Source organism: Nycticebus coucang, chromosome 10 (genome assembly GCF_027406575.1).
Source record: "Nycticebus coucang isolate mNycCou1 chromosome 10, mNycCou1.pri, whole genome shotgun sequence".
Taxonomy (NCBI): Eukaryota; Metazoa; Chordata; class Mammalia; order Primates; family Lorisidae; genus Nycticebus; species Nycticebus coucang.
Window position 1 is genome coordinate 95,770,623 of NC_069789.1, and position 268,475 is coordinate 96,039,097.

At 44.4% G+C, this 268,475-nt stretch overlaps 1 protein-coding gene and 1 pseudogene across 1 annotated transcript; one reads left to right on the top strand and one right to left on the bottom strand.

Moving 5' to 3' along the window:
* Positions 1-40,191: 40,191 nt before the first annotated feature.
* LMX1A (LIM homeobox transcription factor 1 alpha) lies at positions 40,192-193,396 on the top strand. Its single transcript, XM_053606925.1, has 8 exons — positions 40,192-40,267; positions 42,398-42,584; positions 145,003-145,235; positions 184,416-184,588; positions 187,564-187,641; positions 189,847-189,916; positions 191,018-191,188; positions 193,216-193,396. Exons 1-8 carry the CDS (start codon positions 40,192-40,194, stop codon positions 193,374-193,376), a joined length of 1,149 nt encoding a protein of 382 aa, XP_053462900.1. The 3' UTR covers positions 193,377-193,396.
* Positions 193,397-246,573: 53,177 nt separating this feature from the next.
* LOC128597641 (RWD domain-containing protein 1-like) lies at positions 246,574-247,415 on the bottom strand (annotated as a pseudogene).
* Positions 247,416-268,475: the final 21,060 nt, after the last annotated feature.

Genomic DNA, 268,475 nt, shown 5'->3' on the forward strand with positions numbered 1-268,475 from the left:
GTACTGGAGGCTGTGGGCGGGGCTTGGGTTCCCAGACAGTAAATCATACAGCCAGACCCCTGTGTCTAACCCAGCTCTGCCCCAGGACAGCCCCTGTGGAGACTGGGAAGAGACTGTCATTTTAGAGTCAGCTTCACGTTTTGTTTTTGCTTTTCCTTTTAAGAATCATGAGCAGAAAAAAACCTGGTTTTGACTGGGGGCAATTGAGTATAAAGTCAAAAAGAAGATGTTCTCTTGATGAGGGAAGATCCTGGGAGTTGGTGGGAGGTGGTTACAAGGGAACAGGTTTTCTGTCATTAAGTGGCAACAACAGCAAAAAGGCTAGAGCTCGCCAAGTTTATTTCCATCTTTAACTAGCTTTACCTAGCCTGTTCCTAAAAGGGGAAAAGAGAATACTCCTCCCAGCTCCCAGCCTCAGACCTCCAGGTTTACCCAGCAGTCCTGGAGCCCTGCTGTTTGCTGAACAGTGATCTCTTGAAAGTAGGGACTGTGTCTTAATAGACGCTGCAGCCAGTATACGAGCATACAGCCCATCGTCTCCGAGTCCCCCTTTCTGCCATCTGGAGGAATAGGGCTTAACAGATACACAAATCTGTGTATGCTGTGATTTACGCAGTGCCCCCAGGGTTGTAAGTGTACAACCTGAACAACTGCACTTGGGACTGCTGCTACTTTCTCCATTCCTCCAGCACCTGACCCCAGGCCTGGCACCCAGTTGGCACACAGTAATTTGTGCTGTTGACATGGGTTCCATACAACTGAAAAGAATTCCCTAAAGGGCAACGTGGATGACATTTGCCTCATTCCTCATCAACAACCCTTTGAAAACCCCAGGGCTAACGCTCCAGTTCATACCTGTAGTCCTAGCATTCTGGGAGACCCAGGTGGGAGGATCACTTGAGCTCAGGAGTTCAAGACCAGCCTGAGCAAGAGCAAGATCCTGTCTCTACTAAAAATAGAAAAACTAGCTGAGCATCATGGCAGGCACTGGTAGTCCAGCTATAGGAAGCTGAGGTAGAAGGATCTCTTGAGGCCAAGAGTTCGAGCTTGCTGTGAACTATGATGCCATGGCCCTCTACCTAGGGTGAAAGAGTGAGACTCTGTCTCAAAAAAAAAAACAAAAAAAAAAAAAAAACCATCAATGATCATACAGTTGTGGAGAAACCAAAGTTGCTTTATTACTAGGAGGAGTTGAGGGATCTCTTAGCCTTGGACTTGAAGTGATGGAGTGAAAATCTTGGTCCTGATGTTTTCTTCCCTTTTTTATCTGCATTTATTGTGGATTGTGATGAAAATAGTTGAGTGGCGGGACTAAAATTTATTTGTAGGCTCCCTGAGCTCTTCCCTCATCAGCATAACTCACTGAACACAGCCGCCTTGCAGGGAACATGGATGAATTCCAGGAGAACTCACTGCACCCGTCTGTGTTACTAGTGGTAATCTGTAACCTCTGATCCCTTCCCCACAGAGCCCTAGCTCTTGCCTGCAGCATAATACAGGCTGATCAAGGCCCGGGAGGGCATCTGTACATCCATCTTGCAGGTCTCCTGAAGTGCGTGGGGGCCAGTCTGGCCCCTCTTCATGCTGGTCCCATGACATTCAGAGCCTACCTACATCTTGACCCAGTCTTTTTCACACCCTGGGATGAGCGTCTGCATGGATGTCTGGCCCCCAGGGCTGCCTTCCAGGGCCCGTATCCCTAACAGAGCCCTTTCTCACCCAGCCCACATTACCAACAAGCAGAATCAGCTCTGTGGGAGTGTAGAATGGTTAACACTAATGTCTTCTGAACCCCACGACCCTTTGCTAACTAGGCCAACTTACACCAACAACAAAACAGAGGGATTCAGCCTTGTTTTTCATGGGGTTCTTGTAGAGCCTGGGCCATGGCTCTGGGGTGAAAAGGATTCTGGACTCAGATGAGAATCTAGCTCCTGGATATGCCAGCTGCTGGTCTTGAGTTTGGGGAAAGTTGCTTGCCCTCTCCAGCTCTTACTTCCTTCCCTTATTGTAAAAGTTAGGTAATAATACCCACCTTATAAAGATAAACAGATGGGCGATGTATCAAGCCCAGTGTGAGGGCACATGCTTTTGCATAAGACCTCCTTGAGTTTGAGTTCTGACTTTGCCAGTCATGATGGACTTGACCTGCTGAGCCTCCATCACCTCATCCACACAGCAGGACAGTCAGGCCACTGCACCACAGGATCCTTGTGAGGATCATTTGAGCTGATGCGTATCAAGTTCTCAGTACAGCAACTGCATAGAAGATGGGCAAAAATATTAATTTATTTTCTGCTGAAGAGTGAGATTGTAAGAGGTCTGACAATTAAGTTCATAAACTCATCCTAGAAAAAGCACTACATATGTGATTGTTTGGAACTCTTTTTCTGGAACGGTCATCACAGTTGTCACTGTATAAGATCTAACAATTAAATTTGGGAACTTGCCACTGTGCGCTTAAGTTGGGAGCACTGTAGAAACAACTCGTAGAGTTTCATGACCTTGGAATATCAGTGCCTCACAGCTGTGCTCCTGTCGATACTGGTGGTGTCTTACTGAGTAGTGTTCATTCTTGTTGGGTATTTTTCTGTGCCATACCACGACAGCTCTGATGGTCATTCCAGAAAAAGAGTTCAAAAACGCTGTGAAGGGTGGACCAGGCATTGATGTCAGTGCATAACTTCCTGAGGGGGGTACTTCAGGGTAAGCATAGTGATAGTCAGCAATGAGGTATGAAGCACTTTTTCTAGAATGAGTTTGTGAAATTAATTGTCAGACTTCATAGTTAAAACTTAATCTTGGGCTTTTGAGGAGATGACCAGAACACTGAATCCCACAGCCTGGCCTGGATCATTCAAGGTACTGTACAAGGAATCAAAAATGTCTTGTTTCTAGTTTTATTCTCAGTGGTATCTTCATCCGTCAAGTGGGAATAAACCGCCTCATTTTCCTAACACTGCTGATAATAGGAAAGCCTGTGTCTGCGTGAGGACCGTGTGAGTCAAGGCGTTTTGTAAGGGTGGAGAGTGCGTGAGTCACGCTGGAGGAAACGGGTGTAGGGAGGTGCCATGGTAAACACGTGCTCGGAGGCAACCCAGCTGGCCTCAGTTAAAATCCCATCTGATCACTGAGCAACCCCAGGCAAGCCACTTAACCTCTTAGACCAGAGGTTCTCAACCTTCCTAATTGCCGCATTGTTACAAATGGAACAGAGGGGTTCGACCCACAGGTTGAGAACTGCTATCTCAGACCTTAGTCTTTTGCTTGTAAACTGGGAGTAATAATAGTACCTACTCGCAGGGGCTTGTGGAGAGAATTGAATAAGATGATCTATGGAAGACACAGGACTATGTTCAGCACATGGGAAATTCTCAGGGAATTGTAGTATAATGCTTATTATTATTGGTCCAAACACCGATTTTCAACTGGTGTGCCGTGGGAGGATCTTAGGTGTGCCACAAAAATGTTTAAAGATCATTAATTAAATTATTTTCAAAAGAGTTTCAAAACACAGTAAGTATATTCTTTTTCTGGTTTTACTCCATTTTTTAAACCAACATAATCTAAGTGTGCCAGGTAAGTTTAACTATAGGTTCAAGTGTGCCATGAGATAAAAAAAGGTTGAAAAATCCTGCTCTAGAGACTCAATGACTTGTCCCAGAACACAGAGGGGTCAGTCAGGGAAACTCAGCCACTCTCAGCACAGAGGCAGAGGGTACATCACCAAACTGCAAGACTTCTGGTTGTGTAACCATGGCTAGCATTTTATATTCTGTGCCCAAGAAATACCTGTAGATTGAGGGATCACTATATACGTATGAGGAGGAAATATAAAACAATAAGAAATGGTGGTTTTTGATAAATGTGGAACCTGGGTAAACAAATCAACATTTAGCTACCTTCTCCTTCAAGAGATAATACTTTGAAACAATAATTCTTTCTTTGGCTAGTTTGCTTTTAGATTTGTCTTCAGAGCTGGCTTAAGGCCACCTGAGAAACATAATCTCTTGACTTTATACTAAAAATTCATTAAATAAACAACTTTGATAAATATCCCAGGACCCAGACTCACATCCCCATCCACCAGGAGTCCCTCACATGCCAGGCGTGGGGGCTGGTCCTTTCAGGTCCCTGCTTTATTTCCTACATTACAGTAGTTAATAGATTTGGAGCTGCTTGATATTTGACTGTTTCCAAAAATTAAAAATCTATCCTCTATGAATAAATAATTCGCCACCATATCTATAATTCAAACACCTGGCTCAGGCTCTGGAGAACCAGATGATTTTCCATCATCCTCGGAGCCACATGACTCAAAGGCTTCAGGTAATAAACCAGTAACGCCGGGGGCCAGGGAAAAGCCATCGGGCCGCCAGCCCTGTGCCCTCCCCTAAGGTAGGCGGAGAAGGCCCATCTGGGACCAGCCCCTGCTCAATTTCCAAGCAGAGAATCTGGGACACAAACGCTTTCCGGTGACAGTGTTGGAGGACACAGACATCTCCAACCGCGGACCACAGAGGAACCGGCCCGGGCCCAGGCTCCAGAGGGCGGGCTTCCTGCGCTGCGCAGCTGAGGCCCTGCGCGTCCCCCTCTGGTCCCCGGCTGGTCCCCCAGGGGACGCTCCGCGCCGAAGAGTGTTAGGCACGGGCGCCCTCTGCTGTCAGCTCGGGGCATCACACGCACCGCCCTGGAGGCCTAGGGAAAGAGGTGAAAAGCAAATGTGGGAAACAAAAAGAACAATTTGAAAAAAGTACCTCAGACAGATTCAGAGGACATGGTACTCCTGACCAGATATTCACTCCAGAGGAAATATCAGTCCATTCTTCAGACTCTGGGAAGAATGCATGGACAAGTAAGCAGGTCCAGGTTAGTAAAGGACAATCTCCTCCTCACCTGCCAGCCGCCTCACTCGCCAGCCACCGGGGACGCAGACCTGTGACTGCCGAGTCACCTTTATCACTTGTGAAACCGAAGGCTGATGCCACGTCAGGACTGGTTCTTTGAAGCCGGTCACCCCTCTGTGTAACAAGAGCGTTCTCATTGCACCATTGGCGATCCGACCTCTTTCTCAGGGGTGGAATTTGCGACTTTTGAGAGTGGCTAAGCGTGAGTTTTTAATGGGAACTAGGTTTTAGAGAAAATTTCTGTTCTTATTTTCTGATTGCCGTACAGTATAAAAATGCCAGCTCAGTCCTGCCCATATTGCTGAGCCAGAAATGGGATTCAAAGCAAGCTGAAGTCGCAGCGCGCACAGACGTAGCGATGCTCCCGGCAGGTCACCTGGCGGGAGAGGCAGAGGGTGGGGAGTCAGGAGGTCCGGATCCTCTTCTGATCATGCGCAGGTGGATTTCTGACATGTGGAGGGTCCCTGGGCCTCTCAGGGCTTCAGCTTCCTCCCAGCAAAATCAAAGACTCTTAACTTGACAGTCTCCAGGGCTCCTTCCACCTCATTGAATCAATGATGTCTGAAGATTTGGATTGGAATTCCATTCCTTGATATTAACATGAAGGGAGGGATCATCCTGAGCTCTGGGCACAGGCTCCAGAGAAAACTCTGAAAAATCCTATTCCTTAGAAAGCCCCAAATCTGGAAGGTAAAAAACTATTACATTATTAATTATTATTATTATTTTGTTTTAGACAGAGTCTCACTATGTCGACCTTGGTAGAGTGAGGTGGCATCACAGCTCACAGTAACGTCAAACTCTTGGGCTTAAGCGATTCTCTTGCCTCAGCCTCCCAAGTGCTGGGATGATAGGTGCCCGCCACAATGCCTGGCTATTTTTTGTTGCAGTTGTCATTGTTGTGTAGCTGGCCCAGGCTGGGTTCGAATCTGCCAGCCCTGGTGTATGTGGCTGGCATCATAGCTGCTGAGCTACAGGTGCTGAGCCAAAATTATTTAATTATTCATTGAGCACTGCTATGAGTTTAGTGATCTATCAAATGATAGACTTATGTTTTTAATCCCAAGTGAACAGAATTGAGTTTATCCTTCTCAGTTGATGGATAACACACTGTTCAAGGTGCTTCTTTTGTTTTATTTCCCCGTCATCTGCTATCTCAGGTCCACATCCCTCCCCCAACCCCCAGAGGTACTTACTTCTTATTTTTTTCTAGTAGATCCTTAACAAATCCACTTTATAAATGTTTATTTCTCCATATGACATTCATGGACATTGTATGGTGTTATTCATGTGTGCTAAAAATGTACATTAATGATTTTTTTTGCTATCAATCCATTTTGATTCACTCTTCTTTGTCTTACTCAGTACTACAATTTGAGATCTATCAGTGATGTCCTGTGTAACTCTAGCCAGTTCCTCTGGATTTCTGCACAGTGTTTCGGTAAACACTGAGGTGGCCTCTAGTTCTTTACGGTGATCATATTCCTGCATATGGTCTTTGTTTCTCTAGAAAGTATACCCAGCAGTAGAACTTGCCTAATTGTAGGGCATTCACATAGTCAATTTCACTAATACTTCATGCCATTTTCCAAATATTTGCACCAATATAGCCTAGAACCACTATAAGTTGACCACCCAAGGGACTGTAACAAACTGATCAACATAAGGTGGTCAACCTAAAGAACTTCCATTGAATACATGTGGTGCCTGTCGGTTTATGAAAATTAGGTCAACTTAAGGAGGTGGTCAGTGTGGGGAGAAGGTCGGCTGTGGAGGCTCTGCTGTAGTATATGATATATTACCACCACCAGTGCACAAGAATCCCAGATTAACACATTCTTCTTACCATTTCATATAGTTCAAATTTCTAATTTTGTCAGTGCGCTTCATATAAAATGTATTTCTCTGATTTATCTTTCTCTTTAAAAAGTTTTTTAGAGGGCGGCGCCTGTGGCTCAGTCAGTAGGGCGCCGGCCCCATATACCTAGGGTGGCGGGTTCAAACCCGACCCCGGCCAAACCGCAACCAAAAAATAGCCGGGCGTTGTGGCAGGCGCCTGTAGTCCCAGCTACTGGGGAGGCTGAGGCAAGAGAATCGCTTAAGCCCAGGAGTTGGAGGTTGCTGTGAGCTGTGTGAGGCCACAGCACTCTACTGAGGGCCATAAAGTGAGACTCTGTCTCCACAAAAAAGAAAAAAAAAAGTTTTTTAGAGACGGGGTCTTCTTGTGTTGCCTAGGCTGACCTCAAACTCAGGGCTTCAAGTAACCCTCCCACTTTGGCCGCCTGAGGAGCTGAAACTACAGGTGTGAGTCACTGCTGCTGGCTCTCTTTCTCTTGCTGGAAAAGTTGAGCTCCTCTCTCTGTGTCTTCATTAGCCATTCGGATTTTCTATTTCTGCTTTGTTGTTTGTCTTAAGAGAATTAACATTTTGACCTGACCTAGAAGGGAATGTTGCTGTTTGGGGAGGCCAGTGCCTAATATGTATTGCAAATGTTAATGTTCCTTCAAATTCATATGTTGAAATCCTAACCCCCAAGGTGATGGTATTAGAAAGTGGACTTTGGTGGGTGATTAGATCATGAGGGCAGAGATCTCCTGAATGGGATTAATGCCATTTAAAAGAGACTCCAGAGAAATCCCTGGGTCCTTCTGCCATGCGATGAGAAGATGGCCATTTATGAGTGAGGAAGAGGGCCCTCCACAGATACCAAATCTGCTAGCACTTTGATCTCAGATGTCTCAGCCTTCAGAACGATAAGAAATTTCTGTTGTTATAAGCCACCCAGTCTATGATATTGATCTCTTATATGTTCTATTTCCTCCAAATCACAGACTCCCAGGATGCTGGCACTTCAGTGACCACTGCTTACGTCTGTCTGACCTAACTGCAGAGATCCTAGGTACCCAGAGAGCAAAGGTGCCAGCACGTTAGAGGCAGAGAAATGTGTGTTTTCCCAGCATGTCAGGAAGAGTTCTGCCTCATTGCTGGATACTTTTATCCTGGAGCTTCTGTTTTGAAGAGGACTAATGTAAATAATGGAGATTCAACTCCATGTTTAAAAAAAAAGAAAGAAAGACAAAAAGGAAAGACCATCTCACAAAACTGGAAAGTCTAAAGGTAGGACCAGCTCCAGGTATAGCCAGGCCCAGATGCTCAGAGGACACCTTCAGGACTCTTGCCATATCTTGGATCTGCTTTTGTCTTTGTTAGAGTCATTCTTGGCAACCTTGACAAAAAGTGACTGTTGGGAGTTCCAAGTTGTTATCCTTGCAGGGTGGAGACACTGGCCAAAAGAAAGGAGGAGTTTCTCTTTGCCCATGTTCCTGGAGAACTCCTGGAGCAGATATTTACAAGTTTTAACTGGTTAGAATTGGCTCCCAAATACAGCTAGGGGAATGGTAGCAGGGACAGCAGAACCCGAGTCGAGAGGCTGAGAATGCGGGGAAATGGCTTCCTAAGACAAAAACTGAGGTGTGGTCACCAGAAGAGCTGGGAATGGGTCCTGGAAGGCAAAAAAGCAAAATGTCAACACAATTGGCAAATGAAATATGCAGTTGCTTTTGTGTATTTCTCTGTAACTACCCCTGCTCTGCTACCAGGCGACCGATAGAGCACATGGCACATTGGCCACCTGCGGGCCGTACATGTTATATACATCACCTGAACTTAACCTCAGTGCACTTCTGCGAGGTGGCTACTACCATGATCCGCATCTTAATGATAAGGATTTCAAAGCTAAGAGAAGTTTCGTAACGAATTCCATAGCATGTAGCTGATCACAGGCAGAATCCAAACTCAAGTTCAGAAATGCAGTAACTTAAATCACATTCTTTGAACCACTGCAGTCTTTTGCAAATAAAACAGCTAATCCCGGGAAAAGGGCACTGCAGAAGCTTTATTTTGCAGGTAATATAATGCAAGTCCTCTTCCCCGCCCTTCCTCCAGCCACCAAATTGTAGAACAGAAAGCACAAATCCATATTGTCATTGCTCCTGATTTCTGTCTTGAAATCCTGGCTTTCTGCTCTAGTCACCGACACTTCCTCTCTTGGATAAAGCTGACCACCCACATGAGAGGACTGATGTTCTAGGGGACAGCTGTTTTGGGGTTGTCCATAGCCAGAGAGACACATTATTTGTTTTTCAGCTAAAAAAAGACATTCTCCCCCAAGTTGCCTGATTCCAAGCTGGCTAAACCACTTCTGTTCAAACTTTCCAAACAATTTCATCCCCAGGGTGGAGACAGAGCATGGAATGATTTGGAGCAAAAGGACAATTTCTGGACAATTATCAGTGAGTGAAAACAGGAGGTTAGAATGGAAGTTGTCTTCCAGCCCTTAACTCCAGCATTTTGTAACCAAGAATTCTGTCTGTCAGGTTTTGGAGGTGGGAGTGTCATGCTGCGCCATTGTCTGGAACAGCTTCTTGATGCTCCATAATTAGAAACAGCACCGCTGACTTGGGAGCTCATCAGTTGGGCTTGCAGCCTGCCCCTTCACAGAAGAAGAAAGAAAAAGAAACGTTGCAAACTCGTGCAAATAAAAATGGAACAAAAATTAATAAACATGTCATAGGTTTTAAAAGTGACTTGTATTTCTCTTTTAAAAATTGCATTGTCCAATGCCTAAAATAAATAACTCCTATCTTAGGAGTGAACTGGAAGGAAAGTTGAAAAATTTTGGTAATGACAAGAAAGCAAAATCTCTTATTTGGGGCCACACAAGTCAACAGAAGGAGACAGTGTGGTTTAGTAGTAAGTCAGGTGACACAACTAGGAAGCTAATTTGTCTGCAAAAATGTATGTTGAAATTTGGTCCAGGATGAGAGCGGTCATGTTCCAATTTACTCAAAGAGATTTAAAAGCTGGAAACCCCCCAGCTATTGTCCATGACTTAGGTCTAGGCTTCCTGGAGACAGAGAAACAGTTTTTGGAGAGTCCCTTTCTACTCAGTGATTTTTCAAGGACTTTGTCCTGCTATCTGACCGTGAGTGTGATAACATGGAACACACAGAGAGCCTGGGCACACGCGCGCGCGCACACACACAGAATGTTAACGTTCAGACAATAAAGCTTCCATGGCATTCAGTAGAAGTGAGAACAGAAGGCATCGGTGGAAATAGGAAATTTTCTCACAGCATGGAACTGGCCTGGACTTGGTGGAAGAGCAGAAAAGTTTCCCACTTCCCTGTGAGTGGATCCACCGCAGAGGTGTAGGCAGGGCAGTGTAGCCACCGTCGTCTTTCTTGCATCTGTCCAGGCCAGGTGGAGCCAGGTGGCAGGTGGCATGTGGACACTGAACCTTCTCACCTGTCACTCAGCCCCATTGTTGGGATTATGCTTGAAGTAGATGTGGTTGGGGCCTGGCACACTGTCTCGCCTTAAGTCCACTCTGTAATGTCTGTTGAGGAATCCAGCCAGGGGCTTTCCCCAATCTTTAATAGAGACTATTCTCCAGGAAGAACTGAATGATGGAATGTCAGAGCTGGAGGCAGAAGGACTGCATGTCAGACTGCAGTGCCCCGGGGAGGCCCTACGTGGCGGGCCAGCATGCCTTGTTCACATCTCTTCTCTGCACCTGAGGAGCTCACCAAAACATACGCCCATTAACAGAGGGAGATAGAAGAATCAGCTGCTGACCTGGAGCCTCGGCATCACGAAGGCCTTTTGAGGAGCTTGAGAAGCTCAGTAGTCATCAAACATATGTGCTGATAGTGCGAAGAGTCACTCTGTGGAATTCTACGCCAAGTTGAAGGCCAGTGCATAAGATATAATTCTGTTTATGATGTAAAATAATGGTGTAGGGGATTTATATGGTGTTTATAACTGCATAGAAAAAAATAGGAAGGATCCACATGTTAACAACGGTCACTTCTGGGAGCAAAATGAAATTATGGGTGCACTAAAGTATACTTCCACTTTTTATTTTATTTTTCTCTGTTTTTTTTTTTTCCTTTGTAATGAGCCTCTATTCATACATTACTTCTAAAATTCTTTATAATGTTTATAATTCTTTTTCTGAGGCAGAGTCTCACTCTGTTGCCCAGGCTAGAGTGCCATGGCATCAGCTTAGCTCACAGCAACCTCAAACTCCTAGGCCCAAGCGATCCTCCTGCCTCAGCTTCCCAAGTAGCTGGGACTAGAGGCACCCACCCCAATGACAGCTAATTTTTCTATTTTTTGTAGCATCAGGGTTTCACTATTGCTCAGGCTGGTCTCAAACTCCTGAACTCAAGTGATCCTCCCACTTCGGCATCCCTGAGTGCTAGGATTATAGGCATGAGCCTCAGAGCCTGGCCATATTTATCATTTCTTGTCATGAAATACATATAAATGAATATGTACACACAGCAGATCCTCTATAAACTGACCACCCAGAGGACTGCAACGAGCTAGTCAACATACAGAGGTGGTCGACATAAGGAACTAGGCCTACTGTACAGATACGTACATGTGGTGCATGTCTGGTTTATGAAAATTAGGTCAACTTAAGGAGGTGGTCAGTGTAGGGTGGGTGGTCAGCTATGGAGATTCCACTGTATTTGTTTCCTTTCTGTCTCCCTCATGAGGGCAAAGACTACTTAGGGGGTGTCAAGGATCAAAGGATGTCTATATTTTTTTAACCATTGTATACCCAGAACCTAAAAGTGGCACAGATTAAGTGTTCAGTAAATATTTGTTGATTAATTGAATGAATTATTTATAAATTAAAAAAATCAGAAAATGTATGTGCTCCAAGCTGAGGGCTTTGTCTCTAGAACAGAGCCTGGCTTATGCTAAGTATTTAGTGTGTGAATTTCAATTAAATACTTTGGTGCCTAATGCTTCATGCCTCCTCTTAGACCTTTTTGTTGATACAATCCAGACATCCATACATATAACCATGTTACAAAATAGATTATGAGCAAATAGTGAAAGGATCTCAGAGAAGGGAGATACAATTGCCATCAGAGGCCATCAGGGAAGGCTTCCTGGAGGAGGTAGCATCTGAGCAGAACTTGGAAGGATGATGTATTAGTTTTCGGAGGCTGCTGTGACAAATCGCCATAACCTTGGTGGCTTAAAACAGCAGAAATTTATTCTCTTATAGTTCTGGAGGCCAGAAGTCACGAGGGGTTGGCAGGCCACGCTCCCTCCACAAGCTCCAGGGAAGAATCTGGTCCTTGCCTCTTCTAGCTTCTGGCAGCAGCCTGCAATCTTTGGTGTTTCTTACTTTGTGGCTGCATCACTCCAGTTTCTGCCCTTGACTTCACCTTGCCTTCCCCTCTGTGTGTTTCCATCTAATCACTTTTTCCCTCAGTTTTATTAGAATACATGTGATGGCATCCAGAAGGGTCTGCGCTAGAGTTAGCAGGTGAAGGCAGTTAGCTGGATAGAGGCTGTAAGATGACTTGGAGATTCTTAGCCTGGGCCACTGGCAGGGATGATTTTGACTGACATGGGCATGCAGGGCAAGACGAGTTTTATAATGGGAAGAGAGTGAGTTGGAGATGCTGGTGCTCCTCTCCTGAGGAGAGGTCACCTTGGTGGGAGGGCTGACGCAGGACAAGAAGGAAGGATCAGGGCAGAGCTTGGGGAAGATGCCAGCAAAGGAGGCAAAGGAAAGTATGCACCCAGGGAAGCCAGATGAGGGGCTGGACAAGGGAGCCAAAGTGCTACAGTGGGAACCCGGGAGATGGTGTGTGCGTTTATGGATGCGCTCGGGGACCAGCCACTTAACCCATATAGAACAAAGATGGCACATATCTGGCTGGGGTGGAACTGGGCTCCTGAACTCATGTGCCTTCACCACTCTCAGTGTCTCTCTTCTATACCCCACGTGCCTGTGCCCCAGCTCAGGGGGTTTGTGCAGTTTGAAGGCCATATTATCATCCTTGGGTTAGCCCCGTAGGAGCCATTTCAGGTTCTATATAAGCCAAGTGTACTTATAAAAATAAATATCCAGCCCAATCACAGTAAGCTATAGTCCTGAAATATATTACTCCAGCTCCACATGAAAATATTACCCCAAATGACAATGTATCCTTATTCTTTCTAGATAGGGCCACTTTGATAAAACTGCCTTTGGAGATATTATCTGTTTGTCTATTTTATTGTTCAGTATAAAGATCATGAAAAAAAATGTTCTTATCCTTTCAGAGCTAGAAAATGATGGGATTTCTATTCCATCTGATATAAGTTCTCTTCCAGACAACCAAGGGCCTTGTAATACATCTGGGTTCCTATTTTTACATGGGCAATCAGGATGCTCGGGGCCAAGTTCAGCACTGGATTATAGGAACACCTTATATTTGGTTTTCTGATACAACTTTCTCTCATTCTCACCTTTATCAAAGCCTCCTCCAATAACTTGTCCTTGGCCTACTTCCTCCTCTTAATGGCTTGATGGGTAATAGTGTCATTTATTATCTTTTCAAATCTTTTTGAAAGTTGGCAAGATAAACTAAGCAAGTGGAATGATGTAGACAGATTTGAGTTCCATGACAGGCAGATAGATGATTGAGCCAGCTGGGAACATGGGCTTCATTGGTGCTTCTCAAGTCATACCACAGAGGCAGTGGCCAAAATGTGAGTGTCACTTGGGGGACAAGGATTGTGTGCAAAATCCGAGCCTCCCTGGCATCGTAAGCATGGAGCAGATGGAGCTGGCAAGAAGTAACTATGCCATCAAGGGGAGCAGAGGCATCCATGGACATCCTAAGCATCTTTAGGGAAGAGAGATTGGCCTTGTACAGAAAGACCACCCCATCCCCCTTCCCTGAATGTTCCTTGTGTGGCTCAGGGTCCACAGAGAGAGGTGTGATACCAGGTAAGCCTGTTCTTCTATTCTGTTAAGTATCCCCACCTGTGCTGCTGATGAAAGGGTGTCAGCTTTTGGTTCCTTAATTGGATAGCTAATTTGCAGCATGATTTTATTAGATTCCTAGGAACTGGAATATACTCACTAACCAAGGTGGCCACATGCCTTCCCTCTGCTGTGGAGCCTGGCACCAGGGCTGGGCAAGTACCCAGCAGCTTGGCTGGAGCAGGTCAGCTGAGCAGCCACCCTGAGTTCTGCCATGAGGCTGCTGGGAAGCTGGGGGTCTTCCTGCTGGTTCCCTGGCATCGCTGCAGTTTCTCCTCCAATAAAGCCCATAGCTGATGCCACCAGCCTCAGGATGACAGATACAAAGGGTCAGGGTGTCCTGGACCAGGGTCTATCGAGAGGCAGATCTGAAGAAGCTTTGAAAGTAGGCTGGCTAGTTCTCTGTAAGCCAGGAAGCATTGCCTGGTGGATGGAATTCAAAAGAGAGAGAGAGAAAGAGAGAGGAGAGACAGAGCACAGTGCCCAAGGCAGGAGCACCAGGATCCCACTGGCGATGCAACTTCTCTGGCCTAGAAGTGCCAGCTTCCACGAAAGTTTAGGTGCAGTCTCTAGGAAGCCTTCTGCTTCCTAACCTCTCCAGCCCCTCCCACTCTTTGTATCCAAAGAGGGAGGCCTTATTCACAAAGGCCTAGTTGAGAAGTGGGTTTGGAGCCCCTTTGAATTCCACTTTATCTCTGGCGTCTCTGACTTTGAGTGGCTCCTGAGTCCAGGTAAGGGCCTCAGACACATTTCTCCCATAGGTCAGAGGTGGGATCCAGGACCAGCTAAAACACCATCGACAAAAACACACCTACTGCCAGGGCACACCCCAGGTGCTGAAAAAGCAGAAAAATGTCCTAGAATGATCTAGTCCAGGGACACTCAAATCTGCCTGTGAACTACATCCTTTTAAAAACCACTTAAAACTGCAGAGGCCTGGGCACCGCCCCTGATCCGCTGAATCAGAATCTCTGAGGCTGAGTGGATATTTGCCTTTTTAAAGCTCCCCAGGTAATGCTAACTGACGTGCAGGCAGGGTTGAAATCCAAAATGCTTATTCCACATCTGGGAGGTGGGCCCAAAAAGGTGACTCACCAAGACTGGCTGAGCCAGGCCTGGAACCCAAGGCTTCCAGGACCCAGCCCAATCTTGTGTCACCCTGAGGACTGTCAGGCCTCCCTGGACATGGCCTGCCTGCCCATCCCCCATGGCTCCCTTGTACCCTTGCTTAGACTTACATGCTCTATCTCCTATGCGTCCCTACTGTCTAACCTGCTCTTCAGGGAAAACAGCGTGCACTCACCTCTGATTCCTTCATAAAATTATAAGGCTAATGAGGCTGTAGGTCACAATAAATCAAACTCTAAGGCTAAGCTGTGGTTCCAAGGCAAAGGCTGTGGGCTCCAAGGGGTCTGGAGGAACACAGAAGTTGAATTACTTCCTGAGTGGAAGACAACAGAGTCTAGTGCAGCAATTTTCAACTGGTATACCCCCCCAAAATTTTAAAGATATATATATATATATATATATATTTTGAGACAGAGTCTCAAGCCGTCACTCTGGGTAGAGGGCCATGGCGTCACAACTCACAGCAACCTAAAAGTCTTGGGCTTAAGCGATTCTCTTGCCTGAGCCTCCCAAGTAGCTGGGACTACAGGTGCCTGCCACAAGGCCTGGCTATTTTTTGTTACCATTGTCATTGTTGTTTAGTTGGCCCAGGCCGAGTTTGAACCTGCCACCCTTGGTGTATGTGGCTGGTGCCATAACCACTGTGCTACGGGTGCCGAGCTAAAGATCATTAATTAAATTATTTTTGAAAGAAATTCAAAGCCCAGTAAGCATATTCTTTTTTTTACTCTTTTTTTTTCATTCAACATAATTTAAGCAGACCACAGAAGTTTAACTATAGGTTCAAGTGTGTTGTGAGATAAAAAAGGTCGAAAAACACTGGTCTAGTAGAAAAGGAATCAACTTTGGAATCAGGCAAATCAACTCTGAAATCAGTTTTTGAACCTGAGCTTTGAATCCTGGCCTTGGTTAGTGAACTTCTGTTTTCTCACCTGCACAATGAGGCCCACAGGGTTTTGATGGTGATCACTTGAGTTAATGTATAGGAAAGCACCTGCTTTAATGGATGATATAGTCAGGACAGGCTAGGTTTACTGCTGTAACAACACCAAATTCTCAACCCATAAACAAAGCTTTATTTCTCCCACATACTTATGTTCAAGGAAGAATTGGAAAGGGGGGCTCTGTTAGTGAAAGACACTCTGAGTTCCAAGCTGCAGAATGTCCACTGCCACCTCAACATTAGACTTCAGGTTTACAGTGACAGAAGAGGAATGTGGAGAATCACACACCAGCTCCGAAATATTCCTCCCTGGGATGAATGTACGTCATTCGTTCACATTGTATCGGCTGAAGCAAGTCACAAGGACACATCTAACTATGAGGGACATGATCTCAGAAGAAGAGAATCAGAGGTTATGGTAAGCACTGGTAATGTCCACATGGTGTGTAAGGGCTTGCTGCTGTCCAGGTGGCAGAGGGAGAGGGTACCCCACCAACAACGGGGCCCGGCTTCTGCCAACATTTTCATTGTATGAACCCTTCCCTCTTCTGAGTCATTAGCCTCTCCTGCACTGAAAAGAAACATTTTCAATGGGTTACAAAAATGTGCAAATAGAATGAAATTCCATTGTCAACCCTTCCAGTTCAAGGATTGTTCCTTCTTTCAGGGTTCATAACTCTAGATGGCTTACACTTGACAGCAATAGCACTTTGTCTGTAAACAATGGAATTTAAGGTATGACTTAGAAAAGATGTATCACTCTTCTGTACATGTTTTTGACTTGGGGTGGGGGTAAGTTTACATCCTGTGTCCCTGAGCAGTTACTTGTAAGGAGCTCCTCGTTCTGCCAAACTCCCCTCACCATTCTCACTGGGGGAGCCCTGGCTTTGGAGATGTCCCAGCTCTGCAGAAGCTGCTAAAGCAGTCATTTTTAATGACTCTGACCCATTAAAAAATCAAAGAGCCCAGTGGAAAGAGGGGAGAGACTCAGCCGGCAGACCTCTCCCTGCTTACATCCAAGTCTTCCTTATGAAGCAGAAGCACACCTGCAAGTTCCTTCAGCGCCCGATTTTATGTGTATATGTGTATTTTATTCAGCTCCTGCTATAAGCCAGGTTTTGCTCCAGGCTTTGAGATTTGGTGAGGAGTAAAACAATCTCTGTCCTGGTGAAGAAGTAGAGAAACAAAGGAACTCACTGTTAAAGAATTCTACTTTAGGCAGAGTACATGATGAACAAAACCATGTACTAGGGGGGATGGATTGCTATTTTAGATAAAGTGACCAGTGACCCGGAGAGACTTCTGAGGAGGAAGTAACTCATCAGAGGTGTTGAGGAAGAGAAAGAATCGGTAATGCTCAGATATGGCACATGCATTTGGCGTCTGTGCGTGTGTGCGTGTGTGTGTGTGTTTGTAGTCATGCCCTCATGCAGGGCAGGCTTTAGGCCCATGATGTTTTGTGCAGGTGGTTGTTACATACTTGGGGCACTAAGTGCAGCCTGCTGTGGACAGGGGTAGCAGCAAGTGTGAAGGCCCTGAGGCGGGAAGTGGCATAGCTTTTAGGTAACTGTGACCAGGGCCTGCTGAGCAAGAGAAGGGAGAAAGAGGATGAAGGGCCATATCAAGACTGGCCTTGCTGGCCATAGTAAGGGTTAAATCTGAATGCACCACAATATGGAACTTTGCAAAGCCCTTGTTGATCTTTGCTGCCCACAACACCATTCTGCTCTACAGAGGCCCTGTTGTGATAATCACTTTAATTGTGTAGCTGTTGGTTATCACAGGTCCTGGGGCCCTGGGCAAGGTGCAGCCGTCCTCGAGGTGACCTGCAGCACCTCCCTGAGGCTTTGCACCACTACCCTGTAGCTGGCCTGGGGAGAGAGTAGGTCCTCCTTCCCTCTCTATTCCCTCCTACCCACCCCGCTCCACCACCCATCCTTACACTTCTACAAGTTTTTAAATCCACTTGACTTTGGGAAATTCTTGGGGCCCTCCTTGAATCCTGCTCAGAGTCTGGGGGACTGAGAGTAAGACAGATGCTCTCCCTTTTAGGAATGGATTGTGGGACCCGGACGTCCAGGAAGTGGGGAGCTCCGAGCAGCCACCTGCAAAAGGACCTGGTGGTCAATCCCGAGGGAGCACAGGAGTTCAGAAAACAAACTCATTTTTGCCCAGCTCATCCATGTCCACCATCTGCTCTCTGCGCTCCATCACCCTGGTAATTGTTTTTCTTGGCATTCCAGGGTAGTAGGTCAAGTTAGCTTCTTTCCTTTCAAAAATACTACTGACATCAAAGTGGAAGGGATGTAAGGTAAAAAGAAATAAATCGGGGAGGATTCTGCATGTTTCACAACTGCTTTCATGTCCAGGATGTGCAGGAATGCTGGGGTGGGCACAGGTTCTGTTATCTCCCTGAGTTCAAGGAAGGGGGTGGGTGGGAGTGTGGTGTCCAAAGGCAGACGTGATCTGGACCGATAGCAGGGCAGCGGGCTGCTCCAAAGCCAGAGTCAAGGGCAAGATTTTTCAAATTGAGATAGTGTGGTGGATAACACAGGGCTTACACTGAGCAATAAAACATGCAAACAGGCGGGAGCCAGCAGGAGGTGATGGGAGGAATGTGAAAAGACACAAACGAGGCCCTATTGCTTGCTGTGTGCCCTTGGGAAGGGCACGTCCCCACTGGGGTCCAGATTTTCTCACCTATAAAGTGGCATCTGCAAGTAGGACTTTTGTGTCTTGTGTGTGTGTGTGTGTGTGTGTGTGTGCGTCTTATATCTTCCTGAAAACTTCTGATTCAGGGGCAATTTATTCTATTTCCAAACAACAATTGGTTAACCAAAGAATCAAGAGCAATTTCATTTTTGTAACTTAGCCTGGAATAGGAGTAGTTCGTGTGCACATGTGACAGGTATTGCAAAAGTCTCAAGCAGCACAGAATGCAAAGACTTCAGCAGAGATGGGTTCTTAAGGAGGGTTTCCCTGGGGAAGCTGTGGAGGATCCATCTGGGAAGACTCCATGAAGGAGGGGATTTGGGGGAACAGGCAGATCATCACAATTGGAAGGGATGGAGGGTACTGTCTGTGTCTGCATTACTGTATGAGCCGGTTATCACACTGGGCACACAGAGGTCAGGACAAGTTTCATTTTTAAAAGCTTCTCTGACTCCTCCTTCTTTTAAATGAAAATTTATATCCTCTTTGTAGTGTCACTTGGCAGTATCCCTTAAGAAACTTCAAAATAGTCAGACCTTTTTATCCGAAGTTCTACATGTAGAAATGCATTCTCAGAAACTGATCAGGACTAATAGCTATTAACTAGGCTCCGCATGCCGGGTGTGACCAAAGCAATTTACACATCCTATTTCATTTTGTTCTCACAATAACCTGGAAGGAAAATATTATCAACTCATCTACGAGTTAGAAAATTAGACCTAGAAAAATGTAGTTAATTGGTCTAAGTTATATCCAGCTTCTTAAAGGCTGGATTCAAAAGCCTCTTCCAAATTCCCACAATTTTCTTCCTCTTCCAGAACGTGTGTAAAGGTTTATATAGAAGGACTGACTAAACTATTTATAGTTCACTCATGTCAATTATTACAGGGACATTAAAAATGATGTTGTAAAACAGTTTAATGTCATGAAAAATTTTTATGCTATGTTATGCTAAGTAGAAATAGATTATGGTATATTTTGCACAAAAGGAGCCCAATTTTTATGAAAAGATATGATAGCGGCTATGGGCTGATAAAATCTATTATGTGTTGTCTTGGGATTGTGTTTTAATTTTCTTATTAATGCATTCTGTAGTTTCAAAATTTTCTTAAAAGAAATGACAATGCTTTTTAACACCCTCTCTCCCCAAACAAGAAATATCACAAAATCACAAAACTTAATACCTGGTCAGAAAAATTGGGCAAAAGTAGAAATAAGGAAACAGTCATCCTGATTTTGTTGCTTAGCTGCCCGGGAATAACTATTTTGGTATGTTTCTTTTCAGTCTTTTATCTGTGCTTGATCTCTTTATTAGTTCGTTTTACATAGTTGGGCTCAGGTTTAAATGTGAGCTATATTGTTTTAGTGTCGAAGAGAAGAGAATAGCATTCTTGTTGAACTGTTTTCTTCACTTGACTGTAAATTCTTCAAGGGCAGGATGATTTCTGCTTCTGACTATATCTGCAGCCCACAGTTGAGGGCCTGGCACATTATAAATGCTCAATAAATATTTGTGGAGTGACTAAGGGGTGAAGTAGAGGAGGGAGAGGCTATCACGTTTTGCATCATCTGAGCGCTGGAGTTTTGCACTGGAAGATTTTGGAAAGAAGGCCAAGGAGACGGGGCAGGCGAGATGGGGGGCCTTGGGGAGGACCTTCCTGGTCAAGGTTGGAATTGAGATTTGACATATGAGGCCGCCGGGACTCAATCTGGCCTTCCAAGTGGGGATGTTACATGATCAAAACCGTGGAACGGAAACGGGATTCTGGCAGCTGTGCGGTGGATGGCTGTGTCGGGGAGCAGCAGAGGGGAAGGGCTGAAGGCAGGGAGGTGAGGAGGCTGCCTCGGTGCAGCCAAAAGACGCTTGCAACTAATCCCTGCCTGGGGAGGCTGGGCTTGGCCTGCTGCAGAGAGTGCGCAGTGGGCGAGTCCACGGCCGGTCGGCTCCGCGGGAGGCTCAGGAGTCCAGGACAATGGGGGGCGGGGCTCGGAGCTCAGAGAACTCAAGTTGAAGACCCTCCTCCCCAATCCCTCATCTCTTTTGGCTTCTTGGTTGCCTGGGTGTACAGAGGAACAAATTTGTGGTGTGGAAGGATTCCAGGCCAGTCATCTGTCATCCACCGTGAATACTCACTGTGCTCTCAGCACTCGGCAGCCTTGCCCTATCCAAGAGACAGCGCTGGCGGCAGCCCAGCTCTGCCCAAGGTGACTTGCCAGATTCTCCCTGGATCTTTGCTCTCTTCTTTGCTCTAGCCCTCTGTTTTCTTTTAATTCAGAAAATGCAACAACAAACCGTTCCCAGCACCCCCCCTTCCCGGTCCGTCCCTCCCTGTGGTTTGGCAGCGAACCGGCGGCCATCCCTGGGAAGATTATCTAACCCGCCGCTGGCTGAGGCCGGGCGGGCCCCGACGCCCTCGAGAGCCCGGGCCGGGCCGCGCCTGCCCGCGGGAGGAGGGGGGCGCCTCGCTCCGGCCCCCTGCGCACCCCCAAAGGCCGGACCTCAGTTTCCTCAACTGTAAAACCTGAGCGGTAGAACCCACCCTACTTACTGGTTTGTTGTCAAACTCCAATGCAGGAACGCTCCTAATCCTTGTAAGTGCTGTATTTAACATTTATTAAATAAGTACTTGTATTTTATATTATGAATCATTAGCCTTAGTGTCCTCCAGTGCTGCCCTTAAAGGTCATAGGAGAGGAATCCCAGGGAGATTTCCCTCTTATACCTTCTTGTAAGACAGTGCTGACTCACCCAGACAATTCCCACGTCTTTAAACGTTTCATGACCACGTTTTCTACTGATTATTTGTGCAGTGTTACGGACCTGCACAGGACAATAACGTCTCATGTTTTAAAAAGCAGTAACATGAAGCCGGATAAAAAGAAAACCAAAAATAGGAATCCTTACCTAACAGACTTGTAAAATTTAACTCACTGTTAACATATAGGGCAGATGAAAGGTGGAAATGTAATAATGCCAAGGAAAGAGGTTTAAGGCTGGGTGCCAGAAGGTAGCGCCACGGTCCAAGGATACTACAACCACTTTCTCTGAGGACCTCATTCCATGCCACTTGGGAATGATGGGACAGCACACCTGGTTAGGTCCTACTTAGGTGAAACGCCTTGTGTCCCCGCACACCTAAGTCTACCTGGGAACACTGCTGCACAGATGGGAACTCTGCTTTCCTTGGCCACCTCCTTCCTCCTCCCCACTCCTAGCAGTCAGTGGGAAGCTCTGGAGCAGGAGCTGGTGTGGAGAAACTGTGCACCGGGCAGCATCATTCACTGGGGACACAGAGAGTGCTGATGACCATTTGATTACTGAAAGAGCAGGTGAGCATGTCCAGCAAGATACTATGGGAGTGAAGGGCATTGTGAAGGCCAGCATGGTTTCACACACAGGATGGCTGCAACCTCAGTGGAGTATAAAGACGAGAATTTTGCTAGTACAGTTGATTCAAAAGGTAATAAGTTCTGAGTGTTGTCGGGCTCATCTTGTGATCTATTTGAGTGACTTCATTTTGGAAGGTGATCAGTGAAAATTTATAGGATGTGTTTTTAATTCTGCTTAGGTGGGACTGATGGCAGTCACACACAATGACCGCATGGCAGTCTGGGAAGTCCTTCAGATGAGTTCAGCCCAGTGGATCAGTCTGAAGAGACAGAACATGAAACCTGCTGTCAGTATTTCACGGAGCTGAAAAATCCACTGGGAATCAACTCCCAGTGGCTGGGTTTTCTCACCTGCAAAACCAAAACTACTGGATCTGGCCTTTGTGCATCTCTTTACAACAGGAACTTGTAAAATTTCCCACAAGGAGCTTTGCCGAGGGAGCATGCCAAGTGTGAAGTCTGTGTGTTTGGACCCTGCAGCTGACTGACCGCAGGCCAGGAAGGGGGAGGTGGGGTCGCCCCTCCCTCCTGGGTGGGCAAGTCCTACAACAGACAGGCCTGCGCAAAGCTGGTTCATTCGAGCACAGTGATCACAGCTCCCTGTAGCCTCCAATTCCTGGGCTGAAGCAATCCTGCCTAAGCCTCCGGGGAGCTAAGGCTACAGACATGTACCCCTGTGCCCCGTTGGGACTGAGTCTCACTGTGTTGCCCAGGCTTTAAAACACACAGGAGATCTGATTCAGTCAAATCTAAAGTCTATATTTTTTTAACTAAAGAAAGATTTTTTTTTTCTAACAGTAATGCAGGTACATAAAAAATGTGTCTTCACAGAAAAGTCAATGGAAGGGAAAAATTTCACTCTAAGTCATACTACCAAAACTTTAACTATTGCTAATTTTGTGTGACCTACATAATATGCAGAAATGTTTGAATGATGCAATATCTCTTGAACATGATCTTTTTTTTTCTTTTTTTTGAGACAGAGTCTCAAGCTGTTGCCCTGGATAATGTGCTATGGCATTATAGCTAACAGCAACCTCAAACTCCTGGACTCATGTGATTCTCTTGCCTCAGCCTCTCAAGTAGCTGGGACTTCAGGTACCCACCACAATGGCCGGCCATTTTTTTGTTGCTTTTGTCATGTTGTTTTAGCTGTCCGGGCCGGGTTCCAACCCACCAGCCTCGGTGTATGTGGCTTATGCCCTATCCACTGAGGTACGGGTGCCGACTTGAACATGATCTTAAAGGAAGGCAGAATACAAGACTTCGTTTGGCTCTGCCTTTTAGAGCTTGGAATAATTTGGGTGTCCACTGTGGAGTTAGCAGCAGGATCGATTCTCCAGGCTTTGCTACGCCACCTGCACAGGAGAGGCAGGTGTGAGGGCAGAGGCCACTTATCTCTGGAAGTTCCGCTCCTTAAGGGGACTGGCATTTGAAAAGGAAATATAAACACCAGTTTCCACATTTAGGTGACTATGGACATTAAAGGTTATCAAGACTTTGATCGTCCATGACTGAATTTAGCTCCACTGGGGGAGGAGATGGGGAGGACAGATCCAAAGTCCTGGCTTGTGATTGGAGGGGATGCTCCTGCCAGTGCCACGTGAAATAGACCAGGTGGAGCTGGGGTCCTGCAGCACTAGAGATATGTGAGCTATGTTCTTACCACAGCAATGTGCTGTCACAGGTCGCCTGGGGCATGTTAGGCTTGGGATCCACCCTGAGGTGGAGGCGCTGCCGAGATTTGTGGCCCACGAGAGAGAGAGCTTTGGTATTTTGGGGCCACACTATCAATGAGAGAAATAAGTGAGACCAATTTGTGAATGAAATCATTACTGGGAGCTGCTCAGTGGAACCGGGAAGGAAAAAGTCAGTAGCGGCAAGAATGTTCAACATCCCAAGGACAGGAGGGAAGGGCTAAGAGGGTTTTATTCAAATGTTGTTTAGGATATTTCTCAGGAATTGTAGCCTGTGCCCCTATTCTGCTGTGTATGAACAACAGGAACAACTTCTTGGCAGCCTAGGAAGTGTCCTGCTTGTGATTCCAGGCTGAGAGTGTAATTGGAAAAGGTCCACTTTTCATGCTCCAAACCTCCAACATGCCAGGCCGCCCCAGAGCCCTGGAGAATCTCACTTTGTATGTGGTTGCTGCTTGCAGACCAGAGGGCAGCTAGTGTGCGCACATTTCTCTTTCCCTCCAGGGCCGTCTATTATCCTGTGTCAAAGGATTAGAGATGGCCCAGGAATGAAGGAGAAATGTGCATACTGACGCCAGCCCAGGCCTACTGTATTCGGAAGTGGGGATCATATAGAAATGTTCCAATTTGAAATCTACCTTGACACTGAAAGAAGAAAAAAAAAAGCAGGTGAACCAAGTTATAGGGGGATGGCTAAAACTATTTGAGGACAAGCAACACTCAAGACATTTTAAAGGTATTCTTTGCATAAAATATATGTGCCAGTTAAAACAATCCAAAAATTTTAATGCGGTCCTGCAATAATTTGAATTGCCAATACATCTGGACCAGAAATTCTAGACAAGTGATACACTTCATGCCTGGTTCATTACAAGTCAAGCACACTGGGGACTGTCCAGCCTCAGCAATCACTCTGGAGGTCTTATGGGGAAGGGCTGACTCAGAGACCCCCCCCAGTTATTGCACTGACTACAGAGCAGTGATATGCTCAGGGCACTGCAGCGGTCCTGCCACTGAACACCCCTGCACTGAGCTTTCTGTGGTTGGTGTATTTGAGTGCTCTCCCTTCGTGGCCACCTCTGCTCTCATCATGAGTTCCTTCAACTGACAGTATACTTCTAATCTAACTTGTCTTTTCTACTTCTGTGGCCAGAGCTATCTGCCCTTTTATTCCTCGTTCTCCGTTTTAACTTCCGCCTTCAAGTTATATTTTCTGTACCTCAGCAGCCTCACCTGTAAAATGGGGTTAATAATAGCACATACTTAATGTAAGTGTTATGCAGATTATCTAAGTGATACATAGACAGCAATTGGAGTAGGGCCTGTACTCCATACAGTAAATGCTCAATAAATGGAATAGTAGTTGTTAATGTTGGGGTGGTTGTTATTATCGTTATCATGTATCTGCTTCCTCTTGTTCTGCTTGACTTGGGTGTCAGCGGAGTTTCGCATTTATGGGCATTGAGGGTCTATGAGACCAGCACTTTCTTTTGGTTAGCAAAGTAACTGAATCTCAGCAAATGTCCTGCTTTTGGCTATTTTTGGCTATTTTCATTGCTGCCTATGCCTGAAGGACTCTTTGATTATTTCTGGGTTTGTGGCTTTTCTTGGCAGTTGAATCGAAATAAATTGAATTAAGGTCTTGACTGTCTGAGTGCCCCTGTATTTGAAACTAATAAATGTGTATTTCATTGAAAATGCGAATAGTCTGAGCTTTCTAGTAATTCATTTTTGCCTTTTTTCCAATTGTCTGAGTTAGGGAGGCATCTTATATGTGTTGAGAATGTATGTTTTGTCTGTTTGTATATGTTGGACATTTCTGTGTTTATATTGGTGAAAGAGAACAGGAATATTTATATTTACAATTAAACTATGACTCTGACCTCTATTCAGAGTAAATAGTAATGCTGTGTAAGGACGGGCTCATGTGGAGGTTGTACACTTTGGTGCCTTGTTTCTGTTTCAAGTAACTCCATGCAGAGAGCAGGTTCCTGTGCAGGGGAAGGGCAAATTTTTCCCCGGTATAACTTCTTCATCTGTTTATTTGTCCATTCACTTATTCATTCATTAAATATGTATTTATCGATGACCTGCTATGGGCATTGTGGAAGCAGCAATGAATGGAAGACGTCCTGTTCTTATAGACCTTTCTTCCAGCTGGGGACACAGAAAATCAACACTTAAATAACCAAATAATAAATTTGATGGTGATTAATGCTGTGAAGAAAACACTGGGTAAGAAGCCAGAGGAAAGATGTAGATGGAGAGTAGGGGATCATCGCCAGAGAAATCCTGGGACACCTTCTCTGATAGGGCAGTGATTGAATGAGACCTACAGAAGCAAAGGCCTGAGCCACGTGGGTGTCCAGGGGAGCAAGAGGGGGACAGGCTGAAGGGAAGCCAGTGCAAAGGCCTGGAGGTGGGACCATGTTCAAGAACATATTAAAGGAGCACAGACACCCAAATCTTAAAAACGGAGGAAGGACAAGAATTTGAGATATGTATAAGGCTGTAGTTGAGCCGATTTAGAGCCCAGATTTGGAATAGCAGATGTTCTGGATGACAATAAATCACATATTTGTATTTTGAAGATCCCAACTTTAAAATAGGCCAGAACCAGAAGGAAGGTTAAATCTTATTTGTCAAAAACAAATGTGAAGTGGCTGTTGGCTTCACTATGAAGCAGAGATTTGAATTGTATCTTAGCCCACTGTTGTGATCAGCTAGTTGTACCTTCCCTGGGACAGTGTGTGTGTGGAGGGTAGGGTACAGATCGAGGTAGGATGGGGGTGGGTATGGGGGTGACATGGACTTAGGACATGTTTAATGTTTCTCATCCTGGAATTAGGACCATCTCAAGAGAAGGTATTTGTTTCACGTTCAGATTCCTGAGACCTCTCCTTGTTAGCCAAGGTGGAGTATGAGCAGGGAGTGAGAAGCACCTGAGTGATTCCCGCCCTCTCAGCCCTGCGTCCACCCCACTTTGATCCAGACTCCTCAGGTGCGGGCCTCGGCAGTGAGTATGGAGAGGGCGCTAGCCAACTGTTTGCAGCCCCTCAAAATTTCTTGGGTGGGGACTAAAGCAAGGAATTTGAATTTTTACTGCCCATTAGGAAATGAATTCTTAAAAAAGGAACCCACACCGAAGTGGGTCAGGGTGGGCTGTGTTGACCCGGGCACAGACCTCCTCAGAGCCGTGGGCCACGGCGGCCAGGAGAGGTGAGAGTGGCTGGCACGTAGCCCCCCTGGTGCAGGGGCGTCCTGGCCTGAGCTCAATGTGGCTCCAGTGCTGGGTCCCTACGGTGGGTTCTCTAATTCCAGGCCTCTAAAACCAGACAGTGTGAGAGGCGGGAGAGGATTTTTTCCTTTCTCCCAACCCACCCCACTCTCAGCCCTCTAGTAAATGGAGTCACTTTCATTAAAGCCCAAGAGCACGCCCGGCAGTGCCCAGAAACAAGTGTGGTTGGGCTAAGCCCGTGGACTGAGACCAAAACAGTCTGCCGTGGGGTTGAGCAAGGCAGGGGCCACGTGAGAAAAGCGCTGGGTAGAAAAACCAGAAAGAAAAAGGAGATGAGAAATGTAAAAAGAGAACAGAAAGATTGGGGAAGGAGACACACGTTGAAAGTGGGCACACGTGGGCACGGGGCCAGGCAAGGTGGCCCAGGTGGCTTGGCAGCTATTGGCCACCAGGGCGCGCTCGAGGTCACGGCAGGGTCGTCGGGCAGCTGAGCCTGGGCGGGTGGTTCCGGGAAGGGAGGGGCAGAGACTCCACCTAAGACCCCAGTGGGTCTGCGCTTCCGGCAATGACAGCTAAGGGGTTCTGTGTTTTGAATGCCATAACCGGCACGATTTGTCATTTCAATGGGTCCCGAAAAGAAGGCTTGGCCTGGAGCTGCTGGTCTGCCGAGTCCAGCTTTGCTCTAAGCAGAGGCGCGTCCCCTGTCACCTACCCTTCTCTCTCTTCCCCAGGCGCGGATCCCAGTCGGCTCTGTCGGGGAGATGAGTTCTGGGTCTACTTTTCTTGCGCCCGAGGTGGCGTCTTTCTCTCTGCCCGGCTATGGAGCTGCCAGGGACAGTGACATTCAAGAATTAGGGCCCTCTGCCAGACCAGAAACAGTTTCAAAAAGGCCTGTGAGAATTTGGCTTTTCTCACCAGCACATTGCGGGACACACATTTCTTTTGTTTTTCTGTGTTCCTTTGGCTGGATGGTGGATTTGGATGGGCTGGGTGAGAGCACGTTAGGGAGGGAGGCAGCCATCTAGCCTGCATTCCAGAGCCAGGGTCAGAGGTCGGAGTGGAGGGTCCCGAGCAGTGTGACTCCCGAGTCCATCAGCAGTGCCCGCTTCTCGGCTTCAAGCCCAGTGACTTTCTCATGTAGTTACACAGTAGGCATTTGTAGGTTGAATTTTTCAGATGGACTTTGGGACAATCTCTGATCCAATAATCACAATGGAATCTCTCGTTAGTTTTAGTCAGAGTCCAGTTAGGAAACAAATGCCAACTCCAGAATTTGCTCTGCAGAGTCCTGGCTTCAGCATTGCAAGGCAGGATAGAGAAGAGTGGGTTTTGAGGCTGAGACACCAGCCTAAAAAGCTCATATAGCGTGCTTGATTGGAATAGCAAGAGGGGGTTGCGGAAAAGGAACTTAACCAGTCTTTTCTTTCTTATTGCTGACACTTCAAGAAGAATGGATCTGAAGATAAACCACCAGGATGTCAGACTGCCTGCCAGGGACCAGAAGGCTTATGCGGGTTCCTGCAGAATAGGATGGCCTGGCACTAGAGAGAATTCTGCCGCAGTTTGCAAAACACTGAGGTCTCCTGCAGCCCTCCAAAGCTGAGAAGGCCACCAGAGATCTGCAGACAGGAAAGCTGCTGCCCTCCTGTGGACATATGCGATTCTGCAGCAGGATAATCTGACCCGCAGAGGTGGTTTGCCTGGCTGGAGATCCCTGCCGTCTTGAACTCCAGGAATGAATGACCAGTGGAAAGAAAGGTCAGTGTGATCCTCTGATACAGATGAAGGAGATCTCAGCACTGGCTCATGGTGATAATACTTTTCCTCAAAAAGAATAAAAGTCTCACCAGGGAGATCTTATTTGGCCAAGTGCAAACAGCTGAAGTGGAACAAGATAAGCCTATTTTATCAAGACATCTATCTGCTTTGCATCTGGGAGCATCTTTAAGAACAGGGGTTAGCAAGCTCTTTCCATAAAGTGCCAGCAGTAAATATTTTAGGTTTTCGACCATACAATTTCAACTATTCCACTGTGTCTCTGTTGTGTGAGAACAGCCGAGGATGGAACTAAACAAGAGTGTGATAGTGTTGCAATAAAATGTTCTTATGAACACTGAAACTTCCATTTCATAATTTGCACATGTTACCAGATATTATTTTCCTTTTGATTTTTAAAAATCATTAATAAGGTCAAAACCATCTGCTTTTCCAGTAGTGCAAAAACAGTCAAGAGGCTGGGTTTGGCCCATGGCTGGGTTGATGGTTTACAATCTTCAACAATTAAAGTCATTAGGCAGCACCACTGTGAGCTAAAATCATAGAAGCAACTTCCATGCTACCTTGCCAAGCTCGGGAAGTTATAGGCGTACCCCCAGAATCCATGGATCAGAAGGCGGGGGCAGCCCAAGCTACCAGTTCTCTGTGTTTCCAGGTTGAAGGGGTTTCTGAGGGAGAAACTCTGTCTCTAAATTTTATTTTTTCTTACTAGACAGAGAAAGTCGTTCTCATTTTATCTGTGTTGCTGGGTTCAAAGAAAACGAGGTGTTAACAAATCTAAACCTAATCAATAGTTTGGGGACCAGCATAACGGGCCATTTCCTCACTGATAAGAAGTATCATTTTTGGATATGTTTGAACAACAAATCCCCGGAGTGAGCTGAAAATATGACTGGTTTAATAAAAACGTGATTTTTGCATGATTCTTTTGAAACTCAATCTTATTTAAAATGCAACTGTACCTGTACTGTGACTTATGTTAAACAGTGGTTTGTTTCATGGATGGTTACGCGACAAGTTAAAGATTTCAATCGAGAAAAAATGAATATGGAGAAATTTGGAGGTTTTTTTTAAAAGGGGTCTTCGTGCAAAAAATGTTTACAACAGTGCTACTTTTGAGGCTATAAAAGGGGAAGTGAAGGAGCTATATTTGTATATTTCTGGATGTGCATAGAAGCTCTGGAAGGACATTTAGGATATATAATAGCTAGCATATGATGTACTATGGAAAGGTGGGCAGGGAGGGGGCTGGATGAAGACTCCACCTCACCCCCTTTTTTACACCCCTGGGTTTTACACCCTCTTCATGTCTGATTTTTCCCTTCTTCCCTCTCCACATCAGTTACCAGGGTCAGATGCTGCAAGGCTCTGAGCACTCCTAGCTCCCTAAGACACAGATCTATGTGTTTTCTAGTGAAGCAGGCAGGCAGCTAAGTAATACCAGCTCAGTGGCTCACCCCTATAATCCTAGCACTCTGGGAGGCCAAAGCAGGTGAATTGCTTGAGTTCAGGAGTTTGAGACCAGCCTGAGCAAAAACAAGACCTTGTCTCTAAAAATAGCCAGGTGTTGTGGCAGGTACCTGTAGTCCCAGCTCCTTGGGAGGCTGATGCAAGAGAATCTCGAGCCTAAGAATTTGAGGTTACTGTGAGCTATGATGCCATGGCACACTACTGAGGGTGACAAAGCGAGACTCTGTCTCAAATAAATAAATAAATAAATATTAAGAAGAAAAAAGAAAAACTAGTAATACCTTGTGATGAATGCTAAACAGCCTGGAAGGGAGCTCAGAGAAGGGGTTAAATACCTGTCTGAGAGCAGAAATGGTCTGGGCAGAGAAGAAAGGCAAGGGGACTTGGCCTGTACCAAGAGCACAGCATGAGCTAGACAGCCCAGGAGTGTCCGAGTCAGTGGGTGGGTGGGTGGGTAGACTGTGGAGGGCCTGGAGAAGAGAGAAGGGCAGTGGCAGTTGAGGAAATGAGGCAGGAAAGATTTGCAGTCTGTGCAGGGGAAATTGTACTTTCCTTAGGCTGTGTAGACCCATCAGAAGCCCATGCAGGTATGTCTGATGACAGTGTGAAGTGGTAGTGGCTACTGCCTGGGGCCCCCTAGCTGAGTGCTGGGGCCTCATTCAGGACTGATTCACGACATCAGTGTTTTGTCTCTTTAGGGAATCACTCGTGCCATCCAACTGAGGCCCAGCCAGGCTCACCGGGAGCCCTCTGATTAACGTCCAGCTGTCTAGGAGGTGAGGAAATATTATCTGTCCCCTTGCTTAGGGGAGAAGACACAGCCTGGGGTGAAACCACTTGCCTGTGCCTGGGGGTGAGTCAGTGGTGAAACCAGAGCCTACTACCCAGCAGGAAGAAAGATGAGACGCTAAAGAAACCCCATGGCTGTGTTCCTTCTTCCCCACCCTGCCCAGATGTTCTGGGAGACTCTGGCTGAACTCTGGGGCACACCCATCCGTGTTCCTGGCAAGCTTGGCAGGCCACAGTGTTTGCGCTACCCAGCTTTTAGCTGCTGCTGGCGCAGAACCAGGGCAGAGTGGCTCAGCTCCAATGAGGGCTCTGGGCTGCCTGGAGAGGGCAGGTCACCTGCCAGTGGATGCTCTGGTGCCACCTGAAGGATGGAGGCAAAGGTTTGATCACTGAAACTTGGCAGCTCTAAACAGGGGCAGAGTGGTTTTTCAGTGGATATTCAGGGTGGATCTCACTCCACTTGCATATGAAATCAGTGAGATAATGGATATGAAAACATTTTGAAAAGCCACCAAACTTCTTGCACCCCATCCCGCTGCTGATCCTCTCGCAGTTCTTCCTTCTGTTACTGCCCCACTCCTCCCCAGGCCTCTCCATGGCTTTCCCTCTTTTCCCCTCACCTCCCAGCTGAATAGACACTGAACTTTGTTGACTCAGTCTCCCAGATGTCTCTTATGTTCATCCCCCTCAATTTCACTCCTGCTGCCCCTGCTCTGGTCTAAGCCCTGGATTGCTTACCTATACTGAGAGGCTCAGTTTATCTGTTCTAATTCCCCTTTTCTCTCCCTATGAATTCATTAGCCACACTAATATCAGATTTAATAATCTGAGACCATGCTCCTGATTATTTTATTCTCTGATCCCAAACTTCCAGGGTTCTCTGTCACCTAAATTCTACAGTCTGGTATTCAAACCTCCTGGGCTGTCCCACTTCCTTCTGTTCACAGAGATCCTCCAATTCACCTGGACTTTCTGGCCTTTTTGCCGTAGTTCAAGTCATGCCATTTGCCTAGAATCCTTTCCCTTCAATATCCTCCTAAGAAATTATTTTTTCCCTTTGAACTTTGAGGTTTGAAATGGGTTGTGGATAAATTATTGACAGGATAAGAAAGGAGGAAATGGAATCATATTTTAGACGCATCAAAGAACCCTTCTTTTTAAGGTTCTTCTTTTTTTTTTTTTGTAGAGACAGAGTCTCACTTTATGGCCCTCGGTAGAGTGCCGTGGCCTCACACAGCTCACAGCAACCTCCAACTCCTGGGCTTAAGCGATTCTCTTGCCTCAGCCTCCCGAGTAGCTGGGACTACAGGCGCCCGCCACAACGCCCGGCTATTTTTTGGTTGCAGTTTGGCCGGGGCTGGGTTTGAACCTGCCACCCTCGGTATATGGGGCCGGCGCCTTACCGACTGAGCCACAGGTGCCGCCCAGGTTCTTCTTAATATATTCCTGCAGAATACATTTATGTAAAGCATTATGCTGAGGATTTAGGTGTAAAAAAGTTCACTGTTTGCCCACTTGGGCACAAGGATCTAGAGCTATGAGGATTAATGGTGCACTTTTTTGTTTACTCAAACAAATCCACAATCACAACTCTAATGCTGCTGCAAAAATATCTGTATGGGCAGCGCCTGTGGCTCAAAGGAGTAGGGCGCCGGTCCCATATGCCGGAGGTGGTGGTTCAAGCCCAGCCCCGGCCAAAAACAAACACAAGCAAACAAAATCCTGCAAAAATATCTGTAGACTGATTATTTCCCTTTTCTCCCTCACTACCAGGAAGCTCAAAGGCAAAATTGACCCTCAACCACAGCAATTGCTTCATCTGTTCCTTCAAACATTCATGCAGAATAGGTGCCACGTGTGTGCACAGAACTATGTTAGTTTAAACCATATTGTCATAGTTTCTTCCTCAAAGAAACAACTATTAGCTCTTATATTTAGCATATCTACATTATCTGTTTTCTCTATTCATGATTTTGTAGTTCTGCCTTATTAGTTTGTTACATATATCATTAGTTTTATGTTCACTAAAATTCTTTAGAGAAGAGGTGAGATACAGTCACTATAGAAAAGTATAAATATTCAAACATTGTTAAGGTGATCACAGATTTGATCTCATTGTCGTGAGTTATACAAGTTTGTTCTTTTATTATAGACTCTCCTAAAGCCAACTGGACGTATAAATATAATCAATACACAGTTTGATCCAATCATAACAATTTTGGAAGGCTCTACATTTTTCTGTTTCACCTTGTAAACACAGGATGACATTTAACATTTTATCACAAATTATTTTACTTATTAGCCCCAGGCTATTATTTTGGGGGTGATTTGTTTTGCTACTCCCAGTATATACTTTTATATATGTAAATTATTTATCATTTTTACAGCATATAAAATTCTTTTCAACATTAATAGTATTTGCATGCCATCTCAAATCCTGTGGCAATTAGGTGAGATTTATTATATAAATAAACACTTGGATAAACAAGGCATACCCATCAGAAGAATAAGGGGAGGTATGCATTCAAGGGTAGGGATGTCTTTAGTGTTTTCTCTGTCACTGCTGTGGTTTAATGTCCTTGGTGGCGGGAGATGCAGGTGGGAGGCCCTTCCTTCCTGCAAACACCTGTAGGGAGCTGGACTCTCGATAGTGGGTTAGGGAGGTGGCCTCTGCACCCGTTTTAGCTCAGAGCTTAGTCAGGGCACCTGCCTCTGCCATGAGCATGGACTGCCTGTGGGCCTGCTCAGAGCTGCTGCCCCCTAGCACTGGACACTCCGAGGCTGCCAAGGCTTCAGCCAGGCTCTCAACTGCTCCCTGTGCCTGATCCACCCACACATTCACTGCATGGCAACCGAACTGTGTGGTACCTGAATTAGGCCCAGGAACTAAGGGATGTTCACAGATCTTCACACTCCTCACCGATCTCTCCCCATTGTGGTACCTGAGCAGTTCACTCCTTGTGGCCCCCACCTGCCCTTCCCCCATAATTTCCAAGTTTCTACTATTTGGTGTGAAGTATCACATGCAGATGTCAAAGAAAGGGTTTGTCCACAGCCCGGGAGCGAGGGGCCTACTCAGGAAGCCTGCAGTCTGGGGACTTATTACGGACCGTGTGGGATTGCTCCCAAAGAAGTGCCGTCTCAGGCAGTGGGTAGAACCAAGAGCCAGACCCCACAGGGATCTCACTCAGTGTGAATGGCTATCTTCAACTCAGTTTAGTTTAATTCAAGTCACATTCTCTATACACCTATGTCCAAGTGCGAGGTACTACAGATTTAAATAAACTGTGGTCCTGGAGGTGCTTATTGGCTAATGACGACGACAATGATGATCACAGCAACTAAAATTCATTAGACCTTTACTAAGTGTCTGTCACTTTCTAGATATTACCTATGTGTTTATCATGTTGTTTAACACCCAGAAGAACACCCCATTAATTTCCTTAATTTACTGAATGGGCAAGCTGAGGCTTGGTGAGATAAAGGACTTTGCTCACAGCCATCCCAAGCGGCAGATAATCACAGGTCTATCTGACCCCAGAGCCCATGTTCTTGACTGCCCTGCAGTGCCAACCCCCAGGGGTAGGGCATAGCCCACCCCAGGCACAGAGACTCCTCAACTTCGCAGTCGCCAGACACAGGGACTTGATCTCAGTGCTGGCGTGTCTCCTGTTTATTCATGAGAACAGGGCAGAGCCAAGGTGGTGATTTTCCTTCAGAGGCTCTATGCACTCCATTATCAGCAGTTAGAGGGAGACTTGTAGGGTGTGTCAATGTTAAAACAACCCCAGATAGATCATTTGATGTTTTACAGCCATCATCTCTTGATGTCACAATAACTCTTGAGGAATGTCTTACTCCCTGTACTGATAAGGAAACTGAGATGTGGAGAGGTTGAAAAATTGAAGACTGAACAGAAGATGTCAGAGCTGGGATTTGAACTCAGGATTTTCCATTTCCAAAGTCCAGGCATGCTCATTGTGTTCGTGTCATGGAGTAGTCTACAGCTTTAGGGCATTGTCTATTTAGTTGATAACTATTCCTGGGTCTCTTTGGTATAAGAGCCATTGTGCTGTGCTCAGGAGAATCACAGGGGAGTCTGACATGGATCATTTTCTTAAGAAGCTCACAGTCCAACAGCAAGATAAAGTGGGCATGCAGATAATTCTACTGCGAGGTCCAAAGAATGTGGTGCTTTAAATGGTACCTTTGTTAGCCTGGACAAGTCTCCTCTTTGCCAAGCTGGTGGGAGAATGTGGCTTATGCTTACCAGTGATCTACATTTACATCACCTGATTCTCCCCTCCAATTCCAGCAGCTGGTTTGGGATGTCCCCTTTCACCCCAGAAAGCACAGAGGCACCTGGCCCTCTAGCTCTGTTGAAAGATCTGAATGTCATCACAGGACTAGGGATTCATGGGGAAGTAATCCAGAGGTCAGGTAGTGTGTAGTTCAAGTGCCTCCACCCACCTCACCAGTCTCTGGCCGCCCCTGTTAGAGGACTGCCATCTCTGTCTCGGCAGTAATGTTTCTGCTTCTTTTCCTCTCTCTTGAAATGCATTTTGACATCTTTTAACAAATAACACAATTTTCCCTTTGTGTTTCCCTTAATAAAACACAGAAATGAGAGCAAGAAAAGGAAAGTGAAAAAGCATGCTCCTGTCATCTCCACTCTACAGCAGGATGTCTGCCCCCTCCCTCTTCTTCCCTCCCACCAAGCTTTGGTTTCTGGCACCTCAATGCTCAATTCTCTCCCCAAATCTTGGCCACAGAGATGCATGAGTCTGATATTTTTGCTTCTCTGTTTTCTGCCATAGAAGGGTGAGCTCTGCAGCTGGTCCACACCCCCATCGTCTATACATTGGATTAAAGACAGATTATGGGGAGAACCTCCCACTTGGAGAACTTCCCCTTGCTTTCAAGGTCCTTGCACACCCTATGCACCCCACAGATACTCCCATTCATTGGCCCTGGTCTGTCTTCCTCCAATGAGGGCAGCTTCTACAACAAGCTGGCAGAGGCCCCACATTTCCTCCTCTAAGCAAAGCATTGGGCTTAAGACATAGTTTCTGGATCTCTTGGAATCTGCTTGAAGTTGCAAGATTCCTGATGTTTGGAACAAGCACCTATCTCTTAGCAGGAATAAATGCAAGTTTCTACACTTAGATCCAAATACCAGTTGTACAAATGCAGAGGGGTCTGCCATGTGGTTTTCCATGTGGAAAAGACCTGAAAAGGTTTTGTTAGTGATATATTCAGTGTGAGCTAACAGTAGCCACTGAATACAAACACAGACTCAGGCCCTATTAATGGGTGCTGTATTGCTCAAGAAAGGTCCTGAACACACTAGCATGGCAAAGTTGCAGCAACTCGATGCCATAATTTATGAGACACGGAAAAGTGGATCAGATTTAGAGAAGAGCAGATAGGGTGGTGATGGTGGTGATGGCAGTGCTGTCCTCATCTAAAGGTTTTAGGAAGAAGATTTGACCTTGTGAATGGCCAGCCCTGAGGAATCAATGGGCCAGAGGGTGGAAGCTCCATAGAAATGAATTTTGACCCATTTCAAACACAGTAGCAGAACAAGATGAGCTTTAAAATGATTCTCAACTCTAAAAGTGTAATTTTTTGGTTCCCCTTGGAAACATAATTACCTTACTTTCACAAATTCTCAGAAGGAATTCGATAGAAGGGAGAATGTTTATTCTTTCTATGGGGCTTCTGGACAGAGGTTCTGTGGCATAGTCTTTCATCAGAAAGGTAAAATAATAGCATTTGAGTTTCAACCACAGGAAACCCATGAGGTATGGTCGGGAGAAGCTTTCACAGATGGGTCTTGGGGATCCACTTTCCATCTGCCCAGCCATCTGTGTCACTGAGTTGGCTAAGGCCAAATTAAAATGGTCTTGGGGTAGGAGTGGCATTCATGATTCCCACTTCATTGAAAGAGGTTAAATAAACAAGTTGAATATAAGACTCTGTTAGGTCTATGGCCCACCCCACTGGCCAAAGCCAGTCTGATTTCACAAACGTAAGATGGGAAGGTCCTATAGGCCACATAGAATAGGTCCTTCATTTCGGAGAGAAGAACTAGTGTCCAGAGAAGGCCACTGGAGGCCTCCTGAACTCCAGCAGAGCAGGGAATGGACCTCGAGTCCTTTGCTCCCTGACAGTTGGCTACAGTCCTTCCAGATTGCAATGACAATGCCACTCATCCCTCAGCCAAGTAAATGGTGTTTGTTAACCACACATACGTATCTGGCTAAAATGGTAGGGCTTACAACGTGATGAGGAGATAGAGCCCCCTTCCTGAAGTGCCCAATGGCCAGCTGGGGAAAGACAGTCTCATCAAAATCGTGTGTGATCTGCACTAATCAGGCTGCCTTCAGATATAGGAATTGTTTGAAAGATTTGGGTCTTGGATCAAATGAAAATTTACCCACTTTCAGGATATTCACTAAAAGGAGCAGTCTTATCAACTAGTTAAAGGAAATGAATTTCATAAATTCATTTCCTTTAGTGAAACCAAAACTCAGCTGGGCTCTTAAAAACATTCCTTAATGATTGTAGTTGCCTTACTCCAATTTATTCTTGCCTAACATATATGTTATTTATTACTTATGTTCTAGGAATACCTTTTATACAAATTTTTATGTGTGTGTGTGTGTATTACAACTTGGTCCATGGGGGGAGGGGTGTGACAGAAAGGACAAAGGTCAGGTATTAAGAGACATACCACTAGCCATCTGGGTGACTTCAGAAAAATCTCCCAGCTGTGCTAAGCTCCAAAGATTCATCTGAAACAATGGATGAAACTATTTGTTCTGCCTACCTCACGGGTTTGTTGTAAAGATCAAGCAAATTCATGTATGTGAAAGGATCCTGAAAAGTATAAAGCAGCATTCCAATATAAAGTATTAAACTCTTTCCCTTCTTGCTTGAAGCCATATTCAGTGTTTGGCTTGTGCCTGTAGCAAACAGAACGTAGAATGGCCAGCAGGGTCACTACTCCTAAGTACACTGGAGCAACTTGCTGCCAGCACTTTTTCTTTAAAAGTTAGCGGTTCTGTCCTTGGAAAAGGAAATAGAAAACCCTTGATGTGCAGCATCTCCCAGGCCTGTGGCAAGGGTTCCCCCTGTCAAAGTGCCTGCCGATTTCAGTTCAGTTCACTGCAGTTTAGGAACCGAGGGTGCCCCAGCAAAGAATCCCATTCAATGGGACCTTTCAGTGGTATTCAGATGGTGGGACTCTGCTCCATTTCTCTCACCTGTGATAATTGGGATAATTGTCTCCAACTCAGAGGGTTGTTGGGAGGATTGAATGAGTTGCTACATAACCAAGGCTGGTACAAAATAAATGTTAGATAAATCTCAGGCAGTGTTATAATTTATTTGTTGAGTATCCACTTGGGACCATTCAACATGCCACGTTCAACTCCTGGGATACACAGTGGGACCTTGTTCCAGTCCCTAGAAGGGCTAAAGGTCTGTCACTGTAAGCTGAAGTAAAGAGGCATAGGGAATTAACATCCGCGCATATACATAGCTCCCCTAAGAAGTTCCTTAGCTGACTTCCTGCTCAGCGTCATCGCAGGATCATCCCCTGGGGGTCAGATCCCACCCAGTCTCTCCCGGGAGCCTCATGCCAGCCTTGGCCATGGGTGCTGTGGCCTCTGCTCACTCCATCAGTGAAACAGTGTCGAGCCCAGGGGCAGCTGGGAAGTTTTAACAGCAGAGCTGGGAGCCGCTGGGGCCCGCAACCAAACGCGGCAAACAGCTTCTAGGCGCTCTTCGTCGCCGGGGAAAGGGTTGCAGTGCTTTTGACACTTGCAGTGATTGGAGAGCGGCGGGGAAATCTGCGGGCCGGACGCCATCCAGGTAGCACGGAGATCTCCACGAAGGTCCAGCTGGGGTGCAGGGTTGTGTGGGTGGCGACAGGGCCAGAGCGCCCCGAGGTGACCGTTCCACGTGGACTAGAGGAAACTTTGCGTGCGCGGGAAGTCGCCGCGGCAGAGGAGCGCACCCGGCCGCGGCCTCGAGGTGGACCGCATAGCCAGGCTGGGAAAGAGAGCACCGCGGCCCCGCCACGGGACGCGCTGCCAGCCCCCCGCCCAGCGCTCCCCACCCCCTTCCCTCTTCCGCGCTCGCGGCGCCTCGGCCCCTGTCAGAAGCTGCGAGATCCGCGCCAGCGAAGCAGCGCCGACTTGCACCCAGGACCCCGGGCCTCCGCCTTCCCTTCTAGCCTCGGAGAAGCCTCCGGCTCTTCCCTCCCGCCGAGGAGCGACGCGGGCTGGCGGGACGTCCCGAGAAGGCCAGCCGCTCGCAACTACGTCCCGGCTCGGCCCGGGCGCGCCGAGGAGCAGAGCCAGGGGCCGGCGTTCACTCGGTCTCCCTCTCCAGCGCGCCGGAGCCGAGGGCGGCTGCTGCGGCGGCAGCCTCGGGGGCTACGCCTTCCCTGGCTGCAGCTTCCCGCTGCGCTCCGCCGCAACTTCGCTCCGCTCCAGCCACTGGGAGAAAGCTCGCCTAACAGGTAAGGAAGGCTGCGGGTTCCTAGGCTCCGGCTTGGGCGGGCGTGTTTCTGAAAGTTGATTTGAAATGCATCCAAGAGTGAGTCGGGCCAGCCGCGGCTCCTCCCCGAGGCGACTCCTTTGCTCCTGCAGACATTCCCGGCACTGGCCGACCGGCGGGAGGACCTCCCCGCGCGCCCCGCACGCCTGCTCCGGCGCGCCCCTGGGTAGAGCGCAGAGCCAGGAGTCCGGAAGCGGGCGGGACCCGGGACCCTCCCGGTCGCTTACCCTGCTCCTCCCCGATCTCGGGCAGGTGAGGGCTGCACCCGGGCGGCCGGGACGCGAGTTGCAGACCCCGCTTTCCCGCGTGCCTGGACCCGCCGCGCGAGGGAGGGCAGCCACTCCTTTTATCCCCGTCATCGCCAGTAACTGTGTTCCTGCAGAGACGTCCCTAGGGCCCACATTCGTATAGGTTGGGGCGGAGTCGGGATCGGGATGCAAAACCCGGGGCTGGGGACAGAGGTGGGGGTTAGGGGGCGGAGGCCTAAGTACATAACGCGTAGACTTCAAGTGAAATCAGATCAGTCAGAGCGGTTCGCCGTGACTCGTCTCTCCTCCCACCCTACATTTCTCTTGGCTGGACTCTGGTCTCCCTGCTCCTTCTGGTCGCCCTGGACACTCCCTCAGTTCTTTCGCAGGAGTGTGGCGGCTGCAGGCGCCGAGTCCCAGCGGGCACCGACGCCAGGAGCATCGTTTGCTCTCCTCTGCAGGTCTTCCTGGCTCTGCCCGAACATGCTGGACGGCCTGAAGATGGAGGAGAACTTCCAAAGCGCAATTGAGACCTCGGCCTCTTTCTCCTCGCTGCTGGGTGAGTGGTCAGGCCGTGAGCGCAGGGTTCATCCTCTTTGCACCCTCTTTCCTCCTGAACTCTGGAGGCAGGCTGGGACCCGGTCGGCGATGGGGGAGCTAGCGCCCCTCTTCACGCACTCAGTTGAGCCTGCACACTGCCCAACATTCCGAGTGGGGTTTCCCTACCCAAATAAAACCAACAAACCGCCCCAGGCCACATGCGCTGGGCACCGAATTCCCCAAAGCGGCGAGGGGCGGGCGAGCTTGTTCGCAGGCGTCTGAGTGGCAAGTGATTAAAAATACCCAGGGCTGGATTTTTAATCTCAGAGCTGATCGACGTCTCTTAAATGCCACCCATTTCTCTGTGGCCTAAGGGGTGAGCATCCGAGACCCGAGGCCCGGGGAGTTCAAGTTCGAAGAGGCTTTCTCGCCCCCATCAACTCCAGCCCCAATTTCAGCCTTGGGCCCGGCCTAGAGACTTTTCCAGGCCGGTAGGCAGCGCAGCGCGGGGATTAGCCTGCGCTGCAGGGCCTTTGCCTCGGCTTTAATTAACTGGAGCTGGACCTCGGGTCCGGTGGGTTTTCTCCCCAGCTCCTTCCCAACCACTGCAGAGGAGCAGCGAGTCAGCCCCCGAAGTGTCCACTCGCACGTCTTGCAGAGCTGAGGCCGGAGATTCTGGTTCCGCTTTCTCCCCGCATTTCTATTGCTTTTCCAGTTTGGGGAACGGGTGTTTTATTTTATTTTACTTAACTTTTTAGCTGGAGAGATTTTTCGTTTTGTCATTTAAATCTCTTGCCTCTTTCCCTCTCTCTGAACCGCTAAATGGGGTGATTATGGGAGGAGACAGTGCGGCTGGAGAAACCACGTCCAGAGAGGAATCTCCCCACCCCGCAAACACCCCAGATGACACAAAATCACCTACACTGAGCTCCTCTCTTTCAACCCGCCTCCCTTTCGAGGACGTGAGGACTCTGCCTAGCTCGGAAGAGCTCCAGAGCCGGCACTGTCCCGGCGGTCGGCGGGTGCGGACTGTGTACACAGCGGGCATCGCATTTTGCCCTGTGTCCTGGGCCCCCGCCGTGTCCTCTCCTAACACCTGGATCGACCCTACAGAAAGAAAGTAGAATTTTAAAACTGAGAACCACCTGGCTGCTTTTCCTAGCTCTCTTTGACCGCTCCCCAAAGAAGGAAAGCGAGATGAGAGTGGTAGGGGAATGGGGAAGGGTTGGGCCCTTTGGGTCGCCACACACCAATGTCGTTACAGGGGAACAAGGACTTATCTAAGTTATCTGTGAAATATGCAGACTGATGTGGCCGAGCGTCCTGCCCGAGAAAAAAGCCATCACCCCATCCCACACCTCCACATACTAAAGGAACAAAACATAAAATGTCCAAGATAGGACGGAGTGAATTCCCTGCCTGTGTGGAATTGGTGTGGGGACGGTTTCGCCCCCACGCACGGCTGCTGAGCTCACTTGGTTTCAGGAATCCCGGCTGGACTCTCACTGGCGTCTCCGCGGCCTGCTTCTTCACGCATGTTTTTCTTCCCTCTCTTTTTAGTTATTAAAATAACCCATTTGTAACTTGCAGACCAGTTAAGACGCTGCAGTTTAGGGTTCATTGGTTTGAACCATACCAGTTTTGCCAATATTTTACTGTACCCGCAGGACTTTGTAGGAAGAAAAGTTTCCATCAAAAATAGAACAGAATTATGTTTTAACAACAGACAAAACCAAATTATTTTTACTCATTTTCAGTTTAAAAAAGTCAAGAGGGACAAGCATAGTGAGTGCTTTAATGACTAATAGCGATCTGATAAACCTGGGAGCACAATTTTGTTGTCTAATTTTACTGGATGCGCACACGTTTGCTCTGGTACCTGGATATATTTGATAATTAAAGATCACTTATTCTTTTCCGCCCCCTTCCCAGGCTACGATTTAAAACTTTCCATATAGTCTCTGCTTATTAGAAATGCCCCTCGGTTTGGTTTTCCAAGTCTCGGCTTGGTTGATTATGTGAGGACTTCTTGGGGTGGGCGGCGCTGGGGGAATCCGTGGGTGTGAAGGGATCGGGAGCCGGTCCGGCTGGGTCCGGCAGGCTTGGCTGGCCGGGGCGGCTCACTCGCGAACGTCTGTTGCGGTTGCAGGCAGAGCGGTGAGCCCCAAGTCTGTCTGCGAGGGCTGTCAGCGGGTCATCTTGGACAGGTTTCTTCTGCGGCTCAACGACAGCTTCTGGCACGAGCAGTGCGTTCAGTGCGCCTCCTGCAAAGAGCCGCTGGAGACCACCTGCTTCTACCGGGACAAGAAGCTCTACTGCAAGTACGACTATGAAAAGTAAGTGGCCGCGCCGCGGGAGCGCTCCCCGCTCACTAGCATCGGCGTGCGCCGGAAACTTAGTCTGCCCTTGCCCCCCACCCCTCCTCCTCTGGATGCGGCAATTGTCAGCCGCACTCTCGGAGACGCGGGACTCCTCTTCACCCTAGCCTGGTGCAATCCCCACCGCGGCGCGGGGCAGGGGGCGGGACAGAGATCTTTGAGCGCAGCCAGGCCGGGTCCTCAGAAGTGCGCAAGTTGCTCCGCTCCCTGCTCTGCGGGTCAAGTTTTTAGTTTTTCCGGGCGTCTTCCTCGACTTGTCCATTCCCAGAAGCCATTCAAGATCCGACCCCTTGTTCAGGGTACTCTGCGGGCTGCCAGGTGTCTCCTTGTCGGTTTCCACCCGGTTTTACCCTGCCATCCTCTCGCTTGTGAGGGCAGTGTCCAGCGGTGAGGCTGTCTTGACCCCAGCGGGCTTCAGTCCCCTGCTCGCGTTTCCCGCTTGGGTTTGTCCGCCGGAGTCCGGACAGACTGAACTCGGAAATGGCCCTGCTGCCACTCGAAGCTAAGCGCATGATCCGTTCGCCTTTCCTCTCCTGCACCCCTCCCGGGTTTCTCCAAAGCTCTAGGACGCAGGGGCTGTGAGGCCCTCTCCTCCAGCCTGCACCTTCTCCTGAGTTCTGGGCGGGGTATACTCTACCGCCACGAAGCAGGTTCGGTTCTCTCCTGTTCACACGAACATTCTGATGTGTTTTGAGGAGAACTGGGAGGCAGGTAGTTAGGAAAGTGGATTATTTCGAATCTGGATCTCTGTTGTGCTGAACGGCTGGATGAGGCCGGGGAGTGAGAGGTGGAAGGATTTCTCCGTTCTCTACTGGCAGGCCGGGAGGAGCTCAGAGAGTGAATACAAGGAGAGGGGAACGCTTTGCCTCCAGAAAATGATTAATTAATAGGGGCATTGCTTTGGGAGGGCTGTGGGGTTATTGAAGGGAAGAAAGCGGCTGAATCCGAGGCCTCTGTTTTTGAACATTAGATCCAGGATATTGTGACCCTGTGGGCGCGCGCGTGAGCGCGCAGGAGCGGTCTACATTTGTCACTGGTGAATGAAAGGGAGTCTAAGAGGATAATCTAAGGAGGGTTAGTGTGTGAGTGAAAAGCAGTTCCTGTCCCGTTATTAAAAACGCACAATGAAAGGGGATTGCGGGAGACGTCACAATGTGAACAAAAAGCAGAAAGAACAGAAATATTTTCTTTTCCGTGTTATCTGGGCTATGAGGTTTATTGAAAATTGACACTAATTTGTGCCCACGGGGGAAAAATTATTTCTGCCACTTAGTACTCCTTTGCTTAATGTGCTTAAATTCCTCCCTCCCCATGTAGAGAGTACTATCTTTGTTGTTGTTTTGAAAGGATTGATAACTTTTTTTCAGGACTAAAATAAATATGCTTGATTCTGGATGAGTTGGACAATACAGAAATATATAAATAAGTGAAAAGTCTCTTGTAACCACTTCACGAAGTGATAATTACGCTTAACATTTTTGGAAGCAGATCTGTCTGTCTCTGTTCTTGGTTCTCCGTTTGTTGGTACAATGTCTGAGAGAAAAGTGCAAGTTTTAGGTAATTAAGCAGATTTTGGCCACACAACTTCAAGTATCACTTTTGAATAAGGCTTCTGGGTGATTGCTCGTTTTTTTTTTTTTCCCCTCCTGCTCTCCCTTTCATCCAAAGGTTTGTCTAGTGTGTGAACCCAATCTTTAACTTTCTGCTTATAGATGACTGAAGTGTCCACATCCTCAGGCACAACACTAGCAAATTCACAAAAGTATTGGAGCTTAGGGAAGGATTTGGGTTGTGAATTTCTGTTCTGTTTGTTAAAAAAAAAAAAAATCATGAATCAAAGAAGGCTTAAGGGTCAACACAGCTGTCTGGCCAGTCAAATCTTCTTTAAGGAAGTCAGGCTGTGTCAAGAGGAGAAGAAACAGTTGTTGTAAAGTACTTAACACAACAATGTCCCTTCCATTCCCTCCAGGTTTGGAGCGGTTTGGGCTTATTAGCCTGTGGGGTCAGTTCTCTTCTCACAAAGCTATTTCTGCAAAGGGAAAATTGCAGGGATCAACTTGCCAGCTGTTGGCCAGAACCAAGATTTTATAGAGGGACGTGCGCTGCATTGTCCAGAGGGGTGTTGAGGTTACAGTGAAGAATTTTAATTTTAATTTCGAAGAAATTTTTGAAACACCAACGTGCAAAATTGGACTGCGTGTCCTCTTTAGCTCTTGAGGTGTCATCAGTCCTGGTCTGTGCCCAGCCTATCAATTGCTTGTGAAGTTAATTTATTCCTTTTAGAAATTCTTTTTTTCCACCTCCTCTATCCCCCATCCAAATCCCATTCTTCTTCCAACAAAATGGGATTTTAACATACTGGATCATTTGGAGAGTGTTAGCCTGCATAGTGGTGGCTAGAGGAGAGAAAAGAAAGAAAGGAAAGTGATTTGGGGTTTTGTTTTGTAAAAAATTAGGCTCCAGGCAAATTCCTTTATTCTGCAAGCTTTTCTGGAGTTTTAGGTGCAAGATACTGGGCTTGGTGAGGGGAGGACGATGAGAAAAAGTCTCAAGGCCTGCCTTCAAGAGGCTTCTAGCTGAGCACTTTCCCACCGGTGGTGTTCTTACCCCCAAGTACACATACTTCTCAACAGCTTCCTCCTCTCAGTGTGCAGGACCAGGCATTGCTCAGAAGCTATGTGAGTGCCCAGAAACTTACCCTCCAGAAGGTTACAACTCAGTTTTAAATAATAGTCATGAAACAGTCAGAAAAAGCATTTTTTTCTCTCTAAAAGCTACATTTTTAAAAATAGCTGTGCTTTTTCTGGTGGATTTTTTAAAAAATTTGAGACTTGGACAAAGGGAAAGGGAAAGGAAATGAGGCGGAAGTTAAGTGGTAGGACAATATTCATGGTGACCAATGGACACTCAGAAAGAAATGAAGATACAGGCAACACCCTGGTCTCCAAAATTCATGAAGTTCAAATGCGGTTTCTACACATTTAATTGAAAGAGTATGTAGCTAGTGTGCAGTCTTCAGTGACAGTCATAAATATAATATTAGTAAGCAGACTTATCGTATTTATCTTTGCCACGCATATAGGCATTTCTGGCAATTGGGCAGTTTTGCATTTGAATTACTTATTAGCTATGTGTCCACCGTGTCAGGCAGTCAGTGAAAATGTGAAAATTTCATCCTATCAATTAATTGTTACACCGTCATGATGTCAAACATTAAGTTTTTCTAATTAAGAAAAATTGAATTGACAGTGGTGTCTTGGACACATAACCAACCATTCATTTGAAGACTTCAGGATGTTTTATTAAGTATTTGTCTCATATACCATGATATCCTTAGGAATAATTTATCTTCTGGTTATCTAAAACAAATGAGCATTTAAGGCAAGAATGTAGAACACTGATTTATGAATGTCCAGAAGTCAAAAACTGGAGGCCATATTTACACAACTGAGGAAGCTGTACACATCACGTAAACATTAGGATGCTGGAGGTGTGAATGTTTAAAAACCGCATTCAGCTGTCTTCCATGTTCCTGAAAGTTAGCAGACAACCAAAATATTTTCCAGCCTAGGGACTTCTATTTATATAACTGTTGTTCCCTATTTAACTGAATCCTCTATGATCTGGTGAGTTTGGAGTTTTCCCGGAATTTGTTCCAAACAAATACTGCAGTTGGTCTTAAGTCTGAGACAGAAGAGACCGTTGAATAATGGGAATGTGGTAATACAATAGATAATTAAGCCTTCTGGAAAGGATCCCACATTTAAATCAAGTTTATATTGTTTCTTTCATGTGCCTGGCGGCTCCGTGGGTCAGGCGGGGCCCTCTCCCCTCACATATGAAGTTTATCATGATCCTTCAGATTGCTCTGGACATCGTAGGGGCAATGTGGGATAGTAGTGCTGTCATCAGGGCTGTTCTTACAACATCGTAATTCCCCATATGTCAGCAAATCACAGGCCTTGGGAAGCCTTTCCTCGGAGAGCCAGTTGATGTTTTTTTCCCTGTCTTTTGGAGCAGACCAATTTTCCAAAGGGGGAAAAGAAGGGGGATGGGAGTGAACATCACACTTGGAGTTTTCTTTGTATCGTTCTTTTGACTTCACAGAGAAAACAACTTAGGTAATGATATCTATTAGGATCATTAATGGACTAATTCTGTGTTTTATCAAGGTAGTATAGGAGGTGAGTGTATAAAGAGCAATTACTTTGGTTTTATTACTGTGACATTACTTGGAGATCAAAACTGGGCATGCAGTTACTCATAAAAGTAGCCCACAGGTGAAATTACAGAGACAATTCTTAGATTTTTGCTTTACTTTATCTTATGTTGGCCCTGCTTCTGGCACAATAAAATTTAAGGAACATAAGAATCAAACATAACGAGGTCATAAACTGATGTCTGTGTTAAATTGCAGGGGGCTTAGCTCGGCGTAAGCATAGTCTGTGGGTTATGGTTATGTTTTTGCGGGCAGACTTATCTGTTGCTCTCTCTTTCTTTTTTAATTTTAGAGGGTGATTGGAAACATTCCTGGCTCAGAGGTGTTTTCTCTTTTTATATGTATTGGTCCCTAGGTAAGACTTTCTTGGAATCTAAGACTTAAAATTTTGAAATAAAATTAGATAGCAGAAGTAGGTATTAATAGATACTAGATATGAACATTCCTTCTTAGAGTAGGCTTATGGGATTCTTTTGATCTTTCCATAAATGGAACACATTTAAAGCAGTTATTTATCCAGTCTGGTTATACATACTGTAGAGTCCTGGGTCTTTTGTCATCTATGTGGCTAGGAAATAGCTTTTGATATTTCAATTTCAGTGACAAGAGTTTTTCTGATCCTTCCTTATTTTCTCACTTTTTAGTTTCATTTTTCTTATTAAAAACCTTTCTATTAACCAAAAAACTGTTACAAATTTCATTGTAGCCTTCTCATTCTGGGGGAGGTTTCTGTAGATAATGAGCAGGTACTGTTTCTTTAATGAAAACAATTTCGTTTAATAAATCATCTGCTGTTTTTCATATTTAAAGAAATGATTTGGGTCATAATGTTTAGAAGCGAGATAATAGACAAAGCTTTAAAATGCTCATGATATTATAAGAAATTTAATAAAGCTTTTTAGAGGAAATGCATATTACATAATATAGTATCATTGAATTTTATCAAGTTCAAAATAACCAGGAGTGAATTGTATTACCTTGATTATTAAGTACAGTTGTACAACACTGGGAAATGAATTATGGGGAAGAAAGTGTAATCATATCCACAATAGAAAGATTTAAAAACAATTTCTGCCCTAACTATGAGATCTTAGCTTCAGTATTTTTAAATTTTTTCTTTCCTTCTTTTTTTTCTTTCCTCTTTCTAAGGTGGATTTTTAAATGTTCTTCCACATCTTCAGAGAGAGAAGGGTTCTCAGATGAGCCACTTGCAGGTTGGGATAAAGAGGGTTGGGGCTGGATGATGGGATGAGCTTCTTTTACTTACCTTGGGCCTAAAGCAGAAAGGTTCTCAGGTGGGAGGGCTCTGTCCTAGATCTAACATGCCCGAGACTTCCCCATAGGAATACCTTCTATGTTTTGCTGACAGTCTTTTAGGAATATTAGAACTGTGTTGTTGCCAGCAGCCTTTTCAGATGTAGTTTGGGGAGGTTGGTAATTTTAGAAGCAAAGTATAGAATAGGTTCTGGAGCAAATGTGAGGAGAGGACAGAAAAAAGATACGCTTTCTGCCTCTTGTCCCTTAGAATGGCCTGTTTTCTGAACCCAAAAGAGACTCTGGTTTGGAGCTTCTTAGAATTTACATTTTCTCTTTAGTTTCTTTTGACTGGCACGATACAGGGCGTTTTAGTCAATCGATTACAGTTCCGATTAGTTTTGTTACCCTTGACCAACATCGACTGCAGCTTTATGCCTCTTTGTCGTCTACTAAATGAAACCTAGCAAACCGCCTGGCCAGAATGAAGTGAGCACCTCCCAAATGTCAAATAGTTATTTTAGTAAAGCACAATTATCTGTCGCTATATTTTTAAACAAGATGAAATTAATAAAATTGCTATGGCCCTGGCATTAATTAACGGGAGGATTAGAGCTATATCGGCTAAAACAGGAGGTGTAAACACTGTCATCTTGCTACATGTTTGTTTTCACACTACTGCAAATAAATAAAATGAGACTTAGGATAGGGATTAAGTTTCTTTTGGCATAAGACGGCAGATGCAATTGGAATGCAGCAGAAACACCGACATCTTAGGGACGATATTATGTAGGAATCAAACTATGGCCTCATATGAGCTTCTTACCCCGTGGGTATACTTGGTCCCATCACAGATAGCCCCATCTGGGTAGTTAAAAAAGGATTTTGAGAGCCCACGTCTGTGCTGTTCTTTTCAGTGGTGAACCAAGGCAAGCGAGTCATCTGTAGAGCTTGTCACCTTGCCGCCATGCACAGATTAGCTAGAATTTAATAAAACCATCGCCAGATTCCCCATTATTACACCATAATGTCATAACAACTAAAAATACAAAACGGACTGTGCTTTTCCTAGTCCTGTAAGTGGAGTCACATGGAAGAGTTCGGTCTCCTCCAGGCTTTCAAGATTCCAGTCTGGGGATCCTATTTTTGGATAATAGTAAATATGTCTGGTTTTTCTAACCCTCTGGGCCTCCAGTGTTTCTCCATACCAATAGATCTGTGTTTTATCATTATTGTCATATGACGAATGAGCCCTGATAACTGTCTGGCAACCATGGATTGGATGCCCTTGTCTGACAGGTCTGATTAGGCTCTGTCTATATAAAAAGTATCTTAAGCATCCAGCCTTGCTGGGCATGGTGCACATGCTGTTGGGGACTCCACACCTGGCCCTGTCTCACTTGTACCCCTCATGTCCTGGGAAGTGAACTTCTATTAACTTGACTCTCACAAGCACCAGATATTACTTAAACTCCATCTTATCCACTGTCTCATTTTTATCCCAGGCCATTTTCATGTTAGTGTTCTTTTGATTTTCTCACTTGGAAGAACCTAATCTGTTAGATGCCCCAGATGACAGCCACGTGACCGCCCAGTTGTTGGATGGAGCTTAGGTAAGCAGATGGCAGAGGCATGCCCGTTTGCATGGCCCCATGACCAGTAGTCTTTGGGTGACCATTTAAAGGCCACTGAAAACCTTTCTCAGTGTGGCTTATTGGGTGCAGGTGACATCCCACCATGGCAAGTGGGTGTGTTTCGGTGCGTCAGAGAAGCAGTGAGTCTGGTGCTGTCACCAGTAAACTTGGAGGAGTCACTGGTGGAAAAGCCTGACTGGCATTCAGGTAGGAAGCAAACACATGGGTTTGCCCACCCCTGGGTTCTCCACCGAAGGTGATAGGACCCCACAACTGCTAAGCTCCTGAAAACCACAAAAGTCATTTTTAGCTCCTTGCTGCTTTTCTGGACACTGCACTTCTCTAGCCTGGAAAGAGCCATCCCTTCCCTCTGAGCCCCAGCTTCTACCCCTGCAGTAAGAGGAACTCTCAGGAGCAGCTTCCTCTGCGAATTCTGTCCCACCCCTTCAGTTGCACTGCAGTCGCTCCTTGACTCACAATTCTGACTCCTCCTCCCTATCAAGCCTCAGGAGCCTTTAAAAGGATTTTTTCAAAACAAAACAAAACACCCCCTCCTGAACTCCAGATTAGCCTCTTAAGCTCATTAAAGTTTCTTTAAATACCAAAATGTTGGGCTCCTGGGGACTCTCCCCCCAAACCATATTTTCATTCCTAACATTGTTGTCATTCACTGTGCAGCAGATTAAGGCCAGCTCCCTCTGGGCCCAGGAGCAGTCCCCTCTCTCTCTGCAGGAGGGTCCCAATATGTCTTTGTTTGAGCACCGGGACAGCCTGAGCCTGAGTGAAGCTGAGGCCCCCACCTCTGGGGAAGTGGTGGTGGTGGGGAGAGGTTGATGTTTCTCCTGAGCTTGGAGCCCGGAAAAGGGAATGGGCAGTTGAGTGGAGAAGGGTGACTTTTGTGGTTTTCAGGAGCTTAGCAGTCGTGGGGTCCTATCACTTTTGGTGGAGAACCCAGAGAAGGGCAAGTGCTCCCATGGCCTGGATTTAAAGGGCTGCTATTGCCCTAGAGAATCAGGCTGGCTTTAGGAGCCTTTGTCTGGGATGTGGCAGAGACACTTACACCCCGTTCTGTGCATCCCCCAAACATTCCTGTTCCATCACAGGCTAGCAGTGGATTTTTATGGGGACACCTGTCTTTGGCACGGTACTCCTCCCCTTATTTTAGCCTTTTCTCCCAAGAACCTCCTTAGTATAATCGTGTCCTGCCCCCTCTCTGTCACTTCAGGCTTCCTTCCCTAAAGCTGGCTCCTGGGGAGAGCTTTTTGGTTTTGACAGTGGAACAAATCCTTTTTAACACAACCATCTAGAGTTTCTTCCCCTGCAGCGGTGGGCTCCCCCTCACATTGTGTCAGGAATCCCTGCTGTGTGCGTGCACAGCTCTTCAGGGATGAAATCCAGTTTGCAGTGCCATGAGGTAGACCTCAGAGATCCAGATGGGAAGAACATCCCAGGGGACCACTCCCTGCCCCTCTTTGGCTGGGGTTTTGCATGGTCCCTGCAAGCCCCCAGCTTGTGCACCTGAAATCCCTGGATCCGAGCACAGCACTTGCTTTCTAGGCTCCGAATCTCAGCTCAGCCTTGCCCCTTGCTTGTCTGATATGCTGAACCCATCTTGTGACCTTCTAAATTTCAGATTGCTCTGTGGGCAGGCTAGAGCCTGCTTTTAGCTAGCTGTCAAATTGGAGAGGATGTTATGAAATAATTCACATTGGGATGTACACAAAAATGTTCTGTTCTTCTAAGGGCACTTGTTAACTGGAAGGGTATTCGGTCAAAAGGAATGGCTCTTATAGTAGAATTTTAGGCCCTGGAATGGGATGGGTAGTAGGGGAAATAATTTTGGGCAGAATGCATATAACATTTGTAGGGTGCTTCCTTGTTTGTCTATATGTAAGGCTGGCCAGTATTAGCACCCACTCCTTTTCTTCTGGGTTTTATTTTCTTTGTGCTTTGTTATTGGTTGTTTTCTTCCATTCCAGAAATCCATGTTTATAGATGGAAGGGGATAGGTGAATGATTTGGACACTACACAGCTCTCTACATTACTAAAAAATAACTTGAAACACATGTGTTATTGTTAAGAGATGTCCAAGCCACAATTTTCTCATCTGTACAAGGGAATATAATGTTAAATAATAATGACCTCAAGAGGTTACTGTGAAAATTAAGTAAGATAATGAACATGTGAAAGCTTTTGGTGAAATACAGAGTACTCTACAGGATTGGATATTACTATTTTTTAAAAATACATGAGTAAAAACTTTACATATTTTTAGGAACTGTGTGTGATAACCCAATATAGCATGTTTGTTAACAGCATAGACCTGGGAGCCGGAGTGTCTGGGATCAAATCCTGGCTCTGCAGCTCAGCAGCTGTGTTACCTCGGGCCAGAGTCTTACTTGCCCTGTGCTTGTTTCTGCTCTCAGGAATGGGGTAATCGTAGTACCAACCTCAAAGGATCATCTTTGGTTCATATTTGTAAAGCACACAGATCTGTGATTGGCTTATAGGAAATGCTACAAAAGGATTTGTTGATAAAAAGTATTCCTTGCAGTTTTCAAAGAGACTTCACATATATTCTCTCCATGGAGCCTCACAACAATTTTGAAACCTAGATAAGGAGAGGTTTTGGGCTTTCTCCTCCTCCCATTTTGTCCTTCCAAGAGGTTAAGAACTTGCCCAAAGTCATGCAGTTGGTGGAGAAAGAAGCTGGGATGCTATCTGTCCCCAGCCTCCAACTCCTGGTCCGATGGCCTTTCCGCTAAATCGCACCATCTGCTGCTTGAATTCTGGTGTTCACACCCTAGTGAGATCACAATTCTCAGTTTGTCCTGTTGAACCAGCTCTTGGAAAACAAGTCCCCACCTGCTAGATACTTGAGCTTTCAGGACAGCCTTCTGATGGTCAGCTGTTTGTAATAGTCCGTGGTTTTGAAGGAAGTTTTAGGATGTGGGGATTGCCTGAGTGTGTGTCTGTGTATGGGAAGGCTGCTTGTGAGCACCTATCACTGCCCTTTGTCAAACGCCTCCAACCCTGCAAAGCCATCCAAGCCCAGCCTTTCCTACCCTGCAGCATCCACACTGGTCTCCATTGCTCTCTAGCATAGCTATTCTTTCCCACCGAAGAACAACAACAAAAAAAGCAGACAGCATCCATTTTCCTTTTCTCCAGCTCCCAGAGTTTGCTATTGGTGACTTTTGTCCTGGGAGCCTGTCTGCACATTTGGCAGCAGAACTGTTAAATATCTGATCCGAAGCTTCCAGCATAACTTCCACGGGGACTAGCCGGCAGCTGTCTGTCCATTCCTTGCATAAGCCCTTTCCAAGTTTTCTTCTGAACTGTGCTGTGTTTTCAAACAAGTCACAGCCTTAGCTGGAGAAGATCCCACCGTGTTTCCACGTGAGGCTGATTTCCAGAACTGTTGACATCCTTCTTTATTTGTTACTTGCCCTGGGTGGATCAAACAGTGATAAGGGAATCTCAATTTTTCAGGAAACTAAGTGTTCCTTTATTGTATTTATCATTTCTGAAACCACTGCCAACATTTCGTTCTCTTAAAGCTAGTTCCAATCAATTCTAGAGAGCTGAAATATTATGTCTGAATTTAATCTTTGTAAACTGGTGTTTAATGAAACGAGGTTTCAGGTAATACGTGAGCAGCTGGTGTAAACTTCACCTAGTTGTGTGTGGCTTTCTCTAATTTGGAATTAAATGGACCCTTACAACAGTTGGTTCCTTAATGAAATCACTCATTCATTCAAAATCAAACAGATTTATTAAATTCCTGTATGTGTCGGGTGTGTGAAAATGAATAAAAAAAAGCACTAATGTGTTAGTGGTCTAGTAGAAATCGTTTAGAGACATAAACTAAACAGATGATTGAAAAAACAGCAAAATTACTTTAACAGAGGCATGGCCAGAGGGACAGAGACCAGATTATCTAAATCTCTTGGTTCTATGTGACTGTGTGCTGTTCATTATATGCAAAGTGCTTATCACAATTTGAAGTATATATATTTTTATTGGTTTCTCATCTGTCTGTGACACTTGATCATAAGCTCCATGAGGGAAGATACCTTCCTGTCTTTGTTTTTCTTTTTTTTAACCCCTGTACTTCCAGCATCTGTACTTGACACGTAGAAGGCATTTGAGGAGTACATGCTGGTTGAATAGATAAGTTAATCAATAAATGACTTAGTTGGGGTTGTTGAAAAAGCTTCCTGAAAGAGGTAAAATTTTATTTTATTTTATTATTTTGAAACAGAGTCTTACTTTGTTGCCCTCAGTAGAGTGCCATGGCATCATAGCTCACAGCATCTTCAGATTCATCTTCAATTCTCAAAGTGATTCTCTTGCCTCAGCCTCCCTGGTAGCTGGGACTACAGGTGGCTGCTACAATGCCTGGCTATTTTTAGAGATGGGGTCTCGCTCTGGCTCAGGCTGGTCTTGAACTCCTGAGCTCTAGCAATCTGCCCACTTTGGCCTCCCAGAGTGCTAGGATTACAGGCATGAGTACTGCTCCCAGCCTAAACAGGTAACATTTTAACTGGCCCTTGGATTGCAGAAAGAGGAGAGAAGAAGGGAGAATTCCAAGTGGAGGAAGAAGCATGTGCCAGTGGATGGAGTGTTGGGAAGGAAGCATGTTAATCTCTGTAATCACTGACTTTGGATGTGGTGGTGACAGTAGAGGTAGAGCTGGGTGTGGACTACAGAATCATGCCTAGCAGTGGCCACAGTTGTGTAACATGCGAAGGACTTTCAGCTTCATCCTGGGACTGGCAGGCAGCCAGCAGGAATTTCTAAGCAGTGGGCTGATTTGGCCTTATTTATTTTCCAGAAAGGTAATTCTGGTGGCAAACTGGGCACTAGCAGGAGACTGAGTGGGGACTGAATAGGGAGGACAGTTAGATAGTTGTCACTGTAGTGTAGATGAGTGAAAATAAGGATGTGAGTTAAGGTGGAAGCCTTTGGAAAGGGGAGGACAAAACGTGATCTTGAAAATATTCCTGACATAGGGTGAGTTGACCTTAATGACTTTTGATTGAGGGAAAAGATGACAGAGAGGGAAGGTCTGAGGATGATCCAGCAGGGACAAGGTAGACAGTCATGTCAGTACCCCACATGGGAGACTCAGGAGTGAGTGGGAATTTGTGATAGGCAGAGGTGGACAGTGAGAGTCATTGTAGACTTGCTAAGTTACTGGTGAGACATGCAGGGGAACGTGTCCAGGAAGTGGTTGTCAAAGAAGATCTGGAAAGCAGCCTGGACACAAAGCTTTAGGATATATGTAAGTACGAGAAGAGGAGAGTGCTCTAGGGGACTGTATGGAGAACGGGAAGAGAGCCACGGACGGAGCTCTGGGGACCACTGGCATGCAGGGAGCCTTGGGAGAGGCTGTAATAGGATGACACAGAGGCGGTGAAGGACCCCCTGGGCCAGCAGGGTTCCGGAAGTCAGGCACCTGGGAGGGAATTTCAAGAAGTAGGGCTGCCTTGTTTGCCCTTGGAATTGCTGGTTAGTCATTGGCAACCTTGTTAAGAATAGTTTTGTTAGGGGCCTGGTAGGGACAGGGTGGCATTTTAATAGGTTCTATAGTAAAAAGAAGCTGGAGAAGGAGAGGGAGTGATGTGGCCACTCCTTGGAGGAGATGGATAGTGTAAGGAAGATAGGAGGGAAAAAGACTGTATTTGAAGTGCAGACAGAGTGAAGGAGGATGTTTTAGAAGAAGGCGGTTTTGCACCTTCCTGATGGCTGGCATGAGTTTAGCCAGGAAAGGAGGGAGGGCTTCCCCAGCAGAAGCCTAGGGGAGGGTCGGGGATACTTCCGGGGCCCAGGTTCTGCCCCTGCTTTGCTCTTTCCCAGCCACTCTTTCCCTTTGTCTTTCTGTGTGTTTTCTGGTGTATTGGCTGGAGCTGCCCACCGCAGGACAGAGGCTGGCAGAGGCGGGCTGCCTCCTTTCCCTCCTCAGGGCCTCTTCTGAGGTGGCTTCCCACAGAGCATCTCTGCCAGGCCCTCGCTGGCTCACGGGCCTGGGAATGGTGGTAAAGCGAGGCTCCTGCCTGTCTGCTGCTTCTTCAGATATTGGTGGTCTCAGTGTGCCTGTCTTCTTCCTGTTTTTGTTCCTGATCTGTGCAGAGCCCTCTTGGTTTACGGCAAGGCCAAGGTACGCCATGGCATGGCCGATTCTCTGAGACAGGTCTGCAGGGCTCTCAGGCTGGGAGCCAGTCAGCTGTGGTCACCTGCAAGCCTGTCGGTGGCAGAGCTTTGTTGTCTGTGATACCCGGGACAGCTCTCAAGAGAAGGGAATTCAGAATGTGGGCACCGTCCTCTTGCTGACCAGGCTGCCGTGGTGCTGTCGCTTTAGCTGGCATCTCTGCTTTATTGGCGTGTCCACTTGGTTGGTTCACAAGCTTACAGTGCCCTGGAGGCTCCCGTGACCTTGTGGGTAACAGTGGGTTTTGGGGATCCTTGAGCTTTGATCTATCTTGGCCTCTGCTGTGGCTGGGGGTTTGGGCAAATCATTTAACCTCTTTGAGATTATCTCACTCACTGCGGTGCCTTTACTTGCGCTCTCTGAGGTGTGGAACGTGGTCACAACTGCCTGATGTGCGCAGTGGTGGAGAGGTAATTGCTTAGATGGGGAGTGGGAGGGCAGTGTGTGGCGAGGTGGGAATCCTGCCTTAGTTCAGGGCTAAGGTCATATCTGTATGACCTTAGGGAAGAAATGGTGGCAAGGTCATAAGGGGCCAGGCCCTTTTAGCTTTAGAAGGGAATCAGACTGAACGTGGTGCTGCCAAGGAAGCCAAGTGTTTTCCAACGGCCCTGCCTCTGTGGCCAGTGAATTCAGAGGAAAATCTGTTAGTGATGGGTTATTTGATATCATCAACATCCAACTGATTCATGGAATGGATTTTTCTACTTGTCAAGTGGTTGATAGAGTTTGGTTTAGACTGAGCTCAATAGCACTATAAGGGAGACTTGGGTAGAGAACTGTAATACAAATTGTAATACTTAATGATGTATTATTTTTCAATTTCCCTGTTGACAGTTAAAGATCAAGGGCCAAATGAAATGCGCTTTTTTAAATGGCAACACGGACACAGTGGGATTGTAGGAAAGCCATTAGTAGCCAAACCTAGTTAATATCAGCTCAGGTAAATGGGATCCATCACTGGCCCCTTTCCCCAACTCAATTATTAAAGGATTAAAAGACTTCCCCATGAGCTCCCTTAAAAATTTAATGATGTGTAGTATTGCAGAGGTCATACGATTATGATGAAATGATTTCAGCATTGTCCTGACGTCGCTGGTTAATCAGAGAGGAAAGAAGTTTCTGAAGCTCAGATTACCTGTAATATGTTAAGACCCACAGTCAAAGTCACACGCCATGGAAGCCAGGAAACTCACGTTCCTAACTTTTACTAGATTGTGCTAATTTCTGGGGACAAAATGGAGACTATGTCCTGCTCATGGCCTTTAATCAGTGTGGCATCTGTCCAGATAGTACTTACTCTTTCTTAGAATTGGATAGTGTTTTTAGGAGAAGCTAATGGAAAAAGGGGCCTCCCGGGCCTTGGTTTGATATTATAATTGTGCATAAGGGGATAAGTCAGTCTGCATCGGCCATTTTTAGCCTTCTTAAACATGAGGCATGTATTTCAAGTTGTTTTTTCTTGGTAGTACATGTGTGTGCACACATGCAGATACACTCTGTCCTGTATGCTTATGTGGGATTGGTGGGCAAGGTCAGCGGTGTAGCCTGTGGCAAGGAAGCTGAGCCAGCTCCTCTTGGTTTCTGGAGGGACCCAATCCCTACATTTAGACTTAATAGCATTAAGGTATAAATAATTGAGCTAATCAGCCACAAGCAAGCTTAAAACCCAAGGACATCAGTACACCATGAGTGCTCTGAAAATACAGATCCGCAGTGGGGAGTGCAGCACGGGAGGTGATAGCACAGTGGCTGCTCCTCCAGATGGGTGGGCTCCGTTCTACTTACCAGGTCTTTGTGGTCAGAGATGGCGAGTCTCAGGGATGGTGTTATTAATGAATCCTTTAGGCTTGAGAAGCCCTGGATTTCAAGGGTCATTTCTAATTTTAAAACCTTATTTGGTATAGCACTTACTATTTGTTTGGTTGTTTTGTAAAACCCACTCCTTATTTGGTTATTCTGCTTGTTAACATTTCCCATTTACCTGTATCTACTTACCTTTCAATCTTCCCTTCTGAAAGGTGAACCTCTCTGTGTTCTGCAATTACCATGTAATTAAAGATACTGTTGTGTTTAGAGTACAATTTAGAATGGTGGCCCTAACCCTTAGTTTTATACTGAAGAATAAATTTTAACTCATCCATTTATTTATTCTACTAATATTTATTGAGCAACTACAATGTGCTAAACATACAGGAATTTGGGATTAAGCAATGAACAATAGCAAACACAGATTCCCTGACTTCATGGAGTTTATATTCTAGATGGAATGAAAGAAAATAAACTAAATATATATTTCCCCCTGATATCCACACATTTGGCTTCTTCAAATGTTCATCTTCTCATACCCTGACCACCCGTGTACTATTGCAACCTACTCCTACACTGCCCATTTCCCTGTAATTTCTAGTTTCTCTTTTCTCAGACCACTAATCATCTTCTAGCATATGCTATAATTTATTCCTTCAGTCTGCAAATGTGTTGTTTATTCCCCTCATCAGACTGTAAGCTCTGTGAGTACAGGGACCGTTGGGGTGTTCACTAGTCTGATGTCTGCAAAATGAGAGACGCTTGGTGATCTTTGTGGAAGGTCTGGAGTAAACGAATGCACAGGTGAACAAAATGAAGTGGGAAGGATGATTCCCAGATGTTCTGCCTGAGCTGGTGTGCGGTGGTGTCCTACGGTGAGATGGTAAGGGTGTTTGTATGTGGGGGTAAAGGGAGAATGTGGGCAGTAAGGCTTTTCTTGGATGTGCACAATATTCCTCTTCTTAATTCCATTATTTTATTCTTCAAAATAGGAAACTAAAAAGAAGAAGAAGAATAAAGGAAGAAAGCAAGTGAAAAATCCAGCTGAGGACTCTCTTTGAAATAGAGGTTTTAGGATATTCATGAGCCCTCTGCATTACATTCCAGGTCTCTCTTTCTCTCTCTCTCTCTTTGTGTGGGTGTCTGCGGTGTGTTTCTGGGGGAGGTGCCACAGATTTCATCAGATTTTCAAAGCTGCCTGACTCCAAATGGTTAAAAGGTAGTGATCTGGAAGAAAGAGAAAGTATTACGTGTCAGTCATTGTTCTCACAGCCAGACTCTGTGTCAAAAAAAAAAAAATAGTAATTTAGTAAATGGACATACACTCAAATTTTCAAATGATCTATAACCCTCATTGACTTATACATATATTGTATATTTTTGCTTCTATGAGAGTTGAAAGTCTTTCATACACAGGGAGATACAGACACACCTCCCCCAGCAGGGACATAGGTTCGAGTCCCAGCTCGGTTAACCTCTGAGGAATCTGTTTCTTAATTTCTAAAAGGTGGGCATATCTCCTTATGTGTGTTTTAGGGGTTAAAGGTTATCTTTATCTAGTAGAGATTCTCAGTAAAAGGCATCTAATCGTGCTAATAATTTACTGGGTGACAGCAGTGCCGACTGCTTGTAGGTTATGCCTACACAGGCAGTTCTAGTCTCATACTGGTGGTTTGTTTCTTTCATTACCTTTAAACCTCAGAATTATACTTCTAAGAATTCTCAGTTGATATACCAAATAGTTTAAAAGGATATAAAAGCAGACAGATGCCTCGTAAAGTAAAAACGTGCATCAGATTCAAGAAAGAAAAATGAAGAGCAAGCGATCATTTGAGAATAGGAGCTTTCAATAAAGCAAATAAAAATATACTTAACTAGTGTTGGTTAATACGAACTGACAGATGAACTGAAGCTGCATCACCCACTATTTATTGGTTACATTAATCCTAAACTGAAGGAAAATTGATAAATTTGTTAAGTGGGTTATGTTTACCCTTGTTTCCTAATTGTGATCTTGTGTTGATGACTGAATGTTGAACTGAGTTCTACCAACTTGAGTATAGCTGTCAGGAAGAAACAGTACACTTGAATTTGGTAAGTGTGTGGACTTCACAGGTCTCGTATTTAAGAAGGGACCAGTCTCTCTCAGAAGGTACACATAACACTCAGACTTATCAAGGAATTGATGATCCTTCATAAACAAGCCCCCACAAAGGACTGTAAAATCAGTTTGCTAATAGTAATTTGATGGGTTGGAGCCTGTAGCTCAGTGAATAGGGTGCTGGCCACATACACTGAAGGCCGTGGGTTCAAGCCTGGCCCGGGCCTGCTAAAAGAACAATGACAACCGTAACCAAAAAATAGCTGGGTGTTGTGGTGGACATCTGTAGTCCCAGCTACTTGGGAGGCTGAGACAGGAGAATCTCTTAAGCCCAAGAGTTGGAGGTTGCTGTGAGCTGTGATGCCACGGCACTCTACCCAGGATGACACAGTGAGACTCTATCTCAAAAAAAAAAAAAAAAGTAATTTAGTAAATGGACATACACTCAAATTTTCAAATTATCTACAACCCTGATTGACTTATACATATGTATATTTTTGCTTCTGTGAGAGTTGAAAGTCTGTGAATTTGTATTTTCTTTTTAAAATCACATGCAGTTTTTCTCAACCCTTCTAATATTCACTTTGAAGGTAACATGTGAAACTAACTATAGGTAGTGAAAGCCTAAAAGAGCAAGGTCATACTTTAAATGAATCATGCAAATTGTTCCTCACTTAGAATCCTGTTTTCTATCTTCCCATTTCAGAACCCAAACTAATTTATGTAAACCCCCTACAAATTTGAACATACAGGCTGGGTGCAATGGCTCACGCCTGTAATTCTAGCCCTCTAGAAGGTTGAGGCAGGTGGATTGCTTGAGCTCATGAGTTTGAGACCAGCCTGAGCCAGAGGAAGTCCTCATTTCTAAAAAGATAGCTGGGCGTTGTGGTGGGTGCCTATAGTCCCAGCTACTTGGGAGACTAAGGTAAGAGAATCACTTAAGCCCAAGAGTTCGAGGTTGCTGTGAGTTGAATACCACGGCACTCTACCAAAGGCGACAAAACGAGACTCTGTCTCAAAAACAAAACATACAGTACACCTGTTAACAAAGGGGTGATGTTTCAGTGACACATCAGGACTTGCAGGAAGAATTACTGCACCAAGGCATGCGCTAGAATGGGAATTCCCTCCCTGGCCAGTGTTGGAGGGTCACTCTGAACCTCCTGGGACTGCCCGATGTGGGTTGTGGCTCCAGGCACAGAGGCCAGAGAGTGGCTGTTCTCTTTCAGCAGATCAAGACACTGGCCCTAGGCCCCTGAGAGGCCTCATCCCCTAGTTTGTTACATGGTTGCCTGTTCAGTTGTTTTTCTGGGCACAAAGAAGAAAGCACTTCCTCTCAATCCCTTTCATGGCCAGGACAAGTTCAGCAAAAAAGGAATTTAACTTAAGCATCACTGCATAGTACTTAGCTTTTCATATAATGAGTCACGTGATTCTGTGTATTTGGTTTTGAAATAAGAGCCGGGTGCCTGAGAGTCGGATTTGGGTTTGAATCCTGGACTTGTCATGTATTAGTTGTGTGCCCTTGCATGGATATTTGATGCAGCCTCAGTTTCTTCACTGTAAAGTTGGGATGATATATTACCAGCCCCATAGGAATTACGAGTATTCAATGAGATGATGTCTATAAACAACTTAAAACAGTGCATGTTAACTCTCATCACCACCAGCATCATCACCATTATGGAACTGAAGACACTTGTGATTGTGACCACTGGAATTTTCTGTGTCTGTTCACTTTTGCTTGTGCTTTTGAACTGAATTGTGCCCTGGTTCGTTGATCCCTCCAGCAACCCATTGATTGATGTATTCATATTAGTTGTGGGTCAGACGGAAATGATGCCCACTAACTCATCCTGGGTTTGGTGTTTTGACTGTTTTGTTTGTCTTGACCCAGCTTTCTCTACATGAGCCCGACGGTCAATCTTTAGTCTATTCTATAGCCATCTTTGCTGGTCACTGTGTTTAACTTTGCTTAATTAGAATTTATTCACCTCTATAAGGGAGACACTGATCTATTTACATCACAAGTGGTTGTCAAAAGAGACACTTTATGCAAATGTGCTTCAAAAACTGTAAAAAGCCATATAGATATGAGGTCTTAAGCATATTTAGAAATCAGAGACTGCAAGGAATACTAGAAAACACCTAGTATAAGGAGATTGAGCTCCAGAGAGGTCATAATGGTTAGTGGGCTTGGAGTTTTCATTGTGTATGTGTGTGTGTGTGTGTGTGTGTGTGTGTGTGTGAACAATAGTCATTGTGCTTCTACAACCATGAAGTCTTATTGGAGGGTGAAAATGTATAAAAGTGAAATGCATAGAGAACAAATGACTACATCCATCTAGAGAAAAACTGTAAGACAGTGAATGTAATGAGACTTTTTTAAAATTAAAAATTAAAATTTAAAAGAGGGCAATTAATGCTATCTGAAATTTGAAGGAGTATCACCATGTGAAAGGTGGACTTTGGTGGAGCCATGAAGGATAAAACGTAAAAGCAGAAGACCAGGGCAGTCCAGGCACGGATGTGAGAACAATGGCTTAAGGACTCTATGAAAACAGATGCAGTATTATGTAGTCACCACTGTCTCATTCCAGATGAGGAAATTGAGGCTCAGAGAGACCAAGGACGGTTTGTGAGACAAAGCCCTGGAGATGCTGTCTCCTCCAGTCACCAGGCTATGTAGAAAGGTTAGCCAATGCCTTCCATGAAAATTCAAATTCAAGCAGTTCTAGGACAGTTCTATTGCTAAGAAGATAGGTTTAAATCAGTCCTCAAGAATGAGTGAAGTGATTTTTCTGGACACAATTATCCCTAAACTTTATCTTATTACTTGACAGAATTAATGTTGCTTAAGAAACAAAATAAGTGATGATGGATGTGTTTGCTTGATAAATTGTCCCTCCACAACTTCTTCACATAATTTTGATTGTTAATTATTATAATTGTGTCCCAAGCATAAATTATATATATATGTATTAATGTATATATGTATATACCTATATACATATAGAATCACTGGGTTTTACAATAGATGGTGCTTCTTAGATATCATAGTTAAAAATAGGAAACAGATTAACTGATTTCTAATCTTTATTATTTAAAGTACGTTTCCTGTAGACAGTAGATAGCTGAGTCTTGCTTTCTTATCCATTCCAAAAACCACATTCTTTTAATTTAAGTATCTAGTTCACTAACATTTAATATAATTATTGATACAGTTGGAGTAAGGTCTACCAATTTGCTATTTATTTTCTATTATGCACTTAGTTTTTTGTTCTCTGTTCCTTGTTTTTTTTTTTTTTTTTTAGAGTCTCACTTTGTTGCCCTTGTACAGTGCTGTGGTATCATAGCTCACAGCAACCTCAAACTTTTGTGCTCAGGTGATTCTCTTGCCTCAGCCTCCTCAGCCAGGATTTCAGGCACCTGCCACAATGCCCAGCTATTTTTTTTTTTTAGAGATGAGGTCTTGTTCTGGCTCAGGCTGGTCTGGAACCTGTGAGCTCAAGCAATCTACCCACCTTGGCCTCCCAGAGAGCTGGGATTACAGGTATGAGCCATTGCACCGGGCCCTTTGTTTCTTGTTTCATGTCTTATTTTGGCTAACAGATTTTTTTAGAATTTCATCTTAATTTACTTATTTGCTTTTCAACTATACCTCTTTATTTATTTTTTGTTAGTGTTTTCCTTCAGGATTAAAATATCATCCTTAACTAATGGTATACTTAAGAGTTAATATTGTACTGCTCCATATAACACGTTAAGCACCTCAGAACTACGTACACCAATTTAATCTCTTAGTCCTTTTCCCCTCTGTTCTTCAGATTATATAATTAATATTGATCTATAAATTCATAAACACTTTTTTTGTAATCTCTAATTTGCTATTAAGCTAATCTGGTGAATTTTCTAATTTCAGGTATCAGACATTTTAGTTCTAGAGCTGCACAGCTCACTATAGCAACATGTAAATATTCGAATCTAAATTAATTAAAATTGAATAAAAATGTAAGTTCCTCAGTTGCACTAGCCACATTGCAAATGCTCAGTGGCTACTGAATGAAAAGCTAAGATATAAAACATTTGATACAGAATGAAAAGCTAAGATATAAAACATTTCCATCATTGCAGAAAGTTGTATTGTGCAGTGTTGTTACAGAGTTTCCATTTAATTCTTTCTTTATTGTTTGTAACTCCATGATGACATTTCCTATCTTTTTATTCTTTGAGCATATTTTTTTCTTTTTTTTTTATTGTTGGGGATTCATTGAGGGTACAATAAGCCAGGTTACACTGATTGCAATTGTTAGGTAAAGTCCCTCTTGCAATCATGTCTTGCCCCCATAAAGTGTGACACACACCAAGGCCCCACCCCCCTCCCTCCGTCCCTCTTTCTGCTTCCCCCCCCATAACCTTAATTGTCATATTTTTTTCTTTACATGCTTGAATATAGTTATAATAGATGCTTTAAAATCCTTTTCAGCTGATTCCAACATCTGGGTGATTTGGGTTTAGCCTCTGTTGATTATCTTTTCTCTTGAATATGATGGGTCACGTTAATGATTTTAAATGGTACCGTGGACATGATGTATTATAAATAACCAGAATTGTTATGTTCCTTCAATGAGTATATTTGTATTGTAAAAATTTCTACTAGGCAGTTAACTTGGCTGAATGCAAATGGAAACTCTGTCTTCCCTGTGGTGGGCTACAGCTAGAATCTCAGTTCAGTTACCTGATCTTTAGTGGGGTTACTTGGAGTTAACCCCACACGTGTGTGGTTGGGAGGTCAGCTGGACATTTAGGCAAAGCTATATCTAGAATATGAGGCTCCTCCTCTTAGGGTTTTTCCAGTTTCTTCCCTCACTCTAGCTGCTATGATTGCTCCAAATTCTGTCCTCTGGTTCTTGTCACCAAGAGTGTGGGTTTTCCTCCTTGAGTTTCTTAGATTCCCTGCATGTCCTAAAAAGCTGTAAAACCCAGAAAATCACTAAGTTTCAACCCCATCATCTATGTCATGACTGCCCTTCAATATCTGCCTACTTTTGGTCACCTGTCTGAGATCTTCACACAGTTGTTGTCTCTATTTTCTCTCGAGCTTATAATTATGGGGGAGAGGGCTAGTTTCACAGGAGCTACTCACTCGGTACTGGATGAGAACTTGTTTCAAATCTTGATTCAACCACTTATTATGTGACCTTGTTGCTAATCTCTATGCTTTAGTTTTCTCATCTATAAAATGGGAATAATATGTGCCTTACAGAATTGTTGGAAGATGAAATGAGTGCAATTATTTAAAGCACTTTGAGTTTTTCTTGCACAGAGTAATTTTCCCATGTTAGCCGCTGTTAATATTTATTATGAGTTCAGCTTTCTCATTTTGTGCATATGGAAGTCACATTGCTGGTTGGTGGTAGGGACAGCACTGAAACCCTGTTGCCCAGCTGGGTTTACCTCTCTCTCATTCCATACACATATGGAAACAGTAAGTCAGTCTTGGAGACCATCATTGGTTATCAATAACATTTTTTTGATTGATGTGTATAACTCTATATTATTTTGTGTTTCCATGGGTTTTGATTTTTTGAGACGAGGACAGGAGGACAGTTTGACAGGTTTTACAAATAATAGCCTTTTCTGTCAAATTCCACCAATATTTCTTGTTTCCTTTCTCCCTCCACCCTCCCATCCACCTGCATCACTTTATGATTTTTTTTTTTTTTTGCCTGTGAGCACTTACTGCCTTCAACTACATTGTTTTGTACTCTCTCCCCAGTTAGTGGGAATATTCCATTTCATTCTCTTTACTTCATGCATGAATTAGCTTTCATAGGCCACATCATGCTGGTTGCCCTTCATAGAATGGCTTTCAGGTTGTTGACATGTTTTGGGGACAGAGAGGCCCAGTCTTGCTTGGAGATCAAGCCAGGTCTTTCAGCCCTTTGCACGTCTCTCTGCAGTGCTCAGCTCAGCCTCTCTGTGGGGCGAGGTATGCCCTGGTGCCCACTGTGCAGTCATGAACATCATTTTGTATTTTGAGATTCTGCCCCAAAGAGATGATTGCTTCCTTTCCCCCAACAATTACAGTGTGAGCCAGGATTGCCTCTGGAAGCCATGTTCTTTCCACGTGGTGAAACAGCTTGAAATAAGTAGGACAAGAGGCCTGAAAGAGTGAAGACATGCATTTCAGGAAAACACCTAGAGCTCACGGGAGAGTGGAGGTTTGCCTTGTGTATTATTCTAGTTGTATCTCTATGAATATGACTGAATGGTGTGGGGCCGAGTCTCGCTGCTAGCCCACCTCCCTGAGTCCCAGGCGTGCTGCTGAGCCTCCGGCAGGTGCCAGCCTTCATGGGTCCCCGTGCAGCGCTGTCTGGTGCATCACTTATCTCAGTCTTTGCTGCCTTTCTGGCCAGGTCCTGGGACAGATGTGCAGGGAGGTGGGAGAGCTGCATAGGTATAACTGAGAGGTCACTTCCAGGGTTTGTATGAGGCTCACCTGAACATGCTTGTTAACTTTCCATCCTGGGCGTGTAGGTCTATGGGGCTGCCTTCATGTCCAGGAACAGCACACACATACACACCTTTCCGAGACCTGTTTATGTCACAGCTGACAGGTTGTTGCCAGAGCTGAAATCTGGATGAGTGAACACTTTGTGCCCAACATTCACCACTGAGCAGATACTTGGCTAGAGGTGTCTGTGGGAAACAGTGAGAAAGAGCTAAACAAGGGTGCAGCTTGGTGTTTTTTGTTAATGAGTTTTTCTTTCTTTCAGTTCGTGTCTCATGTTCTTTTCCTTCTCTCTCCTCCCACTTTCATCACTCTTTCTTTTCCCCCAATCTCAACCCTACAGGCATTTTCTATTAAACATCCTCGTTGGGCTCTCTAAATGGAGGTGGTGGCTACACAGCTTTGGCCTCTCACCTTTGAGAATTCCCCAGCAAAGGCCTCTTAGGGAGAAGGATTTACAACTGAGACAATGCTGCTTTCACAGCTTTTAATTACACTTGACTCCTTCTGAAGCTTCCTGCTGGCAGTAGCCATCTTCTGGAAAAGGGACTGGATCTGGGCCGAGAGCAGCGTGAGAGGCTGCCCCTTCCTGGCAGGGTGGATGGTGTGTCCAGAGTGGGTTCTACAAACCCACTTCAGCATCTCTCCTTGGTGTTGGAGTACAGGAGGGAACGAAACTGGAGGCTGTCAGTGATTCCTAAGTGTAGAGTGTTCATAGCAGTGGAGGGAGGGCTACCGTTGTGTTGGGTATCTTGTTGGGGGTGGGTTCTGGGCTAGGATTTGGAATTTAGGGTTCAGCTCCAGGACTTAGCAGCAGCCCTGCCCTTGCCTCCTGGCCAGTCCTGCATACCTGAGGGTCATAGTCACTCTTCAGTGGCTGTCTTTCTGAGGTCAGGCTTGCCTTTGTTGGGGCCAGGATGAACTGGGGCTTCCATACCTGGTTGTCTTTTGAAAAATGGTCAGGCCTGCTGTTGGCTCTGCATGATGTGAAAGGGTAGAGAGTTAGTACAAAAGCTACCAAGCCCACCTTTACTCTGGTCTCTAGATGAGGGCAAGTGGGTCGTTGGACCAGTGTGGATATCTCTATCTCAACACTGTTGACATTTTAAGCCAGATCATTCTTTGTTGGTGGGGAGTGCCCCTCTGGGCATGGCAGGGTGCCTGCAGCTTCCCTGGCCTCTACACACCTTATGCCAGTAGCGACCTCCCTCGCAGCCATCTAGACATTGCCAGATCTCCTCCGAGGGGACAAAATCTCTCCCAGGTGAGAACCCCTGGGATATAGGTGTACGGATGATTGAAATAGAAACCACAGGGAACTGAGCCTCTTTAGGGGAAGGAGTTGAGTTCGATTTAGAGATTTGATACCAGCAGTGTTGAGAGGAAACGATGAAAAGGATCTGGGAGGAGCTGGAGAAGCAAAGGGTGCAGTCACTTGCAGAGAGAAGTTGTGTCGGAGAGCCAAAGGCCAGAGGTCCAGATCTCTTCTTAACTAGCTGGCCCTGCCACTCTGCTTTGTTGGGCTGCAGTTTCTTCATGAATAAAACAAGAAGTTGGCCAAGATGAAATGTGAGTGTTTCCCCACTTGTTTAATTCCAGTGAGCAATTCTAAAAGCCTACTGCCTACGTGGCTGGAGTGATTCCTTCAAAAGGAAAAAAGTGCGCGAGGGAGGAACACATTTGCTGGGAGCCTGGAAAGCAGTTGTGGTTAATATCCCCCTGTTTTGCAGGTAGTCTTAGCGGATCCTGAGAGCAGCATGCCTTGTCTAGGGGGTGCGTGGTAGTATCCATCCTTAGAAGCCATCACATGGAAATCAGGCTCATTGACAGCTCCGGCACATCCAAACCCAAATACTTCCCTCCCATCTCATCACCTGCTGCCCCTCCTCCTCCTCCTCTCCAGCTCCTTTAATCATCATTTCCACTCAGCCTCCTCCAGCCTATTAGAAAGATCTGGGAGGCTGGTGATGGATTTGACTGAACAGTGTGTAATATAAAAGGGCAGAGCTGGGCCTGAAGGGACCGGGGGCTGCACGGGCTCCAATATTGCTTCCTCCAACAGGGCAGTGCTGGGGACCCCCTCTGGGATTACTCACACAATATTACTGCCACCGGGAGGGCAGAGGGAGGGGCGGGGGGGGGCAGGCAGCGCGGGGGAGGGTCTCCGGATAGCTGCAGATGAGGCAGAGAATAACAACAACAGTAATCATGGCAATATTTTAATAATAGTAAAAGTAGTAATAATTGTGTTTTCTGGGTTTATTAACTTTGGGAAGTCTGGTTTATTAACTCTCCTGGCTTATTAACTTTGAGAAGTCTTTGCTCGCGCGGCATATGCCTGAGGCTTGCTGGTGTTTGAGTTCATCAGTCTCAGACCGTCAAAGAGAAAGGGGCACAGGAGAGAGGGAAGGAGGGAGGCCTGGTGATATTTGAAGTAATTAGAGAGCCTTTATTGAAATCAAATGCACAGGCAAGAAATGGTAATTAACTGAGAGAAGAGGATGCTCTGTTCTCCCTCATCTAGGGTCTGTGGGGCTGTCATAGATAATCCTCATCTTGGGGACACTGGATAGCTCGTGAAAAGGCAGTGTTGGAGAGAGTATAAATATTTGTGTGTGTGCATACATTGTAAATAGAGGTCTAAATGGAACAATGCGGGAAAGGAAGCATACCTATCCCCATCTGGTTTATCACTGATGCAAAACACACAAAAAGAGACACAAAAATTAAAAAGATAGAATAATTTGATTAGGAATTCCAGTTCTTTTCCTGAAGTTATTTATGAGTATATAGAATCCAAGAGTAAGTAAGGGAGGTAAAATGATTATATGGGTTGGGGAGGTCAGATAGAGATCTTTTGATGAGAATTATGGTGAGGAGAGGGATCTTGGGGTAAATTTCATTATTTTGAAACTGACACCATGATATTGGGGTTAAGAATCTAATGGGTTGTGTCAGTGTGGGTTTCTTTTGGGGGCTATGCAGCCAGAAGAAGAGGGTTGTCTGGGCCCAAGGACTGGGTAGGGGTTCCACAGAGCACTCACCTAAGGAAGACTTTGTAACACTGCTTTTAAACATTGTTATGATGCTGGTATAGAAGGAGTTTAAGAATCCCTTTTACATTAAACATTTATTTACTATCTACTGTCTGTCAGTACAAGGAAGAAAACTGGCTTAACAAAATGACTTTGAGATCAAAAGGGCACTGGATTTTGAGTCAGAAAACTTGGGTTTAAGATGCCCTTGGAACCTCAGTTTCTTCCTTTGTGAAGTTGGGGCAAATTCTATCTCTGAGGGGGTTAGTGTAAGGGTCATATGGGTAATGAAATTTGAGTAACACTTTGTAGACTGTAATACCTCTTGGATTAAAAACAATTACTGTTATTATCAATATTTATTATTTTATGAGTCTGAAGCTCCATGGTCCTGTAGGTGCAAACATTCTTTTTCTCTCCACATCTCTGGTGGTTTTCTTTACGTTTGCCCTCCTGGAGCTGGATGATAAAGAGCTGGTCTGTCAACATTGACACAAGGATTGCTCTGGGTCTGGATGTATTCAATCAGTAATTTCACTCGCAGCTTCTTTTGTCAGTGCTTTGAGACTCATGGCCGAAATGCACTGTGGACACTCAAAGGCTCTCCTGTATTATGGGGATTTCCTTCTAACTAGGAAAGTATCGAGCTGAGGACTGGGTGCCTCATTAGGGTAGGCTTTGACCAGAGCCCTGGATTGAGTTGTGTGGACCAGGCCTTGATAAAGCTCGGATGTTCACCCCAGGCAGGCACTGGTCTTCCTATGTGGACTAGTCTGTTCTCCTCACCTTCTGCCGGTGGTCTGTCTGAGAAGGCTGGCCCAGCTAAATCATCACCCCAACTCACTCAACATCTGTTTAACAAAATCTGCCGAATGCCTGCAATATGCCAGGCAGTAGTCTTATTTTAATAAACCATCTTTCTCACCAATTGGTACATGCATTAGGCTGCTGATGTGGATATAGACACTAGGAAATGATGTGGGTGAATTTTACTCCATCTTTAGAAATGAGATGATATAGCACTATAAGCATTTATAAGCACTTTTCATTTATCCAAATTTTTATCCATTTAGCAAATGTTTGTTGTGTTGGGCCCATGGAAGGGAGTAAGGAAATAAGACAAGCTCCTTGCCTTTTTGGTATTTTACTATTTTAGCTCAGGAGTTGAAAGCACAGATGTGAAAATATTGGGAACAGTGAAAGCAACGCATGCACAAGGGTGGAGTGTAAATCAAACCTGATGATGAAAGGGCTGAGTAGATAAATTTGGATTCAGGTCTTTACAAAGGCAATTGGCAGAGACCAGTGATTTCCCATGCGTGCCACCAGTGGTGGCACAGAAGGTGACTTACTTTATGTGGCATCTGGGTGCACATTTTATATTGCAATAGCAGTGTCTTTATTTTTAACAGATGTGTGGACAGTTATAATATCAAAGCCACAAGGTCATGGTAGTGATGTAAAGTTTCTATTTTAAAATAAACCTGTTAAAGTATAATGGAAGAGTTGATTAGAAATAATAGGTGACAGTTGTACAGGTAGCGAGACCCTTGGCGTATAGCATGTCCGCGACGTGAAAATTCCTGAAGCTTAGAAAACACTGGTGTAGACGTTCTCACCTTATGCAGGTTTAGGAGTCTAGAGTTCGCACAAAGGACTTCCATGTTATTTCCTATATGGTGGACCTGGCAGAAATTACTCTACTATAAAGTACAACTTTAACAATATAATATTATTTGATATAATGTATAAAATATAATTTTAACATATATTTGTTAATTGAATTTTGACTGCCCTTTTTATACTTAGAGCAATGAGGCTTAGAAAAGCTAGCTGACTTACCCAGGGTAAGACACTGATTAAGTAGTGGCCTGGGATTAGATCCTGGCCCTTTTATTCTGAGGCATTTATTCCAGAGCAGAGAAGTAAGGGGGATATTCTAGGTCAGCGGTTCGCGACCCACAGGAACTGTATTAAAGGGCCGCGGTATTAGGAAGGTTGAGAACCACTGTTCTAGGTGGAAAGAGGCATTTGAAGAAATGGAGTTTGGAATTAGCAAATTGTGTTCTTATCTAAGGGGTACAGCAAGAGACTGGCGTGCTAAATCAGGATAGGATTAAAAATGAATTGAAAAATCAGGAAAGACAAGGGTAGGAATAATTGAGGGGTTTTCCAAAATCTAGATGTTAAGGAACTGTGGTGGGTTCTTTCTAAAAAAATTCTTAAGGCGAAAGTCATATAAAACAAATTCACCATTTTAGCTGTCTTGAAGTGTACAGTTCTGCATCTTTTGGTACGTTCACAGTTTTGCGAAAGCACCACCACTATCTAATTCCAGAACATTTTCCTCATGCCTGAAAGAAACTCCATACCTATTAAGCAGACATCTCTTTTCTCCCTTGCTCTCAGTCCCTGCTCTGATTTCTGTTGCTATGAATTTGTCTATTCTGGATATTTCGTGTAAAATAAATCAGAACGCAGCCTTTCATGCCTGGCTTCTCTCCCCCAGCATTACCTTTTCAAGGTTCATCAGCACCTCATCCCTTTTTACAGATGAGTAGTAGGCCCCTGTACCAACAGACCACCTTTTGTTTAACAGTCATGATAGGATGGACCTTCAGTTGTTTCCTCCTTCTGGCTGTTATGAATGATGCTGCTGTGAACACCAGGTACAAGTTTGGTTTGAACCCCTGATTTCACTTCTCTTGGGTATATACCCAGGATTAGAATTGCTTGGCCATGGTAATTCTATGTTAGCTTTTTTGAGGAACCATCAAACTGTTTTCTACAGCAGCTGCACCATTTCTCTTTACTGCCAGCAACGTATAAAAGTTCTAGTTTCTTCATAGCCCCACCAACACTGTTATTTTTTATTTTTATTTTTTGATTATAGTCAGTTTAGTAGCTATGGGGTAGTATCTCGTTGTGGTTTTGATTTGCATTTCTTTAAGGACTAATGGTGTTGAGCATCTTTTCATATGTTTGTTAGCCATTTGTATGTCATTTTTGGAAAAATATCTATTTTGCTCATTTTTAAATTGCGTTTATCTTTCTGTTGCTGAATTGTTAGAGCTCTTTATATAGTCTGAATACTAGATCCTTAAAAGTCATATGATTTGCAAATATTTTGTCCCATTCTTTGGTCTGTCTTTTTATTTTCTTGATTATGACTTTTCATGTATAAAAGTTTTAAATTTTCGTGAGCTCCTATTGTTTACTTTTGGTTTGCAAATTGGGCTGTTAGCATCATATCTAAGAATCCATTGCCAAGTCAAAGGCCATGAGAATTTATCCCTATGTTTTCTGGTAAGAAGAGTTTTATAGTTTTGATGCTTATAATTAGGTCTTTGGTCCATTTTGTTTGTTTAATTTTTATTAAATCATTTTGATCTAATTTTTTATATTGTGTAAGGTGTGGTGTGGTGGGTTCTTGGCCGTAGAAGTTACTTGATGGCATTATTAGGACACTTATTTTGGTGGTTATCTTTAGAATGAAGTAGAAAAACCGAGGAAGCTATTGTAGAGGAGAGTGGAACCAAAATGTACAGTTTATTTTTTAAATAACAGTTTTATTGAGATCTAAAGCACATATAAAATTTACACTTTGCAAGTATACAATTCAGTGGTTTTTAGTATATTTACAGAGTTGTGTGACTGTCTCCCCCATTTTCACTCTCATTTGAGAACATTATCATTACCGCCCCCTGCCAAAGAAGCTCACTGCAAGCTCCAACTCCTGGGTTCAAGTGATCCTCCTGCCTCAGCCTCCTGGAGAGCTAGGACTATAGGCGCCTGGATAATTTTTTCTAATTTTAGCAGAGATGGGGTTTTGCTCTTGCTTAGGCTGGTCTTGAATTCCTAAGCTCAAGGGATTCTCCGTCCTCGGCTTCCCAGAGTGTTAAGATAAAGTCATGAACCACTTTATGCCATATCTTTATCTTTTCCTATGATCTCTCTGACTTATCCCATGGGATTATTCAGGCACCCAAGATTACCGATGTCCAGTCTGGGTGGATGGCCCTATTGCTAGTTAACACTCCCAACATCCCAGAACAGCTGGGCTCCTTGGGATAGTCCCCTTTTTGAAGAGTGAGAGCAGAGAAAGCATTTAGTGAGAATTGTTAATATTTTGAAGGGTGTAGCATTTGATCTTAGAAATTCTTTGAGGCTTTATTTAAAAAATATGAAAGTCATGGGCGGCGCCTGTGGCTCAGTGAGTAGGGCGCCGGCCCCATATGCCGAGGGTGGCGGGTTCAAACCCAGCCCCGGCCAAACTGCAACAACAACAACAACAAAAAAAATAGCTGGGTGCTGTGGCGGGCGCCTGTAGTCCCAGCTACTCGGGAAGCTGAGGCAAGAGAATCGCTTAAGCCCAGGAGCTGGAGGTTGCTGTGAGCTGTGTGATGCCACGGCACTCTACCAAGGGGCCATAAAGTGAGACTCTGTCTCTACAAAAAAAAAAAAAAAAAAAAGTATGAAAGTCTCTTTTAGGTTTGAGAATGACCTCGTGGTGGACTCCACGGTTGCTCTGGCCTTGAAAAGGCTTGTAAGGCCAGGGCCCGAGTGCTCAGGACTCTAGACATCAAAGCCGCATGCACATTCTCCTCCTTTCTCTCATCTTCCTTCTCCCTTGCAGAAGATCCTTCAAGACTCCTCTCCTGATCCTTGATTTTTAGGGGGAAAAAAACCAAGTTTCAGTCCCTGCACTTAATTTACATTCAGTGTCTTGGCTAACGATGGCCTTGTGTTGTGCTCAAGACCTCAGAATACCAAACACATCAACATCTTTGCAGCAGGTTCTGAACAGTGGAGGCATGAGCCATCCTCCCCATACTGAGCTGTCTTGGGGTTGGGCACTTCGGGTTGTGAGATATCTGTCAACAATACTGCCTTTAAACGGTGTTACCATGTAAGAAACCACCTTTTCTTAAGCTTTTTAGTGTTTATGAAAGCAGCATTTTTACCTCTTTATGGGGAAAAAAAACATATGTGCCTTATGAAAGAGAAAAACAAAGAGAAAATGGAAGTAGAGATTGTACTATGGTAGTGGCTGTTATGCATATAACCCCAGTAATGCTGGTGGTCCTCGTGGTTGAGCGTTACAGTGTTGTAATGATCAGACCTAGTGAATTGCAATGTAATTTAGTGCTTGTTAGACAACATTTGGAATATATTAAAAATATAAAGAAAATGAAAGTCGCCCATGATCTCAGTATTCACACATTACCCTCTTAGTATTTCAGCATCTTTCTTTCCAGTCTTTCCCCCCCCATTGCGTTTCTGTCTCTGCCTGTCTTTTGTCTATTTACTCATACTGCACACACATTCTTATAACCATCTATTTTTATTAAACATTATTCTGTGAACATTTCCCCATGTCATTAGCCTTTGGTTTTAATGGTTATGAAACTTAGTCATAACATAATTTGCTTACTCATTTATGTTACTATAACCAACACTTACATGACATTCTTGAATAATATGTGTTTTATTATATCTTGGATTATTTCCTAACATTACTAGAGGGAGAACTATGGCATAAAACATTAACATTTTTTCAGGTTCTTTTATTCTGAGACAGAGTCTCACTTTGTCACCCTCAGGAGAGTGCTGTGATGTTACAGCTCACAGCAACCTCGGACTCTTGGGCTTAAGTGAGTAATTTGCCTCAGTCTCCCAAGTAGCTGGGAATACAGGCTCCTACCACAACGCCTGGCTATTTTTAGAGGTAGGATCTCGCTCTGGCTCTGGCTGGTCTCGAACCTGTGAGCTTGGGCAATCCACCTGCCTTGTTCTCCCAGAATGCTAGGATTACAGGTGTGAGCCACCGCCCCTGGCCTTGCTTAGAGCAGTTTTAGGTTCAGACCAATATTGAGCTGAACGTGCCTACATTCTCCACATACTCCCTGTCCTCCCACATGAACTGCCTCCCCCAGTATCAACGGCCCTCGCCAACGGGGTGCATTTGTCACAACTGATGAACTTGCACAGACACGTCATTATCACCCAGTCTGTTGTTTACATTATGGTTACGCTTCACACTTGGTGTTGTTCATTCTGTGAGTTCCAACAAGTGCATGATGACGTGTGCCGACCAGTATAGCCGTGTACAGAGTAACTCTGCTGCCCTCAGAATCCTCGTGCTCTGCCTGGTCAGCCCACCCTCCACACTTTTATCTTTCACAGTCTCTGCAGTTTTGCCTTTTCCAGAATGGCACATAGTTGGAATCACAGATGCTTTCAGGTTGACTGCTTCACTTAGTAATACGCGTTTCAGCATCCTCCATGCCTTCCATGGCCTGGGGAGCTCCTTTGTTTTTATTGCTGAATAATATTACATTGTCTGCATGTACCACAGTTTATTTATCTATGCATCTCCTGAATGGGATCTTGGTTGCTTCCAAGTTTTGGCAATTATAAATAAAGTTTCTGTAAAACTTTAGAATGTATATAGGTTTTGGTTTGGACAAGTCTTCCGCTTCTTTGGGTAAATATCAAGGAGCACAATTGATGGATCATATGGTGAGAGTATGTTTAGTTTCATAAGAAGTTGCCCAACTGTCTTCCAAAATGGCCCTATCACTTTGTGTACCCACCAGCAATAGTGAATGTTCCCTTTGCTCCCCATCCTTGTCAGCTTTTGGTGCTGGCAGCATTCTGGGCTTTGGCCATTCTGGTAGGTGTGTGGTGGCATTCTTATTGTTGTTTTTCATCAACACTCTATAAATATTTTCTGATTTAATAGTGTTAAATGGCGCGTTTAGATTACGTATGATTTTGAATAATTTTTCAAATGTTTCTTGGCCATTTGTACTTTTCTGCTTTATATTTTCCCTTCCTTTGTGTATCTTTCCTCCTTTATAAAACATTCTAAATTTTTCTTTCAACTGGGAGCAGTGGCTCACGTGTGTAATCCCAGGACTTTGGGAAGCTAAGGTGGGTGGATTGCTTGAGCTCAGGAGTTTGAGACTAGGCCAAGCAACAGCCAGACCTTAGCCAATTGTCTAAAAATAGATAGGAGTTGGGGCAGGTGCCTGTAGTCCCAGTTACTAGAGAGGTTGAGGCAAGAGGATTGTTTGAGCCCAAGAATTTGAGGTTGCTGTGAGCTGTCTCTACTGAGGGTGACAAGAGTGAGACTCTGTCTCAATAAACAAACAAAATTTTCTTTCATTTGCAAATGTGTGTTATCTCTTTATCATATTTTTGATAGGCTTTCCCAGTTTTCTATTTGCTTTATAATTTTTATCATATATGTGCATACATTTTATTTTATAATTGAGTGTTTCTTTTCTCCCATGGCGTTTATGTTAGTTAGTAAACATATATGCACTGAAGTCCTTTGTGCCAGGAGCTATGACAAGCAGAGAAATAACAATGAGATGTGGACATGGTCCCTGCCTTTGTGGAGCTTGGACTTCCTGAGATCACCTGTAGTTTATTCTTGTTTGTAGGGCTTCATTTTTTACTTTTAATTCTTTCATTCATCTAGAATGACATTACTGTATATTTTCAACTAAAGAAATAATTTTTCTGCAATATCCATTTTTCTGGCATCTTTTCTGGAATAGCTCATCTCCTATGTATTTATAATGCTGTTCTTATTGTATGCTAAACTCTCATCTACAGGAGGGGATTTTTCAGGGCTGCCTAAATTGTTTTATTGACTTATCTGTCAAATCTAGGACTGCCAGTCCCATTCTATTTTAACTTTTGTAGCTTTACTATGTGTTTTAATATCTTGATAATGCAAACCTTCATCGCCATACTTTTTCTTAATGAAGACTCCTCAATTCATTCTTTGTGTCATACTTTTCATTTATTTTGTGAATTTGGAGGAAAAAATTATGATCAGAAATCTGACTGGAATGGTCTTAAGCTTTGGGAAGAGTTTGCTTTCCTTCTTCAGAAAAATGTCATGTTTCTCCATTTTTTTCAAATCTGCTTTCCTATCTCTCAGGGAAGTTTGGCATTTTCATCATAATGACCCCACGTATCACTTTTAGGCATTATTCCCAGATAGATATTGTATGTTTTGTTGTACCATTGAATAAAATCCCTCTTTTTATTATAATTTTGTTACTAGAAACAGAAATTTTTTTTTTTTGAGATGTTGGTACTATTGTACTTTATTTTTCTTTTCTTTTTTTTTATTTTATTGTTGGGGTTCATTGAGGATACAATAAGCCAGGTTACACTGATTGCATTTGCATTTGCTCTTGCAATCATGTCTTGCCCCCAGAAGGTGTGGCACACACCAAGGCCCCACCCCCCTCCCTCCTTCCCTCGCTCTGCTCTTCCTTTCCCCCACCCCACCCTCCTTCTTTGTCTCTCTGGTCTCCCCTTTCCCCACTCCCACCGTGACCTTAATTGTCATTAATTGTCCTCATATCAAAATTGAGTACATAGGATTCATGCTTCTCCATTCTTGTGATGCTTTACCAAGAATAATGTCTTTCACTTCCATCCAGGTTAATATGAAGTATGTAAAGTCTCCATTTTTTTTAATGGCTGAATAATATTCCATGGTATACATATACCACAGCTTGTTAATCCATTCCTGGGTTGGTGGGCATTTAGGCTGTTTCCACATTTTGGCGATTGTAAATTGAGCTGCAATAAACAGTCTAGTACAAGTGTCCTTATGATAAAAGGATTTTTTTCCTTCTGGGTAGATGCCCAGTAATGGTATTGCCAGATCAAATGGGAGGTCTAGCTTGAGTGCTTTGAGGTTTCTCCATACTTCCTTCCAAAGGGGTTGTACTAGTTTGCAGTCCACCAGCAGTGTAAAAGTGTTCCCTTCTCTCCACATCCATGCCAGCATCTGCAGTTTTGCGATTTTGTGATGTGGGCCATTCTTGCTGGGGTTAGATGGTATCTCAGGGTGGTTTTGATTTGCATTTCTCTAATAGCTAGGGACGATGAACATTTTTTCATATGTTTATTAGCCATTTGTCTGTCTTCTTTAGAGAAAGTTCTATTCATGTCTCTTGCCCATTGATAGATGGATTGTTGGCTTTCTTCATGTGGATTAATTTGAGTTCTGTATAGATCCTAGTTATCAAGCTTTTGTCTGATTCAAAATATGCAAATATCCTTTCCCATTGTGTAGGTTGTCTCTTTGCTTTGGTTGTTGTCTCCTTAGCTGTACAGAAGCTTTTCAGTATAATTAAGTCCCATTTGTTTATTTTTGTTGTTGCAATTGCCATGGCAGTCTTCTTCATGAAGTCTTTCCCCAGGCCAATATCTTCCAGTGTTTTTCCTATGCTTTCTTTGAGGATTTTTATTGTTTCATGCCTTAAATTTAAGTCGTTTATCCATCTTGAATCAATTTTTGTGAGTGGGGAAAGGTGTGGGTCTAGTTCCAGTCTTTTACATGTGGATATCCAGTTTTCCCAACACCATTTATTGAATAGGGACTCTTTCCCCCATGGTATGTTCTTGTTTGGTTTATCAAAGATTAGGTGGTTGTAAGATGTTAGTTTCATTTCCTGGTTTTCTATTCGATTCCAAGTGTCTATGTCTCTATTTTTGTGCCAGTACCATGCTGTCTTGACCACTATGGCTTTGTAGTACAGACTAAAATCTGGTATGGTGATGCCCCCAGCTTTATTTTTATTACTAAGAACTGCCTTAGCTATATAGGGTTTTTTCTGGTTCCATACAAAACGCAGAATCAATCATTTTTTCCAAATCTTGAAAGTACAATGTTGGTATTTTAATAGGAATGGCATTGAATAGGTAGATTGCTTTGGGAAGTATAGACATTTTAACAATGTTGATTCTTCCCATCCATGAGCATGGTATGTTCTTCCATTTGTTAATATCCTCTGTAGAAACAGGAAATTTATTATATTTTTTACATACTGTCTTGTGTCTGTCTGTATACTCTACTGAATCTATTAATTTTAAGTCTTTCCTTGATTCTCTTGGTTTTACTCATTTGTAAATAATAGCTATTGTATCTCATTCTTTCCAACAGTTCTCTATGTGTTCATTTTATGTTTTTTTCTTGACACAGAACTTCTTAAATATTTAAACAGTAGAAGTAATGGAGAGCACTCTTTCTTTTCTCTGGATTTTAAGGGAAAATGCATTCTTTTGATTGTTTTAAGTGTGATGTTGGCCTGTAGGTTGATGGTTGGTATTCTTTATTATGTTAAGGAATATCTCTATTTCCTACTAAGAGGTTTAGCTTTTGGAGAGGAGGGGGAAGGAAAGAGGGAGAGAGAAAGAGAGAGAGAGAGAGAGATAGGTATTTCAGCTGAAATACTTACTTTTAGCTTCAAATAACAGAAAACCCAATTAATCCTGGCTTAATCAAAAGGGGAGTTCATTCTGTATTTCTTTTTTCCATTGCTAGGTCTTTATCCTCATGGCCACAGGAAGACTGCAGCTTCAGCCTCCGAATCACACTGAAGGGGGAGGTGGGGGGAAGAAGAGGGCAGGGCCAAAAGGTGAAAGGCAAAAGGTCAAAGAGTCACATTAGCTGAGTCTTGTCTCCTTTGAAAAGGTCTCTTGGAAGTCACCCAGGGGCTTCCACTTAGCCTCGCTTAGTCTAAGGGGCAACTCTTTAACAGTGGGAATTGTCTGGAAGGATGTGGGTAGGTTGACCAACCAACAGCATGTACCATAGTTTGCAAGCAAAAGGCTTGGAGCCACCAGAGAAGAAAGATTATATAATGTGTCAGCAAATGCTCTGAATCTGAAGCCGGCAGGTTTGGTTTGAATTCTAATTTCTCTTTTAATCCTCTTACCAAGCAAGTCATGTCTGTGTTCATGGGGTGGTATCTGTCTCAGCTACCCAGGAAGATGCCTGTGAAGTGCAGTTGAGGTCAAATCCTGACAATACTTCTATTTTCTTTTCTTTCTTTCTTTCTTTATTTTTTTTTTTTTTTTGAGACAGAGTCTTACTTTGTCACCCTTGGTAGAGTGCCATGGCATCATAGCTTACAACAACCTCAAATTCTTGGGCTCAAGTGATTTTCTTGCCTCAGCCTCCCAAGTAGATGGGACTACAGGCGCCTACCACAAAGCCTGGCTATTTTTTGAGATGGGGTGGGGGGAGTACCACTCTTGCTTAGGCTGGTCTCGAACCTGTGAGCTCAGACAATCCACCCGCTTCGGCCTCCCAAGTGCTGGGTTAACAGGAGTGAGCCACTGAGCCCAGCCAGTAGTTCTATTTTCATTTTGTTTATTGCATTTGGATAATTTGTATTTGGTTAATTAGTAAAATCTTCTTTCCCCATGATTTTTATGGTGTTATTGTTAAATTACTTTTGCCTAAACAGGACCTTAAGGTGACCAGGATGTCAAAATGGGAGCATGGACAGCTGTCAGCAATGGAGGTGACTTTTTGGAGTAGCGGAGAGAAGGTGCTAAGAGAAAAAAACAGGAAAATTGTCTCAGATTCTCTCCAGCCAGGGGAAGGAGGAGGGTAGAACATGTAACTAAATGATTTAGTACTTTTCCTCAGTCTGCTTTGCTTCCCTTCTCTGTCTTGGGGTGAAAGAAGTGTCTTGCTTAGAAGTTTTATTGAGAAAATCACCCTGAATCATGTTGCGTTTGTGGCCACTATTAATTGCTTCCTGAATTTATACAGCATAAATAGAATAGGTTGCCAGGGAATAAATTACCCGGTGGATAAATGGTGGGTCATTAATGTAGCGTTGACCCTGAACCCAGAGGATGACGTGAGATCTGCAAGAGCGCTCAAGAAATTTACCAGAACCCATTTCATCTGGAGGTGATGTGTTTTAAATCCCCCTGTAACGCAATGAGGGGAATCAAATTAGATAATAGTTTGCAGAAATCTTCTGGGCCTAGAGCCCCTCTCAGAAGGATTTTGTCCTCTTTTATTATCATGCTTACATTTTCGAGCTGTACCTGTGTCCCAGCGTTTCCCAGAATGGCTTTATATTTTCCCCACGTGGTCGAAGCCTGAGCTGACAGGTCGGAAATGCCTCACTGTGCAGACTTGCCCTGTGTCTGTGTTTTTTAATGCTGTAGTTATTTTGTATGGATAAGTAAATTCCAATTTCTCCTTATTCTTGAGTCTGAGATCGTAACTAATACAAAGAGAAGGGTAAGTTCAGAAGGAAACTTCACCTTTCCTGCTGTTTCCTTCATAACTGTCTCCTCTAAAAATACTCCGGTGTCCTTCCCCGGGTATCCCATAGTTGGAATGATTGGAGTATGTGTGTTAATTGTATTTGTAGATAGTTACAATTCTATGGGCTTAAAGAGATGTAGCGTTGGAACTATTGGGGTTTCCTCTTTCTACTCTCTCTCTGCTTGGGTTCCACAAATTCAGGGCACGTCTCAGGTGAACAGAGGAGGTAATCCTGCCCTCATGACGCATCTGGTAGTGCTGTGGGCTCAGAAAGGTAGGAGGGAGAGTTCACTTTCTCCTTGAGCCATTCACAGGTATCAATTCCATACATGATCCTGTGTAGTTTTTTCCTGAGGTGCTTTTCTATTTCTTTTTAGCTTTTGTAAACTCATTCTCACCCAACCAGATCCTGATCAGAAATGCATGAAAGTTATCTTAAAAGGAAGGGAAACTTTAATCCTGTCAAGGGAAGCAGAAGAGAGGGCAGGAGCTTCGCCAAGGCCCAGTTGCACCTGGGGACCCAGGTGGGAAGGTGCTGACTGGACAGGATGACAGTGGCTGGACTTTCCTCAGACCCTCCCTCTTCTGCCCTTCCATTTACCCTTGAGCTGAAAAAGTATGCCAGGCTCCATAGGGCATATTAACGTTAAAGGCTTTTCCCCTGGCTCCACCACTCTCAGCACCCTCTGTAAGGACCATACCCTCTCCTCCACTTCTGTATATGGCTGTGTACCAGCCTGGCAGCTCCAGTCCCCAAGGGGCTTCCTCATCCATTCCCTCCTCCCCAGCTCCTCCCTGAAGTAGTCTCAGCTCATCAAGCAGCTTGAGGGCCCTACTGTCAAGGGTGTCCACCACGAAGCTGCTACTATAGGGACCCAGGGGTGATGCCAGTGCCCCCAGGACTGCTAGTCCTTAAGCTGACCTTGGCACTGGTTCCATGTGCAGCTGAGTGTTCTGCTGTGCCCTGGCCCCTGAGTCCACAATGCAATGCTGTACTCCCAGGCCTCTCCTCTGTGTCCACGCCCATGTGCCCATGGTCAGCTCTTACTATGAGTTCATGGGGCTGGGAAGGGGCCAGACACTGAGTAACCCCCTCCACGGCCCAGTGTCACCTGTCTCTCTCTCAGACATGTGTGATCTCTCTCTCACACACACATACACATACACATGCACACTGTACATATACAAGGCAGAATGTCACCAAGTAAGCCATCCCTCTAAAAAAGAAAAACCTTCCTCTTCTTATCAGTAAATGAAATGCTACCATTTCCCTCAGGCAGACTGTGGGTGAGGGGGTGTCAGCTAATGGCCTGGCTTTGACTCTAGCTTTCTGCTATGAGAAATGGACAGTAGGTCCTACGTGACCTCCTGTGACAATACCCAAATACATAATACCGTAGAGAATAAGCTCTTTGGGTTTTCAAGATGTACAAGTTTCAGAACCCTTGATTTAAAATCAGTACTGCTGAGAGGGGTGCTCCTTACATGTTTTCTTGGGCAGCACCTTGGTGAAGATAAACTTTTAGTGCAGCGGTTCTCAACCTGTGGGTTGCAACCCACAGGAACTGTATTAAAGGGCCATGGCATTAGGAAGGTTGAACCACTATCTTAGGTTCTAGGGGAGAGGCAGAGGCCCTTGGTGGGTCATAAGTGTCAGGCATGGATGAGACTCTCCAAAGCCTCCTGGGCCTCCTTAATGGTCTTGAGCTTTTTCCTGCTGGCTAGAGGGTCTCAAAGTGGTGAGACAAAGTGCAGGATTGTGAAACCCTTTTCTATGCTTCAGCGGAGCAAGGAGTGAGGGTGACGAGAAGTTAGTTTTACAGTGTTGGATTAAGGACAAAATACAAGATGACTTGGATAATTTTCACTTTGCTGGCTCCTTAGCTACAAGTAATTTATTCTAACCTCCTTCCATAATGCCAATTACAGCTGTTAGCACATACTTCAAAGCCAGTATTCAAAATTCAAAGCTATGGGTAGGATTTCTAAAGTTCCTGTGCTGATGTTCTGGGCCCAGGGGACTTTAAACCAAGGTTGGAGTGGGTGGAGATTAAAGGAAGTGGAGCTTTTCTGGAATATTCTCTGGTTATCGTGCATGTTGGGAGAGGGGAGTTTAGGGAGCTTGGATGGAGCAAGCCCAAGGAAGCCATGGCCAAGGGGAGGACCAGTCAGGGATTTGTGGATGTGGTCTGTGGGGACATCCCCTTCACAAGCATAAAAGCTGTGAGTTGCTAGAATGTTTTCCTCTCAAAAGCTGTGAGTTGCTAGAATGTTTTCCTCTTCCCACATGGGAAGTGGTAGAGAATAGAATGAGAGGGAAGATGAAGAAAGGGAATAGGCCCAATAAGAAATGAATAGAGGGCTGGGCACGGTGGCTCACGCCTATAATCCTAACACTCTGGGAGGCCGAGGCGGGTGGATTGCTTGAGCTCATGAGTTAGAGATCAGTTTGAGCAAGATAAGAGACTCCCATCTTTAAAAATAGCCAGGTGTGGGCAGTGCCTGTGGCTCAAAGGAGTAGGGCACCAGCCCCATATGCTGGAGGTGGCGGGTTCAAACCCAGCCCCAGCCAAAAACTCCAAAAAAAAAGAAAAATAGCCGGGCCTTGTGGCAGGTGCCTGTAGTCCCAGCTACTTGGGAGGCTGAGGCAAGAGAATCACTTAAGCCCAAGTGTTAGAGGTTGCTGTGAGCTATGACACCATGGCACTCTACTGAGGGCCACAAAATGAGACTCTGTCTCAAAAAAAAAAATTAATTTATAAGACATTTATTACTGGACGTGTCAAGAGTGACAAACGGTTAGAATTCCAGACTGCACTTTCTTGTTAAAGTTATCTGATCAGTCACCTAAAGAACTCCCCAGCGGGAGTTGATAATGTGGGGTTTCTGCCTTGGAGTAGTGGGACTGCCTGTGGTTGCTGTGCTCTAACTCTGCGGTCCCTGACCCCCAGGACAAAGATGGGGACTGGGACTGGTCTGTGGCCTGTTAGAAAGCAGGCCACATGGCAGGAGGTGAGTAGCAGGTGAGTTAAGAAGTTTCATCTGTATTTACAGCTGCTCCTCAGCACTCACATCACTGCCTGAGCTCTGCCTCCTGTCAGATCGGCATTAGAGTCTCATAAGAGCACAGACCCTACTGCAAACTGTGCATGTGAGGGATCTAGGGTGCACACTCTTTGTGAAAATTTAATGCCTGATGATCTGAGGTGGAGCTAAGGTGGTGATGTAGCGCTGAAGAGTGTCTGCAAATACAGATTATCATTAGCAGAGAGGTTTGACTACACAGAGACCGTAATAATCAATTGCGTACAGATGTATATCAAAACCACTCCGACCCCCAGTTTGTGGGAAAATTGTCTATCCCTGGTGCCAAAATGGCGCCACGCCACTGCTCTAAGTGATGCATAGTGGATGCCACTGGCTGTTATCTGCATAGTCAGCTAATTCTAATGGTTATTGGTTGCTCATTGTGAGTGAAGATGACATGCTAACTATTGTAGAAAAGGGAAACCAGCAGTTTGTTTAAAGGGAGAAAGTACGGACCCTAGAAGTCTTGTGAGTGTGGGATCCTGACCATCTGTGTTCAAGGGCTGAGAGACTGAAGTCAGAGAGAGAGAGAGGCAAGAGAATCTGCAGAATGATGGGTAAAAAAGAAAAATAAGGAATTGGAAGAAAAAATATTTTTTAAAAGGTAAAAGAACAGCTAGAATAAATAAAATGAAGAGCGAGAAAGAGAAGCTAAGACCCAAGGAAGGAAAGATGTCAATGAGATGGGGAATCAGGTAGATGGGGGGCCGGACCAGCATTAGGGGTACCCATCCTGTCTCTGGCAGGTCTCAAAACCAGAAAAGAGTGACTTGTGGAAATCTTACTGCAGACCTGCAGGTACCCTGCGCTTACAATGCAGCAAAGTAGCAGAGTTGCTTGAGCCCTTTTGAGGCATCCTGGGAGGTGGGTTTGTAGAGGCTGATTGGCAGAAGATGCCCCCATGTCACCTCTGCCATCTCTCAACTTTGTTCTGGAGCTCAGATGTCTCTCCTGTGGTGACTGTTCCCACACCCAGCCCCTCACATCCCCCCTACCCCCACATGCCTGAGACAGCAGTTATTTCCCAAGGAGGTGTCAGCTTGTGGAGATGTTTGCTGCCTGGCTTAGGCGCTGGCTTGGTGGCCTCTCTCTGTTTGCTGTCAACACTCCCTCACATGGCTGTGGGGTAAGGGCTGGCCCCTGCTGTTTCCAGCATGGCCACTCATCACCTTGATCACCCAGCCTCCCAGCTCAGCTGGGATTTCTGAGAGCAGCTCGGGAAATGGCAGCCAAGGGGCTCCTCCTGTGATGCACAGTTTTTAATCTCCAGGGTCCAAGAGGGAAACGTTGAGATTTTCTAAAGAAGGGGCTGTTCCAGAATCTTTAAAAATAGGCTGGACTTCCCTGTGTGATACTGGGATGCTTGCATGCCCTGCCTCGGTGAACTCACCTGTCCTCTGGTTTCTCTTGGTTTGACCAGTAAGATGCCCTGGCAGGAGAGCTTAGGGCAGAGGGAAATGAGCGTGGGTATTCCTGGCTGCTTTCCTGTGTGGCCCCTACGTGTTGAGTCTTGTCCTTTCACCAGAAGCTGTAACTGTTGTCACACATCTCTGTCCATATACCACTCTCTGTGGGTTCTGCTAACCGCTCCCTTCAGGCCTAGGGCTGGTAATGCTCCTGGAAGTGTCCAGCCTGGGTACTCTACCATCTTTGGTTGCTCTCCTTAAACCCTGCCTATGCCTTCAAAAACCTCTTCTCTGTTACCTACCCCCAATAGCCACCGTCGTAACAAAAGAAAAAAAAAAAGAGGAAGAGGGTGTGTGTAACTAACACCAAGTTGGTCGGTCATTTCCAAGGAAGTTTCATGACACAAGGCAGATGTTGTCTGGCTTGTTCCAAAAGAAGGTATCAGGATGGGCTGGGACAAGAAGCAGAGGAGCTGGGTTCCTAGTGTTTAGCATGCACGTGCCTCGGTATGGGTCAGTGAGGCCAGTTGGGGTGCAGGAGAAGCTTGTTGGTTTAATTCTCTGTTGTCCACTCTTGAAATTCTTAATAATTTTATATAAGCATAAAATTATAATTCTTAATTTTTGAATAAGTGGCTTGCATTTTCACTTTGCCACTGGGCCTCATAAATTATATTGGTTCTCTTGGGTTGAACTTGTCTACAGACTCTCTATTGCTTCCAACTGGGATAAGTTGGGCATGACTAACCCTCTGCCAGTGATAGACATATAAGGCCATTAGACCAGAATGCCACTTTTTCAAGAATTTTTTTTTTTTTGAGACAGAGTCTCAAGCTGTCACCCTGGGTAGAGTGCTGTGGCGTCACAGCTCACAGCAACCTCAAACACTTGGGCTTAAGTGATTCTCTTGCCTCAGGCTTCCAAGTAGCTGGGACTACAGGTGCCTGCCACAATGCCTGGATATTTTTTTTGTTGTAGTTGTCATTGTTGATTACCAGGCCCAGGCTGGGTTCAAACCTGCCAGCCTCGTGTATGTGGCCAGCACCCTACCCACGGAGTTATGAGTGCCACCCAAGAAATATATATGTATATTTTTTGGTGTTCAGCCTCTATGTGTGAGCTAGGAAGCTAGAGTTGAAAAAGATAATTTTTCTATATTTAGTTGAGCTTCCTTTCTTTTCCTTTCCCCAAAAGTCTGAATATAAAGTTCCATTATTTATTATCATGTAAGAAACCAACCTAAAAGGTAATGGCTCCAAACAATAGCAACCATTGATTTTTAGCTCACAAATCTGCAATTTGGATAGGGTTCAGCAAAAATGGTTTGTCAGTAGTTTAGTGCAGTGTCAGCTGGGGTGGCTCTGCTGAGGATGAGGATGAAGGATCTATTTTCACAATGGCTCTCACATGTGGCTGGTACGGTGGTCTTGCCTGTGAGCTCCGCTAAAGGTGTCTACTGTGGTGGGGAAAGTTTGTTTCCCCTTCATGTGAGCCTCTCTAGGGTTGCTTGAGCTTCCTTACAGCATGGTGGCTAGATTCCAAGCATGAATGCTATAAGAGATAGGGAGTGGAACCTGCCAGTCTCCTAAAAGCTGGTCTGTGAAGCCAGCTCAGTGTGACTTCCATTGTCACTTCCACTGTCAGGAGCCTGGATTCATTCCACCCAGATTCATGGTGAGGGAACAGTCATAGGTCTTGATGGACAGACCAGATATCTTTAGTCAGCCATGATAAGCACATCAGTTTTATGTGTGGAAACATTAAGGGCAACATCAGAGCAGCAGCAGATAGGGGCAGAGCTGAACTCAGGGCTCATAACTCCTGACTTCCTAGCCAGTGCTCTGTCCAGCACACCACGCTGCTGCTTCACTAATCTCATGCAGCAATAACTCTTCTCTGTTCTCAGGGCCCCCATTTTCTTTTTTTTTTTTGAGACAGAATCTCACTTTGTCACCCTCAGTAGAGTGCTGTGGCATCACAGCTCACAGCAACCTCAAACTGTTGGACTCAAGCGATTCTCTTGCCTCAGCCTCCTGAGTAGCTGGGACTACAGGTGCCCATCACAATGCCCAGCTATTTTTTTTTTGTTGTTGTTGCAGTTGTCATTGTTGTTTAGCAGGCTTAGGCCAGGCTCGAACCCACCAGCCTCAGTGTATGTAGCCGGCGTCCTACTCACTGAGTTATGGGCACTGAGCCAGGGCCCCCATTTCCAGCCTCAAAGCACTTCAGAATAGTAATAGGGGAGCTAGTCTAGTACTTTTACAAAGCTGTTGCAATAGAGTCCAGGAACTTAGGAAATAAAGGAAGACATCTAAACCATTAAAAATAGATGAAATTCTCATCTGTCTGGGTTGATTAGAAGATATGAGGATGTGACACTACATGGCTGCCTCTCGTATTTCTAGAGGCAAAGCTGGTCGTTCAGGACCACCTGCTTGTGTGGCCGTTAATAGCACTAGGAGTTTCTGGGTCACTTCAAAGCTGTGAGTTAACGTTGAAGACTCCTCTTCTTTCTTCTCTCTCTTTTCTCTCTCTCTTCTCTGTCCTTTCTCCTGTCTCCTCTATTTCTCTTCTCCTCTCTCCTCTTCTCTCCCCTCTCTCCACTTCTCTGTCCCCTCCCCTCCCCTCCCCTCCCCTCTGCTCCCTTTCCCTCCTCTACTTCTCTTCTCTCCTCTCCTCTTTTTTTTTTTTTTTTTTGAGACAGAGTCTCACTCTGTTGCCCAGGTAAGTGCTGCATCAGCCTTGCTCACAGCAACCTCAAACTCCCAGGCTCAAGCAATCCTCCTGCCTCAGCCTCCTCAGTAGCTGAGACTACAGGCACCCACCACCATCCTGGCTAATTTTTCTATTTCTAATAGAGATGGGGTCTCATTCTTGCTCAGGCTGGTCTTGAACTTCTGAAATCAAGTGATCCTCTTGCCTCAGCGTCCCAGAGTGCTAGGATTATAAGTGTGAGCCACTATACCTGGCCAAGATTGAAGGCTTTTGAGGAGACCTCAGTCTTCATGAAGGGTACATCACACACCAGGGCTCTATGAGAATCTCCAAGGGGAACTGGGCCTTACGGCTAAAATTGGCCCCATCCTCTTTCAAAGAATTTGAATGAAGTTGTAAAAAGGGAGCTCAGAGCTCACTATTTCAGGAATCTTTGGGGACAAGCCCACCATTTTCTTTCTACCTCATGCAGGGTCTAGAGATTAAAACTTGCCTGACCTGGAATTACAGCCCTTAACCTTTGATGACAATTCTAGGAAAGAGGCTGATGATCTTCAGAGTTTCCAGAGCGTAGTCCTCCTATCCAGGCTTTTCCATGCAGTTTCTTTGGCGGATGTGCAGCTATTAGGAGCCAGCCAGTGGGCTGCACGTGTGAGAGTTTCAGCACCCAGGATTCTGAGGGGCAGGGTTCTCTCTCCTCCCATCTCTTAGGTGGAAGTAGAATGTGCTTGGAACATGGGTGATTTTAGAGTCCAGGCGAGTGGCGGTTTCTTGGCACACAGTTCCATATGAAGCTGGAAATGCATATAAGGACTGGGCCTGAGATTCTTTCTCCACATGGGAGATCATTTTTCATGTAGTTATGGACCTCTGATAAAGTATTTGTCACTTAACGGCCTTTGTGCCCATCATTTTGCAAACTTCCAATGTATAGATGCAGTTTATTCTGACCACTCTGACTCCAATCAGGCATTCCCAGGGAGGAGGAAGTGGCCCCGAGGAAGGAAAAAATGTGGATCCTGTTGATTGAAATGCCTGGTTCTTGGGATTCCATTACATCTGTGGATGAGATTCCAGATAAGTCTTAAACTCTTTCAACATTAGAACTAAAAGAAGTGGGAAAGTTGGAATAGAAACACTCCCAGATTTGGAGGACATTCTACTCAATATTGCCATAATGGCAGCTTTTGCATATAAAGTTTTTTCACTGTCCTGTGGACAGTCACCTCTGGGCATCATGATCACATACAGGGTGCTCACCCACATGGCACTCCTTCTCACTGCAGGCACTTGAGCGATGCGGGTGGAAGGAGAAGGGAGCTCTCCAAACTCTGTGGTTCTGGCCTTCAGGTGTAATTACCCTCCAGCAGATCACAGGAACCCATGTCCTGCAAGTCCCAGGGACTTCTGACTGAAGTACTTGCATATCTCCCCAAATCATTCACTAAGCTAAAACAAGAATAAAGATTAAGGGGCAGGAAGAAGGGAACAGGGGAGCATGAAGGTGTGTGGGCGTCCCCTGTATCTCTCCGCCCGCCTGGGTGGGGGACCCTTTTGGTTACACAAAGAGACAGGGCTGCCTTGTTTCTGGTTCTGTCTGAGGGTATGGTGATGTCTAGCTAGGCATGAGAACTCGCTTTGACTTACTGTCCCATCTTGCATGCCCTGTAGCTTTCGATTGAGGCAGCTTCAAGTTCGGAATGCTACATCCGAACACAAAGACAACAGGCAAAGAAGTTGTTTCTTATCACCTCACCATAGGCATTTATTTCATAATTTGAAGGCTGTCAAATATTCCTATCTGGTAAGAGCTTGGAGGAAGGTGACAGAAAGTTAGGAAGGTGGAAAGATATCAAATGTGGGTCAGAGAGGAAGTATCATTGTCACCTACCACTTGCAAAGAATTTGAATTTATACTGTGTAGTGTTAGGATGAATTTTGGTGTTTCTGCCTTCAGGGAACTATCAGGCCACTGGAGGGGACACAAATTCAGTTCAATTCCAGAAATGAAGAGAGAGCAACAGCTTGCAGTTATAAGACCTGGATTCAAATTGTGACTGCCACTTGCTGGCAGTGGAGCAGAGGGTACCATCTCACATTCCCGAGGCTTTTGTTCATCTGAGACTGTTGCAAATATCTAATGTAACAGCGTTGAGGAAACCCTCATATGTCTTCTCTGTGGGACCTTCCAATGTAGTGATTTTTGTACTGGTTGTGATGCTGTGATCTGGCTTGCTGAGGCCAGCCTACCAACAGCTTCTAGCTGGAGACACAGCATCATGGGGAAAGCATGGGGTTCACTGGTGCTCTTGAGAATTCAGGACACAGGTCCCCAGTGGGTTTTTGCCTCCCTGCCTGGAGAAGCTGCTGAGAGCCATGTGGGGTGGGCGTATTACCCCAAGAATCTTTAGCACAGGCTGAACCTCCAGGAAGGACTGGGTGGGCCTATGCTGGAGGTGGTGGAGGAGGATTTCTCAATGAAAAGAGGCAGAAACCACTATGCAGATGGTTGCTGCTGCTGCTGGATCTGGGGGCAGCAGCTTGGGGGAAGATCACAGGGTGCCCTTGCATCTCCCGCGGGGGTAACAAATGAGCTGACAATCTGCCCTCCAGCCTCCACCAGGACTTCCTCAGTTGCCACTGGGGGCTCTTGCTAGGCCATGGTGCCGTCCTTGCCAGGTTTTTGTTATTAAGGTTGATCCCATGTATCAGAAAGTGGAAAGCAAGCCTTGGAAATCAGTATCCAAGTGGGATTCCAGGCTCTCTCTAGCAGCCCATGCCAAGGGCTGGGGGTGGGGAGCGTGCCGTGAGCTCTTCGCTGTGCATCCAGGAGTGCGCGCACGGCATCACTCACTCTGTCAGGGTATCTCAGAGATAATCACTTCCAAATGGTGGTGGGGTGGGGAGGGGGCTCCCCTCCAATCACCCGAGGAATGTCTTGACTCGGGACGGAAAGGGAGGCTTTCCATAAGCATCTCTTCTTTCCAAAGGGGACCAGCGATAGAATATGAGATACCCATGAGCCTTTCTTAGCATCATCTATAATAATATTCATGTCAACAGAACAGAGGGGGAAGGAATCATAATCCAGGGTGGTGTCAGGTCTCATTCGTTGACCCAGGAGGTGCTTTTGGGATGAGCGGATCACCCCTCCAGAAAGGACACATTACTTCTCAGATGTCTTCTGAGGCAGAGACTGTAAGAGTGTGTGCACTGGCACAGAATCTTTCTGGAAATTGATAGATAGGCACGGTGAAAGTCTCTCATCACACACATACAGACCCATGCTGCAGAGGGAATAAAAAATCTCAAGTCCAGGGGACCAGTCAAGTCGCTTAGTCTTTCTGAACCTCAATTTTCTAACCTATAAAATGGGGATTATAAGGACTATTTTGTAGAGTTGTTGTGAAGACTAATGATATAACTCTGAGAAAGTAGGTGCTCAGTGGAGTCTGAACACATTTTATTAAAGAGATTCAGGGTCTTTGCTGTCATTTTACTGTGGGGACCTTGCTTTCTTCAGTTCTTACCAGACACTTTGCAGACTCATATGTACCCATCATATCTAGAAGGTTTATGGACCTTTGTTGAGTTCAGAACTATTTTATCTGGTTTTTTTTTTTTTTTTTTTTTTTTTTTGTGGCAGCTTTTATCACTTCCATTTGCAGCAGAGGAACCTGAGATGGGTAAGGCTGATGTGACTTGGCCATGTAGCTCCTCCTGACTCTTAATTCAGGGGGCTTAAAAGACCAGCATGTGGGTTCATTGGAGTCCAGTAAGTCTTCACCAGTGGTCCGTGTGTTGGCCTCTGGTCCTGTGGAATCAGTGGATACCATAGCGTCATGTATCTATTTCAGACTTGGACTAATAATTTCCTTATGAAAATGTTGACTGTTTTTTCCTCAAAACTATTTCTTCCATGTGTGATTCCTTTCCTTTTCTTTTTTTTTCTGCTTGTATTGGTAAAGCAGGTTCCAGAAACCCTTCCTGGCTGCTTGATCTCCTGAAATGGTTCTGTGCCTCAACATTTATGGAACCAAGAAGGAACAGGGAGTAGCATTTGTAACCATGGTTGGAGAGCTTCACAGTCCTTTTTTTTTTTTAAAGGCCTTTATTTTATTTATTTATTTTTTGTGGTTTTTGGCCAGGGCTGGGTTTGAACCTGCCACCTCTGGCATATGGGACCGGTGCCCTACTCCTTGAGCCACAGGCACCACCCGTCTTTTTTTTTTTAAGTTAAAATTTAAAATGTGTTGTTGCTTAGGGACTATTTTTTGTGTAACCCTGGTGTAACCCTGAATCTAAAGGCCAGTTCCGATGTGGATGGTATGTTTGTGCTAATAAGTCACTGCACTTCTTCTTGGTCCTCATGTTGTGGCCAGGCTCCCCTGGATGGAAATTCCACGCAGGGTGTGCAGAAAGCCGGCACCAGCTGACCTGGGTCAGGGTGGCTGCTCACTTGCAAATTTAGATGGATCTGTTGTAAGGAAATTGAGGTTTGGACGTCTTGGGTAAATCAACCAGCATCTCAGCAGCACGTATGTTTGGTATGTGGGCGCCACCCGGATTCTTTCTGGGCATAGCGCCATCCTGGGGAGGGGTCCTCATGTTCCTCTTCATTCGGCCTGAGGCATAGGCCCATCTGTGGCTAAGAACTAGTACAAGTTGTGCTATGACCTTGGACTTGCTCAAACCATCCCATTCCCCCCCAACCCCCACCCCAAATCCGGTACCTTGGGTATCCAGAATTCTTGTGGAATGTCAGCCACATTTTCTGGATAGCAGATGTTTATAAGCCTTTTGGAACTGGCCTTGGTAAGGTTTGATGGATAGAGTGATGAAGGCTAGCGGTCACTGTATACTAGATGGAGCCCCGCGGAAGTTAGAGTTGCATTCTCACTTTCTTTGTCTCTTGCTCCCTGTTATCTCTCCACTACTTCTTGTACCTCCAGAGCTGTGCCCTGGCAATCCTTCCTGTGTTGGTCAGCAGGATGAGTTTGCTGCCATTTGTTTCACTGTCATTTCTGGAACAAGAAGGGAAGTTTGGCCTGCATTGCCTATACCGCCTGATTCCCTTGCATGAAGCCACAGGGAGTTCTCATTACCACTGCCCATATGCACAGACGTAGCATCTGTCTTCTGCGCGAGAGGACACAGGGAGAGTTACTGCCAGCAGCTCAGGGCTGAGCCCACCTCCCACTTACTGCTTCACTCTGTGGGCTTCCTGGGAAGGGGGGAGGAGGAGGAGGAGGAAGATGGCATGGCACACACAGCTTCCAGCAAGGACTGGAGTGGAAATCCTGCTGATGGTGGGAAGTCAGGCAAAGGCGGCCAGACCACCAGCCGGCTCATCTCTGAAGGTGTTAGCACTGTGTGGTGCATGCATGGTGGTGTGGGAGCCACCAACAGGCTGTTGGTGAGATTCCGAGACTGTCCTGTGCTGAATGGATTTGGGAAGGAGCCATCACTGTGTGATACAGAGAAATAGAGAAAGAGCAAACTATCAATCAAGCCCAGCTTTTACAAGAGTCTATTGGTTAGCTAATTGCCACAGGAATGTTGTATAACAAAGCAGCCCCAGACTCAGGGGCTGAAAAGACCAAACTTTTATTTTTCTCACTTGTGGGTCCCTGGGCTGTTTTAGGCTGTGGGTCAACTGGACTTGGCTCCAGGCTTCAGGATGCGTTCAGGTTTGTTCCCCATTCTCTTCGGATCAGCAGCCACTTAGACATGTTCTCATGGAGGGTGACAGATGCCAAACCACACACTTAAATTTACTCACATTCCATTGACCAAACAAGTCATATGTTGAAGCTCAACAGAAGTGGAGGAGGGAAATTACTCTATGTCAGAGGGAAGTGGTGGAAGGGGAGTGAGTGTTTATTGCATGATAATCTAAAGTATCGAAGTTACACATCTACAAATTCCATTAACGGAGCTCCGAAGGTGGAGGGAATGAAGGATGTCTGGTGGATGGGTGTGGGTTTAGCTGGGGGCCGTTACAGTAGGGGCACAGATCCAAGCAGGAGCTGGCCAGTGAGGAAGGTGGCTTTTTTCTGTATGTACAACTGTGGATGGGGTGGCTGTGCTGGTTTTTCCGTGCTAGGGCTTTTGGTTGGTCAGACCTTGGTCCACTCACTATACCGTATTTCATAGGCCTTAGCTCTAGAATCTGGGTGCTTCCCTTGTGACAGGATTCTGGGTGCTGCGAGTGTGGGCTTTATACCTGTCAGTGAGACAGTTGTAAAGGTAAAAAGAAACCAGGCTGAAGTTGAACAGTGCCAGGGCTTGGGTTGGCTTTCTGTATCTTTGCATTTTTTTGGAGCCACCGCTGGATATCCAATTTGACTTCTTCACTCTGGAATGTGTTTCTGGCCAAGCTCTGCCCAGGAGTCTTGGAGACAGGGGCTCCTCTGCTTCCTGACACTTATCCCGCCCTGTTCTTGCTCCAGCCCTGAACGGAGAGGCTTATTTTAAGATGTGATGTTTTGCTTATTGGGTCCTTTCAAACTTAAGCTTCAAGATTTTTCTCTTGATGTCCTTTTCCCCCTCTCATGCTGGTTTTCTAAAACATGCCAGCCTAGCGGGTGCCTGTAGTTCCAGCTATGTGGGAGACTAAGGCAAGAGAATTGCCTAAGCCCAGGAATTGGAGGTTGCTGTGAGCTGTGATGCCATGGAACTCTACAGAGGGCGACGAACTCTGTCTCTAAAAAAAAAAATGCCAGCCTAGATAGTGTTACACATGGGAAGTTTGTTCCTCCTCTTCTCTCTTTCTTCTCTCCCCTTTGCTTGGGACTGAACTTCTCGTGGAGGGGCCGTTCCTCCAGAGCCCTGTTGCTACCGAGTGGCAGAATGTGTCTGTGGGCCCATCAGACCCATGACTGGGGCAGTGCCATTTAGCCAATCACTGCTACCTGCAGACTAGCCCCCTGCACATCTCCCTCTTCTTCCTTCCCATCTTTCTTTCTGCAAACACCTGCTGTGTGTAGGCACCTGGGACACACACATGTAAAGGACGGAAAAACACATTCCTTACTTCAGTGTGCCCACACTCTGAAGGGCCCAGGAAACAGAGAATAGAAATCTTATAATGCAAAGATGTAACTGTAGTGCTAAAACCATATGGAACTGAGGTAGATGCACCTGGAGGTGGGGAGCATGGGAAGTGGCCGGAAGGAGGTGATGCCTGAGCAGAACTGGGGGACGAAGAGAGGAGATTTCCAGGCTGGGCGGATGTGTGAGGGAAGGCACCAGGCAAGGGAGAGTGTATCATGCATTAGGAAGAAAGAAGCAGTTTTGCACTGCTGGACTGTGAAGGGTGAGATGGGGACTGGCTGGTGATGAGGCCGGGAAGGTCAAGTGGGATCGGGTCATGGAGGTCCTTGGATATCATGTAAGGAGCCTGGATTTAGGCACCTTTGAAGGATCTGACATGGTAAAATTTGCATTGTATTTATTTAAGAGCTAACCATCTATAGCTGATTCTCAACTATTTGGGTGAGGGAGTAGAAAGAAGGCATAGACCCTACAATGAATAATTTCCATCTTTCAGCGTGCATCCAAACCAACCCCGCATGCCCCTGATGGCCAAGTTTAGAGGAAGCATATCTTGGATGAGATGGTTCCCAAACAGGAAATACGTTGTTTTTGCAAATAATTGAGAAAAGGCTGAATTAGCCCTCATGGCTATTGAGTTCCTTTTTCCTTCTGAGACTGGACTATAATCTTGAAGAACAAGAATTTGGGGGGAAGGTGAGGCCAACGTTTATAGGACACTTGCCCTGAGCCCGGCATGTACCGTGGGCTTCCTGATCCCACGAGGTGGGTCCAGTACTGTTCCCACTTTACAGATGAGGAAACCAAGGCCCAGAGAGGTTTAGTGGTTTCCCAGGGTGACCCTGTTAGTGAATAATGAAGCCTGGTTTTGCCACCTCCATTCTAACCACCTCCAGAACTGAACTTTAAACTAGTGTGTGACACAGTGACTGCCTACGTGTGACCCCTTCCTCTTTTCACGCCCGGGGTCTGTAAACCTTGGGTGGACATCATGATAACTGTACAGTCACCTCTGGCCTGGGATAGTCCCATCCATGAACTGCATATAGCATCCTGCGTGGAGGATATAAAAATGCTCTGTATGCTCTGTTGCTACTACCTTGACGTTCACCCGAGGCTCCATAGCTTGGATCAAGGCCGTTAGAAAGATCATGGTTAGAGCAGAGGGGTCTTAGAGTCCAGCAGGAGACTGAATACGGGCTTCCTTGTCCTACCTTGGCCCCTGACATCCCTGTCCAGTACCCGCCTACTTCCCATTGTGCTCTGCCTCCCTGGGACCCAGAGGGCTGGTGGTCTGAGTGAGGAATAACTGACCACAGGCGTAGGCAACGTCTGGAGGAACAAGTCATTGGGCTGCTGAAGCCAAGTCCGTGACCAGCATGGTCCCGGGAGGGCCGGCAGTTTGTGGTTACTTGGCCACTCCTCCAGCTGAGGAATGTGCTTCTCCCTTCTCATCTGTCTCCTGCTTTTGTAAATTTTGACGAGGATCAATGAACAACCCAGAGCACCAGAGTGGGTACAAGGTCAGCCAGCCACAAAGCATTCCCAGCCCCAGCACATTTGGAATGAGTCAGCTGCCACTTGTGAGCCATACAGGAGGTGATCACTTTCACAGATAAATGTAGCAGAAACGCCGAGGGCTATGGATCACCGGAAGCGCAGGGAGCTGGTCTCAGGTGTACCTTCACGTTCATGAGCATCTCGGAGTTCTCTGTCTGTTTTGTGCTGTAATCTTGGCACGAAAGGAGCATTCTCACAAGCTCAACATTCCTGGTTTGGGACCAAGATGTATGAAAATTATACATTATCTTTCTCCTCAAAGCTTGAAAAGCCTTTAGGGTTTCATTATGGTTATTCATATTCTACCCTTCCAAAGCAGATTTGAGGCAATTTGCAATAAAGACAAAGATGCAATAAGATGACTGAAACAAGAATAAAAGAATGAGAGCAAAGTGAAGATGGAGATGGTTTGGATCAGGAAGCTAAGGGGATTATTTCAGTTGAGTGCATAAAACCAACTTCTGAGCTTCCTAGGAGCAAAGGAGAAAAGCAACTATAGGTTACAAGGGACTTAATTTCCAACAACTTGTAGCCTCCCAAAGCATTGGGAAAGAGAAAGCTAACCCTGGCACTTTTTTTTTTAAGGAGGAGATCACAGGGGTAGTGATCTTATAAAAATGACCTATCCAAAAATTTGGTAATAGTGCTATATCATTCATCCTCATTGTGCCCTGGTGAAGTAACAAAGTGATGGTTTGGGCAGAGGTATTTTGTGGCACATCATGTCAAAGGTGCTTAGCGAGCAAGGAGGAAGGGGTTGAACAGAACTAATGCAGTGTCGCCAGAACATTCCCTTCTTCCAACCACACAGAGGGAAGGAAAGCAGAACGCGGGGCTTGGATACGGTTTGGTATGGTCTCTGTTGTTTGGATGTCTGCGTGACACTGGGAAAGTCGCTTAATTGTGGTTGAGCAAAAACTTGGGCTTTGCAGTTTCTTCCTCTATAAAATGAGAAAGCAAATGATGTTTTGAAGATTCCTTTGTACTCCAGCATTCTGTGACTGGATATCCCCCCCCCAACCCCCAAGAGCCATAAACTTAAGTGGAACCAAGTGAAATAAGTCATCTCACAAAGAAATACTTCACCTTGAAAAAGTAAGTGGCTTTCCAGGGATAAATAACTTGGCAGCAGTTGAAAACAAAGGGAAAAGAAAAAGAAAAGAACCAATTTAAAATTTAATCTGCCTGTTTTTTTTGGGGGGGGGTTTCCTGTATTCACCATCCCATTGCTTTCGCCCTGATTTTGTTTTCTTTTTAAAGTACATCTTCAAACCTCACTGTCATTTTTGACACTGGAGGACCATATTTAGCAGAGTAGAGCGTTCTTACCTTTTTTTTTTTTTTTTAAATGCTGAATTCCCTTAGGTTGGAAGCTGCTTGTGCGGGTAAACAGGGAGAGGGAACTTATTAGAATGGGCATTGAGTAAGTAGGCATGTTAGTTCGGTATAATACAGCCCACTTTCTAGCTCCTTCTTGTCCTCGTGAGTGTGTTATAAGTAAACTTTAGGTCTTACAGAAATCACAGTATGTGATAGTATTGGTCTGGCCAAAGAGTGTGTGTGTGTGTGTGTGTGTGTGTGTGTTGAGGACATGTGACCTTGGACTCAGGCTGGTTTTTAGGTGAGGCACATGTTGTGCAGCGGCGGGGGGTTCTGGAGTTGGGTTGTCAGCCATACAGGTACCAGGTGGGATGATAGGCAGGTGGGTGTAACACCCAGTACACCCGGAGCCATAGTTAAAGGGGAAGGGATATTAAAATGGATCAGCAGGGGTTTCTACAGATGGCACAGTGTGGCTGCCCCACAGCTTCTCACCAGGTTTGGAATTGTGTTAAGCCGGACCTGAGAGCTGGTGGTTTCGAGTCAGCATCATGAATATCTATCTGCACAGTGGGGAATGATGAGAATTTTCCTCTGATTTCATGTATAAGAAAAGCAGCTCTCTGGGCTTTGTTTCATTAGACATAGAACCTACTGCCATCAAAGACTGTTTGCTCACATTCTCTGCCCCTTAGGAACCACCAACGGTTTCTCCAGTTTATCTCCCTAGGGTTCTAAGTCCCTCTGCAGGGTCCGCCTGGATCCACCAGCATCCTGGGAATCACAGAAGAGGAGAACAGGCGGGTGGGAAGGGGGAAGGGAGAATTCTCGGCATTTCTATGATATTATATGCAAGTGCTCTGCAAATAAAATGCAAATTAAAACTGAACGCTCTAGCACTGAGCAAAGGTGATGCAAATTTGCTTTTAATTTCTCTTCTGTGCAGTTGCAAGAGCTGCCAAGGCACCCAGGGATCTGTCATGGGGAGGAAGCAGGGAGCCTCAGGAAGAAGCTGAGGCTACTTTGTGGTCAATTACGGACCTGACCATGGGGTCTTCCTGTTCGATGTGTGTGAGTAAAGTGCTGCTCTTCTGAGAACAGCTGATGAGAAGCACTTCCACTCTGGAGTTTTCTCTGCACTTAGGAACACTGGAGGCTTGGGAGAAAGAAAAGAGTGCTTAACCTGGGTCAGCTCAAGGTTGTATCGGGGAGGAAGGATGAGTTAGGCACTTTCTTTTGAGCCTGAGCAACTCTGTTGAAAAAGGCCTTGGAAGCTGTCCCAATCCAAGTGAACATTAGAGATGGGAAAGCCCTTTCCAGAAAGTCAAGGGGAGAGTTCAGTAAACACACATATCATACCTAAGGTCGTGAGCACGTTTTGGTTGATGGGGGGCTCTGGTCGGTCCAAACTCAAAATGATTTGGTGACAGCTCAGGATTTCAGCTAGGAATTGTGTGGGTTTTGAGGATGGGACAGGTGGGGGTGCTGGCCGGGGGTGCCCACCTGTTGGGGTTGTGCTCAGATCAGAATCACTGGGAAGGGTCTGAGAAAGGTCTCCTGACAGAGCTGCTCTTGTTCCACAGAAGGCAGCCAGTCCTAGGTGTCTGAACCAGGCCAGGCTCCAAACCAGGGCTTAACATTTCCCTGCCTGGGGGAAGTCTGGGGGAGAAGAAGGGATGTGGCAGATGAAGTGGGGGGTCAGGAAGGACTAATAGCCACCTCTGGGAAGTTGCTGATGGTGTAATGTAGTTTCTGAAAAATATTTTCTCTTTCTTTGAGTGTGTTTCTCAGTTGCTCTGTTGTCAGTCATATGTGCAGGAACTCCAAGAGAGAAATATGTTTTAACATCCTGAAACTGAATTATTAAATGGGGATTAACTTGGTGTTGACTCTTCTTCATGGCTGATTTGCAGTATAAACTGGGTTTAAGGCATCTTTTACTAAACCTTCTGGATTTTAGTAGATCGCATTGGATGAACCATTCATTAAAGATTTCATGCTGATGTTATTTGTTTAGGCTTTGATGCCCTTTTTCTGTTTTCCCTCCCCTTTTATTCAATAATGATATCTTTCAGGCAGAAAATACCTTCCGTCTTGTGGTATTAAGGGCTTTCCATGATCGAGAGCATGGCCTCAGGGCCAGTGCCTAGGCAGAAAATTGGAGAACTTGGGTTTTCTCCCTCCCCAATCCCCAAATAGCCACACAGCGAGGACTGGTGGCAAGAATGAAGTTGTGCTGGACTCCAGGTTTTGGCAAATGCCTCGTTTAGCTGCTTATGCAAACCTTAGATCCATAAACAAAGGGAACTTGCTCTTTCATTTTACTCTTAAACACCCAGAGAGAAGTAGCGGCTTAAGTTCATACTTAAGTGTAAACCTCCACATTTTTGTCAGAGAGCAGATATTGAAAGTGAGGAGGAAGGATGGGGTGTCTGGGGCTGAGGCACAACAGGGCACTGGCTCTGTCAAAGTCAGATTGGTGGGATTACACCTGCGGTGCATTTTACAAGGGTATATGTGAAACTTGGTAAATGTGGAATGTAAGTGTCTTGGCACAGTAACTGAGAGAATGCCAGGAAGGCTATGTTAACCAGTGTGATGAAAGTGTGTCCAATGGTCTGTGAAGCTAGTGAATGATGCCCCATGATCATATTAATGTACACAGCTATGATTTGATAAAAAAAAAACAAACAAAAAACAAAGTCATGGGTCTGAAACATACTACCCTTGGACAAGATTTTTAGCCTCTTGGAGTTTTACTTTTTTCATCTATAAAATGAAAAAAAAAATTAAAGAATACCTCTTGGAGTCGTAAGGATTCAATTAAATTATTCTTGTAAAGAGCTTGGTATATAATAGATGCTTAGTGTTTATTCCCTTCCCATATGCAGACACACTTCATGTAGCTGAAATCATAGTGTTTATATCATTTTCATATATTAACTGTATAAAATAAGCACCTTCCTTGAATCTATAGTCTCTTTTTTCCCCATTGTCAGTGGCTGCCCAATAGTATGTATGGTAATTTGCTAAATTTATAATTGGTAGTTATTTTGGTTGTTTCCAAATAGCTGTAGTCCTTTCTGTGGGTCTTGGAGGCTCCGTTTAGGGGGAAATTAGACCTTGTGTGGGTTCATAACAGAAAATGCTGCTTCAGTTTCTTTTGGACACTGTAATGACAGATGATCTCAGTGGCATGGCAGCGTTTCACACAGGCCAGCGCCTTGGCCCTGGACAGGGGTCAACTGCCAAAGTCCAGAACGACACGTAAAGTGTCACTCTTGGTGCTGTGGGCCCCCTGTCAATTGTGTGTTCTTACACCTGGGCTGCCTGGCCGTATGTGTCCGTCTGCATCCGGCCTGTAGCACTGCAGTACCTCAGCCTGCCACTCTGTTCTTCTTCTTCTTTTGTTTTGATTGAATGTTCAATTAATTTTTTTTTGGAGGAAATAGGTTTTATTTATTTATTTTTTATTTCCAATTAATACAAGGGTACAAATGATTAGGTTACACTGTTTGCATTTGTTAGGTAAAGTTCACGTTGTAGTTGAGCTGTATACCCCTCCATTGTGTCCTTGGCTGAAAGCTTACCAATCCCTCTTCCCCTTCGCCTCCCTCCTCCTCCTCTCTCCTTTGTCCCTTTGAATTTAATCGTTTTTCTCTGGTGTGGGCCTACAGTTGTTTATCTGTTGGTTTCATATCAGTATAGAGTATATTGGATTCTCGCTTTTCCATTCTTGTGATACTTTACTAGAGTCCTTTGGCCAATGATGGTGCTGAATTCTTCCCTCTGGCTGAGCTGACGGCTGCCTCCTCCGCTCCAGGCTGTTCTTTCCCCAACCCGGCTGCAAGCCTTCCAGCTAAAAGTTGCACTTGAGCCCCCTGAGTCATTTCAATCTTCAAGGGATAGAGGTTTCTTACTGGCAGTAAATCAGCTCTCATCTCCCCAAATAGCTGTGTGAAAACCAGTCTTCCCAGAGCAAAGCGCCTGCGCTGAGGCACAGGCATGCTGTGAGCAGCAGCGCAATCAGCCGTGAGCTACATTTTCGGTTTTAAGTCTTATCTCAAGTTTCTTTCTTTCCAGTTCTGTAAAGCTCCATCTTCAAGGAACACTTTGCATCATCTATATGCCATAGACCTGCTTTTCTGGCTTGGGAAATGAGAATTAACTCTGAACATGGTAGATTCTGGACAGACATTGCCACACTGAAGCCTTCTCACAGCTCTAAGCCATGGGCAGGGTTTTATTATTTCCATTTTATAGGTGAGTAATCAGGCTCTGAGTGGCTGAATGATCTGCCTGAGTTCCCATGGTTATAAAGCATTGGTGCTGATAGTGGGGCTCAGTTCTCCTCACTTCAAGGCTTGAAGATGGCACAGTAGGTAGGGCAAGGCTTTGTCCCTGGCTTCAGGGGCTTCCCTGGAGACAGGGAACAGAGCCTTTGGAGGGTTTTGGAAGGGTCATTTGGTACTCAGCCCTGAAGGTCACAATAAGCCTGAAGTTGGGGCCTGGAGTGTCTTGGGAACCCCTTTGTATTTCTATCAATGTCCAGCCACTATCTTGCCCCAGTCCTGACTGCCTTATCCAGACTATTAAGGTCATGAGGCCTCTGTCTCCAACCTGCTTTTAAGTGTTGAGTGTTCTGCTCATTAAGTGCAAATCTGGGGACATCCAGAGACTTTTGGCAGGCTGTTTTGGCTTCACTGGGAGTCCAGACTTCCAAGGCTGCTTTCAGCCCCAGGTTTGCCTGCTGAGATAAAGGATACAATGTTCTTTCCTTGGAAGCTTTAGAAAATACTGATGCCAAGGATCAGACCAATTACCCCAGGATCTCTCTGACTGTAGCCTTAGCACCTGAGTTTTTGAAAAACTCACCTGGTGATTCCACTCTGCAGCTGGGATGGAGAGCTGTTATTTTAATCTCAGCAGGAAAGAGATTTCCAGCACCTGGGTGGACGCAAGAGCAGAAGTGGGAAGGGTCTGAGGGAGCAGAGGTAGAAAGAGGGAGTTTCACATGTTCTTTCATTCTGGACTTAGTATGTTCCAAGCACTGTGCTAGACACTGGGCTCAGGAGACATCTCGGACACCCAGACAGTGTGATGGGGGTGGCAGACACACAGGGATTGAGCTGTGGTTGAGCTCAGACCAGCATACCTGTTAGGGGTTTGCAGACCTCCCTGTACATCTAAGTCACCATGGAGCTTGTTACAAATGCAGAAGCTATTTGGCTAACACACTTGCTAAATGTAGGGCTAACCCTCCTGCTAAATCAAGCAAAATCAACCCCCAGGTCTTTCTGGTAATCCATGTAATAATGGAAAGGAAATGTTCATTTTTAAAAACAGAAACAAAAACATACAGATACATTGCTTGCAGCACCAGCTGGTTTAGGAAGCCCTGTTTTTTTGAGATGTCTCCTCATTTGTATAAGAACAGGCAGGTGTGAGAGGGAAAAGGGGTAGAGGCCCAGACCCTGTTGTATGAGATGTGATTGAAGAGCCTGGTGGTGGGTAGAGTGCTCAGAGGGAGCTTGGGGAAGAAATGGTCAACGCTGAGCCGGGACATTGAAGAAGTCTCTGCAGTCACCATGATAACTGGAACTGGCCCTTCTCCCTTCAGCCACATGAGCTTCCCCGTGGCACGCAGAGCACTTTGCAGGGTGTGCTGCTGCATCTCTCTGGAGAAGGTGCACTCCAGGGTGGCCTGCCAGGCCTGTCTAGCCTCCCCCCACCTCTCTACTGCCTGCCTTACTCTTCTGGCCCTAGTAGGTGCCTCTGTGCTCTTTGCCTTGGGCGTGCTCTTTCCCCTGTTGTAACACCCTTCCCACTTTCCCTCAATGGATTAATTTCCCTGTTGTTCAAACTCAGGCCCAGCCCCTTCCTTGGCAGGAGGATCTTGCTGTGCCTAAGACTTGCACTTTGAGAAACATTGAGTTTGGTAGTCGCAGTCTCACCAGCTCTTTTGGAGAGAAAAGTGTATTAAGGATGGGCAGAATTTGACAGGAGGTAGGCTGGGAAACAACATAGCAAGTTCCATGGACTCCTCAGTTTCCATTTATATACATGTATATCTTGAGTGGAATTGCTAAACCAGATTATTTGATCAGTTCTCTAAAGGTTACAAGTGTTTCCAACAAATCTTTCTTTTGGCTAAAGAAATATTTGGAGCTAGAGAAGAGTGAATGTGCAGTAGCCTCTTCTGTAGTTCAGGATGTGCTCCAGACCTGAGACACAGATTCCAGGCCCAGCTGTTTGATTTGCTTCTAACCATGACATGAACTTTGTGTCTATCCCAGTTCACTTCCTATCTTCTCCTGGGTCTCTGGCTAAGACCTGACATTTGGGGGATCCTCTCCCTAAATAGCAGGGAAAGCCACACCTCCTGTTTATGGATCTGATATCCACTGTTTCGCCCTATCTTTTGAGGAGAAAAGTATCTCCACCAGTAAATTCTCCATATGACATAGACAAGTGTGTGTGGAATTTACTAGTACCCACTGGTGATGCATTTTGATCTCAGTTAGGCAGCTTTGACATGGATGCCCTTTCCTTGGGAAGGCTGGGAACTTGTATCTGGGAGCTGGAAAAAAATGAAACTTCAAGCTTGTCAAGGTGATGTCATTAGGTTATTTCTCTTTAAAAAATAGTTATATCTGGGTGGGTGGGGAAAAATAGTTATATCTGATTATAAAGGACCTATCTGTTCATTGCAATAAATTTGGAGCATATGAAAAAAACGATAAAGAAACAAAAATCTCCACCATCTTACTATATATAAATAATCACTGTTAATGTTTTGGTACCTAGCCTCCTATGCTTTTGTTTTTCTTTTTTCCTGCACATATATTGTTATGGAGATCACACTATATATCTTATTTTACGATATGCTTCTTCATTTAATAATTTGTCATGAACACTTCCCCATGTCATGAAAAGTTCTTTCACATTTCCAACATCAGTATAAACAGCTGCGTAATATCACATTGAACTGATGTACCATATTATCTAAGGGTTGAACATCCATGATTCTGCGAAGTTGTTTACATCTGAAACTCAAAGATAGGCTTCAGAGTGACAGCCATGAATCCTCTGTAATTGCATGCAAATGTCATGTGCATTTGATTTTTATAGGGAGAAGGACCATACCTTTTTATCAGATACTGAAAGGCTTTTGAAGGGTCAAAAATGGGGCTAACTCAAGCAGAAATTGTCTTAAGTTAAATTCTTAGAAGAGGCATTGCTGGGTCTAAATGATCCGTACATTTCTGAGGCTTTTGATGGTATCACCAGACTTTTGTCCAGCCAGGCTGTGGTAGTTTACCACCAGTAGGAGCTAAGGGTGCTTGTTTTTGATGATGACAGTGAGTGTGATGAGGGTATAAATTCTGAGGCACTGGACTGGGGTAGAGGACGGTCTGTGGTCCTGGGTTATATTTGTATGTCCCCATTCCCTGGGTCTTGTTCCTCTCTGAGTGCCAACACCTAGCTCACACTTTCAGAGAAGGAGAAAATGAAAACATACTTGAGAGAAATAAAGGGCAATGATTTTTATCATGAGGCATTTTCAAGTGTAAATGAGTCAGGCCTGTCAGCTAGTAGGTGCACAGACTGGCAGATGTGGTAAGGATTGTGAGACGAGGACGTAAAATCCTGGGTTATTTGGGTGGGATCTAAATGCCATCTCAGTCTTTTTTTTTTTTTTTGTAGAGACAGAGTCTCACTGTACCGCCCTTAGGTAGAGTGCTGTGGCGTCACACGGTTCACAGCAACCTCTAACTCTTGGGCTTACACGATTCTCTTGCCTCAGCCTCCCGAGCAGCTGGGACTACAGGCGCCTGCCACAACACCCGGCTATTTTTTTGTTGCAGTTTGGCAGGGGCCGGGTTTGAACCCGCCACCCTCGGCATATGGGGCCGGCGCCCTACTCACTGAGCCACAGGTGCCGCCCAGCCATCTCAGTCTTTATAAGAGAAAGGCAGAGATACACACACACACGCACACACATACACACACACGGCAGTATGAAGATGGAGGCAGAGATGGGTGTGATGTGGCCACAAGCCAAGGAATGTTGGCATTGGCAGCCACCAGATGCTAGAAAAACAAGGGACAGATTTTTCCCTAGAGCCTCTAGAGGGAGCATGGCTCTTACTGTATCTTCAGTTCATCCTAGTGAAATGGATTTTGGACTTCTGGCCTTCAGAACTCTGAGAGAATAAATTCTGTTGTTTTAACCTCCCTGGTATGTGATGATTTGTTATAGTAGCCATAGGAAATGAGTATCATAGGTATGCAGTGAACAGGAATAGGGGACCCAGATGCAGGTATTGTGATGTCCATTTAATTGATGCACAAACTGAAGGCTTGGTGTATCGGATTCAAATGTACAGTATGTGTTTACTGAAGGAGAGGGCTGAGTCCGTTGTCTACCTAAGGTTTCTTTCTACTAATCTAACCCAACTACACATTAGGACAATTAAATCAGACTCCCTAATGTGGGGCCCATGCTTTGTAATTGTTTAAAACATTCATCAGCCAGGGCTGAAAACTGCCCAGACCAGGCTGCTTTATAGACACTGGCTGATCCTGATGGTGATGACTGACTTCAGTGTTTGGGGGTGTGGGGCTCTGCAGAGTACAACTAGTGAATGTGACCCTCACGCAGCCCTCTGAGCCAGGCAGAATGGCTTTCATCTTCCTTTTCCAGATGAATAGTGAATCCTAGGAAGAAGTAGGTATCTTGGCATAGCTGATCCTTGACCCAGACTGAGCCTCCTGACTCTCTATCCAGTGCTCCTTTACGAGGCAGAGTCACGACCCTTAGCTGTTAGTTACATTTGTGATCATGTGTGGCCCAAGACTGTGCATGTGGATTCATGGTCAGGCCTGAGAAGATTTTGAACACTGGAAATATGCACATTTTACATATTGAATTACTTTAAATTTATGATAGGTAAGATTTGAGGCCAGGGAGCTTCGGCATCATTTCTTCAGAGGGAGTTTCAAATTCTTCCCCAAACCAGTTCCTGGGCATTTTACATCTGAGTCTTGGACTAGGTTTGGGTGACAAATGGCCCCAGACACACGTCAGAGTGCTCACATCAGTGAACCAAGGATCTGCCTTGGAGATTACTAGATCTGTAGTGCCATCTTGCTTGTGTGAATATCAGGGGAACCGGCTCTCACTTTTTATCAATAATCAGAGAAAATACAGTTGAGCAGAGATTTTGGGCCCGTGATTTTTGAGGTGAATCAACAATATCCTCCCCTTGTTCCAACTCCAGATGGACACATAACCATAACCTCATCAATGTGGCCACAGAAGAATTTCACGAAAGCACAGAGGAGAGAGGCTGGAGTCTCGGGTGTGGGCGTATTTTAAGACATCCTCAGTGGGAGACCAGAAGTCTGTTTGCTCTGCCCACTCAGCCCAGCTGCCAGCTCCAATGATTCACTCTGCCAATTGGATATTACCTAGTGATTTTTATGGAGTTAAATCTAAAGGAAATTTGATGAGGAGATCACTTCCTCTATTTTAATTAGAGTTCCGAGATTGTTTGCCTCAAACACAACCACAGTACTACAGACAGGCTTCTCGACCAGCAATAAGGCACTGTGCATCTTAACTACCTGGAGAGGGTTATTTGAAGAGCTGGGTCATGATAGCTGCTGCCGCCTGCATGTGTGTGCTGCGCGTGCGCAAATGCACACATGCACACACACACACTGTGTACCTCATACAGATGTTTGAACAGTCCCTGGGGAACACACATTTTCTGTTGTAATAAAGGAAAACACAGTCCTCAGCTGTAACCTAGGAGACATGAGATCCCCCCAGAATTGGAATCTTTAACCGAGTCTTGACTGCTTGCAGGACCAGCCCACAAGGGGTTTTCCTTGCACAGGCTTCACGTCCGTTGCCTGCCTTGTCGTTCCCAGTGGCTGAGGCTGAGGAGACAGCTGCCTGCTGTTTGCTCACACATAAATCCCTGGGGAGAAATAAGAGCTAAGTGGTTGTTACAAGGGGACGATGGATTTGACTCCCGTGGCTGGTCGCAGAAACATCCCTGCCTCTTCCAGACCACACTTGCTCATCCCGAGACACTTTTCTGGCCCTAATCTCTGTGCATGTTTTGGAACCACAGGGCGAGAAGTGGACTCGGGGGCCCCCTACACATTTCCCCACTGCCTAGCACTTCCTCCTTCAACCTGGCCTAGCCCAGGAGAGCTGTCCATCCCAGCAACCTCCTGGGATGGGCGTAAATGTTGTTATCTCCATTTAATAACGTGGTGCTAGGGCAAGGTAGAGCGTATTTGTTCCAGGGGAAATGACAGTGGTTTTAAGCCTAGTGACTTGGAGGTGATTTAAAACCCCTCATCTGGATTTGTTTAACACACTTCAGGTTTATTATTCGGTTTTCATACAGGAAGTTAATGAGTAACGCAATCCGTCTCTGCAGCTATACAACCAAACAAGGGACCCTGGCTGGGAGGCTCCTCTCAGGACAGGCAGACCTCGATTTACACAATAGTGGCATTCCTGGGAGATTGTCTATAAATCAGATTTTTGAAATAAAAGCGTATTTAGAGGAAAATAGTCAATAAACGAACTGATTTGCTGTTACTGTTTGTTCTGTTAGTTTGTTTTTAGCAAAGCCAAGATTCATCTTGGAATAGGAGTAATTTTCGCTCAAGTGGCTTTTTTATAGACTTGTCAGGATAGGGTATTCCTCACCAAGACTGCATTAAGCCTGGGAATGGCTCAGGGGGGTGGGTGTGGCCCTTGTAGAAGGTGTTGCCTGGGTGTTGAGTGAGGCTATCTTGCAGGATCCTGGAATGTTTGGGCTGGGAGTCCTGGGCAGAGAGACCCACCTTCACCCTTCCCAGATGAATGACTGGAGCATACCAGTGCTCTGGAACACAAAAGAACAAAAGAATTCACAGTTGTAACTAACCCTGAGAGCCCAATTCCAGCCAAGTCTTGTCACCACCTCCCTTTTGGCAAATTATTTTCTGAATTTGGACTTCTTTAAGGAGAGGTGGAGGCCAGAACTTTAATTTACCTACCAGGAATAGAGTGAGAGTTCCGTTTTTTTTTTTTTTTTTGTTGTAGAGACACAGTCTCACTGTACCGCCCTCGGGTAGAGTGCCGTGGCGTCACACGGCTCACAGCAACCTCTAACTCTTGGGCTTAAGCGATTCTCTTGCCTCAGCCTCCGGAGCAGCTGGGACTACAGGTGCCCGCCACAACGCCCAGCTATTTTTTTGTTGCAATTTGGCCGGGTCTGGGTTTGAACCCGCCACCCTCGGCATATGGGGCCGGCACCCTACTCACTGAGCCACAGGCACCGCCCTGAGAGTTCCGTTTTTTAAGTTTCTTAGGGTAATAGACTATCTCATGTGTGCAGAGGATTTCTAAAGCCTTCTGATCATATTTTACCCCCAGAATCATCTTTAGGTTATGATGAACTGGGCTGGATCAGATGGACTTTTTTGGAAGGCAGCCTACCCTGCCCTACCTGAGTTAGCTCACCCACCAGCCTGGGAGGTAGCGAGTAGTTCAGACAATTAGTAGTTTGCTTTTTAAAGCTCCCACATTTCCTATTATCAATCATAATGGGGACTGTCTTGATTTGTATTCTTTGCATTAACATATTCTTAATTCTGATTTGTATTTGCCTCCTGGATTTTAACTTAGTTGGGTGACAGGAAGAGGCGCAGGGGTCGGGGTGTGGGGTGTGGGGTGGGTAATACTCCTTCGATTCCAGGGTACTTGAGAACTGCTGGTTCTTCTCCAGCACCAAACATCATTCATAGTGTGATATTATCATTTATTTTTCTCTAATTATTTCCAGACACAATCTTGTACATGCTCAGAACACTTCTGTGAGAAGTTTAAAAATTGGAAAGGGGCTTGTTTTTAGAGTTCACTAAGCTGTTTTGTTGGTTTGTTTTGTTTTTTGAGACCAATCTCACTCTATTGCCCTGGGTAGAGTGCCATGGCATTGTAGCTCACAGCAACCTCAAACTCTTGAGCTTGACCGATCCTCTTGCCTTAGCCTCCTGAGTAGCTGGGACTACAGGTGCCTGCCACAACGCTCTGCTAGTTTTTAGTAGAGATGGGGTCTCGCTCTTGCACAGGCTGGTCTCAAACTCCTGAGCTCAAATGATCCACCCGCTTTAGCCTCCCAGAGTGCTAGGATTATAGGTGTGAACCATGGCGCCTGGGCAGGCTGTGTTTTAATCCCAGTGCCAAGTATGAGCTGAGTGGTCTCAGGAAATTTACATTTGTGCACCTCAGTTTCCTTACCGTGAAGGATTCTTGTGAGGATTAAGTGAGGGAAAGTATATAGAAAGTAGAGTTTAGTTGTGCCTGCTACATGGTGGGCTCTCTCCTTTCCACTCTGGATTCTTTTATCTCATCTTTACTGAGTCAGGGTAAACTGAGGCACAGAGAGCTAAAATAACTTTTTTCAAGGCAAAGTTATATGTGAAAACCTCAGATTCTTATTTTAGAACCTTTGGTCTTTCATTGTCCAGGTAATCAGACTTGGGGTAATTTAGGCCAGTGAAGAGTCGAATCAAAGGAACTGGCATCTGAGTCTTCCCTGGCTCCTGTCTTCCAGGGGGACTTCAGTGGTTCATCAGCCACATCCTGTATTGATCAGGGGCCTACCAGGAAGTAAAGAAGGAAACCGATGCCCTGGGTGCAGTGGTTCACACCTGTAACCCTAGCACTCTAGGAAGCCCAGGCAGGTGGCTTGGTTGAGCTCAGGAGCTTGAGACCAGCCTGAACAAGAACAACAACAACAACAACAACAAAAATAGAAAAAAGAAAACTAGCTGGGTGTTATGATGAGCACCTACAGTCCCAGCTACTAGGGAGGCTGAGAAAAGAAGATCTCTTAAGCCTAAGAGTTTGAGGTTGCTGTGAGCTATAACATCACAGCACTCTACCCGGGGCAACACACTCTGTCTCAAAAAAAAAAAAAAAAAAAAAAAGGAGGAAAGTGACATTTATTCAATGTCCACATATCAGGTGCCCTTATAGTAAGTTATCTGAAATGAGAAGCCTTTAAGATTAGAATTTTTGAGCCCATTTTATAGATAAAGTAATTGAGATCCAGGAATTTCAAGTAGCAAGTTCTCCATACTCACAGAGACTGTGTAGGCACTGGAGGGGAGTATCAACCCAGCCCCCTGGTCCCTAGACACAGGTTCTTGGGACAATTCTACTGCACAGCAATTGCTCAGAGGTGGGGTCTTGCCTCCCATTGGATTTCAGCCTTGGAGTCTGGATAAATCTTGGGCTGTCTTTTCTTTACTGGACAAGGAGAGGGGATATAATTTTCCTAATTTTATAGTCTATGCTCTGATCACCTCAAGGGAGCAGTGTCACACATGCCTGGCAAAGAAGGGACGCTTCCCAGACCCGTCCTTCCTCCCCACACCTATCCCCAAACAACTGAGCCCCTGCTGATAGAAACATTTAGAAACAAAGCTCACACCCTCCTTCTCTTAGCGACCTGTTTCTGTGTTTCACACGGTGGCTGGTGATGCTTTTTCAGTTCTAGCCTCAGTCCCAGTCACTCAGACTGAACCCATTTTTCTTTTCATTTGTTTGTTTGATCCTCAGTGGTGATGGCAAACAGTTGTTCCTCACAGGCTCTGCAATAACCCCTCATGAGAAAGCCGGTTAGCACATGTTCATCTCGGAGACTGAAGCCTTCCCTTGTCTTCTGTTCAGGAAGGCTGAACTGCCAGGCTGCCCAGAAATACAGAGCAGCTCATAGACCAGAAAAGGTCTGAACATCTCTGCGCTGAACGGACTTTGATTTTGTATAGGTGTCGTGGAAAGAAACAAGAATCCTAGGGTCATAGTGTTTAGAGCTGGAAGAATTGTAAAACATGGTCTGGTCCTGCCATCTTGTTGTACAGATAAAACTCAGCCTGGAGGGCCACTGCTCACCAGCACAGATGGGGCAGTGGAGTCTCGAGGTCCTGCAGAGCTCTCCTCACTTGAGGACTTCCCTCCAGGTGTGTGGAGTTGAGAATTCTTTTATTTCTATCACTGGATCCTTGCATCCAGGCTGAGAGATTGTTATGCCTGGATGACGATTATTATTGTAGATTAATATTTAAACTAAACATCAAGCACTTCTTATCGATCAGAGCCTGGCAAGGTCAACCTATTTCACAGGTGGAGAGACTGAGGCACTCTGTCTCTTTTAAAGGCAACAGCTAAATACAGTTTTTCCTTTGGCTATGGCTCCCAGTCCTGGTGGCATTGCAGGCTTGCCAGAACTCTGAAAACCTGCCATCTCTCCATGCGTTCTTCCCAGTGGGAAGGAACACCCAGATGGAGGCCACCTTTCTTCCCGCGAGGGTGCTAGGCAGCCAAGGCTTTGTAAATGGAAGGACTTCCGTGTTGGCAAACCTGCTTGCACTCAGCAGATGCGCCTATAAATCTTGCTGAAAACAAATGCTTTAACTAGAGGAGGAAAGTTTAAAAGGCCCTGTGGGCATATTCTAATCACTGCTCACTAATATTAGCCAGCTTGGATTTAGAATGTGGTTGTTCCCAGTGGAGGGGGCCTGGGTAGGCACCATGTAAAATGCCGCTGGCTGTAATTAACTCTGACCTTCGCAGCCTGCCTGCTCACGCGCTCTTCATATTAGCTTTGACTCCCAGAATGAGCCTTCACTGTTTGTTGTTAGGATGTGTTCTTTAAAATTCTTCTTGAGCAGCCCTTCTTCAGCTCCTCTGCTAGCCCCAAACACATCCTGAACCAAGGTAATCAGATGAAATTTCTCATTTCTCAAATGAAATCAATAATCAGGCAGATTTTGCAGCCGTGGAAAATTCTACTCATCTCAACAGTGCTAACAATCCTCAAATTTGCAGCTCACGCTTTCCATCTGCAAAGGGCTTTCATATACTTACTTGTTCTTCCTTACAACCCCTTGGTTGGGTTGATATTATATTTATCTAACAGATGAGAAAAAGCCAAGCTCGGAGAGGGGATGGGGCTTGTTTGGCATCCTCTGTGTAGTAAGTGGCTGAGGCTGGATTCAAACTTTGTTCTTTGGACTTTAACAGTTTATTAAATACCAGTGTCCAAATGGACCATAGAGATGGTAATGCTGAAGGTTGGAGTTTGATCTTTTAATTCCTGCCAGACGAGATGATGTGGACTCAGCAATTTTTCTTCTGCCTCCTACAAAGGGGTATTAGATATAAAGTAAGTGTCAGGTTGTGTGGTACAGGGCATATGGTGAATAATGACAATGATGAGGACAACCCGCCTGATGTGTTAGGAGAGTAAATGTCTGTGTGTTTGTGTGCATTTTATTGGTTAGAAGTGTTATATATTAGAAAATTATTTTGAGAATCTGCTATGTGCCAGTTTCTAGTCTAGCCACTCAGACGTGGTTTCCCTGTTCATGGAATTACGTTGGCGTTGGAGGAAACAGACCAGGAATAGAAAGCAAATTAGTAAAGCAATGCTGTGTGTGGTATGTTAGGTCAGGGATCAAGGAAGACCTATTTGAGCTAAGAGCTGAATGCCGGGAACCAGGCATGTGGAGGCTGGGGCAGGGCCAGGGAGGAGAGGGAAGAGGCAGAGGAAGTGGTCCAGGTGGGAAGTTCTGCTGGTGAAAAGCTCTATGTTGGAAAGAAGCTTTATACAGGGTGACCACAATGTTTGTGTGCAATTTAAAATTGCACACGGACTTTATGGCCACCCTGTATACCGTCAGTCATGTGTTTTAATGACAGGGATATGTTCTGAGCAGTGTGTTATCAGGCTGTTTTGTCACTGAGCATCATAGAGTACACTGCCTGTACACAAAGCTCGAGGGTAGAGCCTACCACACGGCTACGTTGTGTGCATAGCCTGCTGCTCCCAGGCTACAGACGCGGACAGCGTGTTATGTACTGAATACTGCAGGCAGCTGTAACATAATGGCAAGTCTTTGTGTATCTAAACATACCTTAACACAGAAAAGGTACAGTAAAAATATGGCATCATGATCTTATGGGAGCACTGTGGCATAGGTGGCCCATCATTGACAGAAATGTCTTTATTTGGCACGTGCCTGTAGTTGAAGCACAGAGGAAAATTGGTGAGTGTTCTGGAGCTGAAGGAAAGAAGAGAGTTCTGTGACCTGGGGCTGGAGACAGAAACAAGCATCCACCTGGAGTGTTTGTTCATCAGAGGAAGGATTTTGTTTTTTATGCCAAATCCCTTGGGAAACCACTGGAAGCTTCACAAGGGGGGTGGTATCTGATGTACGTGTTGGAAAGATCACTCTGCTGCGTGCCAGTCTAGGTAGGCAAGAGATGGAGGCAGCCGCAGGGCCAGTGAGAAACGGAAGCAGCGTGGACGTGATTTGGAGGCCTCGCCGGACTGGTGGGTGGGAGGAGTGAACGGAGGGCATGGCATGGGAATCTGTGTGGCCCCCCGAAGTCTGAGATGTGTGTTATGCAGTCGGCTTCTATATCTGTGCGTTCCGCATTAGAGGATTGAACCAACTGGGGATTGAACATATAAATAAAAGTACAACAATAAAAAACAATACAAATTAAAAAACAATATAATAGAACAACTATTTATATAGCATGTGCCTGTATTAGGTATTATAAGTAATCTAGGTATGATTTAAAGTATATAGGAAGATGCGTATAGGTTATAGGCAAATACCACACCATTTTATATCACACTTGAGCATCTAAGGGGGGTCTGGAACTAACCGGATACAATATACTGACTGTATATTGAAGTGGAGATGAAAAATAGGCAATTGGGTAGGAGTTTGGAATTTGGAAGAGCAACAAGTAATAGGGATTTGGACTACAGACTGTGGGTGGTATTGAAAACCTTGGGTTGAATGGGTTACCTGGGAAGAGCGTGTGGCATGGGAAGGAGAGGCCCGGTGCGCAGGGCTCAGTGTGAGGCTGGGGTGGAACGTCCCGGTGTGCATCCTTCTACCCACTGCCTAAGGAGTCTGTGCTCCCATCACCATCTCTGGGGTAAAAATCGTACAGATGATCAAAAAGCCAGCAGAATTGCTGATCAGTCAACAGGTAACTTGACTGAACGCTTACTGTTTGTTAAGCAACATGCTAAGCAATATAGTTTCATTTTTCAAAGGACAGTGCTTTGTGGCTTCACACACACATACCTACGGCCCTGTGTCCTGTGGCTGAGTGGGTGGGCCTTAGCAAACAAGTCCCTGTTGACATGTAAAGACACACATCGGTCCATCATTTGGAAAGCCTGCTTCCCTCTCTGCTCGTGGTCAGCCTGAAACCTCCCCTTCAGTGCAAGTTCCCTTCTCTTCACCTCCAGAAATCCTGGGCTTTCTTCTTTTCTTTGGGAGGGGAGTTGGATTCGATTGCCATGCTCGACATGTCTCCTGGCCTCTGTGTCTGCAGCAATCATCATTTACATCTACCTACCTGGAATCTGCTAACACTCAGGTCACCAGTCCAAGCAGACTTCAGCTGTGCTTTCTCAGCTGACATTTGCAGTAGAGACAAGGTGGCTTCCTGTAGGAATTTTAAGAACTAAAGAGCCCTGGACCTTTTTCAGAAGGCTTACTATCTTGTATTTTGTATCTTTTCTCTCAGAGACACTAAAAGTGCTTTTTGTTCTGTTTCCTGGTCACTCCTGAATGTGAAGAACTGTACTCTCATTTTATGGGGAGAGGGTCCTTCCCAGAAAATCCTGTCTGAAGTTGTAGAGTTAGCAAGCAGCATCCCTGGGACTCTCCCCACCAGGGCTAATCCTTCAACTTCTAGAGGGAGTGGTATCTTCTTCTTCTGGGGGAAGAGTTGACCTCATTAAATGTGCAGATAGTATATTCACGAGGATCACAATTTGGTTTCATTCCTGACCCTCAATGACAGCTACAAAAGACCCACCCAATGCATAGATCCTGGGGCTTTCGGGTAAGGGATCATTGGGAAACCACAGGGGTGGGGAGGCAAAAAGGAATGAAGATGCCTGTAGTGATAATAAAATTCGGTAAAATTTGTGTTTGGTCCCAGATGTGTGAAACCGCTCCCATACCTCTTTCCATTTCTACCTATGAAACCAGATGAAACCACAAAGTCATGCTGGCTCTCTGGGTGGGTGCCTGAATACCGATAATACTAATGATAGCCATTATTAAAAAATGTCAGTGGCAAAGACAAATAAGTAACCTCAAGCTGAACTTTCAGGACCATGGTAAGAAACAGCCTGGTCCACACTGAATAAAAACGAGAGACGTCACTGGAGGCGGAGTGGGGAGATGTGCAGGGGAATCCCTGAACTCCACACCCCCCATCTTTTTAAAATGTCAGGCCTGAACCCACTGAAGAGGGCTGGTCCCAGGTGATGGCCCATCGGATGGGGTGCTTTGCGGTGGGGGGACAGTTGTTTTTAAGGGTTAGAATCAAATTTAAAAGCACCACCATTTACCTTGGTTGCTAAGCCCCCCTGAGCCCGAGGTGAGGAATTCTGATTGGCAGAATCTGTAGGAATTTAGACAAGGGGAGCAGCACGGAAAAACGAGAAGCTTAGGATGGGGACCCTGGCTGCAAAGCAACTCAGTACTTCAATAAGACTGAATCTGCTGAGAATACATTTTACGAACATGCAGCTAAGTTGGCTGCCTTTGTTTGGGGGTTTGTTAAGCATTATCAAAAGAATGCCATGGTTCAGCCTGCTCGGTGTGAAGCCTAATTCTTCCCCTTTCTGGAGCCACGGCCTGGTGTGTTCAATTTTTCTCTCTCCATAGGGCTGCAGGCTCTCTGGTACTCCAGCCAAAAAAACACTCATATTTTAGCAAGCTTAGTCCCAGTCTGGTTGCCAGGCAGTAAAACGAGCACTTGCCCGCCCTAGGGAGAGGGGGACTTCGAGGTGGAAAAGGGTCATGTAAATGACTCGCTCAAACCTCCCCCCAAATTTCCACTTGAGAATCTTTGGGGCAGTTGATATGTTTATTGATGTGGTAAGATGCTGCCACACTGGCCCAAACGGTAGTCATTTGTCGGAACTAATAATACAAATTATTTGTATTATTCGAGAGATGCATATAGTAGGGTAAGTTTGCCCTGTGCTGTGTCTGCAGGGTGTTAGATGTATTCCTTTGAATAGGGTTGCTCCTGACAGGCAGCATCACCCCATTTCACTGAAGGGGAAACTGAGGCATAAAAAGCTGGGCTCTTGCACTGAGAGGACAATGGAGCCAGCACCTGCGCCACCCTTCTCTCTCAAGGTGGAGTTCACACCAGCCTCTCCTCAGAGCTTCTCTGAAATTCCCTTGCCTTAGAAAAGCCTATAGGAATGAAAATTAACACTCCCTTCAGTTCTGGAAATGCTTAACTGTGCCCGTTATATTGAATAAAAGCAGGGCACTGAGCTAGGCACACTGGGCCTTCCCGCACAGGTCAGCCGGACCAGGAACAAGACTAGGCCACTGCTTGCTGACCACAGTGGAGGTTTTGAGGAATAAGGCCTCTTCTCACTCAATGGCGTCTCCACCCAGTTCTTTCTCACAAACCACAGAGTCCCTGTCCGAGGATAACAGATTTCAGCCTTTGTTGGACAAGTCTGGTGAGTTTGCAACCCAAACTTAAAAGGCTCCAGGTATTCTATTCTGGAATTCACTGGCAAATGAAAACATGGTGAATGCCCCCAGGACATACAGCTGGTGGTAGAAGTTTTAACTTTGGGGCTCCTCTAGCCAAAATTCCAGAAAAGGACCCCACAAACAGACTGGAGCCCATTTTTTTTTTTTTTGTGCAGGGTGGTTTTTATACCTGATGCCCTCCTGGGCTGAGGTACCCTCAGGGTATTGTCTGACAATGCTCACCCCTGAGCCCCTGGCTGCTGTGGGGTGGGACACCCAGGAACTTCAGCACTGGGCACAAGGTTCATATCCTAATGCTACCCTCTCCTCTTTGAGTAGCTCCCCAGAGGTGAGTTTTTGCTGAGTGAGAACCAGGCTTCTGTTAGGTGGTGCCTGTGGCCTTGCTATCTATCCCCTGCAGGAGGGCGTATACTGAACTTCATCCCGTCCCCGCCACCACCTACCAGGAGGTGGTCCAGAAATGGGTGGTGTGGGCTGCCCTTGGGGTTTATGGAGCAAGTGAGATTGAGAGGGACTTCAAGTGGAGAGGGAGGAAGGGGAGGAGAGAAGACAGAGGGAGGAGAATGCAGAGGCAGGCAGAGGGAGAGAAAAATAAAACTTATGGCAGCAAAAACCCAGCGTGTGTTTAGGGGCTTGATGTCACATACAGGACAAGAAGTGAGGGAGTGTGAGAAAGAGGTTACTCCAAAAGAAAGATGTCAAAGAGGGAGCTCGGATTCTGGCAGCTCTGGATTCTTTCACAGAGAGGCTGTTGGGCTGGGAGTGAGTGCCCGGTATAGTTCCAGATCCTCAGCATACAAGGGTGGGTGTACCACAGCCAGGAGTTAGATATCCATAGCAGGATGCCTTCAAGACAGTTCAGGTTCATGAGGTCATAGACTCTAGGAATAGGAAGTGAACTGGGTCAGAACATCAAGGTGACTTTATGAGCAGGGGCTCTGGAGTCAGGTGGCCTGGGTTTGAATCCTGACCCCACCACCTACTAGCTTTATGACCTGGGGTAAGTTCTCTAACTTCTTGGTACCTCCATTTTCTCATCTTTAAATGGAAGTTAAAACGTTTGACATCTCCTGCATAAGGATTAAATTAGCTGATGTTACAGTAGCAACTAGCACACAGTAGTTGACATTATTATTTGTGTTAATTATTCCCAGAAATTCACATAAACACACAGAAAGCCATACACTTTCTGGGAGTTCACAGACCTTGTGATGTCTAATTGTAGACTCTCTTGGATAAGAACAGAACTCCATCCTATTTCTTCATTCATGTCACCCAGCAAAATAAAGGAAGCTGGGTTCTTGCCTCAAAAGACGCCAAATCCTACCTCCCTTTCTCCACTATTTTATCAGCAAGCATTCTGGGTGCTGCCAGGTCCAGTGGGCAGGCGGGTGGGGGGTGGTTTCCGGGGATTCCAGGAATCTGAAGCCAAGAGAGGGCTGGTGGAGCACAGGATGACTTAAGTGTTTGTGGGATTCATGTGGAACAGTGACAATCCAGGATAAATCCATCTCCAGTACTACCGTACATTTGTCCATGGCGAGAGGGAATGTGAGGTGAGGGGAGACCCAACAGTGACATTATCACAGGTCTAAATATTCTGTTTGTGATCCCTGAACAGTCTCTCAGATGCCTGCATGGCCCTGGAATGCCCCTTTCTGAGGGGAGGTCTTGGCAGGGATGTCTTCTGGAAGCTGGTGCTCCTGGTAGTTGAGCCCTGGCAGAGAATAGGGCGGTGGGTTGATGCCAAGACAACTTCATTGGGTAGGCAGCCAGCAGCCCCACAACCTAGACATGCCACCCACAGAGCCTTTCTGACCCCATGCCCTGTGGCCAGGGTCTTCCCACTCTGGCTTGCGCAGCATTCAGAATTCCACCAGCCCAGCAAACTTGCCAGACCCTCCCCACTTGCACCATTCACTGATGAACACACATACCGACCCCTTCCTTGGCTGCTTCCTGTTCCTGTGCCACACAGTCACATGCAAGTGTCCAGAGCTGTTGCCCAGTGCACCTTGCACACAGCTTCTAGTGCTCATTCAAACCTTCCCCAGAGGCTGCTAATACTTCTAACACAGATGTGTCATGCCTTGCAGATTTTAGAGCCTGAGTCTTGGGCTCACAGGAGGCCCTCCCTTTACCTCACTATGTCTCTTTACTGTCCAGAACCCCTTTCTCTTCCTGTAAGTTGGAATTATCAACAATAATAACAATAGCCGATTACATGTATAGGGTTTCTATGTACTTTATAACGTATGTTCACGTGCATTATCTTACTGGTATTATCTTCCTTCTTAACTTCATGAGTGTATACCTTTTTCCTCATCACTCTCTTAAGAGCTGAGAAGTTTATTCCATCCAAAAACAAATTGTCATCAGTCCCCCTTTTAAGAAGGTTTTGCTTTTCTTTGCAAATACCGCATAGTATAATACAACATTGTCCAAGATTTTAACGGCCATGTCGAGTTTTGAGTCCTGTGTTCATCCTGGGTTAGAGCCCAAGGTTGTGTGGCTGCTGGCTGTTCATCCTACAATTTGGGAAATGGGAATTGCTGTCAGTTAGTGGGGCTACATGTGCGGATTCTTGGGACCCAAAGCTGCACACTTGTGGGGGTCAGGGGGAGTTTGCCAAAGACAGGAAGGGCGAGGGTGGAGGGGCAGTTGCTTCTTGAGCAGGGCTCTCTGGCTGCAGTCTTTGTACGTTCCAACAGATTTTCATCCTCAAGCATCTGTTTTAAAAATCCCAGTGGGCTCTCAGTATCAAAAAAGGGGGGGGGATTTCCTCAGCATTCAAGGCCTATAGATTAATCAATTGATAGACAGGAAAAGGCAAAGAAGACTTTCCAAAATACACGGTGACCCAGGAGTTTGAATTTGGGCAAAAGAATCAGAAAATGCATTCTCAGGACTGTAGGCAGGGACGACACGTCTGATGGGGCACACGGTTTTCCTGACACGTCAGACTCCCCTCCACCTGGCCTGCTCCCAGCCTCTCTGGTCCGCATATCCCATCACTCACGCTCTGCTTCCCTTTGTGAAAACTCAGCGACTTTCCCAAACACAGTTGTGGCTGTCTCCTTGCCTAGCCCCAGTCTGTTCTCATTCTCTGAGTTGGCTGATGTTCAAACTCACAGGGAGGAAGACACACACACACACACACACACACACACACACACACACACAGCCCAGGGCCATAAAAGTGCTGGAAGCCAGAGGCGTGGGAGCACAGTCCCCCAGATGTCTTTCCCGGATGCTCTGTGTTTTCATCTCTAACCTTTTCCCCGGCCCCTCCCCTGCCTGGGCCCCCTCCCATCCCAAGAGTGTTTGACTTAGCCGCAGATCGCAGCTCTTCCTTCCCTGGAGAAGGATTACTTGGTGTTTGATGTCTGGATTTGTTATAGAAAGGAAAGGAGGGGGCTTTGCTGAGGAGCTGGACATGATGGGGGGCATCCCATAGGCGTAACGTGGGAAGGAAGGTGTTGGGTGGCCAGAAGTTACCTGGAGGTGAGAAAACCTCTGTCACCCCAGTCAGACGTAGCTGACATCCTTTGGCATTTTTATTGGGGTGTTTCTCACAAATGCCAAGGAGCACTTACCCTGGGCTCGCTAGCAAAGCCCAGACTGCTGCTTACTGGGGGGTGTTATTCACACTTGCTAATGAATAACTGCTATTAATGTATCAATCAGCAAAGTCGAACCAGGGACTGGAGGCACCTAGAAGCAAATTACTTGCCTGATAAGGGCCAGCCTAGGATTCAGGGCTGTCCAGTGAGGTTGGGAGGAGTTGAATTCTGAGATCTTTGGCACCAATTTCAGATGTCAGTCTGGCCGTGTTTGATCAATAGGAAGCTTCATTTATTGGAAACTATAGGGTTCCCTTCACCATTAACCCCAGAACTCCTATAAATCCCGTATTTAAATTAAAATCCAAATAAGACCACAAAAGCCTCACTCTGGCAAATGGAATCATGCTAGAACTCGTATTTCCCTAAAGAGATAAGGAAATGGGAGTTTTTGTCAATTATTGAGGGCCTACTATGTGCTAGCCTTTGTGCTCTACACATATTGCTATGTTTAATCTTCCCAACTACCTTATGGGTAAGTGTTACTCTCTCCGTTTTACAGACGAGGAAACTGAGGCTCACCGTAGCTCCCGTTGCCTGCAAATAGGTTCCCACCAGCATTTCACCTCGAGGGGAATTTCATGTTTTTCCTTGACGGCGTGTTACATCCGTGACCGCCATGGCAACATTGCCGTAAACTTTCAAGGGATTTAGCTGCCCTGAGGCTGTGGCTGGAGACCGCGTCCCACAGTTCTTTATGAGGGAGGTGGCCATCCATCAGTGCTGCTGCCACTTCTGATTCCTGCAGTAAAGACTCACCCCTGGAGGCCAGCTCTGGAAGGCGGATTAGCTAAGGGCAGTTTGGTCATTCTTCAGTTCTTAGAAGCAGCGGTAAGTCCTGACTTCTATGCCCCCTAACCTAAACCCCACATTCGCTCAATCCAATTCAATTTAATTCAATCTGCCCAACCCGTATTAAGTACGTATTGTATGACAGGTACCATACTATGTTCTGGGAATACGAAAATTAGTGTGTGCCTCCAGGGACACAATGTAGTGAGGGCAACAGATGTAAACTAGTATTTAGAAACAGTGCAACATAAACCAGAGTAGATGTGTAAAATATTCCTATTTGAAAGCACAGATACCTATATGTGCAGGGGGGCTGAGAATAGCGGGGTGGCCCAAGAAAGCCATAGTTGGACCTGAGAGGTAGAGAAGAGAGTAAAAGTCATTTTGGGGACCCAGGCAGGTGTGCACTGCCCAGGACCCAGGGCAGATACATCACAGTTAAGCAGGGTTGACAGTGTATGTCACCTAGCCTCTATGTACCCAATTTTCTAATCTGTAAAATGAACAGGATGACTGTGCTTGACTCAGAGGGTAGCTATGAGTGATGAATGATGGAGTCTAGTGTCCTGGGTGTGTTCGGGGGGCATGACATTGACCACGTCCTTTTTCTTCCTCTGGCACTACTTGTGGCAGCCCCCTGGGGATCTGCATGTTCCCCAGGGGTGCCTGATTGGTGGTTGGCATTTCACTGAATGTCTTCTTGCCACCTTGTCTTGAACTCCCACTTAACTCTTATGCAGGCACTTAGCTTTTAGTCATGTATGTGGTCTGAACCTTCAACAAGACACTAGACTTTGGTAAGCTATAGCCTATGCCTTGTGATACCCATAGTGTGAGAAAACGTGATCCAGTGGGGGTTTCATAATTTCTGTTTATCACAATGGGACAGAAGATAACCAAGAGCTGAAATGTTGTGGAGGGGGAAATTCACAGGGCAAGAGACCAAACAAGAGGGTTAGGTAGGTGAATGCTCCATGTACAGGTGCCCAGGGGGGAAGGCATGGTCTGCCTTGGTGGACCTGATTGGTTAGTCTGGCTATCTTGACGTTTGTCCTTCTTCAGGTTGACTGCATGTTTAATCAGAGGGAGGATGCAGACTGAGTGTCTGGGACTTGCTATTAGGAGGCTGGCTGGCATTGGGTTCTCTGTGGAGCTGGTCAGACAAGCCCTGGAGACCACACACACTACTTGCTTTTTGGAAAGATCCAGGGAATGAGTCTTGAGCATGGCAGGCCATTCAGTGACTGTGCTGGCTTCCACATCCTTCCTCTAAGAGCTTGCTCTGAAAGAGGTCTCTGTCAGCCAGACAGGACACACCTGGCCTTGCCCAAACGGCCTGTGCAAGGAATTGCTCCCGAGACAGCCTTGGTGGTGCTCTTACCTGAGCCACAGCATTTAGTGCTGGCTCCTCCTGGCTTGCATCTCCAGATGGGCAGTGCAAATTCAAACCACAAAATGCTTCTCCTGGGACGGGTGAGAATGTGGGGGCAATGTGTAGCTCCTATTTCCCTTCCCTGCTGCCCACGATGTGCTTATAAATGCCTCCCTGTGGCCTTGGAAGAATGCTCATGGAAGTTCCAAGTCGTGCTTTATTCGCAGACATCCACACTGTTTGGGGACTTCCCTGGGCTGCCTAAGCCTGGCTGTCTAAGCTGAGGGCACAGCCAGCTCCAAGCCCAAAGTCACTGACCTCCTCCTGAGCCACCCTATCAATAGTGATTGCTCAGAGACCCTGCGCAGACCCCTAGCAAACCAGCCTGATTGCTCTGTGTCCCAGGGGGCTGCTGAATTTCTGTGCCCTTCTTATTTCAGCATTTACCAGACAGGAGAACACAGTCAGCCAGACTCCTAGTCCCGCCTCTTCCTTCCACTCTGCCCCGTCATCATCTTCCTGCCTCCACCTTCTCATCCTTCCACCTCCACCATCATGGTCACTTGTTCTGGTTTGATGGAAGGGGTTACACACTCTTCGACCAAGGTTGTGTGTTTCTTTGGACCCAGAGGAGGCAGGGACAGACTGAGGGGAAGGGAGAGAAGGGAGCAGTGAGTGAGGGTCCCTCCCACAGCTTGGCTGCCACCCTCAAGTTGGCCCTGTTGGTTTCAGTGAGTGAAGAAGGGTGGGTGATGCTTCAGCCACCAGTGTAACCAGATCTCTGTGAGCTCTTGAAAAATGGGGCTCTCTTCAGCAGCAAATGTTTGCAATTAACTTTAACATATGGTGGAATTTGTTTTTGTGTCTGTAAAGCATGATAGGCAGTGAGGATCTGGCAGGGAGTGCATCCAGCTTGTCACGCCCCGGGCCCTGCTGAGGGCGGAGGAAGATCTTTCCATTTAGAGGGAGCACTGAGGCTCTTGGTGGGTGAAGTGGTCACAGATGAGTTAGCTGGGGCTCACGCCTGCCCTCTGGCTCTGTGCATCCTCTCCCAGCCAGGTGTTTCTACCTGCCCAGCAACAATATAGTGTGGTCTCTTCCTTTTGCGATGGGCGTCAGTGGCCTCTGGTCTTGGTGACTGTCACTTCTCAGTCTTGGCCGCTGCTCAGGTCCTGTGCTGGTACACTGCTCCTTCCACAATAAGGACATCCTGCAGTATCCACGTGCTTTGGCCCTATCAATAGAATTATAGATCAGCTCTGTGACCAAATCCTCGTAGTATCGAGCTAGAAAAACAGGGGCTTAACGCAATAGGAGATCTATTTTATCAACCTGAAGTCTGGAGTGTGTGTTGCTGCATGAGTTTGGCAGTTCATCAGGGATCCAGCTTCTCTTAGTCCCTACCCTCTGTCTTGCCACTGAGCACCTGCAGGATGACATCCCATCCTCATACAACAAAGTCCAAAGTGTGAAGGGAAGAGGAGGACCAGTGGTTTCTTCATTGTTCACTTCTTACTCACAGAGAAAAATCTTTCTCAGCAGACTTCTCCTTGTTTCTTTTTGGCCATATCTGGGCCACATGTCCACCCCAAGCCTGGTCATTGGCAAAGGGAAAAGAGATTAGTTGACCAGGTTTCAATACATCTTGATTCATCCCTGGGATGGGGCCCATGGCTGCCAGCAAAGCCAGGGTTCCCAAGCAAAACAGAAAGTGGAGACTGGGAAACAGCTGTTGGAAAGGCAGCCAGCAATGTCCGCTGTGGTGGTCCTCCACTGCCTGAAGAGGTGATGGTCACTGGATGCTCAAAACTACTAAAGGGAGAAGTTGCCTCTGGGAAGCAGAAGATGGTGGGATATGGGATCCCTGTGGTCCAGGCTTATTCAAGCAACTGTCACATCTGTTCTGGGTGCTTTCCCTGCTGGAGCATTCTTCCTGCCATGCTCTTTCCTCAAGTTACCTCTCTGCTCAAAAATGTGTCAAGACCCTCCATTTCCTATGAACGAGAGATTGCAGTCAGCATAGGACTGCGGCCCCCCCCTGTCCTGCTCAAACTAACCTCACATCTGACAGGGAACATCACACGTCCTGTTCTGTCTTCAGTACTCCCCCATGCAAAGCAGGTGTCGGTCAAGCTGGTCTGTTTTCTGTCTGTCTAACACACCTTGGGCTTTCTGCCCCTACACCCTTGCTCTTTTTAGAGTCTCCATGTGGCATGTCCACCCTATAACTCAGCCTGTTCAGAATGCTATCACTTAAGGCTCTCATGTAGGTCACCACTTTGCTGGAGAGTACTTCCTTGATTACCCCAACTGGAAGTTTTCCGGAGCTGCTTTTGAATTTCAATAGCCCTTGTTACCAGAGTTCCCACGTGAGCCATGGCGAGAGCTGGGTGAGCATGGATGATTTTGTGCGGGGTACAAGGCTTGACCTGACCATTGAAGGTGAGGAGTAATTGGATTGGTGGGGAGGACAGAACCATGCCAGGTAGCTGGGGCCGGGGGAGACTGCCTGTGGGGAGACTACCATGGTCGGCACTTCCTACTTTTGCTGCACCTGCGGCGTCTCAGTACTCCTTATCCAGTTGTGTGTGAACTGGACTCGTAGCTACCATATTGGACCACACAGATAGAAATGTTTCCATCATCACAGAAAGTTCCTTTGGACAGGGCTGATGTAGAGGGTCATTGGGGAGGTGGCCGGTGGGGCTGAAATCCTGGCATCCTTTGGTGCAGGGGCAAGTCCTGTGTTTATTTTTAATTTGCTGAACTCTGACCCTGTGACCTCTATTATGAGGATGGAAATGCAGATAATGCAAACCAGGCTTAAGGAAGCTGCTTCTAAGCAGGATATTCCAGGCAGCTCTGCTCTCAGCACTGGGGGAGATAGCACCCTCTGGAGGCAGACTCTGTGTAGACAGTCTTCTAGACTCATTATCTCACCCTCTTTGTCCCGGAGCCTCCAGGGACTCCAGTGTGCTTGGCAAGATGACGGGAGTGAGTGGTGAAACAGGAAATCCATCTCCGGGTAGCTCTTGGCAAGCCTGTGGAGGCTTATCCAGGGATGAGGTCATGATTCTGGACTCCAGAAGAGGCCATGTGCCCAGGCCATTGGCAAGGTCTCTCTGTCTTATTCCTCGGTTTTGGACCCAGGGCGTAGAAAGTACAGCTCCCTTTCCTGGGTTTCTTACGTTGCCTGAATATGGTCTTGCAATGGCTTTTGAAAATTGTCCCCCCCCCCCCCCCCAAAATGAAGCACATCTAGACAGCTGAGGCCTGGTTATCTAGATAACCATGGTCTATTCTATCAACTCTTTTTAGAGCTTTCTCCTCCTTTGCTGCCAAACCCCATTTTACAGGTGAAGAGCCTTAGGCTCAGAGAGGTTAATTAGCTTGACTGCGGTCATATAGCTAGTGAGTGGAAGAGTGGGGACTTGAACCCAAACCCTGAAACGATATTAGAAAAAGACATTTTTAACGTGCCTTCTATCTTACTTTTAATTTATGTATATTGGCAGGATATATGGAAATCTTTTCTAGTGATCCTACCAAAATAGTAACAACATCTCTCCAGGTCATTTTTTTTTTTTTTTTTTGAGACAGAGTCTCACTCTGTTGCCCAGGCTAGAGTGCCTTGGCATCAGCCAAACTCCTAGCAACTTCAGTCTCCTGGGTTTCAATGATCCTCCTGCCTCAGCCTCCTGAGGAGCTGGCAGTCCTGCACATAATTTTTCCATTTTTAGTAGAGCCTAGGGTCTCACTCTTGCTCATGCTGGTCTTGAACTCCTGAGCTCCAGCAATCCACCTGCTTTGGCCTCCCAGAGTGCTAGGATTATAGGCGTGAGCCACCATGCTCTGCTTCTCCGTGCCATTCTTAAGGCATTCTTAGGTTGTGCTTGCTGTTTGCGGTGCAGAGCTTACTTTATCCACTCAGTCTTCTTACTCTGGAACCATCTGCTTCACACTTTGTGATCACGGATTTAACGTGAGCCCAAAAACATCATGAGAAAGGTAAACTTGAGGCACACCAAGATTATTGGTATCTTACACAGGCAAACATTAGCACTTCGGTTTATGCAATGTTTTGGCTTAAGATTGGCTTCCCATGTTATTAGATCAAATAATTCAGAGTGGTCCAGGCCTAGGCTCCTTGCAATATGAGTTTCTGAGAATTTTACCCAGAGCATCTAGGAGGCATTGCTTGCTCTAAGTTGAAGATGACACTTATTCCACACGTGCACAGCTTCCCTTCATCCCCTCTCATTTACTTGTGGGTATCGCTCCAGCATTTCTCCCTCACCTTGCTCCAACCCTGAAGATTTCTTTTATATCAAATCATTCTTTATCAGCAGACATATTAATACAAGTCTTTCAACCCCAGATTCCCTCCCATCTATCACTCCATTTCTCTGTGTAAAACTCTTTGAAAGAGATGTTTGCACTTGTACCCCTGTCCTCTTACTCCGCGAGACTGTCTCCCTGACCATGCCACCCTCGCGTCCTGACGTCCACATCACTGAGTCCAGAGGCCTGTGCTCAGTCCTTATCTTCCTTGGTCTGTCAACAGAGTTCCGCAGGTTTCATTGTTCTTCTTCTCTTGAAATTCTCCGATTTGTTTTCCCTCTCCCTTTATGTTCTTTCTCCTGTCTGCCTGGTCTCATCTTAGTCTCTGTCACCTCTTACCTGTTGTATTTCAGTCACCTCCTAACTGGCTTTCCCCCTTCATCCCTGGTCTCCCACAGATGTCTCTCAACACAGCAGTGATCCATGAAAATGTCATCCTAGGTATAAATCTCCCCAAATTGAAAACGGGCACTCAGATAAGTACCTGTACACACGCATCTTCATAGCAGCACCATTCACTACAGACAACAGGTGGAAACAGCACAGATGTTGATGAATGGATGAGTGGGTAAATAAAATGTGGTATGGAGTACAATGGAGCGCTACTTCTCCATGAGGAGTGACGTCCTTAGACACGCTAGTGGAGATGTGTACCTAGGTGCGTGCTGCTGAATGCCATGAACCTAGAAAACATGGTAGGCAAAAATCTAGACAATTATATACATATATATGAAACACCCAGAATAGACATATCAATAGAGACCTATTCTGGATAGTTCATGTACACAGGACTCACATGGGGGAGAAACTGATCAATGGGTAAGGAGGCTTATTTTGAAACAATGAAAGTATTTTGGAACTAGGTAGAAATAGAAGTTGTACAACATTGTAAATGTACTGAATGTTACATAATTATTCCCTTTGAGATATGTTATGTGAGTTTACATGTCATTCCTCTGCAGAATGCTTGCCTGGCTTCCAGAGGAAAGGCTGCAGTTCTCCTTCTGATCCGTAGGAGCCATCTGGCCTATCCGATGTTGCAGCCATGCTGGGGTCTGTGCTCTTTCTCTAATATGTTGGGCTTGCTTTTCCCTCAGGCCCAGTGCTCTTGCTGACACTTGCCACCATTCCTCCAAGTTTTTCGATTTTTGTCCAGTCTCCACTTGCTTATTTCAGCACAAGATCCAAGGTTAATGCTCTCTTGGGCTAGACCCAGCCTGAGCTGTTGATCTCAGTCTGAGTTCTCTTTCACAAAGTGGAGGGCAACCTCTGGCCTTTCCTTTCTAGGTGAATTTTTTTTTTATGGTTGAAAGCCCCATTAATTCAACATCTTGGGTTGATAATGGTGGTCATATGACCTTGTTGTCACATTGAGCTTTTAATTTGCAAAGTACAAGTTATCATTTGATGAGGACAACCCTTAGAGCTAGGTTAGGCAGTGATATAATGGCAGACCAAAGTTGAGCAAGCCACTTACGCTTTCATAAGTCTTTATTTTCTCATCTGTAAAATGGGAATGAGTTTTCAGCAGACAAGTGACACGAAGTGATTAGACCCTTTTTATGCTCTGAAGGCAGAACTGAAATAGCTTGTTGTCAGAGTGGATGTGAGGTGTGGGAGAGAGAGGAGTCAGGAATGCTTCTCAGACATTTGTCCAGAGCAACAGGAAAGCTATCTGATGCCATCCATCAGAAAGGGGGACTGTGGTTGGTATAGATTTGAGCCAGGGTGAGGCAGGTGGGAAAAGGTCTGGAATTCTATGTTGGTTTTGTTAAGTTTGAGATTTTGGTTAGAAATCCAAGTGAAGATAGTTGGATATGCAGTTGCATAGATGAGTTACACTTATAAGAGCATCTTGGGGTAGAGATAGTAATGTGAAAATCATTCAGCATGTGCATGCTATTTAAAGTCCTAAGACTGGAGAAAATCACTGAGAGGAGAGAGGATAGACAGAGAAGAGGAACGAACATCTCGCTGCCACTGGGAGATGAGGAGGAACTTTAGCAGAGAAGAGTGAGCAGCTGTGACCAGTAAGGCGGGAGGAAAACCGGAAGTGAGCAGTCCTAGAAGTCAAGTGACACCCAGCCCTACTGATGGGCCCAGTGTGATGAGGACTGAACAGTATGGAGGTATCCTTAATGACCTTCATGGGACAGTTTCGTTGGAATGTCTGGGTCAAGTGCCTGGTTGGATTGGCCTTAAAAGAGAGAAACTGGAGTTAGTAAATGGAAGTAATTTTTTGTTTATTTTTAAATTTTTTTTTTTATTTTCACATATACAGGTGTTCATTAGGCTTCCACTTTTTGCCTTCACAAAATTAAAAAGGCTTAAAATTTAACAACAATAACAATGTTTAAGATAGGGACCAGAAACAAAAACTTTGCGAAGAACAAATGAAGACAAATACATTCAGAAAAGAAATCAGACAATTGCTACAAAAATGGAAGTAATTTTTAAAAATATTTTTTTCTATGAAGGCTATCAGACAAATAAGGAAGTAGCTGATGGAGGAAATAGAATCAAGAGAAGGGTGTTTGCTTTCCAAATGGGAGAAATAAAATAAAAAAGATGTAAAACATATTTGCAAAGAGGGAGAATGTGTGATATAGCTGTTAGGTAAGTGTGAAGTGATAAATTCTAGTGCCTAAGAGATGAGCGTACAGGACACACCAGACGCTGAATGGAAAGGGAGATTCCATGAGCAAGTCAGCATTTAAGAGCCTAAAGAAGCATTGCACTTGGTATCCTGACAACAGTTGGTTAATCAAAGACCGTTTTTATTTTTCTCACTAAAAGGGAGTTAAGAGGTAGGAAGTCCAAGGATGGTGCAGCTGCTCAAGAAAGATTTCAAGAATTCAGGCTTCTTTTTCCTCTGTATACTTAATAGATAGCTTGCATTCTTAGTCCCAAGATGGCCATTTTATCTTCAGGTATTGCATTTTTAATTCCAGGCAGAAAAAAAGGAAAAGGTGACAAGCAAAATAAATGTTCCAGCTCAATCTATCTCACTTTATTAAGATAAAAGTAGCTTTTCCAAAGCTTTCCCCATCCAATAGAAACCCATGGACTACTTAAGATGGTCACTCCTAGCTGCAAGGGAGGCTGGGCAGGTGAGATTTTCAACTGGGAACACAATTACCTAGATTTTGGGTATAGCATGTAGACATGGATGATCATCGTGTTTTCCAGTGTTTAAATTTTTTTATTTTTAAAAAAATTGTGGTAAGATAGACAATGTAAAATTCACTCTTTCAACCATTGTCAAGTATACAATTCCGTGGCATGGAGTACTTTCATGCTGTTGTGCTACCATCACCACCATCTATTCACACATAACTATTCATCCTGCAAAACTGAAACTATATATTCATCAAATAATAACTCTTTATTCTCTACTGCTGGCAACCATTCTACTTTCACCTCTATGAATCTGAGTGCTCTAAGAACCTCATGTAAATGGAATTGTACAGTATTTGTTCTTTGGGACTGGCTTATTTGTCTTAGCATAATACCTAATTTTTTTGTTGCACATATCAGAATTTCCTTCTTTTTTAAGGTTGAATAATATTCCATTATAGACTTATACCACATTTTCTTTACATATTCATCTGCCGATGACACTTGCTTTCACTTTTTGGCCATTATGAATAATTACTGATCCCTGCTTTCAATTATTTGAGGTATATACGTGGAAGTAGATTGCTGAATTACATAGTAATTCTATTTTTAATTTTTTTTTTTTTTTTTTTTTTTTGTAGAGACAGAGTCTCACTTTATGGCCCTCGGTAGAGTGCCGTGGCCTCACACAGCTCACAGCAACCTCCAACTCCTGGGCTTAAGCGATTCTCTTGCCTCAGCCTCCCGAGTAGCTGGGACTACAGGCGCACGCCACAAAGCCCGGCTATTTTTTGGTTGCAGTTTGGCCGGGGCCGGGTTTGAACCCACCACCCTCGGTATATGGGGCCGGCGCCTTACCGACTGAGCCACAGGCGCTGCCCTATTTTTAATTTTTTGAGGAATGTCCATACAGATTCCACAGCACTGCACCATTTTACATTTCCACCAACAGTGCACAAAGTTCAAATTTCTCTATAACCAATATTTGATTTTTTTTTTCAGTATAACAAAGATAGATTTTATTTAGGAAGAACAAAGGGAAAGTTTAGAGTACTTTCAAGAGAGTTGGAAATGGGTACCTCTCATGAAGGAGAAAAGGTGAGGGAGACCAACATTTACTCTTTTCTATCTTTTTGATAGTCGCTATCCTAAGTAGCATGATGTCTTATGGTTTGAAAAGGGTAGAGGCAGAGTTGAAGTGGATGGGTGGGGAGAGAGTTAAAGGACTATAAAGGGTAAAACAAATTGAAGGGTAAAACATTTTTAAAAATCAAGAAATAAGAACTGTGTTATTTCCACTAGATTGGGCTTCACTGAAACCTCTATAACAGCATTCTCAATCCGTGGGTTGCAACCCCTTTGTAACAATGAAAATACATCCAGCATATCCGATGTTTACATTACAATTCATAACAGTAGCAAAATTACATTTATGAAGTAGCAATGAAAATAATTTTATGGTTGGGGGTCACCACAACATGAGGAACTGTATTAAAGGGTTGCGGCATTAAGAGGCATTAGGAAGGTTGAGAACCACTGCTTTATAACATTCTCAAGACACCTGAAGTCCAACTTGAAAGGCAGGCAACCCCATGTCATGAGAAGGAGGCTGCACTGGAGATTCAGGGTCCTGGGCCTCAGGACACTGTCTCTACCATCACTTCTGGGTGTGGGAAGTATGTATAGGTGCCACAGCCTGCTGTGGGCCAGTCTTGCCCTCTGTGTGATAAGACAAATAGATCCTGATAAGAGAATCTGACCTCCTTTCTCACTCACTTCAAAGCTGGGATGTTGTATAAGAACACACACTTGAACTGAAGTCATTCTGGAAATTCAAATACTCCAGAGATATTCTCCTCTCTTCACTTTAGAAAGGGGAAGTCCCCAGCAGCTCCCCTTGGCTTTGATGCCATGGTGGGAGATTTTCACTCAGATTGTCAGTGCATGTTTCTCTTTTCTTATTTGTCTCCCCTAGAAGACTGGGTGGCCTTGGAGAGCATGTGTTACAGGTAAGGAAGGGAAGATAGCGGTATGACTGTAGCCGGTTTGAGCACTGTCGTGTGCCAGGCAATTTAGAAACATAATCATTGGTCTTCAAAATAACACATCTAGTTTCTAATATAGTGCTGTTGGAATCAGTTAATGCTGAGGAGCTCTTGGAGGTGATAATATGGCTTGTCTTTTCTTTTTTATGGATGTATACCACAATGGTAGTAAAGAATGAAAAGTGATGGTGACCAAAGCAAATAGGATCCGTGGAGAGTTCAGTGTTGCTCCTGCTGGGATCCCAGAATCTTTCCCATCAAAATGCCATCAATAATGCCCTTGTCCTCCCTATTATTACACACACACACACACACACACACACACACTCTCTCTCTCTCTCTCTCTCGGAGAGCCCGGGAAACATACATTCTTTCTAAGAGTATACATTGTGTTGGCCACGTGCCATCCAGCCAAGCCAAAAATTAAGGAACAATAGGAATCTGTGCCCAGAATATCAGCTAAAAATACCTCATCCCTCCTGCTCCGTTGTTTGCTGGGTATGTTTAAGAGCGTCCCGGGAGGCTAATGAGGATGAAGGGAAAGTAAAACTGACATTTTCAAAGGGAAAGGCAAACCTTTAACTCTCTAAAAAGAAAACATATTTTCCATTATGTCTGTTTTATGTTTCTTGCCATTTCTGCACGTATGTGTGACAATATGGAAAGTTTATAATATTAAGTCGTGCCACCTTGGCTTGAGTTATTGGAATCCACACTTTTACCACAGTCTTTTGCTCTGGGACTTGACTCATAGATGGCTTTTCAGGTTTCAGCAAGAAAGAAGAGGGTGAGGGAAGAGAAAGTTTCCAAGTAGGAGAGACTCACTGTCCCCCACACTGTCCACTCATTCTCTGGTCAGACATCGTCCACTCATGGCATTGGTCAGAACCCTGTATAAGACCCTGGATGGAGCCTAGAGGACCCATCCCTAGTTGGGTTAGGTTATAAGCTCTTTTTTTTTTCTTTTTAAAACATATATATATATATATATATATATATATATATATATATATATATATATATATTTGGGTACATACGATTGGGCTAAATTATTTGCATTTGTTAGATAGTGTATAGCATGTTTTGTTCTTTGATCATTGACTGAACCCCAGGCTTGGCTGGCAGTCACAATGATCTTAGACTTTGTTTGTGGTAGGGGGTAGGTCACTGCTCCTTCCTAGGTCTTAGTTTCTTCCTATTTGTAAGAGGACAGAAGAGGTTGACTGATCTCTTGAGGGGTGGGGCCAGCCAGGGGAGCAGGGCAAGAATATGGATGTCTCTGGGCAGTCCACACACTGGGTCAGCAGCCTCAGTAAGAAGCAGTCATCTGAGAACTAAAGTGATGAGGGGAAAGAGTCTGTTCCCAATATTTGCCAGATAATGTCAGCATTAACCAAATAGCAACTGGTGGCTCTGGTCGGCTAAACACGGAGCTGCCGACTTCCTGAACATATGTTGGGTGTTAGGCCATGAATGTGGCGTCGGTCAACACTGGGTGACTAACGTCAATATTGGCTGCGGGTTAGGGTAGACCACAGTCGCCTGAGTGAGATGTACCCTTAGTTCCCCGTCAGTTCCTATGTTTGGCCTTTCATATTTGTTTGTTGGTTTCTTCCCCAGTAACATATGAAAGGTTTGTTGAAGCTTAATTTAATTTGTTATAATAATGAAGAACAGAGCCTTGACACACATGAAGTTCTATTTTTGGCTCAGTCAGCTGTCTTGAAAGAAATTATCTTATACAAATATTTACATGGGCAGATATGTTAAATTGATTTCAATAAAGGGAGTTAATAGCTACCTCTTTACTGGGTACAGCTAGTAAGTGTCAGATACTTCAAATACATTATCTTATTTAATATCTAAAATATCTCATCAGGTAGTTAGGATCTCATTCTTTGAGATAAAGAAGCTGAGGCTCCAAGAAAGCCTGGAACTTGCTCACATTCTTACAGGTAGAACCAAGTTTTGAATTCAGGTTTTATCAGACTTAAAACAAAGCCAGGCTCTTCCAGAGTGACTTACTGACTCTGGAGCAGACGTTTTGTGGTGCTTCCACTGTTTTGTGGGAATAAGAAAAGTGCTTCTGCTACCACTTCAAGGCAGAAGAAGCCCACTGGCAGCAACATTTGTGATAGGTGAAGAACGGCTGTGTGTGTCACCCCACCCTTCTTGGTGAGGCCAGCGCCTCTCAGAGCCTCAGGACTGCAGACATCACACTCAGCCGCCTCTCTCATCCCATTGTATGGTGGTCCTCCCAGCTCCCCAGGAGCTGCAGGGAGACAGCCATCCTGATTGGCTCTGCCAGCCACATATTGTTTCCCATTTTCTCACCACTGCAGAGTCTTGAGACTGTCTCCTGTAGATGATCCTGCCACTTCTATTGTCCCTGCAGACTTTCCCACCGTCCCGGGGCCACGTGCTCAGTTGCTTATTGTGGTGGTGTTGGCTGAGCCTCAAGCACAGAGACCTTGAGCCAGCTGACAAGGTTGCTTGTGTCACTACTTCTAAGGCCACAAGCCATGCTTTTGGTTCCCAATACTTTTGAATACTCTTCTCTCATCATCTCTCCTTCAGTTGAGCCACATGGTCTCCCAGACTCCCAGCAGCAGATTTTTCCAGCAGACAGTTTTGGCTCGTGGCCAATCCCTGTCTCTGCTTGGATGACCTCAGTTACCAAGTCAACATGGCACTGAATGAATGCTGCTGTGCTGCCCCCTGGTGGAGAGGGTGGAAACGGAGCGATGCTCAGATTCCTGCCTTGTTTATAGAACTGCCCAGGACCCTCACCTACTTTTCTATAAACCCAAGGGCTCATTTACCCTTTGATCAAAAATACTTTCCGTGGTTGCGTGGAAAGGCAGCATTATCTGTAGTATCCCACTCTTCGGGGCTAACAGCGGCTCTGATTTCTTATTTTGGTGGGGCAGAAAGAGTATCCAGAAGTTGGCTTAAATTACAGCCAGGATTTTCCATGTATTTATTTTGTCCTCCATCCTTCACTTGTTTATCTAAGGTGTGGAGCCTTTGAGAAGCTCTTCTTGAGGTGTGGAGGACTGTGGGTCAAGACTAATAAAGATCTGGTCTTTCCAAATCTACCTCTAGTTCAGGAACTGTCTGGGTGGGGGCTGTCCTCGTATTCCTACTCAGTCCTCATGGGTCTCAAAGCTCTGGCTCTGGGAGAGCCCTGAGTGTGCACAAGTGTTGCTGTGTGTGTGCAGTTTTTTCATCAGCCTGGAGGGGAGGTCAGGGAATAGCAAAGCATCTAGTGTCTGGTGTCTGGTGAAAGATGGAGAAAGCCCTGGAAATTTATGGGTGAAAAGCTCAGATGTATTGATACTAAGAAAGTGAAGCATCAGTTCACTGCTTGGTTTTTACTTTGATATACAGAACAAGAAGGCATTTTATCCAACCATGCCAGAATGGTCACCAGCGATATTTGTCAGGGTTCTCCAGAGAAACAGAACCAACAGGATGTATATAGATACATATGTAGATGTATGAGAGGGGATCTCTTATCAGAATTGGTCCTTGTGATTGGATTATGGAGGCTGAGAAGTCTCGTGATATGCTGTTTGTGAGCTGGAGAACTAGGGAGGCCAATGGGGGGTAATTCTCAGTTTGAGGCTAAAGGCCTGAGAACCTGGAGTTCTGATGGTAAAGGCAAGAGAAGAAGGGGACCTCTAAAAAAGAGGATGAATTTGCCTTTCTTCTGCCTTCTTTTTGTTCTATGTAGACCTTCAACCAATTGGATGGTACCTATCCACATTGGGTGAGGGTGTGTCTTTCTTCGACCCCCGGTTCAAAAGCCACTCTCTTCAAGAAACATCTTTGCATTCATACCCAGAAGTAATACTTTCCTAGCTATCTGAATCTCCCTTAACTTAGTGAAATTGACATCTAAAATTAACCATCACAGATTGGGTAAAACCAGGTAAATTCTGTGCAGATAGGTTACATACAAACCCGACCCCGATCCCGTCACAGTAGGTGAGAACTCAGACCTGGCAGGTGTTTGTGGCTCCTTCACGCTATCAGATCTGGCTTCCCAACCTGGGCCAGCACCACCTGAAAGTTGGCCTCTGATGTTTTCGGATTGTTCATGGCTCTGAACGTTTTTGCCCCAGTCCTTCCCTTCCCATGCCTCTTTCTCTGACCTTCATTCTCTTAGCTCATGACATTATTATTCATCATCTTTTCTCTCTCATAGTTCACATATAGATCTTTTTCTCTACCATTATCACCATCATTGTGATGGTTACCATTTCCTTGAGGATTTTTCATGTGCCAAGCACCATGCTAAGTACTCTTAATGCATTAGTTAATTTTCATTGCGACATAACGAGGTTGGTCCCTTTATTATTCCCATTTTATGGGGGTGAGTAAATTAAGGCTGCCATAGCCTGACGAAGGTCACATAGCTAGTATGTGGGAGAGTAGGGTCTGAAGTTTGTCAGATTTTATCATATTGCCTCCTTGTGCTACAATTTCTATCAATCAGCCTCTTTCTGGGTGGGTTTCCTTTTTCTTTCTGGATCTGCCCCTGTCCCTACTATTTATACCTTGAAAACAGTGGACCTAATTGTCTTATTTCCCAGTTGTTCTGGAGTCAGAGTAGAGTCTTGGATAGTTGTGTTGGGTCAGAGAAGGTCCCCACATACTTTTTGTTCCTAACCCCAATTCACAGAGAATAAACATTTTTTTAGGGATCCCTCAGGTATTTGGGGGTCCATGAGTTGAGTAGCCTAATGGGGTCAACTTGTTTTTTCAGCTCCTGCCTTTGACCCATCTACATGTCTGTGGTGGAATCTCAGGACCTCCTACAAAGCCATGGGCCTATCTGAGATGGTCTCATGAGCCAAGGCTGCCATCTTAACTTCTTGATCTTTCTATTTGTTTCCCCTTGAAGATAGTGCTAGAGAGGGTATGAGGGAGGCATGGCAAACGGGACCTATGAATTAGCCATCTGGGAGTGTCTCTCTTTTATGAAGATGAGGCATTAGGAACCAAGACGAGTCTCTTTGAGTTCATAAAATAGTTCTATTTACTCCCATTCACATGTTTAGTGAGATTCTGGAAAAAAGAAATACCACAGTTCCTGGCACTTATTTTCAATAAAGACGAATTCTCTTTTTCTTGTCCTCCACAAGCATGTTTTCTTTTGCAGGAACACAATGTCAGTGGCTGAAATATAATGTAATTATGAGGACCCCGTCACTCAGAATGGTGGAATGATTTTCCTAAGATCACACAACAGGCACCCAAATCCGTGTGTCCATATGGCATTCTGGCGCCTCCCTGTCTTGCTACTGTAATTCCTGTGTGCAGGGTGTGCTGTTGCTTCCTGCAGTCCTGTGTCTCTTTGTAATTGCCTTAGACTTGTTCCCTGGTAGTTTCTCAAGCATTAAGCCTTCACATCTGCTTTTGAAACATTCATGTCTCCTTGGATACAGAGAAGGGAGGCTTACTAACCCCTGTAATAAGAGCATGAAATGTAAAAATGGGAGTGAATTAAGAAATAACTCAGCTTGGTGGGCTTCAAACATGCCTCCGGAGCAAAATGCTATCTTCTAACAATATCTTTTGGCCTTAGCTGTTTTATATTTATATATATTTGAATAATATGCTTCTGGAAAAGATTTCGTTTAGGAATTACCGTAGCAAGATCGTAATTCATGCCAAAACACCATGTGAGGACCTGGATTTAGGTGTGGGCAGGGTGAGTTTCTCTGGTTGAAGGTGTGGGCTGGGGAGACCTAGGGGATAGAGACTTCCCTCCTCCTTAGCCTGTAGGTCTGCAACAACACTGATTTAGCGCAGTGTTTCTATTAGGAAAGGGAAGGTAAGAAAACTGAGGCCTGGGGAAAAGTGGTAGGTTTTGTGAGGCTCCTTGGAAAAGGTAAATCCTTAAATCTAGCTCTTCTCACTCCAGGTCCTGTGTTCTTTCCTTGAATTGGGCCACTTTTCCCTCTGCTCTTTGGATAGGGCAGGATGGCCAAGGTTGGCTACAAGAAGTTCTGTTTCACACAGATGGTCTTGGCCCCAATTGAGGAGAAGGCGTGGTGCCCATGGCTGGGTATGGGGCAAGTGCTCTGCCTGCAGCCCCTGTGGTACTGGCCCTGAGCATGGACTCTGCTCTCATGGAGGTTCTACATGTGGAGGTCAAGTCATGCCTCTGTGGAAGCTGGGCAGGGTCAGTGCCAGGGTTCATGTGCCAAGGAGGAAGTGATCCCTTAAGCTGGGGCTCACGAAACACTTCAGCACTAAGAACCATGTTTGGGGCAAAAAAGAAAAATGCATAAGGGTTAAAAGACAGAAGCAGAGCAAGTAAAAGTGACTGAAAGTTGTGCTGCATGTGGCAGGTCACAGAGTCCTCCACATATGTATTGTCATTTAATCTTCACTAGTCCAGGAGAGCAGGCATCCTTATTGCCTTTTCCATCCCAGCAAACTGAGGCTGCAAGAGGAGAAGTGATGTGCTCCAAATCACATGGCTCAGAGGTGCCACAGCCTGCGAACCCAGGCTCTCTCACTGAGCAAAACCTGTGCGCTCTGCTGCTTGGGGCCATGGGAGAAGAGATGTAAGCAAGGCATGGAATGGCATTTCAGCCTGCCTCCACTTCCCTGCCTGGCAGAGGGAGCAGGAAATCGGGTGAGAGGGGAGGTAGGGAAGAGAAGAAAGGAAGAGAAAGGAGAGGACAAAAGAATCTGCAACCACTAGCCTGAGCCAGGTGGATGGGTCTGTCATTTGGGCCATCACCAGGTACTTACTTCTTTGTGTAGCCCAGATGCACCCTACTCTGGTAATCTCTTTAGAGCCTGCTGCTTGCTGGAGAATGTGAGCTCCCTGAGGACAGGGGCAGCTTTATTTGTCATGGCTCCCTCCTACCTTCTCCACAAAGAGTCATCAACAGAGGACAGACGGTGCTGAGTGTTTTTCCTTGAGGCAGATCTATTATCTTCATTTCATAGGAGAGGGAATCTGATGTAAAGAGGAGATAAGGGACCATTCAGAGAACTTTCAGTGGTGGGAGGATTATCATGGCACGGATAAGCTTGCCTAAATGAGCTGGGTATTTCTGGAAACTCTGCCTGGCTTTCCAGGACACAGCCAGGCTGCCAGGCCCTGAACCCAGAGTGAGCTGTCAACAGCATTCGGAGGGGAAGGGCCATGGGGGGATGCCATCCGGAGCACGAGGAAGAGACAGGCTGGGTTTTAATTATGACCTGGACTTTTGAATAAGTCCTTTTCTCTGCTTGTTTGAGCCTCAGAGAAAACAACTTGTGGGAGGTGTATAGTCGGCAGCTGTGTACACATGTGGCACACAGGTGATGGACAGTGTGAACCTTTTCTCCTTGAATTTGCCCAGGGCTGGTAAGGGTAACAAGAGTCAAGGTAGCACAGTGATATTAACCTGGTTTGGGCCCACAGGGACAGAGTGGATGAGTAGAGTGGAGGGAAAAAGGACTTCCCCGCTCTTCCTGGTCCATAGTCTCCAGTGACCATGACTATTCCAGACTATTCCCGACACTTCCTCCAGCCTCCCCTGAGTCAACATGGCTGCTTTCTTTGTCCAGCTCACTCCAGCCCTCCCTTCTCCAACTTGGGGGAAATTTTTGGAGTGGGGGGATGAAATTAAGAAGGGAAGAGAAAGAGGAGGAGATTAACAGGGTGGAAGTTAGACAAGCACAGATGCCACCACCTGCTGCTGCAGATTCTCAAGTGCTTGTTGACTCCCTGGGAGCATTTGCTTGGGTCTGTTTAACAGTTCATTCCAGGGGAAGGGGAGGAGAAGGAGGGCTGGGGACAAAGGGCCTTTGACCAGCTCCTGGAAAAGCATTGATTAGTTTGCTTAGGTTGGCAAACAGTGACTGGGGTCTTGGGGCCCAAGGATGAACCAGTGTCCAGCATGGGGGGAGAAAATGAAGGCAAATATTCAAGGAAATGGTGTGCCCAGAGGTTCAGATATAGAGAGAATAAAGCACACTGGGCAACCAGAGGAAGGTAATACGGCAGGGGAAGGGCTGCTGGTACCTGAAGTTCTGGGATTGGGACTTTAGCCTACCTTGGTGGTGGTGAAAGAGCCACTCCAGCCTCATGGACTATCCCCCAATTTTACTCCCCCTCTTCCTGATGCTGAGAGGCAGAGGGTAGCTACATCAGGGAAGATGTTTCTGAAGTGGGCCCCATGACCCAGGGCAAGGAGGATTGGAGTGGGCCTCAAGGGAGACAGCATTTGTACTTCCAATCTCTGTTGGGAGGCTCTTCTTTGGGGATTCACGGAGGCATCAGGCTCTTCTCCAGCCTTGGATTCCTCCACTGAGTGGCTCCCACCTTCTTGTGCCCTTCTGTGTGTGATGCGTCCCTGGAACTCCTCCTTGGCTTCCTCTTCTCTCCACCCTCAAAACCCTTCCCTTCTTCTAGGAAGCTTCCAAGATAAGCGCACAGTGCACTCGTATTAACTTAGAGTCATGAACTAGTTTTAGAGTGTGGGGAGGTAATTAAAATATTGTAATTACTTACATACACCATAGCTTATGTCACCCTATTTTGCATTCATGGAACATTGCTTTGTACCATTCTTATCTTCTGTTCCCTAAAGGTAAATCCCTAAGGGTGGATGCTTCTTTGTTTGTTTGTTTACTGACTCTTCCACAAACATGTGAGCTCCATGAGTGTGTGTGTGTGTGTGTGTGGGGGGGGGGTTGGTTGTGTATCCTTCTGTGCCTCCAACAATGCTTCACTCAGAAAAGAATATACACTTACTTGTGTATGTGCTTAATGTTGGCAGGTGGTGATTTCTTGCCCTGTCTCCCTGTTAAGACAGAGTGTGTGGGGTATTGCAGGTGCACAGTGGATGCTTCTGAATAAATGAATGAAAAGAATAAATGGTGGAATGCATGTGTGATTGAGCTTTGGAGAGGGGACTGGCCACCCTTAGGCCATCGTGGTAGCTGGACTGTCTATAGGAGAGTGCTGTTCAGTTGTTTTTATGTTCTTGGCTCCTGCCAAGGTGGAGCTCATTTGCAGAGAAAGCTGGCAGCAGCTCCCTGATCGCCTCTGCCTCAGCGCTTGCTTGCCTTTAGGAAGAGAGGAGAGAGTGTGTTGTTTTATCTGCTCAGTCTGGCCATCCTACCTCTCCTTACCATTCTCTCCCTTATGCCATCTGACCATCCCACATTGAATGACTCCTTTGGAAAGTGGGGACGAACAGAGAATGTTCTGACAGTATGTCCCCTACGCCCATTGTTCTATGCCTTTAAAAAAGAAAACAACTCTTTATTTTAGAAATAGTAAAATGTGTGCTATCGTGAACGAATCCCAGAGACATTTTTAGGGTATGTCATCTCTGTGCTGATGCCAAAGTTTTGATAAGTGCAATGGAGTCATTTAAAAAGTCGAAAACAGAGAGATCTGCTTTACATGTGAGGTTTTTCATAGCCTACTCTGAACTGTTACTTATCCGAAGTGACAAGGAAGGGAAGAGTACCTCTACCTGTTATGTGTCAGCCGCTGTGTTAGGCTCCATTCACATGTTATTTCAGAAGCAGAAGAAAGAGAAGTTCCTGGGCCAAATCAAATTACTGAGTCCCCACCATATGCAAGAGCTTGTGGAGGACGTCAATGTTCTGTAGGCCTCGTTCTTGAAATACGAGCTGCTGAGAAGTTATAAACTTGGAAAAAGTTAAATAATAAGGCAAGATTAAGATAATAGTTTGAGCCAGCAGTAGGAAGCAATGACTATAGGACTTTTGGGGCTAGAAGAGATTGTCTGGCCTTTAACAACAGCCAGAGAAAAGGAAGTAGAAGGGGAGAAACTCGCAGCCCGGGGCTTTGTGTGCCGTTCCCTGCAGAGCTGGCAGCAGAAGCCGGGCCTCCACATCCTGCTTCCGTTTGGATTCAAGTCTTGAGACGTCTCCAGATAACCACTGAATGACCAGCGTGGAGGTTCGTGGTACTGGCATTCAAAGGAAGGGACAGTCGCACCAGGCCGAGGGAGGGCAGATCAGGGAGAAGGTGGGAGCTGAAGGGTGGTTTGGATTCAGTAGATTAAGCAGAGAAGGAAGGGCTTTTCCGGAAGGCGGAATGGTAGGAATGGGCCCAGAGGTAGGAAAGTGTCTGCGTTATCATCACCCGCCAGCTCCGACCACCCGGAGCTGGGAGCTGTCCCCTCGCTGCCCTCTCCCAGCTGTGGGTCCTGCCCCCTCCTCCCTGCCGTCCCTGCTGCTGCCTGAGCGCTAACCCTGATCATTTCTCTGCTGCTCACTCATCCCTCTACCCCTGTTTCTATGCCACCTTTCATATTCCCAAGAGTTTCTTTTCTAAAACATGGCTCTTACCATGTCAAAAAATCATTCAGTGACTCCCAATTGCCAGATGATGCCCAACCACTTAGTGTGCGTGTGGGCGTCATGGCTTACCTCACCTGCCACCCCTCTTGAGGCACCGACCTGTTTCCAGCCTGGTGAAGTGCACCCCACAACGTCAGGGTCACAACTCCAGGCCTTAGCACTGGCTGCTCCTTGGCTGGGAATGCCCCTCCTCCCCCTGCCCCGCGCCTGCCAGCCGACCCTCCTTCCCTAACTTTCATCTCATCAAGATTTATTGAACACATAATAAAATGTAAATCCCCCATCTCACTCCCTGGGAGTTAGTTGTTTCCTCCTCTGTACACCCGTAGCCCTCTACTTTACCTATTTGGACACTGTCTCTTCCATTAGCCTGAACTCATTTCTGGAAGAAAGTTTCTTTTATTCACTTTCACATCATTGGCACTTAACTGTTTTTGACTCTGCATATAGCTTAGATTTTCCTCTAAGTGTTTTGTTAAAAATAAGTGAAATAAAATAAGAATTAAGTGCTGGGAGAAAATAAGTGAAATAAAATAGGAGTTAAGTGCTGAATATCGGGCTGGGAAGTTGGCATGCAGATTACTCTCTTAAAAATTACATGACACTTCTAGGAGCTTAGTGCATCGGGGAGCTTGTTACGATTTTACCTTTTGGGGCATACCCTTTTCCGTGCTGGTAGGAGTGGGCCTGGATGTTTTGTTATTGTTAGTGTTGATTTAAATAATAAGCTGCCTCAGGGATTCTGGGCAGCCTGTCTGTACCCATCTGCAGACCAGCCTTTGGGGACACTATGTCATGGACCACGCTAAATACACCCTAGGTATTGACTCAGACGCCCTTCATCTAGTGTCTCAATCTCCTCTTCTCTTAAGCCTTTGAAAGAGTAACTCAACTGAATGCTCTAGTTTGGCCTCCTTAGGGAAAGAAAAGACCTACCTGGCTTTACAGTGTACTCTATTCTAAGCATCCTCCTGCCAGTTCTTGAAGTTCCTTTTGTTGTGCTCAGGCCCAAGCCAGACCTCACTCACAGCGTAGTTCCCCCCTTTCTCCCCTGCTGCCAGGCTGTTTGCTGTCAAATGTGGGGGCTGCTTTGAGGCCATCGCACCCAACGAGTTTGTTATGCGGGCCCAGAAGAGTGTATACCACCTGAGCTGCTTCTGCTGCTGTGTCTGCGAGCGACAGCTTCAGAAGGGTGACGAGTTTGTCCTGAAGGAAGGGCAGCTGCTCTGCAAAGGGGACTACGAGAAGGAACGGGAGCTGCTCAGCCTGGTGAGCCCGGCAGCCTCAGACTCGGGTGAGTGCCAGGTGCTGGCAGGGCTTGGTGGGGCGGGTGAAGTGGGTTGTGGCTGTCTGTGTTGCTTCCTCCTTAGAGGGACAGAACTAGGGCAGCCTAGGCTCCATGGCAAGGCAGTTCTGTGCATTACAGGAACTTTCTTTCTGTTATGGTGCATAACAAATTATGTGCATAACAAATTGGTGCATAACAAATTATCCCAAAATTCCATAGCAGATAGCAATGAATATTTCTTCACACATTAACAAGACTCTGGATTAACTGGAGTGACTCTACTTCAGGTTGAGGACTTGCTGTTAGCTGGAGTCTGCTGGTCTCAGCTGAGCTAAGCTCCAGGCTGCAGACCAGGTTTAGATCTGCTCTGTGTGATTCATTCTGAGGTCCAAGTGTGAGGAGAAGCAGCTACAGAGTGTGATTCCCTGGTAGAGGAGAAAGTGCCACAGTGAGAAAAATTGTCAGCCTCTGCACGTCGTGTCTGCTAATATCCCTCTGGCTAAAGCAAATGTCAGTATCAAACCCAAAGTCAAGTGGAGGGGAAATACGCACTTATACTCCACACACAACGAAGCCCTGGCAGTATATAGATACCTAATACTATTAAGAGAATGATGAATTGGAACCAATAATTCAGTCTACCCTGATCATGGAACTGCCCTAAGCTTTTGTTTCCTCATCTGTCAAGGGGGAAGGATGGAATCCATCTAAGGCTTGGCGAGTCACATAAAGAAAGGAAGTTCTTTCTTTCTCTTTACCCACCTGACCCTTTCCCCTCATTGCCTTGAGGGAAGGGGAAAGGGAAGAGACAGCAGAGGTACAGAGCAGGTTAAAACTGTCTAAATTAAGCATAGAGTACCTTTCTGGGGTGTTAGTCACCCAGGGCAGCATTTGACTCATCCACAAGAATCTGTGAGATTCAATGAGATAATAGCCACGTGACCTTACGAGGTCTTGCTATTGCCCATTGCAGTCCATGTCCAAGCCCCTTAACACGCTTACCAGGGTTGCCTCTGCGGCCTCACTCTGCCTATCCCTGTGGCCTCTTCAGGAGCCCCTCCTGGTCTCTCTCACTCTACACTCTGGCTTTGGGGGACACCAGCATGTATCAGTGTCTCTTCCTTCTCAGCCTCTCTCCCTCCTTCTTTTGTCTTGCTGGCTTGTCCTTTAAGTTTCCTCAAAGGATACTTCATCAGGAAGACCGTGATTCCTTTATGCTGGGTGAGTTTACCTGTAGCTCCTCCTGCTGGGACCTTCATCCTGCCTTACTGGGATTACATGCTTGTTGTTTCTCTGTCTGTTGAGAGTACTAAACTCCACGAGGGACAGTATGTGTCTTGTTTACCACAGTATGCCCAGGGCTTGGCACAGGCCTGGAACAGTGAGGGTGCTCCATAAACTCTGTGTTAAACAATGAATAAACAAATGAAACGGAAGCATCATGACATGAGACCTAATACAGAAGCTTTGGAAAAAGATCGGTGGGTGGTTAATCCAGGCTGTACCACTTACATCTATGTGACTTTGGGCAAGATTCTGAACCTCTCTGAGTCTCGATTTCTGCAACTGCAAAAAAGCAATAACGAGGCCTACCTAATAGGGAAATAAAAAAGATAATTCATTAAAAAAATCTGTGTTCAACAACTGCCAGCACTTAACATCTGCTGTCTGGTGTTAGCATCTTCATTGAGCTGCATTCTGCTTCCTTTACCCCTCCGCGCCCACCCCCCCACGGTCAGTTCTTCTTGCCTGACCCTGCTTGCAGCCTTAATTAAGAAAGGTGACTCTAGGACAATCCCAACTCCTACCAGGCTTGTTGGTCTTAAGTTTTCCAGGATTTATTTTAATTCGAAAGAAATTTCTTCTTGGCAGGAACACAGGTGCTGACATAATGAATATCTCCATCAGGGGTAGTTGGGGCTGTTCTAATGGCCTCCACTTGTTGTAACAAGGTCAGACCATCCTGTCATTTCCCTCCAGGTGTCTTGCTGTGCCCACCCACTTAGGCTTCCTCCCCAGAGTACTGCAAAATTTTCAAATTCCCAAAGGGCTTAGGTGCTCTATCAGCATGGCCTGGGAAAGACAGGCACACCCAGAAGAACATACTGTTCCTGCTCACACAGAAGTAAACTCTGTGGTGTAGCTTTTGTTGATATGCAGTTGTGTGGGGCTTGATCCTTACGTTATCCAGTTGGCGCCTGTTAAAAGTTCACAGATTTGACTTGACTGCAGAATTGACAGTACATTAGTGTACTGTCTCCATCTTCCCACCCCTTCCATAAAAGGCAGTGAGAGAAAGCTGGGTCTGAGCAGCATTAACAAAGGAATAGAATGACAATGTTCAGAGCGAAGGAACCATAACAGGTTCACTTTTCTGACCACATCTTCAGCAATATGTTCAATCTGGGAATTTCTTTCTGGGGATGATACTGACAAATCAGAGCTTTCCCGTTCATTCAGGTATATTCAGTAGACATATCTTGAATGTTCACTTTACACCAGGCACAGAGTCAGCATATGATAGATACGAATGGTGTGGAAGTGGGGAGGTCTCACAACCTGGTCAAGTGTAGGATTTGTTTGGGTTAGAAAAGTAAAGACTAGATAAGGGCACACTTGTTGCCTTCATATGGTTGGATCAAACTTATTTGTTTTCTAACTTCAAAGAACAGAATTAAAATTTATTTAATTATTCAACAAAATCATTGAATGCTTTTGCTGTAGATAGGAAGGTACAGGGAAACACTTTTTGACTCGACAGAAGGAATGTTTTTATGATTATTAGGTCTAACAGAGTAAGACTATTCTAGAGATAGTAACTCCACCATTTTTTTGAAAGTAATACTGGTGGGGTGAGAGTGGACAGTGGTTCTAGAAGATCTTCAATTTTAAAAATCAATAATTATTTTTGTGGTTTTACATGAAATGACATTCAGGTCTCAGCCAGGATCAAATATCTAATTTAGACCACTCGTTTGTCAATTATAGAAATGCTGCCTGTTTTGCATCATAAAATGTTTTGCGTATCAAAGCTTGCTTCACTAATGAGAGGATGAACTTTTAGAGACCAGGTTGTAGCTTTTAATTCCTTTGAAGAGTAAGTGATCAATAGGTATCTAATAAGTTGAATAAAATCTTCAAGGAATAAAGTCTACCTGATATTACAGGTTTATAGAAAGCAAACAATATTAGGCTCTGTCCCAACACAAACACAGTTTCCCTTTGGTTTCTGTCTTGAGAACCATACATATATATTGTAGGTGTTTGATAAATATTTGTTGAGTGAATGATTGACCTGTCATCTTTAATGCTTTTATCAATGACTTAGACGAACACACACACACATAAGGCAGGTTTATTCAATTTGCAGATGACACAAACCTGGCAGGAAATGCTGCTGTGGCAGCTGATGCTCTCAATGTTCAAAAAGATTTTGACAAGCAAACAGATTAGCAATTTATCTCTCTGGAGATGAAATCTAGCCATCAGGTTCCAAAATTCAGTTATAATTGTTTGAAATGTGGCCTGTTTTGGTGGAATTACATGTGGGGTTGTAGCTGATAAAGTTAAGAAGGGCCATTAGTAGAACTGTAGAATCCCAAATCTGTAATTATAGTTCCTTTATTTACTTGTTTATTTATTTTGCATTAGTCAGAGCACATTTAGAATACCTGGGCTAATGTTAAATGATGCATTTGAGGTCATTGAGTACCTAGAAGTCTTGAGTGATTAGCTTGTTAATGATAAATAACTAAAAAACTCAGTATATTTTGCTTTGTAAAAATAAGGCTAAGAAACATATGAGTGTCACACCCAAGGTTGAAGATCCATGTACTGAGGGAGAAATGTCAGATTTTGGTTCCATACAGGGTAGAACTGTGTCCAACCAGGTGCAGACCAAACTGCTTTTGTAGTGTGTGAGTTTGCTCATCCCTTCACATTTTGAAGGAGTGACCACCAGTCCCACCCCTTAAACCTCCAGGGAGGAGAGAAGAGCTGGAGGTTGAGTTGATCACCAGTGGCTAATGATGTCATCAATCATGCCTATGCAGTGAAGCCTCTATAACAGTGGTTCTCAACCTGTGGAGAGGTCTCATTAAACTATCACGTGAAGGACTCAGCCCTGCAAGACTGCCTTTTCCCCCCTTCAGATGTAAGTAGTTGTCACCTGTACTTCTGACCTATTGGCTATAAGTCAAGGTTCCTAAAACAGCTTCCTTGGGTTCAATTAATTTGCTAGAGTAGACACAGAACTCAGAGAAATACTTTACTAATATTTACCCATTTATTCCAAAGGATATTTTAATGGATAAAAATGCCATCCTCTAGGAGCCTCTGTGTGTTCAGCTGGAAGCTCCCTCAAACCTGTCCTTCTGGGTTCTTATAGAGCAGTGGTTCTCAACCTTCCCAATGCCATGGCCCTTTAATACAGTTCCTGTGATTCGTGACCCACAAGTTGAGAACCGCTGTTATAGAGGCTTCACTGCATAGGCATGACTGATGACATCATTGGCCATCAACTCAACTTCCAGCCCTGCTTCCCTCCCTGGAGGTTTGAGGAGGTAGGAATGAAAGTCCCAGCCTTTGAATCATGCCTTGGTCTTTCTAGAGACATGTCCCCCAAAAGGGGACCCAGCTACCAATCAGCTCATTAGCATACAAAAGACATGGACTTTTGTATGCTAATGAGGGTTTTAGGAGCTTTTTGCCAGGAAAATAAATAAAGACCATATACATATTTCACAATATCACAGAAGCTCTTGACCTCAGTCCTGAGAGTAAATCGTCAGAATTGCTGTATTGAGCTCCAGTGTCTGTCTCTCATGGTGACCTCAAACCTTGGTCTTAGCTCCACTTGTAGAATTCATAAAAGAAGCCAGTCTCCCTTACCTGTGACAGACTTCAGGCTGAGGACAGAAATCCTCCCTGAGATCTAAGAGATGTCTTTATTCCTTTCTAGTTCTTCTTCATTCTTCCAATGAACCTTTGTAGAAGACTTTTTCTTCACCTGTGAAAGTACTACAGTCTCTTTGAGAGGTACCCCAAGCAGTTTTCCATGGCTGGTCTGAACTAGCACACTGTTGCTATTACTACTTTTTGAGTATATCTTATTCTACTGAAGTGGCTCATGATTCCATTAGCTTTTGAAACCTGAGGATGGAGGCATAGTTTCTGGCTGGTCCAAATTGCATTTCTTAATTATCTACCCCTCTTTTCTTCACCTTTTTTTTTTTTTTTTTTAAATCAGAGGTCATCTGACAGTGTCTGGTGTTAGTTTTAAAAAACTTTTTAAAATGAAACATTGTTAAAATTTTGAAGTAAAATTTTATATTTACAGAACAGTTGCAACATAAGCTCCCATATACCTTTCATCCAGCTACCCTTAGTGACAACATTTAAATAACCATGGTTCATTTATCAAAATTAAGAAATTACCATTGGCATAGCATTATTACTGTACTTTATTTGATTTCATGAAAACTCCCAATGTCTTTATCCATTCTAGGATCTAATCTAGTACATCATGCTGCACTTAGTTTTAGTTATTTTTATGTTAAAACTTGCCTTCTGTAGGGCGGCGCCTGTGGCTCAGCGGGTAGGGCGCCGGCCCCATATGCCGAGGGTGGCGGGTTCAAACCCAGGCCCGGCCAAACTGCAACAAAAAAATAGCCAGGCATTGTGGCGGGCACCTGTAGTCCCAGCTACTCGGGAGGCTGAGGCAAGAGAATTGCCTAAGCCCAAGGATTTGGAGGTTGCTGTGAGCTGTGTGACGCCAGGGCACTCTACCAAGGGCGATAAGGTGAGACTCTGTCTCTACAAAAAAAAAAAACTTGCCTTCTGTGTAGAAGTGTTCCCTTCTCTCCACATCCATGCCAGCATCTGCAGCTTTGGGACTTTGTGATGTGGACTTTTCTCACTGGGGTTAGGTGATATCTCAGGAAGGTTTTGATTTGCATTTCTCTGATGATTAGAGACTATGAGTATTTTTTCATGTGTTTGTTGCCCATTTGTCTGTCTTCCTCAGAGAAAGTTCTGTTCATGTCTCTTGCCCACTTATAAATGAATTGTTTGCTCTTTTCTTATGGATTAGTTTGAGTTATCTGTAGATTCTAGTTATGAGGACATTTGCACTACAATGTTCATAGCAGCTCGATTCACAATTGCCAAGACATGGAATCAACCCAAGTGCCTATCAACACATGAATGGATTAATAAACTGCAGTATATGTATACCATGGAAAACTATTCAGCCATAAAAAAGATGGAGTCTTTATAACTTTTGTATCAACCCCTGGATGGAACTGAAGAACATAGTTTTTAGTACAGCATCGTTTTTCCATTGGATACTTGGAAAAACAAGTATCCAAAGTACTCAATACTAATATGAATCAATAGATAAACAACTATACACCCACACGAGAGAAAAACACAATTAAATTCAAGTGGAGGAGAGGGGAGAAAGGAGGAGGGAGGAGACATGGTAAGCTCTTGCCTACTGGGCAATAGTAGGGTATACAGCACTTGGGTGAAGGGCTCAACTACAACTTGAACATTACCTAACAACCACAAGCAATGTAACCTAATCATTCATACCTGTGTATTAATCTGAAATATATTTTTAAAAATTGCTTTCTTGAGGCGGAGCAAGATGGCAGTCGAGTAACAGCTTCCTTGCATCTGGGCACCGTGAGTCTGGGGATATAGGACTCCAGGCATCTCTGGCTGGTGGGATCTGCCTATCATCACCCCTGAGAGGATACAGGGAGTCAGCGAGAGACTTCTGGACCCCAAGAGGAGGACTAAAACAGTGGAAAACCGGCAAGTGGTCGCGTGTGTTCAATCCGTCTAAACCCGCCTGCAACTTCCACAGGCACGAGAACTTAAAGAGCAAGAGGAAGTGAAAGGAAAATTAGGGCAAGGAAACAGATAAAATAAATCACTCATGAGGAAGAATCAGCAGAAAACTCCAGGCAACATGAAGAACCAGTCCAGAACAACCCCGCCAAGGGACCAGGAGGTAGCTACTGCAGAGGATTCCACCTATACAGAAATGTTAGGAATGACAGAAAGGGAATTTAGAATACACATGTTGAAAACAATGAAAGAAATGATGGAAACAATGAAGGAAACTGCTAATAAAGTGGAAAATAACCGAAAGGAAATTCAAAAACAGAATCAAATAAGAGATGAACGATATGAAGAATATAAAAAGGATATAGCAGAGCTGAAGGAAATGAAACAGTCAATCAGGGAACTTAAAGATGCAATGGAAAGTATCAGCAACAGGTTAGACCATGCAGAAGAAAGAATTTCAGAGGTAGAAGACAAAGTTTTTGAGATAACTCAGATAGTAAAAGAGGCAGAAAAGAAGAGAGAGAAAGCAGAACGTTCACTGTCAGAATTATGGGACTTTATGAAGCGTTCCAACATACGAGTTATAGGAATTCCAGAAGGGGAAGAAGAATGCCCCAGAGGAATGGAAGCCATACTAGAGAATATTATAAAAGAAAATTTCCCAAATATCACCAAAGATTCTGACACACTGCTTTCAGAGGGATATCAGACCCCAGGTCGCCTCAACTCTAACCGAGCTTCTCCAAGACACATTGTGATGAACCTGTCCAAAGTCAAGACAAAAAAAAAGATTCTGCAAGCTGCCAGGAGTAAGCGCCAGTTGACCTACAGGGGCAAATCCATCAGAGTGACTGCAGACTTCTCTAATGACACTTTCCAAGCAAGAAGACAATGGTCATCTACCTTTAATCTACTTAAACAGAACAATTTCCAGCCCAGAATTCTGTACCCTGCTAAGCTAAGCTTCAAAATTGACGGAGAAATCAAATCATTTATGGATATACAAACATTGAGGAAATTCGCCACAACACCAGCTCTACAGGAAATACTTCAACCTGTTCTGCACACTGACCACCACAATGGATCAGCAGCAAAGTAAGAACTCAGAAATTAAAGGACAGAACCAAACCTCCACACTGATGCAAAAGATAAAACTAAGCAGTGGACTCTCACAAAATAAGACGGATAGAATACTACCACACTTATCAATTATCTCAATAAATGTTAATGGCTTGAATTCTCCACTGAAGAGACATAGATTGGTTGACTGGATTAAAAAACACAAGCCATCCATTTGCTGTCTGCAAGAAACACACCTGGCTTCAAAAGACAAATTAAAGCTCCGAGTCAAGGGTTGGAAGACAATTTTTCAGGCAAATGGAATTCAGAAGAAAAGAGGAGTTGCAATCTTATTTTCAGATACATGTGGATTTAAAGCAACTAAAGTCAAAAAAGACAAAGATGGTCACTTTATATTGGTCAAGGGAAAAATACAACAAGAAGACATTTCAATTCTAAATATCTTACAGACCTTACTCAGTCTGAGCAATATGATATCTGATAATACCGTAATAACAGGGGACCTTAACACTCCTCTTACAGAGCTGGACAGATCCTCTACAGAAATTAAACAAGGATATAAGAGACTTAAATGAGACCCTAGAACAACTGTGCTTGATAGACGCATATAGAACACTCCATCCCAAAGATAAAGAATATACATTCTTCTCATAACCCCATGGAACATTCTCCAGAATTGATCATATCCTGGGACACAAAACAAATATCAACAGAATCAAAAGAATTGAAATTTTACCTTGTATCTTCTCAGACCATAAGGCACTAAAGGTGGAACTCAACTCTAACAAAAATGCTCGACCCCACCCAAAGGCATGGAAATTAAACAATCTTCTGTTGAATAACAGATGGGTGAAGGAAGAAATAAAACAGGAAATCATTAACTTCCTTGAGCATAACAACAATGAAGACACTAGCTACCAAAACCTGTGGGATACTGCAAAAGCAGTTTTGAGAGGAAAATTCATCGCTTTAGATGCCTACATTCGAAAAACAGAAAGAGAGCACATCAACAATCTCACAAGAGATCTTACGGAATTGGAAAAAGAACAATCTAAGCCTAAACTCAGTAGAAGAAAAGAAATATCCAAAATCAAATCAGAGATCAATGAAATTGAAAACAAAAGAATCATTCAGAAAATTAATGAAACAAGGAGTTGGTTTTTTGAAAAAATAAATAAAATAGATAAACCATTGGCCAGACTAACAAGGAATAGAAAAGTAAAATCTCTAGTAACCTCAATCAGAAATGATAAAGGGGAAATAACAACTGATCCCACAGAGATACAAGAGATCATCTCTGAATACTACCAGAAACTCTATGCCCAGAAATTTGACAATGTGAAAGAAATGGATCAATTTTTGGAATCACACCCTCTCCCTAGACTCAGCCAGGAAGAAATAGAGCTCCTGAACAGACCAATTTCAAGCACTGAGATCAAAGAAACAATAAAAAAATCTTCCAACCAAAAAATGCCCTGGTCCAGATGGCTTCACTCTAGAATTCTATCAAACCTTCAAGGAAGAGCTTATTCCTGTACTGCAGAAATTATTCCAAAAAATTGAGGAAGAAGGAATCCTCCCCAACACATTCTATGAAGCAAACATCACCCTGATACCAAAACCAGGAAAAGACCCAAACGAAAAGGAGAATTTCAGACCAATCTCACTCATGAATATAGACGCAAAAATTCTCAACAAAATCAAAGCCAATAGATTACAGCTTATCATCAAAAAAGTCATTCATCATGATCAAGTAGGCTTCATCCCAGGGATGCAAGGCTGGTTTAACAGACGCAAGTCTATAAACGTTATCCACCATATTAACAGAGGCAAAAATAAAGATCATATGATCCTCTCAATAGATGCAGAAAAAGCATTTGATAAAATCCAGCATCCTTTTCTAATTAGAACACTGAAGAGTATAGGCATAGGTGGCACATTTCTAAAACTGATTGAAGCTATCTATGACAAACCCACAGCCAATATTTTACTGAATGGAGTAAAACTGAAAGCTTTTCCTCTTAGAACTGGAACCAGACAAGGTTGTCCTCTGTCACCTTTACTATCCAACGTAGTGCTGAAAGTTCTAGCCAATACAATTAGGCAAGACAAGGAAATAAAGGGAATCCAAATGGGAGCAGAGTAGGTCAAACTCTCCCTCTTTGCTGACGACATGATCTTATACTTAGAGAACCCCAAAGACTCAACCACAAGACTCCTAGAAGTCATCAAAAAATACAGTAATGTTTCAGGATATAAAATCAATGTCCACAAGTCAGTAGCCTTTGTGTACACCAATAACAGTCAAGATGAGAAGCTAATTAAGGACACAACTCCCTTCACCATAGTCTCAAAGAAAATGAAATACCTAGGAATATACCTAACGAAGGAGGTGAAGGACCTCTGTAAAGAAAAGTATGAAATCCTCAGAAAGGAAATAGCAGAGGATATTAACAAATGGAATAACATACCATGCTCATGGATGGGAAGAATCAACATTGTTAAAATGTCTATACTTCCCAAAGCAATCTACCTATTCAATGCCATTCCTATCAAAACACCAACATCGTACTTTCAAGATTTGGAAAAAATGATTCTGTGTTTTGTATGGAACCGGAAAAAACCCCGTATAGCTAAGGCAGTTCTCTGTAACAAAAATAAAGCTGGGGGCATCAGCATACCAGATTTTAGTCTGTACTACAAAGCCATAGTGCTCAAGACAGCATGGTACTGGCACAAAAACAGAGACATAGACACTTGGAATCGAATTGAAAACCAAGAAATGAAACTAACATTTTACAATCACCTAATCTTTGATAAACCAAACAAGAACATACCTTGGGGGAAAGACTCCCTATTCAATAAATGGTGTTGGGAGAACTGGATGTCTACATGTAAAAGACTGAAACTGGACCCACACCTTTCCCCACTCACAAAAATTGATTCAAGATGGATAAAGGACTTAAACTTAAGGCATGAAACAATAAAAATCCTCCAAGAAAGCATAGGAAAAACACTGGAAGATATTGGCCTGGGGAAAGACTTCATGAAGAAGACTGCCAGGGCAATTGCAACAACAACAAAAATAAACAAATGGGACTTCATTAAACTGAAAAGCTTCTGTACAGCTAAGGAGACAATAACCAAAGCAAAGAGACAACCTACACAATGGGAAAGGATATTTGCGTATTTTCAATCAGACAAAAGCTTGATAACTAGGATCTATAGAGAACTCAAATTAATCCACATGAAGAAAGCCAACAATCCCTTATATCAATGGGCAAGAGACATGAATAGAACTTTCTCTAAAGACGACAGACGAATGGCTAACAAACACATGAAAAAATGTTCATCATCTCTATATATTAGAGAAATGCAAATCAAAACAACCCTGAGATATCATCTAACCCCAGTGAGAATGGCCCACATCACAAAATCTCAAAACTGCAGATGCTGGCGTGGATGTGGAGAGAAGGGAACACTTTTACACTGCTGGTGGGACTGCAAACTAGTACAACCTTTCTGGAAGGAAGTATGGAGAAACCTCAAAGCACTCAAGCTAGACCTCCCATTTGATCCCGCAATCCCATTACTGGGCATCTACCCAGAAGGAAAAAAATCCTTTTATCATAAGGACACTTGTACTAGACTGTTTATTGCAGTTCAATTTACAATCGCCAAAATGTGGAAACAGCCTAAATGCCCACCAACCCAGGAATGGATTAACAAGGTGTGGTATATGTATACCATGGAATACTATTCAGCCATTAAAGAAAATGGAGACTTTACATCCTTCGTATTAACCTGGATGGACGTGGAAGACATTATTCTTAGTAAAGCATCACAAGAATGGAGAAGCATGAATCCTATGTACTCAATTTTGATATGAGGACAATTAATGACAATTAAGGTTATGGGGGGGAAGCAGAAAGAGGGACGGAGGGAGGGGGGTGGGGCCTTGGTGTGTGTCACACTTTATGGGGGCAAGACATGATTGCAAGAGGGACTTTACCTAACAATTACAATCAGTGTAACCTGGCTTATTGTACCCTCAATGAATCCCCAACAATAAAAAAAAAAAAAAAATTGCGTTCTTTTTTCTTCATTTTTGGGATCACTGAAGAATGTTAAGACAGAATTTCATTTTTTGCTCCTCTCGCCAGTATCTTTTGCATTTTATTTCATCTTTTTTTTCTTTGTAGAGACAGAGTATCACTTTGTCATCCTTGGTAGAGTGCTGTGGTGTCACACAGCTCACAGCAACCTCCAACTCCTGGGTTTAGGTGATTCTTTTGACTCAGCCTCCCAGGTAGCTGGGACTACAGGCGCCCACCACAACACCCGGCTATTTTTTTGTTGCAGTTTGGCCGGGGCTGGGTTTGAACCCACCACCCTCGGTATATGGGGCCAGAGCCCTACTCACTGAGCCACAGGTGCCACCCCCATCTTTTTAATTTTCTTTGGAACATAGGATGTTGGTGCTTCGGAAGATCCAGATGCCTCTCTTGCTGCTGTCCTTGTCTAATACTCCTCCTCCGAGTTAACTCATCATCACTGGCATTAAACTAGTCTTAGTTTCCTTCTGCATCTTTCTTGAAACTGATTTTTTTATTCATATTGAAGTACTACTTTCAACCTACCTTGGATCTCTTCTTGTTCTTCAATAAATTAGACTAGAGAGGCAGTAGTTACCTCATGAATTCTGGAAAATGCCGACTGTTTCATGGCACTGTTGTTGTCCTTTCATAGTCCTGAATATTACAGCACAAGATATTAAAGAAGACAGCAGAAGTTATGAGGACGTCTAATTCTCCATATTGTGATGCTTGGGATCAAAAGTTAGACGCGTCTGAGTTTGACTTTTACCCTACACTCACAAGCAGTGTGACCTTGGGAAAACCACTTCTCTCCCAGATTCTATTTCCTGATCAGCAAAAAGGGGTTATAATACCTTTGTAGGTTGCTGTAAGAATGAAAAGAGGTAATGCAAATTGAGGGTTTGAAACTTGGCTGCTTCCCAGTAAATGACACTTACCATTATCATCTCATCGTGTGGGGGTTAGTGTACTTCTGCGTAGCTCACGGCTCACAAGCTTATTTCACCAAAGAGCCATCATTTCATAAACATCTCCTCTTCTGTCTTTGTTTTCATGAACAATGAAGTTTATGAACTCTGGCTAGAAAAAGTCTACATACCTCATTACTGAATATCACTATGGTGTCTAGATGTCCAAGAAGAGTACTTTGAAGGTGACCAAAGTACTTAATTGTCGGGTCTCCTGTGACAATACCTCTAAGGGCCATTCCATAAAATGATTTCCAAGTTGCTCCAAGGGAGTACTTTGAAGGTGGCCATAATAATATTCAGCAACCAATATTCAGAGGTATGTAGCACTTTTTCTAAGATGAGTTTGCAAACTTGATTGTCTGACCATGTATCCAGTACTCTGGATAGCTGACCTGCAGCACCTCACAGGGTACAGACAGTCTGTTATTTTGGGTGGCTAGGGTGCATGAACTGGAGAGAGCAGATTCATACTAGGGGCCAACGTGTCCCAGATGTGCTTTCCAGTTTCTGAATATTCTAGCCAGCACTGCATCCTACACAGTCATTGAAGAAGACTAGGAGCAAATACTCTTGTGATTGTTTCTGGGACTTAATAGGAATTTTAAGCAAGAATGGGAAGGGTTTACTATTCTTTTATAGACCAGGAAACTCATGCCTATAGTGGTCATGATTTGGTTTTAAATAGCCGAGTAATTTCTTCCTGAACATAACATTTCCTGGCATATAGTTATCCTGGGGTGGAACTTTCTGTGCCTCTTGGTGGGATGTCTCCCATCTTTGAATGAGTTGCTCTTAGAGTGGATGTAAGCAGTGAGTCAGTCTGGGTGTTGAGATTAATTTCATACACAGACATAGAAATATGTATCCAGGTCATGATAAAAAATGTCATTTTTTACTGAGATGCTGTTAAACTTTTCTGAAAAGTGCTGCCATAGAGAAGAGTCTTTTGAAAACACTGCGTTAGGGGGAAATATAAAATATGATTTAAAGACACTAGTCTTTAAGTCCAGAAAGGACGCTGAACCTGACAGTTACTTGTTAATGAATACACAGTACCGCTAAGGCCAAAGTCACTCTTTCTATTTCCAAATAGGCCTGCTAGCATTGTTGTATGCCATAATCTGTCTGTCCTTCCTGGCAGCCACCTTACCAATCTTTAATTCAACAAATATTTCTTACAGACACTTCTACTGTGTCAGGCTCTGTGGTGAATGCTGTGTTTGTTACAAAAAAAGAAAAGCAGAGGAGTTAGTGAAATCATCTCCAAGCTAACATCCTCCTAACACTGGCCAACTACTGTGACATAAAGGGGCTGACAGTGGGGAAAAGATCAGTCTTGCCATTCTTCCTTTTAAGAAGCAAAAAAAAAAAAAGAAAAGAAAAAAAGAAACCCAAACATTGAGTAGGTATTAAAAGTACTCCGATGAACGTTATACTTGTATTTGAATACAGTTATAAAGGTACTTAAATCATATTTTATATTGCCCCCTAACACAGTGTTTTCAAAAGACTCTCCTCTAAGGGCAGCACTTTTCAGAAAAGTTTAACCACATCTCAGTAAAAAATACTTTTTTATCATGACCTGGGCACACATTTCTATGTCTGTGTATAAAATTAATCTCAACACCCAGACTGACTCACTGCTTTCCAGAGCTGATGTTTTCTATTCTATTTATTTTTAAATTCTAGTCTTAGCCTGCTGCATTAATTTCATAAGCTACTGAGGGATCATGGCCTGAATTTTGAAAATACAGCTTCAAAGCACATTTACCTACACACCTATCCCCAGCTTTTGGAATTGGTATAAAGTACTTAAATTTCAAGTCAATAAATGTCTTAATTGTACATACTGAGAATAAGAACAAAAAAACACTAAGATACCACGTCTGAGCCCAAAGTCTTGGTGTAGTACCCTGTGCACAGTAAACACATTATCAACTGTCACCTCTTCGTATTGCTGTTATCCTTAAGAAGACACAAAGAGCACATGGATTTGCATCATGATTAGCACAAAGGTCTTTGTGGATATTTTTGATTTATTACTCTGGCATGTCTGGGTGGTAGGCAAGAAGCAGTTCTAATTGTTCAAGGCTTTCAGGTTGTTTTCAAAGTCAATAGTTTTGTCTCTGTAGTATCACAGCCAGAAAACTGACTGCCAGAATTATTTTTGCCCTGACTCGGAGGCCAGCACTTCTTTTCTGCACTAAACCTTTCTCTTCTAGTTCTTTCTCTTCTAGTGTATTTGTTTTGTCTTCATAATGTAGATGGAGAAAGAAAGACACAGGATACTTGAGTCAGGGATAAGCCAGAATAAGAACTTAATTCTACCAATTACCAAGACAGGACACTTGATACTGAAACAGAGGGGCTCAGCCCTTGCTATAATTGTGAGCTGGGTAAAGTTTATTTTGGATGCTTAAACAGTTACAGGCAATATACAGATCGGACAACACATTCTCTCTTTTCTGTTGACTGTAGTACTGATTTTGGAAATGTGTTCACGCAAAAATTTGGATTAAAATGAATGATAAAAACCACATTTAAAAGTAGTGCAGTTGTTTGCTAGCATGTTTGATCTGTAGTAGTGGGCTGCTGTTTGCCTTCATTTCTCCTGCACAGCTTTTGTAAAATTGGCTAAATGGACGCTTGATCATTATGATTTTTTACTGCTGCTGCTGGCGGTGATAATGATGTTAACAATTACTGAGCTGCAAGAGGACATTATGATTATTCCCATTCTACAGATGAGGAAGAAGAACATGGAAGAATCAGTAATTGGCTTAATGTCCTACAACTAGTAATTAAAAAAGTCCGAATTCAAACCCTGCCTCGCTCTAGAACATGTATCATTTAAACGTTATGCTATGTTGCCTAGTTGTTAAAATGTGCATGTGTGTGAAAATGGACACTGTGTTTTGTTTTCATATTTCATTGAGCTTTTCCCAGGGCTACAGAATACATTTTGGTGCTCAGTAGGACTTACTACCTGGGAGGCTCCAACTCAAGAACCATTTCACATATAATTAAAGCAATGAAAACAAAATCAGTCACAAATCCATCTTGTGCTCTAACTTTCATTTCCTCCTTGAACTTTAATCACTGTCACTACTCATGGGTACCTCTTATAAGGCAGCAGGAGACTTTGAACGATCTAAAGACGATGATGTGGAATGCGAATGAGGAAGCACTGGGAAAGGGCACAAAAGTAGTAGTATTATTGTTTTTCTGGTTTGTTTTGTTTTCACCATTACTCAACTAACTTTTGGTTCTTCTGCTCCTGTGACTTATTTCACGGTAAAATCAGTTGACCTTTTTGTCCAGATGAGAAGCATCAGCTGTGCAAACCATAGCCTTCATTAGTTAAATGAATAAAAGTATGACAATGGAAAATGTCGGTACATCAAAACATTTACCAACAGTCCTCTTCTACAAGCTGACCTGTAATGTTCTATCATCTGTCATCATCCCACTCTCAGGAGAGAGAGACTCGGCTTTGTTTTTCAAGTGGTGTGAACATGTGCCTCTCTCCTCCATTTATCTTTCCACTGGGTCATCCTTGGGGCTTTGCAGTGTGACTGGTGAATTTTAGGAGTGCAGTCTCTGGACATACAGAGCCAACTCATGACTTCAGTCTTTCATTATTTCATGACTAGAGACTCACTTTCTTACTATTTAATATGAGGCAGGGAGGAAGTTCTGGAAAGACACTGGTTTTCTTGCACTGACATTCCAGCTGAGCCCACCAAGTTTTAGATTTCCAACCAAGAGGATAGATCTGAAGATGCTTTAGACAGTTTACTGAGCAAAGAGAAGGATCATCTCAAATATTTCCCTGTTCCTTGTTTTCTGTGACCAATTAAAAACCTCACAGTCCAGTTTACGAAGGGCTGGTGGTGAACTAGGTTATGGCTTCCTCTGGCACATTACTATTTGGTGCCCTGAGAGTATATGGATGTGAAAATTGGGTCATTTAAGAACCATTTAGATTCTTAGTGGTTTAAATCCAGTGTTGCATGTTGCATGCTGGGAACCAGAGGCATTCTAGTTTTTTTTGTGTGTGTGTGTGATGATGATCAGGGATTGAGTATTGTGTGTGCATTTGTGTGTGTGGGAGGGATGCGCTAGGTGGGATTAGAGGTTCCAGACAGTGTTCAGGATAAAGCATCCAAGTCTTCCTTCTTAGGAATTGGTAGGTGGGAAAGAAGTGACTGAAACAACTCAGCATCTGTGCCATCCATAGGAATTTCCTGAGCTTTTGCATCTGTGGGGACGGGTTGGGGTGTGGAACACACAGAAGTATATGACATTTGACTAGTGAGCAAATTATGTTTGAGCACAAACTATATAACAAGCCACTTGTAGATGCTGCTGGGGTGACAGCTCTTTCACAAAGTGGAGAGAGACAGTCAATAACCAAATAAACTCATGGGAGAGTTACCCTTTAAAGTAGTCAACAAGTCACCCTATCAGACATATTCTAATTACATATTTGAAAAAATACTTTGGACTCCTTTGGAATGGGCCTTGAGGATTTAATCGGTCTAGGGCAAAGCCTGGGATTTGGGATTCTGAGAAAGTTGCTTAGATGGTTAACATGCACCCCAGGTTGGGAACCATTGCCCCAGAAGGTGAAGCTCAGAGGGATGGAGTTGGGGCATCTCAATTGGCTGTTCTTTCAGTTGCAGAACTTTGGTGTGATCTGTGTAGTATTTTCCTTAGAAAGAGCAGATGTATATTAGTGTTGTGGAATGTAGCAAACAAAAACCCACGGGGTGTGGATAAATTTAATTTCAGATAAACAATGAATAGTAATTTTTGCATGCACGCCCCAGCAATATAAAAATTGTTTACCGGAAGTTCACATTTAACTAGGTAATTGGCCTGGGTGGGGGTGGGAGAACCCTCCAGGTGGCCATCGGTGCCGGAAGCCTGCAAGCGTATGGCTAGATGTCTGATTGATTGATTGACTGATAGGGGAAAAATGTAATTCTGTCCCAAGACACTCGTGTTAGCATTTCCCTCATGTGGGGGCTTGGCCTCAACCCAACACTCTGAGGCTTCCCTCGCCCGGGCCTTAGAGGAAGGGCTGCGGGAGGGAACCTCCCGTTACCTTGGCAACACCCTCCTGCCGTCTGCTCACAACAGTTTGAATTACACCCCTGCCAGGCAGTCACCAGTTGGGTTTTTCCCTTTCCAGCCCTCATTTTCCCGCTCCACGCTCAGGCCGGAGGCAGCGTCCGTGCCAGGTGCCCTGGTAGCTCCGGGACGAGACGCGCGGCCAGGCGCGGAGAGCGGGCCCCGCACGCAGCCTGGGCGCCGCGTCCCCCCGCGCGCATTCGGGCCGCTCTTCAAAGACCTCTTAAAAATGCAGGAGGCCGGCCGCGTAGACACACACGGACGGCAGTTTTATGAGAAAATGCAGATAAAGAGCCCGGCGGTAGGGCCATATGTTCCCCATAATCTCCAAAGCCGTCACTTCAATTAGAGCCTCCCCTGAGTTCTAATGCCCGATCCTGAGTAAACAAGCCGCCCTGAAAGAAGAACTCGGTTTCCAATTAAAAGTGTACTAACATTTCTTCTTCCCTTAATTCCCGCCGAGCAAAGCCCCGCGCGGGCGGAGGCGCGGCCGGGTCGCGGCGAGGTCGTCGCCGCCCCGCGCCACAGCGCGTTCCCAGGTGACGTCAGGCGGGCCCGGGATTAGGGCCCACCCCACGCTCCCCGCGCCGCGCCGCAGAGTTAATTAAAAGTAATGCCACGGTAAATCCGCCGGCTCTGCGCTGGCGGGGCCGCGCCTGCGGGAGGGGCCTTCCGAAGCAGGTGTTGGGGATTTGCGCGCGCGAGTGCGCGCGGGTGTCCGGGGTGCGCGCGCGCAAAATCAGGGCCCGTCGATTTTTTGGAGCCCGAGGTCGCCTTCACCCTGGCACATGAACTTGAAGGAACCGACGCACAGAGTTATGTGGCGCCCGAATCGTTGCCCTCCTTTTGGCTCCCGGAGCCGGAGCTGAGTTCCGGTTAGGTTTTGGCTCCCCGTGCCACAGATACCATTTACTGTAGCGTCTGCCTACGCCGTTCTCTCTCTCCTTGGTGCCCCAACCTTGAGAATTCTGAGGGCATAAATAAATGGCGGCCAGATGTGAGGTTATTTAAATATCAGGAAAGCAACTTAACACCTCCTGGCATTCGTTAGGAGCTTTTTAGAGTGCTGACAAGTGCTGACTCTGAATGTCGCAGGCCCTTCGACCTCTGCATTATGGCATTCTACAAACGTGGTTTCTATGGCTGTTTTCTGTTCAGCAGAACTGGTTGAAAGTTGCCCGGTTTCAGATGGGAGCGTGATTGTTAGATTAACTTTCTGGCCTACTCTCTATGCCATGAAAGAATCAAAGAATTGAAGCCATTATCTGAAAAATTCCAGAAACATCAATAAGCAGAAAATCCTCCGCTAGATCATTCAAATGCAAATGGTTTTCCTTCTTTCATGAATTATCTACCCAAGTAATTACTTTAGTTTTTAGTTTGGCCTTGGCGGTGAAGACCTCAGAGAATTAGTCTCACTAAGTCCAGGACTGTTTATTCCTTACTCTCTGATTGATGTTAACTAAATTAAATTGAGGCCAGTTCTGCAAACATTGTGAAGGCCTATCTGTATCTGTCAGACACTGGGTTAGATATTGGTGATTACAAGGGAAAGGGAAACCACCTCTGTGTTTCAGGCACTTGGGTTCTTCAGTGGGTGAAATTCCTATAACAAAATAATTACAATAAAATATAATATACATGCATGTTATAGTAGAGATACAAAGTGCCATGGCATCATAATGGGAGCTATAATTTCCTTCTGGGTGTGTATATGTGGATTAGGGCGACGACCCTATGCTATTTGGGGAATGCTTATCTATGAATGGATATGACATTGTAACTAGGACTTGACAGTGGGTAATTTGTAGGTGATGAAAGACAGATGAGGATGTTGTTAGAAAGATGGGATCGCAGCCTGTGCTGAGTTGCAGGGCTGGATTGTATCCAGGCATGGGGGTAAGGGGGAACTGCAGCGAACACAGTCCTCTGGGGCTCTGAGATCCTGGTGTTAGGGAGCGGTAAGATTAGTGCCAAGATGTAAAGGCCTTTCTATGTCTTATTTGAATATATTTGGATGGTTGTGGGAAGTCTGATCAGAAATTTGTAAATGGGGTTGTAGTGTGTGACTCAATCTGTTTTTTTCCAGAAGTGAAGCAGGGAGGTGGATGGAAGATGGGTAACTGCAGGCTGGGGACATCCTTCCAAGGGGGCGGTGAAGGTTTGAACCTTCCTAAGCTAGAGGTTTCACAGAATGGATTCATTCCTCTCCTTCCTTCAGTGCTTAGTGAATCCCTACTGTGTACCAGGCATCATTCTAAGTGCCAGGGATACAGCAGTGAACAAAACAGGCCAAGCACCTGCTGTCGGGAGACTTGAATCCTGGAATTTAAAGCACCATGAAATATAGGAAGAGAGATTGATATTGAGGATGACCTTGAGGTTTCTAAATTGTATGAAGAGTGATGTCACTGAAGAGATAGAAAATTCAGAAAAGACAGAAGGATCTAGATCAGTGGTTCTCAACCTTCCTAATGCAGTGATCCTTTAATACAGTTCTTCATGTTGTGGTGACCCCCAACCATAAAATTATTTTCGTTGCTACTTTATAACTGTAATTTTTCTTCTGTTATGAATCATAATGTAAATATCAGATATGCAGGAGGTATTTTCATTGTTACAAACTCCCCCCAAAGGAGTCTTGACCCACAGGTTGAGAACTGCTGATCTAGATAATGAATTCAGGTGCGGCATGCTGAGTTTGAAGGTTTTGGGGCACCATGTGGATGTGGGTGTCTGGTGGGCAATTGAACACAAGGAGTTGGGGTTCAGGAGAGTGGTTCAGATGTGGATTTTGGAATCACCAGAGAAGCTGAAGGTTTTAAAAACTGAGTTATTTCTTATCAGTGTCTCCGCTGATGTAATTTTCCGAGTCTGTGTGGCTGTGGGAAAACAAACAGGCGAACTTGTGAGGCTGGTATAATACAACACAGAGAAGGTGTTTGTCACGGTGTCTGCACAAAGTAAGTGCTCAGCGAAGGGAATTCATTACTGTACATAAGCATGGGGGACTTCTATTCATACACCGGCAAAGGAGAGTGAGGAGATCCAAGGAGTGGTGACACTCCAAGGACGTGGTCCTGACTCACCAAAGTGCCCTTTCATATGGTTGGGAGGCTGCACATTAGGCTGCTTGACAGTGACGCAAGGAGTCACAGCTGGCATTACCTAATCTAACAGCTGGGGTGTGACCAGAGGGAATTTTGGTTCTTGAAGGAGGGACAAAGGACACCAGACACAATCTCTGCAAAGTGGAATGTGCCAAGGAGAATGTGACATTAGCTCTAGCACTTTCCCCCAAGAACTGGTTTGCATTGTGTATATGAGGCGGTCCGTGTAGTTTGAGTTGTGTCTAGTTTCTTCTTAAACAACCGCTTGTAACCTGGAAAGCTCTTCATCTTTCCTAAAAGCAGACTAGGCAATGAAAAAAGAAAGGACAGAAGAGGTTCACCCTCCCCCACTCCTTCCCTTTCCTAGCGCCCCCTGGCTCTCCAGGTTACTGTGAACCTACTTATTCCACATTACATGGGAGGGAGATGCGTGGAGACCTAGTTTTCCCTTCAAGAGGCTGATAGAACCATGTGCTGGCATTTCTGATGCTTTCCCAAAGTCTGAGAAAAGGAATATAATATGCCCCTCTGTCTTCAATGAACTCTGAACCCAGACACAGTAATTCGCAGTGGGGGAGGGGTTCAGGACCAGGCTGCAGATGTTCCCCAAAGTGGCATGCTACCCTGGGCTTCAACATGCTCATTTGAGGCCCTTTGCTGCTTCAGCACGGGTGGATCCCTGGCCTTCCCACTCAAGGGACAGGGAGACTGCTTTCACAGAGCCAGCCTCTCATCCCGTAGTTCATTGTCTTTGACTTTGGATGTACGCAAGGAACCTGGTGCATTCTTGTGGGACAATGGACAGAAGTCTTTCCTTCTCCTTGTTTGAGAGAACCCCCTTGAGTGTGCTCTGTCCCATGCATGAGACATGCCAGTTTCAGTCACTGTGGTGCCCTCAGTGATTTGGATAATCCGTGCAGGCAAATTTCTAGTAAGAGCAGATGCATAATCATTAAGATTCCAGGCAGCTGGGAGAAAGTTGTCTCAGAGCATCTTAAGGGATTGAACTCTCAAATTATAAGGTTTTAAACTTTTTCAGAATAAGTAAAAAGCCCGTTAATTTGGTTTAAGCAGGAGAAAAAAGGTTTATTCAAATATAACAATACCTGTGATTTTAACACCAAACGCAAGTTTGTGGGAACCCAATTACCAGTTAACTAGAACCCTCCATAAAGCAGAATAACTCCTCCTACAGTTGTCCCTGAATATACTCAGGGGATTGGTTCCAAAATCCAGGCATGCTCAAATGCAGCCATCCTGGGAAGCCCACTTATTAGAAAAGTCAGCCCTCTCTACATTTTGCATCCTGTGACTACTGGATTTCCCATCTGTATCTGGTTGAAAAAAATCCCCATGTAAGTGGACCAGTGAAGTTCAAACCCATGTTGTTTGTGGGCCAACTGTATAAACAAGGAATTAATCAGAAAATAAGCTGTTATCATCTATTTCTTTCGAACACCAGCCCTGTGGAAGTGTTTTCCAGAGCTGGTATCTATCAGCCTAATCTCCTATAATTTCTACATGTGCAGTTGAATAAAGCAATCACTTACACTTAAGACTGTGCCTGTCAGGACTGGTCAAAAGGTTAAGAACCATCACACACACAAAAGGACTAGTTATGTCTACAGGAAGATGAAATAATTTACTTTAGGAAACTTTTTAACGAATGTTAAGAGTGGTTGGTGCTCAGCCCTTTGGATTGAGGGCATGGAGGTGATGGGACTAACCCGTTCCAGGGCCAGTGGGCAGGAGTTCACCATAGCTCGTCAGGAGCCTAGGTCTGACCTATGGAGGACTTTCTTCTTCTGCCACCTGTGACAGACACCTGACCTGGGGCAAGAGTGCTGGAACTGAGCCAGAGGACTTGGGCCCAGATTTGGAGCTACTGAGCAGGGCTGCGGCCTCAGATCATCTCCTTTACCCATCTGGGTTTCACTCTCCTCCTCTGAGGAAATGTGAGTGAAGTTATTTGTCTATGTTCTCCAAATTTCTTTATTCTCTCAGATGTTGTGTTGTTTCCCCAGAATGTTCCACGGAGGAACAGCTGGAAGGTAAATGATGAGTCTGTCACATGGCAGGGGAGTGGGAATCTGTTGGTCCCACTTATCTCAGACCATAGAGAAAGTTATTACCTTATATGTAGGGCTGATGCTGCCATCAGGAAAAAGGAAACTTAAGAAGTTCTTAGGGTACTGTTAAGACTCAGATTGCTGTCTAGATAGCAAATTGGGGGGGGGGTTTCCTTAGGTGTTGCCTAAGTGATAGCGTCTCAACTATTCATGGTAAATCATTACAATAAAATAAAATTAAAAATGGTTATGGAATCAGAGCATAAATTTAAGACATTTCTGTTCACCATCATAAGGACATTCTCAGAAGGTTCCTAACTATGCTCCAGCTGCCGTACCAAAACTAAGTGGCACATGAACAACAGACATTTATTTCTCAGAGTTCTAGTGGCTGGAAGTTTGGGGCCAGGGTACCAGAGTTCTGGGTTCAGGTGAGGGCTGCTTTCTGGGCTGCAGCCTGCTGACTTACCCTCTCGTGGAGGAAAGAGAGTGAGAGAGTTCTCTGGAATCCCTTTCAAAGGGCACTAATTCCATTCATGAGGCCTTCTCCTTAATGGCCCCCACCACAAGGCCTTACCTGTTAAGACCAACTCACTGGAGCTTAGGATTTCAACATATGAATCTGAGGGTGGGGGGATACAAACATTTAGTCCATAACAGTGTCAATCAACATCCTTCAGTATGAGACTATTGGCTTTTTTGGTGGGATAATTTACTATTTTACATTTATGGCCCCATCTACTGACAACCAGAAAAAGAGCCTTTTGCAAATTCCCCTGGGAGGCAGAACATTCCCAATTGAGAATCAATGTTAATTCCTTAAAATCTTGAGACAGTGGATTTGCTAATACTTTCTCCTTTCATTTGTAAACACAGACGACCATGTTGAAAGGAACATAAGATATCATCTGTCACACCTCCCTCATTGTTGAGGACACTGAGGTTAAATGCCTTGTCCAAGCCTACATTATAGTTAGTGTTAGTGTCAGGCTTTCTCCCACACATCAGAGGACTCTAGTCACCTCCTTTGGTGTCATAAAACATGACAAATTCATTCAAATTCTAAGACACTTTCTTGGATTATATTTTAATATATCTAAAACTGGGATCTGACTCTGACTCACAGTTAATGTGATGAGAAAACACACATTTCATTTAATTGGTTGCATTTTTTTTTCTTGGTAGTCCAAAAAATAATGACTTTTTTACAATTAAAGGTAGCTTATATTTGATGAAATCTGATAGATCATATACAGAGCAGGCTGCAGAGTTCATTCTAATTTGAACTATTCTCAGAGGTGATATACGGGTGGTAGAATCTGTCTTTTTAATTCTATGTCACAGCAGTACAGATAGTGGAGACAAATTGAAGAGAGGCTCCATCAGCAAAATGATAAGCTGTCCATTTTCCCTCTCTGATCTCTGAAAGAGGTTTGCTTTCAAGTCCTTTCTGGCCTCTAGTTTTTTGTCTGTGGCCTCTTGGATCTGGCCATGGTGCTGACTGCTCTTAGAAACTTACTTCCAACGAATTCTGCACCTAATGTCTAAATCCTGGGGCAAATGTTTACCATGTCTCATTACGTAATGACTAGTCTGTTATAAACTAGTTTCAAGGAAGTTAACAAAGGAAGTGAGGAACTGATTTGAGCTAACTTAGTTTTCAATATGGCTAGTGAAATGGAGTGTGTGGAAATGCCTACCTGGCAAATGAAAGGACCATTACCAAACCAGTGAAATTTGTTGTCACTCTCAAGAACTTAAGGGGACAACCCAGACAGAAGAAGCAATTGTCAACATTTAAAACAGAATGAGTTTAATACAGAGAATTGACTACACATGTTGAGAATGTTGAGATGCAAACAGGTCAGGTAAGATAATCTATAAATTCGCAACAACGGGAAACTGCCACTACCTCTAAGCAGAGGGATGGAGTGACGAGGTGATGTCCCTTCTGGGGACATCTGGTGGAAGCTGAAGCTGTATTGGACCTGTTTGGTGTGAGTTGGTGCCTTGGAAGAGATGCAACTTCTGTCAGAGACATCATCCAAGGCAGATGGATGGCCAGGAAACACCCTGGTTTCTCCCTTCCCTCTGACTTCTTTGTAAATGCCTCTTGTTGGCTGAACCCAGACAGATACAGCTGCCTACAAGGGTCAGCCTCCTGGATGACAGAGGAGACAAAGGGAAAGCAAAGAAAGTCTGAGGAAATGCCACTGAACGCGTGAAACAATATAAAATAGATTATGAAAAAACTAGAGGAATATGAAATGGTGGAAAGAAAGTTAAAAATCAATGTGTGTTCAGAAAAATGGGAGCCTCTTTTTATTGCAGAGAAAACAGACTTCTCAAAGAGGGAGGGAGCACAGTAAGCGGCAGGGACGAGGCGTCTGCTCCAGTCTCTGCCATTGACCGGATGTGCCTTCCCTTTGCACTTAGAATAAATCCAAAGTCCCAGTCATGGCCTGTGTGCCCTGCCAGTTCTCTCACTCACTGGCAAGCCATATATGTGGGAGTCACATCTGTGACTCCAACACCTCCCACCAGGCCCCAACCCCCAACACCCCCAATGCCACACAGGGGATCAAATCTCAACAGGAGCTTTGGTGGTAGCAAGGAAACCATATGCAAAGTCTATTGCACCCCTCTATCTAGAACAACACCCTTCCCTACTGGTTTCTCCATCTGTCTCCCTATTTTCAATCTCTGCTTATCACTTTTCACTATTTAAATGTTCTCTAGATTCTAAAATGACCTAGATCATTTCTTTACTTATTCATCTTCCCCAAAGGAAGGTGAGTTCCGCAAGACTAAGGAGTCTTTCCTGTTTTATTCACCACTGTATTCCCAGTACCTAGAATAACAGTTGGTGCAACATTACGTGGGGTCAGTGAACATTTGCTGAAGGCATGACTGAAAGAACGCCCTCAAATGGTCTTGTAGTTATCTGCTTCCGTGACAATCTCCCTAGCGTGTGGAGATTTTTTTCTCCTTTTTTTCTTTTTTAAAGAGAACCACAAATTTTTGGTCATTTCTCATATTAATAAGACCATCTTCAATAGGGTATGTGATATTTTTTCGTTGTGACTAAGAATACTGAAGGTTTGGATTTCTCAAGTATTTACTATGTGCCCTGAAAACTCACTTAGGGAAATTAAACAATTTGTTCCCCAAAGAGCCAACATTGAACCCAGTTTTTTTTGGCTGCTAACCCTAGCCTGCTTTTAACCATATCACTCTGTTGGCTGTGCATTTTAAAAAACTGACATGCAAAGGCCCCCTTGGTCAGCTTTGCTTACCCCTCTTTCACCACCCGCACTCCTCCCATCTGCCCTCTTGTGCTAGAACATTTTTGCTTCAGCCTCTATTTTAAATTTATTTTTGTGAAGTCCACTGTATTCTTTCTATAGCTCTGCCTGAGAAAACCTTTCCTGATCCTCTGTGGCCATTAGGTGACCCCCCAGCATCCTGTCCCTTATCAAAACACTGTTTGGTAAAGGCCTGCCAACCTTTATCATATAAATGCTTTGAGACAGATACTCTGTCTTGTTCACGCATGTGTATCAAACACTTTGCAAAAATTCACTTTAGGTGAATATGTGAATGATGGAAGTATGAGGACCTTCTGTATATTGAAGAATATTTCTTTGTCCCTGAAAATAAGGCATCTATAAAACTAAGAGCTCCTTCAGTGGGAAAATCAATTTCAACTTTATGTGAGTTTGGTCTATGTACAACTACACATCTGTTATCAAGGCATTGGGTGCAAAGAGAAGCTGCATTAACTTAGAACTTGGCATCAACATTATGCTCAGCCCCTCTTGAGCAGATGCTTCATAGCCCATTAACCACCTATACTTCCCAAAGCTCAGTTTCATCCACAGTGGCAAGTTCTTTCTCCTTTGCCAGCATTCCTGTAATCTATGCCAGCTCTCACTGGCATAGGTGGCGATACATCAGCTGACCATGAGGGAGGACTCACTGAAAGTCTTGATTGGGGAATGCTCAGCTAAGCAGGTACATTTGATGACAATCATGCCTTGTGAGAGATGCATGGCTTTGAGGTCATCTCAGCACTTTTCCCTGACCCTGGAAGAGGTGATCATTAATAGAGGTGGCAGAGAGCAACTTCAGAGTGAGGGTAAAGGACAGATGAATCAGGATGCAGAATCCTTTCAGGGGGGGCTCGCTTACCAGCTTAAGTACACATGGCTCTGGTGCCTACTAGTCATCACATCTGACAAAGAGGAGGGAAGACTGGCCCTTGTACTTGGTAGTGTGCTTAACCAAACACACACCAGTGCAGGCCCTGGTCATGACTATCTTAGGTCACTGTACACTCATCCTCATCTTTTCCTCCAGTTGTGCCATGATTTTTTTTTTTTTTTGAAACAGAGTCTCAAGCAGTCACCCTGGGTAGAGTGCCGTGGTGTCATAGCTCACAGCAATCTCAAGCTCTTGGGCTTAAGCGATTCTCTTGCCTCAGTCTCCCAAGTAGCTGGGACTATAAGCACCTGCCACAATGCCTGGCTATTTTTCGGTCGTAGTTGTCATTGTTGTTTGGCAGGCCCAGGTTGGGTTTGAACCTGCTAGCTCCAGTGTATGTGGCTGGCGCCCTAGCCACTTTAACTACAGGCACTGAGCCTGATTTTTCTTTTTTTGAAACAGAGTCTTGCTCTGTCACCCAGGCTAAAGTGCAGTAGAGTGAGATTGTGTCATCACAGCTCACTACAACCTGAAACTCCTGGGCTCAAGAGAGCCTCTTGCCTCGCCCTCTCTAGTAGCTAGTACATAACACCATACCCAATGAATTTTTCTATATTTAGTAGAGACAGGGTCTCATTCTTGCTCAGGCTGGTCTTGAGCTCCTGGCCTCAAGCCATCTTCCAACCTCAGCTAGCAAAGTACTGGGATTATAGGTGTGAGCTACCATACCTGGCTCATACCATGATTTTTAAAGAGGAAAACATGAGTTTTAGAAAATAGCTTCTATTTTCCCCTAATTATCAAAACTAGCAGGAGTCATTCTGAAGATTTGGTTGAAATAGTTGAAGAGATATGAAGCTCTCTGTTGATTGAAAGGCAGAATCTTTTTAGACACTCTTATAAGATGTCCTTGTGTGTACCTGCAGGGCTGTGGGTGTGGCGAGAGAGAGGGAGGAACACTCTGGACCAGTGATTCTCAAAATGTGGTTCCTAGACCAGCAGCATTAGCATCACTTGGGAAAGTATTAGAAATGAGAAGTCACAAACCCCATCCTGCCCCAGATCCCCTGGAATCAGAAGCTCTGGGGGTGGGCCCAGCAATCCATGTTTTAAATAGCCCTCCTGGTGATTCTGGGGCATGTCTAATTTAGAAGCCACCACTTTAAAGGTCTTTAGGCTATAATTAAAGTAGTCTCAGACTCAGAGTATTTTTCCTCCAACCCCTATTTCAACCATAAACTCTATACAAGTAGTGACAGGATTGGGAAAAGGAACCTTTCATTGTTAGAAATTCAAGGCTAACATATCACACAGGATGTTTGAGATGGCACCGTTAGCAATGATTTCATCAACGTCAAGATCATCTTGGGACACCCAATTTCAATTAAGGGTAATAATCATAAGTGCTTTCCAAATTGTTGTAATGCAGTTCATTGCACACAATTATACTCAGTTTATAGTTAATTTAGGGCAAGCTCGCCTTACAAAAGACTTTTATGCTTTCCTTACTTAATCTTGTGTTCTCACCCATGAAGAACCGTGGCTGTGGGAATGTCTGTTGAAGATCTCTTGGTGACTAGGGCAGCCCAGCCTGCCAGGGCTGAGGGCTCCTGGCCAAGTGCTCCCCGCCTTCTTGCAGGCTGTCCTTGGAGACCACGTGTTCCAGTCACTGGAGGACTGGCTGGATGACAAATTGTCCATTGTATGTGCAGACCAGGGCTGTCCTCCCTCTCTCCCCCAGCTGTCATTTTCTCCTCTTCAATTTCCTCCTTCCTCTCTCTGTCCCTACTTATCACAATTTGGGGTTTCTCTTTTTCTTGACTTGCTCTCCCATCTTCCTATTGAAACACAACTGGATAGGGTCTAATGAAACAGCAGATGGTTGGTAGGATCAATGCCAGTGTGAAAGGGAAATTCAGACTGGAGTTCAAGGGAAATAAATTTAATTCCAGCTGATCCCCAGCTAGGGAGGTGGCCAATAATTCTTCAATAATCTCTATAGTTACAGGAAGTTGGTTGGTTAGTGAATAAATTTATGAAAAAATGGAAAGACAGGACTCTGTAGTATGCTATTTCTGTTCATCTGTATTAATTGAACATAAACTATTTAATAGCTATTATTAATCTCCTGAGTGCTAAGTATCATGTTGTGTTGTGGAGGATACAAGGGTCTTTTAGGTTTGATTTCTATTTTTGAGAAGCTAATTCTAATTATAGAGAAGGTACATAAAATTGTAATGGTGTTGATAATAAGGCAGCATTTAAGTTCTTACCATGAGTTAGATACCATAAACACAAATTGTCTCATTTAATCCTTACCACTATCCTGTGAGTATGTGCTTTCAACCCGACTTTAAAGATGGGGCACCAAGACTCAATGCAGAGGAAACTTGGTGAAGACCCCTAGCTGTAAATAATGGAACCAGATATCTGAGTCCCAACTCCTCTTACCATCAGTCCTCTATGCTGCCTCTAGTGGTCTGTTGTAACAGAATCTTTACATTCGTCTACTGTGCTGTATCTTTTAATTACATTAGAGTTTTTCATATTGTTTTCTGCTAACATGGTTGGAGAGTAAGGTAAGACAACATAAATTGTCTTCTCATTTTTATGTGCTTGAATAACTACAGTGTTTGAGATGACAAACATTAGACAAATGCCTGCTCTGGGTATGTGGAGAGGAGGGTAAGGGAGGTTTTAAAGAGCCGGACCTTTGTGTTGGCACAAAACTATGACCCTAAAGAAGCCTTTCCCACTATCCCAGTCCTTTTTTAGCCCATTGCTCTATTTTCATTTCTTCCTAGGATTTAACATTGTAGAAACTAAACTGTTTCTTTCTTCATGTATTCACTGTCTTCGCCGAGCTTGTGCTCTCCTTATCTTGTTGCTAGAAGAGTAGCTGCACACAGTAGGCACACTCGAGATGGAGCTGCTGAGTGATGGGATTTTCTATATGAGGAGTTTGAGTGTTTTAGACAATGGGGAGATGGAGTAAGTGCATGGACAGTCAAGAAACATAGTAAAAATATATAAAATACAGAGGGTGTCTAAACTGTACACATTTTAAATATTACAGTTATAATACTCAACATATACTGATAATGAAAGATGAAGACAAGTCTTGGAGAGCTCCTCTTATAATTGCAGAAGTCAAACGACATATTACAAATTTAATATAGTTTTTGCCATTCTTAAAATGTGTATACTTTTTTGGCACCCTCTGCATATTATATTGTCTTTACAGTTTCTTTTCAAAGTGCTTTTAACTATTCCAGTTATATTGAGTTCGTAACAGTCCAAGGGTAGCTTGGTGATCTTGATCTCCTGATTTTACAAATTAGCAAGGAAGGGTTCAGAGAGGTTATGCCATTCGCCTCAGGTCACACAGCTGGTGAGTATCAGAGGCAAGAACAAAGACTAGGTGTCTGACCCCGCTTGGCCCTTCTCTTTTCAGATAGCCTATCAGTGGTTCGTGGAATGGACTGAGTGTGAAGGCATGGATTTGACTGGGTATTAGACTCAGGTTACCTCTCCAAACCAGCAGAGGGCCTGATTGGAACAAGGGTGTTTAGGCCAAGAGTTGATCAAATAATCTGATCAGCTGTGGGCATCCAGGCAAACTCTGTAATTATGGCCACAGTGAATTTGACCAGGGAGGATTCACTTTGGCAATGAGAACATTTAGAGAGTTAGTCAACTCGCCCCAACTCCCAGTCACGGAGAGAATTGTTATCTTGGTCTTTTTCAATTTTGAGGAATAATTAACTCTTTGTCTTCCAACTCTGCCTAGAAACAAATTAATTTTCTCAAGTAGTTTATCTTCCAAAAGACTTGTAATTAATGCAGCAAAATTGGACTACTCTAAAAAGAGATGGTCTTTGATCCACTTAAATCACTTCCTAAATAGGAGCAAACACACTTGAACCTTATTATATAAACCCAGTACGATGCCGTGCATATAATACTCCAAGCCTAGAGAACTGTAGGGTAGCCATATTTAATGAGCTTTTATTCGAACTGAGCTCCCAGCCCCAAATATCTGACTCAGCTTGTTGCAAGCCTCACAGCTCCCTCTCAGAGGCTGGCCAAAGCAAAACAGAACATGTTGAGGTTTTCATGTAGTATATTTACTTATCCATGCTTGATCTGAGTGCAGTGATGTGGCCTACAGAGGAAACTTCCATTATTCCGATTGTCAGTATTTGCAGCCTATGACAAATCTATGCATAGACACATTTGGCATTTTCATCTGTGCTTATCAGCTTGGATCACATGTGGCTCTGTTTTTATTAGACAAAAGGAGAGAGAGATGGAAAAATTTAGAGAGGGAAAGATGGAGAGAATGTGTGCGTGTGTGTGTACACGCATGTGTGTGTGCACGCGTGTGTGTGCGGAGGGGGAGAGAGACAGGGTGGGTGTTAGCATAAGATCTGTTCAAAGGGAAAAAGCTTGAATCTGATGCAACGCAAATGTGATTCTCCAGTCGGCACCAATACTGTGTTGTTCCCCTGCATACCTCCCAAGCACAAGGTCTCCCTTCATGAGCACCAGCCAGCTGAGGAAAGCAAAGGGAGAGACGTCCAGGCTGTGGCCAGCTGCCAGCACTCACAGAGCGGAGACACACAGCTCCCTTTCCAGGCCTGCCTGGACGTCTGAGCTGGAATGCCCTGCCTCTGACCTGCCGGACCCCTCCCTCTGCCTGGCACAGAAACCCCCATCTGCAGTGGACGTCTCTGAACAAAGGTGTCTTTCTTGGGACACTTTACCTATGGCTTGACTCAGGAGTGCAGGTTGGCTTCTGTCTGCCCCACTTCTGAAATGCCTAGTGCACTGTGACGGGAAGATGGTCCCTGAGCCTGCCCTGGTGGGGAGGGCAGGGACAGCACAGGGGAGTGTGGGAGGGAGGTCTGGGGGATCTGGGGATTTAAATAAGCCTTGTCTCCGTTGGACTGAAAGAATGGCTTTTCCAGCAGGAGCTCGGGATGGACTTTCACCCTCCACCCCCAGCCTTCCTTTCTTTCCTCACTCTTTAATAAGGTAATGCTGCTGCGCCTGGGTCACACCCCATAGTTTGCAAGCACCAGGGACCCTTGGATCTTCACAACAAACCTGCCCAGCAGGTCAGGCAGGCAGAGGAGGAGAGGGGTAGAAGAAAGGGTGTCCCAGCTGTGTGCCCTTGGGCAAAAGATCACCTCTCCATCTTCCTGGGCCTCAGTTTACTCATCTGTAAAAAAAAAATGCTAACGGTGCATTTCCTGCCTCATAGGATTGTGGTAGAAAACAGAAATGATGTGATTTTAAAATGATGCCATGCCAAGTATTAGGTGAGTATAAGGAATTTGTATATCATCTTGTAGGTGAAGAAATTGAGTCTTAGAGATGTGAGGAGTTTTATTCAGGGTACGCTGTTTAGTAGCAACATTAGGACTAGAATCCAAGTCTCCCACTTTGTGGTCAAAGTTACTTTCCACCACTTCACATGCCCTTCCCATATAAGGACTGATCCATCATTTAAGTTGGGAGAGTTGGGGAGCAGTTAGGAGAGACAGGGCATCCGACTTTCTCCCCCCTTGGGCAGGCCGTGCCCAGGTGACTGTCATTTGCTGATGCACACACTCTCGCCTTCCCTCCAGTCCACAGGCAGGACAAGCCGTTCTTTGGAACAACTGCTTCCTTCCCTGCGGGCTTTCCAAATCCACTCCTCCCTTACCTGTAGCCTCCTTTGTCCACTAACTTGTCTGACTAATTAATAACTCCTCTTTTCTAAATGCTCACATTTTTATTTCCAGTTTTTACCATGCCCGAAGAACTTAGCCATTTTATATTCTTTATTGCCTCCTAAAGGCCGACTCTCTCTAACTCCACTTTCTATTCCTTGAGAGCAAGAGCTTCCTCCGCATTGTCCCCTTCTAGCACACAGAACGGTGCTGAGTGTGCAGCGGCAGTGCTGGGAGTGTTACCCACTTCCTAGGTCAGTGTTTTCTCCCATGCCATAAATGTTCCCTGCTCTTGGCATAGAATACCCTTTCTTTCCTTTTCTACCTGGAAACTTCTGCTCACCTTTTGTGTTGCTCATCTTTAGCCTAGGGGACATCTGGCACTGTGTACCCTTCCTCATTCCCCTCCGCTCACTCTTCTGTGCAGAGTTATCAGTATTCTGGTGCTGGCTCCTTCTCCCCTGCTGATCCGAGATCTGTGTGAGAGCACAGCAGAGTCTTCAACGTCTCTGGAGCCCAGGGCTGTGCTCATGCGGTGTCCCCGCATGAGCTTGTAATCAATGCATCCTGATTGCAAGATTCAGTGAGCAAGATCCAAGTCAAGTCGTTTACTAGAAACTGTTCTGGGTCTGAGTTTAGATCTTCTTGAAGAACCACGTGTAAGGCACTTTCACTAACAGTAGCTGCATGGACTTTGCTTTTCTCAAGAACTGCACTTACTGCTCCTTGGTTTTCCAATGGTGCCTGGTGTTCCCTGCACCCAGAGTCAACCACTGCTATTCTCAAGAAGGAGGAATTCCAGTCCTGTAGTGCAGGGCAGTGACTGAAATAACTTCCTATACATCCTGTCTTCATAGATTCCTCCCTGATTTCTTTCTCTCCTCCCTCCACCCACAACAAATCCCAGACCCTTCCTCTCTTCTCTGAATCTGAAAGACGTTTATGAGGCTCCTCACTGAGGAAGCATCTGAGGCCGATTCCTGCCTCTCCCTTTCCTACCATGAGGGTCTCTCATCCCCCTCCCTCACCCTTGCCTCCTGGGCCAAGCTCAGATATCTCTTGCCCCGTTTATGGGCCATTGGGATTTTTTCCAACAGCCTGAGATGAATCTCAAAGGCCCCACAGGTAGTGCAGCTCCGTCTCTGAGTCATAAACCAGGGCTGAGTCTTTCATCTGCCATTGCTTATGTCATAAACGGGTGGGAGGAACATGGAGGGGGAGCAGCAGCCCTGAACCATTCCAGAATTTTTTTTTTTTTTTTTTTTAAACAAGAAAGGGGAAGGAAAGGCCCTGAGAAACATGTCCAAACTTTGTGCCAAGCAAATTCATTTCACTCTGGTAGGCTGCGCGTGGAGACTGGATCTCCGGACTTCCCCACTAGGAGTCAGATTTATGCTGTGTTTGTGTCTAAATGGCCTCCAGGGATGCTGACGTGGGTTGTCAGAGAGCAGCAAGTGGTGTTCCTTTCATCTCCGCTGAGGGGTGTCAGCTTAAATTATGAGGGATCGCTCTGGCCTGCATCTGGGTGTGGGAGTCTCTGCAGCAGAGAGGGGCCACCTCGCCCTCTGCTGCATATCTCTGCTCTGTTTTCAGGCCTTTCTTCCTCTTCTGCTCTCCAGTTCTCCTGCCAATTCTGAGAGAAATCTCCCTGCTCTTTTAGAATGTTCATTTTTCTTGGGCAGACTGATAAGCTCATACCTCAGGCACTCCATGTATTTTTCATGGAGAAGTTGGGTTTTGATTCAGGCAGGTCTCCTCTGCTGAAAGAGAAGATCGGGACCTCAGTGAGCAGCCCAGGGACAGCTCAGAAATTCCCCAAGAGCGTCAGAGGCCACCATGATGCTGACAACACAGTAGATAGATACTGGGTGATGGTCCATGTTCCTGGTGGCAGCTGTCCGTATTTTTATGGGTGTGAAGACCCCCCGCCCCGTACCTGTCCCACTATCTTCAGAATCGCTCTCCCTCAGATATGCCAGGACACCAGAAATACCACACTGGTGGCCATTAGGGTGGATGCATTTCTTATTAATGTGTTATCGATCACGAGGGAGAACAAACCACTACAAGCTGCCTGCTGACCCCATGGTGTGTCAGGGGAGCAGTGCCATAAAGGATGGGACTTGGGATGTGCCGGTTTTGATGGAAGTCAGGAGAGATCTAGGGCAAGGGTGAACAAACTATGGTATGCAGCCCCGATCTGGCCTGGTGCCTGTTTTTGAAATATATTTTCACTGGCATACAGCCACGCCCATTCATGTTGTTGGAGGCTACTTTTGTGCTACAATGGTGGATTTGAGTAATTGCACTACAGACTGCAAGACTACAAGGATTAAAATATTAACTCTTTGGCATTGTACAGAGAAAGTTTGTAGGCTCCTGGTATAGAGCATGAAGTGCTTCTTAGAAGGCAAAATAGGGGACTGGAAAAGATGGAAGAGAGAGTGAGATATTGAATAGCAGAAAGGAGGAATCTGAGGGAGAAATGTACCATGAAAATAATAGACAGGCTCCACAGAGAAACCACTGCTACTACCGCTTCCCTTTGTCCTCCTCCTCTGGAAAGCAAGTATGCCTTCCCTTCTCTCTTCTTAAGGGAGTGTGGAGAGAATGAGTGAGCATCCCTCCATCCCCTCCCAAAGAGGGCACAGATGGCCAGCCTAGGAGGTGGTTGTCTCCCCCACCTTCTCCATTGGTTCACGATGGGACAGCAGCTCTTTGGAGATGTGCACACAGTCCCAGGCAAGCTGAGTACAGGGACAGCAGCAGGAGGACAGAAGAAGGACCTCAGTTATCCTGCCTCTGGGGCTCTGAACAAACTTTAGAAATCACACCTGCCTTAGCTCCCTCTCTTTCTCTCCCTTCTCACAAGCATTCACAAGCTCACCTTGCACAAAATCAGGGTCATTTCTGGAACGAGAGAGAAATGAATACTGGTGGTGTTAAACCTTAACTCGGATCCCCATGGATAGGACATTATTATTAACTGCAAACACATGTCTAGGACCAGGAATATGTCTCTTTTTTTTGCAATCATAATAATGATGATTATTGTTATTTATTGCACACCAATCCCATGGATGGTGCTAAACCCATTACGTACATCATCTCATTTAATAATTCCAATAACACTTGTTATTTTCCCTGATGAGAAAATTGAATTTTGAGAATATGTTCAAAGTCATATTAGCTGCTTTTGAAATATATTAATAGCTGAGAGAGCCAGAATTTAAGCGTGAGTTTATATGACTTCAAGGCTCATGCTTATAAGTACCATGTCACGTTGCTTTCCTGGATGTTGTCAACATATCTGAATCATTACCATTATTTTAGACTTTATATTTCCATTAGTTACATAATCCTGCCTATCACGATACATTTGCATCAAAATGTCAGAGGAATGACTTGTAAAAGAATCAGACTGACTCCATAAGACATTTGCGAGTACCATTTTATTGACATAACTGGTATAAGAGATGAGGTTTTTGAAGATAATAAAACTGTGTTTGAAATTGTATTCTATCCCAAGGATTTCTCAGCCCTCACTTTCGGGGCTGGCCCACAGACACAGTCAGCCTTCATTGCCTGCCTGGCAGGACAGCTGCATGGTCTTCGGGGTGCAGTGTTAGCCCCATTTTCCTCAGCAATATTACTGAAGGCATCACCAGGGCCAGAGGAACACCATCTTCACTTTGGAGAGTTCACCTTTGAGAGAATTTCGGGCTCACATAGGGATTTGGGGGGTGGGGGGGAGTCTCCACAGTGGGGGCATGGGCCCAGCTGTGCAGACAGGGGCTTTCTTTTTTCTACCTTTTATTCCCTTGTGAGATCTTATTTTTCTTGAGGCTTGTAGTTCTTTTTTCTTTAATTTTTATATTTCCTTCCTTTTTTTTTTTTTTGGTTGTTGTTGAGATAGAGTCCTACACTATACCCTGAGCAGAGTGCAATGGCTTCATAGCTGACTGCAACCTCAGACTCACTCAGCCTCTGGAAGCTGGGGTTACAGGGGTTACAGGCACTCGATGGGGCACCCGGCTAGGTTTTTCTTATTTTTATGAGGCAAAGTCTCACTCAAACTCCTGAGCTCAAGCAGTTCTCCCTCCTCAGCCTCCCACAGTGCTGGGATTACAGGCAGGAGCCACCACGCCTAGCTGTAGTTATTAACTGCTTGTTTTTTCCTTGCCATTCTGATAACCTCCTTCTGGAAAGATTTTGCAAGCCTAAACACCCAGGGAAGACTGAGATCCGCTTCGGAAAAGAGTAACCTCGGAGCCAAAGGTGCCAGAGCAGCCACGCCTTGTCATGAGGCTTCTTGTTCAAGTCTCTTCTTTAATCTTGTGGGTTTTATTTTTGTGCATGTGTGTGTACTGTGGACAGGGATGAGGCAGAGGGAAAAGACATCCTTTCCACAGAATCAAGCACAAGCACCTGTGTGCTTTGCACATGACGGCGCCACTTCTGTGTCAGCCACTGGGTGGGTGTACTGTCTTCTGTCTGCTGGGGAGGAACCAAGGCTCAGTGACATGCTGTGACTTGCATATCGCTGCACTTATAGCTTGGGGGCAGACCTGAGATGGAAACCTAGGCCTGCCCATCTCAGTCCCTTTTCAATTATATTAAAATGGTCATGTCTACAAGAAGTCCCAATGTGGTGTTCCCTTGTTTCAACTGCGTATGCTTAAATTTTCATTGAAAGCAGAAGCCATTGTCCTCTCAGATAAGATAAACTTTTTGGCTCCGGTAGCTAGCATGTAAACTGGGACAGCAAATGCAAACGAGCATCCTTTGCGGAGGAGAGTAGGAAGGGGGAAGAGGATGGATGGGTCACACTCAGCAGGTCCCTCTGTGGCTTTCTCAAAGTGACCGGAAGAGACTGGTACAGGAGAAGCCCTCGGCAAAAGTTTTCACTGGAGGAAAGAGGACAGCCCAGCTCTGAAAGGACCCAGAAATAAATGAGAGTCTTAAAGGAGAGTCTTGTTAGGATCATTTGGCATACAACTGCCTATGGCTCTTAGGCCAAAGGGAAAAAGACATCTCTCTCACTAGGGTATTTCCAGACCCTAGAAGCTCCTTGCAGGAATGTGACATCTGACATCTCCTTGCAGGGGTGTGAGAGGCACCCTGGAAACGAAGGTGATGCCTACTAGAGCAGAGGTTCTCAACCTGTGGGTCACGACCCACAGGAACTGTATTAAAGGGTTGCGGCATTAGGAGGGTTGAGAACCATTGTACTAGAGGCTTTATTTCCTTTACAAGTTAGCCCTTGCTCTGCTCACTGCATATAGACTCGAAGTTATTCACATAATTATAGTTACTTTAATAGGGAGTTGTTCTTTATAGATAAGAAGTTTTGGCTGATTAGAATTGTCTGTCCATATTCAATTATCTGTACCTGCAGGTAATCTAATGCTGGTTTTCTGTGGCCTTTTAAACAGTAATATTTTCTACCTGGAAGTGGCTAGAATTTCAGACATGGCATCTAGGAAGTTATTAGTAACTTCTCCAGGTCTAGTCTTGAAAAATGATGATCTAAATACTGATACTTACTGAGCACTTACTATGTGCCAAGTAGCTTTCTGAGTGTCTTGTTGGTATAAACTCTTTTAATCCCCACAACAACCCCTACTGGAGTAGCTTCTTTTAGATCGCTGTTTTGCAGATGAGTAAATTACATTGTACAGAGTGAAGGTCAAGGTCACAGGGTTAGGGAATGTGGAGCCAAGGTCTCATACTTTGAAGCGCTGTGGTGTAATGGTGGATATTCTGATTCCTGCCTTTGGGTTTTCTAAGCCTCTTCCTGGAAGCTTTCAAATCAATACCATATAGGACTTGCACTCATCCGTAAGGCTGTCCTGGGAATGTGGACGCCAGGGCCTTGTTATGGAATAAAATACAGCTACAGGAAATGGCTTTTGGTGACTCAAAGCATTGCCCTTTGCTTCTTTTAGGTAAAAGTGATGATGAAGAAAGTCTTTGCAAGTCAGCCCATGGGGCAGGGAAAGGGGCTGCTGAGGACGGCAAGGACCATAAGCGCCCCAAACGTCCCAGGACCATCTTGACAACCCAACAGAGGAGAGCTTTCAAGGCCTCATTTGAAGTGTCCTCCAAGCCCTGCAGGAAGGTAAGGAGGCAAGAGGGGAGGCAGGGGTACTGGTTCCACTTCTCTGCACATGCCCGACTCCTCTGGGATCTCAGTGGGCATGTGGGGGGTCAGAGCCATCAGGAAGGCTGTTCAGATGGAGCCTATGCAGGTGGTGGCCTTGAGTCTGTGGGAGACTCTAGGGATCACTGATCTATGCCCAGGGATGTACCACAGTCTCTTCATACTGTCATGCATGTATACTGACTCCAAATGGCCCTCGCTCATACCATTCATTTCCTGAAGAGTGGTGGGAGCAATGATGATAATAATAGGTAGCAGCTGTGCTGTAACGCGAGCATGACCCTACAATGGCTTGCAGTATGTATTCTTCCTTCGATCTTGCTTGTTGCACTTGGTGGGGTGGTTTTGGGGTTCAACCACGTTATGGCTCATTCCTTCTTGTTGTTGGATGATGCTGTGCCAGTGTGCCACAGTTGGCTTGTCCGTTCACCTATTGGTGGTTATTTGGGTTGTATCCAGTTTGGGGTGATTAAAAATAGGGCTGCTGTGAACATAGGTGTAAAAAAAAAATACAGTGGCTCAATGAAATGGGGGTTTATTCTTCTCTTAGGTCACAGTCCAGAGGTGAGCAAGCTAAGACTGGTGGGGAGGCTCTTATCCATCACATGGGTCCAAACAGCTGCCCCAGTTGTCCCCCTGTTACCAGCCACCATGGTATGAAGGGGAAGTGGAGGGCAGCTGCCTTTTTTGAGGACACACCCAGGAGTTGCTTAGTTCATTTCCACTCATATGTGTTGGCCAAAATTTAGTCCAGCAGACAGACTTTCTGTAAGGGAAGGTGGAAAATGAGTCTATCTGGGCAAGCACATGTCCTGCTAAAACTTAGAGATTCAGTTACTGACTGAAGGAAGGAGAGCCTGGATATGGGGGCAAAGAGCCATCTCAGCCTCAAATAGCTGTGCCTGTTAATTATTGAGTACTTGTCATTTATACACTGCCTACCATACGGGGACACTGTCTTTTACACAACAGAAAGAAAGGAAAGAAAGTATTCGGTATTGAAGTTCACAAAGGAAATATGTTGTATAAAATTTGTAACATCACCTGCATCTCTATCTGTATGAGATAGCTTTAGCTGTGATGAAAACCAACCCAACGTCTCAGTGGCTCCCAACAAACATTTACTTCCTTCTCTGGGACTGTGCATTAGCTGTGGCCTAGCGGGGCTCAGGTTCAAGTCTGCTCTACCTGCCTCTCCTTCAAGGGTCCAGGCTGAAGGAGCAGTGCCCTCCTGACATATTTTCCTAAAGATGGCAGAAAGCCCCCTGAAAACCTCTTGCTGGATATCACACACTTCACATTCCATGGCCCAGAGCAAGGCATGGGCTTGGCCCGAGATGGATGGTGAAGCACACCCAGCCCCCATCCATGGAGCAGGTGGGGAGAAGCACGGGTACATGGTGAACAGTAGTATAGTCCACCACAACTTCTGACCTTTGAAAATATTCATTTGCAAACTCTTTCCTCCCCTGAAATTGCAGCTCTGTGTCCTCCAAGGGAGGTACTGGTGGAAATGAAATACTCTATGATGGACTTGCAATGGGGCAGATTGTAGCCTTCCTCATTGACTAGGTGTACTAAACCCCAGCCCCAGTAGTGGTCTCCTGCTGGGTTCTGGTCTCTAAGCAGCTACCAGGCCACCAGCAAGGAGAGGAGGCATGCATATGTCTACTGTAACACCAGAGAGAGCTCAGAGGGCCACAGCAGAGGGGCAGCTGGGAGCCACAGGGAAGAGAAAAGTCATTCTGGTCTGGGGAATCAGGCATGGCTTTGTGGAACAGGTGGCTTCTGAGCTGGGCCTAAGAGGAATGGATAGGGTTTCAGCAGGTGGAGGCCGGTCCTTGTGTGCAGTCCTATTTCAGTTGGCTTAGCAGAAGGATGTGCTTTAAAAACCTGGTCTAATCATCCTCTTCTTCTAAGCCTCGGCCCAAGTGGCAGTGCAAACATGATGTATTTCCCAAGGCCTCCAGCTTTCTTCACTCATGCATTTATTCAAGGAGCTCTTTCAACCCCCAACCCCCAATCTAATCAGAAGGTATGGTGTCTTCCCAGGCCCATTCTGTGAAAGTTTATGCTTCTTGCCCTATCTCATCTTGACAACGTGCTAGCCCCTCACTGTGTGCCTGTATGGTGGGCAGATGTTTAAACACATCTCTTTATTACCTGGATCTCACTTGTCCTGCCTCTGCTGCCCCAGGACATGTGCCTGCATCAGAGTTGACCATCTCCTTGCTCTGCCACATTCAAGATTTCTCTCCTCTTATTCTCCCTGGGCAGGGCTTACTCAGGATAGCAGTGAATATGAATATTTATGAAGCACCCAAAGGCCCCTAGAGCTATGAGGGTCAAAACCAAAATATTAGGTGAATGAAATTAGGAAAGAAACCAGAGCAAGAGAGAACCATTGGTTTTTTGCAAAGTGATTTTCACTCTCAGGTCTCCTTAGGTAGGTTAACGTATATGCATGGCCTAAAGCTAAAGACTTCCCTAATGCCTAAGAACCACCTGAGGGCTTAATTTCCAGGATCAGAGAAATCTAGAAACACCTCTTGTTGAGGAGCATCTAAATTAAGGACTGTTTCTTTCTTTGTTCACTTGGTGAAAGACTCTCTATGTACAAGAAAGGAAGCATATATTTTTTTTTAATCAAATGTTTAGTTTATTATATCTCAAACAAGAAGCAATACAATTAATCAAACTATCTGCCTAAACTATTGATACATTTTTGCCATCTTAACAGCAGTTGAGGAAGCACATTTGAGTTTATGCTGAGCCCTAAATAGTAGCCAGCTCCTACGTAGGACAGTCTGTTGGCTCCCCATGTACCATGTAGGGAATGTTCTGTAATGCTTCTTTATTTTTTTTTAAATTTGGAAAACAAAGCTTGTATTTGTATATATCTTTCTGTATTTCTAATGTTCCCTTTTTTCAAGGTGAGGGAGACTCTGGCTGCAGAGACAGGGCTGAGCGTCCGTGTGGTTCAGGTGTGGTTTCAGAACCAGAGAGCCAAGGTAACCCGCTTCTCACGTCTGTCTGTCCCTGTGTTGCTGGCTTCCTAAAATAATAGCAGCAGGATATCATGCTTGTTGCCAGGTTTTCTAACCTGAACTCTTTGGGGCAAATAGTTCTCTCGATTCAAAAATTCTGTTCTGACAATCATTTCAGCCAAAGCAGCCCTGCAGAAGGGGTGAGACAGGGCATGTGTTTCAGTGAAATGGCTTTTATGACTGTGTTTCTGGCCAGCCATCTGCAGGAATAAATGTCTTTCTGTGTCTTTTGCTAAAAGCATGTTCATGAAGTCACATTTATTTAATCCATATATCAAAGTCCTTTTGGAATTTCAAAGAAAAACCCAGGTAGCACATGAAGAGCTGGTCTAAGACACCAGCCTGATGTGGTGGAGTGAACATCTTCACTCGCCTCTCCCAGTCCGGCCCTCCTCAGAGTGGGCCAACCATCATACCGTCTCTGGACCCTGCCAAGGTCGTATTCCTGCATTGCAGTCTTTATTTTAGAATTTTTACTCATTTTTCTTCCTGCCTCTAAAAATACATGTGCCCTGTGGCCCGTTTCTCTAGGACTGAGATCTTTAATGGATGATGTGAGGAAAAACAAGCTCTATTTTTCTACTGTTTTCATACTGCACAGCACAGAACACTTCTGTGACCAAATGTGGGGCTATTTCCCCACACCAAGCCAGTGGTCAAATTTCAATTTTGCCTTGGACACCAGCTGGTTTTCCTCCAATTCTGTTCAATTCTGACACCATCGACCTAGAGAGAGCATCAGATCCCACAGGTAGAGGTTCAGTCCTCCAGCCTGCCCCCTACTTTCAATTGGCCTTTGTAAACCCCCGGTTGTGGCCTGTGTTTCTGATTGACCCACTGTGGATAGGGATCCCACAACCACCACCTAGGGTTCCATTAATTTGTTAGAGCTTCTCACAGAATTCAGGGAAGTGTCTATTTAATGGTTTATTATAAAGGACATTACAGAGGGTACAGATGAAGAGAGACATAGAGGGTGAACAGGGGTAGGAGTGATGAGAGCTTCCATGGACCACCCTCCAGGAACCTCCAGGAGTTCAGCTATCTGGAAGCTCCCTGAGCATTGGAGGCGTTGTTTACATAGGCCTGATTAATTAAACCATTGGCCATTGGTGATCAATTTAACCTCCAGCCCTTCTCCCTGCCTGGAGGTTGGGGTGGGGGGACCAAAAGTTCTAACCGTCTAGTCTTGCCTTAGTCTTTCTGGTGACCATCCCCTTATCCTTAAGCTATCTAGGGGCTGCAGCCACCAGTCAGTCATTAGCATACAAGAAGACATCATTTTGGAGATCACCAAAATTTTAGGAATTGTATGCCAAAAACCCTGTCAAAGACCAAATGTATTTTACAGTATCATAGGTGATAAATTACTATCTCATTATTGATCATGTTTGGCTAAGGGAGCATTTCCCTAACTGAACTCCTTAGAATAGGCCTACTGATGCGATATTCCATCAGGAAAAGACTCTGTGGTGCAGTGAGTTTGAGTGGCCTTTAACTTGTGCTAATGAATATTCAGCAGAAGAGCACATTTAAAGCTCTAAGAAATCTTATAGTAAAGAAATGTTTTAAGAACCTGGTGTTTCACACACACACACACTCAAAGTATATGTTAACATCTCATGGAACTCTAATGCTCCACAGAGCACAGTTTGAAAAACATTGGGCTAAGCCGCTTAAAGAGACACAGTCCTGACCTAGAGACATGAATCTCACGGTAGGCTCACCTCAAACACAAGGGCCGGCAGTCACAGGAGAGGGGAAGGGAACAGCTTCTTGGCTCACCCCAAATTATGCCCTGTTAGCAGCCCCGTGCTCTGTATGTCCAGACTGGGCTGCAGACCCCACAGTCACACACTTATTCCCTCGTGTAAAACCATCGCGACACAAGCAGCAAGTTTTATTTGCTGGGAGGGGGTCCCTGTTCCTGCTAAGACAAACCACGTCACTAAAGTAGAGGAGCCCTCAGCTGAGCTGCTTCACACCTGAACCGCTCACCATGCTGCTCAAGGGCGGCTCCCTTACTGGGCAAACAAACGCCAGGGAAAGGGTCCTTCTGCCTTGCAAAGAAGCCCTCTCCTGGAGAGGGAGTCACTTTCGGGTTCTCCTCAGCGTGGCAACTGGCCACAGGCTACCCACCTTCTCATCCTGTGGTCCTCTCCTCATCAGATGAAGAAGTTGGCCAGGCGGCAGCAGCAGCAGCAGCAGGATCAGCAGAGCACCCAGAGGCTGAGTTCTGGTAAGCTGGCAGCTCCTCCCGCTGCTCCCTGCTGGCGCCCAGGCCCCTCCTGCCAGAGTTCTCCCACCACCCGGCTCTCGGAATGACTTGTCAGTGAAGCCCCTTTCACACCTGGTGGAGAGATAAGGCCTTCAAGTGAGGACTAAGCCATGAGGAGCTTGAGAGTGGGTTGAAAGCACCTAGCTTTAGGCGAGAACTGCTGATTGCAGGAGCCCCCACGCCTGGGTCCCTCCACGGTGTCAGGGGAGTGTTCCACCCACATGTACCCTGGTGGCACGAAGATTGAGGAGGGCAGTGAAGAAGGACAGGTTGTGGGAGTCTTTAAGGAAGTTAAAAGAAAACACCCAATAGTAATTATATTGGAACAATGTCATTCTTAAAAAGATACGCTCCCCTCCCCAACCCAGCCAACTAGGAGAATTCCATGAATGGTCTGTACCTTACAGCAGGGCTTCTCCCATTTTAATGTGCACATAAATCTCCTGAAATCTTGGTGTTTGAGAACAAAAACTCAGAGTTCCTGGTAGTTCAACTAAAGAATTCTAAGAGCAGCTCCCAGGGTGGACTTAAGGGGATAGGGGATGGTGGGAAATAAAGAGTCTCTGTCCTCCTCATGTTTGGAGAACCACAGTAAGACATGGAGGTAAGAACTGAGTCCTCCTCCATTATAAAATTCTGCACACAGGCATAGCAGGTTGTAGTCCCAGGACACGTCCACGCCATCTGATGGAATCTTAAGATCCTCCCTTGAAGTCAGCTGGGCCAGTGCCAGGATTTCACTTGACCAATGGGGCTCCCAGTGGGTTAAGGAGGGAAGGATCTTTACATTTATCCACCCCAGTGGCTGTCAAACCTGTGTGCAGCCTCAAAGCCCTTTGTTTCCATGATATATGTCAAGGATGTTCTCAGACTTCAGTTGCCTGGCCCTCACCCCCATCCTTTCCTCCAAGGCAATCCCTGACAGCCATTGCTGGGCGCAGGCTGGCAACCAGGGATATCACTTCATCTCATTCCATTTTATAAGTGAGGACAGCAGGACCCAGGGAAGTGACCCGCTGGGCTGTGCATTGAGAATGACCCATCTCCTCCTCTGTCCCACAGCTCAGACTAATGGCAGCGGGAGCGCTGGGATGGAAGGGATCATGAACCCCTACACGGCTCTGCCCACCCCACAACAGCTCCTAGCCATTGAGCAGAGTGTCTACAGCTCAGACCCCTTCCGGCAGGGTCTCACCCCACCCCAGATGCCTGGAGACCACATGCACCCCTATGGTAAGAGGGATTCAAACCTCACGGGCCTCTCAAAAACTGTGGGCTTTTCTTTCCCTCCAAAATGCATCTATGCATTTTTTAGAGGCTCAGCAAAATTCCAAAGCAGAAAAAGTGCCCCACAAAACACTGTCTGAATCACCCAGCCGGTGGTTACAGAAGGCAGACCCACATGCATACTCATGGGTGATGCTTTCCTTTAGTCTTGTTTTCAAAGCTCCTTGTTTGTTATTTTTCAATGGAATATTGTGCTTTTATTGTAGACCTGTGTATTGACACTGAATTCAAACATCTTGTGTTTCATGCCAGACACCACACTGACATATCTGCAAGAATATCAGTGCTGATATAGGCAGAAGGTCTTAATGAAGCAAACATTTACCTAAAAAAGATAATATATCAAAAGCACAGAAGAAATTTTCTAATTAGAAAATTTGGATACGAGTATGGATACTATGGATACGAGTAGCCGCTCTAATTTAATGTATGAAACGTAAATTGACTTGTAGTATCTCCCCTCTACCCACCCCTGCCAAACTGATACTGATTTGAATGTTGTACATGAATAGCTGAGCCTCTCCACTTGCCCAGCTTACTGCTTAAGCTAGTGGACACCAGCTGGGGGCCAGAAGGCCCCAGTACGTGAGGTGAACTCTGGAGTGAATGCTCAAGTTCAACCTCAGGGCCAAATACAGTCTACTCTATTTTTAAACCGAGAAAGCCTGTGGTGTACATAATGCATTGATCTATGTGTAATCTGTGAACAAATTATCCTAATAGTTAAAAAATAAAGTTTTTTTCAGCAAGCCTTCAAAATATTAGTGTCAGAGACATATGCCTCAAGTCACAGATTTTGTCTTCAGTAAAAAAACCCAGCCCTGGCTAAACTGCAACCAAAAAATAGCCAGGCGTTTTTGCGGGTGCCTGTAGTCGCAGCTGCTCTGGAGGCTGAGGCAGGAGAATCGCGGAAGCCAGAGAGCTAGAGGTTGCTGTGAGTCCTGTGACATCATGGCACTCTACCGAAGGTGGTAAAGTGAGAGTCTGTCTCTACAAAAAAAAAAAAAAAAAATGTTGTTGTTAAAATTGTCCCCCCTTCCGGGGTCACACAGTCAGTAAACATTCAGTAAGACCTACCCCCCCACCCCCCCTTTGCAGGCCCTTCATAGGCCAACCTCATTCACTGACACATTCACAGATGTGTGTGCACACTCTAGTGACATCCACCATTTGGCTTCCTTAGAAGACACGTGTATCATTCTTGGGAAAATGGGGCAAATGCATGTTTCGCAGATTCTTAAATGTTTAGAGTCTTGTTATGTTATTTAAAGGACCCCTCTGATGAGGCTGTTTGTAAGATGAGTAATTAAAGCCCTGTGGCACGTTTTCTCCCAGCACCATTTTGGAGGCCCCCATCCCGCAGGAGGCCTGCTCCCTCCCTCCAGCCTCTGGTGACACATCCCGCTGTCTCCACACACTCCCTGTCCAGTCTGACATTTGTGTTTTTGTTTTTTTTTTAATTTATTTCCTTCTTTCTTTCTTTTTCCTTCCTTCCTTCCTTCCCTCCCTCCCTCCCTCCCTCCCTCCTTCCTTCCTTCCTTCCTTCTCTGTCTCTCTTTTCTCTCTCTCTCTCTCTTTCTTTCTTTCTCTCATCATAGCTGTGTACCTTAATGCCATCATGGGGCACCATACACTGGTTTTATAGACCGTTTGACACATTTCTTCACACTGGTTAACACAGCCTCCAGCCTGACATTTGTTCGCTGGCTGCACTCACTTTAGCACTTTGTCATATCCTAGTTTACATTGTGTTAACTTGTTGCATTTTGGATATGAGACCTCCTACAAAGACTACAGACTTTTTGTGGGCAGGAACTATGTCCTCTCCTACTTTTCTATGCAGTTCAACGTCAACCCCCTGGGGGCGGGGCGGGAGGGTGCTCAGGCATTGTGCTGGATTCAGCTGAATTGCCTGGCACTGAACTGCGTGTCTCTCTCTAGACCCTCACGCGGGTGTCTCATCTCCATTTCAGGTGCAGAGCCCCTTTTCCATGACCTGGATAGCGACGACACCTCCCTCAGCAACCTGGGTGACTGTTTCCTAGCAACCTCTGAAGCCGGGCCCCTGCAGTCCAGAGTGGGAAACCCCATTGACCACCTGTACTCCATGCAGAATTCCTACTTCACCTCTTGAGTTCCCCTAGAGTTCCGTGGTTAGGCTCCCACACAGAACAACCACATCACGTGAGGGGGTCCCTGGCTTTAGGATGGGGAGGCCAGTGAAGAGGTGGATGGGGAGGGAGTTTTGTTGGGGATGCTGTTGTATAATGATATGGTGTAGCTCGGCATTTCCAAAGACTGAATACATTATGGATTGCATAGTTTAATGTTTCTAATAAGAGTCTTAGCGTTAGATGTGAAGATGTGTTTATCCTTAAGGACAGGGACTTTTAATCTAGACATTCTCATGCGAATTAGATACTCGGGTCTCCTAACAACTTCCCACCCTTTTGGGGAAGCTCTTGTCAAGAGGTGCATATGCCTCTTCACCTATACATACATCCATAGACAGATGGACAGGTAGATGTGTGTGTGTGTGAGTGTGTAACTTTTCATACTTTATCATCAAAGTTTATTCCTAATTATAACAGACACCAACTGTACAGCAAAAGTAACTTTATTTTCAGTGTGAGCTATATTTAAGGAAATGCTTGATGCACTTAAGTTATAAAATGAGATAATTTACTTTTATAAACTTTATTTTTAGTTTGGAGAGACACATCGGCAGGGCAGAGAGGGCCCCTCCACCCAGCCTCCGAGCTCTGAGTGCTTGAGCCCATTCTGTTTTCAGAGTGTCACTGAGGTGGCTGATGGTGCTCTCTTACGGATTCCTGCTCTCTTTGAAGTTGAATCACTGGGCTTGTAGGGGACAGAACAATCCCCGATCATGTTCTTAGATAATGTAAAGCCCATACTTTGGGGCTTTTCTTTACATTTAGACGTGTGGTTGCTGGTGGTAGGAAGGTCCCTTCTGCTCTGGAGCTTCAGAGTCTGCAAATGTGGATGAGGCTGACTGCATGTACCTACCTCACTGGGAAACACCAAGGCTAGTCCACCGTAGGTCACACGAGCCAGGCTGAGACTAATATCTGACACTTGTTGAAAGTGCATCCACTCACATGGCAAAGGAGGATGCCTAGGGCTGCAGCAGGAGGGCAACTCTACCTGCTCAGGTCCCTCTGCAAAGCTGACAAAGATGTCAGCTCAGGGTGGCTCAGAGGGACACCAGAGGGGATGAATGAGGGCATGGTGTGTTCCAGAGCAGGGGTGGACCAATTACTGCCTGCAGGCCTATATTTTATGGCTTGCCAGCTATGAATGGTTTTTACATTTGTGAAGGTCATTAAAAAAGAAGAAGAAGAAGAAGAAGAAGATGTGACAGGGTGTATATAACCCAGGAAGCCTGAAATATTTGCTACCTGTATTGTCTGGCTCCTTACAGAAGAGACTGGGTCTCCTGTTTTAGAGGGCCTGTTTCTGAAGAGCCCCGTGGAGCTTGTGAAGGCAGAGAATCTGGGTGGAAACCCAGGGAAAACCTTCCGGCTCACTTCTGTGACTCAGCACAGAGGACCCAGCAGCCATCGTACATGGGGACAGTTCCATACCCTGGTCCCCAGCTGTGGTGCTAGGATGGGATCCTTCTGTGCTAGGAGGTGTCTGAGAGTGCTGTGACAGGTGGCCTCACTGCTGGGGACGCCATCAGAGACTTGAACACAGTGACACATCTCCATCACTCTCTGCATGGCCAGAGGGAGTGCGTCTTCTCATGGTAGAGTCTATGTCGTGTGATTTTTGTGCTCTTGTTTGTAATTTATGCAAGCCACCAAGAAACCCAAGCCAGTCTGGTGAGTGAAAATGACGCAGATGCTGTGTGGCTCCACAGATTGCTGTGGGAGAGACCAGATGGATAATGTAGCAGGTCCGATGTGAGTGAAAACAAATAGAGATCCTGATTCCACTCCTTAATGGCATACCAAGATGCAATTAAAAGCCTCTTACAAATGAGCTGTTGTTTATTCAGGGTGGGATGGTGGGCAGGAAAACAGGGAACACGGGGGTTTTGTCCACTGAGCCGTGGGGATGAGGATACGGCAAAGCTTTAAATGAATGGAAGGAATAACAGCAAAATACACAGAGAAAAGCGTCTTTCACCTCTTGCCCAGAGGGAAGAAGACCTTAGTCTTTACAAAAACCCTCACAGAAGGAGCCACTGGGAACCTTCCATCGTCGTCATCAAGTTCGCATGTGGCAGAGCAGTTTGTGATACACACTGGGTGAATGTTGGCTTGGAAATCAGTAGAGTCATGAAGCAGGACAGTGATCACTCAGGCAGGGCTGGCGGCAGATGCCCGTCCAGGAGGGAAAGCAGAGCAGCCCACGCTGGCTCCCTGCCACACTCTCCTTCCAGGCCCTCTCCTACTAGAGAACTCCCAGAGTTCTCCACAATTTTATGTGGAGAAAGGAAGAAAGGAAATAAGGTGAATATATGACCAGGAGACATGCTCATAGGGTGGCGTCAGTTTTTATCTGTCTTCTCCCAATCCACAGTTATTTGAACCCTACAACACACCCCTCTGGCTTACCACCCCCTGTTAGGAGCTGCTCTAAGAGACCCTGGAAGGAAAGAGATGTATAAAGCCTTATCTCAGACTGGCTTCCACTGGGTTGGCCTTGGTTCCCAACTCCAGCTTCCAAAGACAGCCTAGGCACGAGACTTTCACCCCTGTGTCTCCCTAGTTGGCAACTACTTATCCTTCAGAATCAGTGTACTTGACCTTTTTGAAGAAGTCTGCAAAGCTGGAATACTTGGGCTAATGTGACCCAGTACAACAAATAACTGCCCAAATTTTATCATAGCTCAAATACGATAGAAATGTTTAATTTTTTTTCTCACATAGACCTGGGAGGGAGTTTGGGATAGAGGACACTTCTCTTCCATGCATAAAGAGGCTCTGCCCTTGGCTTCCAGCCTGTCACTGGGGATTGGTCATCTCTGTTCTTTTCTCCTTCTGGTTGGAAGTGGCTGTGTCTGGACTGCAGACTAGCTGAGTGTGGCCTCAGGAAAGTTCCTGCACTCTGATTCCTCTGTAGAGTGCGGGGTTGATGCTTGTCACTAGCTCAGAGGGGTTGTGAAGACAGGTGACGATGTGTGCCGGGTTTCTGCCCTTCCCTGGGTGTCTGGCAGGAGGCAGAGTCATGTTGATGCTGTGCTGTGGCTACAGACCTGCTCCCAGGGTTTGGTTGTTGATGGAGGGCTGATGGGAGGGGAAAGAACACACCTGAGCTGGGAGGCTGCTCACTGCTTCTCACCATAACCTCCTTAAATCTCAGTGTGGAGCATACACAGCCTGGTGGGGGGCAGTGGTTTGTGCTTCGTTTTGTTTTAGAATAAGCAGATAAAAGGCCAAGTATAGAGACATATTCAAAACTCTGACCCCAAGGATGAGCGATCAGGTCACAGGAAATTTCTCCAGCAGGCTATCGTCACCTGCTTTCCATGACCTGCGTCAGGGAGGAAGACATGGCTGGGATTGGAGGGGACAGCCTGGGTCCCTAAGTGGAACCTTCACTGCCTCGGAGAAACTGGAGTTGACCTAACATGAATCAAAAACAGGAAGAGGAGGAAGTTGGTTTGTCACTTCCAACCTCAAAGACAAAATAAATTTTTAACTGTACTGTGAATGGAAACTAAAGTTCTCCTGTCTACCTCTCTCACCCTTTCTTTCTCCCTTTAAATCAATCCAAACTGGGATGAAAGCTAGTATGATTTAACTGGAATAAAACTGTACCACCAACTAAAAGTGAATCAGAACTGAATTTATACACTGTTTTTCCGTATTCCTTTGTTTATCATGTTGAGACATGATGTTCAGTTCTAAGAAGGTCAGAGCTATTTTTAGGGATCGAAAGAAGACCTTGAGACATTTTTATATTAAAGTATAGTCCCTCTATTCACAGATGAAGTGGAGAATTGGGGATGATCTGATCTTGAAGTTCCCTAGATGTATAACTTTCAGCAAGACACTGAGCCTTCATTTCTTCATCTGTAAAATGGGGCCAATGGCATGTGCCTGTTTTATGGGTTGATTGCTGCAAGCATCAAAGGAAATAATTAGGAAACAGCTCTGCAGACTGTGAAGTGGAGGGCTTTTCATATTTCGTCTCGGGAGGCATGTGCAGATCAGCCTCTTGGGGAGCACAACCTCCATGTAAATGATGCTCTTGCGTGGATGGGTGCCCCCAGCAAGGAAGGTGTCCCCCACATTAGAGTGTGAATAACCCATTTCCTCCTCCAGCCGCTGTGGATTACTCTGCCACCACTACCTGGTGGGCCTGCTACCCTCTGAGAGAGGATTCTGGAAAAGAGCCTAGAGTGGCCCAGCCCCTGGTGGGTGGTGCATTAGCTAACCTGGCGCTGCCTTTAACCTCCCTCCTGGCACCCCACGCGCCTGGAAAGGGAAAGGTAGCGCCTGCCCCTGACTTGTGGTGGGAAAGACCTACCGTAACTAGTTGTCTGACCCCTTTGGCCCTTTTAGCACTTTATTCATTTGGTTTATTTACCTGTTTTATTTATCCAATAAGTATTTCTCATATTCCCCTAGAACATGCCAGGTTCTGGGACAGGGACAGGAGTGAGCAGAAAGACATTGGCCCCACCTCATAGAGATGACAACTTACGGGAGAAATAGCCACTAGTTAAAAACCCTGATAAGTTTAACTTGCACTGTAGTAAGTGCCGCAAAGGAAACGACACAGAGCTGTGAGACAGTAGAACGCAGGGAGGCTTGACCCAGCCAGGAAGGTCGGGAATGATTTCCCCGAGCAAGTGGTGCCAGAGCTGAGCTTCTCTCTCTTGGTACCTCTGTCCACGCAGTGGTCATTCTCTTTCTCCTTCCTGCCAGGTCCTGTTCCGACTGCCCCGGGTAGACAGAAGCTGACAAACTGGTGCTCTCCAAGGCATTCACTGATGAGGTTGATAAGGAAGTAGCTTAGAGGATCTTTTAGTGCAACATGTCTTCGGAATCAAAGGAATGGGTCACTGTCACTCCATCAACACGTGTTTATTAAGCCTTCAGGGGACATTTGCTGCATTCTGGCCACCACCCGTTCACCTACCTCAGATAACATCACCCTGAATTCCTTTGGGGACTTGACCTTCCTCCATAGCACATGGTCCTTGTGGGACTGCAAGTCCAGGTGACCTGGACTAATGTAGGTAACCAAGGGGCACATATTCAAAGCTCCACCAGCCCTTCTCTCCAAGGACTTAAATCTGACAGAGTAGTAAAAATTAAAAACTTGGTTCATGTCTGGAGATGCTCTTGATAAGCTGGTTAAACCATTCTTGCTGCCTGGACCTCAGAGCTGCCCTGCATTCCATGTGTTTCCAAGACTGATCTCCAGAGATCCTTTGGTTTTGTGAGCAACGTGCTCTGCTATTCTGATACACAACCCCTTTGCCTCAGGTTAGTCAGAGTTGTTGGTTTCTGTTGCTTGAAGTTTAAAAAACCTTAACAAGAAGCTACATACTTACAATGTGTGTTCTGTTTAGTAGAAAAAGACCCTGTGTGTGTTCCTTACTACAACCCTCTGGATTAAGGTAGGCTGGTATTCCTTTATTTTATAGATGGGAAACCTGAAGCTCAAAGAAGTTAAGTTCTATGTCCAAAGTTATAAAACTAGTTAGTGTCAGAGCTGAGATTTGGATTCATTTCTTTTGGCTGTTCGTCTTATGCTTATTCCATCAACCCTAATTTCCAAGGGGCAAGGTGCATACAGGTCTTAGGAGCACATGCATATGCCCAGGTACTATGGAAGGTACAAAGAAGCCATATCTTTCCTGGTTGCAAGTAACTTACAGTCTTGATTGTAATGAAAGGCATGCGTGCACACACACACGCACACACACACGCACACGCACGCACACACACACGCACACCCACACACACGCATATACAGGTGTCCATAAAGTTGTATGCAATTTACTATGTTAAACTATTTTAAATTACACACAAACTTTATGTCCACCCTGTGTGTGTGTGTGTGTATGCGAGGCTATATGTGTGTGTATACACGAGGCCTGGCAATTAAGTTCATGAACTCATCCTAGACATAGTGCTACATATCTCATTGCTGAATATCATTGTGGCCACTTTGAAGTCCTCCCCTTGGCTATGCACCTACGCCAGTGCCTAGTCCACCTTTCAAAGCAATTTTGTAACTCTTTCTAGAATGGTAATCAAAATTGTCATTGTATTACCTGAATGTCCTGAATGTCATCAAATGACCTTATTTCAATATTTCCTTTATCTTTGGGTAAAGAAAAAGGTCATTGTGGGCCAGATTAGGTGATTAGGGAGGGTGTTCCAATATAGTTATTTGTTTACCGTTTAAAAACTCCCTCACCGACAGTGCTGAGTGAGCTGGTGCAGTGTCATGATGTAAGAGCCATGAGTCGTCGGCCAAGGTTTTCAGTTAAGATTTTCCTAACAGATTCTCTATTCGTGCTCACTTGGTCTGCAATGCTTCGCACAGTCAGCTGGTGATTTTTTGACGCACAATTTGATGAATTTTTGCAATGTTTTCATCAATTCTGCACCTTACTGGCTTCCCTGACCCCTCTTCATCAGTAACACTTTGCCTCAGAAAAATGTTTGATTTATTTATACACTGCTATTTTCTTCCTGGTATTATCCCCATGAACTTGGACTAACATGTCCCTGATTTCACTTCCACTCTTGCCAAGTTTAGCAAGAACTTCACAAATGATTGTTCATTGCTCTAATTCAAGCTCCAACATTCTCGTGACCCCCCCCTCAAAAACACACAACAACAGTAACGAACACCACTCAGCAAGATACTGCCACGTGTCTACACAAACACAGCTGTGAGACGCTAACATACTAAGGTGATGAGTTGACTGTGCTGAACTTCCAGTGTCAGTGCATGGTGGCAAGTTTGCAAACTTAATTGCTAGAACTCGTGCGTGTGTGGGGATGCATATAAATATATATATGAGCCAAGTGTCAGGTTACTAGTGTATATAATATGTGCTATGGGAACACAGAAAAGAGGGAAGTTATTGGTACAAGGGAAGAGAAGAAGAGCCTTTTCCAAGAGGGTGGGGCTTGAACTGGAACATCTTTGGGTAGAATTTCTATAGCTAGAGAGGAGGAGGAAAGCCTTCTAAATAAAAGGGCCAGAGTAGGTAAATGTATGGAAGAAAGGCTACAAGGCATGTTCAGGTTGAATGCATAGAGACCATTCTGGTTGGAGTGGTGGGTTGACTAAAGGTGGAATTTGAGGTATTGAGTGAGATTGATGGGGAAGGTATTGGTGACTGGAGCGTATTACTAGTGATTCCTTAATATAGATCAAAGAGGTACCCTGTTTTAAGGTGTGACTGAGGCTGTTAGTCATTCATCATAATCTTCTCTTCTGAAATGATACCCTCCATTTTTAGCTGGCACATGATTACTTGGAATAAAGCCTACATTTTTCAATCTCTATTGCAGTTAAAAGTGTTCTGACTAGCAAAAGAAGAAAAGGTGGCATATGCCATCTTTTAGGTAACTTCCTTAAAAAACCACTGGCACTTCTGTTTTCCTGGGTGGAATTCAGATGTGATGGCTGGAGCTATAGCAACTAAATTAGGCCATGAGTTGAAATTGTGCATAGAGGCCACACATGGTGAAACAACAATGTAGAAGGAGCTTGAATTCCTGAGGACTCCTAGAAGCCAAGCAGCTATTCCAGCCCTGAACTATCTGTTTTGATTAATAAGTAGAATTGTCTCTCTATATCCATGGGTCACATATTCATGGATTCAACCAATTGCAGATCAAAAATATTTGGGGCAAAAAAAGTACCTCTACTGAACATGCATAGACTTTTTTCTTGCCATTATTCTATAAATAATACACCAATTATTTATATAGAATTTACATTTTGTTAGTATTATAAGTAATTTAGAGATGATCTAAAATATACAGGAGGACAAGCATAGGTTATATGCACATACTGCACCACATTATATAAGGGATTTGAGCATCCGCAGGTTCTAATATCTATGGGGAGTCCTGGAACCAACTCTTTGGATTCTAAGGGATAGCTGTACATAATAAATAAATTTCTTTCTTTTTTCAAGTTACTGTTTCTTGTGTTTATTTAACTTATAGCCAAACCTAATCCTAACTGATACATACAGCCAAACCCACTTAGGAAGAAATCTAAGCCCATCTTCTCCCTTACTCTACTAAAATAAAGAGCAAAAGGTTCAGACAATATGTTCTTTGTAATGGGAGTCGACTGAGGCAGGGGAGATAGAGGATGGAATGATTGATTATTTTGCAACTTTAGAATGTAGAGATGATCTGAAAAGCACAGACTTTAGAGCTGGGTCTTCTTATCCCTTAAAGAAAGGGGGATCAAAGCCATTTGTTTTCTTGCCCACCCTGTCTGAACAAACTTCCTTAAATACCCCTATGTCTATCACCTATGTGGAATGCCATCAGATTACCTGAAGAAGAATTAACAGGCAACTCTATACATTTTTCCTAAATAATCCAGTTCTAGTCACTCATGCAACTTTAAAAATCAAAATATTCATACATACATGTGTTTGCATACACATGTTTATATACGCATCTGTATATACTTACAAGGAGGTTTGGTCAGAAGTTGCACTCTCATGCAGGCCAGATATTTTTCCTTAATCCCAGCCATAAGTTATAATTTGAGAATGCCTGAGAATGGTTGGTTGTAGGTTTGTGTTGGGGTTCCAGAAACGGGAGTTAAAGAGAATTAAAATGCTGTTTTCTTTTCCTATAATTTGAAGAATGTTTCTTCCAACCATCTGCTATACTTTGGGGATGGGAACAGAAAAGGAGGCTGAAATATTCCTCTCAGGAAGTCTGCTCTTTTTTTTTTTTTTTTTTTTTTGAGACAGAGTCTCACTGTACCGCCCTCGGTAGAGTGCCATGACATCACACGGCTCACAGCAACCTCTAACTCCTGGGCTTAAGTGATTGTCTTGCCTCAGCCTCCCGAGCAGCTGAGACTACAGGTGCCCGCCACAATGCTCGGCTATTTTTTGGTTGCAGTTTGGCCGGGGCTGGGTTTGAACCCGCCACCCTCGGCATATGGGGCTGGCGCCCTACTCACTGAGCCATAGGCGCTGCCCAGTAAGGACATGAAGACTAGGAAAGCACCCAGCCTGCCCCACCTCACTTGCTCCAGCCCTCCTCGGACAGACAGGCCTGAGCAGCAGACCAACAGAAGAGTGTCAGGTCCTTCCGAGGGGAAGCCAGATAGAGTTGAATACATCACAAAATTACACATCATGCCAATAACCAGATGCTCATTGATCTGAGATAGAAGCTTTTCATTCTTCTGATCTTATATGTCCGTGAGGAAAATTCAACTCATGAAACATTCCTGGGTTTTCTCCTCACCCCTAACTTGCTTTTCCTCCTGGGAAGGGGATGAAGTATCTGACTGATGGTTTGGGATCATGCTTGGCTCAGCCTGCGAGATGTGCGGGTCACTGGTCTCTCTCTGTGACCTGGACTCAGCATGTCCGTGGCCTTGCTTCACCCACGTGGCAGGTTACTGAGGCAGAGGGCAAGTGGGGGGGTGAGTTCCTCGTAAGAGGATTGCCTCAGGGATCCTGACTGTGGTTATAGATCTAAGCTTCATCCTTTCAATCCACCAATAAAGCTGGTTTTTAAAAAATACCTACTTGGCTATTTCCTTTGTAAATATTCTCCAGTTAGTTGCAATTTTGAGAAGCAAAGACAAAGATGTTATTTCTTTTTGTCCTAAAACTCCAACATCTGAATACCCTTTAGGCCCTACCATGAAAAGTTCAGCAACGGTGTGGCAAATCTGTGCTTACTCATTCACCTATTCAAAATTCAAGACAGGGCAGTGCCTGTGGCTCAAAGGAGTAGGGCGCTGGCCCCATATACTGGAGGCTCCATATACAGGCCAAAAACTGAAAAAAAAAAAAAAAAAAATTAAGACAACCTTTTTAGGAGCTATCCCCATGTCAGTCACTAGGAGTATGCATTTCAATGTGAAATCTTAGCTTTAGAAAATATATATATTTGCTTATTTTCTTTATGGCAACCTAGTGTTTATTTCAGTCTCTTTCCCACCAGGTGGGGTTTCCTTCTCCAGCCCTGTGGCCACTTTGCATTCTTGGGTCTCAGGTGGGGCCCAGGTGGCAAAGGAGTTAGAGGAAGGGCCCATCACCCTGTGGTGCCCGTCACCCAGTCAATGCCATCAACACCTTCCTGCATGGCTGCTGTGGTCCTGCCAATAACCTTGGCACACCTTGAAGTAATTTCTCCTGGGTCGCCTGATATCCTTACTAGGAAGCCTGAGAAGTCTCTCACTCTTTCCCTTTCCTCCTCTAATCGAGCCAGGAATCCCTCCTTTAAATCTGGGGAGAAGCTTTTCCTTATTATATTTCTGATCAAGACATTTGTCTATAACCTGAATTCTTATTCTTTTGCCTGTGTTTAATTCTCCTATGATAAAGTAATTTTTTAAGGGATGAATGTTTGCCTGCAACACTAGGTTTTGGAAAGAATAAATCTTACCAACTATAATTCTAGCTAGTGAGAAATTGTTTGTAAACAGATCATTAGAAGAGAACTGGGTTTTTGACAAAGGTATAGGTAGAGTTGCAGAGAGGCACCGTGGAGGAGGGTTAGGAACCATGTCATGATGGAGATGATATTTAACAGGGGCCTGAAAGATGAGGGAATGCCGGGAATACATGATAGAAAAGGACAATCCAGAAAGAGGAAATTAGAATTGGGGCAAAATATACTGTTTAGGGGGAAGACAGCCATTCCCCGGGTGGCACGGGGAAACAGGGTTGAGAAATGGTAGGTGCAAGGCTGTGAAATGAGGGCCATATTGATTGAAAAGGACCTCAGATTGGACTTTATCTACTGGGCATTGGAACTTACTCAATTAGAAAACCTTCACTGAGCAAACATCAGAATTAGGCAGTACCCTGCAATGGGGTGCAATAAAGACAAAGATGCAGCTTCTATCCTTATAAAGCTAAAGGGTTAGGAAGGAGAAAAGGCATACTATTAGACATGTATAGTCATTTATTTAACAAAATACACAAAACTATTTAACAATCTGAATACGACACATAAATATGAAACAATTTGCAGTCAGCAGTATAAGAAAGACCTAAGTATAAATTCCAACCGGTCAGGGCTCTAACATTGTCAGCCAGGGGGGATGTACACCCCCAACAGTCACGTGTTTGAATCATTTCTCATTCGGTCAAGACCAACTTAGTCAGAAATGGTTTTAATTTTGTTTTTTCTCATTACACTCAGCTAGGAAGCCGGCATGGAGAGAGCATGGAGCAAGCTTTGGACTCAGACACACCTGAGTTATAATCCTGCTACTAATGCCACATGTTCTTTTCCTCCTCACATCTTTGTTTCCTTACCAGTAAATGTGGATAAAGATGCCTCCTTGCCAGGTGGGTATGAGGAACAGAAAGAACAAAATCAGTAGCTGCCTGCAGTGTGGTGGCAATTACTACAGTCACTTTGGATGACGAGCAGTGGCCTGGTCCAGGGGGATGGGAAGGAAAATGGAGATGGAAACAGGCACTAATTTCAAGAATCATCTACTGGCAAAAGTCACAGGACTTGATCACTAATCAGACAAGGGAAGGAGAGAGAGGGGAGAGTGAAGAATTATTTCGAGCCCAAGTAACTAGGAACATGGCCATGCTTTTAAAAATAGGCAAAACTGAGTAGATCCTGCTGGCTCCTGTCCTCCTTTGACAAATACGAACTCGGACCACGGAGGTGCGTTTGAAGCAGCCTCATGGGACGCCAGGCACGTGTCTGGAATATGCCTGGGGAAGCAAGCTTTTCAGAGTCTCCCAGGCAGGCTGCTTCACTCCTGCCGTTAATTATTCCAGAGCTGCAGGTGAGAAGTCTGGCAAAGCGGGAAGTGGGGATGTTCAGGTGATGGGGCTATTTGATGAAACGCTTTGCAGAGAGAATGAAGGTCGACTCAGGAACAGGAGGGCGAGGAGAGGAGAAAGGATGGATTGCGACTGACTTTCCTGTAGGGATTGAACACTCCATCAACAACCCCTTCTTTGTCCTCAGATCCTGCCTGCTGACCAGCCTGAGATTTGCTGGGAGATTGCCTTTCAGGTGAGGTCTTCCACGTGATGTTATCAGGAGCGGGAAGGAGCTTGCTCTGAGTGATCTTATGTTAATGACCTCGCTTCACAAAGGCAGGCGGAGACCTGGGGCTTTGAGTTAAATGGAAGGATTTCTGGCCAAGTGAACAGGAGTGTAGGGCCAAGTGAACAGGAGAGTGGGGCAGAGGGATGGCTCGAGCCAGCCATTCTGCTAACTGGAAAGCTGGAAGGTGAACGGAGGCTGTGGTCCACCTCTGCGCTGTCCAGCAGGAATATCATCTCAGCCACCTATGTAATTTAAAATATTCCAATAGCCATGTTAAAACAATAAAAATAAATGGATGCATCAATTTTAACAATTTATTTTATTAAATCCAATGTCTCCCCAATACTACTTTTCAACATGTACCATTAGCCACATTTCAAGTGCTCAATAGCCACATCTGGGTAGTGGCTACAGGACATATCTGGACAATTTAGGACAAAAAAGAATTTCAGACACTGGGTCAGTGGCAAAAAGTAAGTTATACTTTTTGCTTGAAATATTTGAACACATGTGTGAACAATGGCAACTAAAAATTAAGGACTTGTGTAAGAAGCTTGGCAAATAGTTGTTCAATCTGGCTAAATCCAACCACCAACCTGCATGAAATATTTTCTACATTTTATTCCCTACGGGAGCTCTGTACATATTTTGAATTCACTGGATATTTTCTTGCTCTTTGAACTGTTCATGCCCCAGGGTTAGGGGATTTGGATGTAGCTGACTGCTTTGGCCATGGATACCCTTAACCGTGGGAGGCAGACTAGGGCGGACGTAGTGATTTCCCGCTAGACTGTCCTTTTCACCTGACTACCTTTTCCCCAGGACATAGCACAGTGACTGGCATATAACAGACATTTGTAAAATATCTACTGACTTAATATAAATATCCGAGAGGTAAACGTCTTGCCCTTTCCCCTGTACAGAAGGAGAAACAGATATATTTTATCCAGACATAAAGCCTGCAGGGTCAGTCCCTGGAAGATTTGGATGTCACTGGATCCCTTTACTCCTTCCACAAATGAACCCTGAGTACCAAATATGTGCCTGCCACTGTGCTCTGCACCCAGGCAGAACAACGAGTCAAACAAATCCTTGCCCTTGTTCAAAAGAGAAGCAGAGGAAGATAATTGCAAACTCTGCATGACACACATCAACATAGCAATCTGTAGCAAGTGATATGGGAATATGGAGGGTAAACTTAAGTTTGCTGGACAGCTGGTGCGTACTTCAAAGGAGACATTTGAACTATGTCTTTAGAGGTGAGAAGGAGTCACCTAAAGGGAAGGAGTGGCAGGGTATTCTAGATTCAAGAATGATGTAAATCGTCAAGGCTTCCAGAAAGGTGAGAGAGGGTGCTGGCAGATAGCAATTAGTCTGGTGTGGTTAGGACAGCAGCTCTCACATTTTTTTTGTCTCAGGATTCATTTACACTTTTAGAAATTACTGAGGACACCAAACAGCTTCTTCTGTGAGTTACGGCTATTAGGATTTGCTATTGTAGAAAATCTGGAGAAACTGAAAATATCATAAAAATACAAATCTATTGATCTAAAATGACAATAATAAACTCATTACATGTTAGCATAAATGCTATATTTTAAAGTAATCTGAAACGAAAATGATTTAGCATTTCATTGGGTTTGTATCTCTTTCATATCTGGCTTAACAGAGGACAGCGGATTCACATTCCCACTTCTGCACTCAAGCGTTGCAAAATGTTAAATGCAGCTTCCTACACCAATATCTATATGTAGGGAGGAGTATTAGACTTTTTAGATTACATGGATATTCTTCTTGACTATTACACCCCAAACTGACAAGTTGTAGTTTCTATAAATTTATGTGAATCTGAAACCATGTTCCCTGTTACGTTAAGATGCATTAGTACTTCATACCTACTTGGATACTCTTGGTTTCTAGTGTCATTCTCTTAAAAAAGGAACTGGGGGGTGGCGCTTGTGGCTCAGAAGAGTAGGGTGCTGGCCTCATATACCGGAGGTGGTGGGTTCAAACCCAGCCCTGTCCAAAAACTGCAAAAAAAAAAAAAAAGGAACTGGGGCCTCGGGGGTGAAATGCTGATTCTAGTAAGACTGGGGCAGGCATATCCAAGATGAGCCCAGAGTGTCTTGCAGTGCCAGGGAGTAAGGAGATGTTCAAATCATGTGCACACAACACTCTCTCACGATGATGGGAGGGGTGGTGATCAAAGGGACACAGGACTCAACCGAATGAGCTGCCAGTGGTCAAAGCTGGAACAATGTAAGCAACACAATTAATAAAGTAGTATTGGATTATAACCCAAAGTATAAAATAAATTGTATAAATGAATAATTGAATAAATGGGAGAAAAGAGATAAAGCTCCTGTGTGAAGAATTTCAAATGATTGACACGCGTGCTCCATCCTGAAGTGGGTGTAGCTTACCTCCCTGCTCTTGAAGTGTGTGCTGTAGACAGTGACTTCCTTCCAAATAGCACTGTACAAACATGAGAGGAAAAGTAACTTAAAGTGGAGAAAACTAACAAACGCTGCCTCAGCCAGTGATGAAACCAGTATCGTCAGTCGGAATCAGTTTGATGGTGTGCACCTTTGAAAGGGTATGAGGAAAATGGCACTTTCCTTCTGTCATCTTCATCACAAAAGTCATAATTCCAGGCTCATCATGAGAAAAACATCAGACAAATCCCAATTAAGGGACATTCTTCAAAATACCTCACTGGCACTCCTCAAAACTGTCAAGGTCATCAAAGTGAGGAAAGTCTGAGAAATTGTCAGACGAAAAGGAGCCTGAGGAAATGTGAAGACTACATGTAAGGTGGTGTCCCCAAAGAGATCCTGGGGCAGAAAAAGGAAATTAGTAAAAACTCAGGAAATATGACAAATTATGGCTTTTTGCTAATAATAATATATTGATACTGGTTCATTAATTGTAACAACTGTACCATCCTGATGTACTACGTTAATAGTGGAGGAAAGTGTGGTTATCTGGGAACTCTCTATACTATCTTTGCAATTTGCCTCCAAATCTAAAAAATAAAGTTTATTTAAAAAAAAAAAAAAGACTGGAATGGGTGCAATGGCTCACTCCTATAATCGTAGCATTCTGGGAGGCTGAAGCGGGTGGATTGCTTGAGCTCAGGAGTTTGAGACCAGCCTGAGCGAGACCATCCTGAGCAAGACCAAGACCATTTCTAAAAAATGGTGGGGTATTGTGGAGGGTTGAGGCAAGAGGATCACTTGAGCCTAAGAGTTTGAGGTTGCTAAGTGTGAGATTTTGCCTCAATTAAAAAATCAACCCCCCCACTCCTCCCACCCCCCAAAAGTGGTCAGTCTTGCACTTTGAATAAGCCTTGTAATTCGTGCTTGATTTTGTGACAGCACTCATTGTTCTTTTGGAAAATATGGTTCACCGGGTCAAGCAGATCTTCACAGTGCTGACAGATTTCCTTACACAACATTTTAAAAAATGCCTGATTATCACCACTGATCTCATCAGATAAGTCTTTAAGTCCTGAGATGTCAAGCTCACAAACAAATACAGGTTTTGCAAAATTCTAATTTTCTTTTTTTTTAAATTTTATTTGTTTTGTTTTTATTAAATCATGACTGTGTACATTGATGCATTTATGGGGTTCAGTGTACTGATTTGATATTCAAAGTGAAATACTTACATTGCAACACATCCATCACAATTATACTCTTTTCTTAATAGTTTTGAAATGTACCTTTGCATCATGCACATTAGGTGAGGTTCCCCCTCTAATTTTCTTTGAACTGCTCAAATTTTATCACTGGAAGTGAAAACAGTCAGAACCACTTTGCTCATTTTTCAGGAAATGTCTACCAAGAATGTAAGTGTGCATAACCACTACTTGTCAGGCATGGGTTGTTTTTCTCACGTAAAGGTGGTTTTCCATGGAAGGAGCAGCTAGTACAGCTCTCAAGTAGGAACATCACACAGATGCTTTGACCGTGACCATCACACTTCTGTGCTTTATGCATGTCGCCACGTCAACAGACTGAATATTAAGAATTCTGTCCTAGGGCTGTGCACAGTGGCTCATGCCTGTAATCCTAACGCTTTGGCAGGCTGATACAGGTGGACTGTCTGAGCTCAAGAGTTGGAGACCAGCCTAAGCCAGAGCCAGACCCTGTCACTAAAAATAGCCAGGTGGTGTGGCAAGTCCCTAAAGTCTCAGCTACTTAGGAGAATGAGGCAAGAGGATCACTTGAGTCCAAGAGTTTGAGGTTGTTGTGAGCTATGACTCCACGACACTCTATCAAGGGGGACAAAAATGAGACTCTGTCTCAAAAAGAATAAAATAAAAATAAAAAGCATTGTCCATATTATCACGGTGAATATTAAAAGAATGTATACTCAGGGGTTGAGATTTAATAAAAGGAATAATTATACTGGTCATGTTACTACATTCTTATGTGAAAACGGCTTTTTTGTTTTTTTTTGATGGGAGCGTGTGTGATGAGGAATACAAGGACTGCCCGCACAGTTGTGATCACTGCCTTGGTTCGTGCTTAAAGCTCCTGGAGCTTACCAACCATTGCTTTGAAGAACACGAAGCAGAGAAGTGATATGACAAAATTTGTTTTACACTGGATCCCTCCAGCAGCAAGGGGGAGGAGTGACGGGAGCGGGAGAGACTGGAGGCACAGAGGGGGTCGCCACGGCTCCTGGAAGACTGGCAGAGGCTCTGCCCCTGCTCTGGCCGTGCTCTCTGGCCAGGTCAGACCTGCCAGCCCAAGGACGGTGCCTGCCTGGCCCTGGTGGATGCCACACCATGGATACCTCTGTTAAGGGGCACACGGGCCAGTAAGAGGCAACAAGTGGGTTCATGCCCCGTGAGTCTCCAGCCAAAGCATCTGGTCCGCCCTTCCTTGGGTCGTATGCTTCCAGGCCTGGGTGAGTCCCTTGGTGCAGGAGAGGGAGGCTCTGCCAGCCTTCCCAGGACCCCTCTCTGTACGCTGATTTGACACCCTGCTCCTGCATTCACAACGCTCAGAGCAGTGTTACTTCCCCCCAGTGCACCGCGAGGGCGGGGTAAGGCTACCCTTCCCTCATGTGCACCCTGAAGCCACAGTGAACCTTCTGAAGGCAAAGTTGCTGGCATCAATGCTGGCTTTAAGCAGCCAAGTCTTGTCTTTTTCCACCTTCCCTAGGTCCCCTTGCATTCCACGTTCCAGTCCCCAGATCTTCAATTCCTCCAGCCTAGCAGCCTCCCTCCTGCCTCCAGGCATTTTCATACACACATACACTAACCAATCTGCTCATCCCTCAGTTTTCAGATTAGCTATCATTTCCTCTAAGAGGTCTGCCGGCCCCTCCCATGTCTGGGCCCCTGCCCTTCCTAGAGGCTTCTGGAGCGCCCAGTGGACAGCATCGTAGGTACAGGAGGATGGGTCCGTCTTGTTCAGTTATATGTCCACTCCCAGCCAGGAGCACTGACAGCTGCCAACAGGAGAGGGCTTGACCTGTCTGTGCCAGCCCTGCCTTGCTCTCGGCTTCCTAAAAGCCCCAGGCCTGACATCTTGGGGTCTCAGGTCAGAAAACCACATGCGCACAAGAGCAGAGTGGTTAGGAGAGTGGGCTCTGGGATCAAATACCCTGAGTTCCTAAGAGTAGCCCTGCAGCTTCTATCTGTACGCTACTCCTTGTGCCACAGTACCCAGGAGACGCTTCTCATTTTGTTATTGCTACTGTCATCTCTCACCACCGTCTCTCTTTGACCCTTCAGTGTGGTCAGTGCTAACTCTACCTACCTCCCCAAATAGCCCTCTATCCTACACTCCTGGAACTTCTGGTTACAGCTGTTGTCACTGCTGCCACTGACACTGCAAACTGACTCTCTTCAGCCTGGAAGCCTCTCAGGGTATTTCCAACTCCTGCCCTTTCAGTATGAAGTTCAGCTGCTGACCTGGGACAGGTGCTGGCTGTTGGGGGCGGGTGTCCGGGCTGGAACCCTCAGCAGTGTCTCTGCCCAGGAGCTGGTCTCAGGCAGCTCCCCTGGGTGGGGGAGCACATGGGCTTTGGAGGGCTGTTCCAGTTCTTCTGATATGGGCTCTGACACACAGATGGAAGGACTCAAGCCACCCAGATGGTTCTTCTGTCTCTGTGTCCCAGTGGTCTACTTGCCTGCTGGGCGCTGCTGGGCTCAGGTAGGAACCTCTAGCCTTTTAGACTAGGGTGGCGGAGGGGGACTGGTGGGAAGGTTGGGGGGAGGTTGGATATGAGTAGGTGAGTTCTCCCCTCCCAAGGTGAAGAAGGAACTTGGATTCCAGCCATCCAGAGCCTCTGGGGCCCTCTCAATTTCTTGACCTGAGCCCCTTCCTGACCTGGCTGCGCCCTCTGAGGTAAGCAGGTCACCTTTGCCCATCACGGTCTTCATTCACACTCACTCGGCAGCACAGGCCCGGCTCCCTGAAGCAGGTGAAGCTTCTTGTCAACACCCTTTCTGCATCCTGATCTCTGATTGGGCTTTCAGGCAGCCAGCAAGAGAGGGAGGGCTTAGAGCCCTCGGGGGCCACTGGAGGCTAATGATCCAGAAACTTGTTTACAGGGGGGTCTAAGACCTTGGGGCCAAAGCTAGTTAGAGGGGGCTAATATTAGCATAAAGCTTTAACAGGTGTCCAGCCACCAACCAGTTAGAGCACTGCTATACTAGGTCCTTGCCATCTCTGTTATAGGGTATGCTCCCCCTCAGACCCCAAGAAAACAGATTTCTAATGCTTAATGGACTTGCTTTAAAGGCCCCAGATATGTAAGCACGTGGATATAATCTGTGCTCACTCAGCCTGTCCCTCCTTCCTTCCTTCCAGCATTTACTAAGTATCTGCTAAGTGTAGGTCTTAGTAGATGCTGAGGAGATAATGGGGGAGGAAAAAACCCATCCCGCTTAGGGGGGTGACCATGCAGAAGTTCTTCATTTTGGAGGGAATCACCAGAGAACTTCCTGGGGGGATTTAGTTCCCTGTGCATCTGCAACTGTGTACACAGAATGGTCTCCAGTTAGCAACCTCCCTATGAGCCTCAATTAGTTGAGGGCAACAGCCTTCAAATAACGCACAAGCCACATTATGACAGTCACAACTTAAGTTAAAATAATTCAGCACGGACAGTGAGATACTGCCCTGTATGCTTATATTGTGTGTGCGAATTTTCCAAGACTTTCTTTCACTCCACATTTACCTTCCTGAGATTCATCCCCATAGTCACAAGTAGCCACAGTTCATTCATTTCCACGGCTGAAGAGTATTGCACAATCGAGATTGACCGCACTATTTTCATTCATTCTATGGATGGCCATTTAGCTTGTTTCTGATTTGGGGCTATTATTAGCAGGGCTGCCATCAACATTTTTGTACATATGTTCTGGTGCACATGGACAAAATGTTTTGCAAACTGTGGATGGTGGCTTACTTCCTGATTAACATTGTAAAAGAACGGAATTAAATGATGTTGAGTGTATCAGGATGTGTCCCATGTGGAAAGAATGTGGGTTTTTTTTAAGGACAAGTATTGTTTTCTGAATCATTTGTTTATCTATAATTCTATGCACATATCCATTCACATGTGGGATACACACACATACCCTCCCCCATCTTCACATCAGTACCTTTTAGAGCTGTAGCTGCAATGTGAACAGTCCCTCATACATTTGTGTAATGTGGCAACACTGATACTCTAGTGAGCATGTGCGAGAAAGTGTGCAGGAGAGCTTGAATGTATTTATTTATTTAAATCATTTTATTTATGAATGCATTTATTTATTTTATGCTGTGAGTGAAACTCAAAGAGTCTGATACCCTTGAGTATATGCAAATAGGATTGCAAAGTCATAGGAAATATTATTACTGTGGTTATACCTACCCTTTACTTTTACACATTACAATTTACTTTCCTCTTATTTGGTGTACTAATTATTTTCCAATTGGCAGATAGTGAAAACATTTCTTGTTATGATTTTATTTTCAGTTCTCTAGTTATTAAAGTGCTTAGGTATAATTTCCAGATGCGTGTCGGTCACTCATCCATCTTCTGCAAAGTGCCTGGGTGAGGTTTTAATTCATTTTTCTATTATTTTGTACTGCTGTGTAAAATACTATAACTATTCTGGATATAATCTTTTGTTTATTTATGTTGCAAGTATTTTCTCTTAATTTTGGTTTTCTCATCACTTAATTCTATTAATGAAGAAAAATTCTTAATTTAAATATGAATTAATTTTGTATTTGTTTATGGTTGACATTCTTGGCAACTGTTTAAGTGAATTTTCATTACCCACAGGTAAGTCTATAATTCATTTGGGATTATTTTTTACTTCTAAGAGTACTACTTAGTTCATTTTTCAACCTGTTCTTGGGTTTTCAGGTTTCAGTTACTGAGAGCTTATTACTCATTTTTTATATTCTCTTATAATAATTCTAATTTGTAAAGTCTTTGCAAATTTTATCTTGCTGCTTGTTACTACTGCAGAGTTTTGTTAACGGTACATGTTTCCATGTTAATGTAATAATTTTTAACTGAAAGCTTTCTCCTTTTTGACATTTTACCTTTGAAAATTTGATGCTTGGGGTGGATGTGAGTTTCTCTGGAGAGGATTTGCATTTACTTTTGTTAGTTTGGGGCCGTTTTGAGTTTTAGGGTTGAGGTTTTTTGAACCATCCATGTAGTATGAGCACCTGCTTGAGCTCTAAGGTTTAGTGGAGATGGTCCCCCACCTCCATTCATATCCAAAGTTGGATACAATTGATTTTATTTTGTGGTGAGCATATGTTTCTTGGGTGTTCAGACACTATGTACAGGTCTTCTGTTAGACAACCTAATTCGTAATTGATTCTCCATTCCAAAAGCTGAGAAAATTGATACTCAAATTCAGGAAACTGGTTTGGTCTCCACTTACTATTCTGGGTTCACTCCTCCACTTAGACATTGACCTGACTATTTAATTTTTTACCAGCTTGTGGATGCAGTTAAGAGGACTGGAAAACATCATCTAGAACTTTAAATTTCATTTAAGAGGGGGATTAATTCAGGTGTGCAAACTACCATGCTGCTGGCAATGAAAACTATTTGAAAGATTCAATTATATTTTATTTCTAGAAATTCCACTTTATTCTTTCCCAAGTCTGCTTGGTAATTTTCATTACCAAGGTCATGTTTTCAATTCTCATCTTTATTTGTCTAAACATATTTAATATACGTTTTATAATCATTGACTGATGATTCTAGTAGCTGAAATCTTGACAGGTCTGATCGAGCTATTGTTTCTACTGGCTGTCACTTATGGTGCCTTGTTTTCTTGCAGTTTTTTTGTGTGTTTTGAAAAATATTTTACTATGAGCTCATATTCCTTGGGACATATCTATGTTATTATTTGAGGCCTGGGTTGAAGATGGGTACCTTCAGAGATGATGTAAATATTCTTTTTCCATGTGATAGGATATACTGACCTTTTTTTTTTTTCTTTTGGAGACAGAATGTTGCTGTGCTGTCTAGGCTGGAGTATTGTTGTGTGTTCATAGCTCACTGCAGCCTCCAACTCCTAGCTCAAGGGATCCACTTGCCTCAGCCTCCTGTGGGACTGTAAGCATGTGCTACCATGCTCAGCTAATCTATTTTTTATATATATATAATATATATTATATATAGATATTATAATATATATTACATATATATATATTTGTTTTTTAGAGATATGATCTCTCTATTTTGCTTAGGCTGACCTTGAACTCCTAGCCTCAGGTAACACCCCCCCCCCCTGGCCTCTCAAAGTGCTGGGAGTATAAGTATGAACTACGTGCACCTGGTCAAAATTTTTGATTAAAGATTTTCCAGGCAAGTCTGAAAAGCCCTTACTTAGAAGGTTATAAATTTTTTGGGGAGCAACAGTGAGGCAGAGGCAGAATGAAGGATGGGAGGAGTGAGATGGCCACCCCTGCAGGGGACTGATTGCTTGATCCCATAGGACTGGCTGAGAAGCCCTATGAAATGTATCTCAAGACCATCCAGGGAGATCTGAAAAGGAATCATTTATTTCCTACTCTCTACCAGTGGTCAAAGTTTTCTCCATGGATTATTAATTTTTCTGCCCTTCAGGGTTATGCAGGTGAGGGCTGCAGGTGGGTTTCTGAGTTGTCCCAAGACACAGTGTCAACAAAGAAGGCCAGAGGTGGGAGAAAAATCGTAAAAGTCTAAGGTGAGGTTTTATCAGGTGTACCTATGTATGGTTGGCTGGAGTCAAGAGGATCTGGAGAGGGGTAATAGAGGACATCAGTAAATGCACAGTTAACATTTTTACATAATACACCTGGGTAAAAGTTTGAACTGTCTTCTTTTTAACCAGTTGTTTTGATGCTGCATAGTAGGGTTCTGAGAAACAGTATGCAACTTAGTGTTGATAACTTTGTATTTCTTGCACTAGTAAGCTTAGAACTGAATCTAAATCAAACTCCTTAAGGCAGTTCTCATCTCCATTGTCCAGTTAAAGCATCTGTTACATTAAGTAGCTGCATCCAGTCCAGTACCAGCTGATATGAGGGTGGTCTCCAGCTGGGCTCATATTAGCACTCTTCCTTTCTGATGGGGCCCTGATCTTCACCTCCCCATTCCGGTGTAGTGTGCCCTGGGCCTCTGGGTTGCGCTTGATGGACAGTTGTGTGCACCCCACTCCTGCCCCATCTGGTATGTTGCTGGGATCCCTCCAAACTCCTCCCAGGCAGAGCACTCTCTGCTCTCCCGACACGAAGTCGTGCCAGCATCTCATGATGGAGAATGATGTGCCCAGCGTGCACCTCTGTTCCAGGTGCTCACACACATGACATTCCTCCCACCTCTGTGCCACTGTACAAATGTGCTGCCCCTCCATTTGGAATGCTCTTCCCACACACTTGTGCTTTATGAACCCCTTCAAATTCTTTCCACAGGCTGTTCTACACTGATTCTATCACACAGTGCCCCTTGCTGTTCTCAGAATTCCACCAACACCTGACTGTGCTCAGTCTTCCTACACCATACCGAGGAATCATCACTCCCAGTGGTGTGCTGGTAAGCTTGCTCAACCATTCATAAAAGAAAAACCTGACTTGGAGCTTTTGAAACATTCCTTGATGGAAATATTCACACCACGGCCTCTTTCAAGCCACCAATGTTTAACAACTAGTTTGCAAAATTCCTGAATATTTAACTATGTGCTCTCTCCAGAGGATAGGACTGATTTAAGACCCTGACCGAGTCGATCACTACATTGTTTTTAATCACGAATGTTTGTCATTGCACTTTATCAACTCTACTGTGGGTATCTGATTACTGGTTGAGGTCCCTGCTGAAGAACAGAGCTTAAAGTAAGGGCACAGAATTTGGAACGAAACAGCCTAGATTCTCATTCACATTGCTGGCAGAATCCAAGTCCAGAAGCTTTAGGGTGGAGATCCTTGCCTTCCTGCTGGCCATTGGCTAGGAGTTGTTCTCAGCTTCTTTGACACTGCTTGCCATCCCCCACGGTGTGGTCCCCTCCATCTTCAAAGCCAACAGTGGAGACTATCCCTCTGTCAAATCTCTCCCATGCTTTGAATCTTTTCAGGAAGAGCCCAATCTCCTTTAGGGTACCAGCTGGTTAGGTGAGGCTCACCCAAGATAATCTCCTTCTCTAAAAGCCAACTGTTTAGGGACGTGGATTACATCTGCAAAACCCTCTTTCCATATAACGTAAGGTAATCACAGAAATAACATCTCACTAAATTCACAGGTTCTATTCACATTCAACAGAGGAGATAAAAGTCATTGGGTTTCATCTTAGAATTCTGCCTCCCACACGGGGCTGACAAAAAGGGTTGTGATTATACATGAAAAGAGTTCAAAATATAGTGGAACTTCTGTAAGTTGACCACCCAAGGGACTGTAACAAAATGGTCAGCATACAGAGGTGTCAACAAAAGAAACTAGGCCCACTATACTGATAATGTAAGTGTGGTTCATGTCTAATCTATAAAAATTAGGTCAACTTAAGGAGTTGGTCAATGTAGGGAAGTGGTCAACTATGGAGGTTCTGTTGTAGTTCTTTGTAGTAACAAATATTCAGAAAACATTAGCCCAAAGGCATTACTAAAAGAGAGTTGGTTTTATTTTTTTATTTATTTATTTTTTATCAGAGAAGAGTTCTTAGATTATTTACTTTGGTTCCAGAGCCAACTACCATTTGGAACTTTTGTTTGTTAAGTGAATGAATAAATATCTCTCATACAAATAGATAACATGACATTTCACCACTATCTGGAACATTGGAGGTCATCTAGGCCACCGTCTGCATTTTCGAGTGTCATAAAATTGAGGCCCAGTTTGGTGGTGACAGTGCAAGGTCACAAACTAGGAGCAGAACAACACTAGAAAACAAACCTCATGATTCTCTGTCTAGTAACTTTTGCTGTATCTCTCTATGCTAAAGATATTGACTTGGAATTATCTTCTTAGTCATTTTATGTAGGAAGACTCTCAGATGCTTGGGGCAAGGGCAGTGATTTTTACTTTCATGCCTCCTAGTTGCACCTAGCTTAGTGCTTGCAAACAAAAGATGAATGGATTGAATTATTCTGGCTTGTGACATTATGGGAGTAATCTGACTACTTAACCATTCATGATGCCAAAGACAAACTCTATCACTCCCCAGTCACCAGCAAGATGTGAATGATCACAGGGAAAGGGATATTTTTACATAGCCTTTTAGACACATTTCAGTATAGGATTCTCCAGGTTATATTTTTGCACAATGTCAGGTCCAGAGATATAATGTGAATTATTTTTATTTAGAGACAAAGTCTCACTATGTTGCCCTCAGTAGAGTGCCCTGGTGTCACAGCTCATAGCAACCTCAAACTCTTGGGCTTAAGCAATTCGATTCTCTTGCCTCAGCCTCCCAAGTAGCTGGAACTACATGCGCCTGCCACAATAACTGGGTATTTGTTGTTGTTGTTGTTGTTGCAGTTGTTATTGTTGTTTAGCTGGCCTGGCCCAGGTTTGAACCTGCCAACCTCAGTGCACCTGGCCAGTGCCATAACCACTGTGCCACGGGGGCTGAGCCACATGAATCATTTTTAAAGCATATTGGCCACTTATACCTCCCTTTTAGTCCAACAATATGTCCTAATTAATTGAATTCCATAACCTTTATATCATTGTATATGCTATATACAGGGTGGGCATAAAGTTCACGTGTAATATAAAATAATGTGCAATTTAAAATAGCACATGAACTTTATGGCCACTCTATATTTTAATTTTTTATTTTACTTGTGGTATGTCTCTTCCACTAAGATACAAGGTCCTTATAGGAAGAAATGTCTCTGTGTTTTGTTTTCTTGCTGAATTCCAGCTCCTGGAACAATACTCGGGACAAAGTAGATGTTCAATAAATACCTTTTGAATGGGAAAATGGGGTGGACTTGGAAAAAGCAGAGTTGAGGGAAATTAAATTTGATGATTCTCTTAAGAGCATCTGAGAGACTTTATTATAAGAACATGGGTCATTATTCTCTGAGAATGATGTGCTGTGACATTTTCCATGAGCGAGTACTAGCATATCAAGGAACACAGTTGTGCCGTCTGAGAAACACTCAAATTTTCTATATTATTTCTTCATCGAGAAAACTGAGGCCTGGAGAGGGAAGGGAGATTGATCCAGGGGGTTGCAGCTTGTTCTTTGGCCCGGAGCCTCAGATCTGCAGCCGTTCAGGCCACTGCTCTTTCAACTATACTCTTCCTGGGGCATCATTAAATCCATTTCTCTGCCAGATAATAGCTAATGTTTTAAAACATTACCTCCATCCAAAATATCTCTATCCAAAAATCTTTTATCAGGTACAAGCATGAAACTTGATAGAACAGTTCCTAACTATAAGGAAGCACATAAGATTCCTAAATGGACATATAGATCAAATCTCAGTATTAAAAAATAACACCATTAGTCATCTAAATTCCATCCCTGTAATGGAATTTCATTATGATTGTACTCACCTGAAATTGTATTTTCAGGAATTTAAAGAGAACATATTAGGCATGTAACCACTATGATGAATTTGAAAATAAGGGAAAATGTAATAAACCAGGGAAAGAGAAGAAGGTGACCCCTCTATCACTGTCTCTTACACACACACACACACACACACACTTATTTTACTTTTTTGCCTGAAGATTCTGGGACTTTTGTGGGTCCTTTGTTAGGCAGCGACTCTTTGAAGGGAAGGTTTGAGGGCTGCTGGTGAGAGAACTGGACCTGGAAGCATCCAACTTGGGTTTCCTTCTGTCTCTGCAACTAGGCAAGATATTTCCCACTGGCCTTGGGTCTCAATGGCCAGTGGGAAAAAAGTCACGTTGTTGCTATAAGGTCAAAAAGGCCTGATGAATGTTCTCCTGTCCTTTATTCCAATAGTCAGTTTTGCTCCTAAGCTTAATCTGTAAGCACATGGCCACTATGGTATATCAGAATCATCTGGAGTGCTTGGCAAACATTTGCATTTCAGGGCGCCTTGCCAGAGGTCCCTATTTAGGAGCTCCAAGACAGGGCCTGTGAGTCTGTAGTTTCACTCGCACTCCTAGAGATTCTGATGCAGCTAAACTGAATACCACACTTTTGGAAGCATTGTTTTGAAGTTGCAGGGTTTCCCTTCAACTTTGTAAATTGATCAGAAAAAGCATCTGTATTTTCAAGATCAGGCTGCCATGTTGCAGGCTTATTGCAACTTAGTCAAGAACACTCTTAGAGAGGGAACAGTGAAGCCAGGGAAAATGGTAAAGAAAAAAAAAAAAGTAAGATTGGGTGGCGCCTGTGGCTCAGTGAGTAGGGCGCCAGTCCCATATGCTGGAGGTGGTGGGTTCAAACCCAGCACCGGCAAAAAAAAAAAAAAAAAAAGTAAGATTGGTCCATAAGAGAGATTGACGAGCTCCAGTGCCCACGGCTAAGCAATGCTCACAGGGGTCAGTGGGTGCTCACCCGGACACACTGGTGAATCCACATGTAATCTTCACAGCTCCCTGCACTAATGGTGTAAGTCATCCCCCATTTTCCACAGGAGGAAAATAAGACTAGTGACTTACCCAAGGCCACATGGCTACTAAAAAAATAGAAGCAAGATTCAAAGTCACACATTTCTGGCTTCAAAGCCTTTTTGCTGTTTATCATACACCACATAGCCTCGGGTTAAAGAATGCCACGAACATATATACGGATGGATGTTCCTGCAGGCTGGGGCTTGATGAAATAGAAGAAGAAAGAGAGAAGAAATTGAATGAGAGAAGAGCAATAATGGCGGGAGAGGGGCAGAAATTGCAGAGATAGGAAAAAAATAAAGAAGTATCCATAGTAAACAGTTTCACAGGACTGCTGATATTTAACGAAGATGTCACTTGAGACAGGGCCAAAACCATGCAGAAAAATTGAGGAGATGACAGAAATTCTCTTCAGAGTACTCAAAACTCCCCTCTCAGATAGGAAATCCTGAGGTTAGCAGTGCTTTATATCAACCGGTATAAAGTGTAAATGACAGATATGGTTCAAAGCACAGGCTGCCAGGAATGTCTGTGTTCCAACAGGGAAGAAAATACCAGGCTGAAGGAATGCATGTGCGATTGTGGAATTCCAGAACACAACTGACAATTTGGAGTGGCTACAGTGGCCTCTCCATTGTACCTTAAGAAGAAAATAATCCCATGATCCGAGAGGCTGCCTTCTCTGCTTCTGTTTACTGTAGAAGAGATCAGGACATTATCCATAGGTTGGACAGTTTTCCAGAGGACAGGTTGAATTGTGGGCTACATACATCTTGAACCTTAGAGAGGTATTCTAAGGTTGAAAAGAGTCTAACCTCAGGCCATTGTCTTCTAATTAATGACCTATTTTTCCCCTTCACTTCTATTCCTGTGCCCTTGAAGCAGGCAGAAGAGCCTTTCCCAAGCAGAGTAGCCCCAGGGCTGGTTACTGAGTGAACACCACACCTCTTACAGCCACCTGTAGCTGCTTTATGTGGCTGGTCACCCAGCATCCAGGGAGACCTGTTATCAGGGAAGCCTGGCTGACCTATACAAGTTGTTTTCATTCAGTCCAACAACCTCTGCAAGCCCTTTGAGGTCTGGGGTCAATGACTTCAGCAAATGGTGTCCATGACCCCTTGAGGAGGTGCTCTGAGAGAGCGAGCCTTTCACCCACAGACATCTGATAGAACATTTGCTTCTCTCCTGAGCCGGCCAACGAAGATGGATCAATATCAGAACCTTCCCACTTTTATGCTGCCTCTTCTAGACGCCGCCGAGGGATTGGAGCATTGATTCTTTTTCCTTTTTTTCATGAGTCCTTCAAAGATCTTTGGGGAGGTTTTAGCGATGTGTTCATGTGGTCATGGACTTTCGTTGACAAGTAATGATTGAACACGAGTGTTTGCCAGTCACTATACTAAGTACCATGGGTGTGCAAGGAGCCCACAGGCTAGTGAGGGCGACAGGTGAGTGGACAGGCAATTTTCATATAATCTAGTGTGTTATGTGCAGAGGTGGAGGACGAGCAGGGTGCCCATGGAGGGTAGTGCATCTTATCTAAATGAGATGGGTCAGAGACAATGTTCTGAAGGAGGTATCAGCTTAGCTGTGTGTTGCAAACGAGTAGAATATGGGGCGATGAGTCTTCCAGACAGAGCCATCAGCGTGTGAACAGGCCCAGGGCCTGAGAAAAGTGGCATGATGGAGAAATCCCTGGGAGCTCGGCAGTAAGAGGAGAGAGGGGTGAGTTGGAGAACAGGGTTGGGAGATGTGGCAGGGTGGGAGAAGTCAGCAGAGCCACGCCACAAGGGGCCTCATAAATATTGTTAAAAAAAGGGATGATTATCCAGAGGGCAATCTAAGGTCAGGTCCCATAGTCACTCAATTCCTTGTCCCTAGGTTATAGCCAAGTATATGAAGGCCACCACCATTGCTCCTTCATCACCAACTCTACCACAGGGGTGGGAACTATCTGTTGACTTCTGAGACCCTCCCATTACCTCACACCATTCTCCCAAGAGCCCCAGGGACAGGTAGGACATTTGCTATTTTATCCCCATTTTACAGACTTTCAAAATCAGCAAGATTAACAGATTTGGCTCAAATCACATTGGTAGAAAGTGGTAAAGATAGGACACAAACTCAGGATAATGGCAAATAATGATATAATAGATGAATCAAAAAAGAGAAAGAGGCAGAGTTACTGTGAAGCTATGAAGTTTAATCTCAGACACTTATTTCCTTGGGTCCTTCAAAGATCTTTGGGGAGATTTTAGCAGTGTGTTCATGGACTTTTGTCAAATATGCCCAGTAAGATATTTAAACAACGATTACTTAAGACCCTCTCCACTGTGACTTTCTCTTCATCCCATTTCCTCTGGTGTTCAGTAGGACTGGAAGAGCTTTGAGTAATTTGTCATTTGGTTAAGGGGCAGTTGAGTTGGGATGACACTTATTTGGGGATTAGAGTTTTTCGCAGACCTTTCTGTGTATAGCTAAAGCCATAGCTAGCCAAGCTGGTATGAAATGGCCCCAGGAATATCCCTGCCACCAAGGTTCCAATTCATCAGGGAAACAAAGACACAACAGGACTGGGGGGAATATCGTGCCTGGCCCCAGAAATACATAGGTCGTGAGAAGGAAAAACGATCTGAAATAAATGGAGCCAGAACCTCGCCTTTGGAAAATTCTTTTTTTTTTTTTAAATTTATTTTTTATTTTGGCCGGGGCTGGGTTTGAACCCGCCACCTCTGGCATATGGGACCGGCGCCCTACTCCTTGAGCCACAGGCGCCGCCCGGAAAATTCTTTCAACCATCAAATTGCATGTAGACAATTTGGCTTTTGTGGATGACTAATCACAGTAGAACTTTTCTTAGGTGAGGAATATGCTTAATATAAAATTACCCAATATAAACACATATACCAACTGGGTATTCACATGGAGGATGTGTGTGTGTATGTGAGTGTGTAATGGGATTACACAAGAGGGAATTTATCAGAATTCTTGATTCTTGTGTTTATGGGGACAAATCTGCAGCTCTGGTACAAAATTAAGTGCACCTAAAATTAAGTACATGTGTGTGTTCACATGTCTTTAGACATCCCAACTATCAGTAGTAACAAACAAATTTTATCTTACCAACCTAAAAGAGAGACTAAATTATCCTTTATTCTCCTTAGTAGAAACTGTTACAAAAGCAAGTATGTACAAAAAATAGTATGTAGCTAAAAATGGAGAGAAAAATGTAAAATAAATTAAGTGGTTATGCATAAAAATTCATACTTTTCTGGATTATGTGCTATCTTTTGTACTTGCCTTCTTTAAAATTTTTATAATTCTTTTGAAAGATTATCATTATAATCTTCATAATGGTAAGTATTTACTTCCCTATTAAATTTGAATTATAATTTTGTTTTTCTTTTAAAAATTCCTCCCCCTCCATGTCCTCTACATTGAATAGACTTGATCTCAGACAACCGGGGTCTGCTCTGGCCACGGGTACCATCTTAACATTGAGTTTTTATAGTCAGGTGGGGTTGAAGAAGGTTTGGCTGGGGAGGTCTGATTTGAACTGAGCTTTAGGAAAAAATGAATCCTCCGTTACGTGTCCTAACTAGTTACGTACTAGTGAATTTCAGCCATGAGGAAATTTTATGGAAGCACCTCCACGGCAAGAAGGGGACCCTGCAGCCTGTAAGGGCCAACACAGCCCCAAGGCCATAGCAGTGAGTCTGTATCCACGCTTGATATGATGATGGGAATGCCGAGGCTTTTCTCTCAGAGAATGTGGAGTGTCCTGCCCGTTTCTTTGTCATAGGAGGTTCAGCTCTAACACAAGTGGGAAAGGTGGCCTAAAGGCCCATCTGAAACAATACAAATCCCAAACCAGCACTTAGTTCATCTTCCCTGACCCCAGGCTCTCCCAGGACCCTGCTCAACAATCCCCTCCTTTGGGAACACGTCCCTGCCCTACCCCCAGAACCCCCATAGTACGAGCTAGTGTCATCCTTGTCAGTCCTGTCTTGTTTCACCAAACACCTTCCAGGGCACGGGTCCCTAACATTTTTGGCACCAGGAAGTTTCCTGGAAGACAGTCTTTTTACGAATGGAGGTGGGGCACAGGGGGCCGAGCCCCAGCAGTGATACAGCAATGTGGAACAGCTGTAACTATAGAGAGGTTTCACCTGTCCTCGCTATCGCTCTGCACACACTCCACTCCTGCTGTGTGGTCCCTTTCTTAGCAGGCCACGGAAGTAACTGGCCCCTAACCAGGTGGTCGGGGACACAGTTGTAGTGTACTTATGTGTTAGGAGCTTCTAATACTTATTTTCTCTAGGCGTTTTCCTCTAGACAATGAACTGTTTTTGAGGCTAGGGCTGGGTCTTTTTCAGCTTTTTACCCATATCTTGGTAAAATCTATTAGTAGCTGTTAAATAAATATTGTTAAGGGGAGGGAGGAAGAAAGGAAGGAATGAATGAATCAAAATTGCCTGGGTGGGTAGATAATCATAGCAATATCATCCATCATACTAAAAAATTAGAAACACTCTACATGGCCAAGAAAAAGGTTAAATATACTATGGCCCCTCCACTAAGAGGAATATTTTACAAGTGAAAAAAAAATTATAAAGCTTATAAAAAGACATAGGAAAACAATCAAAATACAAGAAAACATTCATACATTTCCATAAAGTGGAATAAGATGATATCTGCCCTAGGATTTCACAGCCTAGCAGAGTCCCTGTGGCAAGACTGTGGGGGAACATTTAGAAATAGTTGTGGATCACCCCTCCACCCCGTTTATTTCTTGCTATAGTTTTTCTTCAAGGAAAGCAGCAGCCACGAGTAAAGAAGCAGTGAGCTGGCTCGGATGCCCAGCTGACCTCCCGCAGAGTTCGGCTGGTTCCCATGCTTACCAGGTGGCCTGCAGCCTTGACAGAGCAAGTCTGTCCTGGGCACAGGTGTGGGAACTATTTTTCTCAGAATGTGTCCCCATGAGAGCATTAAGAAAACCAGAGGGAGTAAGGAAATCCGACAGTCTGTGAAGGGATTCCCCATCCTTGCTGAATGCAAAATGCCCTGTGAAACTTTTACCAAACACACTGGCTTAGCCCAGACTCCTGAGATTCCAATTCAGTAAGCGTTACAGGGGATCATCTGAGTTTCTGCAACTCTTCACTGGACACTGGGTGGCTTCATGGGTGGTGCTCTGGAAGAGACTTGCAGGCACGTTCAGACAGCTCTGGCTTTGAATCTTGGCTGCCTCTCTTTTTAGCAAAGTGTTCTGGGGCAGGCTACTCAGTTTTTTTTTGGTGGGGGGGGGGGCTCCAGAAAAGTCCTTGTTTCTAAAATGTGGATGAAAATATCTAAGTAAATGGACCATTAGGCTCTTTAAAAGAAAGAATGCTTTTAAACACAATAATACACTCAATAACCATTACTATTACTTAGTATCTCTGCATCTCAATTTTCCATGTTTTGTTAGAGATTTAATAGGGCAATAGGGTTGTTGTAAAAATTAAGTGTTAGAGCATAAGGAAAACCCCAAGCACTTGCCTGATTACAGCAGGCAATTAACAAATGTGGCTTCCCTTTCATTTTCTTTTCTGCAGTGTAATGAGTCTTCACTACTCATCCAGACTTTTAGCCAGTCTCCTTCCTCTCCAAAATGCATGCAGGGTTGTTCAGGGGCAGCCTCCTACCTACCCAGCATGGTCTAGGGTGCCAGGAGATATTGCCTGCCTCTAATTATGTCTTTCATTAGCCTGTCTCCTTTCTGGTCTAAAAGTTTAACCAATAAGTCATAATTTTAACCAATAATTCAGCAAATATTTATTGAGCTTTACATACCAGTCTTTCCAATACTCACATCTACGCAGAGAGAGGTACTTTTGCTATTGTTTTTTATTGATAAGGACTCTGAAGTCTAGAGAGGTGACATGATATGCCCCAAATCACACAGCTGGTAAGTGCACCAAGCTAGGGCTGACAGGGGCTGTCTGTTTTCCCAGGCTGAGCCCTGCACCACTGGGCTGTCCTGACTTCACTGCAAGTTGGACTGAGCTCCTGCTGACGGCACCTCCAGGTCCTCCCCACCAAGCACTGCCTAAGGAGGGGCACAGTCAACATGAGCTGTCATAGGGGTTGCAGGAAGGAAGACTGGAAACCTCAGAGACCGAATCCTCTCACTTTTACACGGCAGCCCTGAGGCCTGGCCCTGTTCACAAAACACGGGTGTGAGTGAGTGTCATGGCAAGGGCTATGGTATTCACCTTCTGGCTTTTAATGCCCTTAGATAAATACCCTGCTTTATTTTCTGATTTTCTCCTGATTTGTGCCAAATTCTACACTGCACATTGCTAAAACCTTAAGATGTATATCCCTCTGTGTGATGGGGATATTGAGACCTAGTGCAGTATTTCAGTGGACAGGGAAGGGTGTGGGAAATCTATTTAATATCAAAGATGCTTCTTGAACATCTACAAGGTGCCACTTCATCTGGATTTACTGTCTGTAATTATTGCACTGACTCTACCAAATGGGGACTATTTGCATGTCACACATGACAACACCAAGGCTCAGACAGGTCAAGAGACTTGGGAAAAGCCACACAGCTCATTTGGGGTAGGGTGCCAATAAGTATTCAAAGTTATAAGCTTTCAGTATCTATAGTGTATCCTCGCAAAGACACCATTTCCCTCTAGGATGACTGAATCTTTCTATTCTATATCCAGCTTCCAATCAAGTTTTACCATTTGGCCACAATCTTGCACATGTAACACACCCAGTGAAGATGGAAGTGGAGGACAGCCAGCTCGTCCTTTCCATCCAGTGTCAACTCCAGAACTGATCCGCAGCCTCCAGAAGCCTAGACAGGGTTTTGGAGCTGGAAGTCAGGAGAGAAAATGTTCTGATGATGGCAATGTTAATAAGGAATGAGCCCAAATATGATTTGTCCCTCACAAAGGCCACTCTGTCCTCGGTGGGCAGCATGGGAGTCCTGTTTCAGTGCTGAGCCCGGCCACCCTGGCTCAGCTGCTGTCTTACCGCGTGGAGCAGGCCAGCCCTGCCGATAACATCACTCCGGCACAGTGGCGCTTTGTGTCCAGCCAGGGCTCCGGTTACCTGGGGCAGGCAGGATGCAGGCTCTGGTGCCGAAGGCCAGGAGGGAGGCAATGACTAAGTAAAAACAAGCATGAAAGGGGAGTGTTTTGGAACCCCCAAAGGAAGCTTTCTTTTCCCTTGTGTCCTCACAAGGTGCTTCCCAAGGAGGCTGCTTGATCACTGCCATCAAATTTGGCAAAGAAAAGGAATTCGGGCGAGACGTTTCAACTGTCAGCTGCCCTGGATTGGTGTGTGTGTTCCTACCCACAGCTGGATGTGCGCCAGCCTGCTAGTTCAGACACTTCAGCTCGGTCCCTGGAGCATTCTCTGTGTGACAAATCACAGGCGAACTGTCTTCCAAACCAGGGTTGGGTTGCCTGCAACTTCTTCATCTGAAGCCAACTGCTGTGAGTTTGCCTTGGAGCACAAGTCAGACGGCTCCTCACGCTTGCACTTCTGAGGAATGTGGGCTGAGAAAGCTTTTCATCAATCTTTTGCTCAGCTCAGAGCCTTGTCTGAAGGGACTGTTGGATCAGCTGCTCCCTCGGAGAAAGCTGGAGTCCTTTCTGGGAACGAGTCCGACTCTTTGAGCCTTAGGCTGGAACCTGCAGTGACATAAACCCACAAACTATCACAGTCAGGCTTCAGCCTGTGGGGCTGTGGGCATCCATCCTTGGCCCTGGATGCCCTCTTGCTGGTGCTGCCTCTCCTGCTGGGGCCACTCGCCCCAGGGCACTCTTTCCGTTCCCTGTAGTGCTGTGCTGCTGACTCTCTGCCACATCACACGTCTCACCTGGCCCTGCTCTTTACTCTGCTTTTCCTACCAGATGACAGGTACCCAGGCTCCAGGGCTTTTGGTCCTGCAGTGCCCAGGCTCCAGGGCTTTTGGTCCTGCAGTGCCCAGGCTCCAGGGCTTTTGGTCCTGCAGTGCCCAGGCTCCAGGGCTTTTGGGTCCAGGAAAGCACAGAAGCTAATACAAGAAATGAACGCTAAGGTGTTGTATTAGTTTCCTGGTGCTGCCGTAAAAATTAGCACACACTTGGTGTCTAAAAACAACAGAAATTTGTTCTCTCTCACCTCTCGAAGGCAGAAGTCTGAAATCAAGATTTTGGCAGGGGTTGACAGTCTCAAGACTCCAGGGAAAAATTTTCTCTTGCCTCTTCTAGCTTCTGGTTGCCGCGGGCAATCGGTGGTTTGTGGCTTCAACCCCCATCTCTGCCTCCATCTTCACATGGCCTCATCCTGTGTGTGTGTGTTTTGCCCTCTTTTCCCACGTATAAGAACACTGGTCACACATTCACAGATTTGGGGGATGGGATCTAGACATGTTCTTTGGGGGAGGGCTGTGGTTCAACCTACTGTGAGTGTTAAAAGCAGACAGCATTCTCATCTGTTACCAACAAGGGCCGTATTTGCCCTTTTCAGAATGGGACTTCAGTTTTAATTCAAAGGAAAGATACATAGTGGAAATTTGGGGCACCCTTGTAGGCAGGCACAAAATCAGAGCAGGATTGCTTGTTTTTGCTTGTTTATTTGCTTAGTTTCCTTTCAGGCACACTAGTGCTCTGCCTTCTAAGCATCACTCAAGGAAACAAGCTTCAGGTTTCTCTGAACCAAGCTGCAAGTGCCCAGTGGGAAGGTTTCTTTTCTGAGTTGCTTTGGAAGAGCCGTTATTATCCTCCAAGAAGCTGGAAGAGGATGGAGGAACTGTTTTCAGGGCTCTCTGCATGAAATACTTGCTGGAACAAAGAGGGCTCCTTTGAAGCTGGGCTCTGGGAAAATTCCTGCCCACAAACTGAGGGCAACATTCCATCTAGTCCTGGAGGAAGTGAGGAAAAGAAGATGGTGTCTCTTTCTCCTCATTCTCAATGCTTGGCCTTTCCACAACAGAGCTGGCCAGGCTCTCACACTTCTAGAATTTCCAAAGGAAGCAGGCTTTTGGGAGACATCTTGTCTCCCTGGAAATGTGCTCATGACGGAGTTCATAAACTCAGAGAATGTGCTGGTTCTTCCTGCTTCTTGGAATTCTTTTTCTCCCAGAATCCACATAGCTCAAGGGTGACCTTGTATCAGGACAGCCTTTCCTGACCACGCTGCTAAGCACAGCATTTCCTTACCGCTTTTCATTCCATTTCTTGACTCAACGTTTCCTTCCAATACTCTACCACCTGCCTTGCAAACCAGGCTTGTCTGGATTGTTCACAGATGTATTCCCAACACCCTGGCACCTAGTAGAGCTTGGTAAATATTTTTGCTTAAGTAAATGAGGCATGGAACAGAAAGAGAAGTCATGAACCACTTATTTGATGTAGGCACCTGCCTTCTGGTAGACAAAGTTTTACAGTAGAAGCAGGTGAGCTCTGAGGAGGCGGAGTGACTGCTTGAGGTCACAGCATTTGGGGAGGTGAGCAAATAAAGCTGAAATCTTGTGATTTCCATTTAGAGACCTTTCTACTAACCATGGACTGGTTGCTTCCGTTTCTCTTGAGTATAGCTGTAGAATTGACCTGAATTCTATACCTTCATTATCAAGTGATTTTCTACTGGGATGAGATAATGAAGGCTGGCGGGGGAAATACGTGAGGAGATGTTCACCAGACAAGAATGGATGCCCCTAAACTCAGAGCACAGACGGCAGTTTTTAAATACCTTGAGCTGGAACATGTTGTTATGATGATAACAACAGCAACTGATTGCACGTACGTGTGTGCACACATGCACACACGGGTGAACAGGTTGGGGCACGTATGAATATGAGTTGGGAAGACGCTGCAGAAAACAATGCAAATGTTTCATAGTAAACTAGTAGTTTTATTGAATCCTCTGCGACCATCTTATCTTTGCAAGGATCACATTTTTTTTTTTTTCAAGCAGCTTTATTCCCCAGGCTCTTTGGAGATTAAGACTTCATTTTTCCTTTCCCTCCCTCTGGCTGGCCTGGCCCTGGTGTGCCCACTGAACCCTGCCAGACGAGATGACCTGGGGGAGGCAGTCCTTGTATGCTTTCTCTTACCTCATCGCTGCTGCCCACGGGCAGGTGTGTGCTTCTTTCTTTCCTAATTCAAGCATCATTCTTTGCATGAAACTGCTTCTTAGCTGGACTTCAGACACGAAGGGTTTTTAAAAAAGCAAAAACAGGAAGGGCCTGTGGAAATGATTAAAGGCTTGGATAAGTGCCCTGGAAGGAAACTGGGAGGAGTGATGCTCTTTGCCCTGGGAAAAGGCAGTTGAGAGGAGGTGGTCCTCCAGGCCTGCACAGATGCACTGAGAGGAACGTGAGGAGGCCTTGACCTAGGTGTGTGCAGTAGAAATATCCTGAACCAGCTGTCAGGCCTCATCTGAGGTGCAACTTCAGCAAAGTCCATTCACCTCCCTGGATTTCTTTATCTCAAAGTGTTCTAAATACTCTTACAACCCCATTTCTCTGTGATTTTAGGCATCCTCTTCATTGTTCTTAAAAATAAAAGGAGGGAAGAAATGTTCTAATTTATGCTGGTTCTTTCACTCTCGTGGACAAATCGTGATGTTCATGGTGTTTGCACCAACTGCAGTTGTAGTGTGGTGCAGTGTCATGAGCATGGGCTCTCCTACAAGGCTGACTCGGTGAAAATCTTACATTTACATCTTGTTGGGCAAAAGACACCTAATATTCCTGACACTTGCCTTCCTCATCTGGGAAATGGGCATAGTGATGTCTTCCTATCAGTGTTCTTACAAGGATTAAATAAATAATAATAGCTAGTACTTACTGTGCTCATTTAGGTACTGAGCTAAGTGCTACATGGCTTCTCCTTTTGAATTGTGAGTAATGGATTTTATAGATGAGGGGATCACTTACGGCCAGAATAATGGGGAGAACCAGAAGCTATACCTTTGTCTGTCTGTATCCAAACCTCAAATTTACAATTGTGATGCTATAACACCAAACCTCAAATTTACAATTGTGATGCTATAACACCCTTGCTGACCCATTTCCCTTTAGAAATTTGTCCTAGCATGCATTAGATTTCTTTGATGACCTCGGTAGGCTCCTGGTTGAAATTTTATTTTTATAGTTTTTTTCAATAAAAAGAAAGATACAGGCATTTATTTTTTTGGCTACAAAACTAATACATGCAGGATATTTATGTTTTTTGAAAAGGAAATTCAAAAGGTTAAACACAGGTAATAAAAGACATGGAGAACATTTTGCTGTATGTTCACCACACTGCTGTGCATATTTTATTCTATAGATGCCATTTTTTCCCCCAAAATAATGTCATTTTGTTTTTATGGTTTTGTAATTGCCTTTCCCCCATAACAATATATCATGGATAACTTTAGGTTAGTCTGGTATTCAGTAGTTGAGTTCCATCTTCATTGTTGAGTTGATGTTGCCTACCCATGGGAGTGGAGGGACCATGCACTCCAACTAGTTTAAACAGCACTAAAAAAGTGACACACGCCCGCAAGCACTTGGCACTTGGCCAAGACAGGCTGGCTAGGGAGTTAGGCAGGAGCTACATAAGAAAGAACTTTTAATAGCATTGTATAGAATTTGAATTCTTATTAGTAATCCAAAAGGGACAGGAATGAAAGGAAATCAATTAAAAGGTAGCTTAGACATATCGACACAGTATTTTGGCTTATTGGATATAGGGTGCAGGAAGAGAAAGAGGTGTGAGCTACTTCCCAGATATATGCAATAGATGATCAAGAGCACCATGGTGTCATTTATGGAGTCAGGAATTAGAGGAAGAAACCTTCATTTTCAGGGAAAATTTTGACCTTTGAATATCCTTAACTGAACTTTCTGTAAGACATATAAGGGAAACTGCTGCACGGATACTTAGATGAGCAGGATTCTAACTACTCTGTTTCCTCATAGTTGAATAAGTCAGTATTTCTTTCTGGACTTCAGTTTCTTCTCCTACAGAATAGACATTGTCTCAGACCAGCATTCCTTCTTGATAAGAAAGAGATCACTGACCGTGGGGTAGGTCTGGCCGGTCCACAGAGATCATGCACAGAGGACCTTCAAGTCCTCTGCTTTGTCTTTTGATGTGTGGGGCATAATTGTAATGCATTTAAATATTAAGTCTCTACTCCAATGTGAATGTGGGACTCGTGTCGCATACGTGTCAGCCTTCTCTGTATGTGTGCACCACCTCTTTGTGAATATTCAAAGATGCTTCTACAACCTATTGAATATTGATACTTAATTATCTTTCTCAACATAAATTCCTGTTCCTTTGACTCCTTCCTGGAAGTGCTTTTGCTTGGCTTCTGCCCAAGGCTATGCTTCCTAGCCTGCAAGATGGCCAGCCTGCAGGCTGCAAACCTTTTGGAAATATCAAGCTCTCCTTTCTAAATTCATGAACTCATCATTCTTCAGTTGATGTTGCTGCGTTACCTTGTAGGTATAATTGACTCAAAACTGCAGGTCACGCAGTCTGGATATGCACAAGAGAAAAAGTCTGGACCTCTAACGACACCCGGGACTAAAAATTCCTCCTCTTGGAACAAAGAATATTGGGGCATGACCAGAATACGAATGCCAGAACTGTTTCAGAAGTGAAGAGTGTGTTGGCTCAGAAGATCTCAAATTTTAGGCTCTTTAATAAGATCCTGTGAAGTCAATATTATTAAATCTTTACCCTTGCTGTCTGAGCCCATAAACTTGCCCCAGACCCAAAATCAGGGAGACAGACTTGAGTCTGTCCCTGTCTGTCTGCTGGCTGGTTTTGGAATAAGGCCTTTCTTTTTTCAAAATTCAGTGCCACATAGTATTACTGGTTTCTGTGTCCATTGGGCAGAGAGTCTATTTGATCAATAACACTTCTGTATTCTTCATAATCCTATAGAAAGGAAAAATTAAATATCAAGGGCATTGAAAATTGAAAGTATATTTGCACAATAAACAACTGAACAGCACGGTAGAAAAATTAAAAGGTCTTCTACTTCACTAGTAAAGAGAGATTAGAGATAATATGAAGGGAATGTTGAAACGTTAAAGTAGAAAAATTCCCCCAGAAAAAAAGTTAGAAACTTCCAAAAAGCTTCTAGAAAGAAAGAAAATGGTAGACACTCTTATAAAAGATCAAGAATCAGACTGATTTTTGGCTTGTCAATATGAATATTAGAGTAACAGAGGTTATCATGGAAGCAGGAATGGGATCCTTGAGGGACTTTAGACTGCGTGAAAACTGTAAGTGGCACAAATGTTGTTACTAGTGAGTACAGATGCCCAGTCACATTGTCGTTGGCCTTTTGAAGTTCACTTTTGTGAATTGCCAATTGATATCATTTGTCTATCTTGGTGTTGGGGACTCTCATATTTTTTTTTCTTTATTAAATTATAGCTGTGTACATTAATGTGATCATGGGCACCATACACTGGTTTTATAGACCGTTTGACACATTTTCATCACACTGGTTAACATAGCCTTCCTGGCATTTTCTTAGTTACTGTGCTAAGACATTTACATTATATCATGGATAACTTTTAACGTCAATTTTTGATTCAACAAACTTTATTGTCTACTATATGGCACTTGTAATAAATCAGAGACCTAAACGTAGTTTGTAAGATCTATACACTATACCTGGGCAGGGAGACAGCCTTTTATCTTAGGTCACCTTTTAAACTTGCTTTTATTTCAGAATATATACTACTTTTTTTTCATTTTCTGCCATGCATGTTTTTACTAGTATTGACTATTTCATGCTCTTATAATGTGGATCTGTATATTCCTTTTTCAAAACAGAAGGCATTGTTATTTGTTTCTGATTATCAGGCTTACTGAAACTATGTCAAACAACATAGGAAAACAAAATTTCAAAAGTTACATAAAAGCCCACCAGGCTGAAATAGTCCACCACCAGCCTTTAGTGGAACACCCTTCCCGACCTTTCTTTTTGAAGAATGTGTAACTGTGCCTTGTGTGTATGGGTAAATTATAAATTTGCCTAAAGGAGTCCATAGTCGCACCAACAGACGTTCTGTAATCTATGTTTCTACTCTGTAACAAAGAGCATTAAAACAGAATATGAACAGCTTTGCAAAGCAGAAAGATAGTATTAGCTGTTTACCAGCACAAGTGCTGTGTTTTCTCATTTTATTTATCTGATAAATACTCACTGAGCACCTGCCTTGTGCCAGGCTCTCTGATGCCTCTCTCTGGTGTTATACTGGGTGTGAGGGCGGGGTAATCACAGTTGCTGTTCGTCAGTGTTCAGGCTATCCTCTCCTCCAGACACACGTTAGGACTGCACTCCCCTTGGAGTTTGGGTGTGGACACAGGACTTGCTTTGACTAATGAAATGTGCCATATGTCACTCCCAGGCCCAGTGGGAGTGATGGACCCAGTGTTAAGCCCTGGACCCAGTGTTAAGACTTGCCACATTCTTTTCTCTCTGACGTGTACTCTGGAAATACACATTGATATGGAACTTCTTTTTTTTTTTTTTTATTGTTGGGGATTCATTGAGGGTACAATAAGCCAGGTTACACTGATTGCATCTGTTAGGTAAAGTCCCTCTTGCAATCGTGTCTTGCCCCCAGAAGGTGTGGCACACACCAAGGCCCCGCCCCCCCATGGATCTTCTATTAGCCTGGCTGTCCAGTGACTGCAGGTAGACTGAGACCTCTCCGAGTCTGTTGAGTGAGGAGTACACTTTTGCTACAGGAAGCCCCTGGGATTGCGTGGTTGCTTGTTGCTGCAGCATAGCCTCTCCTGTTCTGACTGATAGTGTCTAAGCAGCTATTAATTTCATTGCACCTACCTCATAAGAGACTTTCTCACCTGCCTTGCTTAATACCAGATGTACTATATTTGCAATTTGTTGCTGATTTACAAGGCTACCAATTTTATGGGTGTGAAGTACAAGTTACCTGACCCAAAGCACAGTGGAAAAGAAGGCCGTGCTGTAAAGAGCACCCTCATCAGAATCATCTGGGGTGCTTATTTAAAAGTGCAATTTTCTAGGTCCCACCAATACTGTAGAGTCAATAAGTCTGCGGGATCTATTTCTGAAAAGCTTTCCAGGCGATTTTGACATATACCAAAGCCACTTGTGCTAGGAGTGGGTAAGATCAAAAACATCGACGCAGCAGTTTTTGGACTATTACAAGAAGTTCATCAGTGCTGAACGAATTTTTTCTACATGTCAGAAATTATGCTGGATCCTGCAAATACAAAGCCAAAAAAGTCCCTGCCATCACTCATAGACTATTATCATGAAAAACATTTGTAGAAAGAAATAATTTCAATCAATCTTAGGATGGAAGCCTCTATAAGATGCAAGGGGGACCCCAAAGCACAAACAGTCACTTGGGGTAGAGAGATGCAGGGAGGTTACCTGATGTGCACGGTATGTTTTGTAGCTAAAGTAACTCACAACAGCCTGATAGGATGTCTGAATTCTTGGGACGGACTTTGAAAAGAAAGTTACATAATTAAGGAGTAGCTGTGAAGTACTTTCAGTTGTGCAGAGAGAGTGATTAACTCACGTTTATCTTCCTCAGAGATTTGTCTCTGCAGATAACAAGGGAGAGAAGCATTTAGATACCCTGTTTCCCCGAAAATAAGACAGTGTCTTATTTTAAGGTGTGCTCCCAAAGATGTGCTAGGTCTTATTTTCAGGGGACGTCTTATCTTTCCTGTAAGTAGGTCTTATTTTCGGAGGATGTCTTATTTTCAGGGAAATGGGGTAGCTGGGTGTATTTTGGTAGGTGTGAGGAGAGGGACTGGCTCCAGAGGTACAGTTTGATTTGGATTTCTGTATCAGGGCTTCCTGGGTCATTTCTCCCTCTTATCTTATCTCCTCCTGGTACTCTTGGTGTTCTCCAGAGGAGACAGACCTAGTTAGCTAAAATATACAAATATATTCATATCCTGGCAGCTTTTGCCGAGAAACTGTCTGCTTGAAAATAACTATAATAGATCATAGAATCCAGGCAAGAAGTTAAATGTTGTTAAATAAAAATTCGGGCCTGAGGATTGCACACTGATGGTAAGAATCTTCTGAAAGTGAGGAGCATGCCTTGTGCTCTCAGGTTTAATGTTTAATTAGCTGGGAGGCTCAATAGTAGCTTCCCTTGAAATTAGCTTGAAGGTAAACCAGGAGACATGGGCCTACTGAGGCTGTAGCTGGTGCTTCGGAGAAGTGTTCACCATTTCCCTAAGCCCATGTCTGCCCTTTCTGAGACTGAGCAGCTGTCACTGATTATTTCAGAAAACACTGTATTCAAGGGCAGAGAGAGGAACTCAACATGTGGCTCTGAGTTTCCTTAGTTTCTCCAAGAACAGAATGAATGGAAAATCAAGGTATTAAGGTCATATCAACTGGGAAATTGTGGATGGAACCAGGGAAATTTAGCCTGCACAGGATTATGGGATCATAAGGACAGCGACTATTGGAAGAATGATTGATGGAAGAGTAAATGGACTTTATGCAAACTTGTTAGTACAGTGTGTAGCAAATAGTGGGCATGTGATGTGTTCAAGGGCACAATAAGGACCACTATGTGGAAATTTTAGGAAAGAAGACATACACTTGATGTAAGGCTAGCTTTTATAATAATTATATTTGTTTAAATACAGTATGAACTTTCGTAGGAGAATGCATAATCATTACTGGCACATCACCTAAGTGCCAGGTGTTGTATTAAGTGCTGAGGTTACAAAGATGAATAATGTGCAGCTTTTCCCCCTTGAAATGCTCAAAGACCAATAGCAGAGGTAGACATGGCCATCAAGAGATAAATTCCAATGCAATGTGCTCTGATGGGGTGAGGGTTTATAAAGTGCTGAAGGACCACAAATTATCGAGTAACTGATCGGCACAGAGCAGATGACATTCGATCCGGGTCTTGAAGGATGAGTAGGAGTCTGCTATTTGGCGGTGTGGAGTTCCTTTTCACTGGAAGTGTTCAGACAAAGGTGTTGCAGAGGGATTGTGGAGAAGGTGGGAGACTGGTAACTTAGGTGACCTCTGAGACCTTTCCAAACCCAAGATCCTATAAAAGAGCCACAGTAGTGGGACATTGTTGTATAGCTTATATGTTACCATCTGTCAACACAGTGATCCCAATTCTCCGCCTGGTGAGGCAAGGGGGGCTGCTATCAACGTAAAGAGGGTTTAAGTTGGGATCAGGAAGGGGGAGAATTGATCTTTTCTTTGCCCTAAGGGCGAGTATCTCTTTACACTCTCAACTGAGTGTACTAAAGGGGGAAGTTAGGATGGACTTTAGGAAAGCTCTGGGAGCTGGGGCTGGAGGAGACAGCTTCGCTCCTCTCCACACTTGGCAGAGTCACCCTGGGATTGCTTTATTTCCAGGCGGGCTCATAATGCTCCTGGCTGTACAGAGCAGCTGAGGCTGCCTCCTTCACCACAGCCCTGCTTGCCTGAGCCAAGGCAGCCATCTGAGGCTCTCCGTCTGCCATCCAGCACTGACTGAGCCCTTCTGCCAAGAAATCTATGGAGACAAAGGAGAAATACCTAAAGGGAAAAGTGCATCCAGCCTCCCTCAGTCATCACAGCTAAGTTTCTCGGCTGCAGAATACTTGAATTGTTCACATTCTTGACTCTGCTCAGGTGAGCACAGGTGCGCTCAGGTGGAGCCACCATCCTTTCTCTTCACCTGCAGGGCTAAGAGGCCCCACTGACAGGCGGGCAGACAGACCTGCCATTGTCACACTGCACAGAGTGGCATATCAAATGCTTCTTAAGAAGGGCTTGAAGCTGGAGGCTCTTGGGTCTCTTAAGAACAGATTTAGGGGAAAGAAACGAAGAAATCTTAAAAATGTAGGCTTTTCTTCTGGGAGGAAAAGAGAACATGTAGGCAACTGAGTCCAGCCACTTTCTTGGTGACTTCTCATGGTCAGACAAATGCAGAAGAAAATCACTTTACTTCCAGCCTCCAAAATACAAGCCTTGGCTTTCACACTCGTTAAACTCTGGAACTAGTTAACACGTCTAGTTTCTTCTGGGATGTCTGTCAAGAAGGATTAGCAGCCAGTTGATGGATGTGGGTTCAGGCTGCAGTGAACTTGTAATATCCACCCAGCTCCCGAGAGCTGGCTCTGCGTCCCCTGCTTACCCCCGCAGGCCCCTCTGAGTCAGGAAGAACTGCAATGTGATCTGGCTGACTTACGTGCTGTGTACAGATTGTGCCTTTTCTCTAAGCCAGTAATAATCCCAATATTAACTATTATAAGGAAATATACATGCATCTGCTTATTTTTGCCAAAAGAAACACAGGAACGATAAACCCAAAACTAATGAGGTTGGTTATTTATAGGGGATGGCGAGAAGAGGATGTAAGGAATTGAGAAGGGAACAGGGATACTTGTTTAAGAAATACCTTTTTGTATAATTTGAAAATTTGGAACCATGTTAATGTTTTATTACTCAAAAAAATCATACCCATAAAATGGGAAAAATGTAAAATGGACTATAAACAGGAACAATTGGGTCCATATGCAAATAGAGGACCAGTGTCATCACATTGAAGAAAGAAATAAAACTAATCCTGGTAACTTCTGAACCCAGTATTTTCACTACACACTCTCAATCTAAGGGGAAAAAGAACTTTAAACAAATAGTTCCACTGAGTAATGTGTTTTTCACAGTGCCGTGGGGGAACAATTCTGCAACTACTGTGTGGGTGTTCCAGGACTGGGCAAATTATTAAGTATATTGTGTAAGGGAGACGGGTGATTCACTCTCAGAAGAGGGGTACAAAAGGGAAAAGGGGAAGGGCTGGGATGAGCTGGTGGTATTGGTTTGAATGGAAGTGCAAAGGCAAACTCATCTTTTCTTTATGTGTATATTACGTTTAATCTGTATATTTAACATGACATGTATATATTATGTTTAAATAGGTATGAGCTGTCATAGGACATTGAGTTTACAAGGTTGGACAATTAAGTTTGGGAACTTATCCAAGAAAAAGTGCTACATACCTCATTGCTGAATATCACTCTTGTCACCAGATATGGCCAAGGGGAGTACTTCAAAGGTGACCATGTCTATATATTCATCAATTATTATTATAAAACCATTAAAAATGATATCTGCTCACTAGAGGGCCTCAGTGAACACATGTAAAGACCCAGATCTCAATTTCTTAAGGCCTTTCTGCCAAAAAAGAATCTGACCAAAGAACCCTAATCCTAACCCTTTAGAGAAATGGAAAATTACAGAGCAGAGAAAGTACAAGATGAGCCTGCACCAGCTTATCGTGCCCACAAGTAAGATAATGCTCTAAGTAAAAATGAAGGAAGCAGGTCAAATGATGAGGATGCAGATTGAAGTTGGTGCCAAGTCTGAGGCAGTTGAGAATCTAAATAAATCATGATAGTAATGGATTAAAACCTAGTGAGTAAAATAAGAATTCATACTGGTATAACTAATAGGATTCCAACTTTCAAAAGCAGAAGAAAATACTGGAGTTAATAAGTTACCATTTGTAACCATTAGTGTAATAATCCATCTAGCCAAAAATTGCCGATGAATACTAAAATTAGCAGGTGGGAGTCTTATGAAGAACAGAATATTTACATCATCTTAAAGTGTCTCCCCACAAATATTGTATTAATTACAAAGGGGAAAATAGTAAACTTTCAGTGGGGAAACGTGGTGGAAATTGCCTCATCCAAGTAGTTAGTGCAACTTTGCAAAGTCAGAGTTAACTTTGCCAATATCAAGACAGCACAACAAGTGCCTGGTCCAAGGCACTGAGAAGGGGGTAGCATTTCAACGTGGTCTTTCATTCTAAGTTCCGCAACCTGAATTTAATCATGAGGAAGCATCAGACAAGCCCTCAAATGAGAAACATTCTATAAAATGTCTGGCTTGTACTCCTCAGAAATACCAAAATCATGAAAGAGAAAGAAAGGATAAAGAACTGTTTCAGGTTAAAGAAGATTAAAAAATCATTATAGTAAAGCAATACATCTTTCCAGATTAGATCTTGGGATGCAGAAAAATAGCTATAAAGGATATCTATTAACAAAATTTGAGTAAGTACTGTGGGTTAAATTATAGAATTATATCAATGTTAAATATGCTGATTTTGATAATCATACTGGGATGATATAAGGAAATGTTCTTGCTCTTAGAAAATATATACTAAGGTATTCAGGGATAAAGGAATATGATGTGTACAATCAGAAACAGAGAGAGAGAGTATCATCAAGGAAATGGGGCCAATTGTTACCAATTGATGTATCTAGTACATCTGGGTAAAGGACCTATAGCTTTCTTTGCACTTTTTGGTAAGTTTTCTATAGTTTGCAATGTCAAAAAGTTACAAGATAAAAGAGAAATAATATAACTTATGATTATGATTATTCTTGCCCCATCCTGCACTATTTGGGGGAGAATTAAATATCGATTATATGAAAAGAATTGCATTTTAATAGTATTTCAGAGCATGCAACATGTCTTCACAGTCGTCATCTCACTTAATTCTCACCATAGCCTTTTGAAGTAAACAAGGCAGGTATTTTATTGGTCCCATTTTATAGAAAACCCAAGGTTAGACAACTTAAGCCCCTTTCTCAAATTCACAGAACTAAAAAGTGGTAAGGTCAGGACTTGGACGTAGGCCACCAAACTTTCAGTACCAAGCTTCCCCCCTTGCGCTAAGGGCAGTCTTTGATCTCTGCCGCATGCGTGTTTCCTTGTCCATCAGGGGCTGAGGACATGGATTAGAGCACCATATGTTTGCATGCTCTGTGACTGCAGCTGCATCACTGTGCCTTCTAGCAAAGTGTTATAGGCACTGCACTATTTAATATGAGTCTTAATAGGGGGTCATACCAGCGTCAGTGCTCAGACGGTGCTATACACATGGATTCAGGTCCCTTTTCCCTCACATATGCTGCTATGATATGAATATTTACACTCACCCCAAATCTATATGCTGCAATCCTACCCCAGGAGGTGACGGTATTAGGTGGTGGAGCCTTTGGGAGGTGATGGAGATGATTAGGTCATAGGGGTCCACCCTCATGAATAGGGTTAGTGCCTTTATAAAAGAGTCCCCAGAGAGCTGCGTCCCCCCTTCCACCATGTGAAGACATAGTGAAAAGGCACCATCTATGCAGCAGGAAACCATTCCTCACACACACAGAATCTCCAGGCACCTGGATCTTGGACAAAGAGAAATAACTTTTTGTTGTTTGTGGCATTTTACTATAGCAGCCCAAGACACATGCCCATGACTTTTGACTATATTTATTAAGTAAAAGACCAGCCCAGCTTGGGCCACATTTGGCATCTTGAATTCTATAGCTTCTTTTCTTCAAATACTTTTCAATCCCAGATAATGAAACTCTACCACTGAGGAAAGGTCATAGGAAAATGAAAAGGTGTTAGGGGGAGGACAGGAAATGAGGCAAAAATCAGGCAATGGGAAAGTCAACAACAGGCTACAGGGACTGGTCTGTGGCAGGGGTGTACGACCTTTTCTTTTCCTGTGCTGCATGTTGGAAGATGAAGAGTTGCCTTCAGTCACATATTAAATACACAAACAAATCACAAAGATATGGAAACAACCCAAGTGCCCATCAACCCATGGGTACATTAGTAAACTGTAGTATGTGTATATCATACTATTCAGACAGGAAAAAGGGAGACTACATTTTTTTGTATTTACCTAGATGGAATTAAAGAATCTTCTCCTTAGTGAAGTAGATCAAGAATGAAAAAGTAAGCATCCCAAGTACTCAATACTAATTTGAAAGTAGCAGATGAACAATTACAGGCTCACATGAGAGAAAAACACCATTTAATTCAAGGGAAAGGAGGAAAGGAGGGAGCTTGGTCATCTCCCACCTAATGGGCACAAGGTAGGCTATATGGTACACCTCCTGGGTGAAGGACTCAACTACAATTCAGATGCTACCTAACAAATGCAAACAATGTTACCCACTCATATGTGCTCTTCTATTAACTTAAAATTAAAATAAAGAAAGAAAAGGTCTGGGCATACTTTTGTGATATCCAACACTATGGATAAGCAAAATGTCCTCACAAAATCAGCATGCCATCTGTGGTTGGCAGGTTGTACACCTCTGGTTAGGTGGAAATCTTGAAAGTGTTTACAGTTCTAGGCTCTTTCACTTAGAAAACTCGAGATTAGCATTTCAGAGGTCCTCAGTTAACTGATTACTCCATATTGAACCTCAGATCAAAGTGTTCTATAATAGACATACTCTTATTTGACAATGTGAATGTTACTTTTTTTTGCAGTATTACTGTTATTGCTCAATATTTCGTTGCAGCAATCGTCTGATTTCTTTTCTGAATGTATTTATCTTTCTTTGTTCTTTACGAGGTTTTTGTTTCTAGCCCTTATCTTAAACACTGTTATTGTTATTAAATTTTAGGCCTTTTTAATTCTGGGAAGGCAAAAGTGGAAACCAAATAAACACATGTATGTGTAAAAAAAAAAGAATTTCAGATGTCCTTCTTTTCAGAGTAAATAGGCAGGGAATTTCTTGGACTAAGACATGAAAAATGTATAACCAAAGCTGCTCAGATTTACCCTCAGGCCCATTGCAAGCCTTCATTTTTCTCTATAGACTTTTGTGGCCCTGCCGTTTCCACAGTGCTCTTCCTGTTCTAAATCTGTACCCCTCTGATTATTTGTGCCTGTCATTTGATTCTGATCATTTATCACCCTATTTGTAGTTGTTTGGGGGTTTGTACACAACCACCACTCACTCTTTTTCCTTTTTTAATTTCAGATTAATATGAGGGTACAAATGTTTAGGTTACATTGTTTTTAATTGTAAGGTAAAGTTCAAGTTGTAGTTGAGCCCTTCACCCAGGGGGTGTGCTTAACACCCTCACCTTGTGCACATTAGATGAGATCCAACCAATCCCCTATCACCCTCCCTCCTCTCCCCTCCTCTCTGCCCCTGTCTCCCTCCTCTCCCCTCCCCTCTGCCTTGCTAATGATGTTTATGTTTTTTCTCTCATGTGGGCGTATAGTTGTTTAGATATTGGTTTCATGTTAGGTATTCAGTACATTGGATACTTTCCCCCTCATTTTTGAGGTACTTTACTGAGAAGAATACACCACTCACTCTTTAACCTGGCAGTGATGGTTCTACTTTGCTAGAATTGTGCCCCAATTGGTCACCAACTCCAAAGACCTGTCTGTTTACCAAAAACAGGCACTTGTACCCTTTGAGGATATGAGTAGAATGCAAGATACAGGTATTACATGCGTGGTGCCATTTTACATACAATTTCAATCACTCCCTTTTCTTAATCCTCACCTCGTTATTAAACATATTAGGAACAGGTGTTTTTCCCTGGTTTGGTTTGGCTTTGTCTTTAGCCATCTTACTTGGTTAAGCATAAAGTTCAAATGCTTGACTTCAACAACAGCCAGAGGCACTATGTATAAGGTGTCCGCCTGAGCAGCAGCCAGCACACCACTCTCTTATGTTACTCCCCGAACAAACTTGGTTTGGGGGAAAGCCTGGCTTAGCTATGACCCCATCACATCAGATGTTTATGAAACACTCTGGGGGAAGAATGGTCCCTTTTGAAAGGTGGAGTGAGAAGAGACGGGACAGATTGCGTGCCTCCTGACGTGGTGTCCACATCCAGATTGTTTTCCAGGCCCAAAATCCCTCGATGATTTTCCTGTGTGATTCCAAACATCAGAACTGGCTGCCAAGTTAAATACATTGATCCAATGTTTCAATACTGGCCGGACATACCTTTAAAAATCACACCGTGAGCTTCTAAAACGCTTTCTGCTTCATAGGGATGTTTGGAGATGGATTACACCACATCTGGGAATGAACTTTGAGCTTCTTGGAGAAATTATTACCCAATACTCTTTTGCAAATCTTTCCCAGTATTACCAGGTGGCCAAAATTGTATTCATCCCACATAATTGACTTTAGACCCCCCCCCCCATGTTCACCAGTGTCATAACTTAATCACCAGGTTGTCTCTTCCCATTTCCCTTCACTTCATGAGGGTGAGTTAAGAGCTCAGGACTTCTGAATCCACGTCTGGGGCACTTTCCTCTATGGCTGCTTGGGCTACTATTTAGGGTATAATGCAGTACTGAGCAATAACAACGTGAGTACAAAGAAATGCACCCCACCTTTCTGCCTTGAAGAATGTACGCTATGGTTTGGGAGTGACTTGTGTGTGCCAAATGTAATACTGCATGCCAGCAATTCCTCAAGTAAGTTCTGCGGGATTTTAGTTTCCCTCAAATTTGACAGGAGATACCTAGGAGAGAAAACTCACCCATTCATGTTTGGAAAGCAAACCAGCCAACCATTAGCCACCCGTGGTCAAGTACTTTTAGAATAAGCTGGCACATGATAGGAACTCAGAAAAAGCTTATTGATGAGTGCGTAAATAACAAAACCTCAAGTTAAACAAAGTTGAATGGGGTTCTTTGTTGTATGGTGGCTCAGGTTCTCCAGAAGCAAGCCCTGATGTAGAATTTATGGGCAACGGGTTTATGAAAGAAGTACTCTCAGCCAAAGTCAGTAAGGAAGCCAAGAAAGGGTGCAATTTCAGGTACAGCCTCCGTCCCAGCCTCCATCCTAGGGAACTCTGGGCTTAAAGCATCTCACAGTTTACCCCACTTCCAGGTAAGGGGCTAGGTTTCCAAATTCTAGCCCATCATCATTATCATCATCATCGGCTCCTGGGGAAACCTGGACTCTGAGGCTCTGCAAGGTTTCTTTCCTCCACCAGTTTTCTAAAGAAAGTTGGGAAGGATGCAAAAGCTTGGTATAAGCACGAGGAACTGGACTGAGATCTCCAGCGATCTGGGTGGAGCATTTCATAGCATAACTTCTGCAGACAGCTTCTCACAGCCTTTGCGCTATTGACATAAATTGTGAATGGCCAAGAAAAAAATCAAAGACTTAGTCTTTTCTAAATTTATTTGGCCACTGAGTACATTTTTTCCTTCAGTACTTCTCAGACTATTTTGTGTGTGTGTGTGTGAGAGAGAGAGAAACATTCAGAAATATTCTTTGGTAAATGCTGCTTACATTTTTCTCTCTCTTGAAAATTTAAGTGCTTTCAGAAGACTTACATTAGAATTGTATAAATGTATATGAGTTGGCCAATAACTTCCTGATTTCTATCACATTCCAGCTGATTGGCCTTCATGGGGCTGATTTGATATAATGCTTTTGAGGTAGGAGATATTTAATGTTACCTGGAGAAAGTGAGGGTGTGATGGTCCTTTGAGATTTAAGTGGCATTTTGGTCTAGGTTTCAGAGACCTAATGAACATGTATAGCCATGAAATAAGTAAATATGAAATTTTTACATCTACAAATAATTACAAAGGACAATTTTAAGGTAGCTCCTTTCTAAATATTCATCCTAGTAATTTTCCCTTTGTAATACCTCAGGCGGCCAAAGCCTGACTTTATCCACTTTTTCCAGGGAGCCGAGAATTGGGAAAGAATGCTCCAAATGTAATAAATCAATCTGAGATATAGGGATAGAAAGTAGGCATGGAGAGAAAATAGGAGAAAGGAAAGTTGGAAAACCTACCATTTATGTCCCTGAGACCAACTACACTGATCCCTGTCCTGAGGACCTTCCAGAAACAGATCTTCCAAGTCTAGAGACCTGTGAGTTTATATTTTTTAATCCCAAGATCTTTTCAATTTCCAATATTCAGGAAAGAAGGAAAAATAGTTTACCCTTGGCCAAATGGTAGAGGCAATAGTTGAGTCCTGTACAATGTTACTCTGCAGGTGCAAAACTGACAGATTGGTTTTTTAATTTTTTAATTTTAAGGTTAGTTTGTTCAGTTCAATGATGAAAGCTATCAGAAGACTAGTCTCCTGAAAATTATTTTTTCTTAGAAAGAAAGAAATGAAAATCAAAACTCTCTGAGCATAGCCACAGCCGCTGCGACAGTCAAGCCTCTCTGCAGGCGGGGCCAGTACATTAGTTGATGGAGTCACTCCGTGGGACAACAGGAGTGGAGTCTGGATCATCCTCATCACGCTCCAGCTCCAAGTCATCTATTTCCTGGAGGAAAGGTTCATCTCCCTCCACACTGTTTCCAGTGTCCTCCAAGACCTGGGTATCAGAGTGTCAAGATAATGACCTGATTCAAATAGCTGTTTCCCACTTACTTTATTTTTTTCCTTGCTTGTTCTTCTTTTGTCCATTTCTTTTTAATTTCCAAGAGTTCTGCATCAAACTTGGCCTTCCAATTTAAGAAAGTCTCAATAGTACCAGGAGTGCCATAGCAAAATTGCTTTTCAGCTTCTTCTGCCTCTCCTTTTTCTTTCCTTTTGTCCTCTCTTCTGGTTTTTATCTGATCTACAATTTCATTTAATTTTTCTTGCACAACTGTCACTAGAGTAAAGATCATCACCATATCAAGATTCTCTTCAGCCTATAACGCTAATAATGTCTCAGACATTTAAAATTTATCTTCTAGATTTTCATGGGAAAATATTTCATAAAGGGAAGGTTCATTTGGGTATTTTTCACTGTGTGTAAACTTGAGGGACACACAGTCTGGACAGTTCCATCATTTTCTCCAGCCTCCGATGTCATAGGAAAAGTGAAGCTGGGTAGATTTTCTGATAATGATTAGCAGGACCTTGTCAGTGAAGCACTACTGAAGGAGAATGTGGTATTGGGAGAGTCTATTTACATTTCGGAAGACTAGTCTATTAGGAGGGTTGGACCAATGTGTAATCAAGCTGTGAAGGAGTCGGGGTAGATGAACTCTAGAAACCCAGCTCACCGGGCTGCTCTCTGCTGGAATCTGTCATTGTGACCCTTGCCGCTGTCCACGGATCACCCAGATGCCTGGACAGCACACAGCAGCCGGTGACCAGGGCCATGCTGGGAGAGACAGACTAGTTTTTCACATTTAAATTTGCAAAACACAGCCACACCAGAGCCAAACTATGATTTCAGTCAACCTACTGATTACAACAGCTTGACGATTTATGCACAAACTCAAGCAATGAAATATAAATGCTCACACTGGCTGAAGTCCCAGAAGAGATGATGGTTTTCAAAAGTTTTCACTCTGCTTTTTGTATATTTTCCATCCTAGAAACAAACAATTTTTTTTTTTCAATAAATGCCTGATGCCTTAGTTAGAGGGTTAGGACTCTGAAATGCTAACCCTTGTGAAGAGTTACAGTTTTCCATGGGTATTTCATGGTAGCACAACCACCAGCCACAACACTATCCATAGTAGCTTTGGGGAAAAGGTGGAAAGACAGCTTCATGGCAGAGATGGATTTTTAGCTTGTACATTTGTGTGTATATCTATACATCCTTCTACGTTATGTGTTTCTCTGTGTACAATGCATGCATCTACAAAAACAGTGTACATCTATTTACTCTCACTGATATAAAACATATTGTACTACTTTAGCCAATCCTTCTACCTCTCAACAAATTCACTTTGGGCTGAGACCCAATATAGCCAAGAAGGAAAATTTTTCCAAATTATGAACAATTTCACAAGTAGGAGTGGATGAGTTTACACAAAACTTGTCATGTTAATATTCACTTTCCATCCACCACTAGTTCAGGTCTGGATGCTAAAAATGTATCTGGAGTCTTTACTTTCTGACTGCCCTTTGGGTTTTCTGGGGTGTGAGAGTGCCCTCTGGTGGAAATTTCGTTGGAAAGGTAAAGTAGAGGACGCCCCTGGCTCTGGGATGGTGGACCGCAGGTCCAGTAATGCACATTGAGCCTCTGTGAAGACCAGAGAGCACAGAGAATCCAGATCCAAGGCTCTCTGTTCCTCCTCAACCCTGGCCTCCTCCCCACAGTATTGTCGAAGCCACACACTGTCTAAATAAGCGCTGTCTAATAGAGCTTTTTACAGTGAGGTAAATCTCTACATTTGTGGGAGCCAATATGCTACTGAGCTACTGAGCACTTGAAATGTGGCTAGTAAGACTGAGCAAGTGAATTTTCTTTAATAGTGAGGTGAAATTCACATAACATAAAATTAACTATTTTAAATTGTACGATTTAGGAGTGTTTATCCCTTTCCTAGTGCTGTGCAACCAGCATCTCTATCAAGTTCCAAAATTTTTTCATTACCCCCCAAGAAAATCCCACCTCTATCAAGCAGTTACTTCCCCACTTCTATCCTCCCCTCAGATTCTGTATAATAACCATCTACCTCTGTCATTATGGGTTATTTTTTCTGGATAGTCCATCTAAATGGAATCATCAAATATGTGGCCTTTTGTGCTTGGCTTTCTTCATTCAGCATAAAGTTTCTTTTTTTATTATTAAATCATAGCTGTGTACATTGATATGATCATGGGGCATCATTCACTAGCTTCACAGACCGTTTACCGTTTCACATATACCCTTGTAAGATGCACGGCTGGTGTAATCCCACCAATCCCCTTCCCTCTACTCACCTTCCCCCTCCCTCCCCTCCCTTTCCCCCTTCCCCCTATTCTTAGGTTGTAACTGGGTTATAGCTTTCATGTGAAAACCCTAAATTAGTTTCATAGTAGGGCTGAGTACATTGGGTACTTTTTCTTCCATTCTTGAGATGCTTTACTAAGAAGAATATGTTCCAGCTCTATCCATGTAAACATCAAAGAAGTAAAGTCTCCATCTTTCTTTAAGGCTGCATAATATTCCATGGTGTACATGTACCACAATTTATTAATCCATTCGTGGATCGATGGGCACTTGGGCTTCTTCCATGACTTAGCAATTATAAATTGAGCTGCAATAAACATTCTGGTACAAATATCTTTTTTTTTTTTTTTTATTGTTGGGGATTCATTGAGGGTACAATAAGCCAGGTTACACTGATTGCAATTGTTAGGTAAAGTCCCTCTTGCAATCATGTCTTGCCCCCATAAAGTGTGACACACACCAAGGCCCCACCCACCTCCCTCCTTCCCTCTTTCTGTCCCCCCCCATAACCATAATTGTCATTAATTGTCCTCATATCAAAATTGAGTACATAGGATTCATGCTTCTCCATTCTTGTGATGCTTTACTAAGAATAATGTCTTCCACGTCCATCCAGGTTAATACGAAGGATGTAAAGTCTCCATTTTTTTTAATGGCTGAATAGTATTCCATGGTATATATATACCACAGCTTGTTAATCCATTCCTGGGTTGGTGGGCATTTAGGCTGTTTCCACATTTTGGCGATTGTAAATTGAGCTGCAATAAACAGTCTAGTACAAGTGTCCTTATGATAAAAGGATTTCTTTCCTTCTGGGTAGATGCCCAGTAATGGGATTGTAGGATCAAATGGGAGGTCTAGCTTGAGTGCTTTGAGGTTTCTCCATACTTCCTTCCAGAAAGGCTGTACTAGTTTGCAGTCCCACCAGCAGTGTAAAAGTGTTCCCTTCTCTCCACATCCACGCCAGCATCTGCAGTTTTGAGATTTTGTGATGTGGGCCATTCTCACTGGGGTTAGATGATATCTCAGGGTTGTTTTGATTTGCATTTCTCTAATATATAGAGATGATGAACATTTTTTCATGTGTTTGTTAGCCATTCGTCTGTCGTCTTTAGAGAAAGTTCTATTCATGTCTCTTGCCCATTGATATAAGGGATTGTTGGCTTTTTTCATGTGGATTAATTTGAGTTCTCTATAGATCCTAGTTATCAAGCTTTTGTCTGATTGAAAATATGCAAATATCCTTTCCCATTGTGTAGGTTGTCTCTTTGCTTTGGTTTTTGTCTCCTTAGCTGTACAGAAGCTTTTCAGTTTAATGAAGTCCCATTTGTTTATTTTTGTTGTTGTTGCAATTGCCATGGCAGTCTTCTTCATGAAGTCTTCCCCCAGGCCAATATCTTCCAGTGTTTTTCCTATGCTTTCTTGGAGGATTTTTATTGTTTCATGCCTTAAGTTTAAGTCCTTTATCCATCTTGAATCAATTTTTGTGAGTGGGGAAAGGTGTGGGTCCAGTTTCAGTCTTTTACATGTAGACATCCAGTTCTCCCAACACCATTTATTGAATAGGGAGTCTTTCCCCCAAGGTAAGTTCTTGTTTGGTTTATCAAAGATTAGGTGGTTGTAAAATGTTAGTTTCATTTCTTGGTTTTCAATTCGATTCCAAGTGTCTATGTCTTTGTTTTTGTGCCAGTACCATGCTGTCTTGAGCACTATGGCTTTGTAGTACAGACTAAAATCTGGTATGCTGATGCCCCCAGCTTTATTTTTGTTACAGAAAACTGCCTTAGCTATACGGGGTTTTTTCCGGTTCCATACAAAACGCAGAATCATTTTTTCCAAATCTTGAAAGTATGATGTTGGTATTTTGATAGGAATGGCATTGAATAGGTAGATTGCTTTGGGAAGTATAGACATTTTAACAATGTTGATTCTTCCCATCCATGAGCATGGTATGTTCTTCCATTTGTTAATATCCTCTGCTATTTCCTTTCTGAGGATTTCATAGTTTTCTTTATAGAGGTCCTTCACCTCCTTCATTAGGTATATTCCTAGGTATTTCATTTTCTTTGAGACTATGGTGAAGGGAGTTGTGTCCTTAATTAGCTTCTCATCTTGACTGTTATTGGTGTACACAAAGGCTACTGACTTGTGGACATTGATTTTATATCCTGAAACATTACTGTATTTTTTGATGACTTCTAGGAGTCTTGTGATTGAGTCTTTGGGGTTCTCTAAGTATAAGATCATGTCGTCAGCAAAGAGGGAGAGTTTGACCTCCTCTGCTCCCATTTGGATTCCCTTTATTTCCTTGTCTTGCCTAATTGTATTGGCTAGAACTTCCAGCACTATGTTGAATAGTAAAGGTGACAGAGGACAACCTTGTCTGATTCCAGTTCTACGAGGAAAAGCTTTCAGTTTTACTCCATTCAGTAAAATATTGGCTGTGGGTTTGTCATAGATAGCTTCAATCAGTTTTAGAAATGTGCCACCTATGCCTATACTCTTCAGTGTTCTAATTAGAAAAGGATGCTGGATTTTATCAAATGCTTTCTCTGCATCTATTGAGAGGATCATGTGATCTTTATTTTTGCCTCTGTTAATATGGTGGATAACGTTTATAGACTTGCGTATGTTAAACCAGCCTTGCATCCCTGGGATGAAGCCTACTTGATCATGATGAATGACTTTTTTGATGATAAGCTGTAATCTATTGGCTAGGATTTTGTTGAGAATTTTAGCGTCTATGTTCATGAGTGAGATTGGTCTGAAATTCTCCTTTTTGTTTGGGTCTTTTCCTGGTTTTGGTATCAGGGTGATGTTTGCTTCATAGAATGTGTTGGGGAAGATTCCTTCTTCCTCAATTTTTTGGAATAATTTCTGCAGTACAGGAATAAGCTCTTCCTTGAAGGTTTGATAGAATTCTGGAGTGAAGCCATCTGGACCAGGGCATTTTTTGGTTGGAAGCTTTTTTATTGTTTCTTTGATCTCAGTGCTTGAAATTGGTCTGTTCAGGAGCTCTATTTCTTCCTGGCTGAGTCTAGGGAGAGGGTGTGATTCCAAATATTGATCCATTTCTTTCGCATTGTCAAATTTCTGGGCATAGAGTTTCTGGTAGTATTCAGAGATGATCTCTTGTATCTCTGTGGGATCAGTTGTTATTTCCCCTTTATCATTTCTGATTGAGGTTACTGGAGATTTTACTTTTCTATTCCTCGTTAGTCTGGCCAATGGTTTATCTATTTTATTTATTTTTTCAAAAAACCAACCCCTTGTTTCATTAATTTTCTGAATGATTCTTTTGTTTTCAATTTCATTGATCTCTGATTTGATTTTGGATATTTCTTTTCTTCTACTGAGTTTAGGCTTAGATTGTTCTTCTTTTTCCAATTCCATAAGATCTCTTGTGAGATTGTTGATGTGCTCTCTTTCTGTTTTTCCAATGTAGGCATCTAAAGCGATGAATTTTCCTCTCAAAACTGCTTTTGCAGTATCCCACAGGTTTTGGTAGCATGTGTCTTCATTGTTGTTATGCTCAAGGAAATTAATGATTTCCTGTTTTATTTCTTCCTTCACCCATCTGTTATTCAATAGAAGATTGTTTAGTTTCCATGCCTTTGGGTGGAGTTGAGCATTTTTGTTACAGTTGAGTTCCACCTTTAGTGCCTTATGGTCTGAGAAGATACAAGGTAAAATTTCAATTCTTTTGATTCTGTTGATAATTGTTTTGTGTCCCAGGATATGATCAATTTTGGAGAATGTTCCATGGGGTGATGAGAAGAATGTATATTCTTTATCTTTGGGATGGAGTGTTCTATATGCGTCTATCAAGCACAGTTGTTCTACGGTCTCATTTAAGTCTCTTATATCCTTGTTTAATTTCTGTTTAGAGGATCTTTCCAGCTCTGTAAGAGGAGTGTTAAGGTCCCCTGTTATTGTGGTATTATCAGATATCATATTGCTCAGACTGAGTAAGGTCTGTTTCAAGAATCTGGGAGTATTTAAATTGGGTGCATAGATATTTAGAATTGAAATGTCTTCTTGTTGTATTTTTCCCTTGACCAATATAAAGTGACCATCTTTGTCTTTTTTGACTTTAGTTGCTTTAAATCCACATGTGTCTGAAAATAAGATTGCAACTCCTCTTTTCTTCTGAATTCCATTTGCCTGAAAAATTGTCTTCCAACCCTTGACTCGGAGCTTTAATTTGTCTTTTGAAGCCAGGTGTGTTTCTTGCAGACAGCAAATGGATGGCTTGTGTTTTTTAATCCAGTCAACCAATCTATGTCTCTTCAGTGGGGAATTCAAGCCATTAACATTTATTGAGATAATTGATAAGTGTGGTAGTATTCTATTCATCTTATTTTGTGAGAGTCTGTTGCTTAGTTTTATCTTTTGCATCAGTGTGGAGGTTTAGTTCTGTCCTTTGATTTCTGAGTTCTTACTTTCCTGCTGATCCATTGTGGTGGTCAGTGTGCAGAACAGGTTGAAGTATTTCCTGTAGAGCTGGTCTTGTTGTGGCGAATTTCCTCAATGTTTGTATATCCGTAAATGATTTGATTTCTCCGTCAATTTTGAAGCTTAGCTTAGCAGGGTACAGAATTCTGGGCTGGAAATTGTTCTGTTTAAGTAGATTAAAGGTAGATGACCATTGTCTTCTTCCTTGGAAAGTGTCATTAGAGAAGTCTGCGGTAACTCTGATGGATTTGCCCCTGTAGGTCAACTGGCGCTTACTCCTGGCAGCTTGCAGAATCTTTTCTTTTGTCTTGACTTTGGACAGGCTCATCACAATGTGTCTTGGAGAAGCTCCGTTAGAGTTGAGGCGACCTGGGGTCCGATAGCCCTCTGAAAGCAGTGTGTCAGAATCTTTGGTGATATTTGGGAAATTTTCTTTTATAATATTCTCTAGTATGGCTTCCATTCCTCTGGGGCATTCTTCTTCCCCTTCTGGAATTCCTATAAGTCATATGTTGGAACGCTTCATAAATTCCCATAATTCTGACAGTGAACGTTCTGCTTTCTCTCTCTTCTTTTCTGCCTCTTTTACTATCTGAGTTATCTCAAAAACTTTGTCTTCTACCTCTGAAATTCTTTCTTCTGCATGGTCTAACCTGTTGCTGATACTTTCCATTGCATCTTTAAGTTCCCTGATTGACTGTTTCATTTCCTTCAGCTCTGCTATATCCTTTTTATATTCTTCATATCGTTCATCTCTGATTTGATTCTGTTTTTGGATTTCCTTTTGGTTATTTTCCACTTTATTAGCAGTTTCCTTCATTGTTTCCATCATTTCATTCATTGTTTTCAACATGTGTATTCTAAATTCCCTTTCTGTCATTCCTAACATTTCTGTATAGGTGGAATCCTCTGCAGTAGCTACCTCATGGTCCCTTGGCGGGGTTGTTCTGGACTGGTTCTTCATGTTGCCTGGAGTTGTCTGCTGATTCTTCCTCATGGGTGATTTCTTTTATCTGTTTCCTTGCCCTAATTTTCCTTTCACTTCCTCTTGCTCTTTCAGTTCTAGTGCCTGTGGACTAAGGGTTACAGGACCAGAAGGGTGAGAAGGTTTAAGAGCAAAAAAGGGATGAAAGAAAGGAGGACCGAGTGATAAGGAAAAAAAAAGAAAAATAGAGAAAGGAGAGGGGGTGGGTAAAGGGAATATTGACAAAAAGAAGAGAGGCACAGAAAGGCGGAGACAGAGCAATATAGGTGTACAGTAGGGTACTTTGATACAACCTTAAAAAAAAAAAAAACCACCTTCTGGGGGTGCCCAGTTGGGTGGTTCCCTTGAGGTCAGCAGCTCTTTGCTAACCTGATCAGACACAGTACCCCACCTCCACCAAGTAGAGAGGAAAGACAAAAATGCTACAAATCAAACCAAAACAAGCAAACAGATAACTTTACGGGATAAAATTTCTGGAAAAACCAAATAATAGCGGTAGAAACACTATCAAAAATGAAGTTCTAATTATTGAAATAGGCAGCAATGGGAAATTATAATTAAACTAGAAAAATTGAGAAAGAAAAAGGATCTGTATGGAAAAGGTTAAACTTAAAAAACAAAACAACAATCCACACATCAAAATAAACAAAAAAAAACAACCAAACCAAAAAAAAAAAAAAAAACACAACCAAAAACAAAGCAGTATGTATATGTTATTGAATATTGTCTGGGCAACACGTGGTCTTCTGGGGTATGAGATGTTAATCACAGTTCTGATACGACTGGAGGCTGCTAGTTTCTCAAACTCCAGCAGGTAGACACCCTAAATCTCTCTTCAGCCCACTTAAAAGGCACTTTTAACTTGTTCACTTAGTGAGCAGAAGCTTTCTCAGGGAAGTGCTTGTCGCTGGAATCACTGCTGAAGTGGCTATCCACTTACCCTGTGTCTCCCTCTGCCCCGGAGGGTTAGGGCTGCAAGGCGGCTCAGACCCCACCCTTAGGCTACTTGGTCGCTGGGTTACCAGCTCCCACCCAATTCCAGCTCTGCCACCCTGAGGGCGGAGCTTGCCGGGGCAGATCGCTCACAATGTCTGCCTGTGACCCAGAGCCAAACACTATTAGCTCCGTCTGGCTCAGCGGCTCAGACTGGGGCCCTAGACAAAGGCCAAAGTCCTCCACACTCCCGCTCAGGCTCTCCCCAAGGCAGTTCAGCTGAGTGCCAAGTCCAAAGACACCAAAACAGTTCACAGGTAAGGCCTTTCTGGTTTGCAGTCTCGCTGCTACTGAACTTACAGTTGCGGGCGGGTTTAGACGGATTGAACACACGCGACCACTTGCCGGTTTTCCACTGTTTTAGTCCTCCTCTTGGGGTCCAGAAGTCTCTCGCTGACTCCCTGTATCCTCTCAGGGGTGATGGTAGGCAGATCCCACCAGCCAGAGATGCCTGGAGTCCTATATCCCCAGACTCACGGTGCCCAGATGCAAGGAAGCTGTTACTCGGCTGCCATCTTGCTCCGCCTCCCACAAATATCTTTGTTATGATGTGCTTTTTGGTCTTCTGGGTATATGCCCAGTAGAGGGATTACAGGATTGAATGGCAGATCTATTTTTAGATCTCTAATTGTTCTCCAAACATCTTTCCAAAAGGAATGTATTAATTTGCATTCTCACCAGCAGGGCAAAAGTGTTTCCTTTTCTCCACATCCGCGCCAACATCTCTGGTCTTGGGATTTTGTGATATAGGCTAGTCTCACTGGAGTTAGATGGTATCTCAAAGTAGTTTTGATTTGCATTTCTCTGATGATTAAAGATGATGAGCATTTTTTTCATATGTCTGAAGTCTGCATGCCTGTCTTCTTCAGAGAAGTTTCGAAACTTCTCCAGCCTGCAATGGGATCCCTTGTTCTATTCTTGCTAATGTGTTTGAGTTCTCTGTGGATTCGATTATTAAACCTTTGTCGGAGACATAACCTGCAAATATCTTCTCCCATTCTGAGGGCTGTCTGCTTGCTTTACTTACTGTGTTCTTGGCTGTGCAGAAGCTTTTTAGTTTGATCAAGTCCCAGTAGTGTATTTTTGAAGCTGCTTCAATTGCCCAGGGGGTCTTCCTCATAAAATACTCACCCAGCCCGATTTCTTCAAGGGTTTTCCTGCACTCTCCTCTAGTATTTTTATAGTTTCATGTCTTAAGTTTAAATCTTTGATCCAGTGAGAGTCTATCTTAGTTAATGGTGAAAGGTGTGGGTCCAGTTTCAGTCTTCTACAGGTTGCCAGCCAGTTCACCCAGCACCATTTGTTAAATAGGGAATCTTCCCCACTGAATGTTTTTAATTGGCTTGTCAAAGATTAAATAATGGTAAGTAGCTGGATTCATCTCTTGGTTCTCTATTCTGTTCCAGACATGTACTTCTCTGTTTTTGTGCCAATACCATGCTGTTTTGATCACTATTGATTTGTAGTATAGTCTGAGGTCTGGTAGCATAATTCCTCCTGCTTTGTTTTTCTTTCTGAGTAATGTCTTGGCTATTCGAAGTTTTTTCTGATTCCATATAAAACGAAGTATTGTTTTTTCAAGATCTTTAAAGTATGACAGTGGAGCTTTAATAGGGATTGCATTGAAATTGTATATTGCTTTGAGTAGTATAGACATTTTAACAATGTTGATTCTTCCCAGCCATGAGCATGGTATGTTTTTCCTTTTGTTAATATTTTCAGCTATTTCTTTTCTTAGAGTTTCATAGTTCTCTTTATAGAGATCTTTCACATCCTTTGTTAGATAAATTCCCAAATATTTCATCTTCTTTGGCATTACTGTGAATGGGATATAGTCCTTAACTGTTTTTTCAACTTGACTGTTGTTGGTATATATAAAGGCTACCGATTTATGAATGTTGATTTTGTAACCTGAGATGCTGCTGTATTCCTTGATCACTTCTAAGAGTTTTGTAGTAGAGTCCCTAGTGTTTTCCAGATATACTATCATATAATCCGCGAAGAGCGAAAGTTTGATCTCTTCGGACCCTATATGGATACCCTTGATCGCCTTTTCTTCCCTAATTGTGGTGGCTAAAATTTCCATTACAATGTTAAAAAGCAATGGAGACAATGGACAACCTTGTCTGGTTCCTGATCTGAGTGGAAATGATTCCAATTTAACTCCATTCAATATGATATTGGCTGTGGGTTTGCTGTAGATGGTCTCTATCAGTTTAAGAAATGTCCCTTCTATACCAATTTTCTTAAGTGTTCTGATCATGAAACGATGCTGGATATTATCAAAAGCTTTTTCTGCATCAATTGAGAGAATCATATGGTCTTTGTTTTTTAATTTGTTTATGTGCTGGACTACATTTATAGATTTATGTATATTGAACCAGCCTTGAGATCCTGGGATAAAACCGACTTGGTCATGATGTATAATTTGTTTGATGTGTTGCTGGATTCTGTTTGTTAGGATCTTGTTGAATATTTTTGCATCTATATTCATTAGTGATATCGGTCTATATTTTTCTTTTCTTGTTGGGTCTTTTCCTGGTTTGGGGATCAGGGTGACGTTTGCTTCATAGAACGTGTTGGGTAGTCTTCCTTCTTTTTCTACCTTTTGGAACAGATTGAGTAATATAGGTACTAATTCCTCTTTAAAGGTTTGATAGAATTCAGACGTGAAACCATCTGGTCCCGGGCTTTTCTTTTTAGGGAGGTTTTGTATGGTTGATGCTATTTCTGAACTTCATATGGGCCTGTTCAACATTTCCACTTGATTCTGGCTAAGTCTTGGAAGGTGACGTGCTTCCAAGTATTGGTCAATTTCCTTCAGATTTTCATATTTCTGAGAATAAAGTTTCTTGTAATATTCGTTAAGGATTTTTTGGATTTCTGAGGAGTCTGTTGTTATTTCGTCTTTGTTGTTTCTGATTGATGAGATTAGAGATTTTACTCTTTTCCTGATTAGGTTGGCCAAAGGTTTATGTATTTTATTGATCTTTTCGAAAAACCAGCTTTTTGATTTATTGATCTGTTGTATTATTATTTTGTTTTCAATTTCATTTAATTCTGCTCTAATTTTGGTTATTTCTTTACTTCTACTGGGTTTGGGGTTGGAATGTTCTTCCTTTTCCAGTTGCTTGAGATGTCCCATTAAGTTGTTAACTTCCTCTCTTTCCGTTCTCTTGTGGAAGGCTTTCAGAGCTATAAATTTCCCTCTTAGAAGTGCCTTTGCGGTGTCCCAGAGGTTCTGATAGTTTCTGTCTTCATTGTCGTTTTGTTCCAAAAAATTGGCGATTTCTTTCTTAATCTCATCTCTGACCCAGCTATCATTCAGCATAAGGTTATTTAACTTCCATGTTTTTGTATGAGTATGCAGATTCCTGTTGTTACTCAGCTCAAGTTTTATTCCATGGTGGTCCAGGAAGATGCATGGAATAATTTCTATTCCTTTAAATTTACCGAGGTTAGACTTGTGACCTAAGATGTGATCGATTTTGGAGTAAGTTCCATGGGCTGATGAGAAGTATGTGTATTCAGTTTTGTTGGGATGAAATGTTCTGTAGATGTCTGCTAAATCCAGATGTTGGATGGTTAGGTTTAAATCTAAGATTTCTTTGCTCAGCTTCTTGTTGGAGGATCAATCCAACACTGCCAAAGGAGTGTTGAAATCTCCAACTATTATGGAGCTGGAGGAAATCAAGTTGCTCATTTCTGTTAGAGTTTCTCTTATAAATTGAGGTGCATTCTGGTTGGGTGCATAGATATTAATAATTGAGATCTCATCATATTGAGTATTACCTTTAACAACTATGAAGTGACCATTCTTGTCCTTCCTTACTTTTGTTGGTTTAAAGCCTATTGTATCTGCAAATAAAATTACAACACCTGCTTTTTTCTGATTACCATTTGCCTGAAATATGGACGACCATCCTTTCACCCTGAGTCTGTATTTGTCTTTTAAGTTAAGATGTGACTCTTGTATGCAACAAATATCTCTCCTGAGTTTTTGTATCCAATCAGCTAACCTATGTCTCTTTAGAGGACAGTTTAAGCCATTCACATTAATGGAGAATATTGATAAATCTGGTGAAGTTTTGGGTATCGAGTTTTTCAAAAGTCCAGTGGGCATTTTTAATCCTTTCGCCAGTGTGGAAATTGGAGTTTGATCCGAAGTTTCTGAGTGAGTTTACTTTTGTGGTATAGGATTGGGTTGGGCATTATGGAGGATAACTCTGAGAATATCCTGAAGAGCTGGTTTCGTTATGGCAAATTTCTTCAACATATGAATGTCATTAAAGTATTTAATTCTCCATCATAAATGAAACTCAGTTTAGCTGGATACAAGATCTGGGGTTGAAAGTTATTTTGCTTTAGGAGATTAAAAGTCAGTGACCACGCTCTTCTGGCTTGAAAAGTTTCAGCAGAGAGATCTGCAGTCATTCTAATATTCTTCCCTTTGAAGGTAATGGTTTTCTTTCTTCTGGCAGCTTTGAGGATTTTTTCCTTCATATTACCTTTAGTGAAGTTAATTATGATATGCCTGGGGGATGTCTTATTGGGGTTGAGTCGTGCTGGGGTTCTGAAGCTGTCTGCTATCTGAATTTCAGAATCTCTAGGCATGTCTGGAAAATTCTCTTTCATAATTTCATGCAGAAGGGCCTCTGTGCCCAGCGAGGCCACTTCATCTGTTTCTGGAACCCCTATGATTTGGATATTCGCCTTCTTCGAATTATCCCAGAGCTCTCGGAGAGAGAGATCTGTTTTTGCTCTCCATTTCTCTTCCTCTTTGAGAGTTTGGGAGCGTTCAAAGGTTTTATCTTTGATGTCAGAAATCCTTTCTTCTGCTTGCTCCATTCTGTTGCTGAGGGATTCTACTGTATTTTTCATATCTTTGAGGGCTGCAAATTCTTGCTTCAGTGTGTCTAAGTCTTTGGTGGTTTTGTCTTTAAATTCGTTAATTCTTGAGACAGCTTTTGAATTTCTCCTCAAATTCCTAATTCCACTTTGTTAATGTTGTCTGCAATCCAAATTCTGAATTCGATTTCTGAGATCTCAGCCAGTTGTTTATGAATGGGATGTTCAATTGCATCTGCCATATCTTTCCTTGGGGGGGGGGTTGATCTATTCTGGTTATTCATGTTACCAGAGTTTTTCCGCTGATTCCACCCCGTGGTTGTTTTACTCCCTCTGATTTTTTCCCCTGGAGCTTTGTCGAGGGCCTGTACAGTGTTGTGGCCTGAGAAACTGGGGCCTTGTCTGGTGTGGTGGGGCTAAGTGGTTCTGTCTTGTTTTCAGCTGGTTTCTGTTCCACCCTAGTGAAACAGATACTCTGGATTGAAGTGTCAGCTGTGGAGAAATATCAGCAATTAAGTCACCCCGACCCCCACCGGCAAACAATTGGAAAAGAAAAATCAAACCTTCCTACCACCATGTACCCAAGGCACCACCTGATTTGTCCTCAGGCAATTGGTTCAGTTCATAAAGGTCCAAATCAATTGTCTCAGTCTGCACCTGTCTCGGGTGAGAGAGTTTAAGAGGTCTCTGGGAACTGGATCACAGGGGTCTGGTGACTACTCTGGTGTGGCTTGCTCCAGTGCTGCGTGGAGTCAGGAGAAGCCACCCATCCAATATATCAGTCTGGGAAGGTTGCTGCCTCCTTCCCCACCTTGCACTACTTCACACCCAGTCACTGACAGCCCTGCAGTTGGCTGACCCAGTTGCCTGTAGTGAATCGGTACTCCAGGAGTTTGTACCTGCCTGAATCACAAGGAAGTCTGCCAGCCCGCTGTGCTCTGCCTCTCTCAAGCATGAGGAGGTGAGGCCTGACAACCTCGGGCACTTGATGAAGGTTGAGGGGTTTTCACTCAGGTCCAGTCTCGGCCCTGATTAATGTTACTGACAAAACAGAACAGAACAACTCTGCGGTTCCCCTGCAGAAGAAAAGCTGAATTGAGTTCCAAATCAGCTTGTCTTTGCTCTTGTATTGTCTATAGGCTAACGATCCCCTGAGGGCCAGGTGCATCTTAGGTTTAGTAAAGCAGACCTCTGGGTCAGCCCCGCCCTGGGAGTTTCCCTGGTTTGCAAGTTGGAGTTGCCTCAGGCAAACTCAGAGTCTCTGGTTGCCCAGGGAGACAGGGGCTGTGGCTTCAGAATATTCGGTAGTGAGCCGTATTGCTAGCAAAAGAGGGCTGCTGCTTTATGGCTCAGGCAACCGCTGCTCCGGTGTAGCTCCCCTCCGGCCAACCGTCTTCTCTCCGCTCCCGCACTCCAGAGTCTGCACCGACAGGCTGCAGCCCAGCACTGTCTACACCCCTCGAACAATCGCCCAAGAGTCCGGACCCCTGGGGGACAGGCCTCCAGACCTTGGAGCAACAGCAGAGGGGAATGCGGGGAGCGCTGAGAGCCTGGGGTTGTGGGCAGAGAACACACAGAGCTTCACACAGTTTTATGCCTGGCCGTATTGTCACCAAAAGACGGCTGTCGCACTGTGCCTCAGGGAACTGCCACTCTGGTGCAGTCCTGTCTCTGCCGACTGACCAGGACTGGCCTCCAGACCCCAGTGTGAGCGAAGGGGAGTGCTGGGAGCTCAGAATTCCAGGTAGAGACTATATACAGTTTATACAGTTTTATGCCTGGCAGGAGGACGCCGAGGCACCCTAGTAGGGGAGGTAGGTCCAGTTTTTTGGGGGTCTCTCCCGTGGAGTGTAGTGGGAGGACCTTTGAACTCTGACTGGTTGTTTGTGGGGCACTCTGAGCTGTTCCCATGGGGGAGGGGATACCCGTCTGCTTGGTGATGGATTTTGTACCTTTTGTTTGTATCCTTGTGGTCGCAGCTTGCCTCAGCGGGGTTGACGTGCGTTCTACAACCTTCTCTCTTAGTGCAGCTCAAATCCACCAGGTTACTTGCTGAATTTTTGTCCTTTAACTCTCCTACTGGATGGGAGCCTCTGTGGAAAGCTGGCTTCAGTCAGCCATCTTGTCTCCTCCCCCCCAGCATAAAGTTTCAAGGTTCATCCACATCATAGCATGTATCAATAGTTTTTTTTTTTTTGAGACAGAGTCTCACATGTCACCGTCAGCAGAGTGCTGTAGCATCACAGCTTACAGCAATCTCAGACTCTTGGGCTAAAGTGATTCTCTTGCCTCAGCCTCCCAAGTAGCTGGGACTACAAAGCCCAACGCCCAGCTATTTTTTTCTTATAGTTGTCATTGTTGTTTAGCAGGCCTGGGCCAGGTTCGAACCCACCAGCCCCAGTGTATGTGGCTGGAGCCCTAGCCGCTGAACCAATACTTTATTTCCTTTTATAGCCAAGTAATATTTCATTTTACAGTTATACTGATATACTACATTTTGTTTATCTATTCATCTGTTGATGGACTTAGGGTTGTTCCAACTTCTGGCTATTCTGAATAGTGCTGCTATGAACATTCATTTACAAGGCTCTGTCTGAGCACCTGTTTTCAATTCTTTTTTATGTATACCAAGGAATGGAGTCACTGGGTTATATGGAAATTCTGCATTTAGCGTTTTGAAGAACTACCAACTATTTTCCAAGGAACTCAGGTTTTTTTTTTATAGTTTTAATTAGTTTAATCTTAACTTTGCAATAAGACCTAATGATTCTAGAGCCCCTTGATTCTTTCTGAGTACTAGAGCAGGGTGCTCAAGAACTCTTCAAGGCAACAATTAAAAAAGTGTATTCCTACATGAAAAAAATAGATATACATAATCATACCCCATTCTTCCACATTATAGTGAAGACTATTTACAGATGAAGAAACTGAGGGCCGGACAGGAGATATTTTCTTCATAAATATTTGATGAGCACACTCTACTCAGGGGCAGGGGCTGGGAAGAGTCAGAGGCAGTACATGGGCGCTAGGTGGCAGCAGAGAGCGTGGGGTAGGCAGATTGAGGGGGCTGCAGTGAGACTAGACCTTCTTAAGGTCTGATGTCTTGGCCAGGGGGTAGGTGGATGGGGCTGCTGTCTACCTGCCTAGTTTTAAGTCTAGACTTCGCTGTGTCTTAGGGAAAATTCTACAGGTTTTACCTTCAGGTACAATGTGAACTGAGCTAATTTTCACTTCCTCTGTCATTACCATCTAGCCTGAGCCTAGAGTGTAGCATACTCTCTATTCTAAATACCAGCCTGCTCTCTCACCTCGATCAACTGCTCCCACTGTTGTCCATTTGTTCTCTACTCCTCTCCAGCAACCTGAGAAGTGTGATTCTCATTACACTTAACATCCAGGAGCTTCTCTGTGGCTTACAAGACCCTGTACACAGGTGCTCTGGCTGCTTCTCCAACCTCACCTCCTAGAATCCTCACTCCTGTTCTCTGCTCCAGTAACAGTGGCCTTCTTGGTCCTCCTGAAACTTGCCAAGCACATTTTTCACTTGTTTCTGTCTCTGTTCAGGGTGTTCATCCCAAAGATATCCAAATGGTTCCCTCTGTCCTTCCTTCAGGTCTCTGTTCAAATGTCACCTTACCAGAGAGCCTTCCCCAAGCATCTGCTTAAATAGAAGCCCTTTCACTGCCATTCTCCTTTCTATCTCTGTCCCAGTCATCTTTATTCTCAAAGCTCTTCATTTTCTGGAATTATGGCATTCACACTGATGCACAGGATCGGCTGTCCATTGCATAGTCCAGTGCTGAGCACATAGCAGTGCTCAGGAAATGCAACTTCTTATTACAACTTTCCCTTTGGAAGTTTTGCCCGCATCCCCTGTCCACTGTAAGTAATCTGTGCAACAGCCCAGAAGATGTATTGTGGACTCCCCACTTCTTCCACTTCATGAACACCATTGGACTGGAACTGCCATTTCCTATCTCCAGATGGTGTTCTCGGTTTCTCCTGGGTTAGCCACATCTCATTTCTTCTTTGTTCTCTGCTCAGGGTTCATAGTTCCTCAGGATCTCTGATGGTTTCCTCCCACTTTGTTTATCAATGTGCTGCCACATCTAGTTTATATTTAGGACACAGGTGCACACACACACTCACATACACACTACACACTTCTCAGCTTCTCAGTACCCTTTAGAACCATTGAGTCTCTTGCTGGCCTAATGAAATTATTTCCGTTTCCTAGCTGAGCCTCCAGACAGTTAGAATGGGGCTAGAATGGGCATCTAGTCTGTGGTCTGTGGGCCACATGTGGATTACACATATGTATGAGGACTTTTTTGCTTCTCTATGGTGGCAGATATCATGAAAATACATATACCTTTTATGTTGCTCATCAGCTTTCATTAGTGTTTATGTACATAATGTGTGGCCAAAGACAACTCTTCTTTTTCCAACATGGTGCCAAGAAGCCAAAAGTTTGAACATCCCCTGGATCTTCCTCTGGGTAGATAGGAACAGGTGTCCTAAAGACCTGAGATTAACTAAAATGTCTGCTAAGGGACCCTGGTCTCTGCAAGTCCAAGTTTCCTAGGTCTGTCTCCCTCGTTGAGTAAGACTGAGGCTGGAGATCTATCTCCTCTCCAAGCCATCATGTCCTGTATGACTGTCCTGGCAACAGTCTTCTGGGGTAACAAGCATTGCTCTAGAATGAACACAGAAAACCCTTCTGGAGCCTCAATTTGAATGGTAAGTAGCTTATGTCACTGTTTGAAGTGGAGCATGGATGCATGTATATTCATTTGAAATAGGCTGTAATAACCTCATGAATATTTAAGGTAACAAACTAATCTTCAAGGATATGTCTTGCTTATGTGAGAGGCTGGTTCAGTCCAATTCCTGGGCCCCTAACATTCTTCTTATACCCCAGAGATATAAGTACCACTCTGTTCTACTTTTTAAATATTTCCCTGGGACAATCTGAGGTGCATTATTGAGACAACATGTGGTGCTATAGAAATTGGCATGCTTTTCACAGTCAGATGAGCATGACCTGTTGCCAACAACTTATCTGATTAGTGTGGTTTATATCAAATAGGGCCTAATCGTTCTTAAACCAATGCCCATTCTCAATGCAGGTCTTTGAGGGGAAGGGCTTTATTTTCTAATAGTCAGTATTTGTAAAAAATTTGTTGTATTAAGCACATCTTCATCATTTTTGTATTAAACACATCTTCACCTAAGTGAGGTCTAGATGTACTTAAATTTTAAGGTTCTAGTGATGGATGATGTTTTACTTTATTTAGGATTCTATCAATGTCTTTTTGTGTTTGGAGCCACCTTGACCCAGAGGTTCATAATCCCTCTATTAGTAAATGGCTGTGCATGAAAAAATATAGTTAAATTTGGGGATACATACTGTAGCAAGCTCTGGTCCTCTTTGGGGGCCCCATCGCTTGTGCCTGGGGCTGGTAATTACACTTAATAATAAGGTTGGTTCCGGATTGTATAGTCAAAAATGCAGTCTGGAGAGTTCAAAAATTCATCTTGTGGCTGCCTCCCTGTTCTTCATTCCTGGACCAGCTTTCTCAAGTTACTTTCCTTTTGACCAAAGAAAGTCATAATCATAGGGAAGGGACTTCAACTAAACATCTGCTGGGGAAACAAGTAGAGCCATTCACCTGTATAATCAAAGAGCTTCCTAAATTACACGGGGCACAGCAGTGTCCTGGAATCCAACCACAAGAGCAGCCATACTGGAGGTCCTTCTTGTAATAAGAAGAAATTGACTGACAGGGAAAATTGCTTGTGGAGAGTGCTTAGGCCATATAACCCCTAAGCCAACTTAACTCAGAGCCCCAGGCTACCACCGATCCTCTCTTAGGTGGCATTACACTTGGGGCAGTGGAGGAGGGAGTGATAAGAAACAGAAAAATGATGCTTAGTGGAATATACTAATAGCAAAAGAAAAATTAAAATCTACTTCTGAGGCTCAATGCCTGTAGCTCAGTGGCTAGGGTGCCAGCCACATACACCGGAGCTGGTGGGTTCAAATCCAGGCTGGGCCTGCCAAACAACAATGACAACTACAACCAAAACATAGTTGGGCATTTTGGTGGGTGCTACTTGGGAGGCTGAAGCAAGAGAATCGCTTAAGCCCAAGCATTTGAGGTTGCTGTGAGCTGTGACGTCACAGCACTCTACTGAGGGCAACTAAGTAAAACTCTGTCTCAAAAAAAAAAAAATCTACTTCTGAAAGGGAATCACTCTTTTGATATAACTGATTTATCTTCTAGTAGTTGAAAATTTTCTCTTGGCAAAAATAAGCCATGCAGATTGATTATTTGCTGGGTCTTGAGATGTTACTTGCTTTGAAAAGATGAGTCTTCCTGTTACTGACTGGCAGCACAATCCCAGGTTAGCTTTCACACTAGGATACTTTTTCTTATGGGACTTACCTTTTAAATCTCCATCCCCTCTGCCTTGTGAAAGCTGACTAATTGTCTCTGAAGACAGGGTACCAGAGCTTCTGCGCTGACCTGTGCACTTCATCCCTGTGGTCCTCTGGAGCCAGTGAGCTCTGCTTGTTCCCTGATGCTGGTTAGGAGATTATAAAGTCAGACGTAAGGGAAGACCCCAACCCAGGGTGGGACAACACAGATGTCAGGGCATTTGGTGCCTCTGAAGCCAGAGCAAGGACTAATCACCAACCCTTTCCTCTGACTAGAGGACATTTATCCCTGAGCGGAGAGAGAGAGAGAGAGATCTAGGCAGACAGTTCGTCATATGTAGTGCTCTTGGAAAAATTTGCTCTCTTCTGGAAGAATGTCTTTCTGCCATTCCCCGAGAGCAGCCTGGGGCACCCCATCCAAGCTGGATATAGCTGGCATGTGTGCTGTGATGCCCTGCAGGACTCTCTGTCACCCCTTCTGAGTGCCCTTCTACCCCCTCCCAGGCAGCTTAGGCTGTTCTTCTTTCCCTCCCCTCCCCTCTCCTTTCCCCTTTCCTTCCTTCTTTCCTTTTTCCTTAATTTGCTCATGACCCATAGAAAGTGAGAGGAAAAAGAAGTGGGAGGCTGTCTCGTCTCGTATGAGCGCAGAGAGTGGCAGTGAGCCTTCACTCAGGTGGTCAATCTATCCCCATAATTCTAACTGGAGGAGTCTGGCTTTGTGAAGCTTTTCCTAAGTGCCCCAGGGAAAACCAACTGCTGCTTCCTTTGGTTTCCACTTTTTTGTGTGACCTTTTGTCACGGATTTTGCTGCTTTGTATTATTATCTGATTCCATGGGGGGTGGGGAGGGGTGGGGCTCTCCCTACTAAACAGTGAGAACCTGAAGAGTGAGGACCGATCTTACTGATTTCTGAGCTTGCAACTGATACCTGTTCTTGGTCCATAGTAGGTGCTTCATAAGTCTGGAATGGCTAAATGAAGGAATAAAATGCATGGCTGACTTTCTAGAGTCTGAGTAAAAATGTGAGAATTCTTGAAAATGGCCTTCTATGCTTTACTCAGGCTATTCTCATCATACTCTGATCCAGCCAGGGTAAGCTCAGCACTGCACCTGTGACCTACCCACGCCTTCCCACCTCCTTTCCTCCTTTCTTTCTTTCTCTCTCTTCCTTTCTTTCTTTCCTTTCTTCCTTCTTTCTCTCTCCCTCTCTCTCTCCCTCTCTCTCTCCCTCCCTCTCTCCCTTCCTTCCTTCTTTTCCCTTCTCTCTCTTTTTCTTTCTTCTCTTTCTTTTTTGCAATGGCCCACTCTCCTTGCCAACAGTATAATCCCTACTCATTTTTCACTGTGAGTTTTCATCTCATTTCTCTGTGGAAACTGTCCTTTTCCTCTGCAACCCTGCTTTCCTAGTCTGAGATACACAGCATTTAATCATCTCTTAAAGTGACATCTCTTAAAGTGGTTTTTAAAATTGCTGATAAGTGATCAATAACTTCTTAAGAGTTTCTTTTTTGTTTCTTGTAAGTTTCCTAAAGCAGGATGGTGTCACATGCCACCCCCTCCCAGCCCAGCACATTATTGGGAACATAGACACTGCTCGGTGTCAAGGAAGGAAGGAGTGGGAAGGAAGGAAGGAAGGAAGGAAGGAAGGAAGGAAGGAAGGAAGGAAGGAAGGAAGGAGAGGAAGGAAGGAAGGAAGGAAGG

Excerpts from the sequence above, each read along its gene's own strand:
- LMX1A (XM_053606925.1), top strand. The coding sequence starts at position 40,192 with ATGCTGGACGGCCTGAAGATGGAGGAGAACTTCCAAAGCGCAATTGAG. Across the intron at positions 187,642-189,846 it reads TTCAGAACCAGAGAGCCAAG|ATGAAGAAGTTGGCCAGGCG; the intron begins GTAACCCGCTTC and ends TCTCCTCATCAG. Across the intron at positions 189,917-191,017 it reads CACCCAGAGGCTGAGTTCTG|CTCAGACTAATGGCAGCGGG; the intron begins GTAAGCTGGCAG and ends TCTGTCCCACAG.